Consider the following 288,358-nt stretch of genomic DNA (forward strand, 5'->3'; position numbering starts at 1 on the left):
AATTGAAAAAACAACCCAAATTGTACGTGGTGCTCTAGGTGTGACAGTGAAAACCAATATAGCGACGCAGGTGACAATGTGAAACAGCGTGAGTGGCGCAAAGTGACTGGTGAGTAAATATACAGTGTATTCATTGATATACGGCGGTTCAAGACAGATTAGAAGTTCATTTTAAAAGTATTCAATATGTTCAACCGCTTCGTATTTCGCCCAATTTTTACGCTGGAAGGTCGACCGCGTTTCAATCCAGGTTGCTACAGGATCTTCATCAGGACTGGGTCGTGGGCAGTGCTGCAAGGCATTGGTTGGTTAAGGGGAGGTAGCGTTTACCTTGGGGCCGATAGTTGGTAATCAATCGCCGGAGGTCCACAACTGCCAATTTGTGTAGTGAACTTCTGGTTATGTAGTTGGGCAGCAGTTAATTCCGAGGTATACTTAGACTTCTGGGCCTGCAGTACAACGAATAGTCACGGGGAGGAAGAGGGCGGGTGTGGGGGGGAAAACAGGGGAGGATAAAAGAAAGGGGGGGGAAAGAGTCAATGGTGGCCGTGTGTCGCTCAGTAGTGGGTTAAGGATGTCGCAAAATAAGGTGATCTTACCCGGGTTGTTACTGGAGGTCGGCAATATCGGCCCCCTGTAACAAAATCGGCCACAACTGAAATGGAACTGGAAATAATATCTGTGACCTAATACTGGTACTTTGTGAATTTCGCCGAAAAGAAATGAAAAATTAACGTATGAAACTGTTTTAATGTAAAGTGCTTTTATACCTATTATGTTAAGTTTGCACTATATAAAACTATAAAAATAAATGCATAGTAAATAAATAAACAAATATAACACAGTGATAGGGTTGATGGTGATAAGGACTAATATCAAAAGAGAGGTAATCCTATTGATTTGCAAATGACTGATGATGAGAAAATCAAGAAATGTCTCTCAACTCCCTACAATAAGGACCGCTGAACACAAGTGGCAATGTGTGGTAGCAAGAAGTCTGTAGTAAAGTACAGGAAGGTACAAAGCATTATGACATTAGTGCAATGAAGCTTTTTGTTATTGGTCTGGGTGAAACTGGTCTCTGAAATACGACCACTAATTCTAATTTGTGAGTTCACTTGGTAAAAGGCAGATTTATTGCCCAAAACAAAAAGCACATATGCTCAAGCTGCTGGGCTGCACTCCCCCTCACCCCAGGGGAGGCCCTCTGAGCAGTTTGCCAGGGCCGGTTTCTGTACCCACTTTTTCCACTGAACATCTCCCAGAAGTTTGGAAAAAAGCGATTGTGCTCCCCATAAAGAAAAAACCCAACATTACCCAAGATATACTGGAAAATTTAAGACCTATCTTTCTGCTCCCCTATCTAGCAAAAGGTGCGTAGAAAGTGGCAAATGGTCAACTAATGACACATTTAGAAAAAAACAATTCCCTGCACCCCTCGCAATCTGGCTTCCGGGCGGGCTTCTCCACGGAGACAGCTCTCCTGAGAGCGACTGAGTTTCTTAGACGGGGGGCGGATGCCGGCAACACCATGGCCTTGGTGATGCTTGACCTCAGTGCGGCATTTGACACTGTAGCCCATTCCATCTTACTACAGTGTCTAGTCAAAGCGGGTGTCATCAGCTCCGCACTGGGGTGGCTGAAATCCTTCCTCACAGGTAGAAGCTTTATGGTGCAATGAGGCTCTTGTAGATCAGCAGAGATGGCCTTGGAACAGGGGGTTCCCCAGGGCTCGGCCCTGAGTCCAACTCTTTTCAATCTTTATATGACCCCCTTGGCCGAAGTGGTGCGGGCGTACGGAGTAGAGTTGGTATCCTACGCTGACGACACCCAACTGCTGATCTCGCTGTCTCAAGCACCAGCAATGGCATCATCTAATTTTAAGGCTTGCATGCAAGCACTAGCTGAATGGATGGACGCTCATTGCCTAAAACTAAACGGATCTAAAACAGAGGTAATGGTGGTGGGAGGTAACAACTTGAGTTGGTCTCCAGATTGGTGGCCGACGTGTCTGGGTCCCACACCTGTTCCCGGTAAAGAAGCCAAAAACCTGGGTATATGGATGGACCACACTCTATCCTACGAAGGCCACATTCATCGCCTCGTAGGAAAATGTTTTGGAGTCCTGAAAACTTTAAATCGCACCCTGGATTTACTCCTGTTGGAGGCCAGACGCACTATGAACCAGGCGCTGGTGACCTCCCGTATGCACTACGGGAATGTTTTGTTCCTGGGTGCTACAGAACACAGTTTAAAGCGCCTATAGGTTCTCCAAAATACAGCAGCTCGTCTTGTATTACGACTCCCCAGAAGAGCAGCATCTAAACCAGCATTAGCGGCTCTACACTGGCTATCGATCAAGAAGAGAGTGATGTTCAAAGCTCTCTTAATGTGCCACAGGATACTCCAACGGAAAGCCCCTCCCTATTTGCTTGATCTAGTACTTAGGTATGAGCCAACCAGAGCCCTCCGATCAGAGGGGATGGGTTTGTTGACGATTCCTCGTGTAAAAAGTGCAAAACTAGGTGGTCGCTCCTTTAGATATGTAGTAGAAAAAAACTGGAATGCTCTCCCCACTTCCCTAAGGCTGGAAGAATCTGAAACAAAATTTAGAACAATGCTAAAAACGCACTTATATAAACTATAAGCAGTGGGATAGGTGGCGGGTGTTTAGGAGGTCTGTATGTCTCTGATAACTTGCTTTCTTCAGCGCGGGGACACGCCGGGATGGCATCACCAGGCGCTTTATAAACTACCTTATTATTATTATTATTATTATTATTATTATTATCATTACCCAGTCAGGCCCTCGTAGTCACCAACTCCGATCTCACTCACTTGATGTGCTTAAGGCAGAGGGCGGCGCATTGTCATTCCAAAGGGGGTAATCAGCCTCAATCAGAATGACAATGGGCCGCCCTCGGTCTGTGGGAGCTCAGGGAGGGGCTGCTGCAGCCTCTGGAGTTCACAGAGAAGTGCAAGCAACCCCTGGAATCTGAATGAAAAAAGTTATCATTTTTTTAGTAGGACTATTCTTGCCGTCCCGGGATGCTTTTTATGAAAGTAAGAAGTAGGAGAATTTTTTATAAGTAGGGGCACACCGTGCCCTTCCGTTCCCGCCCACTTCTACCACTGGTTGAATGGCAGGCATACCTCACTGTCTGTGTCTCTCTCAGACTCAGGCCCATCAACAGAGCAAAGGCTGGATGGTCGGCCACTGCTGCTGCGACCACACACACTGTGCACCCAGGCAGGCATCACTCCAAACACAAGTGAACGAACTACGGCTGAGTTGTTGTTTACTAATTCCACTAGTAGTCATTCATTAACACGTTAACTGCTTCGAACGTTCCGCACCAGTTCGGAACGTTCGAAGAAATGGGTGGGGCTGCGATGGCCAACGGTCGTTCGCAGCACCAGGCAGGTAGTGCTCGCCGACAGGAGCACAGAACGTATTAAAGGTGCACAAGCTAACAAATTAACAGGTGGAGCCAAGCAAGGGTTGGCTCTCACACTGAGCCTGTGCACGAGCCGAGCCGTGAAAATATTTAGCATATAAACCATGCAACAAATAATGGGTTAGAATATGATATGGTGTCTTCAAAATCCAAATAAGTGTATTTCTGTAACACGTAGAAGAGTTTCAGCTTCATATGTCAGATCGTATCTTTGCATTGAGAATTAATTATTAAAAAGTTAGAGTTTTAAACATGAACTGCCCTCGAGGTGATGTTAATGGCATTAGTAGACTAAGTTTAGTCCGTTGTCTCTTTCAGTTACTCTCAGCCCTGCAGACACGTGATTTTCCTTTTCCGGTCGTCGAGGGCAGAGACAGCACCAGCAGTGAATGTGGACAATTCCGGCCTCTTCCTCGGCTCCAGCAGCTGTCGGGGTGGAAGGATCCTCGGTCTGTGCGGCGACCTTCACCCTCTGACCCCGGACGTCACCCCCGGCCTCGGATTGTCATCTTCACCGTCCTAGGCCGAGGGGAGAGGGCTCTGAGCAGGTGTCTGCGCAGGTAGAGTCTACAGACCCCCCCCCCCCCCGCTTCAGAAGGACATTTAAAATATGCCTGAGCCGTCCTGGTGTTCCAACCCCTAGGATAGGATTTTCTACCTGAGTGTTTGTATGTATGTAGCGCCTGACAGCAGTGATGAGGCGCTAAGTGCAGATATTGTTTCCTATGCTATGGTAACCCGGGCGGCGAAGTCTGAGACTCCCTTCTTCGGTACATTGTTTATTGACACACTCTGACACATGTGGCATACAGACCCCTGGCCCCCACTCACTCCTGTGCCCCTTGACTCTGGATCCAGGGGGCGCATTACACTCTTGTAGGGCAGCTAAGGTCATCCGCGGTGCTGAATTTGTGCCGGTGGGCACCACTGCCACTTATGCGTTGGGACCGGAACTCTTTCCACACAAGCAGAAATCCCGATCATAATTGTGCTCATTTTATATATTGTATTTTTTAGAATGTTTTTTTCTAAAGCCCCAGGACCCATATCGTGTGTGTTGTGTCATTTTGTGACCTCAGCGTCATTATGACGAGTCATTCCCTCCTCCTTTGCCTGTGAGCGCCCTGTTTAGACCTGGTCTCTGCAAGTGCAGCACCGCCCTCCTGAGAAGCATGACTGCAAGCAGTCATCTGGAAGCATTGACCGTTAAAACAACCACATCATTCTGCTGTTCATTTCTACACGTGCAATGCACTGGTGACTTATTGCACTGCTTTGTCACTTCATTCATCACTCCTCGGGTCCTGCTCCCGCCACCCCTACTTCACTGTCTTCAGTTCACAATCATTTCAATCCCAAGTGTGCAGTCCATCCGGGAGGATGCTGGCCCCATGCAAGAGGGAGGGGTCAGGAGGTCATTGGTGTCAGTGGGCATCATTTCCATACATCAGATGGAATCAGGTACACATACTGCCCCCTCCCCCGCACTGGTCAGCAGCTGACCCCTGATGCTCTGCAGCCCTTCGATAAAAGGAGGCAGTGTGCAGGGATTGAAGGACACTGTTCCAGCATCAGCTTTTTAATGAGCTGCCTTAAATTATATTTCATGACCTTAAAGCTACCCTTTTAAGCGGTAGGTTGCCATTGACAGGGGCTGTCTCTATTTACTATCAGGAAAATGTGTTTGTTGTGCTTGATGTTATTAAAATGGAAAAAGTTGAAAGAGCGGTGCTTGCTGGCTTTGAGAAAGGAAAGAGGGCTGTGAATGAATTTAGTTCTCTGTTCCTATTAGTTTTGTTTTGCTCAATATCTATTCCACCCAAATGCTTAGATTTAGGAAGAATAAAGGCCCACACCTTTTAATTGCTGCATAGCCCCAGGTATCGCACATCTTCAAGCGTTAGTAGTTAAACTGTGGTTATTGAAGGTGGATGCAAAGACGTCTTTTCCAAATAAAACCCTGCACCACCTTGCATTGCCAAGAGATTGGTCAACATTCTGTGGTCTTGAAGTGTTATACAGGCATATTTTTGTTTTATTTCGGACCATTCTGTTTTATATTGAAAGAGCAAACTAACGAACCAATGGGGGGCAAGATGGCGACCGCTTAGGAGGCCGACAGCGGTACTAGCTGGCTGTGGTTGGGTGTTGGTTTAATATGAGACCTATCTAAAGGTGAAACAACCACTCAACTCGGGTCTTTTTCTCTGGATCCCCTCCCCCCGCTCCTGATGCGAAATTCCCACAAAGAAATCTGGAGAACTTACCCGGAGCTGAACTTCAAATAATCAGAAGGTTTGTCGAGGATTACTTGGTGTGACTGCTACGGTGGATTTTCGTAGGCGCTCTCATGGGCATCCGCAGAAATGTTTCCAGGGGGGGGCAACATTTTAACTTCATCACCATCCTCCGACATGATTGAGCACAAGTATTAAATACTTTTAAAAAAATCTAATAAGACAAAGAGCTTAAATAAACAAAGAAATCCAAAGGGGGAAGAGAAAAATCTTGTGAGGCGCCACATCAGACAACCTGGCAAGTAATAATACAGAGGGAAAAACTAAAAATGACCGGAAATAAACAAAAACATTCTAAATCAGGTTGATGCGGTTCTAGAGCATGGGTACTCACAAACTTTCTCTCAGGGGCCAAATTTACAGTGTGGTTTGTGGCCGAGGGCCACACTGGTGGGGGCGGGGTCAGTGAGGGAGGGGTGTGGGGCTAGAGCAACAAAAAAACTATGACAATGAGGTTGAACACAGGTCCCTGCAGTGGACGCCTTCGTCCGCTGAGCCACCAGACCCTAGAGAATGGGGGAGTCAGGTCCTGGGACGTATGGCTGGCTGGACCATAGGTTAAAGTTAGAAAAAACGAAATGCCAGCTACACAATTATTCTGAGTCCTCTATTTTTGAGGAAAAAAACCAAGTGAAACTTCTTGATTAATCCGGGTATATTACTATAACCCTTTTATTTTTTGATGTTCTCAATTTTTTACTGTTTTATGTATGAAAAAGACACCTTTTCGTGTTTTTTGTGGTTCATACTTACTGACAGTTATTTACAACACACAACTACTTACTGACAATTATTTACAGCACACAACATACAAATAACAAATAGTATATACAAAATTACTTGCTTTGATATATACACAATTAAACATTCATTTTTTCGCAAAGACAAGAGTCACGATATGGACTCAAAGTTTAGAATAGACAATTAATTGCAGTCATAAATTCCTCTGCATTTTCCAATGTCGCTCTGAGCTCTTCTGCCCAACAGCAGAATGAGTCAGATAAACTAATAATGCTGAGCAAAAAACATTTAAGGACAGAATTACACAGGCACTTTTTACTAAAACATTTGAGAGGTGGGACTATTCCCTGGGGGCTACAGGTGAAAAATGTCCCTGTAATCTTCACTGAGGACACTGAATACAGGAAAGGATGCATCAACACGAAATGCATTAGGGACCTGATGGTCCACACCATAGACACTGCACAGAGACTCAGCATAAAGAAATAGAAACACTAACCCAGGCCATTAAAGATAGTCCCACAATATCTGATGCCAAAGCGCTACTAGAAGAAATAGAAAAGGAGATTTTGGCATTTAAAGACAATACACTCAATAACAAAATTGCACAGTACGAGAGAGACTCAAAGGCGTTCACGCTTGAAAAGGCATATCCGTTTTTGAAAGACGAGTACTACACTCAGGCAGAATCATGGGGGGCACTACGCAACTACCAGGGCAGATCCCGTTACAGATTTAAAACTTTTTCCGAAACCTCGTCATCCTCTGATTCATCGGGCTCTGACACACGTGGGAACCAAAACAAAAAACAGGTGGCTTTTTTAGAGAAGGGTCAGCAAGGAAAGACCAGGTTAAAGGTACCATGGGAAATGCGGACCAGGATAAATTTTTACAAATCATGAAGGCACCATCAGCAATAGTTAATTTATCCCCCAAAATACTAACAAAAGATGAAGAATCTGTATTAAATCTAGGATTAAAATTTGTTCCCCGCCAGCAAACAGACTTCACCCAAATGAAGCTTGAAACTATAGAATTTTGTCGTAAAATTGGACTCAGGGCTTTTTTTGCTAACCAGCCACCTATGATGGAAAAAGAAACAACTGGGTTACGCAATAAATCGACTTTTATACCTACTCAAAAAAATCCTAAATAGGTTTATGCCTTCGAACAAATCATGCTATCCTCAATAGATAAATTAGAAAAAACTAAAAAGTATTTTCAACAAAATATAAGCAAGGGACAAAGAAGTGCATTACAGAACTTGAGGAATGATCAATCAATAGTTGTCAAGCAGGCCGACAAAGGCGGAGCGGTAGTCCTTTGGCCAAGAGAACAATATCTTGCTGAAGCAAATGCACAGGTGAACAACAAAGTTTTGTACAGAATCCTGCAGGAAGATCCTGTGAAAAGTATTCAGGGATTGATAGCTGACACGGTGAAAACAGGATTAGAGGAAGGTTATGTGGGTGTGAGAGAAGGTGAATTCCTAATTAAAAAATACCCCAGGACCCCCATCCTGTACTTCCTCCCTAAGATCCACAAAAATTAGAACGAGCCGCCAGGACGACCCATTGTCTCTGGGTGCGATTCCTGTCTTGAACCACTTGCGAAATATGTGGATTTCTTTTTGAAGCCTTTCGTAATTTTTGTAAAATCATACCTCAGAGACACAATGGACTTCCTAGTAGAAGGGACTGAATTTGATCCAGCGTCACAATTACTTGTGACGATGGATGTCATGTCCCTTTATACCCAGATCCCCCAAGGAGAGGCATTGGAAATAATTGAGCTTTATTTAGAAGCTTGCGATAGACCACATCGGGTTCCCACCAGTTTTATTCTTAAACTGGCAGAAATAGCACTGCTGAAAAATTATTTCTGGTTTAATGAGCAATTCTTTATGCAGACCAAAGGGACTGCTATGGGATGCCCATATGCTCCTGAGATGGCTATATTGTACATGGCTGAATATGAGAAAAAATTAATTGAAAATAATAACCCGTACTGTAGTCATATTAAGCAGTGGTTACGGTATATCGACGACGTGTGGCTCCTGTGGCAGGGGAGCCACATGGAGCTGATTGAGTTCCACGGATGGCTTAATTCCAAACATCCTGACATCAAATTCTCAATGGAGCAGAGTAACACTAGAATGACGTTCCTGGATGTAGAAATTTCATGTGTAGATGGAAGGCTAGTTTCTTCTCTACACAGGAAGCAGACTGATAAAAATACAATGTTGCACCACCAAAGTGATCACCCCAGAAATCTGAAGGCCAATTTACCTTATGGCCAACTGCTCCGCATCAGGAGAAATTGTACGGAGCTGTCTGAATATGAAAGACATGCTGATACATTCTGTCACGAATTAGAAAACAGGATATCCTAAAAAATTGTTGAAAAACTCATTTAAGCGGGCACGCTGTACACCACGCGAATGCTTACTACAGACTAAACCGAAGGTAGAACTGGACCGTTTGGTCTGTGTTACTACATTTGGGCCTGACACTAATAAACTGAGACAGACAGTGCTAAAAAATTGGCACTTACTTGAAAATTTGGATTGTTCTTTCCCTCGTCCGCTTTTTGCGTACCGGAAAAACAAAAGTATTGGACAACAAATTGTGCGGGCTGACATCGCATTACTAAAACCCAAGAGTGACCTATTGTCGCAATGGGGACTAAAACCTATTGAGGGACACCATAAGTGTGGTTCCTGCGCGGCTTGTGGGACTACTGTAGAAGGGAAGGAATTTCAACATGGGAACACAAAGTGGAAACATTTGAGTTTTTCAAACTGTAAGACACGCAATGTAGTGTACGTAGTCATTTGCCCATGTGCAAAAATGTACATAGGCAAGACAACACAGCAAGTAAATATGCGCATAACGCAACATAAATCAAGACTGAAGAACAAGGTGCTAACCGCCCCTATGGTGGAACACTTTATTGAAAACAAACACACTGAGAATGACCTTAAATGGTCGATCCTGTATGTGTTGCAACAGTCTAGACCTATGGACCCTGATAAAATTCTGCTGCAAAAGGAGGCGTACTTGATACTTAAATTCAACAGTGCATTAACTGGCCTCAATTTATTAACTGAAATATCCAGACTGTAAATGCAGAAAAACCACACCCACGAGAATGCTTTCAATAAATACTTTGAAAACCAGATAGCATCTATGCGCACATTGAAAATAACGCTGACACAATGCCAATAGGTTGTTTAACTCGAACGGAATTCACCTTCTGTGCACATTCTACAAAACATACCCCACTACAAGATGGCCGCCGCGAAAGTTGCCCAAACCAAAATCTTAAAACCACGTTTCAATATGGCGGCTGCACCCAGAGACTGAGAGCCAGACGCCGGGTTGCAGCGCGATCAAGTAAGTCCAAAGATCACATAGTTTAATGCTGCCCCCGTGAGAACTGTAGTGAGGAGTCAAGTCAAATTATACTAAAACTTTTCTAGGGAAACGACTGTGACTGATGAGGACTTCACAAGCCGAGCCCGCAATGTATAATAGCGCTTGACGCTACGGAAACAGAATGCAAAACAGCCGAAGCAAGAACTGATTTCAAGCAGGTGTGCCCTATAGAGCAGCGGGCGCCTCTTTATTTCAACTGTCCGCATAAAATGGTCTAAAACGAATGTTTTATTAATTTCAGGCTGTAATCAATTCACTAGATCTGAAAATAAAAATAAAATTGACGAAACCGAAGGATCACAGACTCGATCCCCCAAGGTATGTCAATTATGTATGTGCCCCATACTTGTCCGACAGTCAAAACAAACAAGGTCATAATATCCGTATTTATTCATAGATACAGAAAAGAAAGGAATCCAGTCAGGAACAACATTCTACCTGCGGACCGGCGATTGCTGGTAAACAGGTAATATGAGTGGCATTGATATAGTTTAGTTGGAAGCTAAACATCCACAAGTAAAGCATCTAAAGTAAGTTTTGCTTTATACACTTTCAGATATACCCAATAAAGACAGAGCCCTGATGAGAATCCGTTGAGTGGACATACCGGATTCGAAACGCATTGGCGTTAAAGAGACTAGACATTAGTTTGCTAATAGGCTAAAAGGAATTAATTTGGAGTCTATTAGTTTTTTTTTTTTTTGCATGGTTTATTACATCAAGTTGGAATTTATTAATTTATGACTGCAATTAATTGTCTATTCTAAACTTTGAGTCCATATCGTGACTCTTTTCTTTGCGAAAAAATGAATGTTTAATTGTGTATATATCAAAGCAAGTAATTTTGTATATACTATTTGTTATTTGTATGTTGTGTGCTGTAAATAATTGTCAGTAAGTAGTTGTGTGTTGTAAATAACTGTCAGTGAGTATGAACCACAAAAAACACGAAAAGGTGTCTTTTTCATACATAAAACAGTAAAAAATTGAGAACATCAAAAAATAAAAGGGTTATAGTAATATACCCGGATTAATCAAGAAGTTTCACTTGGTTTTTTTCCTCAAAAATAGAGGACTCAGAATAATTGTGTAGCTGGCATTTCGTTTTTTCTAACTTGAGCCACCAGACCCGGCATACACACAGCTTTCTTTCTCTCTCTCTCTCTCTCTCTCTCTCTCTCTCTCTCTGTCTGTCTCTCTGTCTCCCTCCCTCTCTCTCTGTCTCCTTCCCTCTCTCTCTGTCTCCCTCCCTCTCTCTCTGTCTCCCTCCCTCTCTCTATCTCTCTCTCTCCCTCCCTCTCCCTCTCTCTGTCTCCCTCTGTCTCACTCACTCTGTCTATCTCTCTCTCCCTCTCTCTCCCTCTGTCTCTCTCCCTCTCCCTCTCTCTCCATCCCTCTCTCTCCATCCCTCCTCTGTCTCCCTCCCTCTCTCTCCCTCTCCCTCCCTCTCTCTCCCTCCGTCTCTCTCCCTCCCTCCCTCTCCCTCCCTCTCTCTCCCTCTGTCTCTCTCCCTCTGTCTCCCTCCCTCTCTCTCCCTCCCTCTCTCTCCATCCCTCTCTCTCCATCCCTCTCTCTGTCTCCCTCACTCTCTCTCCCTCTCTCCGTCTCTCTCCCTCCCTCCCTACCTCTTTCTCCCTCCCTGCCTCTCTATCCCACCCTCTCTACCCCTCCCTTTCCATCCCTCTCTTTCTCTCCCTCCCTCTCTCTCCCTCCTTCTGTCTGTCTGTCGCCCTCCCTCTGTCTCCCTCCCTCTGTCTGTCTGTCGACCTCCCTCTGTCTGTCTGTCGACCTCCCTCTGTCTGTCTGTCGCCCTCCCTCTGTCTGTCGCCCTCCCTCTGTCTGTCGCCCTCCTGTCTGTCGACCTCCCTCTGTCTGTCTGTCCCCCTCCCTCTGTCTGTCGCCCTCCCTCTGTCTGTCGCCCTCCCTCTGTCTGTCGCCCTCCCTCTGTCTGTCTCCCTTCCTCTGTCTCCCTCCCTCTGTCTCCCTCCCTCTGTCTCCCTCCCTCTCTCTGTCTCACAGCCTCACTCCCTTTGTCTCACTCCCTTTGTCTCCCGCCCTCTGTCTGTCACCCTCTGTCTGTCTGTCACGGTCTGTCGCCCTCTGTCTGTCTGTCGCCCTCTGTCTGTCTCCCTCCCTCTGTCTCTCTGTCTCCCTCCCTCTGTCTCCCTCCCTCTGTCTGTCGCCCTCTGTCTGTCGCCCTTTGTCTGTCGCCCTCTGTCTCCCTTCCTCTGTCTGTCGCCCTCTGTCACCCTCTGTGTCCCTCCCTCTGCCTCCCTCCCCCTGCCTCCCTATATCTCCCTCCCTCTGTCTCCCTCCCTCTGTCTCCCTCCCTCTCTGTATCCCTCCCTCTCTGTCTCCCTCCCTTGTGTGTCCCTCCCTCCCTCCCTTGTGTGTCCTTCCCTCCCTGTCACCCTCTCTCTGTCTCCCTCTCTCTGTCTCCCTCCCTTTGTCTGTCTCCCTCTCTCTGTCTCTCTCCCGGTCTGTCTCCCTCCCTCTATCGCTCCCCTCCCTCTGTCTGTTGCCCTCTGTCTCTCTCCCTCTGTCCCCCGCTATATCTGTCTCCCTCTCTCTCTGTCTCCCTCTGTCTGTCTCTGTCTCCCTCCGTCTCCCTCCCTCAGTCTCCGTCCCGCAGTCTCCCTCCCTAAGTCTCCGTCCCTAAGTCTCCGTCCCTCAGTCTCCGTCCCTCAGTCTCCGTCCCTCAGTCTCCCTCCCTCAGTCTCCCTCCCTCTGTCTCCCTCTGTCTCCCTCTCTCTCTGTCTCCCTCTCTCTCGGTCTCCCTTTCTCTCGGTCTCTCTTCCTCTGTCTGTCTCTGTCTGTCTCCGACCCTGTATCTCCCTCTATCTGTCTCCCTGTCTGTCTGTCTCCTTCCCTATGTCGCCACCTTCCCTCTGTTGCCCCCTACCCTCTGTCGCCCTCTGTCTCCCTGCCTCATTGTGCTTATCTATAATAATGTCCCCCCCTCGCCTCTTTCACTATCTTCTCTCGTCAATCATTTCTCCCTTTCCTCTCCCCCTCTGCCTATACTCCCCACTCCGTTTCTTATTTTTCCTTTTGGATTTGTCTCTCTCTTTTATCTCTCCTCTGCTCTTACGTCTCCCTTAGCCTCAACATGGAGGGTTAGTTACATTTTTCCACTACAACATTGTCAAAATCGAATTTTCATTTTTTTCCATTTTTAGTCATATTGTTCTTTAAATGTAGTTATTTCAGTCCTTAGTGATTTTTCGGAGTATTTCCACTCTTAGCTGTATACAGCACTCTCCCCATTGCACAAATTCATGAGAATGAAACTTAAAATTTCAATCCGGTCACTTCACAGTTCACAGTTTTTAAACTTCACTGTCACTTCACAGTTTTTAAACTATGAATGTTGGCACTAACCCCGCTCCCCAAACGACGCCCCCACCCACACCCCTTAGCTTTTTATCTGATCGTTGTGGCCTGCTGTGAGGGACTAAAGCTCGCGGCCCCTGCTAATTGTGCTGCTTGAAAGCATCAGCAGCTCCCCAAGAACTCAACGTTATCTCCGGAGGCCTGGGATGGGGGAGATGCTCCATGCTGTGTCTCCTCTGCCGGCCCATTGTCATTCTGCCCATGACAATGGAACGGCTGCCTCTGTGACCTGCTGGGACCCACACTCGGGCTGTACTGTAGCAGCCTTTCAGGTGTCGCCCCAGCAGGAAAGTCGGCCCAGGTATGGGGGCCCATCATCTAGAACCGGGCCTGGATCCAGGGGGGGGCAAGCGCCCCCTCTTGCCCCCCCCTGCGGACGCCCACGCTCTGGTGATGGCTCCGAAGGTGGCGATAAATCCTGCAGTAACGAAGGCGGCAGCAGCGGCGGCCGTTCGTAAGGCTCGAGGCGAGACCATGTTGGATCCCGGTGCACCGAAGGGCTCTCCTGGCTGCCCGCAACCGATCCTCTCACCTGACCCACTGGTACCCAGGAGAGGAAGTGGCGGGTTAACCGCCAAGAATCGCCCGGCTGGTCCCTCAGGAGCGGAGCTTCTTATGCGGACAAAGGAACTGCTTGCCGTGACAGAGCCCAGAGCAGCAGTCACAAACGCTGAGTGCAGCACCGGGAAAGGCAGGGATCAGAGCCGCAACAAGGAGGTGAGTCCTGCAGTCACCAGCAAAGAGTTCCAGAGTGCCCTGGACGGAGGGAGCGCAGAGGGCATTAACCTGACTGGTGCGCTGATACATGATAGCGCGTTAGAACCCCTCCCACGCCGATCGGATGGTGCGGGTGAGAAAGGAGCAAAGGGGAATGAAACTGACTGTGTGTGTTCGCAAAGTAAAACTAAGGATACTGGGTATCCGATAACCAATCACTATGCGAGGGAACACCCAGACGACTCCTCTTTTTGGTTCCATGCTATTGACCATGTCCCAGTGCCACTAAGAGGTGACAAAAGGGAATTACTGTTACGGCAGAGAGAGTCAAGATGGATATGCAATTTGAGGGCAATCAGCTGGGAACACAACACGGACGGGGAAATTCATTACTTTCTCTGAATATAAATCAGGATGATAGTAACATATTGTGTATGCTGGGCTCAGCATCACTAATCAAATGTTTATGAGGACCATCAGATGTGAGTGGAATTGTTTGTGTGCCTTTGACCAATATTTATGTACTCACATGTGCAGTGTTATCTTTCTGTTTTATAATTGGTCTCCCTGTCCACCCCCATGTCCTCTTTTTCTCTTCTCGCTCTCTTTCTTCTTTTTTCTAGCTAACATACTTTCAACTTTTCTGTTCCCTTTTAATGAGTATTATACATTTCACAGCTTCCCCAACATTAGGCCCCTTTAAGGAGGACGGCGTTGGCAGCTCACCTCTTGTGTTTGGGGTTGTTCGGCATGTTATTATCATATGACTCCTACGGCCTGCATAGGTTTGAGATGTACATTTTTTTAGTATTTTCCATATTCTTTGAGGAGATGTAGTTATGACAATAACTTGGATCAGTAGATGATCCTTATACACGTGCGCAACATTACATCATGGTACAATTTTTCTAGGTACAGCTCACCGTAACAGAATTTGGGATGCATATGTATAAAGGGGCCATGCCCCTCTTTTAAAGCCATGCCCCTGTGTTAATAGACAGAGAAATGCACTTTTAATTTGATAGCGCATGTCTACGCTTTTCTAGGAATGAGTTTGTATTTCTGCTGCCCCCACTCCGATATGATCTCGTTATTCTTATTTTGTTTTTTTACTTCTTTCATTATATTTCTGACTAGCAGCCCGTCCCGACGTTGTCCGGGTATGAATTGCTGCCGGCCAGTAGTATATTGTTTTGTAGGATTTCGTTTTGATAGCATTTCTTATCTGTGACAGGCCTGTGAAACGCTCCGATTCACAGTGCACTGCTGATGCACTTAAGAGTGGTGTTCAGTAGTGTGTGAACTCGAGTTTGCCTACTTTATTTTTCCTTGCAATATTATATAGCGCGAACTCGACAACATGGCATGAGCACAATTTATATTACAGAAGAACACATTCATTTGTGGTAGGCACGGGGAGACAAAGCGATTTGCCTGGAATCACAGGATCTTGAGCTGATGCCGAGATTTGAACGTAGCTCCCCAGCTCTAAAGTTCGCAATTCTAGAACTTGTGGCGGGAGGTGTGTCTAAAAGTGTATGTCGTGCTGGCCATCAATGAGAGAGACCTGTGCATTTTTCAAATCGGTTGTGAAAAAATATGAGTATGTTGCTGGAGATGTGGGCCGCCGTGCCGCCAATGTACTTACCGGGCGGGGGGGCGGGGTTCGGGGGGTAAACACCCATTAATTCGCAACTTTCTTTCCGCATACCTTCACTCCGCATACTTTCATTACGAAAGTACCATGACTCCGCAATTGCATTAGAACACACATTTTATATGCTTTTACCACGCATAGTTGTAAATGCATGAATGGTAAAAGCATGTTTTTTTTAATGTTTGCATAAGGTAAGTATGGGTATAGGGGTATATGTTTTGGGGTACTGAGGTATATGTTTTGGGGTGTTTGGGTATTTTAAGGGTTCAGATATAGTTTTGGGTTATGGGGTACAGGGGTAGTTTTAGGGTTTAGGGATAGGTATTGGTTTTGGGGTACTGGGGTATTTTTAGGGTTCAGGGCTAGGTTTGGGTTTCGGGGAACAGGGGTATTTTAGGGTTCAGGGGTAGGTTTGGGTTTTGGGGTACAGGGTTATTTTTATGGTTCAGGGCTAGGTTTGGGGTACTGGGGTATTTTTAGGGTTCAGGGGTAGGTTTGGGTTTTGGGGTACAGGGGTATTTTAAGGATTCAGGGCTAGGTTTGAGTTTTGAGGTACATGGGTATTTTAGGGTTCAGGGATAGGTTTGGGTTTTGGGGTACAGGGGTATTTTTAGAGTTCAGGGCTAGGTTTGGGTTTTGGGGTACAGGGATATTTTTAGGGTTCAGGGGTAGGTTTGGGTTTTGAGGTACATGGGTATTTATAGGGTTTAGGGGTAGGTTTGGGTTTTGGGGTAAAGGGTATATTTATAGGGTTAAGATGGGTTAGTGTTTAAGGGTGTTGGGGTATTTTAAGGAGTAAGGGCGGGTTATGATTATGGGGTGCAGGGGTATTTAAAGGGAGCAGGGTGGACACCCGGAGCTGGAATGTACAGAACCTGGGAAGAAAAAACAATGAAATATTGGGCACAACGCTCGCTTTTTTTCTGTAATCCCGCCCCCCGCACACGCCCACGCCCCCAGCAGACGCCCACAGCACACGATATGAGACATGGCATGAAGGGCGGAACGTACCACACGCCCCCAGCATTTGTCACGCCCCAGTACAACGGAGGCACGCCCACAAGGCACTACTTTACACAGTTCTTTTACCTTTTAAATGTATATGGTGGGCGTCTGCATAGCCTATGTCCTTCTGCTGCAACTGCCCTTTCCAACGCTGTATTGGGTGTTGTGATTGGGGCTGTGGTTCCTGAGATTACCCGCCTCAAAGGTTTGGGCTCTCTCTTTATTATATTAGTATGGATTATTATTTTATCTATTAGTATTATTTTTTCTTTATCACACATCTGTGGTTTTCCTTCATAATTTGTAAGCATTTTTTCCTTTGTAATTTAAGTCTTGAATATTGTTTATGGTGGTGATAGACGCGCATAATATACCAATATATCGCCGCGGTTGGATATGGTCAATCCGGTTACTATCTTGATTGCACACGTGATAGAGGCTGCGCATGACGGGATGACGCCAGCTAATAGAGCCACGAAACGGATATGACGGGTGTTTCGAGCTCGCGCTTACTGTGGCGATTTGATCGACATCATGGTAACCAAGAGACCTTCCCCCGTGGAGATGTTGATGCGCACACGGAATTATGGGGGGTTGGCATAGGGCGTTACACAGATTTTTGTGTTTATTTTTATTTTTAGTGTCCACATTACGTATGACAACCGAGGGTAACTCTTATAATTGCTATCTGCTTCCCCCCGTTTCCTCTCTAGGAAGGACGCATGTAGACGGGTGGGTCATTTTGTCCGTCTGTACGGGGGGTTATATATTCCCCATTGCGCTTTGAGGTAAGCGGATGGACATTGTCCATGTCATTGATGGATCTCTCCTTTTTTGAACTCCCTTGCGTTTTCTTTATGCTAGGTCTCTGTTTCTGTATTTATCTCATAGGACGAACGGCCGTTACTTTGGTTTTCCTCATTTCTATTTCTGACAGTGGGTTATATATGCCATTTTAACAAAAAGGTAAGCGTATATGTTGTGTGCTAACAGTGCTGGATATTTTATACACTGGGCTCTATTATGGTGACTGCTTAATGGTCCCGTCTTTGTGTGTCTTTTATTTATTAGGACTACGGGCCCACTCAAATTTAGTATTGGGATTACCTGAGGTTTAACTTGAATCATACTGCTGTCCCAAGTGTATTCTTGAATATAGAGGTAGGCTATGATGGTAGCATTCGACATAGGCTAGCTTCACCTATAATCATATTAACAGGTTTACTCCAGTGCTATGCTGATTTGCTCCTCCTTTCATTTTAACATCTTTGCTTAGGTACGTGTGCCAAGACTATGGGCCATTAGGACCTCCTCTGATTCTGGAGGAGTAAGGTTGCCAGTCTTTTCCTTATAAAGACTGCACAAGAGGTGAGGGTCGTAATGCGGTTGGTTTCAAAGGGGTTTCTTGTCTATGGTACTCTTGGGGTTAGGGTGAACTGCATTAAATAGACGGTTCGCTTTGCGAGTTATGATTTTGACTTCCGTGTTCTGTGTTATGGTTATGAGAATCTCCCATATACTAGGCAGGTACATGGGTTGAATCCCTGATGTGTTGTATCTTTACCTCCCTGACCATGATATCTCAATTCAGGTACGCGAGCAAGGACTATGGCCAATAGAACGTGATCTGAACTTTGAGAACCATTCTCTCGTCTCTTTTCAGTAAAAGGACACTTTTGAGGTGAGACATACCTTCAAGAAAACCCGTTAAGTTCCAGGGGGCCGGTTTTATATTCCCTCCTGGGACTTAGTGTAAAGTATTATTTAGCAAGTCCCTACTTTGCAAGTAATATCTTACACCTGCATCATCCTCTGGATGTGATATTGTTACTTTGCAACGTATATTTGGAAACACATGTTATCATTGGAAGTTTGACATCTCTTTACTAATTGGATATGTGATATTGTTGGTTGGTTTAGAACGAGAACTGTAACGCTTGGATTACCCTACATTTGACCCTTGTTTTGAAACAACAAAAGATTACAGAGGTGAGATCAATGGTTGTTTTGGGCCTCTTGTTGGTCTGCAGACGTAGGGCCGCCCTCTATCTCTCTCTCTATATATATATATATATAGATATATCCCATGTCTTCCAACAGTGGCTACTATCCAGATCCTATAAAGTTTAAAACTCTCCCTTCATTGTTTTTTTTTGCGAGATGCACTGGGCACTACAAATTATACGTAGAAGTCTTGTAGCTCTATCTTTTTTGAATGGTACTATCAGGTCACAGTTTGCTAAGTTTCTCTTTCCTTTCCTCGCAATCTCTTTTCCCCCCCACCATGCTCAATTTGTTGTTTTATTTATTATTTTTTACTTTTTATTTCCGTGGCTGTGGTAAATACTTTATGTGCTGTATACATATGCCTAAAGTTTAGTGTTGTTTATGTATATGTGCTTTATATGTTCCCTTTTATGTGTCATCCAATTGGGTATTTAAGAAATCATTCCATGTCATTGCTCAGTCCTATCAGACCTATTTAGGTTTTATATATACTTATATGTATAAATGTTGTAATATCTGTTCTGTGGAGTAGGACTGGGTCCCCTATATTTAGTGCGCATCCCATTCCCTGTATTTGTACTTTTAACCAGCCTGAAGTTTTGTTGTGTCTTGTTTTACAATGTTGTTTTATAATGTATTATATAGTATGTATTATATATTTGTATATTTAGTGTGTCTCTTGTATTTGTACTCTTTTCAGCCCTGACAAAGTTCCAATGGAACGAAACGCGTTGGCTGAGGCTTTTTAAAGATTGAAAAAGAATAAAGGACTTAATTTTGGCAAAACAGGAAGCTCTCTGAATTTTGTTACTTGGTGCACCGTCCTTGTCTTCAAAAAGTTTGGTATCTGTTTTTACAGTGAAGCATACATGTGGTGAGCTCCGTACGCGTTGTGCACAAACCACATACTTATAAATTGACTTTGAAACTGAGGTGCCTAACCATGGTCAGCCACACTGCTTGTCTTTAACAACTTTTGCCTTGGGTGTCAGTGTTGGATGAGTACAAACTGAGTGAGTGAAGTATAGTTTGTGAGGCAATTGTTTTGTTGTTTTACCTGAACACAGAGTCTGCTCAAACGACCAGAGCAAGTGTGCAGCTTTATCTGTGCACCAGTGTAGGGGAAAAGTGAGAAAAAAGATGCGCCCCTCCCTGCAAGTGGATACCTACCAGTTTTGGCTTGGTCTCTGTTGGTTATGGGCATAGGAAGTGCCCACACACGAGTAATACCGCTTCTGGGGCGGGTACAATCTTTCATTATCTATAGCATGGGTGCTCATAACATTTTTGGGAGGAGACCAAAATAATTGCGGCAGTGGCAGATTCTGCATAAGGGTGTTGGGACTCCACCCTTCTGATTTTGAGTTCGGGATTTTATTTTTCAGAATGTTGGTCTCACAATAGAAACTTTTGTGGCAGATTTCTCCCTACCCCAGGTAATCCTTCTTATTGGAGTCAGGGGTTTCATGTTTTGTTTGCTTACTCCCTGCATTTCACCTTGGTTATTTATGTCCCGCCATTTTGAAATTCACCCGCTACCATTGATCTGCAGTGTGATTCAGGGCTACAGTGACATGTGGGAGTAAAGTCACCTTTTCTGTACTGCCTTTTCTCGGGTCTGTCACCTGTATATTTAGGAGGTCACATGCTTTTCTGCTTCTCTGCACAGAAACAGCAAATAATATGCATGGCCCTTAGATCTGACCATTTTGCTTTTCACTACAACCAAGATGATAGGCTTGCCTAGTTTGCTCATACTTAATAGTTTAAATAAAATGCTAGGTGCAACCAAAAAGTAAGAAGCAATGACAACTGGAGACAGCAGAGGGCAAACAAAAACAGCAGGAGGTGGCCGTCCAAGCAACAATGGGCAGGCAACGACAACAACAAGGCAATGATAACGGGAGGGATCAGGAATTTCAAAAAGTATCTGAATCCCAGCCTGAGCAGTGGAAGGACACCTATAAAGTAATTAATCAGTTCTTTGTCCATGCTCCTTCGAAGGGACAAACACATGAGAAAGAAAGTGAAACTGACAGGCGCTGACCAATGTGATCCAAGGACAGAAATAAACAAAAGAGCTCACAAGGGATATCTAAGGCGAAACCAAAAAATGACATAGGGGAGCGGCATAAGACGTGATGGAGATGGGTTCCAATATTTGGATAGATTGCCTAATCGTTGGCTCAGATATGAATTAATAAAAGTAAGAATTGGTATTAATCCATGGTCCATAAATGAGAGTATAAAAATGCTTTTTTTAAAGGATTTTCTGTTTTTATAACGATTAATTAAATTATTAATGATATTAGAGTTGTATAAAAATTGTTTTGTGTTGTTTAAAGACCAATAGTCTAAATAAACATTATCTTGACTAAATGTAGGCCCCCAAACACACATTTATCAAGAAAGTTCAACACTATTACTTGCCTCCAGTCCAAAGCCTAGAGTGCTCTTGTCTTAACAGCCCCAGGGGTCTGAGATAGACGCAGAAACAGATAGACTGAGCCAGATTGAAAGACAGACAGGCCCACACACACACACACACACACACACACACAGAAGCACAGACACTCGTAAACACATTCACTCACAGACAATGCATGAAACAGGGTTTTTCGTCAAAAAGAGGGTGTGGAATGTGGGTTGTCACCCGAGAAGGAATCCAGGTGCTTGTACATCTGTGTAGGTTTGTGTCCCCAAAGTTCTTCTTATACAAAGAGCCGTGTTATCAGGTCAAAAAGGGAGGAGAAGGCTCTGATGTCTCGAGGGAGGTTGTTCCATGTCTTGGGAGCGACCTCCAGTTTTGCTTTGGTGAATGCGGAGAAGTGTGAGAGTGAGGCAGAATCTAGGTGTCTGGGTGGTTGATGAAAGTATTTAGTGTTCTGGTATTCCGGTCCGATGTTGTGTAGGGCTTTGTGTGCATGAAAAGTCTAAATTGACTGCGCTTGGGAATGGGGAGCCAGTGAAGCTTCCTAAGGTTAGGTGTGGTGTGATGTGGGTGCGGCATGGGAGGTCAAATATGAGTCTTGCAGTTGTATTTTGGAGGGTCTGGAGTCTTTGTAGCAGTTGTTGGGAGATTCTGGTGTAGAGTGTCGCAGTAGTCCAGCCTACGCATTGCTTGCGTGACGATCCATCTGGGGCCGTATTATGCATTGTGATTGTTTGCGCCTGGCGCACCTTTTAAAAGCTGCGTTAGACACAAACACTCACATTACGCCCTATTATGTTGTATGCGCTGCCCTGGGGGCAGCTTCGACGTTGTGCTGCCCTGGGGGCAGCGCATTCATGTGCAAACACGGAGCAGCTGCAGCGGGTTTTCACAGTGCAGGCTGCACCCGCTTGCACTTTTACACAGGAATAGAGATCCCCTTGTAAGTGGGTGCAGTCAGTGATGGCATCCGCCTGCAGGGGGATGTATGGAGGGTCCTTGGGACCCCCTTTACCCATTGCAGAGGGCTGCTGTCAGGAGGCGCACTGACAGTGCACCACCTTGTAAATGGCGCACTCTCAGTGCACCTCTTGTGGGCTCCTTTTACTCTGCGCCCGCTTTGATAATACGGCGCAGTCGCAGAGTCAAAGGAATTCCCTCATTTGCATAGTGCAAGCTCCTATGCAAATCAGGAAACACCCGCTGAATGTAGCGCTGGCGCTTTAAGTGCGCCAGCGCTATCTGTATTATAGAAGGGGACACACACGCATCTGCACCCCCTTCTATAATACAAAAATGCCCGGGGTGCGCAAAGCGGGCGCAAATGCCCGTTGTGCACCCGGGGCACTTATTGTAATACTGCCCCATGTGTGCTGAGGCATCCATTTGAAGATTTTTTCACAACATGAGTAGGAAGTGGAAGCATTAGGTGCGCACTGCAATAACTTGAGCCGCCATGCTGAGTTTGTTATCTAGGGTGACCCTTGATTACTTGCGTGGCCTGTGGGTGCGGGGTTTGGTCCTATCTTTGATGGCCACCAGATAGAGTCCATTGGGGAGGTCTTGATGTCAAAGACCAGTACTTCTGTCTCGTCAGAGTTGAGCTGCAGGCAGTTGGTTCGCATCCAGTCTGCTTTCATGGTCATGCAGTTTGTGAAGTTAGTTCTGCCTGTGGTCAGGGAGAAGATGAGTTGTGTGTGATTGGAGTCGGAAATGACGATGATGATATTGGTGAGTAGTGTCATGTACATGTTGAAAAGGGTGGAGCTGAGGAACTCTGCATATTCATTTCTCGGGCTCTGTTTTGTTTGTTTTAATACAGTAACTCAGGTCAATTACAAGGCTTTCTGAGTAATTAAATGGTTAATTGTTCTCCATTTATCATACAGGCTCAAATTCTTTAAAAAGTCTGTAACGATCTCATAGGATTCGTTCTTCTACTTTCCTTAGGATTTGGCCCTGCAGACTCCTTCGCTCCAGAGAGCGGCTGGAGTTCCATCTCCAATGTCCTCAGATTAAAGGTAAAGGTAAGTGTCATTTTAACACAGGTCAAATAAAAAAAAACGCAATTATTGGAGAGCTGATGGATCTATTGCTGTTCTTCCCAATTATATATTTTCCAGCCTGTTCTGCTTTCTATGGTCTGCTTGAATTTCTTTCTGTTTGTTTCTCCTGTTTTATCCATTCTTCTGCTATGTTGCTTAGCCCTTGACACCTTCTTATCCATCACAAGGATAAGGCACTTAGTTTGGCCATCAAGACTTCCCTGGTGTGCAGGCTTCCATCTCCGTCATTTGTCTATATTTCGAGGTCTACCTCTTTACTTTGTGGTGCTTCTCCTTCTAACAGAGCTCCTCCGTTTCGATTCCTTCTGGCTGACATATGTGCTGGAGCTCCTCATCGTGTTCCCTGTGCAGCAGGGTATCCTCCTCCGTGAATCGGCTCCTCGTTGGTAGTCCTCCGCTTCCCAGGTCTGGGGGTCAAAGATTACCAGCATAAGAGAACCTTTTATAGTCCCTTGTTGGGTTTTCCTCTCCATGGCATTCCTCTGTATTGTTTTTTCTGTCTTCTTATTTTTTCTTCTTTACCTGTTTGTCAGTCTTTATGCTAGTTCTACGTTTTCCTCTCTTCTTCCTATGCAAGTCTTCGTCTACTTTCAGCATTGTTGAGACTCCTCCTCCTCCTAAGGTAAGTACTCCCATCCATCTTATTTTTTAGTAATGTCCAAAACTGCTAAATCATACATTGGTCTGTTAGCTCTTTGTAACCAAAAATACAACACTATAGTTCACTCTTAAGCGTAGTAGCAAGACATAATTAAAACCACATGTTGAAAAACTCGCACATGTTCAACCCGCAAGCTGGAGGCTGGTTTTGGGTTTGTTTTACTCTTGACACGCAAAAAACATGAAACCAATATATAGACATTTTCATTAATACTGAGATTAATTACTGCATATTTCAGACTCTGACCACACTACAAACGGTTTACATTGCCTAGACACATATATACTTTTCTTTCTGCAAATCTAGGCCAAGAGCTAATTGCCAACAAATGACTCCCCACAGCTCATAAGCCCTCTGGGGGATACAAAAGCTATTTATTTTCTAAATTGCCATACTTTCCTCTTTAAGATCCCCATACTCAAAAAATATGACGCTCTGCTTCACTAACCAAGAATCAACAGGAGAGGAAGGGCTAGAGTAGACACTCCTATACCCCAATTGAATTTTTATAAACAACTAAGGAGTGACTAAGTGTGAAAAAGAATTAACAAAAAAAACACCTTAAATGAGTGGTTATTGCTAAAGTCCCATTAACCCAAACAAGTGAAACCCAAAAAGGATTTTTTGGGAGTGGCGACAACTGGGGACACAATAAGCCCAGTGAAGCCGATCAGGGAAAGAGGGGAATTCTTTCCTTGTAAAGAAGGACCCTCACTCACCACTAGTTGGTGACATGCTTCATCATCGGGTCCCCGCTGGGGTGGCCGAATGCCCCCCCAGCGTGCTACGACGCCTGAGTTACAGCGAAGCGGGTTGGTGTTGAGTGCAACAGTGCTCAAACAACAAAGGTGTATTGATATGTGAGTGCTGGTTAAAAAATACAAAGTTGGTACCCCAAAAATATTTAATTAGGGTCAACCCGTACTAAATAAAAAACAGTGTGTGGACCAACTAGGTTCTATGTTAGGAAACCTGTGTCCTTTAATAGAGATAAACAGTCAACATGTTTCTGCTGTTATTAAATGCTATTACACTCAGCATTCGTTAGGACCAAGAAATAGATAAAAAGGCAGGCCTCTGGTGGTGTACGCGCTCTAAGGCGCACCCTCCCGTGGGACACTAAATGTGAAAAATTAGATCAACTCACGGTTACTGCCCGTGATCACTCTCAGAATTTCAACGGAGCAGAGAAAACCTGTAAAAAAATGGGAAAAAGGGACAAGACACAATGACATATAGTGACAAACAAACACATATTGTTGCTGCAAAAACATATTTTGTCTTTATCAGTAGATATGTGATATTGGTCTACTGTCCAGACTCCAAAAGACGCCATCTGAGGCGACTTAGGTCTTTTAATTAAGTTGGAAACCAAATCTCTGCTTATAGAGCTGATCCCTTCACATTCTGGTCCCAAAAATACTCTTTTTGGAAGTAACATTTTTAATTGTTGACCATGCTAATCACAGTATGTGACTGTATTTATAAAAGACGAAATTATCGAGTGAGTAGCAGTTGTTATTAGGTATAGTGAATAATGGTGCATACCTATAGTCGTACAAACATTGATAGCGCCTTAGTTTAAACTGCAATCATCAGTAAGTAGTAATCGCAAGTAAATGAGTAAAACTCACATTCGAAAAGGGAAGGAATTTCTCCTTTGGATCTGACGATGCGGGAACACCTTCACGCGGTGTCAGATCTGGTCGGAAGGAAAATAAATTGATGTTTAAGCTCTCACCTTTTCAATTATCTCGGCTAGTTCCCGTGAATGTCGGCGCAACCAGCACGGCTCTGCTTCACTATCCACGCTGTGAGCAAGGCATAATGAAACCCAAAAATCGTATTGAACCCACACTTAAATCAACAAGAGGCCTAATGTTAAAAGCCTACCCTGAGGTGCACCTATACATCTTTTATATGCGACAGTCATTTCATGCCACCAGTTCTGGTCTCCTAAACAACACGTACACTCCATCAGCCAGGCCACAGAATGTTTGGTGCTGGACATTGCTTTTTTTGCTTGAAATATTACTAGCCAGTACCAACCACTCTTATTTTGTTAATCTGAGTTGACACTTGGGGTGTAGCAGTCTTCACTGTTCACTTGGTCATAGTGTCTACAGCAGATGTGCCAATAATAGAACATTTAGTAATCTGGTCTTTGTAGAGGAAACATTCCAGTTAAAATGTAGTCATACTTTTATTGCACAGTCACTCAATACCTCCCTCCTGTGGTTGATCTGTATGAAATACTATGTAGATTAGAAAGTTTATAGTTTCCGGCAAACATACGCTAAACCAAAGTTCCAGTAGTATGTTACTAGACTTTTGTATTGAGAAGTGACCATGGCACATGTCTGAGTATATAAGAACATAGGTTCTGGTAGGGAGAAAAGCATACATTTCATATCATCACTTTTGTCAATATCACTAGAGGAAGTGTATCTCTCTCTAAGTTTCTTTACATATACAAATTGTTAAATACACACACTGTCATGTTGCTTCGGTGTATTCAGTACAGTTATATCAAATAAATGACACAAGCCACACATGGGCCTCGTGTTATGTTTCTTTGGTGTATTCAATACAACCAGATCAACATTTCGTTCGTTAAATAGAAAAGGATGCTTCTAATATAACGTGAATAAAACGTGCTCGTGCAATGCAGTTGGTGTAATCAAGATTTTCAATGAGTATCAGTAAAACCAGAATGAATTCTCAAAGTTGCTGTAACAGAGTAGACTTGAAGATATGCCTGGGCACAGGTTATAAGCCAATATCGATACACCTTTGTATGCTCTACTCGATCCACGAAAATGGGGTTTCTTGCTGGATACTTATCCAATGAGAGTCCTCAATATTTTCCGTTGCTACATGTATCGTGTTGCTGTTGTGAGAGCGTTTTAATCAAAGGAAATCACGCCTACTTTAGAGGTGCTGCAGTTAACATGACTAGGCCGCAGCCAGCATGCATTGACAGCCATTCTTGTTTGCAGAAGAAATATGTACATATATTATATTGAGCGATCGTTTCCACACGCATGCGTCTTTGTGTGGTTTTCCATTTTAGAAAATCATTGAATTTGACACCTCAACTGTGGTGTCTTTCTTAATACAAAATGTAACATTTATGTTCTCTCAAAGAAGCTTTGTTTAGGATGTTCCTTTCTTTTGTAACTTTCGAAGGGTACCCGCCGATGTTCTGTATATGTTATTCGTTAGCTGAACAAGCTATGGTATTTTTGAATTACCTAAAATGTGAACAAAAGCAAAGTGTAGGATGGAATGCTTGAATTACTCTCAGACGCTGGCAGTCTCCCAGACCCCATCCTAATCCATTGTTTTTGTCTCACCATGCCACCCAAGTTTGGAACCAGCCATGTGCAGATCAGTCTTGACCCTGCTCCAGTAGAAACAGTCCAGCCCGAACTGCCAGGCCAGGTCCCCTTTGAATTGGAACACAAGCAGCCCATTACCAGATATGGAGAAGGGGAACACGCTTCCTCTGCAACAGACTGAATACTCGCAGCAATAAAGACCAAAATAATCTCAAATTTGACCGATTTCCTAAGGGGGAGGGGGCGGGATTGAAATCTGTGGATTTCTTGAAAACCCGGCTCTTCTTCATAGAGCTCGGAATCTTTCCTCCTGCTGTTTTGTAGAAAAAGTGAAGAGGGCGAGCATTAGTAAGCCTCCTCCAGCAGCCCCTCTGAGACCTGTGATAGTATGATTCCCCAACTATCGGGACCGAGAGCGTATTCTTTGTAAGACTTTAGCAAAAGCGGAGACACTATTTATGGTATTCCCAGATTATACCACCATTGGTCAGAAACAAAAACCTACACCCACATAAAGCAAACCCTGAGGCCCTTGGGACTAAAATATATGCTTCTATGGCCGTCAATGTGATATTCCAGGTCAAAATGTCTTTAAAACACCACTAGATGCCTTGACATGGCGTGAGGAAAGACCATGGCTGCAGAATGACACTGCTTGTAATAGAGAGCAATTCTCCTCTGATACCCAGACTATGCGGGCCAAAGAGCGTCAAACTTGCCCAGATAGTGGACTACCCTGGCGACAAACAGCATGATCGGCCCCACCGCACTCTATAGCCCAAGACCTACCTATAACAGATTTGGATGTCCATGAACACACCAGGACAAGAGCCAAGAACAGGCGTAGCAAAAAATAGATTGATGAACTGATGATGTCCTCGTCACCCTAGCGGATCCGGCGGGGGCCCTGGGAGCTTTGGTGACAGAACTGGACTCCTTGGCGAAGGCTTCCGGGTTCAAGGTTAACATCACCAAATCTACCGCCCTCAACCTCTCACTATCACTGCATGTGCAGGCATGCCTCCAATGTCAACATTCCATGCAATTGTCCAGAGTCACGGTCCCATACCTGGGAATCCAGTTAGCACCCACTTTGCAAACCACAGCATCAGTTAACTACACCAAATTACACACTCAGATTCGCTCTGATCTGCAGCGGGGGAAGCACTACCCCATCTCCTGCCTAGGGAGGATAGTGGCCATTAAGTTGACAGTCTTACCTAAAATCCTATATATCTTCCAGACACTTCCCCTATGGCCTCCCACGGGTTGGCTGAATCGGGAGCAGTCGGAGCTCTCCCTCTTCATTTGGCAAGTCCGTAAGCCACGAATGAAGAAGCTCATCCGCTTCCTCCCGCCCAACGAAGGTGGACTTGGGATACCCGGCATCACACTCTATTATAAAGCCACGCAGATGCGACATCTAGTTGAATGGAACCTCACTGAATTTAAGAAGCATTGGCTTTTTCAGGACCGAGTACGGGCGGGCACATCTATAAGGAAGATTCTCTTCCTTCAGAAGCCGCATAGACCCCTCAATCTCTGTGCCTCCCACATCACACGTACCATTTTAACAACATGGGACCAGACTAATAAGAAACACAAGCTGACTACATTCCCCTCTCCGCTCACGCCACATTTTAAAAACCCGGACTTTAGCCCTGGGATAGTCGAGACTTCTTTCACACACTGCGAGCCACAGAATGCCGAGTGCTGGGACACTCATTTGATATAGAGGGGGCGATCCCTTTCCCCAGCGTAGATCTGACTACGGACTACAGGAGTCTGAAAGGCTGCATTAGTTGCAACTCTCACACTGGGCACTACACCCAGACATCAGGCCGCAGGCACTGGGACACCTTACTCCTTACGAACAATGGCTCATCACAAGGACATCGGATAAAAAACAGATCTCTGACTTATACAGGATGCTACTCACTCGATACACGCACGTCTACAATGCAAGTTTTGGAGAGAGATCTTAGACGCGAGCTCAGCAGCAAAGAATGGGAGGGAGGGCGCAGCACTGGGCAAGCAACATGGGCCTCACAGAAACGCTAACCAAATTAGCCACCTACTGGTATTCACCCCAGAACGTATGCAGCAAGCTGATGCCACGCAAAGCGCGGCCTACTGGAGGGGGGTATGGGAGGACTGGGACGTTGGTTCACCTCCAGTGGGAATGTGAGCATTTACGACAGTATTGGTCTCAGATCCTAGACGAAATCGACAAACACTTAGGCACGGAACTCCCCAGATTCCCTGCATATGTCCTTTTGGAGTCCCAAGCCACATAACATTCCCCCTCAGCTCTAGAAAGGGGCGCCAGATAGCATTAGAGCAGAGTTCTTCAATCTGGGGGGCGCGTCCCCCTGGAGGGGCGCAACACCCTCTCAGGGTTGCGCGCACTCCACCCTACACTCTTACCTTTGTTTTCCACTGTCCCTCTGGAGCAGCAGCCAATAAGCCCGGGGGTTCGGCTGTAACAGAGGGCTGGAGGGGGGAGGGAGGGGAAATCGGTGGGGCATGATGTGCCCATGCTTTTGTATATTTTGAAGAGCTAATCGTCCCAAGATGGTGTTAATTCCTAGAGCTGAAATGCTTCAGCTGCAGTAGAATTCAAAGAATCTCCTCTGTTATAAAACCGAAAGCAAGGAACATTTCAGCTCTAGGAATTAACTCTGTCCAGGGATGGTTAGCTCTTAGCACTTCCCAGAGCGGAGTGAATGTTTTCTTAAAATTACACAGACATCTCCTGTGGTATCAATGCCCCCGTTTATAGCCTCATTCCAGGACTGTAATAACTTCAGAATCTGCAGAAAGCAGTGTTTGTGCCTAATTTAGAATTATGAATTCTGCACTAAGAGAGCTTGGACTTTAGATTTTGAGGTGCACTGTTGGTGAGTGGTACTGAGGGAATTCACGGAGAAGGAGGAAATGGGGGAGTGTACCAGATTCCAGAAATTTGTCAGGTGGTGGGGGGGCGACACCTAGAGCAATTCAGCTGGGGGGCTTGACCTACAAAAGTTTGAAGACCTCTGCATTAGAGCTGCTCTGGAAGACTCCTCGGATACCCTCACACACGGGATGGCTTCAGCGCTTGTGGCATATACTAGGGATGGCGAAGATCTCACTCACGCTGGCAGGGAAGGACTCGGCATTTGGAGAGCCCTGGCAACTGTTTTTAGCTAACTTAGTCCAAGAATTTCAGGAACGTATGTGCCCCATGTACCTCCGCCTTCTATGCCTGACCTCCCCTGACGCTAACGCACAGCGGAAGGCGCCACAACAATGAACACTTTGCACCCAAACATGATTTCCAACAAGCAGTGGACAAAGGAAGGCAGGGGTGGGACGTCGGGAGGGAGGGGGGCATTGTTATCCTTATTGTTATTTTTTAGTGGTTTCTATATCTTCAGTTAGTGACCCTGCTAAAGCTCTCCCCTGGGTTCTGCGTAACCCATGCATTCCATCTCTTCACTTGTCACATTGATGCCCTGGCTGTTGATTCAATAAAAAGATTTAAACCATAAATATGATTGAGGTGGTACTCATTACATTCAGGTGTAAGATAAAGTCTCCAAAGATGCCACTGTGATCCACAATTTGAATTAATAACTCATCCTTTATTGACAAATACATTTCCAGAGCTGAAGTTAAACGTTTGTAGGATTCTAAAATACTTACTATAGTTAGAATTATAAAGCTCGTGTTAGGTTTTTCTTTTTTTCTACTTCTAAAACGGCTCCAGCTTTATTAAATAATGTCCTCCAAAGAGGAACTGGTTCTGGATTTCAGTTTGACCCCTTACCTGCAGCTGTTGATGCAGCAGCTAAGGGTCCTCTGTAAAAACGATAACATCAGAACTGGCTCAAACCCTACAAAGATAAAGCTCCTGGAGCTCTTGGCAGAGTATGAGAAATATCATCCAGAGGATGATACTGATCTCCTGTTGGTCCGAATGGAGACGATGGAAGTGAGGATTCCTTAGAGCCTCCTCCCCTAGAAAGAGAAGACTCCCCAGAGGAGGATCTTGTTCTCGAGACATTAGCCAAGAGGGCAGCTTTAGAGCCAAAGTCCTAGCTACAGAGAAAAAAGAAGTGAGTTGGGCTTCTGACCCATCTCTGGTGGCATCAACATTATAAATAGGGAGAAAGAAGAAGCTTTTGACCCTAAAATCCCCAAAGGGATTGTACCCAAATATACAGAAGGTGATGACATCACAAAATGGTTCTCAGCTTTCGAGAGAGCTTGTAGGAAGAGGAATGTTAGCCAGAAGTACTGGGGCTCTCTCCTTTGGGAGCTGTTCTTTGATAAGTGCAAGGTTAGACTCCGGACACTGACAAAGGCAGAGGCCTAGTCCTATAACCACATGAAGGGTACCCTGCTGGTTGAGGGCTTTGGACTCACCACTGAAGAGTATAGGATTAAGTTTTGTGGAACTCACAAAACCTCGAGTCAGTCTTGGTTGATTCTGCTTACTTTTCAGTAAAGACACTAGTTGTTTGGTTGATAGGAAGCCATGCACAAGACTATGATGGGCTGCATAATTTGATTATGAAGAACAACTGTTGATTAACCGTTTCTGAAAAAATGCATCAATACTTGGTGGACCTAGGTCCTACTTCTACTCAAGTGTTGGGGAAGAAGGCAGACTACTGGATCAAGACTATGGTGGCCAAAACTACCAGTGGTGGGAGTGACCAAAGGAAAGGGCTTACTAAGCTACCCCAAGGAAAAGAGGGTGAACATCCCAAGGCTAAAAGTAAAGAGTCTTCTAAAGGCGGGTGGGTCCCAAAACTCTTCACAACCAAAAACTGGGTACCAAGGTAATCATTGGGATCCCAAAAAGTTGTGGTATCACAAATGTAAACAGACTGGACACCGAACTGGAAATTCTGCCTATCTCAAAAAGGGCACCCCCTACTGCCCCTCTTGCTGGCACTGGTTTGGCAAATCTCCATGTGGGGAACTTAGTGTGCCCTGAGAAAATCAGAGTGCACACAGAAGCTTCACTAGTCTGTAAGGGTGCGGCGGATCTTGCAGCCATGGCTGTTTGGCCCACTAACATGGAAAAATACAAACGGCAACTCTTAATTAATGGGATCAGAGTAGAAGCCCTGAGAGATGCAGGTGTCAACATGATGACTGAAGAAATGGTATCTCCAGGACAGTATCTGACTAGACAGACCTATCAAGTCACCAATTACTAAGGTTCATTCCATGCCTATGGTGTACTTAGAATGGGGAGTGTTTACTGTCCTGAAACATGTAGTGGTCTCTTCTGCAGTCCCGGTTGAATGTCTGCTAGGAAATTATATGGAGACTTCAGCTTTGGCTGAGGTCGAGCTTCGGTCCCATGCAGCCATGCTGGAAATTTCGGAATGGATGTGAGTAAAAACCCGAGCATAGTGCAAGGCCCAGGGGGAACAAGAGGTGTTGGAGCCTGAAAAGAAGGATCATCTCTGCAAGAGAAAAGGTAAGAAATCTGGGAAACCAACTTCTGATCAGCCACAAGCTCAGGTCCCCTCTTCCCGGTTAAAAGACCTGTCAGCCCCAGGGGGACCTGAGCCCCAGGAACTTGGGCCTTACACTGCCAAGCTCCTTGGCCAAAGAGGACTCTCGAGAGAAGAGCTGTGCCAAGGGCAGAGAACCTGTTCTAGTCTTGAAAGCCTGAGACAGCAGGCTACTGCGCAGGAACCCCACAGGATCTATTTGGAGGAATGGTTCCTGTACACTTTCTTACTCGTGGGCATTATCGAGGTGCAATGAAGTAGATTAGGCATTCTATAGAGAGAATAATGCAATTGGGATGTGAAATGAATCGAAATAATGTAATTTATCTGAAATGTGAAATGAGAATAGGCATATGTATATTCTTGCACTGCGCTTTCGGTTATGGCAGATGTGGGCACCTTGCCATTCTAAGCATGCTTGTATCTCACTTTAAGCACTGCTCACTTTAAAAAATTGTGGATTTCTCTGTGGCACACTGGAATGCACCCTGGGCACTTTGCATACATAAAGAGTGCAAGTGGGAAGTGAAATGGATTGATATTTCTGTTTGGAATGTACTTGGATATTTTTTGCACTGCATGTTAGTTTATGGCATAGTATATCTTCAGTTATGCTTCCTGCAGCACTGCATTTTAGGTTGAAATGCCTTCATATGTTGAAGCCCAGGACTTAGATGAGGGTATATAAAGATCTCTTGAGAATTGTCTCATTTGATGCCAATGGGTTGAATAATAAGCATATGGCACGGGCAATTGAAGATTGGATGAAAGGACAGTCCCCAGATGTAGTGCTTATTCAAGAGAGACACTTTTGCGATAAAAGGGAGTCAAAGTACAATATGTTGAAGCAGTGGGCAGGGCATCAGTGTATCGCCAGGTGTATTAGCCGGGTCCAGTGGCTTAGTAGACTAATGCATCCACTGTGGGGGCTGTTTGACCTCCTGCTCACCGGTTCAAATCCTGGTGTGTCCACTCAGCTTTTCATCATTCTGACGTCGATAAAATGAATACCATTGAGTTGGGTAACAATAAACCTCTGTTAATCAGCGCCAAGATACACTTGGTTGATCGTGCACATTACAAATATTTATGTTCTGTTATCTCGAGCGCAAGTGCTGCCCATAGGGGGGTTGCAATTTGTATAAATAGATATTTCCCGTTCTATGTTAGCTTCTCCCCAACAAATAAAGATGGGGGGTGTGCTCTGGTAAGCAGATTACTTACTAATGTTAGCGTAACAATAGCCACAGTCTACGCTCTGATCTTAGACGATCCAGCCCCCTGGTAGAGCACTGTCAGATATTGTTGACCATCCAGGGAAATTGATTAGAGTGGGATTTTAATAATTTTCTTATGAGTTTGGAGCTAGACACTACATCTCATACTCCAAAGCAGAATAAGCCGCGAATGTCCAGAGTCACTATATTAGGAATCTGAAGTTGTTGGATCTATGGCAACAAAGGTACCCGGATAAGTATGAATTCTTTTATATTTCAAAAAGGCATAAATCTTCAGAAAAGCTAGACTATTCTCTTTCATCACACAAGTGGGCTCTAATTTGCTATACCGATGTTGTAAATTCTTTTTCAGATCACCCTTTGATAGATACTTTTCACTCTTTTTCTAGAACTGTTCGCTATAGCTGTTCGGACCGATTCGAGTATATAGCTGCCAATAAGTGGGATGACTAACATCAGGCTATACGGCAACGATTGAGCTCTAATTTTTAACCCGGATTTAGAGAATCAAAAGCGGGCTTTTTCAATTTTCCAAGACTATCAAGCACTTGCTGAATATAAGATTAACATGCTGAAAACAGAGATTTTATTATGTAACTGTGCACTTGACACTTAACTTAAAGAATTCCAATCTCTTGTTAATTCCAGGCTTAAGTGTTATTTAGGAATATATGTTACGGAGAACATAAAGGATCTATATGCACTGAATTACTCCCTTCCGGCTAGTCAAATGAAGGTCCTATTCACAAGATTGGCCAACCTACCCTTATCGACAATAGGCTGTGTTGCTTTAATTCGGATGTCGGTTTTACCCGTGTGCAATTTCCTATTTGCTGTAATACCCTGCACTCTTCAGATGAAGTTTTTTAAGAAAATTGAGGTAATGTTCTCTGCCTACATATGGCCAATAAAAATCCCAGATTGACCCCTGGGGAGAACCCGTTCTGGCTGTTTGTCAGCAGCAAGGCGCTCAGGGAGAAGCCTATCTGTTCATGCCCAGTGACTTTCCTCCTTGCTTGTGGATTTCTGGCCGATCATTGGTGTTACTTGTTTTTCCTGGAAGATCTCTTACTCTCATTTGCTTTTCCCCCACTTGACTAAGTTTCAAAATTTGTAGGATCAGAGAAAGAAAGGGAGGATTCCTTTCTGTGGAGTGGGCTGGAGAAACAAAGATAGGACTTTCCTGTGCTACTCATGGTGCAGCCATCTTGGAATAGCCTGGCTGCAACAAGATACTATGTTCTCCAATTGTCAGGATTAAAGAAAGAAGGTAGGACTTCCACTCTGCTCTACCTGGGGAGCGGCCATCTTTAAAGTCTTTAAAGTTTCTGCAACAACAAGTAACTATGCTAAGCTTTACCTAGGAGCCCTGTAATTAACAAGACACAGATGTTCTTCTGTTCAACGAATAATTTATCCTTTAGCTTCACCCTGTCTCATTTGGATCATTAAATGTAATATTACAAACTTAAAATTTGGTTGTCTGCACATCTGTTTTGTTGAACTCAAACATATAGGGCTCCCCCACCTCTGTTGTTCCTCGCTTTCCTCATCATGGCTCTACCTGCTATGAGCGCGTCGGACCATTTGACCTTGGTAGACCTAAATGCGTTTAAGATGATCTATTCCCCCAACCTCTCGAAGCTATGTCCTTTAAACACAATTTACTCAAACATTGCCCTGAAACACTTATCTCTGATATCTATTACTGCTCGTCAAAGGGTTTAGTGGTTACAGACCTTAAGTTCTACACATCCAGAAGAGCCCAGTGGAGAAGAGCCCTAACTGCCACGCTTCATTCCAAACCCTTGGGCAAAACCCAGCACGTCTTCCGAATAGTCGTATTACCCTCTCCAGTACTCCATGCTGATCTGACCATTCCTCTCTATAATAATGGCAACGTCCTTTATTCAAGCCTCCGACCTAAATCTTAATCGCTTTGACATTATCTTTATGAAGATTAAAATCTCACTTATAAACTCGATATCTAATTTACATCCTATGTGTTTGCCCTCTACTGCGCAAGCCCTTGTTCACTCCCGACCTGCTTCCTCCCTGCCACCCCCCTTTCATTCTCTATGGCCCGGTCTGATTCTTTCCCAGACATGATGGATGAGGGTAATACTTTCAAACCCCACCCTGTCAGCCTGGATTATCAAATTCAAAGCACCTGTAACAACAACCTTAGTGCTCCCACTACTCTGCAACCAATCCCCCCCACAAATGACATACCCTGATGCGCTTGACGAATATATTACTCACACACCCTACCCTGATTATGCTTCTCTAAGCATCCGTAACACCAATCTTAGTGCTTCGCCTACTCTATACTCAATGTCTTACCCCCTTACATCTCAGACCAACCCTCACCTTCCTATCTCCTCTCATATTTCTTCCCCCTTCTCTCAGGTGACATTTTCCTTTACCAGTCACTTATACGTCTCCAGGAGGCTCCCCTAGAGGTTAATATGACGGAACTCTTTCGGACTACAGTATCCCCCTGCAATCTGTGTGATGAGTGTTTATCTTACAACTCCACTCTACCTAAGGGACTCCATAATTGGTATTGCTCCAGGCCAGTCACTGACTATGTTAGTCTCCCTTTCTTTGAGGAGAAAATGGCTGACCTCAAGCACTATCTCCTTACTGTCAGAAATAACCTGCAGACCCTCCTACACTTCTCCTTGAAGATTGAGAATTTTTGCAAACTCTATCCCTCCTGCGGGTTTGATCGACCTACTCTTCAAACCAATGTTAAACAGTCAGGGAGGATAGGTCCTCTCTCACTATCCCACTGTTGGACTTGGCACCTTTTATCCAGAATTTTTTCGCTTTTTACCCCCCTTTATTTGTGGGATGTCCCCCCCCATGGTAAAGGAAATGTATAGGCCATGTGTGGTATGAGATGCCCAGTTTACTAAGAAAATGTAATGCAATGGTGTGTGCACTTATTAACCCCCCATTATACAAATGTACCCTGGTACCCTGCTGCATTTAAAATAGATGCCATGGCTATGTGTTGTGCAACCTGACTGCAGTGGGTTAGCGGTCTAGATGTCTGGTACCCAGCCCTCCTAGCCTTTGGAGGAAAAGCCTGGCACCCAGGGTTCTCTACTCCTTCCCCAGAGCCAGTTTGAGCCAGTTCCCTAGAGAATTCCAGAAGCTTCTGGCACTGTCTGGGAGGTGGGGTATAAATAAGGGGGTTGTGACTCCATGTGCACGGGTCGTGAATGATAAAACCAGGACAAGCCTACAGAACGATTGTGTTCTTTGGCGTCCTCTACACCGGACACCAGTACGAGTACATAAATGACATAAACTCGCGAATGTTCTCCCGCATTTGAGGGGACACTCTCCACATATTTTACAGGAGTGGTATGGATTAATTGGACCTACCTCCCTATTGGGGTAATTTTTCTCCGAAATACGGGGGAACCCTGAGTGATACCGAATGCGACGGTCCTGAAGAAGACCGGAGTGACCTTTCAGGCGCATCAAGAGCGGTCGAAACATGTTGACTCTGGCAGTGGTAGGAGGGAAGCCTTGAGGTTCCTAATTATCTCCAGTAGGCGCTTTCCCATCCTTTGTTCACTTACTTTTAATCCTGGTAGAGGTGCCAAGAAAAGTTTAATAAATGTTGTATTCTGGTTGACACCTTTAATCAGTTTTAAATCACTCCTCATACTGCACATTTTTGTCGCACTTTTCGGTTGAAAACACTTGGTGCTTGCACGATTTCACCATACTGATGTGTTAAGTGTTGTGTTTGTTCAGTCTGTTTTGACTACATGTTGTGTTAAGAGAAATGTATTATTTTATCTTATGCTCCGCCCTGTGTGGGGTACACCAGGGCGTATTGTAAGCAGGCCCAATGATGAAGCATGTCACATACCTTGGTATGTGAGTGAGGGCAGTTTTCTCAAATAGAGTGATTTGCCCTATTGGGGCTTTCTCTATTTTGTTGTATTAGTATATATTGTTTTGTTACTTACTCTACCCACCCCTCTTGTGTGTACAATTAAAGGTCTCCAGGGGTTCGGGGTGGCAGAGTCTAAACTTATTTGACCCTCGCCCCTCCTTTGTGATTGAACTCCATGTGCAGAGTCAGAGCAGGGACGTGATTAGGAGGGGACCTGCTGTCAGGGTAAACCGCCACTTAGGCCTGTGTGCTAGACCCTGCACCCATCTAACACCCCTCCGCTGTCCCCAGGGCTAGTGGAAGCCCCACTGCAGGAGTCCAGGCTGTGGTACAGGAGGAGGGCCATGCTACAGTGGAGGATGGTGCAAGCCTCTTGCCCTGTCTTGATGAGTCCCCACTAACCGCTAACCTGTTCCAGTAGTGCCTGCTGCTCTGCCACCCGGCCCCTGACGAAGGAGTGCCAGTCTGGGTCCCTGAGGCTGCTGGGGCCTGGCGCAACGCGAGCGCTACACCTGGAAGTGCCTTAAGAGGAGAGCGCTGTATTGGGACTGGACCCCCCAGGAGGTTAGGAGCGTTACCCTGGGGCCCCTGATTCTTGCTGTTGGGACTGTCTAACCTCTAAGCGCTGCACAGCTGGAAGAGGCTGCTTCTGTGCCCCACCAAGTGCTATGGGCCCAAGCGCTGTGCCCCTTTGAAGCGCTATATATCGGACTCACCGCCGCAGCCCGGGTCATCTCTGTGTGCCCCATTGCAGTCCTGTTGTCTAGCGATGTGATGCCTGGAAGCGCTGTGGTGCCCAGGAGAACTTTATTGGGGAGCACTGTGTTGCTAAGGGACTGGCTGTGTACCCTCTGCGCTGTCTTGCATAAGCTGCCCAGAGCTGCTGCTGTAGTAGTCTGCCTCGTGTCCCCAGAGCGCCGTGACCAAGACTGCCTTGCTGCCCTTCGAAGCGCTGTTGCCCCCTTCTCAGTGCTGTGCCTGAAATGCGCTGTGCATCGGACTCACCGCCGCAGCCCAGGTATTCTCTGTGTTGCCCCCGAAGCGCTGGGTTTACGAAGCGCTGTCTGCCATCGTCACCGCCGCCCTCTCGGGCTCATCTGCACTGCTGAGGGACCCCCCTACATGTGGCGGCTCGCCACGCGCTGGTAGCGCTAGAGTCCTGGCTCGTGTCTCCCCCGGTACTGCCTGGACCCCCAAGGCGCTATTTGTGCACTTCACCGCCGCGGCCCTGCGCTTGATCAGGAGAGGGTGTCCGCTGCAGCCTGAGACTCCACTGTGGCCCCCGGACCCAGGAGAGGGCCACCGCGGCATCGGAGAGGCCTGCACTGGGCCTCGGAAGCCGAACCCGACCTCTCCCACGTGATGGGGGCGCCGGCGCCTCATAGGCCGCGCCCCCCTTCGTTGCCGCGCTACCATTGTCGGTTGGCGCCACGCCTCCAGAGGCTGCGCTGGGAATGGCCCGAGCGCCGCACCCCCCAGGAGCCGCGCCCTGATTGGCTCCCGGCCCGTAAGGAGTCCTGGAAGGCCGGAGCCACGCTGAAGCTGCGGGGAGGCCCCGGGAAGAGCGCCAGAGCCATGTGAGCCTCTCCTGACCGGCCCACTCGTCCACAAGACCGGAATTTTAGGGGAAACCCCCCCCCCCCCGAGGGTGGGTGTGAGAAGTTGGCCTGATATGCAGTGCTCACTATTCTAGTGATCACTATGTATCAGTCCAAACAACCCTTATTGATGATTGGTTGTAAGTCAACCTGATATACCAGCTATCCTAGTAGCATGGACAAGAGCAGTCTTTAGGCTAAACTCTAGAGGGCGTGTTAAGCCAGCTGTTATACCATCACATATACCCCTTGAACACCAAGTGAAAGGACACCACACAAGTTGTTATGAAAATAAAAGGATATTTATTTAGAACACAACAGCACTGGACTCTTTATGAGGACAGGGCGCTAAGCACAATACAAAGCTCTTAAAGAAATTCTGAAAGTCGCACAATTTACACAAATGGCCGAGGGGCACGGAAAACCATATACTACAAAAGTGGAATGCAAAATACTAGCAGGTAAGTAACTAGTCTCAAAGGCTTTAGGATCGCTAGGACTACACTACTGAACCTTCAGATTATGAGCAGGAGGCCTAGGAAGATCGGGTGCAGAGTGTGCACTCTCACGCGGGATGCGGGACAAAGTCTATGGATGCTAGATTTCGTAAAGTTAGTGTTATCGGACGAATCCGACTAGGTAGAGCTGAAACGAAAAAGGATCTGGACACTTAGATAGTTAAGCTATGCTGGAGCACCGAAATGCTCAGGTTACCTAGCCCAGGGGCTGTGGCTGCATAGGGCTGAAAAGACGTCGGGAATCCTCGTTGCAGTCTATGGAGCCTGAAAGAAGAAGTTGCTGGTAGGCGACCAGTGATGAAGGTCGATGTGATCCAAGCCTGGATCGATGATGGAGGATACCTGTAAGCAGAGGGGACCAAGTTCTGAATCACTAGCCAGTGATTAGATGGGCACCAGGATGGCACCGGACGAAGTCACCTTGACCAGGTGAGTGGGCGACGCTGGGCTCTGCAGTCTCTCGGACCAGGAGGCGTTGTTGGCGACCAGGATGGAGGTGCGAGCTGTCCCACGAAGGTATCCGCTGTCGACGTCGCTGGACCCAGGATTGGGGCAACAACTCTTGGCAAATGCAAGCCCACTCGGTGGACTCAAAATGGCGTCTGGAGTGGACCAGGAGGGTCCGGGGTGCTCCTCTGTTGGAGGGGAGCAAGGGACAGTCTGGAGCAACCAGACCAGCGATAAAGATGTCGTCGTTCGTCGTCAAGAGGGCTACAAGCCAGAAGGCAAGTGGCCGGACAACGCAGTGAGCAGCAAAGAGCAGAAGGGCCCCACGCAGATCTCGTGGATGCTGGGGGGCTGGACTTCGGTGCTGGAGCTGCTCAGGGTCAGGGCTTCTCAAACCCCAAAGCACTCACTCGAGGATCCCTCGGCGTCGTGCTGGATAAGCTTAGTGCAGTTCTGAAGATGGCCGGTCCCTCGAGGTCTCGTCACACCCACGAATCTCAGCTGAGCTGACGATGTAGGTAGAGGTCAGAGGTGCCAGGGAAGCCGGGTCTCGTCGTGCTGGTCAGTCTGGTTCCGGAGGAAGGACGTGCAGCAAACCGCAGGTTACTTAGTTGGTGCCCGCTGATGCAGGGTGACTACTCCTTAGTCACAAGGGAGAAATCTTGAGAAGAAGTCTTGAGTTCCTTTCGTAGAAAGTAGTTTCAGGATTCGAAGATGATCTAATTTGGAAGGGTCCCCGCTCCCACCTTTATACTAAAGAAAGGGGCTGGTCCATTTTAGGGTTAGATATAGGTATACTATATCTACAGCAAGGGGTGTTTACACCACCTTGCCCCAGCTGCCGTGCAGCCAGTTGTGTCAGATTTAGATGGCCAGCCAGGGGTGGCATAATACATGCTGCAGCCCCTGGTAGGCCCTGGGTACACCTATGCCCTGAGTTACAGGGTCTGATAAGGGGGCCCAGTACCAATTGGTAAATGCACCTAAGGTACATGGAATCCATTTTACAGAGAGAGCAGTAGGCCTGGGGCCCTGAATAGCAGGGTCCCAGGTCAACTAAGTCGAAAAACCAGCAAAACACCAGGCAAAAAGTTGGGGGCAACCATAGTCAGGTATCCACCCTCCTACAGTGGGCTGTAACAACGAGGGAGAGCGGGGCAGCCGAGAAGCCCCTCTCCCTGACAGGAAACTGCACCTGGGCCCTGTTGGCCCTGCTTAACCCCGTGTGGGCCCCAGGTGAGAGGGGAAGGCCCACAAGTCCCCCAAAACTGGGCATTAGCCCCACTTGGTGACTGTGGTTATAAACAGGTTAACCCCTGGATAGGGGACTGTTCTTCGAAGACTGCTCGAAGACTGCCTTTAAGCAGGAAGCTAAGTTGCTGTTAATAACGTGCCATGCACAAAGGGGCTCTGGTGCATAATGACCCGTGAAATGTTGTTTTATTGATCCTGCTGAGGTCCATGATTATAAGAAATGTTATAGTCACTGAGCCTACTGCCTTCACACTGAGGGGTATGCCCACAGGTTTGTGTCTGGTGCTAATGCTTTATGCCCCCATGTAAAATGTGGTCAGGCTAATGTAGGTATTATGCATAATATTAACCCCTCGCTAGGGGAGAGTTCTTGATACCCGGCCCTGCAGCCGGGCGCAGTGTTCCTATTTTGGAGGGGCCCTATAAGTAGGAGTTCATGTGTTTCATGGTCCTGATCCTAGTAGCTGTAAAGAATTTGTCTGAGACAAGTATTGTTGTCTAGGCCCCAAACTTAGGCTTTCTGAGAGACTGTGAAGAAACTCTCCCTCCACTGCAAGCCTCAATCAGTTAAGGAGGATGAGAAGCGCATACTGCAAACACATTCGTAGTGCGAAATCAGATCACTTCAGGGTCCTGCTGGACAGCGCTAAATGCAGACCCAAGAAACTGTTTGTGACCTCCTACCCCAGTGAGGAGGATTTCTCAGCTTAGTTCTCGGAGAAGGCAAGGAAAATTAAACTTGAACTGCAATATGTTGCACCTAACCAGCGGTCCTCGAGTTCCCCTGCGTTGGCTGTGCCTAAGGCAGAGATTGCTTTTTCACATCCTAAAGTTGGCTATCCTAAAAACAATGCGTCTTGGAATTCTTTCCGTCTCCCGAATGACGCAGAGCTGGCTAGCTCCCTGGCTTCTCTAAAACCCTCTAACCACTTCAACAATCCTCTTCCTGCTAAGCTTCTCAAAAAACTCAATTCAGCCATTCTTCCACTCTGGTCCAGGATCATTCCAGAATCTCCTGTACAGGGGAGGAATCCTGACTCGACTCCTCCCAATTAGGCTTCAGTAAGAACTACGGCACCGAAACCACTCTCCTCGCGGCAACGGATGACATCAGCTCCCTACTCGACAGAGGAGAGACGGTAGCCCTCATCCTCCTGGACATCTCCGCAGCCTTCAACACTGTCTCCCAACGCACCCTAGCCCGCAGACTCCGTGAAGCAGGTATCCATAACAAGGCCCTCAACTGGATCGTCTCTTTTCTATACCAGCAGGACCCAACGAGTCAGACTCCATCCTTTTCACTCAGAACATACTCCAACCACCTGCGGAGTCCCACAAGGAACCCCCATCAGCCCGATCCTGTTCACCATCTGCATGGCCGCACTCTCATCAATCGTCAAAACACACAGACTTAATATCACATCATACGCAGACAACACCCAAATCATCCTTTCCCTCTCCAACCAACCCAACATTGCCAAACGCAACTTTCAAGTCGGGACGGCAGCCGTTGCCAGATGGATGATGAACAGCTGCCTACAACTCAACGTGGACAATCCAGAAGTGTTCATCATGGGTCCACGCCCTGATGCCGGGAACAACACCTGGTGGCCCCCATCCTCTGGGGCCCCCTCCCTCAGACCACGCACACAATCTCTGGATCATCCTAGACTCCAAACTCAAAATGGACTGCCAGGTCAACACCATCACCTCCTCCTGCTACAACACCCTCCGCCTACTACGAAAGACCTTCAACTGGATCCCCCACAAATACAGGAAAACAGTCACGCATGCCCTCAGCAGCAGACTGGACTATGGCAATGCACTCTACGCCGGGATCAACCTCACCCTCAAACTCCAGAACATTCAGAACGCGGCCACCAGACTAATCTTCAACCTACTGTGCCACTGCCACATCAGCCAACACCTAAGGACCCTACACTGGCTCCACGTAGAGAAGAGAATCGCCTTCAAGCTTCTCACCCACGCACACAAGGCCCTCCACAACCTAAACCACCGCCTCAAGTTCCACGCCTCCAATGTGTAGGAAGGTGGAATCCGACAGCATGGTTACTACCACTTTTTGCCAGGGTCCCAGCCTATCTGCTTCCTCTCTAAATTGATTGCATGTACATTAGGTACACTCCAAATTGGTTACTGGGTTATTCTTGTGAGTCCCTAGTATATGGTACCTTAGGTACCAAGGGCATAGGTACCCCAGAGGCCTACCAGGGGCTGAAGTATGTATTATGCCACCCCTGGGAAGCCTTCCAAAATGGCACCACAGGTCTGCACTTGCAGCCTGGATAAGGTGGTGTAAGCACCCCTTACTTAGATATAGTATACCTATATCTACCTTTTATAACAGACACATATCAACCTAAAAGTCACTCCTATGGCAGGCCTTGACAATCCTGAAGGCAGAGTGCTTGGTTTTGTGTGAGAGGGTGCCCAAGCAGGAGCTGAGCCCCTCTACAGCTTTCGGAATCCCTTCCTTATAGCTGTTCTGTGATACAGGCATACCATATTCTCTTAAGTGCATTATAATCCTCGCGGTTAATGCTAACTTTGGAATGGCTGCATCAAAACATGTTGTGTTTGGTGTCAAACACTTTGGAATACTAACCAACCCCCCCCCCCGCCCCCCCCCCCCCCCCACCAGTCCTAGCGGCAGGGGTAGCATTCCACCCTTCTAGAGGGAGAAGACATGTACACACTGGTCTAACTGGTAGAAGTTTAAAAGAGCCCCAGCATCACAAAATGGATGCTGCTGCCACACACACGAGTCTGACCTCCTGCTGCTGGACGAAACTCCGGCAGGGGAGGCCTGGACAATAGGTTTCCTGTCCAGGGAGGTGTAACCACCTCCCCAGACAGGCTTTAGTGTACTGGGGCACGGTGGGTACATTCAGAGAATGCTTTTCAGACACTGCCTGGGGCACACAGGGTGTCCCTGTGCATCCCCCAGTTCAAACCTGTTGCTGGGGCACTCAGCCCCAGCTTTGGCGCGAAACTGTACAAAGGGGAAGGGGTGTAACCACCCTCTCCCCAGGTCCTCCCATAGGTGGGACCCTAGAGTTAGTCCAACCCCTAAACTTGGTATAAGTATAGGAACCCAGTCACTAGGACTTTAGATTACCCTGGACGAAACTCTGAAACATAAATCTTGGACCTTCGACATTCCATTTCGACTGGAAGATGGAATAAATCTCCCTTGGGGCCAAGGAGTGACCCCTGTTCAAACAGGCACCAAAGAAGCATCTTGCCGGTCTGCATTTTCGAGGCTCCCGCCGGATCCCGAAGAATCTGCGACACAGGACATGGACTTCCAGACATTTCTGAGGCCGACACGAGATCCCAGCTAAGCTGAGACCCGCAGCCGTCACGTGACGTGGGACCAGAACTCCTGGACATCAAGAATATTTGCAGGAAAAGTGAGTGTCTACTCCAAGGAAGATCTCAGGAATTTTTCAGAATTAATATTCGTTCCCAGGAGTTGTAGTACAAAGGACTGAGCTGTTTTTCGTTGCAGGAAGGTAACTTTATTGTTTTGCATAGAACATGAACAGCCAACACGTGTTTCGCCCCCTCATGGCGATTTGCGCCGGGGCTTTCTCAAGGCTGTAGAGAAAGACGGAATGTTTTAATAAAGTGTACGCAATGGTAACAGTTGACCCCAAGAGGAACAGAGAAACACCAAGGTGCAAGGGTGGTTGTGAGGGTTTATAGTGTCATGGCATCAGAGCCATATCTGCTTTTTCAGGTTGTGGTGAAACTTGAAGTGGATATAGTTTTTGTGATTGAAATTGTGCTGGGATAGCGCAGGCTTAAGAGTGCAAAGTAGAAAACGGAAAGTGAGACAGGTGTGATATATTAAAGACAACAAAATATCTGAGAGAGTAGTTTCTCAGTGTTCGAATTTCTACAGGCAACCCTATAGGTATACCAAGGTAGCTAAATGAAGAGAGAAAGAAAAGAGCAGAAGGGCAGACAGAAAAGTCACAATGTAAAAAAACAATGGATAATAAATATACCTAGTTTTGCTTTTTCTGACGTCGAATATTTAATTATCCAAATAATATCAGTGTCCAGAAATTCAAAGATACAATTTTTCAGGAACAAGGTTCTACTGTCAAATCAAAGCACAATTATTACATTTTTAGTAACCAATAACCAGGTCTCGTGCTTTCACATGTCATTTCAGATAGACGCTTTTAGCAAATGAGAATTACAGACAGTGCGTTAAATGTTGATGACATCTATCTGTGATAGCCAAGGTCAGAATGGTTCACATTGGTTCACAGATTCTATATTGTAACATAACGTTTTTTTAAAATTACATTTTATAGACATTGCTATTTTAATCATTGCATCAAATCTTTTCTAAACCTGCATAAATAGCACCTCTACTCATGACAGTCAAACCTGGTTAGTGTACCTACATATCATAGGTTACCAAGGTGAAGAGCATATAGGAAGGAGTCGCTCAAGCTGTGTTAAGGAAATGGCCATTAACATAATAAATAGTCAAAAGCAGTGTAGCCTTAGTTTCTATGGTCAGGGGCACTAGATTAAAATATGTAAGGTTGTGCACATTCGTTACATTTGACGGAACTCTGATTCCTATTTTAATTGTTTAGCAGTTTGGGTATTATTTCGTGAATTATGCGGAAATTATGCCATGTGTCTTAACTTATTGTCAGAACAGTGTTAAAAATGCCCCATAAATTCAGCTAAACCATATTCCAAGACCCACATTGTTTTAAAAAATCAAGCGCTTTTGCACAGGTAGATGTAGTTGGTAATGAGAGGAGCCGGTAATCCTTGGACCTTTGTTACTTCATCCACATCAAGAATATTTGCACCTGCACCTACTTCCTGAGCTTTCCTGAACTTGTGCATTGGGCCCTGAGCACCCTTTGCACCGAAGATTGTGGGCCTACATTCAACGAGTGTTCCGTGGGACCGCTTTTAGCATCCCTGCTCGAGGCACCTTCGCAATCCCTGGTCCGTTGACTGGTGGGTCCCCACAAAGGTAAATCCTTTGTTTCTTGGGCTTTCCTGGTTGCTCCAGACGTGCCCTGACTCCCCTTTAAAGGGTGATTCCCTCAGACCTTGCTGGTCTGCACCGAGGCCAATCTTTACATTTTGCGTGGGTTGCTGTTGCCACGGCTTGTTGGGTCCAATCCGGATACCGACACCGCAGCACTCGACATCCGACGTGGGACAGCTCAAATCCAGCTCCTGGTTGTTGTTGACCAGGTCCTCGTGGCTGAAGAGTCAAGCTTCACCTACATCACCTGAAATCACCCGACGTCGGCTGGCATCTTCTTGTCGCCTTCCTGGTCACTGGCTAGTGACCTAGACTCTGTCCCCTCTGCTTTCAGGTTCTTCAGATCTTCGATCCACCCTTTAAAACCATCCGGACAGTTTTCATCTGGTCGCCTGCAGCACTTCTTTGCAGCTCTCCATAGGAAACAACGACGAACCCTGACACGAAAAGACACCTATGCACCCGGCTTCCCTGGGTGAGGTAACACGAGTACTTTGGTGCTCACGTGGGTGTTGACTCTTGAAGTGTCCAGTACTGAAGGGGTTTGTTCCTTGTCCACTCCGTAGTGTCCTTAATCTTTAAAAATCTAACCGCAATTTCCTCCATAGAAGTCAATGGTGATTTGCGGCTGTGTTTAGACACTCTCCCCCGTGGGTCCCCTGCGTCCCTACCTTGGGTGGTTCCTGGTTGCCCCAGCGGTTCTATAGGCTCTCGGCCTTGTCTCTATGACTGTAGTGGTACTTATACCACTTTCTTAGTATATGATTTGTGAAGCCCCTATGGTAAAACGTACACTGTGCGCTAAATTAAGTTCCTGTATTGTACTTTTGCCTCTAGCTTCATAAAGAGACAAGAGGGGTGCTTTTAGAATAAATACATATATTTTATATATATACCTGGTGTGGTTCTCCTTTCATTTGGTCATTCATGAGATTATAGACTGGTAAAACAAACTGCTTTGCATTCCTTCAAGACTTTGCCTCATGGCTGCTGTCCCCAGCTACCACTAGGATAGCTTTCTATAAAGGTTGTCTAAATCTACCATCTATAAGGGTCGTTTGGACTGGTGCACGGTGCCCACTAGAATATTGCACAGCATATGCCAGGCCAACTTCTCACACAACGTTCTCTCCGCTCGGCCCAGCTTGCCCATGCGACGGTACCTCGGACCAAGAAGACCAGAGCGGGAGGACGCTCCTGCCTCCTCGCGGCCAAAGCATGGAACTCCCTTCCTCACCACCTCCGACAGACCACATCTCTCCCTAAGTTCCCAAAAGACCTCAAGATCTGGCTCTTCAATGGGACTCAGTGACCACCCTCTGAACGCCCCCCCCTGCGCCTTGAGACCCATTCCGGGTGAGAAGTCTGTGCTCTACAAGCCCATGATTGATTGATTGAAGCCCATAATTGATTGATTAACTGCCTCAAGATGGGGCAAGTCTCTCCCATCCCGAAGGAGCCTAATACTGACTTAACTGATCCCACTAAATTGCGTCTGATCTCTAGCATCATGACTTTAGTGAAATTACTCAAGAAATGCGTGTACACACAGCTCTGCAACCACATCGAGAAATATTAGCTCCTTGACCTTTACCAGTCTGGTTTCAGAGCAGGGCACAGTACTGAAACAGCACTAACCCACACCGTTGATGACGCCTTGAGATCCCTTGATCAAAATGTCCCTTGTCTTCTGATCCTTCTTGAGTTGTCCTCCGCTTTTGACACTATTAAACATGAAAACTTGATTGCCATTCTTCCACATAGTATGGGGTTATCGGGCCCTGTCTTAAATTGGTTTGCTTCTTTCTCGCACAACCGTACTCAGAGAATCAAAGTCAACCAATCACTTGCTGCAGGAAAATGGGGCCGAAGTTGAAAAACTGGCTAGAAGACTTAACATATTGCCGTGATACACTGACAACGTATGAGGAGGAATTGCCGGCCGAATCACGTCCTAAAGACTACTGGATGTATTTGAGGGATTATCTGCAGGCGCAATCACTTGCCCGAGACGAATAATACAAATAGGATGGATTGACATATAGATGCTTCAGGGGTGCAATGTTTGCCATCCTTAGAATGAGGAGGGAGAATGCTGTGACACAGTGATTAAAGTTGCAATAGTTCTTACTTTTCTTTGTTTTTAAGGTTTCAGGAAAATATAAAATATAAAATGTAAGAGTATGGATATGCAATAATGAATGTGATGCACTGCACTATCATGCAAATGCTGTTTGTCGAAACGCCGCCGGTCCTATGGATGTCGGCTGATGGGCTGTGTACACCTAACATCATCATGCACTTACTGTAAACGAATGTAGCCGGCCTGTTATGGTTGTAGGCGTGAATTTGTGACTCCGCCTGTGAAATATGCAATAAACGTCTTCCACCAAAAAACAAAACAAAAAAAAACCGATTCCATTGGCTGATAATACAGTTTCCACTCTGGTCCTACAGCTATGGAGCATCCCCATTGGCCCATGTAACACATATCAACTTCCTCCCTGTTCCAGGCAAGTAAAAACGTTTCCATTGGCTGATAATGCAGTTTCCTTTTCCTGTTTTAGTAAAAACGATTCCATTGGCTGACACTGCAGTTTCCACTCTGGTCCTACAGCTATGGAGTATCCTCATTGGCCCATGTAACACTTATTAACTTCCTCCCTGTTCCAGTCAAGTTAAAACGATTCTTTTGGCTGATAATACAGTTTCCACTCTGGTCCTACAGCTATGGAGCATCCCCATTGGCCCATGTAACATAAATTAACTTCCTCCCCGATCCAGTCGGTACCTCCCCCTCGGCTCAGGATCAGTCCAGGGGCACCGACGGACATTTGAGGAAGCAACGCCAGCCAAGCTCATGCAGCTCTCTAAAGCGAAGCAGTTTCCTACTTCATACTTAGGCGAGCGCTCATTTACACAGCAAAGCATTTCTCTATTTTCATTCTTAGGAGAGCGCTCTGGATATCAGCATATAGGCTGTTGGATTACAATTACAAAGTGGAGTTTGATGAGCTCCTTATGTATTATTGTTACTAAAAGAACTAGGTTCGCTATCAGCCAGCCTTGAAGAGCTTTTTTCACTGCTCTTACAATGATATATTGTTAGAATCAGAGATTTGTTACTAACTGTGTCTCACTCTCACGGCAGCCCTTGCAGTTGCTGTCTGTCATGTACTCAGAAACAATGCCTAGGTTTTTAACACTTTGTGCCAGTGAATCATTAGTATGGATATGATCTAACCAGACACCCACTATTCTATTTCACGAATTAGAGCGGGGCCTCCAACCCTGAATAGTGGCCAGGAAGAGGTGAAGCTTTCTCCCAAGCATTTTTGGGTGAGTAAAAATAAATAAAAAAACATATCTCTATCGTTTTGGAGAATGGCCTATTGGCATAAAGAAACATATGGCACAAAAATAATAGAAATGTGTGTCTGTGTTCTACCTATTTGTTGTCCCTTGTTTTGTATCTTCCTTTTTAGGAAAGAATCCTAAATACCTTATGAAACAGACATCCCCCGTCTGGAAACTCCAATGTACGGTAGGATGTTTTGTATCATTAATTTGTGTTAATTTTTGCTTTTCTCACTAAGCTTAGGTCAAGCTTAATTGCAGTAGTGTTCAAGAGGTCCTGACGAAAGCCGGGTACACTTTCCTACAATGGCTGAAACATGTTGACCAAATACCATCCTTAATAGACAGTTATTGTGTCAAACTGTCTCACACTCATTTTAATCTTGACACCATGATTTTCCCTAATAAAGTTTTTCTTAAATCATGGTAGCCAATTTTACTTCTCACTTTTTGATTCTTTTTGCACACTTTTCTCAAACTGCAATTTTACATCCCACACCATTCCAAACTGATTTGACTTTTGGTACGATCCATCACTGGTGGTTCCTTGGGTTTGGAGAAGCACATAATTCCAACAGGTGTGTGGCTCCTTAACCGGACCATCTTTGGTTCTATCCCAGATGATGAAGCTCTGCCATATGGTGGGCTGATGGGATTCATTTAGTTTTTGTTGTACACACTTTACAGGTAGACACAGAGTCCGTCACATTTTTCTTTGCCCCCATTAGTTGTACAGACCATTGACAGTCCTTTTGTATTGTTATTCCGTTTAGGGATACTCTGAATCCAGACTCATCACGAGCTCCAGAAAACATGATAATATTACTCCAGACTTAATTCAGCTTAACCGGCTATCCATTGAAGCAAGGTTTCGCTTCAAGATTGCTTGCCTGGCGCACAAAGCTATTCATTACAACACCCCTGTTCACATGGCAAAAAAACTTGAGCTTTCGGGATCGAGTCGGAACTTAAGAAGCACTAATACTTTACTTATGAAACCACCCAAATTCAATGAGAAAATAACTTACAACCGTGGCTTCTCTGGTCTTGCTCCAAGAATTCGGAATGCTCTTCCTCCAGAGATCAGATCCAAACCATTGACTACTTCTTTCAAAAAACATGTTAAGTGGCTAATACTGAATGGCCATCTACAGCAATAGCCCTGATGCCATCTTTACTCCACGTCCATCGCTTGTTTGATAATCTTTTTAACGGTCGGTCTAAATTTGTTATGTTTCTCTTCACAGGTCCTTTTATTAGGTCTCGCCTACGCAGCGCACGTGCGCTGCGTAGGAAAGAGACCGTAAGCCATCGGCACAGCTTTGGAGGCAAAAACGTGCACGCGTTGCATTGCTTCCAATGGTAACGCATGCACGTCTGGCGATTCCCTTGCAGGAGCGAGCAGCGCCATATGGTGGCGTCATATGGTCGCAATTATCACGCCTTGCTGCTCTCTCCTGCAAGGAAATCGCGCAGGCTCCCTCTCCCTGCGTTTTAATGCTGTGGTTTCTTTACCCAATCTGCCGTTGACATTCCAGTTTTGTGAACTGCTGAGGTGTTTCACTGGAGGTGGCGGAATTAGCTCGTAAAATAATTCCATGTGGATGAAAGACAACGAGGTGAAGCTCGGCCTACCAATGCTAACCAAAAAATGCAGCTAAACAGAGGTCTTTTGTGATCAATGCCATAAGTGTGCTGTCTTTCTTTGCAATGAACACATATGTACAGTGTTCACAGAAAACTGAAATGAACAAGAGCTCTTTTGATGTGTCCCCATTGGCTCTGGGATTCTGCCTGCCATCTGTCAGTACAGTGCTACCTTTGGCGGCTTTTACTGCAAGAAAATAAATGGGCGCCGGTGACTAACACAATAAAAAATACCTTTACCACAGAGTAAAACTGCAATTTTTATCTTGTCAGTTACAATAGCCAGAGGCAGGCAAAGCATACCGCAAGAGAGCTGAAGAATATACCCTCAGAGTCACATCTACAAACTGCGGGCAATTTCCATTCTACACCCTTAAATTAACCATCTTACACCTTTATAGAAACAGTCAATAGGGTGTCTCACCTCTCACGAGATTTACAGCTTCCGCAACAAGTGAATTGCTCTGGTTCTTAACTGCTGTGTTTATTTTCCACTTCTACTCAGAAGCGCACATAAATACGAATAGATGGCTCAAAACAAACTCAACCTATTTGTGAGGGAGATGGAAATCAAATTAAAAAAGCACGTGCCTTTGATGTACTGCAGTTTGAAACAGGAAAGACAGGCCTCGTGTTTTAGAATATGGTTAACAAGATCGAGTATCATGAGCTTTTCTTGTAATTTGTTTTTGCTGCCCTCCATCTAGGTGCAACACTTTTCTGTGGCTTTTATGCTTTTATGCTTTGTTGAGCACGTGTTGGAAGGTTTGTGTGAGCCCTTTGCTTTGACACATGACAAAAATCGACACTGAAAGCAACCAACATTCATCTTTTAGAATGACACAGTACCCAGAATTACCTTATGTTAAGAGGTAGGATTACAATGCCAGCAAGTTACCTCAGGGTGCTGAGTCCCTGCTGCAGTGATTTAGGTTTATCATGTAGGTTAAAGATTAAAACCCTATGGGCGTCGGGGTGAATCGGACTTTCAGTCCTCAAATCCATGTTAAAGGAGGAACTTTCAGCACGGTTAAAATGGCAGGGTTGTTTGGTTATTTAAATCCAGGCCGCATACACTTAAATGTGAACTTCAGGTCATGATCCTTGGCTAATAATCACACCGATTACTGACAGCACTATAAATAACAATACCAACACTATAGCATGTGTGACGTTTGTATCAGTATATGACAACAATACCAGTTAACAATGCATCTTGAGAAAATTAACTATGTTTTATCAGCTGTCAAATTGGTCGTTTTCTAAGGACTTTAACTCTTGTGTTCGAGTGCACTCCCCATTGGTTTTTCAGGAATAAAAACGTGCACACATTTTTCCTTCGCATCACAGCGTCTTCATTTTGCAGATGGTACATCTGGTCAGCTAAACAGCAGGTAAGTATGACCCGGAGAGTCCGATGAGAAGCAGCATAGCTGCACTGTCATTCACTGATATTTGTAAGAGGCACAGAAGGATGTATTGTTATTTCCTTAATTATCTAATATTCTCCGACAGGACAGTGAATTACCCAACTACACGTTCGATTCCCTTATGATGTCTTAAGTGCCACAAAAAGTGCTTCAGGCCAGTCCTCTTTGGGCCAATCTCAGCAAGCATTGGCATAGCCAATAGGTCTCACTTTTGGGACCTTATAAGTATTTAGTTATGCAGCACAATGTCCTTGGTGCAACAACAACTGTTGCATAGCTAAACACTTATAAGGTCCCAAAGGCGAGACCTATTGGCTATGCCAATGCTGGTTATGCATTGCCTGCTGTAACTCTTCTGATACTACTTGTGTTCAATTTTGTACGGCACCCCGTTTTAAAACACTTGCCATGTACCCTCCTTTGTACAGCGCTCTGATACCCTTTTTTGCGTAATGTTCACGCTTTATAAAACTTTTCAAATAAAATAAAAATAATAAAGGGACATTGTATAGGCCAGTTAAAGAAGGTGACCTCGCCCATCCAGATTTAAAAGAATAGTACTTAGCGAGTTTTGCACGTTGCTGTTATAGATACTTTAAGTCTACTGGATTAATTTGGACAGAACAACTGTTAAAGCATTATGGTATGGTATATCATTGGAGTTACCCTCTTGGTGGATATACATTTCAGGTGTATTCTTTTATTAGATCAAGTTTCTAAGTTTAGACTCCTGGAAACATTGGACTGAAGTTGAACCTATTATTAGGCACCCTTAAATAATGATGCAATGACCCTTTATTCGGCTAAGGCATTTTTTGCAAAAACTGGAGCCTAGAAAAATGTTGACAAGTTTGGATGTGATTAAAGATCTAACCAGGACCAGAACACTCAGATCTATTAGCTGCTGGATCACTATCTTGAGACAAAAACAGGGTAATGAGGTATTCTTGAATGCTCGCGGTCAGAGGCAGTCCTAGGACGGCCTACAGATGTCGGGAGAAACCTGGAATAATATCAGTCAGTCAGTCAAGTTAACTTTATTCGATTCAATTAAAATCATAATATTAATATTAATGGAATAATATCAATTTGTTCAATTTTTTCTTCAATGAAGGGGACGAATTTCCGTTGAATGCAATTCTATACAAAATAGTTGCTCTTTAGAACTCCAGTTTTTTTGCACAAAATTAACCCCCAGATAGCAGAATGTTTTATGCACCCAATAGCGGGGGAATTGGGAGGGGGCACTGCGCACATGTTATCTGGGGCTGCCCAAAAATAAATCCGTTTTGGGTTGAGATTCAGGAGTATTACCACGATACATTAGAGACTGAACATCCAATGTATGCCCAGACATCGGTTATGGGGTATTCCCCCCGATGTCAAAATAGAACCGCTGCAGAAGAAACGAATATATCTAATTGCCTTAATAGCAAGGTGAATTATTCTTCAATATTGGTGGTTGGAAGTGAATCCTACTTTACAACAATGGCGGTCGAAAATGTTAAAAATGAAGGGTCAGGCGTGGCTAAGACCTTGATGGAGTAGGATGTGTGCGGCGTGAGCTCCGTCCTCCAGTGGCCGGCCGTTGGCTTTTCAGAGTTTTCAGGTGCCTGAGGAGTGCAATCGGTACCCCCCCCCCACCCCACACAGTCTCTCCAACCCCCTGTGCATCCCCACTGTCTCATTTGGGGCTCTGCTGCATAGATTGTCCTGAAAAGGAGCGGAGGGCCTAACGGGACGCTCCCCCCCCCCCACCATCTTGTCTCCGGGCATGGTGGAGGCCTTACATACAGAGAAGTCCCGGGCCTTGCGGCGGGGTCTGCTTCCGGGGTGTGGGGAGTTCGTAGGTGTAGGAACTGGGGTCTCCAATCCCACAGGGGGTAGCTTGGGGTGAGCAGGCAGGCACCCGAAAGCTTAGGTGTAAAGTGACCATACAGCACACACATCCACTGAGCCAGTAAGCGCACACAATGACTGACACCACAACAGGTAGGTTGTTTAAAACCAATAAGCTTTTATCTAGGATCAAAATCACGGCTGGCAAATCATTTAGGGCAATTTCAATAATCAAGGTATCAATATCTCATTAAAGCATTTCATCAGGGGAGCAAAGGGAGCAGTTCAATAATCTGTGTAGCATGTCTCAATAACCATTTCATTAAAGGAATAAACGTTTCATTACTCAACAATAAACTGTTCATTAGGCAGAAGTACAACTCTCTGGAAATCAGACAACATCTCATTAGGCAAGTAATAACCATCTCATTAGGTAAGAGTAAAACATCTCATCAGGCAAGTATAGACATTTCATTTAGCAATAATGAACAATTCATCAGGCAAGAAGAACCATTTCATCAATCAGGGCCCAGCAGTAGTCGGTAATCAACTATTCCCCAGCTATGGGGTTAACTCTACTAGCCCCGGTTACTGGGGCCTACCTACAGTTCTGCCCAGTTCGGGTCCTTGTATTGGGCTAATTGGGGCCAACGGAGCCCAGTCACAAGTTTTCCAGAGGGGAGGGGCGGTTTCGGAGCCTCCTTCTCGCTCCCGGGAGGCCCCGCGTCTACTTGGGTTCTCCGCCCTCCCCCCAGGGTTTTACCTGCAGTCTTCGGCTCCTCGGTTAGCCCTTGCGGCGTTGTCCGGGGAGGGGGGCTCTCACTCCTTTCTGAGCCCTCTGGTGTGTCCCGCGCTGCAGTGGGACTGGTCCTGGGCCTCTTGATGGTTCCTCAGGCCCCGGGACCAGTCAGGACGCGGCGCGGTGGGGTGAGGCTGCTTCGGCCAGTCATGGGCCGGTATGGTTGGGTGTCGGGCCCCCGAGCCAATCCACGGTTCGCTTTCCTGGGAGCTTGACAGCGCAGCCCAGTCGGTGCGCGGCGGGGGCGGAGTTCGGGACTCGCCCCCATCACGTGATGAGGGATCCTGGCGTCGGGGCCTAGGGCGGCCTTGCGCGGATTCCGGCGGCCCTCTTCCGGTACCGGGGGCTGCCGCAACGGTGTACCCAGCGGGGTAGCCTCCTCCACGTGAGTGGCGGGCCGCAGCGGTGAATTCGCCAAAGAGCGCGGCACGGCCACAGCAGCGCTGGGAGGCGGCTGCGATTTGGGGGCAGCCATAGTTTCTCGGGGACCAGTTCCAATACCGCCCACCCGTTTGCTAGGGTGGCGGCGTTGTTCTCAGCCGGTAGCGATTGCGGGCACAGCGCTAGGATGGCCAACAGCCCTTCAATCAGCCCGGCGAGCTGGGAAAGGCACCAGGGAAGTCTCTAGGACCCCAACGCTCCGGGGGGATACAGCAAGGGAGCGCTTGGAAATTAGAGCGCCTCAAGGCAAAGCAGTTCGGCGTTCTAGCGCTAAAAAAGGGAGCGCTTGGCAGTTCAGTCAGTTTAGAAGGGGGGATGAGGCAGGACAGCACAGGGGACTAGGTTTAGGCAAGGGGCGCAGGGATTACACAGCGCCAGTACCTGGTTGATCCCCAGTGGTCCTGGTTAGCGCAGATAAGTACTCTTCCCAGAGCTAGATAGTTCCTGCGCCCTTGGTAGATAGGTTCTTGTCATGTCGCAGATCTCCTCCAAATGATCCGGGGTGGTGGTGGTGATAATGATGATGATGCCGATGCCGCCTCACCCCCTAAGTTTGACAGAGCACACCTGGTTGCACCTCCGCGCAGGAAGACCAACCTGGTCCCTGACATCCTGACCCGGGTGCACTCTTCACGGAAAAGAAGGTGATCCTTCGAGCGTCTCGGACCAATGACGACCTGACATATGAGGGCCATCCAAATCTTTCAAGATCTCTCCCCAATCACTTTGCGACGCCGCAGGGACTTCAAGCAAGTCACTGACAAACTCAAAGAATTGAACATCAAGTACCAGTGGCGCCATCCTTTTGCCCTGATCTTCCAGTGGGAGGGCAAGCGCAGATGATTGAGATGACTCATGAAGGCTTCTCAGTTGCTTCATCTCTCTCCTGTCCCTCGGCCTTCCACTCCTAGTTCTGCGGGCACTGAATCCAGGACCCCCCTATACCCAGAATGGTCGAGGGTCGCTCCCCCTAGCACCAGAGCCTCTAAAGCCAGCGAGAAGTCACACCGAGCTAAACAGGACATCATCACACATCTAAAATCCTTAGAGGCCTCGCAGTCTTCAGAAGGACGGGGCTCCCTGTCGGGGGCCCCCACCCCCTCTGTCTCCGGAAACATGGTGGTGGCCCCATGACATGGTTTAGCCCTTTCGTGGCTGGAGGGGGGCCACTCTTCATCCTGGTGTCATAGCCACGTGCCTTCTCCAGGTGAGTCCAAACATGCAGAAATTGCCCTGGGGCCCTCTGGTATCTTTCTTTGGCTGCGTTAGATGGACATGGGCCCACAATAGGTCCAGTGGCTTTGGACTTACTCCTTGGGGGACCCCGTACTTCCCCGAAAATAATGTGGGGTGTCGTCCACTGGGGGACGGGCAGTGCCGCTATCCTATACTTGCGGGCACACCCTGCCATTCCCTTAGTCCCTAAGGGGAGTGACTTCCTCAGAGCCGCCCTTGTTTGCACCCTTGGGCCGCTCCTGGACTGTAATGGTGTACTTTGGCCTTTTGACTGCTCGGCTTGTTACTTTTTCCTCTATCCCTTTCTCTCTCATTTCCTTTTCTTTTCTCTGTTCTCTTGGGGGATAGCACAGACACATCATGATATCCTATAACTTTGGCGCAGAAGCTTCTGGGCATGGGAGGAGGGTCACTCTACTACCCATTCCAGCGAATCCTGTCTACCTCCCCATCCTCATCTACACCCGACATCAGCCCCACTTAGGCCGGGATCCACGGGAGAGGGGTATGGTGGCTTGCACAATTGCCCGTGCTCTATTCTGTCTGTAGTCGATAATGAGACAACTTAAATGTATATCCCTCAATGTAAAAGGCCTCAACGCCCCAATAAGAGAAGGCAGTTGTGGCGCCAACTCTTTATTCATGACCCAGACGTCATTTTCCTCCAGGAAACCCATCTCTTACGTATGGACATGCAGCGCATGTCCCACCCTAGGTTTCCCAAGCAGGTCTGGGCGTCAGCGCAGACTAAAACAGTAGGGGTGGCTGTTCCTTTTAAGGCGGAAAGCCCTGTACATGTTTCTCAGGTGCTGCACGGCAAGGAGTTGCATTATTTAAAACTTACACTACTCATTCATGGTAACGCACACACGATGATCAATGTTTATGCATGTAATCATGCACAAGACACACATCTCCGGACCTTGTATAAGGACTTGCTGTCTCGGGTGTCTGACCCCATCCTCCTTGGGGGTGACATTAACCTAGTGTGGGACCTCAACTTGGATCGCACCACCTCTTTTCTCCAGGGAACTGGAGCAATGTCTGCGGCACTCAGGCAGGACTTTAAAGCCTTGGGCCTCATCGACGTGTGGCGATACAAAAAACGTGGGACTAAGGATTACACCTTTTACTCCCATGTTCACCACTCTTACTCTCAAATTGACTACTTCTTTCTGTCCCAGTCTCTCATTCGCTCCTTAGAATCAGCAGCGATCTCGGATATATCGATTTCGGACCATGCCTACCTGGTGGTTACCTTGACAGGTATGGCCAGGCACCCCTGCTCTGCTCCTCTGTGGCGACTTCTCCCACGCGCCTTACAGGACCAGGTCGATGTGGCCTAAATACGCCAGGCGATACAGGCTTATTTTGTAAATAATGACCTCCCAGACATTAAATGGCATGTCTTATGGGATGCATCCAAGGCCACTATGCGAGGCGTCATTATCTCCATCACCCGCACACGTTAATCCCGCCTGGTTGCAACCAATCTAGCTTGCGACATCAAACTGCTGGAAAAACAGGGACATTGTGTGCCCTCCAGACAGACCCAGAAGCAGCTGGCCTCTCTTCCGGGCCAATTTAAGGCCCTAAGGGTCAACAAAGCAGAGCACTCCTTCCTAGCTCTGAAGCAGACATTCTATGGCAGGGGCAACAAGGTGGGCTCCCTGTTGGCGCGCCATCTTCGCCTACAGGTGTCCCATAACCACATCAGCCAAGCAGCAAGTGTTTAGCTCGTTCTTCTCTGTGCTCTATGAACATGGTGACACCTGTGGGGATAAGATCGACCCCCTTCCTGACCTCCTGTCCTTGGACCCCACTAGATCCTTTTTTATAAACCACAATTGGAAGAACCCATCACTGCTGCAGATCCTCAAAAAGCATTGAAACGTTTTCCTATTGGCAAGGCTCCAGGCCCTGATGGCCTTACATTACCATTCTATCGTCTTTTTCTCCTAGAACTACAGGCACCGTTGCTGCGGCTCTTTAATTCCTTCGCAAATACAATGAATGTCACACCGACCATGTCCTGAGCTGAAATAGCGCTTATCCCCAAGCCGGGGAAAGACCCAACATCGTGTGCTTTCTAACGCCCCATTTCTTCGCTAAATGTTGACGTTAAATTATATACCAAAATACTAGCCCAACGCCTAGCTCCCGATCTACCGGGTCTGATTGAGCCTGACCAGGTGGGCTTCATACACGAACGACAAGGGGCTGACAATCTCCGGCGAGTAGCCCACTTTTGTGGAGAAGGTCCAACGCTGTAATATCCCGGCTCTCCTCATCTCCCTCCATGCCGAGAAGGCATTAGACCAGGTTAACTGGTCCTTTCTCAGGGCGGTGCTGCAGAAGATAGGCCTGGTCCCAGTAATGATTGCCCGTATTATGGCCCCCTATGCTGCATTTTAGCCATAATCCTATTTCATAGTATCATACATCAAGTCTGTCATTAGTGCTGGGAAAGAGCCCTACTTATAAATCTAATGTGATAATACTCAATTTACTCACATCCAGTCTACAGAAAATGATGCATTTCTTTGTTGGTATCATGTCCATATTCCACACTTTTAAGTCTAGTTCTCCATTTCGCCTCAGCTTTCCTCAACATTACTTCTCTGTCTCTGCCTCTCATTATCTATAACTTTTTCTAATGCATAAAATCAAACTTTGAAATCCCCAGGATGATTTGGATTGTAATGTAATGCGACTGGGTAGCCCATATTTTTACTCCTGATGGCTCTCACATGTTCTTGGATGCGCAACTTGGGAAGACGTGCTACTGCACACCTAATCATTCTACAAGTGCATCCAAGAACACATACTGTGTGTGTTTTATTACAATTTCTGAAACTGTTGGTCATATATATCTTCTTATTGTTATAGCAAAAAATCTGTGTCTTGTTCCTTCCAAACTGACACACATTATATTTGCCACAGGTATAGAAACCCTTTGTTATAGCTGAAATCCAACTCTCATTTTTTTTAAGTATGGTATTACTACTTTTTATATAACTCTGGCGTAGTTAATTCTTAATGGTCATCCCCTTGCAGTATATAACCTGTTTTCTGGATTAAACAACTCCCTCCTATAGCTCCATGCCCTGAAGGATATGCCAGTGTTGCCCCAAATTCAGTATTAGGGAAGCTCCTGGCACCAGGGAATGAGAACCTGCCATCCTGGAAGAAGACCGACGTGAAGGGTCACAAGAAGCAAGAACGGAAGATCTAGCAACTGACTTCGCACCAACCCTGCCAGCCCATCTGCTGACTTCGACAACTGTGCCAAGACGGCTTGTCCTGCAACTGCTGTGTCTCCAAAGCCTGGGAGAACCGCCAGTACCAAGAACCAAGAACTCCAGTGGCTGCATCCCTGCACCTTGCACTACCAAGAAAGACCTGTGAGGTGCCAAGACCGTGAAAACCCGACTCCTGAAAGCACCACTGTACCCCAGCCATCTAGCCCGAGCTGAAGTGCGCCAATGGTGCCAACTTGGTTCCCGACCCTCCAGACTGGAAGCCCCATTGGGTTTCTCCTCTGTTGACTTCTTAACACTACCTTCAGCCTCTGTTTGCAGGCCCTCCTCTACCTCAACTGCTACTGGTGACAAAACCCAACTCCTAAGGACACCTCTGCACACGTCAACATGGAGAAGAGGACCACAAGTGTACCCATGTCCCTGAGCATTGTGAGGCCTGAGCCCCTTGTTTGTTCAGGCAGACTGGCCAAATTTTCAGCCTCTTCATGCAGACCGATCCCCATAGACTAACATTGGGTACCCAACACTGTATGCACCGTTCGCCCTAGTGCCGCTGGAGGTGCCCTGCTGGTACTACCTTTGGCATTGCCCTATACTCAACTTAAGTCCAGTAGATTGGTCTTGTAAGTCACTGTACTCTAGCTGTATGCTGTATTTGGTTTTTCTCCCATAGGATAACATTACAACCTCTGAAAAATGCACAGTGTTGACTTATAAAACGTAAAACTTTATGTCTTGCAAAACCTACCTACCTGATCAAATTGATTCTGATGCCTAAATATATATAAAGATAAGTATTGTTTTTATAAATTGGTGAGGATCTCCTTATTGAGTCCTGTGCATGATTTATTGACTGTGTATGTATTTTGCATGTCTTAACTCTGATCAGCGTATGCCTGCTCACTCACACTACCATTAGAAGAGCTTCTTAGAATTGCTAGAGCAAGCCCCTGTCCACAAGTAAGGGAATACCTGGACTCTTTGCACAGTATACCTTTTTTTTGTTATACCATATGAAGAGCTAGTTTCCTACATTGGTGATGCAGCGTTTGGATACAAGACTTGCCATCTGTTGTACCACGTGCTTAATAAATGATTCAACTAAGGAATCAAACATTGTCATTAGTTTAAAAGCATTTTTTCTGGTTTTGGTGTTTTTTTATGTGTTTAAAACCTAGCTGTTAGGGCTTTCTGTTGAGTCCCACAGTGAAACTGTTTAGAATCTAAAAAGTATAATACTAGCTAGGCCCAAAAGTCTATTTTAGAATTGTTGTTGTTTCCTAACCAGGTTCCAGCCATAATTACAATTTCTTCTACAGAATATCTGGTTTAGGAGATCAACCTGACCCCATACCTGCAGCTTTCGATGCAGCAGATAAGGATCTTCGATGCAGCAGGTAAGGATCCTCTCTAAAACATATAAAATAAAAACTTGCTCAACCACTAATCAGGCAAAGCTCCAGGAGCTCTTGGCAGGGTATGAGAAAAACCATCCAGGGGATGACTGATCTCCCTGAGGGTCAGAATGGAGACAGTAGAAACGAGGAGAGCTTAGAGCCTCTTCCCCTTGAAAGAGAGGACCTCCCAGAGGAGGAACTCATCCTAGAGAGACTCGCCAGGAGGGCAGCTCTAGAACGCAAAATCCTAGCTATGCACAAAGAAAGAGCTGAAATGGGCCTAGGACCCACCTCTGGTGGCAGCAAAATCATAAATAGGGAGAAAGAATAAGCTTTTGACCCTAAGATCCCCAAAGGTATTGTCCCCAAATATGTAGAGGGCGATGATATCACCAAATGGTTTAAAGCCTTTGAGAGGCCTGTAAAATGAGCCAACACAGCCAAAGGTATCGATGCTCTCTTCTCTGTTCTCAGGAATATGAGGGATAGGTTCCTGACACTGAATGAGGCAGATGATGAGTCATTTGACCTCAGGAAGGATACCTTGATTGAGGGCTTTGGACTCACCACTAAGGAATACAGGATCAGGTTCAGGGAGACTTGAAAAACCAAGAGTCAGACCTCATTAGATTTTGCAGATTTCTCAATTAACACACTAGGTGGTTGGTTGAAAGGTAATCAGGTGCAAGATTATGATGGGTTTTATAATCTTAGCATCTGCTGAGTAACTGTGTTCCTGAAACATTACATCAATATCTGGTACACCTAGGTCCACTTTCTACTCAATAGTTGGGGAAGAAGGCGGACCTCTTGGTCAAGACAAGGGTAACCAAGACAACTCATAATGGGGGACAAAAAGAATGGAGTTAATTACCCCCCCTAGCGAAATATGATGACCAGTCTAAAGATAAAAACAAAGAGTCTTCTCAAGGCCCCCAGAAACCTGTTCAGGAGGGTGGGCCCGAGTCATTATACAATCTAAGGGTGGGTTTCCAGGGCAAGAACTTGGATCCTAAAAAAGCTTGGAGCTTTAATTGGCAGGTCAAAGGGCACCGGACTGGAGACCCTAGCACTCTCAACATAAAGAATCCCACTAGTGCACCTGCAACACCGGCAGTGGGAAGTCTCCAGATGGTATCCCAGGTGAGCTCTGACCATGTCCGAGAGCTCACTGAAGCAACTTAAGTCTCTGGGGGGGTGAGAGGTGGATTGCCCTTGTTGTCTGGTTCATTAACATGGAAAAATACAGACAACAGCCTCATATAAATGGGATCAGAGTTGAAGCACTGAGGGATGCAGGTGCAAGTGTCACTATTAAGGCTGAAAAACTGATATCCCGGAATAGTATCTGGCTGGTGAGGCATCCATGGTCATCAGTGCAGACAACCAAACTAAGGTCCATCCCATGGCCATGGTATTCTAAGAATGGGGAGGGTTTACTGACCAAAAGAAGGTGGCGGTGGTATCCTCTGCAATTCCTGTAGCCTGCCTGCTAGGAAATTATCGGGGATATATGTATCAAGCCCTTTTCCCGTTCGCAAACGGGACGATTCTCATTTCAGGGGTGCATCAGGGTGCACCCTTGAAATTGCATTTGCAATTTGCGAGTACCTAATGGCCTCTAGGCCCATAGGAATGAATGGGAAGCCATTCCTTAATTGCGAGTACCAAGGAATCGCAAAATATTTGCGAATTTTTTATTAAATCTTGTTTTGCAATTCTCAAATAGCGGTTCTCAAAAAAACCCCATTTAAGAATCGCAAATACAGTATTTGATTCATATGCCCCCATAGTTCCCATGGGCTGAGGTTGAAAGAAAGACCCATGCAGCTATGCTGGGTATAACCGAATTAGTGTGTGTCAAAACCAGAGCACAATGCAAAGCCTGGGGCGAAAAAGAGAAGTTGGAGCTTGGAGTAATGGCCCAACCCTCAAAGAGAAAATGCAAGAAGTCTGGGAACCCAGCTTCACAAGAGAAACAAGATCAGGTCCACTCTACTCAGGGAGAAGATCTGTCAGCCTCAGAGGGGACTGAGCCCCAGGAACTTGGGCCGTACACATCAGAGCTCCTAGGCCCAGGGAGGCCCTCTAGGCAAGATCTGTACAATAATTTACAGACGGAAGTGGTGGTCTTAATGGTAGCACATCACTCTTTGAATGCATTAAGAATTGAAATACAGTATTGGTGCCCCTCAAGGTTAAGAACATACACAGGCAAGATCTGTGCCAGGTTCAGAGGACCTGTCCCACTCTTGAAATCCGGAGATGGCAAGCTTCTGATCAAGAAGGGGAGATGTCAGTCGCTACTACAGAACCTATTGGGAGGGTTGGACTAATTTGCACTGAGGCCATAGACACCATTCCTGGTGCCACTAGGATAGTGGTAGTGCTTCACATGTATAGAGAGTTCTCACTCACTTTGGCTCATGACATCCCCCTAGTTGGGCATCTTGACCAGGCCAAAACTTGGAGTAGGAACTCCTGTGCCACCTGCCAAGCCAGTGGCAAAGCAGATGGCCGCCCAAAGGCCCCCTTAATTCTATTTCCAGAGGTTGAGGTTCCCTTTGAAGGGTTGGGGTTGACATTGTTGCCCCCCCCCCCCAGACTCTCCAATAGCATTGGTGAACAGCTTTATACTGGTGGTAGTGGATCATGCCACCAGGCACCCTGAAGTTATACCCCTAAGGACTGTCACTGCTCCAACAGTTGCCTGAGCCCTCATTAGTATTTTTACAAGAGTGGGTTTTCCCAAGAACTATTGACTTTGTGTATAGTTTGCAGATGTCTAACACTCCTCTCTGATAAGCCTAGGGGTGCTCAATCACACTACCCCCTAGAAGAGCACCTTGGGATTGCTAGAGCAAGCCCCTGTCCACTCATATGGAAATACCTGGGCTCTTTGCACGGTATACCTCTTTTTGGTATACCACATATATAACTAGCTTCCTACATCCCACAACTGGCCAAAAGAGTCAGGTGAACAAGTTGCTAAAGAGCAATAGACCGCTGTGATCTTATGACCTCAATTCCTTCATTAAAACTTTGGCCTCCCTCATGCAAAGTCCGGAAGAGCACAAAGGAGCTAACCAAGTCTAAGGAATTGACAACAGTGGAGTTTATAATCACTATTGAGCTCTGTAGATTATTTCAATGTAGCTCGACATGACCTCCCCCACTTTGGGATCGCATGCTACCACTGGAATCCCTGTATCCCCAGACATCTGTCCCAGCCAAACCCCCTGACTACAGGGGTGAGTCCTTGTTATACGACGCATCCAGAGACCTAATAGCTTCATTCCAAACCCGAAACGTCACTCATGGCCAGAGGGAGAGAAGAAGGGGTCTCTTCCCCCATAAAGTAGGTGGAATACCTTGGCCTCCCCATTGGCCATTTGTCAGGGGCAAAGGCTGGGTCGCCCCAGCTATCAAACCACCATCCATTTTTTATAATTAAATGGGATGCTCGAAGATATGAATCCACTACAGCCGCTATGTGTCCCTCGAACATGGATTTGAAGCACTTTGACAGAGCAATTCTGGGGATGGGTGGTACTTCCCTGGAAAACCTTGCAAGACGGCATCCGTTCGAGTGAAAGGGTAGCAGGGAATAATATATGGAATAATTCTGTAGATGGTATAATTAGCCAGGCTAGATTACTGCCTTAAAGATTGAGGAGCACCCCAAGAAGGACTGAGGGAGGCGATCCAGCTACGGTTGAATGTTTCTGTCCCAGGCCCTCTGAACATCCTCTGTAATGTATACCCAGAGGTATTTAAATTCATCAAGACCTGAAAGTCCCCTGCCCTTTCAAACAGTGAAAGGGTGGTACAGCATGAGATACACAGAGGATCTATCTTTGTTGATGATGACGATGAGATTTTCCCAAAGATCTGGAGGACCTGGGGTCCTGACTGCGAAGGCTCATCAAGGAATGTCCGGATATCATCAGCATATAATGCATGTCTGTCTGACACCCCTGGGGCCCATTCGGGGCACCTAACCAGTGTCAACACTCCGCTATTTGGTCATTCACCTTGATATCAATGTTCTTTTTTACTACCCAATTAGTCACATGGAGCCGGCAGCCAACCGGCGCAGTACGCACTCCCGACTATCCATTCATCCATAGTGGGGCGATCTGCCCTTCAGCTGGTTTGAGTTATGCAAACTCTGCTCAAGGCATTTTGGTGGTATTTACTTTCTAAAGCAAATCAGAATTTTCATAGAAAATTGGTCAATATGATGAAAAATAGCGCTACTTTGCTTCACAGGGTCGTTCCATGGGTGGTAAATTGGTGTTTTCAAACAACCACCCATGGAGTTTGACACAAAATCTACTCTATTAGCAGTTTTAGAGAAATATTTACACCAAAACATTATTCTTCCTTGAGGCAGGCTTAACAGAAGAGAATAATTTTAATTCCTGTCAGTATAAATCCTATGCTTGTTACAATGCACACACCCTTGCACCATGGTGCACAGGTGTGTGTGTGTTGGCAAATGGCAGCCTGAAGTGCATCAACGCTGGGTGAGAGGAAAAACAGTGCCATATCTTGGTGGAGTTTTTCGCAATCCCCTTGATGCAACACCGTGCTGGAACATTGATTGCTACCTTGCGTCAAAAGTTAGCAAAATTCTTCCTTAGTTTTTAGTTTTCAGACACTACCAGATTTATTCTTCAATCCAATTGCAAAGGCATACTTTGACAGAACATTTATCAGGTAATATAAACGTTACTCCATCATTATCCACTGCATGTTCATGCACATCAATAAGGTCTGCTTGCCATTTAGGGTTCGATGTATAATTTGGCCGACAAGTTTTTACTCCCTCAGGGAAATGGAGTCCCGGCCAGCCACATTTAGAAATGGCTGCCAAGCTGGTGGTCATTTTTTAGGCATTGGCAACAACCGCAGCCACTGCGGTTTCTATCAATGTTTTTTCTTTTTTTACACACAGTTCCATCAGCTTCGTTGAGCCACCTGTTAAACATATGTTTTTTTTATTTTTAAAAAGAAAATCCCCCACCGGGACTTTAACAGTTTTCATTACCCCTGACCTCCAGACATTTCCTGGCGGTGATGGGCCTTTAGAACTGACCTACATGTCCACCCATCTGATTTAGGTGGGTGGACGTAGAGGTCAGCCTCTGATGGCCCACTGTGGTTGCATCAATGGTCTGCCTGTATTTAAATCGAGCGGGCGGGCCATTATCGGTTTGTCTTAATTTAATTATTTTCCTTATAGTGACAACAAGATACTGAGATAGGTTATGTAAAATTGAAACCATATATTATTAATTAAAAATAAATTTGTATATTTTAAACTTTGTGATGTATTGGAACATACAATGCTAAACTAATGAATACATATACGTATGTATGGCACTGAAATACAAAATAATCCATCTATCTTGATCCTCTCAAAAACTTGTGGCACAGAAGCGCAATGCTGGTTTTCTCTGCTGTTATTAGAATTATTCTTTTTACCTTCTTCCCACCCTCCTCAAGAAAGCTTGACAGAGCAAATTCCAGAACATATTCATTAGCTGAAAAACTGTTTCATATTCAGTTATTCTCTGTCTTGTCTGCAAAATGCACTATATACAGTTGTTGATGCAGTCTTCCAGGTTATCCTTAGGGCTCAAGATTATTTTGTTCTATTAACGCTGTAAAAGCCTGACAGTTGGGGGGCGTGGCCGGGAGTGTCAAGATGGCGATCTCACTATAAGAGTGCTCCTGACCCCTTCCTCATCTGCTCCCGCATCCAACGTCATTGACAGTCTCATCTGGCCCTAAATTGATGCAGGCACCTAATTAATGTTAAGACTCCCAGCAGAAATCGTGAAATCGAATCCAGGGTGGCCGCAGAGGGAGAGCTGCGTCTGCATCCCCGATTGCCCCCACGCAAGATGGCAGTGCCTGCCGGGCCGTACCCCAACCTGGGGCCCGATTCCAGTTGATGGGCAGCCTTACCTGGCAGATTGACCTCTGCCGGGCCCGCAGTGGTGTTGAGGCCTCGATCACCTCCGATCTTGGAGACAGGCCTGATTCTGTGAGGCTGTTCCTGGCGGGAGCGAGGGTTGGAACACCGGCCATTGTATCAAGCGGCAGGGCCCGGCATGCAAGCTCCGATCCAGCTGAGGTGGGTCATCTCCGGCGGCAGCGAGCTGGTGCGTGATTCTGTGCTCTGCCCTGCCTGAGAAACTCTGGGCCTGGGGCGGGCCCCTATCCTCTGCCGTACTTGCTCTTGAGGCGTGCAGGCTGTGCCATACGGGAGTATGGGCCGCAATACTGGCTGCTGTATCGAGCGGTAGGCCCCAAGTGGGAGCCCCTCTGCTGCGTCCCCCGAGGCAATCAGGACCGCCGGAGAGGGTGTGGGGGCCAGAGTGACGGCGAGCTTCATTGGCGGTGCTGGATCGGGCACTGTCTCGGAAGGAGGAGCCCCGCACCCATCCTGGTGCTGATACGCTGGGGTTGGTCACTGTCCTGCCAACATCCCTGCACACAGCGTCCTGAAGATCACCAGTTGGGGGTTCGGCTGTCGTGGTCAGACGGCACCCCGCCTACCAAGAGACCAGCACGGGAGGCAGTGGGGAGGGTGGACTGCTCTGCACTGGGAGGAGGCCCACGCCCACCAGTATCCTCCGAGCCTCATCACGTTGACAAGCTCCCTGGCCCACCAACACCCACACCTGAAGTGCAGGGGGATCACCAAGCAGGAGTTTGACTGTCGTGATCGGACAGCAGGTGGCGCCGTATTGCCCAACCCCCTGCATCACTCCTGTTGCCCACGAGGGGCCTCTGCCCCAACGAGGAATCTTCCAACTGCCTTGGGCAGTGGAGGGTCATCTGTGGTGGTTCGGCCGTGAGATTGCGCGGCGGGCTCCCTCACCCTGTTGCACTTCCAGGGTCCTGGTCCGTGCCGCAGAGCAGTCATTTGGGGTGAGACGCCGCTCACCACCACCCACAGTTGGACTGACATCCCGGCCGGGCGGGTTCCTGTCACCAGTACCCTCAGGCGAGAAGCCCAGCGGTGGGACCTCCTCCCAGCACTGCTTAGCACCTGCGGCATCAAGTGACCTTGGCTCACGGCTCGCACTAGCCGCTAACCCTCCCTGCCCCTGCTGAACTGAACCAGGGCTTCACCACGGGCAGCATCCTTTTCTGACTCCTGTGGCACCCCACCGGCGAGGGCCCTGCTTTCCCGTACTTGCTGGGACCTGCCGCTCGTGGCGGCAACGTCACACCACAGCTGACCCGTGCCCTGCCTGATAAGACCTGTGCCGCACCTCGAAATCCCCGCATTCGAGGTCACCCACATCATCGGCGGACATGGGGAGAGACCAAAGGCCTAATCTCCATCAACGCCGACCAAAATGAACCTGTGCCCAACTAACGATCACTGGTCTGTGATCGGAACTATAGAGAAATCCGCCACGCCAGTCACTGACCTCAGCCCGATACTCCAGGCGATCAGTGCCTGGCAGGCCTCAGTTGAGGGCAAGATTGTCAAGGTCCAGGTGGACGTGACCCTCCTTCGACATGACCTCCGTAACGCGACGACCCGCATCACAAACAACTCATTTGCGCATTTGCACGGTCAAGGACAAAGTCACCCAGTTGAAAGAACAAGTGGCTTGCCTGCAGACACACGCAAAAGACCTGCGCAGGCGAGCAGAAGATGGCGAAAACAGGTCGCGGCACAACAACCTCCGCCTGGTGGGGTTCCCGGAGGGCACAGAGAATGAATGAATGAATGAATATACATTTTGTAAAGAGCAAACTTAGCCCGGGGGCATCAAGGCGCTGCGGAACTAGATCAAAGTCAGAGATGTCCATAGTTTTCAGGGCTTAGAGGTTAGGACAGGTGAAGAGCCAAGTACTCAAGGCCTTATGAAATGAGAAGTGAGTTTCCAACGAGTAAGTTGGGGAAGGAAGGGAGTGCCACAAATTAGCTCCGATAAGCGAAAAGGACCCCCAAACCTGGCTTTCCTAACCCTAGGCACTGTTACCCGGTTCTTGCTTGCAGATCTCAAATCCTCGCTGGGGAGGTACCTTTGGAACATTTTATTGATGCCTTCTGACCCCATATTGTGGACGGCTTTGTGAACCAGGCATAGAGCTTTGAACACAATTCTCCTCCCCAACAGGAGCCAGTGCAGGCTTCTGATGGTGGCTGAAACTGAGTGGAATTTGGGGAGGCCCATCACCAGCCTAGCAGCAGCATTCTGCACCAGCTTAAGTCGGTGTAGGAGCCCCTTGTTTATCCCTGCAGTAGTCTAATCTAGACACCACAAATGCGACCACAGAGCAGGGGCAAATGGGGGACTGTATTGAACGATGGATCAGATCCTGGATGCCCAAAGTCTCCCTGTCCGCCTGGTTCGCCGTAGAGCGTACCCACTGCTCATTAGCTCCCAGGCCTCCACCTGGCGCACCACACAGACCTGTCATTGCTAGATCCCATACTGATCTTCCCGGATTACATGCAGGAGGTACAATCCCAGTGGTGCTCCTTCACCGAAGTGAAGCAAAAACTGCGGGTTCTGAATCTCCAATAAAGACTTTTCTTCCTGGCTCGTCTCAGTGTGATGTTTCAGAACAAAACTCACTTCTTCGATTCCCCTGAGATGGCCTGGACTTGGCTGACTGAGGAGCGGCCCCTCAAGTTGCTCAATTCAGATCCCAGTCCAGAGGCCCAAGGAGGCAATACCCACAAGGAAACATCCAACCCACACGGAAGGCGCACACAGTCTCGCAGGAGGCACGAGCTCGCGGACCAGGTATGGCTCACCCAACGAATCCGAGCCACGCACTAAAGATCGGCCTTGTCCACCTCTCGTTACCCATGCCGGTCCAGCACCACGAGCCATATCGATCTGCGTAACACTTCACCAGAAAGCCTCCGCATTGCTTCTGCAGACTCCGAACTCTCCTGCAGCCCGGTCCTCCTGAAGTGACAGATCGGATCAGCGCCGCGTCTTTAACTGTCCATCTTCAACAGCCTCACGGATAGGTTTCACTTATGACCATCTGATCACCACTGAGACTATGTATCCTTATTTGAGAGGTCCTCCATGCAACCCAACCCGAACGTTTTAGTTTGGTTACTAACTTCGCCTGTTCAGGACAACAGATGCTTCTATTTCTGAAGTGTAGGGTGGGAAGGGTGGAAGGAGGGGGGGTTGGGACCGTTATCCCGATGTTTTTGTTTTCATTGCACTAGCATTCGTCTCCAGTAGCAAGGCGAGTGCTCACATGACCAGCACTATAGGGATGTACCCACTACATCATGCAGGTGCCACGATTCTCCCCCACCGACACCCACACTGGGTGTCTTATCCTACACACACACCCCCCATGTCTGATAACCGCACCGGAAAGGGCATCGCTCCATATAATGTCCTGAAATATTAATGGCCTGTTAGACAGGGTCAAGTACACAGCAGTCCTGCCAAATGCACAACGTCACACTATAGCCATATTGCTGCTCCAAGAAACCCACCTGGTAGGCAATAACTGCCCCTTACTGGCGAGATACGACTATGGCGGAGTCTGGCACTCCGGTTTTAATCGGGGATCGAGATGGGTGGCTGTCCTGGTGCGCCACGCCCTCCCATTCGTTTTGCGAAAGGTTACTTATGACCCTCAGGGTTGCTTTGTTGCCTTGGAAGGGAACATAGGAGACCGGACCCTGAGCCTGTTATCCATATACTCTCCACCTTCCCTGATGACCCCCACACTTAGGTGAGTTGCTAAAGTGGTTGCTGCCCTACCCCCGTGGATGACCATCATCGGGGGAGATTTCAATACAGTTATGAACCCCGACCTTGACACTGTCAGGGCCCCCTCAGCCTCTAGGATCACCCATTCTAATCTCTTATGGAATTGGGCCACCGCCCTGGGGCTAGGGGATGCTTGGAGACTTTGGCACTCGACGGCCTGACATTATACCCACACATTGGCATCCCATCACACACATGCATGACTTGACTACGTGTTGATCCCCAAGTCCCAGCCTCCCTCAAAGCAATGCTCCGACTATCGCCCCATCTCTCTCATCAATTTGGAGCTCAAAGTATTTGCCTCCATCTTAGCCAACCGCTTGCGACCGTACCTGGCCAAACTGGTCCACCCTGACCGGTGCAGTTTGATGCCCTCTCGGGGCACCAGAAACTGCCTTAGACGTCTCCACCTTGTTCTAGCCAACCACCAACAACTGACCCCATACTTGTCCCTTCTTCTCGTGGATTCCGAGAAAGCATTTGATTCAGTGGACTGGCAGTACCTGGAAGCGGTGTTGACGGAAATGGGGTATGGAGCCTCCTTCTGTAAACTGGTCAAGACGCTATATTGTAAGCCGCGGGCCTGAGTACTGGTTAATGGAGCCCTGTCGCAGCCCCTTCCCATCAGGAGGGGCACGAGGCAGGGATGCCCCCTCTCTCCCTCCTCTGCCGCTGAATCCTATGGGCAGAATAGCTTTATTTAAAATGATGATTCTGCCCAGGTTCCTCTACATGCTTCAAAATACGCCCCTTACATTCACGTGGTCGCTGGAAATTAACAGCTTGGCCCCGGTTGGCCCTCGCCCAGTGCCTGATTCCGCCCTTCAATGGCAACCTTGGGATGACAAATCTATACCTTTCCTATTTAGCTACTCGGCTCCTTACATTGCACGACTGTTTCAATGGTCAGATCCAGCATATCGACTAGAACTGCACACCCTAGGCTTGCATAACATCCAGGGAATGCTGTACGGGAACATCATTCCCAGAACCCTAACCGAGGTCACATGTGGGGTGCTTTTACCCTGGCGGGCTTCCCTACTCTGGTCGGACAAACTGACTCAATATATCCCACTTTGGCGGGGCACTTGGCTCCGGGAGGTCGCCAGTCTATCTGGCTTTAGAGCATGGGACCTCATTGGGATTTCACAATTGGGGGACGTCTGGGGTGGGGACCAGCGACGCACCTTTCAGGACTTGCAAAACCGGTACTCCCTCCACAATTTCCAGTTTTATCGCTATCTGCAGCTGCACCATGCCCTGCCTCTCATATCCTGGAGGGCACCTCCTTACCCAAATACAGCGGCCCAAAGCCCATATCATGACTGGCAACCTGGGGAAGGGGGGATCTCCCGTATCTATCGCTCCCTTACAAACAACACCCCCAACACGCTACCCTGGCTCAGGGATAGGTGGGAAGGATAGCTTGGCTCCTTGGAGGATGTCGATTGGAGGGATGCGCTAATGACCTCCAAACAATGGCAGCCTCCCAAGGCTCTGCTTAGTCCAAGTATACTACCTCATCTCTCTGCCTACCTCACACCGCTGCGCCTCCACCGCGCGAGGCTCCGACCCGGTGCATCCTGTCCCAGCTGCAACCACTCACAAGCTGAATTTTTCCACATGGTATGGTTTTACTCGATAGTCACGCGCTACTGCGAATCAGTGATAGGGGAGCTTACCGATGTCCAGGGCTGGGAAGTTCCTCTCAATCCAATGAACGTGTTCCTGGGAATCACCGAGGGGATGGATGGCTCCAAAGCTGACAAACTCTTTCTAAATTCGGACATAATGGTGGCCAAGAGGGACATTGCGTCAAACTGGCTGAACTCGACTGCTCCCACCATGACACGTTGGCGCAGAGGGGTGGATTGGTGCGCTGCGCAAGAACGGCCCCTGTACGAGTGCAGAGGCTCCCCGAAGTTTAGCAAAATGTGGGGCAAACGGGTTCGGGTGATAGCAGATTGACACTGTCATTGAACAACCGAGGGCTGATGCTGGGTGTTGCTCTGCCTTTCCCTTGCATATCAAGGTCATGTACGATGCTGTAATAACACCATATTTCTGCTTTGCACTGATATCTGTACAAGCTGCTGGTCTACTGTTTTCTGTTGTTGGTCTCTCATAAAATCAATAAAATTGGTTATCAAAAGAAAAAAAAACTGGCAGTTTCTGTTGTAACTATTTTTAATCAATCTCCTCAACTATTTCACAACGCGTGCTATAGTACAGAGAGGTCAGCTGAAATACTGGCTTTGGTTCTGGCACATTTGATCTGATCAGAAAGTAACATTTTTCTTCGAGGCATTTACTGTTAAGCTGCACACCGGTTTCCACCATGTGCTGAAATATTTTTTTGGTGAAATGCAAAAAAAAGTACATAAATAATAACATCCACAAATGTCTTCATGTTTTCATTTACTCATTTCTAAAATACCAGAGACCCCATTTTTAGACCTTTATAAAGATAATTGATCTTCAGTAATACTTCCTATTCATATTATGTTTCAAGACACCATTTTACGATTGCATCTGTTTACGTACCGTTGCAGTTTTTATGAGATATGGACTGTTTTTCTGTCTTGAGTAAGAGGCATGAAATACTGGACTAAAGGTGTAGAACTTCCGTATTCCTGTGAGTGGCTTCATCCCCCCCATGCTCTTTGCTGCTAAAACAAACATCAACCTGCCTTATAACTACCCTCCTCATTACCATTGATTTAAATGCCCCTGAATGTACACTGGATAAGTTTGAAATATACTTATTTTTTGCATTCCAGGGTCACATGCTCCTTTACTATCCAGTGATTCTATATATTATGTACAGATTCTTCGCTTGAATCAAGTTTCATACTATTACTAAAGCCCTGCATCTTACTCTTCCTGTTCGATGCATTCATAGTCATTGTTCCACCTGCTTCTCTCATGGCCGCCTGTAGCATCAGCAGACTTTTGTCTCTATTTTCGGAGCACTGCAAGGAGACTCCATATCTGCGTCTGTCTCTGGTGTGTCATTGTGCTGCGGCTCTGACTGCTCTACACAGTGTAGGTGCTTTATTGAGCATGCCTATAATGCTGGCATTATAGCCTTCACAGTTGGCTCCTGGTTTTCCTTTATAGTGTCTAGTTGTGTGCCTACTTTTGTGGCTTCCTTCATCATTATGGCCATAGACTCTCCTAGAGGTCTGTTGTTTGTGCTATTACAAACCATTTTCAAAGAGGTCTAAAGTGTTAACTTTCTTATTTATAAAGTTAAAATTTCTTACCCTGGTCTGAGGCCTTCATACTTGTATCCATGGTGACCATATGTGTCATGCAGAGATTTGTGCATAACTTGTTGTTCACAGGGTACAATAGAAGGCATGGAAAAGGGGATTAATGCACCTAGGATAGTGTGGTCAGTGTTTATCTTTTACCTGACTCTGTCGGAAACGGTCGCTCCCTTCTGCCCTGCTCTCTCCTGACCACGCTGGCTGGGTATCGTTAGCGCTGCTCTGCTGAGCCTGCATTGATTAAATACTATTTTACAGCGCCTGTGCTTGATCGAATTTGCGCTTTGTTTGTCTGCTTGTGTCTGGGAATACCATTGCTTCTGCGCCCCGCTACCCACCACAGAATTAATTAAATAACTCTATCTCCCCAACCCGGTCTGCTATTCCCTTTGAGCCGCCATTATTTGTGTTGTTGTTGTTGTGGCCAGAGCCCGCCCCCTACACCACGCACCCGCCTCCCAGATGCTCCTCCCTCCCACTTAGAGGCAAGGCTTCTCCCTGTACTTCGAGACGCTGTGACTGTCCTGACTCTGTCGGAAACGGTCGCTCCCTTCTGCCCTGCTCTCTCCTGACCACGCTGGCTGGGTATCGTTAGCGCTGCGCTGCTGAGCCTGCATTGATTGACTCACTATTTTACAGCGCCTGTGCTTGATAGAATTTGCGCTTTGTTTGTCTGCTTGTGTCTGGGAATACCATTGCTTCTGCGCCCCGCTACCCACCACAGAATTAATTAAATAACTCTATCTCCCCAACCCAGTCTGCTATTCCCTTTGAGCCGCCATTATTTGTGTTGTTGTTGTGGCCGGACCCCGCCCCCTACACCACGCACCCGCCTCCCAGCTGCTCCTCCCTCGCCCCTCCCCCTCCACTATCCATTTATGTCAGATGCTAATGCGTGCAGCGTCCACACGCAGCGGTCGCGCCCCAGTTGCGCCGAAGGTGCGCCAAAGGTAAGCCCGTCTACGCCCGTCCGCGCCTGGACCGCGCCCAGCACCAGACCCCCTGGCCCCCGTCCCACCCACCCCACCCGCATTACATACGACGCCTCCACCCTCTTAGCCCTAAACCCCGGCCGACTCCCCAACTGCGCTCAAGCCGCACCTGGACACACCCATGGACCCTTCACATGCAACTCCTGCAAGTATGACGGCACCAAGACCAACTCCTCATCCACCAACCCTAAACAGAGATCTGACACCAACCACCTTAATTGCATCCTGCTCAACACCCGCTCGGTCCACAGACACGCCATCGACCTTTGGAATCTACTAGACACCATCTCCCCAGACGTCGCCTTCCTAACAGAAACATGGATGAACGCCTCCTCAGCCCCAGACATCACCATCGCCATCCCGGAAGGCTACAAGATCATCCGAAAAGACCGCACCCACCAAACAGGAGGATGCATCGCTATCGTCCATAAGAATTCCATCCGCATCTCAACCAGCTCTGACGTCAACCTCGCTACCGCCGAACACCTTCACTTCCAGATCCACACCGACCCCAAGACCACACTCAGAGGCACCCTCCTTTACAGGCCACCAGGACCCCGTGCACAATTCAGTGAAGACATCACTGACTTTATCACCCCACACTCCCTCCCCTCCCCTCAATTTTCACCTGGAAAAGAGCAACAACAGCAACACCACCACCCTTCTGGACAATCTCGCCAACCTCGGACTCAAACAACTCGTCAATACCCCCACTCACTACGCAGGTCACACACTCGACCCTATCTTCACCTCCAGCAAACATATCTCCTTCAGTCACACCACGGCTCTCCATTGGACGGACCACAGCTGCGTTCACTTTATCTACAAAAAAAACACAACCCACAACCATCCTCAACCTACTCTACGAAGAAACTGGAACAAAATCACCATTGACCAGATCTCCTCATCGCTTCTTCAAAACCCCCCTGCCCACTCTTCGAACCCCAACCAAGCAGCCATTAACCTCACTCAATGGCTAACCAACAGCGCCGACAACCTAGCACCTTTGAAAAAACGTCAAATCAAACTGGGCAGCAAAAACGCCCCCTGGTTCAACGATGATCTTAAGAAATCCAGGAAACTCTGTCGCTCCCTTGAGAAGGCCTGGAAAAAAGACCCAAACACCAGCACCAGGGACGCCTTCAAAAACGCCACCCGCATTTACCACCAACTGATCCGGACTGCCAAGAAAGCCGCATTCAAAGACCGACTAGACAACAACGCCCACAACAGCAAAGAATTATTCAACATCGTTAAAGAATTTACCAACCCCACTGCCAACTCCAACGACATCACTCCCTCTCAAACCCTTTGCGACTCCCTAGCTTCGTTCTTCCACGACAAAATCGCAGACATTCACAACAGCTTCGACAACCAACCCGGAGTCCAACCCACCCAACCTTCTGACGTACCTTCACCCCCCTTGAACATCCTTAACGACTGGAACCCAATCTCCACTGAGGACACCATCCGCCTGATGAACTCCATCCACTCAGGATCCCCCACAGACCCATGCCCTCACCACATCTTCAACAAAGCAGATTCCATCATAGCACCACACCTCCGAGACGTCATCAACTGCTCCCTCAACTCCGCCACCTTCCCGGAAAGCTGGAAACACGCCGAAATCACCGCCCTTCTGAAAAAACCCACAGCTGACCCCACCGAACTCAAAAACTACCGCCCAATCTCGCTCCTTCCATTCCCGGCCAAAGTCATCGAGAAAGCTGTCAACAACCAGCTCGCCGCCTTCCTCGAAACCAACAAATCCCTCGACTCCTCACAGTCCGGCTTCCGAGCCAAACACAGCACCGAGACCGCCCTCATCGCAGCAACAGACGACATTCGAACTCTACTGGACAATGGAGACACAGTCGCCCTCATCCTCCTCGACCTCTCCGCAGCCTTCGACACAGTCATAGCACCCTGTTACAGCGCCTCAGAAACATCGGAATCCAAGGAAAAGCACTGGAATGGATCACCTCGTTCCTTGCCGGAAGAACTCAGAGAGTCCGCCTCCCACCATTCAAGTCAGAGGCCACTGAAGTCATTTGCGGCGTACCACAAGGATCTTCACTCAGCCCCACCCTCTTCAACGTATACATGAGCCCCCTCGCGGCCATCGCACGCCAACACAACCTCAACATCATCTCCTACGCTGATGACACCCAACTGATCCTCTCACTCACCAAAGACCCTAACACCGCCAAAACCAACCTACATGAAGGAATGAAAGAAGTTGCCGAGTGGATGAAACACAGCCGGCTGAAACTGAATTCAGACAAAACAGAAGTCCTTATCTTAGGTACCTCACCCTCCGCCTGGGACGACTCTTGGTGGCCAGAGGCCCTTGGAAAAACACCTACCCCGACGGACCACGCCCGGAACCTGGGCGTCATCCTGGACTCCTCACTCTCGATGACCAGACAAGTCAACGCCGTTTCTTCATCTTGCTTCAACATTCTTCGCATGCTCAAAAAAACATTTCGCTGGATCCCCACCGAAACAAGAAAAACGGTCACCCACGCACTGGTTACAAGCCGCCTGGACTACGGCAACACCCTATACGCCGGTACCACCGCAAAACTTCAGAAAAAACTCCAACGCATCCAGAACGCATCAGCCAGACTCATACTAGACATCCCGCGTAAAGACCACATTTCTGATCACCTGAAAAACCTCCACTGGCTCCCCATCAATAAGAGGATAACATTCCGCCAACTAACCCACGCACACAAAGCACTTTACGAACTTGGACCCGAATGCCTCAACACACGACTTTCCTTCTACACCCCCTCCCGCCAGCTACGCTCTTCCAACCAAGCCCTTGCCGCTATACCTCGCATCAGCAAAACCACCATGGGAGGAAGATCCTTCTCCTACCTGGCGGCTAAAACCTGGAACTCACTTCCCATTCACCTTCGCCTCACTCAGAACCACCTAGCATTCAGAAAGCAATTTAAAACCTGGATATTCGACAAGTAACTCCCCACCCTTCTTCAAGCGCCTTGAGACCCACTGGGTATGTAGCGCGCTATATAAATTATTTGACTTGACTTGACAAATTGTAATTAACGTGAAATAGCTCCTCCCCATAGTCTAGTCGCAAAATGAGCTTCAAGTCATTCAATGTGAAATGTTTTTTGCTAAAGGACACGACTGATAATGCAGCAGTCAGCTAATTCTAGAACGAAGAATACTCATGCAGTTAATCCCCTCTTAAAGACTGTGCCAAGGACACTGCAAGACATTCATGAATCGGGGCTGTAGCTACTAATTCTCTGCTTGTGAATTGATTTGATAAAACACACAACCTGTATTTGCACACCTGCTGTAAAGGTATGAGCGCAACAAATATACATGCAAGGGCTAAATCATTATACTTGGACCTGGCCCTTTTGCAGGGTTATCCCCAAACTTTTTGCCTTTGTCGTCCTATTTTTTTCCCGCCTGTTTTTAGTGGCTTTAGGACTCTGGACACTTTACCACTGCTAAGTGCTAAAGTGCATATGCTCTCTGTATAAAATGTATTGCTGATTGGTTTACCCATGGTTGGCCTATTTGAGTTACTAGTAAGTCCCTAGAAAAGTGCACTAGGTGTGTCCAAGGCCCATAATTCAAATTCTACTAGAAGGCCTGCAGCACTTCTTGTGCCAACCACACAAGTAGCCCTGAAAAACATGTCTCTGGCCTTCCACTGCAGTGTGTGTGAGTATAGTGTTAAACTGCCATGTTGTTGAAATCTTCCCTTTTACTTCATGTAAGGCCCCCCTAAGGTAGGCCCAAGATTTGCCCCATGTGCTGGGTGCAGTGTATGTAAAACTTGGGACATGTACTGGTGTGTTTTACATGCCCCAATAGTAAAATTCTGCTTAATGTATTTTTCAGTATTGCAAGGACTGTCTCTCCCATAGGTTACCATTGGAGCTGCCTTGTAACCTCTTAGAAGTGTCACTTCTAATTGGGAAGAGATAGAGACTTGGAGTTTGGAGTCCTTGAACTCACAATTTAAAAATACGTCTTATAGTGAAGTTGGTTTTTAAATTGTGTGTTTGAAAATGCCACTTTTAGAAACCAGTCCCAGGATGCTTGTTTCCGGTCCAGGGAAGACATGGCTTGGCAGTTCGAGCTGGACTGCTCCCATGAGCACAGGGTCAGACTGATTTGCATATGGCCATGTCTTGAACTGGGGTGGTGGAGTGAGCAAAAGAATGGTGATGTATTAAACCCAGATTAGTTGACTGCAGGTGAGTGTTTGATTTGCTCAAACGCTCCGTCCATCATCCCCTTTGGTATCGCTTTGTTCGCCCAAAGTTGGCAGTGAATGCCCAGACGTGGGTCCCTTGCTCACTCTACCAGTGGATTCAAGTTAGCCTGGCTGATGAAGATTATGAATCCGAAACCGGTCAGAGGATGCTTGTTTCTGGTCCAGGGAAGACATGGCTTGGCAGTTTAGGCTGGACTGTTCCCATGAGGCACAGGGTCAGACTGATTTGCATATGGCCATGTCTGAACTGGGGTGGTGGAGTGAGCTAAAGAAAGGTGATGGATTAAACCCAGATCAGTTGACTGGGGGAGAGTGTTTGATTTGCTCACATGTTCCGTCCATCATACCCTTTGGTATCGCTTTGTTCGCCCTAAGTTGGCAGGGTCAGACTGATTTGCATATGGCAGTGTCTGAACTGGGGTGGTGGAGTGAGCTAAAGAATGGTGATGGGGCAGCGTTCTCCCAAGCCAATTTCAATCTGGCACTTACCGAGAAGGGTCATCCTGGGGGAGATGGGGTAGATGAAATTAATTCCAATCTTGACCAACGCATTATGGAAGCATTGAATCTGGTGGCACCATTGAGTATGGCGAAAATGGGGGGCCGAGTGCGAAGATCGGCACCTTGGTATAACGATGATTTGCGAACGGCCAAAGCAGCATTTAAACGTGCCGAAAGGCAATGGAGGATTGCCTATTCCACTCAGGCCAAAACAGATTACATAGACTGCAGGCGCATCTACCACACCTTGATTAGGAAGGCCAAATCATTGTACTATTGCAATAAGATAGAGGAAGCAGAGCAATCCACCAAGGAGCTTTTCTCTATTTATAAGTCTATTGCGATAGGGAAACCCGCCGTGGTGCCTAAGAAACTCTGCACCACGGAGGGCTGTAACCGAATTGCTGAGTTCTTTGCAACCAAGGTTACCAACATCTATAACTCCTTCCCCCAGAGGACAGATAGCGGCTCTGCTCACCCGGAATCCACTAGAATGAAAGGGGAACAACGCTTAACCACTTTTGTTACTCCCCCCACAACGGAGCTCCTCCATATTTGTGGATCAATAAAATCCGGTTCCCCTAGAGATCCGACCACTCCTAGTCGGCTAAAGGGCAGCTTGCCAGTACTTGAGCCCTATGTGCGTCACCTACTGGACACCTCCTTTGAGTCTCAGGTGGTCCCGAATGCCTGGAAGCAGGCAGTGGTACTTCCTCTGCAGAAGAAGGCCAACGTCAGTTTTGAAAAACTGGACAACCTCCGTCCCATTTCTCTCCTGCCCTACATGGCAAAGGTGGCGGAAAAAATAGCCAATGTACAGCTTATGCAGTTCGTGGAGACGGCTTCGCTACTCCACGACTCGCAATTTGGCTTCCGCCCCCGTCACTCGACGGAGTCTGCTCTTCTCGTGGCGGTGGAAGCACTAAGACAGGGCGTGGACGAGGGCCAAACTATGGCACTGATCCTTCTTGACTTAAGTGCAGCATTTGACACTGTAGCACACTCCATCTTGCTACAGTGTCTGAATGGAGGAGGGGTGACAGGAGCTGCGCTTGGTTGGATCAAGTCCTTCCTGTCTGATAGGTGCTTTCAAGTCAGATTGGGTGAATGCTACTCAAGGGAGATGGAGTTGGGCCAGGGCGTACCTCAGGGTTCGTCCCTGAGCCCAACCCTATTTAATATCTACGTCTCCCCCCTGGCGGCCATCGTGGAAGGATATGGTCTTCGTTTGGTGTCCTACGCCGATGACACGCAGTTGGTCATCTCCCTATCGCGCACACCCGGCCTTGCAGCGGACATCTTCAGGAATTGCATGCAAGATCTCGCTGCCTGGATGTCCGCAAACTGTTTAAAATTGAACGGCAGCAAGACCGAGGTGCTCGTGGTGGGGAGTGGGCCGTCTGCGTGGTCGTCGGCGTGGTGGCCACCCTGTCTGGGTGAAGTTCCTGTTCCCTGCCGTGAGGCCAGGAACCTTGGCGTGTGGCTGGACAAAGACCTTGCCTTCGGCCCACAGGTCGGTCGGGTGGCGGGGGTATGCTTCAGTGTCCTGAGAGCCCTTAGGAAAGTGTTAGATCTGCTTCCGATTTCCGCTCGAAAGACGCTGGTGCACGCCCTGGTTACCTCCCGACTTGATTATGGGAACCTGCTTTATCTGGGGGCCACAGGCAGGGTCATGGGCCGCCTGCAGGTTCTTCAAAATGCGGCAGCACGGCTGGTACTCAGGCTCCCTAGGAGGTCTTCCGCCAAACCAGCTTTGCGGGCCCTCCATTGGCTTCCCATCGAGAGGAGAGTGGAGTTCAAGGCCCTTGCCACATGTCACCGCATCTTGAGCGGCAAAGCACCTCTCCCGCTCCAGAGCCCAGTATCCCGCTATGAGCCCACACGCAGTCTACGGTCTTCCCAGACTGGGCTGTTAAAAGTCCCTAGAGTATCTAAAGTCCGTATGGGAGGCAGATCTTTTAGATACCTTGCCCCCAAGCGCTGGAATGATCTCCCGTTGGAACTGCGACTTAAACCCTCCGAAGTCCTGTTCAGAAAAAAACTTAAAACTTATCTTTTCAGCAGATAGCCTTTTGTGGGAGGTGGGGGGACAGCCATTTCAGTTATCACAGCGCGGGGACACGCCAGTGGCGTAACCAGGCGCTTAATAAATGTCCAAATAAATAAAAATTAAACCCAGATCAGTTGACTGAGGTTGAGTGTTTGATTTGCTCAAACGCTCCGTCCATCATTCCCTTTGGTATCACTTTTAGAAAGTGGGCATTTTCCTGCTTTACCATTCTGTGCCTCTGCCTGCCTGTGGAATCCGCGTCTGAGGGAGGGTGACAGTTGGGCTGCTTGTGCATTCACTTTAGACAGTCACACAAAGGAGCTGAGGTGTGCCCTGCATATCCTGATGACCCTTCTCTGTGCTGATGAGTCTTACTGAGCTAGAGTGGTGGGAGGAGTGGTCACTGACACCTGAATAGGGCTGTGCATGTCCTCACACTGAGCTGTCTCCTACCCCTGTAGTGTGTCTGGAGCCAGGTCAGGGAAAGGCAGGATCATGTGCAATACGAAGACTTTTCTTTAAAGTTTGCCTACTTCAAAGGCAGACACTGGTAGAAGTACTGGAGCTTTGACACTATAACTTCAGAACACTTTTATGCTAAGTAGAGATTTTGCCAAGAAGAGCTGGATGCTGTAGAAGGGTAACTTCCACTCTTCTTGTTGCTTTGTTGTGCGGACCTACTGCTTGCTGCTTCTGTCTTGGGCAGGGAAAGGACTAGAGTTTTGCTTTCTGAATCCTGCTTGCCAAGGTTCTCCAAGGGCTTGTGTCAGCTTGTATCCTGTTAAGAAGTCTCCGGGCCATTAAAGACTTCATCTGCAACCCCTGAACTCCTCTTCTGGTAGTTCTAACCTGCCAAATGGTGCCAATTACATTTCCTGGCCCTTAGAGGTGGTTTTGCTGCAAAGGGTTGAAGACAATCCAAGCATCAACCTTCGGCGGTTGTTTTTCCTACCACTGCATGCTATTCTATTCCTGAAGTCTTATATAGCGCATGGCTATGCGAAGGCCTCCCAGCGCTGCCATAAACACTGAAGGGAGTGAGATAAAACTGTTGCAGAAGATCAACTGCTCCATTGAAACCCCTACGACTGGAAACACGCCAAGATCAACCCCCTGCTGAAGAAACCATCTGCCAACCCGACATACCTCAAGAACTTCAGACCCATCTCCCTCCTCCCCTTCCCAGCCAAGGTCATCGAGAAGGCCATCAACGTCCAGCTATCCAAGTTCATCGAAGATGCCCAAGTTCTGGACACCTCCCAATCCAGCTTCTGAAGCAACCACAGCACAAAGACCGTACTCCTCGCTGCCACCAACGACATCTGCTTCCCTCTCATACAGGGTGAAACTACCGCCCTCATGCAACTGGACCTCTTGACTGCCTTCGACACAGTCTCCCATCGCACCCTAATCACGAGGCTCCTCAACGCCTGCATCCATGAAAAGGCACTGGACAGGATCTACTCCTTCCTGACCGGCCGAACACAGCTAGTCAGATTACCCCCGTTCCTCTCAGAACCTACAGAGATCAGCTGCAGAGTTCCCCAGGGCTCCTCCGTGAGCCCCACCCTCTTCAACATCTACATGGCTCCCCTCGCAGCAATCATCAAAAGCCACAGACTTAACATTGTCTCCTACGCCAAGGACACCCATCTGATCATCTCCCTCACCAAAGAATCCACAGGTGCCAAAATCAACTTTCACAACGGAATGAAGGCAGTTGCTACCTGGATGCAAGACCGCTGCCTCAAACTCAACTCAGACAAGACCAAAGTACTCATCCTGGGATCCATCCCCTCAGCCTGGGATGACTCCTGGTGGCCCGCCGCACATAGAATCCTCTCCCACCCCTACGGACCACGCACGAAACCTTGGCATCATACTGGGCTCCTAGCTCTCAATGAACAGCCAAATCAACGTAGTATCTTTGTTCTGTTTCCACACGCTTAGCCAGCTTTGAAAGACCTTTAGATGGCTCTCCACAGGTCAAAGGCATGCATACAGTAAGCGGCTGGTTGAGTATGAAGTGCTTGTAATTGGCCACATGTTTAAGTTTCCTTATCTGATGGGGTAAGGGTAGCATTCCTGGTCCCGGAAGGGCACAGCCTGGCTTGCCTTAGGCATGTTTTTGCTGCACCTGTGGCTCTTCCATGCCACGTCCCTTATTTAAGGCTTGCCGGGCAAACAGCTACAGTGCACAAAAGCGTCCGCTATAATGGCGCAATGCCGAGGGAGAAAATCCTCACTTCCCTTGGCCCCATCCTCTGACATCTCCCAGTAATTCCCTGCAGCAAAATTCAAGCAGCCAAAATTTTAAAAAGAGGTTCGACAATATCATTCACAGCTCCCCTCCCGCTGTATCCCCCACAGCAGATTTCAAAATAAGCAGGTATTTTTTTTAATTATGTCCCTTCCAGATGCCCGCCCGCCCGCCGGTAATATTTAGAAATTCACCCAATTTATCCCAAGGCTGGAGAAGTGCCCATAAATATTGAAGATCTCATGCTTCATGTGCTATTCGTGGTTGGCTTTGAGGGCTGTCCGTCAGGGCCATCGGAGGGCGGGCTTTGAACCAGCCCTCTTCGGTGACTAGGCTTCATGTGCTATTTGTGGTTGGCTTTGAGGGCTGTCCGTCAGGGCCATGAGAGGGTGGGCTTTGAACCAGCCCTCTTCGGCCACTAGGCTTCATGTGCTATTCGTGGTTGGCTTTGAGGGCTGTCCATCAGGGCCATGGGAGGACAGGCTTTGAACCAGCCCTCTTCGGCCACTAGGATTCATGTGCTATTCGTGGTTGGCTTTGAGGGCTGTCCATCAGGGCCATGGGAGGACGGGCTTTGAACCAGCCGTCTTCGGCTTTGTTGTCTTTAGCTATCAATCGCCAAAAACCGGCGTGATATTTAGTTTTAGCTGCAATAATAAGCTCCAGATTTGGGCGTCAACTTGAATCAATGCCACCAGTGCCTCTATCGCTGGGACAAATAGCATTGGTGAGAGAGGCAGCCTTGCCTCATGCCCCTCTCTCATGGAGAGTTCCTGAGAGAGGACACCATTGACTTTGAGCTGCTCCCTAGGGTAAGTATAGAGCGGCGGTACTCATAGTACGGCCCACGGGCCAATTGCGGACCGCCAGACCTTCCCTTGCGGCCCCCATTGAAAACAGCAGCAGTCAGGGACTCAGCGACATTAGTGCTGTTGTAATTCCTCGGGCCGCATTTGCCGAGAAGAGGTCAAAGGGGCATGCGCAGACTAGTAGTGTCTCGCATGCTCACCTGCGGCCCCCGCCCTCATCTGCCACTGGAGGTCATAGGATTGGGTCATGGCAGGTGAGGATTCCAGAAGAAGGCACGCAAGTTGCTGCCTTTCTTTATATGCCCTTTTTTATTGCGAGTGGTTTTGCATATTAAGTGAATGCAACAGTAGATGGCGCTTTTGTGACCAATTATGAGTTAATCATCAGCTTAAATTTACTTTTTATTCGAGTTTGTTCTCCCAGAGTTAACAGGCAGGGCTTTTAGTGGGCCAAGTGCTTCAAAGCAGGTGCTGAGACGGGTAGCTTTGGGGGCTCCATTTTTGCCTTCAGGGTGGCAAATAAATATATATATTAACTCGGTAGCAGCACTACTGCTCAGAAAGCCTTTGTCAGTTCAAATCGACAAGTTTTCTTTCATTTTTTCAGTCTCATCATTTCAGACCTGAAGCATTTGCAATACTATATACAACAAAGCCATTGTTTTTTCTTATTGAGCTTACGCAACTAAAAACCTCTTGGGTCTCCATTTTTGCCCTTAAATAAATCTCAACTCAACAGCAGCTCAAAGCCTTTAATGTAATTCCAAATAGGCTCGTTTAAGTTCCTTCACAGTTTCATCATTTCAGAACAGAAGCATTTTCAATGTTAAATGTTGTTGCTTATTTTTCTTATGCAACTAACTATCGGGGTCTCCATTTTCGCCATTTTCAATGTTATATATTATATACAACAAAGCCATAGTTGTTGCTTATTTATCTTATGCAACTAACTATCTGGGTCTCCATTTTCGCCTTCCGGGTGAACAAAAAAAATCTTATCTCAGTAGCAGCTTCATTGCTCAAAGATTTTGATGTAATTTCAAATAGACTGGTTTTACTTCTTTCACAGTCTCATCTTTTCAGAACTGACGCATTTTCAATATTATAATTTATATACAAAAAAGCCATAGTTGTTGCTTATTTATCTCATGCAACTAAAAACTATTGGCAAAGCCAATAGTCCTGGCTTGTTGCAGGTATTATGTTACTGGTTGTATCTCATATATCTGAATCCAATGACAAACAGCAACATACCAGTATGATGGCACACTATGATAAACAAAGATTTGTGTTTACATGTTTTTAAGCCTGTCCTTCTCCTCCCACATCCAGCTGGTCGTAGCAGAGTGTCTAAGCAAATTGAGGAATTTGCATAAATTCCTGCTGCTTCTACCGGAAGACTGACGAAAAATGGTAATCCATGCGACTGTTACTTCAAGGCTGGATTATGCTAACGGCCTCTATTTGGGCCTACCTAAATATTTTATTCAACGCTTGCAGACCGTGCAAAATGCGACTGCGAGGCTGATAAAACATATCCCTTTTAAACAGCATGTCTCTCCGCATTTGCGTGATCTGCACTGGCTCCCGGTGGCAAGCAGAATCAAATTTAAGGCTCTAACCCTGGCTTTTAGAGCTCTCCGCGGGACCTGCCCCAACTATCTTAAAGCGAGACTCCCTAGGTATGTATAGGCGAGACTTTTGCGCTCTAACTCCCGCTTTCAGTTACACGCCCCGCGAGTTAGAAAGGCGCTTCTCGGAGGCAGGACTTTTTCGACCAGCACAGTGAAGTTGTGGAATGCCCTGCCGCCGGCTATTCAGTCAGCAGCATCAGAAGTTGGGTTTAGGAAGCTATTAAAAACTTGGCTCTTTACTCAAAAGCTCTGAGCCACTGTTTCTATTTACTGTTCCACTGAGCTGCTCATATAGCGCCGGGACACCTCCGACTGAGGTAACTGTTCGCGCTCTAGAAAACTCTGTATTATTATTATTATTATTTAAGCTAACCCCTAATTTTAGCGGTCATGGCTCTTTGAGAGAACCCCCAGGTTTTTCATCCCACTAAAAGCCCTGTAACCCGGCAATCCATGTCAGCTCTGTGTATATATCACCGTAGTTCGATCTAAAAATCAATTTTTAGGTTCTGTTGCATGTCTGTTAATAGTAGAGAAATACTGCTATTTAAAGAGAGAGAGAGAGAGAGAGAGAGAGAGAGAGAGAGAGTGACTATGAGAGAGACTGACTATGAGAGAGACTGACTGACAGAGAGAGTCTGACTGAGAGGGAGAGACTGACTGAGAGGGAGAGACTGACTGAGAAGGAGAGACTGACTGAGAGAGAGACTGGCAGAGAGAGAGATTGACAGAGAGAGAGAGACTGACTGACTGACAGAGAGAGAGAAACTGACTGACAGAGAGACTGACTGACAGAGAGAGAGACTGACAGAGAGAGAGAGACTGACAGAGAGAGAGAGAGACTGACAGAGAGAGAGAGAGAGACTGACAGAGAGAGAGACTGACTGAGAGAGAGACTGACTGAGAGAGAGACTGACTGAGAGAGAGACTGACTGACTGAGAGAGAGACTGACAGAAAGAGAGAGACTGACAGAAAGAGAGAGACTGACAGGGAGAGAGATTGACAGGGAGAGAGATTGACAGGGAGAGAGATTGACAGAGAGAGAGACTGACGGAGAGAGAGAGAGACTGACAGAAAGAGAGAGACTGACAGAGAGAGAGACTAACTGACAGAGAGAGAGAGAGACTGACAGAGAGAGAGAGAGAGAGAGAGAGAGAGAGAGAGACACTGACTGAGAGAGAGAGACTGATGGAATTGGGGTCAAAGTTTGCATGAAGCTATGCAATGCATCTTTAGATTGCTATTGTCTGCTAATAAGAATATATTGTCAAAATGTGCTCTTTGTAGTTACATCTGCTTTTGAAAATAGCATTTTACTCTAGCTCTGCCCCCCATTGACTCTGACCCCGCACCTACTGGTGCGGCCCTCGGCCATAAGCCATACTGTAATTTTGGCCCCTGACAGAAAGTTTGTGAGTAACCATGGTATAGAGCAAGGGTACTCACAAACTTTCTCTTGGGGGCCAAATTTACAGTGTGGTTTGTGGCCAATGGCCACACCGGTGGGGGCAGGGTCAGGGGGGAGGGGGCGGGGCTAGAGCAAAAAAAATCTGGGACCATGAGTTTGAACACAGGCCCCTGCAGCGGACGCATTCGTCCACTGAGCCACCAGACCAGGCATACACACATCTCTCTCTCTTTTTCTCTCTCTCTCTCTCTCCCTCTCTCTCTCTCTCTCTTTCTCTCTCTCTCTCTCTCTCTCTCTCTCCTCTTCCTCTGTCTCCCGCCCTCTGTCTCCTTCCCTCTCTGTCTCCCTCTTTCTCTCTGTCGCCCTCCCTCTCCCTCTCTCTCCCTTCCACCCTTTCTGTCTTCCTTTCTGTCTCCCGTCTGTCTGTCTGTCTCCCGTCTGTCTGTCTCCTGTCTGTCTGTCTGTCTCCTGTCTGTCTGTCTGTCTGCCGTCTGCCGTCTGTCTGTCTCCTGTCTGTCTCCCTCCTGTCTGTCTGTCTTGTCTCCTGTCTGTCTCCCTTCTGTCTGTCTCCTGTCTGTCTCCCTCCTGTCTGTCTCCTGTCTGTCTGTCTCTCTCCTGTCTATCTGTCTCCCGTCTGTCTGTCTGTCTCCCGTCTGTCTGTCTGTCTGTCTCCTGTCTGTCTGTCTGTCACCCGTCTGTCTGTCTCCCATCTGTCTGTCTCCTGTCTGTCTGTCTCCTGTCTGTCCCCTTCCTGTCTGTCTCCTGTGTTTCTCCCTCCTGTCTGTCTCCTGTCCGTCTGTCTGTTTGTTTGTCTCCTGTCAGTCTGTCTCCCTCCTGTCTGTCTCCTGTCTGTCTGTCTGAATCTCTGTCTGTCTCCCTCCTGTCTGTCTCCCTCCTGTCTGTCTGTCTCCCTCCTGTCTGTCTCTGTCTCCCTCCTGTCTGTCTCCCTCCTCTCAGTCTCCCTCCCATCTGTCTGTCTCCCGCCTGTCTCCTGTTTGTCTGTCTGCCTCCTGTCTGTTTGTCTCCTGTCTGTCTGTCGTCTGTCTGTCTCCCTCCTGTCTGTCAGTCTCCCTCCTGTCTGTCTCCCTCCCACTCTCCCTCCCTCTGTCTGTCTCCCTCCCACTCTCCCTCTGTCTCCCTTTCCGTCTCCCTCTCCCGTCTGTCTGTTTCCCTCTGTCTCCCTCTCTCTCCCTCTGTCTACCTCCTTCTTTCTCCCTCTGAATCCCTCTGTCTACCTCTCTCTCCCTCTGTCTACCTCCTTCTCCCTCCCTCTGAATCCTTCCCTCCATCTCCCTCTCCGTCTCTCTCTCCCTCCCTCTCTCCCTCTGCCTGTCTGTCTGTCTCTCTGACTTTCTCTCAGTCTGTCTCTGTCTCTATCTGTATGTCCCTGTCTCTGCCTCTATCTGTCTCTGTCTGTCGCTGTCTCTATCTCTGTCTGTCTCTGTCTCTATCCCTGTCGCTCTCTCTATCTCTGTCGCTGTCTCTATCTCTATCGCTGTCTCTGTCGCTGTCTCTGTCTGTCTGTCAATGCCTCTGGATGTCCTTGCCTCTGTCTGTCCCTGCCTCTGTCTGTCCCTGCCGCTGTTGGACCCTGCCTGTCTCTTCCTCTGCCTGTCTCTGCCTGTCTCTGCCTCTGCCTCTATCTGTCTCTGCCTCTCTATCTGTCTCTGCCTCTCTATCTGTCTCTGCCTCTCTCTATCTGTCTCTGCCTCTCTCTATTTGTCTCTGCCTCTCTCTCACTTCCTCTTTCTGTCTCTTCCTCTCTCTGTCTCTTCCTCTCTCTGTCTCTTCCATCTGTCTGTCTCTTCCATCTGTCTCTGTCTGTGTCTGTCTCTGTCTGTCTCTGTGTCTCTATCTGCCTCTGACCCTATCTGTCACCTCTATCTGATTCGTGTGTCTCTGTCCAAACAGGAAGCTTCCCAAAACGCCCTCTTAAAAGTCAGCTGGGAAAGCTCTTACACCTGACTTTTAAAGGGCCTTTTGGGAAGCTTTCTGAAGGTGCCCTGACGTCGCAGAGACCAGCAGTAAACACAGAAGATGACTGCATGAGCATACGTAGTGAATACCTAATTAATAGGTATTCACTACTTATGCTCCTGCAGTCTTCTTCTGTGTTTACTGCCGGCAGTGGAAACGGCAAGGCAAGGTCTGCGGACCGCTAGTGAAGGCGTTGCAGGCCGTACTATAAGTACCAGTGGTATAGAGCAACCTGACCCATTTAAAGAAGCTGGAAACAAACCCCATCTTGCTCATATTGCCGACTAAGAAGGGCCATTTCACTGAATCAAACCCTTATTGGTGTACAGTGAGGCTACTGCCAACAGAGCCCTAATTCCTTCTGCTGTGGCAATGTTCAATGTGATCGATCTATGTGGCATAAACTCATCCTGGTCTGGGTGTTTCAAATCCAAGATTACTCCTCTCAATCGGTTTGCCAGTAATTTGTTGTCCGAATTAAGCAGAGATATCAGCCTGTAGGAGTCCCGCCAGTCTGCAGGCTTCCAAACCTTAGGTATAAGGACAATGGTTGCTGTGCACATATGGTCAAGGAGTGCCCCTCTCTGTTGATACAGGAGATGTTAATTACATAATTTTCAGAGCAGCTTGTCCGATTAAATGAGCCTCATCTTGCTTTGTGTACAGTGATTACCAAGCTACCTGAAATGACCTATTACACAGCATTTATATTATGTGTTAGTATGTTTTGTGCAAACAAGAATAATACCACTTTCTATGACAAAATATTTGAGTTGATCATTGTTGCAAAGCATTTCATTTGTGCTAGTTTTATTAAAACAAAGTAGAAATCTACTTATGCTTTTTTTTGCTCAAACATATAGTTAATTTAGGAAGTAGATTTGAAAAGTGAAATTCTTTATAGGCCATGTAGATTTCACTAACATGTTGCACTTTGGGTGAGGTTTTTGTGTAAACACTCCAGCAGTTTGATGTAGTGTCAATCAATCAATCAATCAAGGCATTTATATAGCGCGCTACTCACCCAGAGGGTCTCAAGGCGCTTGGGGGGGGGGGGGTCTGCTACTGCTCGAACACCCAGGTCTTGAGCTGCTTCCTGAAGGAGAGGTGGTCCTGGGTGAGGCGAAGGTGGGTGGGGAGGGAGTTCCATGTCTTGGCGGCCAGGTAGGAGAAGGACCTTCCTCCTGTGGTGGCTCTTCGGATGCGGGGGACGGCGGCGAGGGCGTGGCTGGTCAATCGAAGCTGGCGGGTCGGGGTGTAGAAGTTGAGTCGGTTGTTGAGGTATCCTGGGCCTTGGTTGTGCAGGGCTTTGTGTGCGTGGGTGAGGAGTCGGAACGTGATTCTCTTGTTGATCGGGAGCCAGTGCAGGTCTCTCAGGTGTTCGGAGATGTGGCTGTGTCGGGGGATGTCCAGGATGAGTCTTGCTGAGGCGTTCTGGATCCGCTGAAGTCTCTTCTGGAGTTTGGCAGTGGTTCCGGCATAGAGGGAGTTGCCGTAGTCCAGACGACTGGTGACGAGGGCCTGGGTGACCGTCTTCCTAGTCTCGGTGGGGATCCACCGGTAGATCTTTCGTAGCATGCGCAGGGTGTTGAAGCATGACGAGGAGACGGCGTTGACTTGTCTGGTCATGGAGAGGGAGGAGTCCAGGATGAAGCCCACGTTTCGTGCGTGGTCCGTTGGTTTAGGTGCGTTGCCCAGGGCAGGGGGCCACCAGGAGTCGTCCCAGGCGGAGGGCGAAGATCCCAGGATAAGGACTTCCGTCTTGTTTGAGTTCAGTTTCAGGCGGCTGTTCATCGTCCATTCGGCCATGTCTTTCATCCCTTCGTGGAGGTTGGCTCTGGCGGTGTCGGGGTCGTTGGTGAGGGAGAGGATCAGCTGGGTGTCGTCGGCGTAAGAAATGATGTTGAGGTTGTGCTGGCGTGCGATGGCCGCCAGGGGGCTCATGTAGATATTGAAGAGGGTGGGGCTGAGCGATGAACCCTGGGGGACTCCGCAGATGACTTTGGTGGCCTCTGAATTGAACGGGGGGAGGCGGACTATCTGTGTCCTTCCTGCGAGGAAGGAGGTGATCCATTCTAGTGCCTTCTCTTGGATTCCGACATTGCTGAGGCGCTGTGCTAGGGTGCGGTGGCAGACAGTGTTGAATGCTGCGGAGAGGTCCAGGAGGATGAGGGCCGCTGTTTCCCCGTTGTCGAGCAGGGCTCGGATGTCGTCAGTGGCGGCAATGAGGGCGGTCTCGGTGCTGTGGTTGGCCCGGAAGCCAGACTGCGAGGGGTCGAGGGATCCATTCGTCTCGAGGAAGGCGGCCAGCTGCTTGTTGACGGTCTTCTCGATGACTTTGGCTGGAAACGGGAGAAGCGAGATGGGGCGGTAGTTTTTGAGTTCGGTGGGGTCTGCTGATGGTTTCTTCAGTAGAGCGCTGAGTTCGGCCTGCTTCCAGCTCTCCGGGAAGGTTGAGGTGGCGAAGGAGGTGTTGATGATGTCCCTTAGGTGGGGTGCGATGATGGAGTCGGCCTTGTTGAAGACGTGGTGAGGGCAGGGGTCGGTTGGAGATCCGAAGTGGATGGAGTTCATTGTGCGTAGTGTTTCTTCGGTGTTGATCGGGGTCCAGGCGCGGAGGGTGGTGGTGGGGGGAGCAGGTGCGGTCGTGAGGAGCGTTGACTGTGTGCTGAAGCTGTTGTGTATATCTACGATCTTGTTGTGGAAGTAGGAGGCGAGGGAGTTGCAGAGGTCTTGCGATGGGGTGATGTTGTTTCCGGCGCTGGGGTTTGGCGAGCTCTCTAACGATTTTGAAGAGTTCTTTGCTGTTGTGTGAGTTGTTGTCTAGTCGTTCCTTAAATGCGGTTTTCTTGGTGGTGTGGATCAGTTGGTGGTGTTTTCGGGTGGCGAGCTTGAGGGTGGTCATGTTGTCTGGTGTTTGGTCTCTGCACCAGGCTTTCTCGAGGGCTCAGCAGTTCTTCGTGGAGCTCTTGAGTTCGTCGGTGAACCATGGTGCTTTCTTACTGCCGGGTCTGCTGGGCGGGGTCCTCAGTGGGGCGAGGTCTTCTGCGCAGTTGCTGATCCACCTCGTGAGGTTGTTGGCGGCCTGGCTGGGGTTCGCTGAGCTGGCAGGGGGGTACTGGCTCAGGCATGCGACAAGCTGGTCGGCTGTGATCTTGTTCCAGCTTCTGCGTGCAACCTGTTGCTGGTGGTGGTGGATCGTGTTCTTTTTGAAGCTGAAGTGGACGCAGCTGTGGTCCGTCCAGTGGAGTCCGGTGGCGTGGCTGAAGGCGATGTCCTTGCTGGAGGAGAAGACGGGGTCGAGCGTGTGTCCGGCATAGTGGGTGGGGGTGGTCACCAGCTGCTTGAGACCGAGGTTGGCGAGGTTGTCCAGTAAGGTGGTGGTGTTGTGGTCGTTGTTGTTCTCCAGGTGGAAGTTGAGGTCCCCGAGGAGGATGTAGTCAACGGAGGGAAGGGCGTGCGGGCTGATGAAGTCGGCGATGTCTTCGCTGAATTGTGTACGTGGTCCCGGGGGTCTGTAGATGAGGGTGCCTCCGAGGGTGGTCTTGGGGTCGGTGTGGATCTGGAAGTGCAGGTGTTCGGCGGCTCTGAAGGTGTCGTCAATGATGGTCGTGACACGGATGGTGTTCCTGTGGATGATGGCGATGCCTCCTCCGGTCTGATTGACGCAGTCCCTCCGGGTGATCTTGTATCCGTCCGGGATGGCGATGGCGATGTCGGGTGCTGAGGAGGCGTTCATCCATGTTTCCGTGAGGAAGGCGATGTCTGGTGATGTTGTGTCGAGCAGGTTCCAGAGTTCCACTGGAACTTGTGGATGGAGCGGGTGTTGAGGAGGATGCACTTGAGGTGGTTGCTGCTGGTTTTCGGGTTGGCGGGTGCGAGTGCCACGCAGGGCCGGATGCAGGAGTACTTGCAGGAGTGGCAGCTGAAGGGTCCGTGTGTGCGTCTCGGGGTGGCTCGGTAGCATCCAGGGATCCGGCCGGTGTTGAGTGCGTTGAGGGTGGCGGCGTTGTAGGTCTGTCGGGGCGTCTTGCATCGGCGGGGGCCAGGGGTCCTGGCGCTGGGCGCGGTCCAGGCGCGGACAGGCGCAGACGGGCTTATCTTGGCGCGCCTTCGGCGCACAATCGGCGCACCCGCTGCGCGTCAATGCTGCGCGTGGGAGTGTGAACAACAACTGAAATTGCATGTGCTGCCAATCCTTTCACTTACTTATTCTAGATAGAACACCTGACCGTTGAACAAATGTTCCTGAGACCAAAAGTGTCTGTTTGACTTTTATTTATTTTGAAGAAGGGGGGATTATTTTTTATTAAAGTATCCGCAGATTATTTAAATTTTTTAGGCAAAGTTTTTGACCTTATGTACAACAAACAACTCTTATTTATATAAACACAACAATACTTTTTCAATATAAATCTTTTTCAAAACTTTATCGACAACATATACTACAATAACACTCAGTCATACTCCTCACAAACCGCACTATTTACATATCAACAGACAGTACACAAAAAAGAACATATAAGTTATATCTACAATGTAATCGCTTGATTTACAATGAAGCCTTAGAACTTAATCTTATATTTACAAAGCTGTACAAAAGTGAGTATTATCCAATTCTTGGTTTTTTAAGGCTTGAAAAGTCTACGCGTTTCGAACTCATATGAGTGAATAAGTTCTCATCAGGACCAAGGTCTGTGAAAAGAAGGGGGAAACTTATTGGTAATCTGTTGGAGATATGCAACAACACCTACTGCCCCTATTGCTAGCGTGGGAGTGGGCATCATAAGAGAGGAGCCGGGAGGGCGGGTCAGCTGGGGGCGTGTCCGGCGGGAGTCAGCGGCGGGAAAAGTGGCGGCCCAGCGGCGGCTGGGGCGTCCAAGGAAGGCAGCGAGGCAAGCGGCAAAATCGAGGCGGGGGTCGGCAGGAGCAGCAGAGAGTGGGGGCGACCTCACCTGAAGGTAGGCGCAGTGGTCAATCCCTACACCTCGAGCGTGGTCCCCTTAAGAGAGGAGCCGGGAGGGCGGGTCAGCTGGGGGGCGTGTCCGGCGGGAGTCAGCGGCGGGAAAAGTGGCGGCCCAGCGGCTGCTGGGGCGTCCAAGGAAGGCAGCGAGGCAAGCGGCAAAATCGAGGCGGGGGTCGGCAGGAGCAGCGGAGAGTGGGGGTGACCTCGCCTGAAGGTAGGCGCAGTGGTCACTCCCTACACCTCGAGCGTGGTCCCCTTAAGAGAGGAGCCGGGAGGGCAGGTCAGCTGGGGAGCGTGTCTGGCAGGAGTCAGCGGCGGGAAAAGTGGCGGCCCAGCGGCGGCTGTGGCATCCAAGGAAGGCAGTGAGGCAAGCGGCAAAATCGAGGCGGGGGTCGGCAGGAGCAGCGGAGAGTGGGGGCGACCTCGCCTGAAGGTAGGCGCAGTGGTCACTCCCTACACCTCGAGCGTGGTCCCCTTAAGAGAGGAGCCGGGAGGGTGGGTCAGCTGGGGGGGCGTGTCCGGCGGGAGTCAGCGGCGGGAAAAGTGTCGGCCCAGCGGCGGCTGGGGCGTCCAAGGAAGGCAGCGAGGCAAGCGGCAAAATCGAGGCAGGGGTCGGCAGGAGCAGCGGAGATTGGGGGCGACCTCGTCTGAAGGTAGGCGCAGTGGTCACTCCCTACACCTCGAGCGTGGTCCCCTTAAGAGAGGAGCCGGGAGGGCGGGTCAGCTGGGGGGCGTGTCCGGCGGGAGTCAGTGGCGGGAAAAGTGGCAGCCCAGCGGCGGCTGGGGCGTCCAAAGAAGGCAGCGAGGCAAGCGGCAAAATCGAGGCGGGGGTCGGCAGGAGCAGCGGATAGTGGGGGCGACCTCGCCTGAAGGTAGGCGCAGTGTTTGGACACATCTTGATAATGACTGCCGTATGACCAGGATCAGGGAATTCTGGGCATATCATAACAAATGCTAGCAGATGATGGGTATAATAAGTTTGTTAAAGTGTCTGTATTGTGTGACATAAAACAATTAAAATGTCTTTTAATGCAGAGTATAATGAATGCGCCGTTGCATTGTTTCCCTGTTGAGCAATCTTGCATTCTAACCTTAAAACATCGTCTGCCACTCAATACTCATTACAATTCTGCCATTTTTGCTTTTCCTTTTTATGTTTCTGGGTCAAGGTTGTTGTGACCCTAAAGCACTGTCTCTTACCATCTGAGCTGTTGCAATTTATCACACACATTTTTTTTTTTAATTGTTATATATAGTGCAAACTAGACCCGACACATCGGGTATCAGAGCGCTTTACATGAGCACCATTTTCGTTACAGATGGACGTATTCATTTCTTTGTTAGGCACGGTAAGATTAAGTGATCTTCCCAGAAACGCAGGATGTTGAGCGTCGGTTCCGACACTCGAACCCGGTTCCCCAGCTTCGAGGTCCACCGCTCTAGCCGTAAGGCTACACCCTCTTCACACGTCTTGGAGGCATGCATCTTGAACTTCACATGAGGCCATACATTATAGGATATGTATTGTTTGTGATTGGAGTTGGTTGTGTCTGTGCTGCTGGGTCTGCAGTAAGCATGAGCGAATTTTGCGAATTCGCGATCCGCAAAATTCGCGAATTTGTGCGAATTTGCGGATTTTTGTTTTTTTGCATGTTCGCGGGGTTTTTTGCGTGTTCGCGGGGTTTTTTGCGTGTTCGCGGGGCTTTTTGCGTCTTCGCGAGCCGCTTGCATAGCGAAGTTACCCATGCAGTCGTTTATGGGAGAGGGAGAGATAGATAGATAGATAGATAGATAGATAGATAGATAGATAGATAGAAAGAGAGAGAAAGAGAGGGAAAGAGAGGGAAAGAGAGGGAAAGAGAGAGGGAGAGAGAGAACGAGAGAAAGAAAGAGAGTCTGGATCTCTGAAGGGCGGATTCCTGAGTTGCCCCTACAGAACATACTATACAAACACAACAATGGTCCCAAGCAAGGAGACAGAGGATAGTTGAAAATAAATATAGACCCAGTCAGTTCTATATTGGTGAAGACATGCCCAGCCGGACAGAGGTCTTCAAAGTTTATACTTAATTAGGAGTTTATAGCAAAACGTAATACCTTCAACAATTCACGTGTGTGGGGCACAAGCCTGTACCCAACCACAACAATACATAGACACAGACAACACATGAAAGGGCTTGCAAGGCAGGAGCAGCAGTTTCTGTAGAATTCCAATCATACAGAAAGATTTTTGTAGGTACCATTACATAGCATTGCATAGAGATTCATTACACAAGTATATTGTATTAAAGGTCGACGGCGTTTCGGACCCCCTACTAAATCATGGGGTCCATCATCAGGACAAAACAATAATTGCCTTTGAATATAAGCCTCTTTTGCCTATTGAAGGAAGGAAGAAGGGGGGAACAGAAGTACATTTTAGTTTAACCAAATACATATTATTATCCAAACAATTGGTGACAATTGTGTAGTGATTATACTAATAACCGTGATATACGGGGTGGTCTATTCATCAACGTCGGCATATAAATTGTGGTGAAGGTTCACAAAAACCTAAACTAAAGTGTTCACATGCGTGCGACCGAGTGACAAGAAACACAATTTTCTAGTGATACTTGGTAGCAGGCATACAACTATAATGTCCGATTTGTGAAGTGAGTTGGTGAATTATTTATATTGGACAGCAATGAGCAATTGTATCAGTGCCAAACATAACCAGCGCAGTGAAAGTGGTAAATTACAGAGAAAACTTTTATTCAAGAAAATTGCGTGGGCTCACCACAAGGCGTATTGGTGAGAAGCTCACAAGGGAGCTTGAAGTAAATTCGGGCCAGCCAAGGTTTGGGATGATTATGCCAGGGACTTTGGTAACTAGATAAAGGGAAATTATACAGTAAAAAATCTAGCAAGGTTAAGTCTGGGTTGAGAAGGACAATTCGCTACTGTGCTAAGGAGGACAGTTCGCTGCTGTGACCGGGGGCCCAATTAATTCCCGGGGTTGGTCACGTCATGTTGCTTAGGGCAGAGCTCAGGGGGGAAAACCATATAATGGGCTCGCTTACCGAGAAAGAGTTAGATTTCCTTATGGTCTCGGGCCCAGGGGCGGGGCATAAGAAGTGCCTTAATTCCGCTTGGTACCTATATTAATCAAGGTACAAGTTTAGTAACCAGATTGGGCTTTGCCAATGGGAAGTTTAGCCTGAAATCAGGACAGAACATACAGCTTTTTATTTTTAGCAAAATGCATATGAAAATTGTGCTGTAAAGGTCTCTTTTAGTTTAACCCCTCCTGACAACTCAAAATGGGTGTATTTGCCATCCTCTCCCTTCTTCCTGTTTTTTATATCTGTAAGTGCTTCCTGAATTCCTTGGACAGGTGCCTCGTTGCCTACTTGTAACTATTCTCTGACCCTGCTTCAAGGGTCAGAGCAGGGTCAGAGAATAGTTGCAAGTAGGCAACGAGGCGCCAGGAAGCAATTAGCAGCAGGTGTCCAAGTTGAACTTAATTTGTTTGTAACCCTTTTGTAAAAGGTTACAAAGAAATTAGGTTCAACTTTTTCACCTGCTGCTGTAACCCTTGCTTTGCTGAAAATTCGTCCCCGCTGATTCGCGGATTTTACCGCGATTTCGCGAGATTCGCGGATCGGGAATTCGCGGAAAAGCAGCAAATTCGCCCGCGAAACGGATTTTACGCCCACCCTTAGTCTGCAGGTTGCCATTCCACTGTAGTATGCTGCCCTTTGGTCTTGTATGGTGCTCAGTGTCTGTGGTGTCATTGTTAGTTGTTTCGTAGATTCATACCTTCTCTCACTATCTGCTGCTGTTTTTGTGAGTAGTTGTAGGCTGGGCTGAGAGAAGTCTGTAGTTAGCAATACATTTTCTAGTTGATAGTTTTAGTTGCACTGAATGCACCAGTTAGAAGGTGGTTGGTTCTCTTAAAGTACTAGATATTTCTGTAAGTATTTTGAGTATTGTTTGATGATTCGGAGCTCCCGTTTTCTGGTGCATTGAGAGATTTTTGTTTGTATTGTGTTTTAATAATCTTTAAATACAAGCATCAAATATAGTATCAAGTGGGTGATCTACCAAACCAACAAGTCGTCAATTGCAGCCTAATGCATACTTACAAAGTGTAATAGTTTTAAATCAGTTACACTAATTGTTTAAAAGGGTACTCTAAAGAAAGACTGTCAGGTGTAAAACTAGGCTGTGTTGTGTTTCAGGAAGGCAACATTTCTTAGACATACATCACCTAAGACAGTATTTTGTATCATCTCCCCAGGTGCTCATTAAGTTTAGGGTCATTTTCTGTGTGCTGCATGTAAATTTGTTCAGCAACACTCCAGTGATCAGCAGCTTTAAGCCACTTGCTGAGCCTGATCAGTCTAACCAGTGCATGGCTATTCTTCTCCTACTTGATAGCAGGGTAAAAACTGAAATTGTTGTCTCTTTAAACACCTTTCAATGAGTTTACTGTTATCTCACAGTAGAGTGCTAGCACTGAGCTGGACTTCAATATGTGGATAGAAATCTGCTCTGCGATTTCCATACCTGGTACAAACCTATCTCACGTAGCTACTTGGGAAACGAGTATACTCTGTGTAATTTTAAATCTGGCACTTCCAGAATTTGTTTTAACTTGTGCATAAGTCTTTTTCAAGTCAGCTTCAGTTAGTCTTGCACATCTTACTTGGAAATGATTAGCAGATTTTGTTGCTTCCTGATTGATCTGTGCATCATATGTATAGCATCGAAATCTAATGGTACCCCATATGGTTGACAGCAGTTTGTTTGAGCTTGTGGACAATGTTAAAAGAACTTAATTACTTATGGTACAGTTGCAAACACTAAGAACTGTCCTCCCTCTAAACTGTTTGTGTTGAAACTAATAAACCCGCCATTATTGAACACATGACCAATCTCTACGCATGCAGCAGGAAGCAGTAATACACTGAAATGTGGCAGCCCCTCTAATCGCGCTTTGAGATCATATAGACATTGTTTGGCCGCTCTTTTTGTCAGTGAACGTACAGACATCATACACTTTGACATGCCACCATATTCTTATTTTCCCTCTAGGATAAGTTTTTTGTCCTGAAAATGATTCTGTTGTGTATTTATTTTCATTGTAACATTATTATTTCCTAAGCTACGAACATGATAAAGTGAAATGTATTAATTAATTGTCTTGCTGTGACATAGGACTTAAGCCACAACTCACTGACCAAGGGCGAGGTCAACACCATTATGTGGTGTTGCATATGTTACTATTCAAATGAATGTGGACTCTGGTACGTATATTTAAAAAAAAAATGTTTTTTAGAGCGCAAACTAGACTCGAAGATATCAGGTATCCGAGGAATTTACATGAGCACCAGTTTCGTTACAGATGGACATATTCATTTTTGTTAGGCAAGGGGAGATTAAGTGATTTGCCCAGAATCGCAGGAGATTGAGTGTTGAGGTTGAGTGTTGTTGCCGAGATTCAAAAATGGTTCCCCAGCTTCGAGGTTGGCCTCTCTAGCAGTAAGCCTACATCCTCTCCCCAAATTGGGCTGTTCTTATTTTCATGCAGCATGATCAATGAATGCCGATTTCCATAAAAATGATTATTGTGGATAGTGGCACAGTGAGCTAAAAAGATGTACTGCATTGCACCCTAGAGTAATTACAGGTGGCTAAAATGTATTCAAGTGTTAAATTTTTTTAAAACATTTCTTCAGACACTTTGCTGCTTATAGTTTACGACATTACAGGTATTTTTGTATCCACAGAGAGGAGATTCCTGTACTTATAATAAGATGAAGAGTATTGAAGAAAACATGACAATACTGGAAAGCTGTCTGATACTCGAGAAGAACTAGAAATGATGCCAAACAGTAATTCAAAATAGAACAACTCAGTAGGAGACAGAGAATCTCTTACATGAACAGACGTATGCTGCAGGAACATCAAGTTCAATCCGGCGGCTTCAAGAGGCTGAGGGCATCTATGCTGCTGGTCACAAAACATCCAAATAAAGTAAAATCACCAAAATTACACTGCCAGAACACATCCAAAATATAGACATGCTAGATACCACCCTTTATCTTAGATAATGATCAGATAGTTATAAAAAGCGCCCCCCTCTCTATTATGACAATATCAATACTATGGTGTTAGTCCGTTATAAACGCTGTTTTGGCTGGACCTTACAATCCTTAGAAAGAGGTATACAAGACATAGGTATACAAAACATGAATCGTGAAGCAGACATCTGAAAGTTAAAAGAAAGAAGTGTTTGGCTACTTGCAATGCAGAACATTATTCTAGAGCATAACGACTTGGTATTGAGTTTTGTTCTTTGTGTGTATTTCCTAAATATTGTCCAAGAAACAGACTATTTAGATAAGCTGTGAGGTTTATTCTTTGCACACATTCTAGAAAGTTCTTAAGGGAGGTTGAAAACACAGCTCCTGATAGAAATATCATACATATGTTAACAGTCTAGCAAGAACATATCTACTGCAAAAACCTAGTGAATATTAAAATATAGTTAGTGATTCACGAACCACAATGATCAGTCAGCAAACACATTTACATGATTTATGCCAAAATATAACTAACACTTAGACTCTAAACCCCAAAGAAAAAACCATACACACAACGTAAGACAAACTTTGGCTTCTCCTCATTACTGAAGTAGCATCCCCAACCATGCACAGGGGAAAACGCATGAGGATATATTGAATGCGGCAATAGGGTTCCGCAGCCATCAAAACCAAGAGTTCATTAACAAACAAAAACAAAAGAAATAACATAAAGGTTCTGTGTGTGTGAGAAGAGTTTTAATAACGTCTAATCACTACACTGCCACCACTAACAGCCAAACAGAAAGCTTATTTAGGTGTAATGAATGTGAAATGGCTTTTATTGAGTCATCGGCTCTGTGGGGCAAATATCAAACACATACAGTAGAACACACAGACACAGGCAGTGAAAATGGAAAGAGCTTTACTCTCTCAGCAAACCTAGAGAACCATCAACAAATGCACACAGAAAAACCTTACACCTGTGGTGAATGTGGAAAGAGCTTTACTTTCTCAGGAAAACTAAAGATCCATCAGCAATCACACACTGGGGGAAAAGTATATCCTTTCAGGGAATGTAGCAAAGACTTTACTGATTTATTAAAGCTAAATGTCCATCAGGGAAAGCAAATAGGGGTAAAACCATACACATGCAGTGAATGTGAACAGAGCTTTACTAAAGCATTGGATCTAACCTTTCATCTGCGACAGCATACAGGAGAAAAGCCATACACATGCCAAGAATGTGGAAAGAGTTTTAGTACATCTGCAAATTTAAAGAGCCACCACCTAATACATATAGGAGAAAAACCTTATACTTACAGCGAGCGTGGAAAGAGCTTTACTCATTTATCAACTGCAAAGAGTCACCAGCGTATGCATACAGGGGAAACACCTTACACTTGTAGTGAATGTGGAAAGAGCTTTAGGGAAGCTAAGCAACTAAAGAGACACCATCTGACACACACAGAGGAAAAACCATACATGTGCGGTGAATGTGGAAAGAGCTTTAGTAGATCTGCGACTCTAAATAGACACCAAATGACACACACGGGGGGAAACCTATACACATGTGGGGAATGTGGAAAGACCTTTAGTAATTCTACATATCTAAAGAGACACCATCTGACACACACAGGGGAAAAGACACACACAGGGGAAAAGCCATACACATGCCAAGAGTGTGGAAAGAGCTTTAGAAGATCCTCCCATCTAAAGAGCCACCACCTAACACATACAGGAGAAAAACCATGCACCTGCAGCGAATGTGGAAAAAGCTTTGCTTTATTATCAAATTTAAAGAAACACCAGCGTATGCACACAGGGGAAAAACCTTACACTTGCAGCGAATGTGGAAAGAGCTTTTCTCGTTTATCAACTGTAAAGGAACACCAGCGTATGCATACAGGGGAAACACCTTACACTTGTAGTGAATGTGGAAAGAGCTTTAGGGAAGCTACACAACTAAAGAGACACCATCTGACACACACAGGGGAAAAACAATACACGTGCAGTGAATGTGGAAAGAGCTTTATTCACGCATCAGCACTAACCATGCATCTGCGCAGGCATACAGGCGAAAAGCCATACACATGCAGTGAATGTGGAAAGCGCTTTAGTAGCTCTGCGATTCTAAAGAGACACCATCTGACACACACGGGGGAAAAACCATACACGTGCAGTGAATGTGGAAAGAGCTTTATTCGCGCATCAGCACTAACCATCCACGTGCGCACGCATACAGGAGAAAAACCATACACGTGCAGTGAATGTGGAAAGATCTTTATTCGCGCATCATCACTAACCATGCATCTGCGCAGGCATACAGGAGAAAAACCATACACATGCTGTGAATGTGGAAAGCGCTTTAGTAGATCTGCGATTCTAAAGAGACACCATCTGACACACACGGGGGAAAAACCATACACGTGCAGTCAATGTGGAAAGAGCTTTATTCGCGCATCAGCACTAACCATCCATCTGCGCAGGCATACAGGAGAAAAACCATACACGTGCAGTGAATGTGGAAAGAGCTTTGGTACATTTACGTATCTAAAGAGCCACCATCTGACACACACGGGGAAAAAACCATACACATGCACTGAATGTGGAAATAGCTTTATTCAAGCATCACACCTAGCAATCCATCTGAAACGGCATACAGGAGAAAAAGGATACACATGCAGTGAATGTGGAAAGGGTTTTGTTTGTGCATCAGCACTAACCATCCATCTGCGCAGACATACAGGAGAAAAACCTTACACATGCAGTGAATGTGGAAAGGGCTTTATTCTCGCATCAGCACTAACCATCCATCTGCGCAGGCATACAGGAGAAAAACCATACACATGTAGTGAATGTGGAAAGAGCTTTTATGAAGCACCAGCCCTAACCATCCATCTGCGACGGCATACAGGAGAAAAACCATATACTTGCAGTGAATGTGGAAAGAACTTTATTCGCGCATCAGCACTAACCATCCATCTGCGCAGGCATACAGGAGAAAAACCATACACATGCAGTGAATGTGGAAAGAGCTTTAGTAGCTCTACACTTTTAAAGAGCCACCAGCGAACACACACAGGGTTAAAAACCATACAGATGCAGTGAATGTGGAATGAGCTTTGCTCATTTATTAACTTTAAAGATCCACCAGCACATGCATACAGGAAAAACCATACACATGGATGAATGTGCAAATTTCTTCACTTAAGCATCAATGCTAAGCATCCATCTGCAAATGCATGTAGCAAAAAAAACATACGATTGCAGTGAATGTGGAAAAAGCTTTAGTAAATCCACGCATCCAAAGAGCCACCATCTAACACACAGGGGGGAAACTTTAATCAAATCATCAGGTCTAACCATCCTTCTGCAATGGCATTCAGAAGAAAAAACATGCAAATGCAATGAATGTTGAAAGACGTTTGGTAAATCCATTCATAAAGGGTCAGCAGCTAACACACAATTGAGAAATACACATGCAGTGTATGTGGAAAGAGATTTGCTCAAGAATCAGTCCTAACTATCCATCTGTGAAGGCATAAAGAAGACAAATCATACAAATGCAGTGAAGGTGGAATGGGCTTTGTACCTAAAATACCCTAAAATGCCACCAGCAATCACACATAGGAGAAACAACATAAAATAGCTAGGCTGTTTCAGTTGTTCATAAACCGTAAGACACCTCCTGCAGATTTAAATAAGTGAATAGCTTTCATGATTTATTATGCATAGTGGTTAATTAGTGAACACAGAAAAAGGAAGTAACCTCTGGAGGGACGTGAAAAGGGCTTCCATGCATTTTTGCAACCAGGTGTGTTTGGGTAAATATACAAACAGGAAAACTCATTCATAAGCATCAAATACGATGTGGATTTTTTTCCCCCAGAGTTTTATATAGCGTGAACTTGACCTGAAGTTTTTTAGAGCGCTTTACATGAGCACCAGTTGAGTTACATGAGGACACATTCATTTTTGTTAGGCACAAGGGGATTAACCCCTTCGCCGGTGGGCTAATTCCCCAGCACAGCACAGCACAGCGCCACGTGCTGCCAAGAGGTTAAGTGATTTGCCCAGAATCACAGGATGTTGAGCGTTGTTGCCGAGACTCAAACCCGGTTCCCCAGATTTGAGTCGACTGCCCTAGCCGTTAGGCCACATCCTCTCCCCAAAGAGGGAGGCTATTGTGAAATTATAAGTCGTTTCAGCAACACATCCAAGAAAATAATTTTACAGTAAACATGGGAGGGCTTCTTTCACCTTTCAGCATGCAGAGTTACAAGGTTTATGAAGAAACCATGTCTAGACATTGTGAATGTCAGGTAATATTCAATTATTGTGCTTTCTAGCGTTGGAAAAACACAATATGTTGAAACTACCCTACCACTGTGGAAGTTGATTGTGCATGCTGTAAGAAGAGATGGTTCTTTAATCTGATTACTCGGTATGTTGGGAACCTTAAATTTTGTTGACCATGGAGCACATTTTTCTATTCCATTCATGTAAAAGGGGATGGTGGAGGCCTTAATGAATTATGTAAACATTAAGGTCCAGGTATATTTCAATGTACATTTTCATCATGGGGTACTGATGATGTTATAAACAACAACGGCAAAGGCTATGTGGTTTGTATCTATGAGCAGATCTCTTAGATTGGAATGTAGGGTCATGTCATAAATGTTATTCAGTTTGTATTTTTTATATTATATATTTTATAATTATCTTACATGATTATTTTATGGCAGTTGGGTTGAATAATTTTATTGTTTTTCAAATGCGATAGTTTATTAAAGTGAAGTCTGTATAAAGGTGAATTTTTATCATTGGAATATTGAATCAACAAAACGCAACAGTAAAGTGCTGCAGACTGGTTTGAGGCTATTCACTTGCTGATGAAACCCATGTTTCATAGAGACCCATGAAATGCCTCCAGAACCCCATTCATATTACTGGATTAACCACTATGTGATTTTCCTCAATTAAAGTATGATCTTTGTCATTGCTCAGAAAAAGTATATTTGTAGGTATTTTTTTCTTTTTTTTATAGTCATTATGATGTGTAGAGTGGTCAGATGACACCATTTTACAGAAACCTTTCAAGTCTTTAATTTTCTTTTAACAGTCATGATAATGAGGTCTGTAAGTTTCTATTGAAAAAGAACCATGATTTCAATACCTGCAATGTACTAATGTATATTCAATGAAATCCTGTCACGCAGAATCCACATGACATTGGTTCATCTGGCCGTCCTTATGGTGTCCTACTATTTATATTTAATAGAAGAAAAATAATTCAGAATGCATATTTTAATCTTTTTTAAAATGTTTGATTTTATTTACTGTTGGTAATCTTGTCGTATCTATAAATAACAATCCAGTTTCAAGTATGTTTCTCTACTTTGTGTACAGATTACACTTTAGCATAGATATTGTCATTCTGCTTTGTTGGGAATATTGCTTAAAGGATTACATGTTAATAAATGTCTCCCTTATTGAACAGCAATTTTTATTTACATGGCACTCTGTCTATAGTGCACACTTGGGTACAGGAATGGTCTCCGGGACATACATGCATTTCTTCTATTTATGATAAATATCAGGAGAAGCAGTGTGTGCAACCCAGGTTTAAAAGATTAGACTGTAGCATACCCACGTGGAATGGGGGAAGTAAATGAAGCTTATTTTTAGAAAAGTAGAACATACTACGGAAATGTGTTGATAAATTATACAACTTCCTAAGCATTCTCCTTTGTTTGGAAAACGCTAAGCTAAACATAAAGCATACGTCATTCGCACCATGAACTTCCATGCTAACTTGATACAGTTTGTTCTCAGTTGACATTGATTTGTATGCCCTAAATGATGGTCCAGTATGGAGATCTTGCTAACTGTCTGCCACAATGGAGAGCTTTACTCTTTCTGGAAGGTGGCTCTGTGGAAGGCCCAAAATAATGTACAAATACTTTAGTTTTGTTTCATTGAATTTGTTTGACTATAAAGAGGGTTATATGGCTAATATTTCATGGTGAAGAGGCTTTTTATTTACTGAATTATGGCTTTTGACTAATGCTAAACGTTAAATAGTCCTAGTCTTGTAATGAATAAAACAGAATGTATGTTGATGCACAGACTGTAACTTGTGTATGTTGGAAGGGGGTGTGAAGTTCGAGTTGGGAAATCTTTAGTTAGCCATTGATTAGCAAAGTTCATAAGCAGCAATTTACACTCAGCAGCTTTGCATTGTATGATTTGTCATGCTGTATTCTTGTGGATTAGTTATTGGCAAAACTATTTAGCCATAACCAAAGCACAATGGGTTGCAGTGGGGGTTGCAGGGAGCTGCTGCCCCCTCTGCAATAAGCTTCTAAGGCCAGAGTCTTAAATCCACCTCGATCCTACAGCTGATACGCTGAAAACTGCCAAACAATGGCACAACTAAATAGCGTGAGGCCAGGGAGGGTACTTGGCGTGACCGTGGAGCTGAGCAGAATATGTGATGCTTGTAGCCAGTCCTGCTGCGGTCGCTCATTCCACCTGTGAGGTCTAAAGGTGTGAAGAGGACCTTTCACTAACTCCATTTGGCAGCAATACACCTCCATGTGGGTTTCAGCAGAGGAGGGGGCATTATCGAGTGGCCCGGCAGAAGAGAACTGCGGTGGTGACAGCCTAATTGGCACTGTAAGAGCTCATGGATGGACTTCACCGGCCTCCTGGGCAGTGGCACGGCCCACCACCATCATCTGGCCTACATTGATGGGCCCAGTTGATGATGAGAAGAAAAGTGCACAACAACACAGCTATAAAAAGACAACGAGGGAGGACTATGCTATCACTCAAGCCTACTAAGTAAGGTGTGGCGTAACAATTCCAGCATGCTCACTGAGAGCCCCAATTCATGCTGCATATCACAAAACCAGATTCTGAACTCATCAGATTGCATCAGTCCTCCCCCTGCACGTGCTAATGAGTATATTTACCTGCTTTACCTGACCGCGTAATAGCGCATTGTTAGTCCTGTGTCCACGGCGCAGGGGCTCGAATAGAAAGACCAGCTGTGGGCTGCAGGGATTATATCGGGCCTAGGCGAAAGCCAAATCGAACTGTGAACTTGATGTTGCCACACTCTTGTGTGTTGGGTTTAGCGCCAATATCAACTAGAAGACTCAAAGCCTGGTTATGGGAGGGTTTGTGAAATTTAACAGTGGAAATATACATGTTATTTACCACACTATGTAACGATACAGCCTGGTACCTTGCAATAGGAAAAATAGTGCATTGCGTACCGCTACAATCATGTACTGCGCAATGAAGGAATAAGGCAATGCGTCCCACCCCAATCACGTACTTTGCAATGAAGAAAGAATTGCAATGCGCACCGCTTCAATAATGTACATTGCAAGTGAGGAATAATGCAAAGCTACAATCATGTACTTTGCAATGAAGGAATAATGCAATGCGGGCTGCTACAATCCTGTACTTGGCAATGGAGATATAATGAAATGCGTAGCGCAACAATCGTGTACTTTGTTATGCAGAAATAATGTCAGGCGTCATCAGACTGTCTGGGAGTTTGTTAGCAGCAATAGTGGCAGTGTGTATTACGGCAATCAGCCTCTTTGATAACAGTCCCCCCCCCCCCCACATGTATCAACAATGACAGAAAGTACGGCTTCTCGATCCGGGCCCCAGTACTGCCACTCCTTCGGTCAGTAAGGGCCCAATCTGAGCCGATGCAAAGGCTCACGTAGTGATCCACGTTACTTGGGGGCGCGACCCCTCTCCTCTCCGTCAGCGTACTGGCCCTTCCATGCAGAACTTTCTCAATGGGCCTCAGCGGCTCTGCCTGGCAGCTCAGCTCCTCCGGGGCTGCCGGTCCGGGCCACAACTGTTGGGAAGGACTCAACGCCACAGGGTACACGTACCCCATGCCTCTGAGATTACGTTACTCCAGATGCACGTTCACCACAGCACCCTTTGGGTCTACTCTGGCACGAAGCCACACACACAACGCTGATGGGACTTCACGTCAACAGGCACTCCTTCCTGCGGTCTCAGTTGGCACCAAGACATGCACACCGCGCTGCAGAGACTCTCTTTCTTCCTGTGAACACGATGATCAGCCGTTCACCTCCACAGTCCCAGGATGCACCAAAGAATGCACACTGCTTCACTGAGATTTACTCCATCTCTGGAGCCCCGATATCCAGGTGCTCTTCTCCAATGCCTTCGGCTGCACCCCGACACGCTCAGTGTCTGAGCCTCTGGTGCACTCGATGACAAGGCGCTCTTCACCATTGCCTCTCGTGCACCCCGACAAACACCCTGCGCGTCTGAGACACTCTCCACTTCCGATGCACACGCTGACCAGGCAATCTTCACCAGCGCCTGCAGTGTACCGCTGCACACACCCTCCGAGTCCGAGTCTCACTTCACCTCCGATGCACACACCGACCAGGCGCTCTTCACAAACGCGTCCTGTGCACCACGACACGCACCCAGCGCATCCGAGACTTGATTCACCTCCGATGCACACATGACCAATCGCTCTTCACCAACACCTCCTGTGCACCACGACATGCATCCAGCACATCCAAGTCTCACTCCTCTACCGTGTTTCCAAGATCACATGGCAACCCTTCCGAGGGTCTCAAGCTGCCACAACACGCGCCCACCGCGTCGCTTAAAACTTCTCCGGAAACTTTTATGTTTCTGTGTTTCCAAACAGGGAGCCAGCTCACCCTGGGGTAACAAGACACAGCACAAAGCACAGTCTTCTTCAAGCAAGGGAACCCAGCGGACACAGCACAGCCCCAACTGCCTCTTGCTTGGTTAAAACAGCAAACTGCAGATCAGCCCCAGATCACGAAGCAAGGGTTGGTCCTTCCCAGCAGTCTCTTCAGTTGTTCCTTCCTTAGCAGAGGTTCCTCTTGACCGCGAAATTGGTCTAAGCCTTTTCAGTCTTAATCCATTTCTATTCCAACGTTCAGGGGCCTCAGCTCTCATAGTTATTCTCCTAAATGTCTTTGAAGTTCAATGTGCTCAGGGGTCCCTAACCCCTGCCTAATCAGTTTTGGGTATCTCCCACCCAGTGTCACCTTTCTCCCTTTGATACTGTAGGTCTGGATCCTTAAACACTCAGCAGGAGAGGGGTCAATTGTTTCATAGCAGCAACCCAGGCCTCTTCACCTCCCGGGGCTTCTCCAGCACCTACTCTCCAGATACTGGTCTGCCTGATGCCATCTCTACCATGCCCTAGGTCAAGACCTCCCCAGCTCCTCTCACCTCTCAGATCCAGACAGTCAATCCACATATTCAGCAGAGACACACAGAAATGCTTAAAGCACAAAACTCAGCCACTTTATAAAAGAGTGGTTTCTGAACACACAGTGACAAAACCACTTTCATAAAAAGATGTTATGACACTGTGAGTTCATACATACTAAACTTCACCTCTCCATTTTAAACCTATGGGAAGCTAGGCTACCAAACACAATACCCAGCCTCCCCCAATTCTGTCCTATGGGCTGGATGGGCTTTCACCAGTGAAAACGAAATGGGGTGCTTTTCACTGTCAGGACACAGCACACACCTCTGTATATGTCCTGCCTTTTACTTACACTGCACCCTGCCCAGGGGGTGCCTGAGACCTACCAGTGGGGTGCCCACTGAGTAGGCAAAAGTGAAAGTAAGGCCTGACAAGTGGTTGCACTTGTCAGGACAACATGCTAATTAAGCAAACTGCGCGCAGGCCTGAGTTCCCTTCTCCGTGCACCTTTGCATTACTAGCCCTGGCACACACAGTGCACATCACTAGGAACGTTACTAGTAAGGCAAACAGACCAATAATGGCCAACCAATTACCATTACGCTTTACACAGGGAACACTTGTACTTTGACACTGATCAGCAGTGGCAAAGTACCCAAAGCATCTAAATTTGCAACTCTATGTCAGGAAAACGGTCTAGCGGGAAAGCAAAAGGTTTGGGAACTTTACCCAAAAAGGCCAAGTCCTACAGTTGTTTGCTTTCCACCTAGATAGACTACTGGTCTGTAGAAAAGGGCATAGGCTGCAGTAACAGGAGCCCCCTGAAGGCCTACCCACCTTTTAGCTCTTTCATATGGGTTTCTTGGGTAGTTGATATAGTTCACCGACCAAGGGGAGGTGGTGTGGGTGGGTGGAGGGTTGCTTTGGGCATTTTAAAGTTGTATTCACTAAACTGAACATGCCATAGCAGATTGCAAAGTATGCACACGATCTATGTGAGATGACAACACTCTTACATGGTATCCATACCCACCCGCCAATGATAGTGCAGTGTATACAACAGTCCCTTACAACCTGTGTAAAGCTCCGCTCATGAAATGTAAAGGTGCTTATCTGATAGAGACTTCTAGCTGCAGAGCCCTTACCTTAGAAAAGTCCCTAGGCGTCAGACTGAACCCGGAACCTTTTAAAGCAATAACTCTGAACATCGGTAGGAGGTGTTGATTTACTCCGCATCGGCTGGACTGTGTAGTGCCTGTATAGGTGCCACCCTAGCACTATGGTCTCCATTCTTTTCTTTCTGTGCCAGTTAGCTCAGATCCGGAGTGAGTAATGACAGTCCACTTTTAGAACACTTTTTGGAGCATTATTTTGACACATTTTTGTTTTGTGTCTTTATCTCCCATTGTGAGTATGGATGCCCCACAAAAAACTGCTGTTTAAGCCCTGTGGTCTGTCTGTGACCCCCCCACCCCACCCTCTCAACTGGTTTACCTTTGGTGCTTTGATCGGACCACGACTAGTGAGGACTGCCACCCATGAACCCTAAGGTGCTGAGGGTGTGTTCCTGGAAGCTTAAAACTCCCGGACCATTGACACAAGTCCCCACCACGACGTTCCCAATCACAAGGAAGGTGCCAGGACCGTTTACAGAGCCAGCCATTCCAGGCACTCATTATTGCTCTCAAAGTCGTCAGGGTAGTCCTACAAGAAGTCCAAAAAGTCAAAGAGCTGGAATTGCCCTTTGACTTCACCGAGCTGGTACAAATCTTCAGACAAGGTGCGGGAAAGATATCACTCTAGACCAGACTCCTACACAGAGCCTGCATCAGGGTCCTGTCCACATCTCCCTGAGTTTCCTGGGGTCGGAGCGCCTCCTCCAAGCTACAAGATTTTTATGAGGCCATGCACCTTTTTTGAGGGAAGAACACCCCTCTGGAGCAGTTTTAGGCCCCTAGATCTGGAACGACTCCTATCATTAGACCACGACTTTGGATGTAGACTCCGGCACCGGCCAGAGCATAACCTTCTGAGTCTGAACCAGGCCCTGCATTGTTTGACAGGCATGGGAAGGAGTATTATTAGGGAGGATCTGAGGATCCTTATGGTTACACCAACCCCCTTGATGAGGCTAGAGATAACTGGTATGAGGAACTGGCGGATGCCAGTGGTCTGGACCCCCCTGCAGAAACAGACCTAGTCTCTCCTCCTAGTGTGGGTATGGAGAAAGAGGCTTCCTTTGCAATTGTGGTTAGAAGGGTGGCTGAGATCTTAGATCTGTGCTGCCCTCTGATGGAGGTGCTTTAACTGGGAATCACCCCTCAGACCCTCTCCTCCCTTTTAAAAAAACCTTCACCAATGTCTTGCTCAGAGCCTGGGCCAAGCCTTGCCAAGGGGTGTCTATGCATAGGATAGTTGCCAGTCAATGCCCACTCCTGGGGACCCAGTTTTCCCCACACACCACCCCACCTCGGAGGGTTGGGTTGTCCAGTCCGCCACAGCCAAGGTGTACTCTGGCCCGTTCCCTACCACACCTCCAGATAGGGAATCCTAGAGGCTGGGCACCTTTGGCAAGGGGATGTTCTCTTCCGCCTGCCCTACACGGTGGTTGGTGAACACTGCATGCCTTTTGGGCTGTTACACCCACATGGTTTGAGATTCGATTGCACATGTGTTCCCCATGGTCTGGGACAAGACCCAAGCCTCACAGACTATTGCAATGCCAGAAACTCAGCAAAGTTCAACACATCGCTTTGGACTGGATTCAACTGACTCGCTAGGCATAGTGATTGTTTCATCAGTGGGAATCAGATGCCACTACTGGCTGAGGTCGACTGGCTTTTTGGGGGATGTTCAGGTATCTGTTATAGACATGCTCTTTGATGGTATCTGACTCTTCGACGACAAAGGAAAATTCAGCACTGCAGCACTTTAAGAAAGCCGGGCCAGGGGAGGAGCTTCGCCGGCGATCAAGATGGCCGCGTGAGCCCGGAGCTCCGAAGACCTCCCGATCCTCCGCAATAATCCTGATGCCTATCCTGTCCCACAATTGTGGGAATTGGTTGCTGAGTGTGTCCTGATGCGGCGCCCGCTTTCGGAGTGAAAATCGGACATTCCTGGACCCCGTTAGCTCGACGGACCTCGGTGGCTCCGCCCGTGACACTGGTCTATTGCTGTGGTGCGCAGCGGTGCTCCCATGTGGGCGCTCCTTTGTCTACGCCTGGACCCTGCGGTGTGTGACTCCGATATCTGACCTCCCTGAGACTCGGTTGGTGTATCGGACCCTGGCAACATCATTGAATGTGTGGCGCACCTCCCGCTGGACTTCTTGGTCCCTGTTGATCATCTTGTGGGACGCGCCAATATGGCGGGCAGGGGGGACCTGGACAAAGGCAAGTCCCAACGGGTCAACAGAAAACCGTCCCAGTCCCAATCTACCATCCCAGAGCGCTTCTCCCAGTCGAAAGGCTCGCCGGTTCTGGCAGGCCGTGCTAAAGACCCGACTAGGGATCGATCGCCGGAGGACTCTGAGATAACGCTTCGGGACGTTATGGGTGCAATCACGGGAGTGCAATCAGAAATGCATACTCTCCGAGAGGAACTGTCCAGTAAGGTCGACTCCCTGAAGATTGAGTTGAACCTCATCAGAACTGACCTCGGAAAAACCAACGACCGGGTCAAATCGCTGGACCTTAAGACGACTAGCCTGACCACTGATGTGTCGGATATACAGACGGAGGTGCGTGACTTGAAACTGGCGAACGGTATGCTGGCGCGCCGGCTGGACGATTTCGAAGGCCGTGCGCGACGCCAGAATGTCCGCATTACTGGGGTCCCGGAGAAGGCCGAGGAGGACTCGGTGGAACTTTTCGTGGAGGATCTGGTGCTTAAGAACTTGATGCCCGGAGGCTTAAGTAAGTTCTTCTCGGTGGAGCGGGCCCACAGGATACCGGGGGGACCGCCGAAGTCGGGCGCCTTCCCTCGCCCTATTATCGCACGGCTCTTTAACTTTAGGGACAGAGACGCTATCCTGCAGGCATCGAGGACCGCGGGCCCTCTGCGTTTCCAAAACTCCGAAGTTAACTTCTTTCCGGACTTCACCCAGGCCGTGCAGAAAAAACGTCAGAGTTTTACTGGGGTGAAACGGCGACTGAGGGAAATGGGCCTGCGGTACTCCATGCTCTACCCAGCTAAGCTTCGGATTGAGCGTGACCACCGGACCTTGTTTTTTGACTTTCCGGATGAGGTGGGACACTGGCTGGACACCCTTCCCCAGGAGCGACAAGAACCGGCTGACCAGACGGAGGAGGCTACCGGAGGCGCGGAAGCACGGGAGTGATGGTTTTCAGTTTGACTTTCCGCTAGCTGGGTGACCGTATGGGACCTCAACTTCAGACATTGCTGCTATTGGTTTTGACTCTTTTTGTCATTAATATGGGGGATGACGGGGGGCGATAGGATGTCTCCTTTCTCCTCTGTAGACTTCTTGTAGATTAGTTAAGGGGCGACAGGCACACTGCTAGTTGGGGTGGATTATAGTCTAATGCAGGGGTGCAGGGTGGGGGGTAGTTGGGGTGTGATTTTTCAACTTTCTTTTCTGTCTTCTTCTTTGTTCTGGCTGAGGGTTCCTTGGACTGTTATGTTGTTGTGGTGGGCGCCATTGCGGGGGGTGGGGAGGGGGTGGAGCTTCCTTGACGATGGGGGGTAAATCTTTAAACTTGTTGAGCTGGAATGTCAACGGGTTAGGGGACCGCATTAAGAGGGGTGTTGTTTTGCAGATGCTTAAACGTTATTCGCCTGATGTCATTTTCTTACAGGAGACCCATCTAGTGGGACACACTTGTAAAGCACTGAGCAGACGTGGATTTAAAATGGTGGCACACTCGGGGTTCTCTTCGGGATCACGAGGGGTGGGCATCATGGTGCGCATGTCCCTCCCGTTGGAGGTGGAGTCAGTGACTGCGGATGAGAGAGGCAGATATGTGGCTGTGGTGGGCAAATGGGAGGGCCGTACTCTGGTTTTGGTTTCAGTTTACATTCCCCCGGGGTTACAGGAAACTACTTTTAGGGACCTGGCTGCCGCCATTTTGGGTCTCCCCGAGGGCCTGTTGTTGGTGGGTGGGGACTTCAACTCTGTCGTGTCCGGAACCCTGGACCGCTTCCCATCCAGAGACCTGCGTCCTTCCCAGTCCTGGTTGCCTGACTTTTTGGGTTCGATGGGGATGGTTGATTGCTGGCGGTTGATGCACCCCTCCCAGCGACAGTACACGTTTCTCTCCGGCGCACATGGTAGCCTATCCAGGATAGACTACATTCTCATCCCGGCTGCCCAGGCGCAGTCCGTATCCACGGCGCGTCTCCTGGCTAGGGGTATCTCGGACCATTCCCCAGTTTGGGTTTCCTTTGATTTTCAAATCCCCGCGTCATCGCGAGTGGCTCCCATTAACCCGTGGTACTTCCGTGACCCGAAGTCCAGGTCGCTACTGACCAAAGCAATGGATCGGTACTTTGCCGAAAACACTGGCTCAGTTGCCTCAGCCGTCTCCCTCTGGGAGGCTTTCAAGACCGTGCTGCGCGGCGAGGCCTTCTCCTTGATTGCGGAGGCCCGCCGCCGGCGGGATGAGGATGTTGTTCGGCTGGAATCCGACCTTGCTGAGCTAAACTCCCAATTGGAGCTAGACCCATCTCCCGAACTGCTTCACACGCTCTCCCTTAAACAGTCCGAGCTCCGCGCATCTGCCACGGATGCGGCGAAAGCCCTGAGTAGGGAGCAACAAGGTAGGATATACGACGCGGGGGACAAGGCTGGTAAGCTCTTGGCGTGGCTAGATAGAAGGGAACTTGCGTCTCGAGTGGTCCCGGAGTTGGTGGGGGCGGAAGGCGTCACCTTGACGGACCCGGCGGCGATAGTTGGGTCCTTCGCGGACTATTTCGAGGAGGTCTACGCCTCTGCGGACCCTCTTCCGGAGTCTGCGTCGGCCTCCTTTTTGGATGATATAGAGCTTCCCTGTCTCTCGGACCTTGAGCGAGACGACATGGATCGGACGCTGACGGCGGACGAGGTGTCCTTGGCTATCAAATCCTTGCGTTCTGGCAAAGCGCCGGGGCCTAACGGCATCCCGGTTGAGCTTTACAAACTCAGGGCTGACTCGCTTGCCGGGCCCTTGTTGAACATGTTCCTTGAGGCCCGTGCCGTGGGAGAACTCCCCCCAGACCAGCGGTTGGCTACCATCGTAGTGATACACAAGGAGGGGAAACAGCGCGATCTTTGCCGGTCTTACCGACCCATCTCCCTTTTGAACGCTGAGCCTAAGATCCTGGCTAAGACACTGGCTAACCGGCTAGTGGGCGTGATCTCGGACCTGGTCCACCCGGACCAGTCCGGCTTCATACCGCACCGGAACACAGCGCTCAACCTGAGACGACTTCACGCGGTAATGGCACGTGTGCACCTGATTCGTGAACCTGCTGTCCTCGCCTCTCTCGACGCCACTATGGCATTCGACTCGTTGGAGTGGAATTACCTGTGGGCTGTACTGGCCAAGTTGGGGTTTGGACCCGCATTCATTGGCTGGGTCCGACTACTGTACTCTGCACCACTGGCCAACGTGGCGGTTAATGGTCGGCTGTCGGCCTCTTTCGCGCTACGCAGAGGCACTAGACAGGGTTGTCCGCTTTCCCCGCTTTTATTCGCTCTGGCACTTGAGCCATTGGCGGCGTGGATCAGAACGCACCCCGATATCTCTGGCATATCGTGGTCCCCGGGGTTTGAGGACCGGGTGTCGCTCTATGCTGACGACATCCTTTTGTACCTCACTTCTCCCTATCACTCACTCATAGTGGCTTTCGATCTCTTGAGGACCTTTGGGGCCCACTCGGGCCTGGTGATCAACTGGGCTAAGTCCTCGCTGTATGTGCTGTCCGGAGATACGCCGCGTCTCCCCCGGGGATGCTCAATCCAGGTGGCCCAACAGGGCTTCCGGTACTTAGGCATCTACGTGTCGCGGGACTCCCGAGCCCGTTATTCACACAACCTCCTTCCACCGTTGGAGCGGCTGCGCCGGGACGTCGAGGGCTGGCGGAAGTTGCCGATCTCCCTTATGGGCAGAGCCGCCCTTTTTAAGATGATGGCGTTACCTCGCTTCCTGTATGCCCTGCAGAACACCCAGGACCCTGTGACAGCTAAGTACTTTGCGCAAATCGAATCCCTCCAACGAGCGTTGCTGTGGGACGGCAGGCCGCGGATTTCGCTGGCCAAGCTGACTATACCGAGTTATGATGGGGGTATTGCGTTACCCGACGTGCGGCGATATTACTGGGCGTCCCAACTTGCGGCAATCAATCACGGTCTCTACGGCCCGGCGGTTAACCCAGGCTATGCTATGGATCGATGGCTCGTGGGGGACGGGAATTACTACAGAGCGTTATACTCTAGGTCTCTGGATCGGAAGTTTACGGGTCCCACTAAGACTATGGTTCACATCTGGCGTGCAGTTACTAAAACTTTGGGCTGGCACAATAGGGTTACCTTGGCCACCCCGCTGTTTGACTCGGACGTATTGGGGAAGTTGTGGCACACGAAGGGCTTCGACAGGTGGGACACCATCGGGATATCCAAGGTTGGGGACATGGTGGCCAGGGGTAGGGTCAAGTCTTTCGATGTGTTGCAATCAGAGTACCAACTGGCGGCAACAGAATATTTCCGACACGCTCAGCTTAGCCATGCTCTTTCCCCTTATGTATCGGGGGCGGAAGCGATCCCCGAATCATCTCCCCTGGAGGATCGGGTGTTGGACGGCCATATGCCGGACAGCGCTATCTCCCTAACCTACAAAAAACTTATTAATGTGCGAGTTGACTTGCTGGTGCGATTGAGAGAGCTTTGGGTGCATGATGGAATTGAGGTGGATGATGAGGATTGGCAATCGGCGATTTCCTCTCCCAGAGTAGTGGCAATTTCGGCGCGTCTCCGCCTGGTGCAGCTGAAGATACTGCATAGGGTGTATGTCACCGGCCCCAGACTAATACACATGGGGCTGTCAACGGATGGCATGTGCCGAAGGGGATGTGGAATGCTTGGGACCTTCCTACATATCATATGGGAATGCCCTTGTGTGACCCGATATTGGGCGCGTGTACATGCCGTGATGGAAGAAGTAACTGGCGTGACCCTGCCGGCTGAGGCCCGGAGATGTCTCCTTAACATCTGGGGCCCGTCTGATTATAGTGTTGCGCAGACTCGATGGGTCACCCTGGGTTACATGGTAGCCAAAAGGGATATCGCCCAGAGATGGGGTGCGCCAGCTCCCCCCTCGCTCAGCCTCTGGGAATCAAATATGGACTGGTGCATGCTGCGTGAGAAGACGGTGTATGTGGCCAGGGGTAAGCCTAGAATGTGGATGTCTGTGTGGGGTGCCTGGAACTCCTATAGGGGCGACATCTGCGACCCCCCCGTGGAACTCGATTCCGAGACCCTGCCTTCCCCGTAGTACCCCCTACCCGGGACTCCACTTTGTCTCCTGCGGTGCTACCCCCCACGTAATTCACAGTTGTCATTCTTCTTGTGCACAACCTTGGGTGTCGAGCCTCCGACCCCCTCCCGCTACAAAAGCCCGCTATATCTGTACTGTCCTCAGCCTCCTTCTCTTTCCTTTCCGCTGTTTATCTTGCTTCCTGCACGCCTTTTTCTTTTGGCCCTTTCTGGGCCTTTCTACCTCATGGTTTATTTATTTTTGAGTTCTCTCTTATTTAAAAATTAAACCTGATTGCTTCTGATTATTGTGTTGTGCACGACCTTTCCTGTTGACTTCATGCTGCCTGGCCTCCGGGATGTATGGCTGAATAGCGGTGTACTTTTTCTGCAAATAAAGGTTTTCCAAAAAAAAAAAAAAAAAAAAAAAGAAAGCCGGGCCACTGCCAGGTCCATGGGCCTCTCCATGCCCGCGCCAATCCCATTCTCTGCCTTTCGCCACTTTTGTGGCTATGGTAGGGGCTACCAGCTACGTCATGCCCACCTAGCTACCAAGGCCAAGAGGCTCCTCCATTCTTATGTGGCCTCCTTGGAAACAGCGCCAAGGGTCAACCCAGTCCACCACCAACCGCCTGAAGCAGCTGCAGCCTCCAAACCACTTAAGTTTGCCATCGTACCATTATGGGCACACAGTTGGTGGGAGGATCCAACCTCACCTGCTTGATTGCCAGTCTATAACATCGGACAAGAGGGTACTTCAGATTATTCAGTGGGGTTACTCAATTGCCTTTTAACAAAACCAGCCAACCGACTGACAGAGGACCATATCTACCTGCTCCATCAAGAAGGTCATGCTCTTTTGGTCAAAAGAGCCCTCATGAGGGTGCCGGCATCAGAAGTACATCATTGTTTCTATTCCCACTACTTTCAGGTGCCCAAGAAGAATGAAAGCCTACACCCTATTTTGGAGTTGTGCCCTCTCAGTTTCTTCCTGAAAAAGTAGAAATTCAGAATGCACACATTAGGTCCGCCTTAGACCCCAGAGACTAGGTGGTAGTTCAGGTCTTGCAGGCCACCTACTTCCACATTCCCGTCCTGCCTGCTCAGTCACTATCTGCTGTTTACGGTGGGCCACGAGCATTATCATTTCTCTGTGCTCCATTTTGGCCTTGTGAGCGCTCCTCTGGTTCTCACCAAGGTGATGTTGGGACTTCAAAACGCATGGGTGAGTCAAGGGTTCCAGTCTTTCCCTATTTCAATGACTTGCGATTGAAGGTGGGCTCACCACAGGCAGTTGCCTCCAACCTCCAGACTACGGCAAACCTGCATTTGCAGGGGTTCACTCTATATGTGCCGATGTTGCACCAGACTCTCAGATGACCCTTTTAATCGGAGTTATTCTGAATACAATGCAGTGTTCGGCCTGGTTAGAAATCGAAGTTTCAGGTTGGCATATACACCCTCCAAGCAGGAGCCAGAATCCTAGTCTGGGTAAGTCAGATACTCAGCAAAAATGAATCTGTGCTCACACTCTATTAACTTGGCACAGAGCAGGCAGGCTTAACTTGAGAGGCAATGTGTAAAGTTTTTATGCAGTTTAGGAAAATAGACAATATTTCTCTGAGTAAAATAAGCTCAAAACAACAAAAATCCAATAAGTAGAACTTTAGATATGAATTTTTAAAGATCAAACTGCAATATATTGCTTAAAAGCATAAAGTGCCAACTGGGGACACAGTGTTGGGACAGGCCCTACCTCTTTCTGGTGCAGCATATCAGCTCCTCCCCCTGCCTCAGGATGACCCATCAACCTGTAGATGGCTACACAGTCACACCTACTCTTCCTTTGTGTGCGGCTGTCTAGAGGGAATGCAGGAAGCCAGCAGTCTCCCACACCAGTGTATTCCAGATACAGGCAGAAGGCACCAAATAGTTTACGTAAGAAAAGGCTAATTTGCTGAAAGTGGCATTTTCAGAACTGTAATACAAAAATAAACTTCACCATACGTTGTGTTTTTTTAAAATTGTGAGCCCAGAGACCCCAAATTTGTTTTTCCTTCCTTGATCCACTTGTAAACTTCTCAAATGTTATAAGGTAGTCCCAATGTTATCCTATGGGAGAGATAGGCCTTGCAGTACTGAAAAATGAATTTAGGAGTATTTCACTACCAGCACATGTCACACTCCGAAGTACATGTCCGTCTATTTAAATACAGAGGGGCCGATTCACAGAACTAACTTAAGACAAAATCCTAAACTTACTTCTTTTGGTATTCACAGAAGGCATTTAGTAGTAGTAAAGTTAGGATTTTGTCTTAGGTTTGACTTAGGCAGACTTAAGACAAAATCCCAACTTAAGTCTGTCTTAAGTCTGTCTTAATTTTGTCTTAAGTCAAACTTAAGACAAAATCCTAACTTTACTACTACTAAATGCCTTCTGTGAATACCAAAAGTAGTAAGTTAGGATTTTGTCTTAAGTTTGACTTAAGACAGTCTTAAGACAGACTTAAGACAAACTTAACTTAAGGCTTGTTCATCAACAACACCATGTGGTATTGCAACACGCGGGCTGGGGCTGCAGATACTTTGTCAAGAGGCCCGGCAACTCTGGACATGCCTGGAATGCTAGGGCACTGACATGGCACATATTCCCATATGTCCCTATTCTGAATGCCAATAAGTAAGGGCCGGGAGATGGTGGCAGACATCCCCCTCCTCTCTTGCAATATTCACAGAATTAACAATCTGCATAAGGATAAACAGGCCATCTTGTACTAGTCCGACATGGAGCTAAAATAGCCTTCCTTCTGGAAACTCTATGCTCCTAAAACTGATTTTTTTCATGACATCATGCACACATCGGTCGGGCGGAGGCGTATCTGATTGTAAGTGTTGAGACTCCAACCTGGTTCAGAATCTCTCAGTAGACTCCACCAATACACAACCGAGTGGTACCCCACGCCTGGGGGATCCTTTGTCATGTTGTAGACACCTATGCTCTCAGTGAGATATAGCGCTCACATCACCCATCCTCATTGGACTATACCTTCTATTCCGCTCCCCAAGTTGTGTGGACATGGCTTGACTATAGGCTCCTATCTGCTAATGCCTCGCTCTGGAGCGTAGATGTGAGACATTTGCTGCATACTCTGACCATTATCTGGTCCTTCTCGGACTGCACGTCCCCTATGGCGGAGATTCCCCTGCGAGGCCCTACATCAGTGGTTTCCAAGCTTTTTTGACCAGTGGCTCCCTTGACCTAATTGGCAGTTGGCCGTGGCTCCCCACAATTTTTTTACCCGTGCACCGGGGTGCCGCGGCGCACCCTTTGGGAACCATTGGTCTACATGAAGAATCAAGCCTAGACGTGATGAAGGATTCAGAGAGTAGCCATCACTGTCATAAAACTTTATTTGCAATCACAAAGATCTTATAAAGTACATCTCAATGCATACAACACCATCATAGAGTAGTATTAAGCACTCCCACTAAAAGTAACCAGGCTAGAGAAAGGCTCAAGGAGCTCTGTGGCGTTACAAGAAGTTTACGGGTGGTGGGCTCTGATCATGGGTATCCGCAGAAATGTTTTCGGGAGGCAAATTTTTAACTTTATCACCATCCCCCTTGCACCCTTTCCCCTTTGTCTTACACCCATATCCCCCTCCAACGTGCACCCTTCTCCCCCTTCCCCTTGTACCCTACTTCACCTCAGCCTTGCACCCTACTCTCCTCTGCCTTGCACCCTACTCTCCTCTGCCTTGCACCCTTCTATCCTCTGCCTTGCACCCTTCTCCCCTCTGCCTTGCACCCTTCTACCCTATGCCTTGCACCCTTCTCCCCTCTGCCTTGCACCATTCTCCCCTCTGCCTGCACTATTCTCCCCACTGCCTTGTATCCTTCTCCTCTCTGCCTTGCATCCATCTTTTGTCTGCCTTGCACCCTTCTCCTCTCTGGCTTGCACCCTTCTCCCCTCTGCCTTGCACCCTTCTCACCTCTGCCTTGCACCCTTCTCCTCTCTGCCTTGGACCCTTCTCCTCTCTGCCTTGCACCCTTCTCCCCTCTGCCTAGCACCCTTCTCCCCTCTGCCTTGCACCCTTCTCCCCTCTGCCTTGCACCCTTCTCCCCTCTGCCTTGCACCATTCTCCCCTCTGCCTTGCACCATTCTCCCCTCTGCCTGCACCAATCTCCCCAATGCCTTGTACCCTTCTCCCCTCTGCCTTGCACCATTCTCCCCTCTGCCTTGCACCATTCTCCCCTCTGCCTACACCATTCTCCGCACTGCCTTGCACCCTTCTCCCATCTGCCGTGCACCCTTCTCCCCCTGCCTTGCACCATTCTCCCCACTGCCTTGCACCCTTCTCCTCTCTGCCTTGCACCCTTCTCTACCTTGCTCCCTTCTCCCCTGTCTTGCACCCTTCTCCCCCTCCCTGCTGCACCCTTCTCCCCTCTGCCATGCACCTTTCTCCCCTCCTCCTTGCACCCTTCTCTACCTTGCACCCTTCTCCTCTCTGCCTTGCACCCTTCTCCCCTCTGCCTTGCACTCTCCTCCCCTCTACCTTGCACCCTTCTCCTCTCTGCCTTGCGCCCTTCTCCTCTCTGCCTTGCACCCTTCTCCCCTCTACCTTGCACCCTTCTTCCCTCTGCCTTACACCCTTCTCCCTTCTGCCTTGCACCCTTCTCCCCTCTGCCTTGCACCCTTCTGCCCTCTACCTTGCACCCTTCTCCTCTCTGCCTTGCACACTTCTCTACCTTGCACCCTTCCCCCTGTCTTGCACCCTTCTCCCCCTTCTGTTGCACTCTTCTCCCCTCCTCCTTGCACCCTTCTCTACCTTGCACCCTTCTCCTCTCTGCCTTGCACCCTTCTCCCATCTGCCTTGCACCCTTCTCCTCTCTGCCTTGCACCCTTCTCCTCTCTGCCTTGCACCCTTCTCCTCTCTGGCTTGCACCCTTCTCCCCTCTGCCTTGCATTCTCCCCTCTGCCTTGCACCCTTCTCCCCTCTGCCTTGCACCCTTCTCCCCTCACACTCTCCAACATGCAGCAGTCATGAGTGACGACCCCTCAACCAGGAACCTGACCCGCACCCACCCACCCAACGCTCTCCACCGGATCCCTGACCCTGCACCCACCCTACTCTCTCCACCAGGCTCCTAACCCTGCAACCCCCGCCTAACGCTCTCCACCAGGACCCTGACCCTGCACCCACCCACCCACCGCTCCCCACCAGGCCTCTCACCCTGCACCCATCCACCCAACGCTCTCCACCAGGCCCCTGACCCTGCACCCACCCACCCAATGCTCTCCACAAGGACCTGACCCTGCACCCACCCACCCAACGCTCTCCACGAGGCCCCTGACCATGCACCCACCCAACGCTCTCCACCAGGCCCCTCACCCTGCACCCACCCACCCAATGCTCTCCACCAGGACCTGACCCTGCACCCACCCACCCAGTTCTCTCCACCAGGCCCCTGACCATGCACCCACCCAACGCTCTCCAACAGGCCCCTCACCCTGCACCCGCCCACCCAACGCTCTCCACCAGGATCCTGACCCTGCACCCACCCACCCAATGGAGGTTAAAGACAGCCATTTTATGCGTATCTGTACTCCCAGAGTGTAGGAGAGTAGGGTCTGCAATCCTATGATCACCCAGATTTTTTGCTTTTGTTTCACTGGTTTACGACTTTCTCTGGCTGTGGGCCTGCCAATCAGACCCACAGCCTGGCTGTTCTCTTTCTAAATTACGACATGTACCCTAGGTGCATTTACCAATTGGTACTGGGCCACCCTATCAGACCCTGTAACTCAGGGCATGGGTGTACCCAGGGATGCCAGGGGCTGCAGCAGGTATTATGCCACCCCTGGCTGGCCTCTTAAATTTGACACAACTGGCTGCATGACAGCTGGGGCAAAGTCGTGTAATCACCCTTTGCTGTAGGTGTAGTATACCTATACCTAACCCTAAAATGGACACACAGATTCCTATCAGTCACTCCTATGGCAGGCCTTGACAATCCTGAAGGCAGAGTGCTTGGAATCGTGTGAGATGGTGCTCTGGCATGAGCTGAGCCTGTCTGCAGCTTGCGGAACCAAGTCCAAATAGCTGTTCCATGATATCGCATACCATATACTCTTAAGTGCATTATAATCCTCGCGGTTAAATGCTAACTTTGGTATTGCTTTATCAAAACATGTCGAGTAAGGTGTCATACGAATTGGAATACTAACCCCTCGCCAATTCTGGCGACGGGGTTAGCATTCCACCCTTCTAGAGGGACACGACATGTATGTAACTGTGAACCCCGGTTAAAGTTAACTGAAGCCTCAGCTCCACAAAATGGATGCTGCCACCACAGACACGAGTCTGACCCCCTGCAGCTGGGAGTCCTTCCAGCGAGGGGAGCCTGGACAAAGGGTTTCCTGTCAGGGGCGGTGCTAGCACCGTCCCAGACATGGTTTTGTGTATCCTGGGTAGGCAGGGCTTTTCAGGAAGGTGACTGCTGAGTGGCACCCCGGTGCTCACTACGCATAGGCCGGTCTGAACCAGTTCCAGGGGCACACCAGCCCCTGGCCTGGGGAAGTCCGGCATGGCTGAGGGGTGTAACCACCCCCCACCTAGTCCCACCCATAGGCAGGACCTAGTCACCGGGTCAGCCCCCTTTTTTAGTATAAAGATGGGAGCGGGCCCCCTGTTCAAATTAGATCATCTTTGGAATCAAGACACGACTTTCTTCGAAAGGACTTCAAGATTTCTTCCTCAAGATTCTCCCTTGTGGCTAAGGAGTAGTCACCCTGCATCCGCAGGCACCATCCTAAAGAACACTGCGGTCTGCTGCAAGTCCTTCATCACGAATCCGACGACCCAGCTCGATGAGACCCGGCTTCCCTGGCACCTCTGACCTCTACTCACCTCTACAGCCAAGCTGAGAACCGTGAGTGCGACGAGACCTCGAGGGACCGACGATCGCCAAGACTGCACGACATCTTTACTGCAAGCCCACCGTGTCCTCCACTGGTGAGTGCTTTGGGGTCCGAGAAGCCCCAACCCTGCGCAGCTCCAGCACCTAAGATCAGCCTCCCTGCATCTCCACGATCGGCGTGGGGCCCTTCTGCTGTTGCTGTGCACCGCGTTGTTTGGCTACTAGCCGGCTGGCTTGTGGCCTTCTGAACGACGCCCGACGACATCACTGCTGCTGGTCTGGTTGCTCCAGACTGGCCCTTGCTTCCTTCTTGAAGAGAGGCACCCCGGACCCTCCTGGTCCACTCCAGACGCCATTTTAGGTCCACCGCGTGGGCTTGAATTTGCCAAGGCTTTGTTGCCCAATCCTGGGTCCAGCGACGCCGACAGCTTCTATCTTCGTGGGACAGCTCGATCCTCCTTCCTGGTCGCCGACAACGCCTCCTGGTCCGTGAGATCTCCGAGCCCAGCGTCACCCACACGCCTTGTCGAGGTGGCTACCATCCGGTGCCCTCCTGGTGCCCACTGACTACTGGCTAGTAGTCTCGAACTTGGTCCCCTCTGCTTTCAGGTGTCATCTTCCATCGATCCAGGCTTGGATCCACCGAACTTTCTTCACTGGTCGCCTGCCAGCAACTTCTTTCTTCCAGGCTCCTGGTCCGTCAACGAGGATTCCCGACGTCTTTTGAGTCCTATGCAGCTGCAGCCCCTGGGCTAGGTAACTTCGGCATTTCGGTGCCCCAGCATAGCCTCACTATCAAAGGGTCAGAATCTACTTTCGTTTTCTCCCTACCAGGTCGGGTTCGCCCGAGAACACTAACTTTGCAAATTCTAGCTACCATAGACTTTGTCCCGCATCTCGCGTGAGAGTGCACACACTGCACCCGAGTCCCCTGGGTCTCCTAGAAGTAATCTAACGATTCTATAGTCAAGTCCTAGCGATTCCAAAGCCTATTAGTACTGTACTTACCTGCTAGTAATTTCGCATTCCACTTTTCTAGTATATGGTTTTCCGTGCCCCTCGGGCATTTGTATATACTGTGCTAACTTAAGTATTTTTGTAAGAGTTTTGGTTTGTGCTTAGTACCCTGTCCTCATAAAGAGTACAGGGCTGTTGTGATCTTTAATAAATAACTGTTTATTTTCATAACACTTGTGTGGTGTCCTTTCACTTGGTATTCAAGGGGTATATGTGTGGTAAACAGCTGGCTTAACACGCCCTCTCGAGTCTTTAGCCTTAGACTGCTCGTATCCATGCTACTAGGATAGCTGGTCTATAAGGTTGACTTACAACCAATCATCAATAAGGGTTGCTGGACTGATACATAGTGTTCACTAGAATAGTGAGCACTGCATATCAGGCCACCTTCTCACATTGGTGAGCAGCGGTTGGGATTTGAGCTTGCTGTTGTTTTACCACACGTATCCTAAGAATATCTTGTTGAAAGATCACATAAGTACTGTTAGTACATATAACTAAGCTTAGAATACTCTGAGTTTTACTGAACCAGCTGTTGCAGCTCCTCAAGGCTTAGCACACCTTGGCTGCAACTCTTAGCAAGGGATCAGTAGGCAAACACATAGTGTAGGTAGGTGCATCACTTACACCACACTAGAAACAGTATGTCAGACAAAGGAGGAAACTCTGAGTCTCCCCTTGTGTCAGCTGACCCTCCACAGGTCATCCCTTCAAGATATACTGTGCTGAGCTTCAAGGAGTTAAGACAGGTGTGTCACTCCAGGAAGATCAAGCAGGGGTCTAACCCCACAACTTCCTTTCTGATTGGTCTCTTGGAGACTTATGATGCCAGAAAAGCTGAGACCCTTCTTAGCTCTTCTTATCCAGAAGGAGGTATGCCTCCCCTTGAGGGAACCAGAGGTGACCCTGACCTCATCCACCTCTCAACTGAGAATGAAGATGTAGAGGATGATGAGGATGAGGATCCCTCTGGGGATGAGGCAGATAAGGGACAGGTAGAAGTCATTAGACTAAGCAGGTCCAACTTAAGCAAACATGACAGTGGTACTGGGGGACCCCTGGGGCCAATATCAGGTCAGCTTAACATTGGGAATGGACGAGCCAGATCTCTGTCAAGAGGCTCTGGCAGATCCCTTCAAACCAATGGCTCTCACAACTCTTCTCAAAGAGGGATGACATCCCCTCAGAGGAGAGTGTATGAAGCTAAAGAAAGGGCAGCCAATCTGAGGATTGAAAGGGAAGAACTTGCCCTGGCCAAAGAGAGGCTTGCCTTTGCTAGAGAGCAACAGTTAAGTGGGGTAGTCCCCACTGGTGGCATCATTGTACCTAGCAATAGGGAAAGGAGTTTTGACACAAAACACCTGGGTAAGATAGTGCCCCCCTTTAAACAAGGGGATGACATCCACAAATGGATTACTGCTTTGGAGAGGGCCTGCACTGTGCAAGGTGTTCCCCCAAGTCAGTGGGCAGCTATCTTGTGGCTCTCCTTTGAAGGAAAAGGTAGAGACAAGCTCCTCACTACAAGAGTGGAGGATGCTAATGATTACCAAGTCTTGAAAAATGCACTGGTTGAAGGGTTTGGCCTAACCACTGAGCAGTACAGGGTGCTGTTCAGGGATACCCAGAAAACTCAGTCTCAAGATTGGTCTGACTTTGTAGATTGTGCCACTAAGGCTTTTGAGGGCTGGTTGCTGGGCAGTAAGGTTACTGATTATAAAGGATTGTACAATTTGATGATGAGAGAACAAATTTTAAACAATTGTCAGAACCAGTTGTTGCATCAGCATCTTGTTGACTCAGATCTGACCTCTCCCCAAGAATTGGGAAAGAAGGCAGACAGATGGGTTAGAACAAGAGTTAAACAGAACCAGGGCCAGAATCAAGGTGGTCAGAAGAAAGCAGACCAGAAGGGTAAAGATTCTAAGGGGGAACAAAATGACCAGAAGTCTTCGACAGGTCCCCAACAACCCAAAGAGGGTGGGGGTCAGGCTCCCCAAAAGAAGAAAGAAGGCCAATCTAAAAGGTGGTGCCAATACTGTAAAAGTAAAACTCACTGGTTTAGTGAGTGCACCAAGAAAGGAGGAGGGCAGACTCCTGCCACTGCAGCCCCTAAGGCACCTGTGCCCCCTAGTACAGCCAGCAGTGGTAGTGCACCTCCCAAGGGTTTAGTAGGGTTAACCCTGGGTTCTGAGGGGTGTGACAACTTAGTTGGTACACTCACTCAGGCTGTCCTTGTCAGTACAGGGGATATGGATATGTCCCCTGACATAAGTCCCAATAGTTTGGGCAAATACAGACAGACACCTTTCATAAATGGAAAAATGGCTCAGGCCTATAGGGACACTTGTGCCAGTGTCACCATGGTGACACCTAACTTTGTGGACCCTGGACAGATCATGCCAGGTACAGAATTCCTGGTGACCAATGCAAGCAATGTCACTACCAATCACAGTATGGCAATTGTAGCTTTCTCCTGGGGAGGGGTAACTGGCCAAAAGAAGGTTGTAGTTAGTTCAGACCTCCCAGTGGATTGTCTGTTGGGCAATGATTTGGAGTCATCACAATGGTCAGAAGTGGAGCAGAGGACTCACATGGAAATGTTAGGCTTGCCAGCACATGTGTTTGCTGTGACCAGGTCACAGGTCAGGAAATGCCCCACTGAACAGGTGCTGGATCCTGGAACAATGGACCAGACACCTTCCAAGAAAAAGAGCAGCAGGGTTAAGGCTGTGCCTTCCCCCTTGCCCCAGGTTGAGGATCAAGTCTCAGAGGAGGCTGACCTACAGGAATTGAGGGAAACTGAGCCCAGAGAGTTTGAACTTGATCAAGTTGAATTCTTGGGTTCAGGGGGACCCTCAAGGGAAGACCTGGGGAAGGACCAGTTAAGCTGCCCTTCTCTTGAACCCCTCAGACAGCAGGCTGCTGCTGAGGCTGCTGGGAACGCCACAGGTACCCACAAGGTATACTGGGAAGATGGACTCCTGTACACTGAGTCAAGAGACCCCAAGCCTGGCATGACCAGGAGGCTGGTTGTACCCTTGTCTCAGAGAGGTTTCCTACTTACCTTGGCCCATGAGATTCCCTTAGCAGGTCACTTAGGCCAGACAAAGACTTGGGACAGGCTTGTCTCACACTTTCACTGGCCTCACATGAATGAGGATACCAAGGAGTTTTGTCGCTCCTGTGTCACTTGCCAAGCCAGTGGTAAGTCAGGTGGCACAACAAAGGCCCCCCTTATACCAATGCCTGTGGTGGGGGTGCCCTTTGAAAGAGTGGGGATTGACATTGTTGGTCCAATGGAACCCCAGACAGCATCAGGGCACAAGCTTATACTGGTGGTAGTGGATCATGCCACCAGGTATCCTGAAGCTATTCCACTTAGGACCACCACAGCCCCTGTGGTGGCAAGGGCCCTAGTTGGAGTGTTCTCCAGAGTGGGCTTCCCTAAGGAGGTTGTCTCTGACAGAGGTGCAAACTTCATGTCAAGCTACTTAACTGCTATGTGGAAGGAATGTGGTGTCAATTACAAATTCACTACACCCTATCATCCACAATGCAATGGGCTTGTTGAAAGGTTCAACAGGACCCTAAAAGGGATGATTCATGGACTACCTGAAAAGCTCAGGCGTAGATGGGATGTCCTGATTCCCTGCCTTCTGTTTGCTTACAGAGAGGTCCCACAAAAGGGGGTTGGCTACAGCCCTTTTGAACTTTTGTATGGGCATCCTGTGAGAGGCCCCCTGTGTTTGGTGAAGGAAGGATGGGAGAGACCTCTCAAAAAGCCTGCAACCAGCATAGTGGACTATGTACTTGGTCTCCGCTCCAGGATGGCTGAGTATATGGAGAAGGCATCAGAAAACCTTAAGGCCAGTCAAGAACTTCAAAAAGCTTGGCATGACCAAAAGGCTGTCCTGACTGTTTATCAGCCTGGACAGAAGGTGTGGGTGTTGGAGCCAGTGGCCCCAGCAGCACTCAAAGACAAATGGTCTGGGCCCCTCACAATTCTTGAGCAAAAGGGAGAGGTCACCTACCTGGTGGACCTTGGAACTCCCAGGAGCCCCCACCGGGTGCTCCATGTCAACAGGCTCAAAGCATATGTCGACAGGAAGGACATGAGTTTGCTCATGGCCATAGATGAGGGACAGGAGGAAGAGAGTGACCCTCTCCCAGACCTGCTCACTCAGAATCCTGATGATGGGTCAGTAGATGGTGTTGTCTTTTGTGGCAGCCTCTCTGAGCATCAACAGAAAGACTGTAAACAGGTTCTTCAGTCTTTCAGACATATGTTTTCTCTGACACCCAGTCAGACCAATTGGTGTACCCATGAGGTTGACACTGGTGACAGTCTGCCAGTTAAGAGTAAAATCTACAGGCAGCCTGATCATGTTAGAGACTGCATAAAAACTGAAGTGCAGAAAATGTTGGAGTTGGGAGTCATTGAACCCTCAGATAGCCCTTGGGCTAGTCCAGTAGTTCTAGTGCCAAAGCCTCACACCCAGGGTGGTAAGAGAGAGATGAGGTTTTGCGTAGACTACAGGGGTCTCAATGCAGTCACTAAGACTGATGCCCACCCAATACCAAGGGCAGATGAGCTGATAGATAGATTGGCTTCTGCCAACTACTTAAGCACATTTGACTTAACAGCTGGGTATTGGCAAATCAGGTTAGCTGAGGATGCCAAGCCCAAGACAGCATTTTCAACCCCTGGTGGGCATTATCAATTTGTGGTAATGCCCTTTGGTCTGAAAAATGCACCTGCCACCTTCCAAAGGTTGGTGAATCAAGTCCTTACTGGGCTGGATGACTTCTGTGCAGCATATCTAGATGATATTGCTGTCTTTAGCTCCACCTGGGAGGATCACCTGGTCCACCTGAGGAAAGTGTTAGAGGCTCTGCAAGCAGCAGGCCTCACTATCAAGGCCACCAAGTGCCAGATAGGGCAGACACAGGTTGTATACCTGGGCCACCTTGTAGGTGGAGGCCAGGTTCAGCCACTGGAGAGCAAGATACAGTCAATCAGGGACTGGGCTCCTCCAACCACCCAGACTCAGGTTCGAGCTTTCTTGGGCCTGACTGGTTACTATAGGAAGTTTGTCAGGAACTATGGTTCAATTGTGACACCATTAAATGAACTGACAAGTAAGAAAATGCCAAAAAAGGTTCAGTGGACAGCAGGCTGTCAAAAAGCATTCGATGACCTAAAGCAGGCCATGTGCACAGCACCTATCCTTAAGAGTCCAGACTACTCCAAACCATTCATTGTCCAAACAGATGCTTCTGAGTTGGGTGTGGGAGCTGTTCTTTCTCAACTGAATTTTGATGGTCAAGATCAGCCCATTGCTTTTATAAGCAGAAGGCTGACCCCCAGAGAGAAGAATTGGTCAGCTATTGAGAGGGAGGCCTTTGCTGTGGTTTGGGCCCTGAAGAAGCTGAGGCCATACTTGTTTGGCACTCACTTCAAGATTCAGACCGACCATAAGCCCCTCTTGTGGCTAAATCAGATGAAGGGTGAAAACCCCAAACTGCTTAGGTGGTCCATTTCCCTACAGGGGATGGACTTTACAGTGGAACATAGACCTGGTACTGATCATGGCAATGCCGATGGGCTCTCCAGATATTTCCACTTAGAACAAGAAGACTCACCTGGTCAAGGTTAGCTTATTGTCCCAAAGTTTTGGGGGGGGTCATGTAGGAGAGTAGGGTCTGCAATCCTATGATCACCCAGATTTTTTGCTTTTGTTTCACTGGTTTACGACTTTCTCTGGCTGTGGGCCTGCCAATCAGACCCACAGCCTGGCTGTTCTCTTTCTAAATTACGACATGTACCCTAGGTGCATTTACCAATTGGTACTGGGCCACCCTATCAGACCCTGTAACTCAGGGCATGGGTGTACCCAGGGATGCCAGGGGCTGCAGCAGGTATTATGCCACCCCTGGCTGGCCTCTTAAATTTGACACAACTGGCTGCATGACAGCTGGGGCAAAGTCGTGTAATCACCCTTTGCTGTAGGTGTAGTATACCTATACCTAACCCTAAAATGGACACACAGATTCCTATCAGTCACTCCTATGGCAGGCCTTGACAATCCTGAAGGCAGAGTGCTTGGAATCGTGTGAGATGGTGCTCTGGCATGAGCTGAGCCTGTCTGCAGCTTGCGGAACCAAGTCCAAATAGCTGTTCCATGATATCGCATACCATATACTCTTAAGTGCATTATAATCCTCGCGGTTAAATGCTAACTTTGGTATTGCTTTATCAAAACATGTCGAGTAAGGTGTCATACGAATTGGAATACTAACCCCTCGCCAATTCTGGCGACGGGGTTAGCATTCCACCCTTCTAGAGGGACACGACATGTATGTAACTGTGAACCCCGGTTAAAGTTAACTGAAGCCTCAGCTCCACAAAATGGATGCTGCCACCACAGACACGAGTCTGACCCCCTGCAGCTGGGAGTCCTTCCAGCGAGGGGAGCCTGGACAAAGGGTTTCCTGTCAGGGGCGGTGCTAGCACCGTCCCAGACATGGTTTTGTGTATCCTGGGTAGGCAGGGCTTTTCAGGAAGGTGACTGCTGAGTGGCACCCCGGTGCTCACTACGCATAGGCCGGTCTGAACCAGTTCCAGGGGCACACCAGCCCCTGGCCTGGGGAAGTCCGGCATGGCTGAGGGGTGTAACCACCCCCCACCTAGTCCCACCCATAGGCAGGACCTAGTCACCGGGTCAGCCCCCTTTTTTAGTATAAAGATGGGAGCGGGCCCCCTGTTCAAATTAGATCATCTTTGGAATCAAGACACGACTTTCTTCGAAAGGACTTCAAGATTTCTTCCTCAAGATTCTCCCTTGTGGCTAAGGAGTAGTCACCCTGCATCCGCAGGCACCATCCTAAAGAACACTGCGGTCTGCTGCAAGTCCTTCATCACGAATCCGACGACCCAGCTCGACGAGACCCGGCTTCCCTGGCACCTCTGACCTCTACTCACCTCTACAGCCAAGCTGAGAACCGTGAGTGCGACGAGACCTCGAGGGACCGACGATCGCCAAGACTGCACGACATCTTTACTGCAAGCCCACCGTGTCCTCCACTGGTGAGTGCTTTGGGGTCCGAGAAGCCCCAACCCTGCGCAGCTCCAGCACCCAAGATCAGCCTCCCTGCATCTCCACGATCGGCGTGGGGCCCTTCTGCTGTTGCTGTGCACCGCGTTGTTTGGCTACTAGCCGGCTGGCTTGTGGCCTTCTGAACGACGCCCGACGACATCACTGCTGCTGGTCTGGTTGCTCCAGACTGGCCCTTGCTTCCTTCTTGAAGAGAGGCACCCCGGACCCTCCTGGTCCACTCCAGACGCCATTTTAGGTCCACCGCGTGGGCTTGAATTTGCCAAGGCTTTGTTGCCCAATCCTGGGTCCAGCGACGCCGACAGCTTCTATCTTCGTGGGACGGCTCGATCCTCCTTCCTGGTCGCCGACAACGCCTCCTGGTCCGTGAGATCTCCGAGCCCAGCGTCACCCACACGCCTTGTCGAGGTGGCTACCATCCGGTGCCCCCCTGGTGCCCACTGACTACTGGCTAGTAGTCTCGAACTTGGTCCCCTCTGCTTTCAGGTGTCATCTTCCATCGATCCAGGCTTGGATCCACCGAACTTTCTTCACTGGTCGCCTGCCAGCAACTTCTTTCTTCCAGGCTCCTGGTCCGTCAACGAGGATTCCCGACGTCTTTTGAGTCCTATGCAGCTGCAGCCCCTGGGCTAGGTAACTTCGGCATTTCGGTGCCCCAGCATAGCCTCACTATCCAAGGGTCAGAATCTACTTTTGTTTTCTCCCTACCAGGTCGGGTTCGCCCGAGAACACTAACTTTGCAAATTCTAGCTACCATAGACTTTGTCCCGCATCTCGCGTGAGAGTGCACACACTGCACCCGAGTCCCCTGGGTCTCCTAGAAGTAATCTAACGATTCTATAGTCAAGTCCTAGCGATTCCAAAGCCTATTAGTACTGTACTTACCTGCTAGTAATTTCGCATTCCACTTTTCTAGTATATGGTTTTCCGTGCCCCTCGGGCATTTGTATATACTGTGCTAACTTAAGTATTTTTGTAAGAGTTTTGGTTTGTGCTTAGTACCCTGTCCTCATAAAGAGTACAGGGCTGTTGTGATCTTTAATAAATAACTGTTTATTTTCATAACACTTGTGTGGTGTCCTTTCACTTGGTATTCAAGGGGTATATGTGTGGTAAACAGCTGGCTTAACACGCCCTCTCGAGTCTTTAGCCTTAGACTGCTCGTATCCATGCTACTAGGATAGCTGGTCTATAAGGTTGACTTACAACCAATCATCAATAAGGGTTGCTGGACTGATACATAGTGTTCACTAGAATAGTGAGCACTGCATATCAGGCCACCTTCTCACACAGAGAGAACACTGGGATACCGCTACAGGTTTATTAAGCAGCCCACAAACACCCTCTCTCTCTCCCAATCATTAAATTAGTCCACCATTTAAAAAATCCAAAATATATGTCATCAATAATGTGATTTTTCTGCCTGATAATGGACTTGGTACAACGTTGCACATGAATTTGAAAAAGCCGTCATAATAGGAACGTTCGTGAATGTCATTTGACAGTTGAAAAGTTTTACCCTTTTTCTGTGTTTTGGTCGGCTGGATTTTTTATTTTTTTTTTTGCTGCAGATTTACATAGTGCAAACTCGACCCGAAGAGCACCAGTCACGTTACACAAGGATACATTAATTTATTCTGTTTTGGTAGGTGCTGGGAGATTAAGTGATTTGCCCAGAATGACACAGGATTCTGAGCTGACGTCGAGGGTCGAACCCGTTTCCCCATCTCCAAAATTGGCAGCTTGCAGTTTCACTGCATTTTGAGGATAATTATATATTTTTGTCAGACCCACATCCTGCGCAGCGGCGCGGCGCCCCTGGCTTCTCTTCACGGCGCACCAGGGTGCCGCCGCGCACACTTTGGGAACCACGGCCCTGCATGATCAAGTTTATTGCACTGAGCTACAAGAAGTCATTGTTGAATACTTTGCTTTAAATACGGGCATGGTGTCTACTCAGGCCCCTCTCTGGGAGGCTTTTAAGGGTAACATCCGTGGTATCTGCATATCTAAGCGTGCGGGTATTCTCCAAGATATACACCCGGATCTAATCTGAGCTTCGAGACATTGACCGAGCCGACTCCCGACTGGGCTGCCACCCTCAGTTACATAGACACTCGGTCCTAATGACCAAATATTGTGATCTGGCAGACTGAGAGATAGCATGAATACTCTGTTCTAATCATCTGAGTGGGTATGTCCCTGAACTCCATACCACCACTGCGACTAGCTTTTTTAACAATGAGGACATATTGACTGAATTCAGGCACTATTATGAGCCCTTGTATACATCCCGCTCTTTGGACATGGAGTCTGATCGCAGCCTATCTTGCTGAAGTTGCAATGGTGTGGGTGACTGATGGCCAGCACTTCTTTCTACCTGAACCCATAACATGTGAGGAAATTATACAGCCAATAGATGCCTTGGAGAGTTCTAAAGCCCCAGGCCTTGATGGCCTTACTGGAGCATATTTGAAACCTTGCAAACATCAAATAGCCTCACATATCTTTGCTATGTACATGGAGTCCCTGGACACAGGCACTGTGAGCACCCACACTGAATGAGGCGGTGTTCACGTTTCTCCTGAAACCTGGCAGGAATCCCCAATAATGCTCCACCTACTTGGTCGAAAGGGACGGGTTTTAGTATTCAGGAAGAATGGCGCACAAGCAGTATTAACGTAATGTGTGTATTGCGTGGCTAGAATGAAATGGTGCAGCAGGAAGGGGACACCCTCAACAACCCCTTAATCTGTATAGAAAACTACACAATTTGTAATTAATATGGAACCTGCGCACACATATATAGTCATTAATCCAATGATCACAATTTCTAAGAAGCAATTAATACAATCCAGGCGGTGGAATCTTTGTTCTTAATCTTGTCTGTTTTTAATCAAGTGGATAGTATAATTGTACAGGCAGCCAGCCGACACGTGTTTTGTTGTGGAAAACTGTGTTCAACAACTCTTCAGGGCTGGGAAATACAAAAGGTAATCTCAGAAAGGATATAAAAACTCAATGTCCACAATCATTAAAACAACTTCTTATTAGTGTTACAAAAGGAGAGGGTGTATTAGTCCCCCAAATTAACATGTCACCATTGAGTGGTGGTGAGGAAACAAGAGAAAAACATAATAACCCACACGCGTGGAGACTAAGAAGCCCACAATTTCAATGACTAAAAAAAGAAAGAAAGAACGCCTAGTACATTAAAAGTTAAAGTAATCTTTAAACACATATTGCCAATAATCAAAAATACACAATTGCTACTTAGACATCATAGGAGAAAAATAGAAGTGCAAAACACCTAAGAGTGGTGTACACCCAACAACCAAAGGAAGTTCACAGTCCAGTATTGTTTAAAACGATACCTCTATGGCTGGATCAAAAAACTTTGTTGGGCTATTGGAATAGAGAAAGAAAGAAAAGAAACAACGGAGAGAGAAAAAAGAAGAGAAAGGAAGTAGTATTAAGGTCACTCTACTTCTATAGAATTAGCCGCAATTCCTAAACCTTAATATTGCATTCATAGAACTACGCTTACCCTTCTTCCGGTGCTAATTCCAACCCGGCAGGTTAATCAAAAGGATTCTTAATTTTGAAAATGTTGAAGGTGAGTATACCAGCTAAATTGCGCAGAAAACCACAAGAGAAAAAGAGCACCCACAATTGTGTATCAATGTCATAGTCAATGCCAGAACCCACAATACTTCAAATTTCATTATATCCAAACATTTGTCCAAGTTGATTCAGTAATTCTATGTCAGGACCGGAGGCTCGGATTATGCTTTTCTCTCTTCACTTTAATTTCATTAACAAACACAGCAGCCAGAAAAGCAATAACAGCTACTTTTTTTCCTCACAAAAGCCAAGAAAAAACGCACAAACACAAAACTTTCAACAACGGAGTCCATGAACCACAAGTCCCATCAGCCTCTGCCATCTCGCAGCGTAGTCCTTTCACATTGTCCATGGCCTTCCAGTGGAAAGGTCCTCCATCTTATGCAGCCCTCCTCTTTCTTCGCTGCTGCAGCTGGAGAAAAGTGCTATATTTTTCTTCCCTTATCTATGTCTGTGTTCCTTACAGTTTTGGTCCGGTTATTGTGGGATGTAGGTTCTTGCTGTGCAGGCAGGTTTTTCTCCTACAGATTCCCCGTTTTGTTGCCGCGGGAGCAGTTCGAGCTCCTTTCGCGGCTGGCCCGTTTTGCGGAGGCGCTGTCTGCCCGCCAGGGGGCGACCGCACGTCTCGTTGCTCCCAGCGCGGATCTCCGTTCTGAGGAGACCGCGCTGAGGGAGCTAGACGCGTCGAAGCCTGTCCCCCTGCCACCACACCTTGAACGCCCCCCCGGGGGTCTGTATTGAGCACCGAGAGTGCTGTGACGCCCGCTGGGCAGTAAAATGTAGTCGTACACTGAGCACCTACGGTCGGTTGTTTCCTTGCCACACACATTTAAAGCGCGCTGGGTGGTGGCTGGCCCGGTCTATTAGGAGGGCCGGCGCGCTTTGGGGAGATTGTGTACACCCCCACTGCGGCCTGCCCAAGCTTGAAGTTTGCAACCTCTGGTCTGCCCCAAATTCTCAGGCGCTTGTAGCCTGTACTCCACTCACCAGGGTGTTGTTGGTATAGGTGTTTGGGGACATATACTGTCAGCAGGTAGGGTCCTGGGCAGGATGGAGCAGGATAGTTACTATGAAGAGGAGGAGTCCACGCAGTATTTGCCTCTTGATGATGATTTCTTTGAGGCAGTGGATAGCTCCATATACAAGTGTGTTACTGAGGTGGTTGCCCCTATGGAAGAGCGACTTTTGAACCGCATTGTTGCGGAGTGCTCCAAATTAGTTCAGGGTTCCCCGGGGGCCCCCCCTGCCCCGATACCAGCTCCAGCAGGGGGTCCCCCTCCCCCTAAGAAGGTTTGTGCAGAAGGGGCTGCGGATGGGGCTCACGAAGTGGACTCGGACGCCTTTGAACACCTGAAGAGCGCTTTTTTGACTAAGACCGTCCCACCCATGTCGCCCCGCCCTCAGCAACCCGACCCAGCTCTATCCACGGCGCCTCCGTCCCCGTCACATGACGGGGGTTCGCAGACAGACACCGATGAGGAGGGGTCTTCTCGTTCTTGGCGTCCGACCGGTTCTTCGTCCGCATTGCCTCAGGATGAGTCAGGCATGCTGGACCCGGATAAAATTATACATCCGCGCTCCGCTGCCTGGGCACCCGGAGACAAGGTGGCCAAGTTCTTGGCAGGGCGCCTCAAGAAAACCCTGGAGAAGGAGGCGCGGGGGTGTCTCCGGGCGGAATGTCTGCGTCCAACGCTCGAGGGTAAAGTAGCCCTAACACCAGAGTTGGACTCTAAGATGGCCACTTTTTTGGCTAAGTATGTCAAGGATCCATGGAAGGGGATAGATAGGTCCCGGGGCTCATGCCAGGACAAACTCCTCGACGCCATTGGTCCCATGATGAAAATCCTGGACATGGCGGAGGAGGCTAAGGTCACTGGTACAGTCATTTCCCTGGAGGTCTTGTCCAATTGGGCGCTGAGGGCTATAATTCTCTTGGGGAATGCCAGCTGCATTCTCTCTACGGAGCGCAGGCGGTCCTTACTGATAAAGTTGGATCCAAAGCTTGGCGATTTGGCCTCTTCGGAGGCGGACGCCGTGGCCCAAAGAGGCCTATTTGGGGAGCCTTTTGTGAAGGAACTCGGCAAATTTGTTGCCACCTTTACGTCATTAGACAAAGCCCAATCGAGCATTAAAAAAGCGTTCCAGACACGTTTCTCCCAAGGGGGCGGTTGCGGTAGGGGCCGCGCGACCGGCTATGGTGGCCAGCAATCTGGTGGCAGAGGAAAAGGCTCCGGACGGGGACAGTACAATTCCTCAGCAAACTTCACTAACTTTTACCCGACCCGAGGACAGCGTTTCCGTGGCCGAGGTGGCTACAAGAATGGTGCCGGAGGTGGCCGCTCTGACGGTAAGTGTCAGGCATGCCGAGCAGGTTCACATTGGGGGTCGTTTGGTGTCTTTTCTGCCTGCATGGCAGCAGCTGACATCAGACGCATGGGTCTTGCAGACAGTCAAGGGGTTCCACATAGAATTTTATGACCAACCCATTCAGGGGGCGGATCCAAGACAAATTTCCTTTTCTGTTGTCGATGCCCAGTTGATCGACGAAGAGGTAGCCAATCTCCTGGAGAAGGGAGCCATTTGTCGATCCACTCGGCATCCAAACGGTTTCCTCAGCAACATCTTCTTGGTGGAGAAGACAGACGGCGGTCGTCGCCCGGTAATAAATCTGAAGGAATTCAAAGGTTGGCTGGTATACCGCCACTTCAAAATGGAGGGGATTCATCTTCTTCGGGATGTCCTCCTGGCGCGCAATTGGATGGTCAGATTGGACCTCAAGGACGCGCATCTGATGGTTTCAATACACCTCCCCCCCCCCATCGTCTCTTCCTCCAGTTTCTCTGGCGGGGTCAGATTTACGAATTCGTGGCTCTTCCTTTCGGTCTGTCTTCAGCGCCTTGGTGTTTCACGAAGGTGCTTCACCCAGTAGTGGAGACTTTGAGGGGACAGGGAATAAGAATGATTGTGTACTTGGACGATATCCTTCTTATGGCCCAGTGTCCCCAGGTCCTCACGGACCAGTTACAGCGCACGGTGTCCCTATTGGAGAGTCTGGGATTTGTCATCAACGGGCAAAAATCGGTCCTTTGCCCCACTCAGAGCTTGGTTTTTCTGGGGTTCGTCGTGGTTTCGGTCCAAGCTTCTCTGAGCCTTCCACCACGGAAAGTGGCAAAGATTTGGCATGTCCTGCGTCAAACGCTTTCCAGGCCACAGACTTCTCTGCGTCAGCTGGACCAGGTGGTGGGCCTCCTGTCGTCGTCCATTCAGGCGATTTTTCCCGGGCTCTTGCATTACCGGGCCTTGCAGCGCCTCAAAGCGCACCATCTCCAGAAGGGTCTGTCCTACGACCAGTCGGTCCCCATATCGGTGGAGGCGAAAGACGAGATGCCATGGTGGTTGACACATATGGAGGCCTGGAAAGGGCGTGCGATTTTCAATTCCGTCCCGGACTTTGTCATAGAGTCAGACGCCAGCAGGTCCGGGTGGGGTGCACGTTGTGGAGAGTTCTCCACAGGCGGCGTTTGGTCATTGGAGGAGCAAAGACTACACATCAACTGTTTAGAGCTTCTGGCGGGCTCCTTCGCATGCGCTGCTGGACGGAGCAGCGGGCGAATGCGTGCGTCCTGTTGAAAATAGACAATGTTTCGGCAGTCTGCTATGTCAATCGTCTAGGGGTCCTCGTTCTCGTGCCTTAACGGACCTAGCGAAAGAGTTCTAGGAGTACTGCTTGGCGCACCAGATCTCAGTGACTGCAGAGTACCTGCCGGGGCAGGCCAACCAAGTGGCTGATTGGCACTCACGACACCTGCGGGATTCCAGCCTGTTGAAGCTGGATGCTCATGTTTTCCGGTGGTTGAACAACCTCTGGGGTCCGTTTTCGGTGGACCTCTTTGCGTCACGCTTCGATCACCAGCTCCTGTGTTTTTTCAGCTGGAGGCCGGATCCCTTGGCGGAAGCCACGGATGCCTTCCTGCAGGATTGGAGCCAGGAGACGGGGTATGCCTTTCCCCCGTTCTCGATGGTGGTGAGGATGGCGGCTCGGATCCGGCTTCTGGGATCAGAGGTGGTGGCGGTGACACCGTTTTGAAAGTCTCAGTTCTTCTGGAACTTTCCTGGGATTTACCGATCCTACTCCCCCCGTTTCCTCATCTTCTTCTGAACCGGGACGGGGAGCAACACCCACTCATCCTTCGGGGGTCTCTCTACCTCATGGCATGTAGAATTTCCGGAGATGCTGGACACTCCCGGGGCTTTTGGGACCAGCTCAGGACCTGTTATCAAAGGCCTGGGCAGACGGCACATCAAAGCGATACCGCTCCGCGTGGACCAAGTGGCTGCGTTGGTGTCTTCGAAGGGACTTCAATCCCGTGGTCGCCGGAGTGGTTCCTGTGCTAAATTTCCTAGCTGAATTGGCCAAGGATGGGCTGGCTTACCGTTCCATCAATGCGATTCGGTCGGCGATCTCGGCAGGACACGGTCCGGTGGAGGCTGCCCCGATTGGGGTACACCCGCTAGTCTACCTTCTCCTTCGGGGGATTCGACTTTCGTGCCTCCAGAGCCGCGATAGTCCGTCCTTTGGGATGCCATTTGGTGCTAAATCTTTTCTTATCTTGGCAAATTAACAGGTATCTAGCTCTGAAAGAAATTTCCGCTAAGCTGGCCATGCTGTCGTGTTTAGTCTCATGTCGTAGAGTATCAGATGTACGCGACTTGGATATTACGGCGAGGGTTTTTTACCCTGATGGGGTTACGTTCACACTTGGTCATCGAACCAAGTCAGCATCAAGGACGATCTCGTACCCAGCGTTCTCCGATGTGCCCAAATTGTGTGTGGTGAATTGTTTGAAGTCATACGGGGATATGACGATTGAATTACGTCCTCCGGGCGAAAGGCAACTTCTGATTGCATTACAGAAACCGCACAAAGCAGTTTCGTCCCCCACAATTGCCAGATGGGTGAGATGGATCATGCAGGAGGTGGGTATTAATACCAAGCAGTTTGGGGCACATTCGGCTAGGGGCGCAATGGCATCTAAGGCGTTCTCTCTGGGTGCCCGTCTGGAGGACCTTTTGCGCGCGGCGAATTGGTCCTCGGATTCCACCTTCAAACGGTTTTATTTCAAACCAGTGGTGGATGTGGCACAGTTGGTGGTAAGTAAGCTTTGAACAAGCAGAATCCGAGCCTCCGGTCCTGACATAGAATCGAAATTTGCCTAGCGGTGTTAACAGTAATTTTCAATTTTATTAAGGACTCGGAGGCAAGGATTATCCCTCCCACGGCACCGTTGGTGCGAACCCACCCAAATGGACGCAAGTAAACTAGTTTTGACTCTTTGACTACGGCAATAGCCTTTATGTAGGGATCCCAGCGTATGAGCTCCGCCGCCTCCAACTCATTCACAATCAGGCGGCACGCCTCATCTATAGACTCCCCAAGTACCATTGCGTAACCCCCCTTCTTAAATCCCTCCACTGGCTTCCCATATCCCAGCGTTCCCTCTTCAAGCTGGGCTGCCTTACTTTCATGGCCATTGCAGGCACTGCCCCAGAGTTTGTCAATTCCAAAATCCGGGCCTATCTTCCCAACAGGAGCCTCCGCTCCTCAACCCAAGCTCTCTTGGAGGTTCCTCGCTTTAAGAGGAAAAAACACGGTGGCCTGCGCTTCTCCATCCTTGCCCCCAGCTTCTGGAACGCCCTCCCTTTCGCCATCCGGTCCCTGCCAAGCTACATGGATTTCCGTAAAGCCCTTAAAACTCACCTCTTTTCCTTAGCTTTTCATTTGCAATAACTGTTCGTATCTCTTTCTCAATTTTTCACCCTCCTTTCCTCTCTAGGTCTAGTCATAGCGCCATGAAACCGCTTGGTGTTAGTGCTCTCAATAAATGCTTTTAACTTCAACTTCAACTTTATGATTCTGGCATGGTTCAATTTTGACAATATGCTGTGGTGGCCGTCTGTTTGCGGACAGATTAACTCCTCGACGTTCCTTTTTTTGCAGGCAATGAGGGCGCTAAACAAGATCAGTAAGATTCAAAGCGTGCCTTACGCGAAGAAAGAGGAGGGCTGCATAAGATGGAGGACCTTTGTGGTATCTCCGTCTTTGCCTCCCCGGCTGCTCCGCGTGTGATGGTGCTGCTCGCGGTGACATCCCTTAGAATGTCACCGCGACCAGCGTTCCAAGGCGAGCGCCGGGGACTCTGAGGGAGACAGCGTTACCGAGAGGCTGTGGCTGAGGTCGCAGGTGTTATGCATGAGCTGAATAAACACTTCTGCTCTCATATGTGACGGCTCCGTCTGTTTATTGAAGCCGTCACCACACTGGCGATGAGGGTGACCTCCTGCGGCCTCAACAAGCTGGTGTAAAACAGCTGACTCGAGTCTGCAGCCGGCTGTCTGGAAGAGCATCGTGTTGCTGTGGAAACCCTGGCAGCAGCGCAGAGGAGAGAGGCGGTAGGAACGAAGCCCAGCGGAGTATTTGAAGGAGCGACCACGGGTCAGCTTTTAACGTCGTCCCTCTGAAGTAAGGTAACGAGTGTGTGCCATCCCTGCGCGCATAAAAGGACCTTCCTGACTGCTCCGTGTAGCGTGAAATCAAAGCGGCAGACTGAAGAGCGTGTACATTTCACTTGAAAGCCGAGCCTCATTATTATATGAATTAAGCGCCGCATGGTAGCGAAGGAAGGCGGAAGCAAAGCGCGTGACTCACTCAACCACCTCAGGAAATGTGTGAAAGTTAGCAGAGTAGCAGGCATTTCACCTGGAGAGGGCATGCTCAGCGCAAAGCAACGCGCGAAGGGAAATGGCGCATAGTTAGCTGCCGAGTTGGATGGTCATTCATCAGCAAGCTTTGAGGCTCCAGAGACGTTTACTGGCAAGAGACCCGTGTGCCCCACCTCTCCGTCAGGGAAGTCTCTTCTGCAGCGGAAGCCCACGCAGCAGGCGAGCGTACGTTTGGCAGCTCCTGATCACCTCTGACTGAGTGTGAGAACCAGCACGGCAGGCGAGGCGAATTTTCACCACACGTTATTGTTGCAATACATGTGACTGGACTGAGACTTCATAAGGCTTCATCAAGAACTGTTTGGTGGTTTCAGCGCTAGGCAGTGGGTGTGAATGAAGGAGTTTTTGCCACCTCTTTTAGAACTGTGCTGGCAGTAGGAGAAATCTTCGCGTTCTCACACCCTGAACTGGTGGTTACTCTTGTTACCTCTGCCTACAGTTGGTCTCAGCTCCTTGGTGCAAGGGCCGTGCTAGAGAATTTAAACAATTGTGCCATTATATTGCTGTCTGTATAAGTTATCAGTACACTTTAAAGTCCTTTTCACCTATTCACGTGGATGTAGACTCAAGAATACTGCTGTAACTTGTTTATTAACCAATTGTAAGTTCAGTATCCTCGATCCTGAGGGATACTTTGCCTTAGCAAGTCAGTGGCCTTTAGTAGTATCCCTTGACTTACCTCTTTAGCACAGGCTCCTTGTGGTCACCCGTCTCTCCGATAGCCTTACTAGAGGGTTGGCGCAGGCTTCCAGGTTCTAAGCTCACTCTTAGACCGTTGTGGTTTTAACATGCAAAGTGTAACCCCTCCACCCTTCTTCCTAACCAACCCAGGTGACCCCACCATCCTATGGAAAAAATGGAAAAAAGTCTTTTTAAATTATGCTACTGTGTGTGGGCCTAACCTGGGGCTTGAAAGAAAAGTTGCACTGCTGGCCTATTACTTGGGCGCAGAAGGAGAGGAAGTTCTAGACCATCTCCCGGATTTAGGGGCACAGGAGGCAAGAGGGCTGAATGAGTTTGAAATTAGTCTAAAGAAGTTAGATTTGCACTACCTACCCAAGACTAGCACAATTATGGAGAGGTACCATTTTGGTAAGAGGGCACAAAAGGATGGGGAATCTATAGAAGATTTTGTGTCTGAGTTGAGGAAGTTAGCTGCAACGTGCAAGTTTGGGGGAGCGAGCGAGGAGAGAATTAGGGACCAGTTCGTGTTGACCTGCAGGATGGAGCGAGTGCGTGAAGAGCTTTGGCTTAAAGATGACCCGCCATTGAGAGAAGTTCTCATCATAGCCAAGCAGGTAGAGCACATGTTACAGTGTGTCAAGGAGATTAAGCAGGATGCAGGGGAGAAGAAGAACGATGACAAGGCCAATGTCAGTGAGGTGATGACCGAGAGTGAGACTGTCTCTGTAGTGAAGGGTCAGAAGGCAGTGAGCAAGGAGCAGAAGGAAAGCAGACCGGGAGGGTCATACAAAGGTACCTGCTACAGGTGTGGGAAACAAGGGCACCTAGCCAACGACAAGGAGTGTCCCGCCCTCAGGTTCACATGTAACAAGTGTGGCAAGAAGGGCCACTTCAAGCAATTTTGCAAGAGTGGGCAGGGGGCCAGTAGACAGAGTAGAGACAGAACGAATGTGGTGAGCGACAAATTTGTTGTGCAAGTTCAAGGTTGAAGGCGCCAAGTCCAAGAAACCTTTTGTGTAAGGAAGTTACAGCACAGGTTGAAGAGGAACAAGTTGATAGTCCTAAAGACACCATAAAAGTTGGGAATGTTGACCTAGATGCATTGTTTGACTCTTGTTCTCGAATAACTATCATTAATGCCAAGGAGTTCTCACGTGTGTCCAAAGGCAAGATAATCTTGAGGAGGTTAGACCTTAGACCTGGAGGGTATGCGGGGCGCCCCATCTCCATGAAAGGGTACTTCCTGAGTAAAATTGAGTACAGAAACAGGTCTACTGTCTCCAAAGTATATGTATCCACTGTGGGGGACAACATTTTGGGCTGGCGTGCTCAAAAGGGGTTAGGAGTGTACCTCAATCCCAACAGCAATCCCCAGATTTTGATACAAGAGATACAGGAAGGTGAAGCTGACATCACAAGAGAATTTGAGGAGGTGTTTAGGGAAGGGCTTGGATGTTTGAAGAACTACTGCCACAAAATCAAATTGAAGAAGGATGCCAAGCCCGTTGTGGCAAAAGTCAGAAGACTTCCCATAGCCATTCAGGAGGAGGTCAGAACTGAACTGGAGAAACTGTGCGAGGCTGGAGTCATCGAACCTGTGGAGGCGACCGAACGGTTGGCGCCCATCGTGGCAGCGAAGAAAAAGGACGGGTCAGTCCGGCTCTGGATTGATTTGAGGGCACTTAACAAAGAGGTCGTCGTTGACCGATACCCCTTGCCGAACATCACCCAAATGATGAGCATGCTAGAGGGTGCCAAGGTGTTTTCCACCCTCGATCTCACCTCGGCCTATTTCCAGATAAAACTTCACGAGGAGTCTCAAGAGCTCACCGCTTTTGTGACACCCATGGGTGCTTACAAGTTCAAAAGGATGCCTTTCGGCCTAGTCTCGGCGGCAGCCGTCTTCCAAAGAATCATGGGCAACATCCTGAAAGGCATCCCTGGCGTCATGTGTTACCAGGATGACGTGCTGGTGTTTGCAAAGAACCAAGTTGAGCATGATCAGAGACTGAGATGTGTACTGAGGAGGTTTTTGTCCCAGGGTCTTACCGTGAAGAAGAACAAATGTGTCTTTAGCTGTGCCGAGTTGGATTTCCTGGGTCACAAGATTACAGCAGAAGGCATACGTCCCAAGGTCGAGCTCCAGGACACCATTGTGAACCTGCCACCCCCCAAGAACAAAGACGAGATCAAATCTTTCATGCGGATGCTGGAGTTTTATGGAAAGTTCATCAGAAACTTGGCAGGCAGGACTTATGCCATCAGGCTGTTGCTGAAGAAAGAAAGCGAATTCAGATGGAGCCAAGAATGCCAGAGCGAGTTTGAGGATGTAAGGAGAGCTCTTGCGGAAGCCCCTAGTTTGAGGTCTTACATGCCCGGCCGGGCAACGATCCTCACCACTGATGCTAGTGCAAAGGGGTTGGGAGCGGTCCTTACCCAGAATGGTGTGGAAGGAGAAGAAACCGTGGCCTTTGCCTCAAGGTCACTCCAAAAATCTGAGAACAACTACTAAGTCATTGAAAAGGAGGCATTGGCGGTGTCCTGGGCAGTAGGCAAATTCAGAGACTTCCTGTGGGGTACGCAGTTCACCCTCCGAACCAACCACAAACCGCTGGTAGAAGTGTTCAGCAAGAAGGGTTTGGATGCCATTTCCAGTAGGATAAGGCATTGGGTGGTCAGTCTCCAGGAGTACACATTCAATGTCGAGTATGTCCCAGGAACACAGAACCTTGCAGCTGACTGCCTGTCCAGGCTTGTCAGCGATGTAGAAGCAAGTGAAATGCGAGACAGAACAGATGAAGATGAAGAAGGATTCATGGGTGAGAATGTCTGCACCATCCAGAAGGCGTTGGGTGAGGAAACGTGGAGAAAGGCACAAGAAGAGGACAAGACCATGGAAGAAGTTTGCAGAAGAGTGAGAGATGGATGGAAGCACGGGGACAAACGTGATGAAGACCTGCGGCCTTTCCAGGCTGTTAAGGACGAGTTAACCATTGTTGACGGATGCCTGTTCAGGGGAACAAGACCAAGCAAAGGCTCAGGGAAAGCTACTGGTGGCCGAACATGGACCTGGTCACCGAAAGGAGAATCAGAGAGTGCATCCCGTGCTGTAACAGTGACAAGGTCTTGAAGCAACAGTCACCACCCATGGTATGTAGGCCGCCCCCGTCAGGACCTTGGGACGAGCTGGCTTTGGACATAGTGGGCCCTATGACTGGGGAGCTGCGAATGCCTTACATTCTAGTGCTCGTAGATCTGTATTCTCGGTGGCCAGAGATAAAACTCGTCAGTGAAGTCACGACCAAAACTGTCATCGGATTCTTGCAGGAGGTATTCATCCGAGAGGGGCTCCCACGCAACATCCTCACCGACAACGGAGTGCAACTATGCTCAAAAGAGATGGAAGACTTCCTGGAAGAAAGAGGCATCAGGCACAAGCGATGCGCGTTATACCACCCAGAAACCAATGGCATGGTCGAACGCTTTAACAAAACCATCAAGGAGAGCATCCAGCTGGCCAAAGCAAGTGGTATAAGCTGGAAAGAAGAGTTGTGGAGGCGTCTGGAAGCATACAGGTTCACGCCGCATCAGACGACAGGCGTCACCCCGTTCGAATTGCTCCGCGCAAGGACACCCAACACTAAGCTTGCCCCGGGGTGGATGGAATGGCATAAGGGGTGGTCGGACCGAACCAAAGAAAAGGAAAGCCTGAAGAAACATGAACAAGCCATGAAGGCGAGGAAGGAAGGTTACGACCAACGCAAGGCCACACGGGAGGTTGAGTTCAAAGTAGGTGACAATATCAAGATCAAAGCTCCCACAGGGAAGGCAAGCTGGTCAGAGTACAGCAGTCCCACGAAAATCACTAAGTTCTTCAAGAATGCAGTCAAAACCCAAGAAGGGAAAATATGGAACCTAGGGAGAGTTGTAAAGTACCACCCTCCTGTAGAGGTCCCAGAAGGTGCAAGGGGGGAGGAGAGTGGTCCTAGGAAGGTTAGCGGTTTCACTGTCAGGAGACCGTCAGGTGTTTCTCATCCAGGCCACAGGCCCGACAGGAGAGTGACCAGACCTCCCAGGCGTTTTGATCAATATGTGATGATGTAACTGTTGCCATTCTACCTAATGTTTAGGTCTTACCTTCTTCTGGTTCCTGCACATTGTTTATCTAATGTTTTCTATTTCCGCAGGGAAGGGGGATGTGTGGTATCTCCCTCTTTGCCTCCCCGGCTGCTCCGCGTGGGATGGTGCTGCTCGCGGTGACATCACTTAGAATGTCACCGCGACGAGCGTTCCAAGGCGAGCGCCGGGTACTCTGAGGGAGACAGCGTTACCGAGAGGCTGTGGCTGAGGTCGCAGGTGTTATGCATGAGCTGAATAAACACTTCTGCTCTCATATGTGACGGCTCCGTCTGTTTATTGAAGCCGTCACCACAACCTTTTCACTGGAAGGCCATGGACAATGTGAAAGGACTACGCTGCGAGATGGAAGAGGCTGATGGGTTCATGGACTCCGTTGTTGAAAGCTTTGTGTTTATGGCGTTTTTTTCTTTGCTTTTGTGAGGAAAAAAGTCGCTGTTATTGCTTTTCTGGCTGCTGTGTTTGTTAATGAAATTAAAGCGAAGAGAGAAAAGCATAATCCTTGCCTCCGAGTCCTTAATAGAATTGAAACTTACCGTTACACTGCTAGGCAAATTTCGATTCTAGTATAATGCCGAAAATCAGTCAGCAAGAATTAAGAGAGCCTATTCATATACTAGTAATCACAACTGATAGAGAAAATAAAATTAAAAAATAGGAGGCGGAGTTACCCAAATCTGACACAAAAATAATAACCGATTGCACCTTTATTGTAATCCATGACGTGTCTTAGTAAAACAAAGTCCTACTGAATATAATATTACTTATGCTAGTTTCCACCCATTAGTTGACATGGGGCTGTTGTAGAAAGAGTATAATCTCATAAATCGCCAGCCCTAAGTTAATAAATCACTCTTACCTATATGTTGGCAGTTATATTATGAACGCCGAGTGATTCCAAAATCGCGTAGGGTAAATTGTAGGTTCGATGAATTTAACCTAAATGATAACATAAACAAAGTGGTATAACCACTAGCTCCTACTTACTGGAAAAAATAAAAACTTGCCCAAACTGATACATAATAAATCGAAAAAAGTCAAATCAAAATCACTCACGTGAAATTACGAAATCAATATGGCAGTAAAACAACCGGCAGAGTTCCGGTGTGGCACGGGTGCATGCCCTCCTAAAGGATTCGCCTAAGGGGAGACCAGATCAGAAATCTGTTGTATACCGGTTTCCAACTTCCAAGTATCGCCTGTTTACAAAGTCAAACCCATAAAAAACCCTGTTCAAGCGGCTACGGCAAATTAATCGTATCTCTTCCAGATGAGCGGCTTTCCCCTCAGCGTCTCTTTCACAGTCTCGTGTGCGATAAAACCAAAAACTGAAGTAGTTAAATAGTCGGGTTCTAGTGGAAACACTAGAGCGTATGAGTCAACTAAATAATCTGCAGTTAACTGAAGCCGTACCAGGACCAACAGTATGGTCCATGTAGCACCTAGTCGGCCTTAATATGTCAAAAACGGTGCCGACTAATGTATATTACTCATTAGTAGAATTTAGTGTATCCGATCCGTTTATCCAAAATGGAATGCTACGCTCTCTAAAATACTACATACCCAAAAACGACTAATAACAATCTATCGTATTGTTCCTATTCATAGTAAGAACATTAATTATAACCTCCCACAGTCGATTATGATTCAAGGGGTTTCAAACCAGTTCTCCTTAGCTAAAATCTAAACTTTAGCCGAAAAAGGTAAAAAGAGGGTGGTTATGGTCCCAATCAATTAAGAATTAAAACGTCCAGGGTAAAAGTCCGAAAGAGAGAAAGGACAGATAAGAGAGAATACAATTATTCAATAGTATTAATGTAAAGAGAATACCATTATTGCCTAGTATTAATGTAAACATTTAACTATCCAATAGTAATAAGGTCTGGATATTACCGATCTTCTGTTCACAACAATAATTGGGTGTATACCTAAGGGGAGTTTACAACAGTTACTCCCATTATCAATTGTAAAAACACTATGAAAGTAAAAAGTATCTATAATGACCGGAGTTTACAACAGTTACTTCGGTCATAAATAACAGTGTGTTCTGTTAGTACTTCCACGCAGTAAATGAAATGGTCGGATCATTAACTAAACAGAAAGGTTATTCCCCCCAGAAAATATTGCATCTCGGAATCGCAATTTAACCCCCGTTCAACCGTATGTAATCTCATGATCCAACTAGCTTCCCTTCTCCTGAGGTGAAGTTCTCTATTCCCACCCCGGAGACTGAGAGGAATGTGTTCAATTCCAAAAAAGCTGAATTCTTTAAGTGGGCCTTGAGCTGTACAGGATGTAGCATGTATTGCTACTGGGTATCTTGCATCCTGCTGCACAAGTGCCCCGACATGTTCCCCAGTTCTCTCTTTCAGGGTCCTGATTGTACTCCCTACATATTGTTTGCCGCATTTGCACTCTATTATGTAGATTGCAAACCTGGTCAAACAATTAATGTTGGTTTTAATGTCATAGATTTCGTTGTCACATCCTGTGAACTTCTTGGTTCTATGTTTGGCCCATCTGCACATTCCACAGAAACCACATTTATAAAAAACAGTATTGGATGTAGTTAGCCAGTTGTAGGTCCTTATCACCCTTGGTACAGTAGGGATAAGTCTATTACGGAGCGTACGGCCCCTCCTAAAAGTGATTTGTGGCTGTTTTGTAATGTGACTTACTAAGGTATTAGTCGCCAATAGGATGTTCCAATGTTTCTTGATGCTTCTACGTAAGATGTGACTTAGTCCATTAAAATCAGTTATCATACATGTGGTTTGGTTCAAAGTTTCTTTTGTTGGCTTAGGTTTAAGAGTATCCACCCTTTTGACCTTCCTTATCCTGTTTTCAGCTTTGTTCAGGTATGTAGTTGGATAACCCCTGTGTAGGAATCTACATTTCATGTCACGAACACACCTTTCGAATTCCGTATCCTCGCTGCAATTACGTCTTGCCCTCATGTACTCACCATAAGGTATGGAACTAATCTGATGTGTTGGATGTGATGATTCCGCATGTAAAATGGAATTACAAGCAGTGTCCTTGCGAAACAAGCGGCTTTTAAGTTTGTCCCCTTCTGTGAATATTTCGATGTCAAGGAAATTGATATGCGTATGGCTATATTCCATGGTGAACTTCATGCCAAAATTGTTTGTGTTTAAATATTCATAGAACAGTACCAATTCCGGCTGAATGCCCACCCATAGTAATAGGAAATCATCTATGTACCTACCCCAAAAGATAATTTTGTCAATCCATTCATTTCCGCTGTTGCCCCAAATCCAATCCTTTTCTAGGCCACCCATAAAAAGGCAAGCAAAAGAGGGGGAACATTTCGACCCCATTGCGACCCCCCTAATTTGCTTGTACCATTTTTCATCAAAAAGAAAGCAATTGTTGTGCAGAATAATACACATCATCATGATTAGCATTTCATTATGTAGCCATTCTGAAGCTGGCCTGCCACCGAGCATACGTGCTAATGTGTGTACTCCCAGATCTGGTTCAATGTTAGTATAAAGAGAGACAACATCAAGCGTTACCAGTAACAAGCCTGGTTGCCACTCTAAATCTGCCAGGATACTCGATATATGTTTAGAATCCTGTATGTAACTGGGTAAGTTTTTGACTAGGGGACCTAAAAACAGGTCAACATACTTAGACAGTCTTTCTGTGGGACCCCCTATTCCTGAGACAATGGGCCTCCCAGGTGGAAAGGCTCCCTGTTTATGCACTTTAGGTAAGGTGTACAGGTAGCGGTAAGTGGGTCTAAAAATCTTGAGATAGGCTAGTTCATCATCATCCAAAAGGCCCTTGGAATGCCATTAACTAGATGTTTGTTGATCAGTATAGTAAGAGGACCCATAGGGTTGTATGGAACATGTTCATAACAGGTGGAATCGTGTAGTTGTGACAAAACTTCATTGTTGTAATCCGATCTGTTCATCACAACCACATTACCTCCTTTGTCTGCTGCTCTTATCAGAATACTACTGTCATTGCTCAGTTCTTGTAAAGCATGTCGTTCACCACTATTAAGATTATCTTTGTGGAATATATGTCTTCTCTTAGAGGATTGGTTGAAATCCCAAACGTCGAGATCATGTAGAACCCTCTTGTAAAAGGTGTCAATTGAATTTCCACCCGGGAGAGTGGGTGTCCATTTGGATTTGTTTTTGAGCCCACTAGAAATGGAAAAATCCATGTCAATTTCAAGGTCTTCTAGGAGACGGGTAATCGTATGCGGGGAGTCCTCTAATTCCATAATCGATAGTATTAAGTTAGTGTCTTGTATGTCCTGAATACTAGTAACACCAGACACATCACTCAGAATTGCATTTGGGACTTTTTTTATTTAATGCAGGGTTACAAGTGAAAAAAGCCTTTAATTTAAGACCCTAATAAATTTAAATAGGTCCACCTTTAGTCTGCATAAGTCCCCCGGGTCTCTAGGGTTAAAGCTTAAACCCTTGCTCAGTAAAGAGATCATATTGGTATTAAGTACTTTGGAGGAGAGGTTAATGATTTGTAGGGAATCTTCAGTTCTAACTATTTGGTCCTGACCTGTCCTGATCTGAGTTTCCTCTTGTACACTTCTTTGTCCCCTTTGTCCGCCCCTTTGGCCTCTACGGGTTTTGCCTCTACCCCGGTTCGTGTACCCAGGTTCCTGTTCCCCTTGCGGACAGTGCGAACCTCTCTCAAAAAAAACTGATACCGATGTGTCATTCCCACTTTCACCTGAGGTTTCGGCGTTAGTAGGAATGGAACTGGAGGAAATATAGATGGTATCAGCCCCCCTTGTCGGGTCACTAGTAGTGCTTTTGGGAATCAGAGAATCATATTTGCAGGCATAAGTAAAGATTCTCACGGTCTTATAATCGATTTCGTCCCATTTCAATTGCCTAGATTTTCTGTCCTTGATATCCCTCTGATGTACTGTTAGGATATCTTTCAGGATAGCATAATTCTTCTCTGTTGCTTCTTTGAGGTTAAGATCACTGATCTCTTTTCCAGAATATTAATCTCAGTTTGAAGTTTGCTCACCTTTCTCTCTGAGCTTTCAATAAGAATCATCATCAGAGTTTCAGGGTTAACATTAAGTGATTCTTCCCACTTATTGAGAAGGTCTGTATCTAATTCATCATATGTAGGTAGGATCTGGGCACGCAACCCCCTCTGTATTCTTTTTAATCTAAGGTATTGTTTGGGGGTTGCCCTGTCCCAACATCTTGCATTCTCTGTTTTTTTTTAGGCGTTCTAGTTTCACAAATTTATCTCGGAGGCCCTCATTGCGTGTGGTGTTCGTACTGGTAGATGCATTATTATTTGTTAATCCAATTACCACATTTCCAAACAGTTCCTCGCCTCTTTATCCCTGTCCATTTGAACAGGATATCTAGAAACAATCAGTTTTGATCAAGTAATTACGTAGAGGCTGCCCTTCCTGGGACAAGTAATAGGTCGAAAGGGACGGGTTTTAGTATTCAGGAAGAATGGCGCACAAGCAGTATTAACGTAATGTGTGTATTGCGTGGCTAGAACGAAATGGTGCAGCAGGAAGGGGACACCCTCAACAACCCCTTAATCTGTATAGAAAACTACACAATTTGTAATTAATATGGAACCTGCGCAGACATATATAGTCATTAATCCAATGATCACAATTTCTAAGAAGCAATTAATACAATCCAGGCAATGGAATCTTTGTTCTTAATCTTGTCTGTTATTAATCAAGGGGATAGTATAATTGTACAGACAGCCAGCCGACACGTGTTTCGTTGTGGAAAACTGTGTTAAACAACTCTTCAGGACTAGGAAATACAAAAGGTAATCTCAGAAAGGACATAAAAACTCAATGTCCACAATCATTAAAACAACTTCTTATTAGTGTTACAAAAGGAGAGGGTGGATTAGTCCCCCAAATTAACATGTCACCATTGAGTGGTGGTGAGGAAACAAGAGAAAACATAATAACCCACACGCGTGGAGACCAAGAAGCCCACAATTTCAATGACGAAAAAAAGAAAGAAAGAACGCCTAGTACATTAAAAGTTAAAGTAATCTTTAAACACATATTGCCAATAATCAAAAATACACAATTGCTACCTAGTCATCATAGGAGAAAAATAATAGTGCGAAACACCTAAGAGTGGTGTACACCCAACAACCAAAGGAAATTCACAGTCAAGTATTGTTCAAAACGATACCTCTATGGCTGGATCAAAAAACTTTGTTGGGCTATTGGAATTTCCCATTTTCCCCCCTCAAACTAGCCAACAAAATTTTTGCCAAAGTCATTGCCATGAGAATGTCATTCCTGATGTAGAAGATTAACCCTCCTGCCTAGGCTGGCTTTGTCCCCCATTGCCCCAACCCCCTCAATTTGAGGACTATATCCGCTGTATTGAACAGGCTCTCCCCAACTATTCCTGCGGCGGTGGCCATGTTAGATGCTGACAGAGCGTTTGCTCATTGGCGGGGCCTTTACTGAGAGCCAGGTTGCCACAGGTAGGACTCCCCCGCCGGTTCATTTCCCTAGTTATGCTCCTCTATTCTAACCCAGTGGCATGCCTTAGTGTAAGTGGTTCCCTCGCTGACACCTTCTCTATCACTAGCTGGACCAGGCAGGATTGCCTCCTCTCCCATTCATCATTGCACAGGACCCATTAGTTCTGCACCTCCAGGAACGGCACATGCACAGTGGCCTTCAACTCAAACATGGCCCCCTTTAACTTTCACTGTATGCAGATGAGTTACTGCTGTTTGTCCGTTGTCCATCTGATAACCTCCTCCCTCTAAGGTGTGAAATCTTACGTTTGGGACCTTTTTTCGGCCTCCACATTAACTGGACTAAACCTGAGCTCTCCCCATTAACCAAGAGTACCCACGTTATGGCTGTTGATTTCCCTTTAACTTGGATCACAGACTCCACCAAATACTTAGGCATACGCCTACACAGAGACAAGGACCAAATTCTCAGGCTCAATTATGGATCTGCCATTGACAATCTCTGGACACAAGTGGAACGTTTGATCAAACTCCCACTGTCCAAAGCGGGGCAAGTGGCGATAACTAAAATGGCGGTCCTCCCCCGCTTCTTGTATCTCTTTCTTCAAATCTTAATACTGCTTGCATAACCTTTCTTCAACACACCTCAGTCTCTTACTGAGACTAATATGGTCCGGCAAGAGCCCCGTATTGGGTGAGATACCTTAACATCCCTTAAGAACGCAGTGGCTTTGGAGACACAGACTTTCACCTTTATTATCTGAGAGCACAATGCCAATATCCAGATCACTGGTACTACCCAGATGTCTGTATCCCTTATCTCAAACCCGAGAGAGAGCAGCTTGGTGATCTATCACCCTCGTTTGTCCTACTGAAGGGCCTCCCTGTGGATCCTTTAGATGTCCAGACTTCGTCTACCACTTGCTGGGCGTGGCGTAAGCTCTGCTGTGTCTTTGGAGAGGGAAGCCTTTAGTCTTCTGCTTTACCTTAGGCTGATAATCCATGGATCCCCTCACGCTTAAGCACACCTTACAACACCATGATCTGCACTCCACAGGAGATCTATTCCTGTAAGGCCATGTCCTTGTGCCTGCTGACAACGCCCGCTCTGAGAGTGCCTCCTAAATGAACCACGTTGTACTGCAACAGCTCCTTAGCACCCTGTTCGCATGCATTCCCACGCAATCCCCTCGATCTAGAAGACTTTTCCCCTACTAACACTCATCACATGCGACACTAATGGAGATCAACTCCTCTCGAGGCAGTATCTCACCTACCTGGCCTTGAAACTTGATTCCACCAGGCAGGTAGGGGGGCCTGGAGTACTGACTTGGGTTATCTACCTTTTGACAATATTTGGTCTTAGTGTTGCTTCCAGGCAAAACTCATCTCTGTCAACCATAAACATAAGATTCTACACTTTAAGTTCCTACATCGGTCATACGTCACCCCCACAGATATTGCATGGTTTGTTCTCACATGCTCGACTCGGTGTCCCAAATGCCACGCCCCAGACGCCAACTCTGCATGTTTAATCTGGTTGTGCCCCCACATAGGCTGATACTGGACCACTATCGCCCTCATCTCTACTATGATGGAAGCCACGGTCGCGCGTGACCCCTTGATAGCAGTGCTATGTCACACACATGAAATCCCCAAATCCACTTGCAGATTTACTTCTGTGTCACTACTACTTGCTAAACGGGAGCTTGCTTTACATTGGGGCAGCGGACGTACACACGCAGACTCTGCGTGGCTCAAAAGCCATAATGTGGCAAAATTAGTAATGACTATGCACAGCTGTAGCCCCTTCCTTATAGGCCTAAGGATGCCCTGCAGCCTTTGAGAGCTGGGCAGCTGGTATCCTTTGGCATCCTTTGAAAGTGGTGGAGCCCACCACTTCACAAAAAAACAAAATAAACCCCCTTCCTCCAAAAGCTCAAATACCTTTGCCCTCCAAAACCCCCAAATAACCCCCGCCCCAAAGTTAAAAAAAACACTAGAATAACATTTTCAATACATAAAATAAATCGTACTTGCCCGCGGAGGCACACCCTCCTCGGTGTTCCACTTCTGAATCTGCAATTAAGTTCCTCTAAACAATCCAGACAACTATTCAAATGAGATAGTGCTGGCTTCGCACACTAATGACCAGAGTGAAGAGTTAGTATGCCCCAAATCGCAAGAAGAAATAATCACCACAATCTGTAGCAGGGCGAGCGGTAAAGCCTCTGGCAGCGATGGTTTGCAGGTCTGCTTTTACAAAGAGTTAGCAACACTTATATCTCATCATCTTACTAAAGTTTACCTAGAAGCATTTGAAAGAGGTGATCTTCCTAATAAACACCAACAATAAAATCCTGGCAAAATTATTTCCGGCCCCTTGCTTCCACTCATGCCCTATACTGTGCTGCTGGAACAGTCTGGTTCTGTACTGGAGTTTTCCCGACACTTTTAAAATGTGTTCAGTGCCGTGAGATGGTGTCAAAGCATTTGACTCTCTAGAATGGCCATACTTATATCAAACCCAGCCCACCTGGCATGAGTTGACCATCACCTGGGTTGGAGTACTACAGCGGTTCCCAGGGGTTCCGCAGTTCTTAAGCGCCTACCCGAGCCTTCTCTCATAATTGAAGCCATTGGGATCGGCTGCTGGATAAAGAGACGCCCATGCACCCTCACAGCGCACAAGAGCTGTGAATGACAGAGCTAGGGGGGCGGGACTAAAATAAAATCAGGCCAATCCCCATTCAGGATAAGATGCGAGCTGAAGGTTGAGCAGCCTTTCTTTTTTTTTGTTGAAATCTTTTTATTAACATTTATTTCATTGTTTCATACAACATACACAAGTCAAGTCAAGTCAAAGATCTTTATTCGCAATAAAACATCCATAAAAGTGTATAACAAATACAATGGCAAAAAAATACAGGAATAAACAACCAAAATTTAGTCTATCTAACTCTACAACAATGCAGGTACATAAAGAGGAAAATATATGTGATTTAAAAATTTAGCTCATTTAAAAATAGCGACAACTATAAAATATGGGACAAAGACAAAGGTAAAATCAGGCCAGATATATGTGCAAATTACAGATGTGCAAATTGGTAAGCGATACAAAGTGCAAAGTGCAATGTGCAAATTTTTTCAGTCAATGTGCAAAGTAGCTCGCGAGCGAACTGCAGCTTTAAGGAAACAACTCATTCTAAATATTATTTCATCTGATCCTAACATTAAAAAATTCCTCAACGCTATCTTAAAATCCAACAGGTCATTTTTCCGACAGTATGGCATTAAATAATGGACAGTAAACAATTTATAAAAATCACAAAAGAACATAAAGTGCATGAGACTTTGTTTCTTGATCGGGCTACACGGACAGCTTAAGGTTTCCAAATGTTTATTATAACCCAAAGGGAAATTTAGCAGATTTACGATGCTCCCGTCCCGAAAACGGAACAGTAAACTCCTGTTCCATCTACCAAGATTTAAACTTAGGTATTTCTGGGGCAGGCAGGGTAACTAGCAGGGGGCTCCAAATGGCCCATATACTTTGCGACTGTACACTTAGGGAAATTGTTCCTTTCCCGCTCTTCTCTATAAAAGTTATACAGAGCCCTTTGAATCAGAATCTTATGTGAGCGGTCTATGAGATTGGGAGATGTAAACAGGTGTCCTTGCCCTACACTTATTAGACATTCATTTACGGCTTTCAACCATGGTATGCAATGTACCCTGTCACATTTTAAACAATCTGAAATTATGTCACGTGTCAATGTGGCTGCAGGGTTCTGCCATATCTTTAACCAGAAAAGGGCCGGCCTTGATCTGACAAAGTCCTCTATATAAGGGATATTTAATTCAATGTGGCATATATAGTTTGAGGCACAGATGACTCCACCCAGCACCTTCCGACAGAATCTGTTTTCTTCTGTCTGAATATGGAGACAATTTGTATGTCCCCATACCTCTACGCCGTAGGTACCTGTTGGAATACATTGGGTTTGATAGATCTTTAATAAGGGCGTGATCACATCAGCATAATTAGGTTGGCGCAGAGAAATTATTGAGTTGATCGCTTTACCCAATTTATTCCTCGCATAGGAGACATGTGGTTGCCAAGAACCAGTGTTAGAGAACAACAGCCCCAAGTATGGAAAAGTGCAGGTGCTTTTTAAAACATTTTCCCCTGACATAATCTCAATAATTTTATATTTTTTTGGACCACAGGTCATAATAAGTGATTTTTTAAAATTTGTGGTTAAACCTAAATCAAACATAAAACTAACAAAACCTGAAATTAAGATACGCAGTGCTTTTGGGGTGCGGCCCATTAGGACCGCATCGTCTGCGTAAAGAAGGGTAGGTATGGGAGTGCCATTTACATACGGTACATCTTTTGTTAGGGTACTCAGGGAACTGCTCAGCTCATTAATGTATAGAATAAAAAGCAGAGGGGCCAGAACACAACCCTGTCTGACCCCCCTGCCGATTAAAATATCACTGGAAAATACGCACACGGGCTCTTAGGTCGCTATGAAGGTAAGATAAAAAGTAAACTAAATAATCATCTAAACCATAATTAAGTAGGACGGACCATAAACGGGAGCGATTTACAAAATCAAAGGCAGAACTCAAATCCATGAAACCAAAATATAAGGGAGATTTTTTAGCGATGGTATATTTAGCCGTTATTAAATTCAGGTTCAGACATTGTTCTACTGTGCCCACATTACTACGAAAACCTAGCTGGCTCTGGTGTAGAATGGTACTTTCCTCCGCCCAGGTTCCAATTCTTTTAAAAATTACCCTACCTAAAACTTTCAGAGTGTTATCAATTAATGATATTGGGCGGTAGCACCCAGGATCTAGCCTGTCGCCTATTTTAAAAATGGGTACAATAGTACAAGCGCTTAGAGACCCCTGGGTTATATAGCGCTATATAAATCGAAATAAATAAATAAATAAATAAATACTGCTGAACCATGTTTCAGGGATAGATTCATATGTTAGATTGTTAAAAACATTGCACAGCAACGGGGCCCAAAAGTCAATTTCACATTTTAGTTGGTCAATAGAAAGTCCGTCAGGGCCAGGGGCTTTATTACCGGCACTTTCTGCGATGGCATCCTCTACCTCAAGCAATGTAATATTCAGAGGTGTTGGAGGGGGAAGGGTTTCTGCTGGGTTGCCAGATACAGCATAGATCTTCGAGAAGTGGTCAACCCACACAGGCCCTGTGATGTTACAATTGATTGGTGTTATGTGTGAACCAAGGGATCTTAGGTTCTTAACCTCCCTCAAAAACCCTGGGGTGTCCTTTAGGGCAGCCATACGGACAAGGGTTTCCAGTGATCTTTAACCAATTCATTGGATCTGGTTCGTAAGGTTAGTTTGTACCTTGCTCTCAAGAACCTTACGCGGGAAATATCCCGTGGTTTGGCCATGAGAGCAGCCCTTAAGTCCCGGTTTGCTTTTTGGCAGGAGGCATCAAACCATCCTGGGGCTTCCTCAGTTTTCCTAGATACTGGTTTAGAGATCTCGCTTTTTATTGCAGAGCAGAGTTCACAGAATGATTTAATCATATTGCCCCCGCAGCTGTCAATAGCAAGACAGTCCGAGATCAATACAGGATGTTTCTTAATCACACTGGCCAATACACCCTTGTTGTCTACCCCCCTCCAGACAACCCTTAATCTATCCGTCAAGGCTTCCAGGTTTGTTGCCCCGATTACACTATGTGATATTTTTCCCCCTAATGATTTCAGGTAAATCACAATTGGGTAGTGATCACTGTATACGTTACACACTACCTCTGCCTTTAATAAAACATCAGCAAGGGAGGGAGAGACAAATATATAGTCGATCGTTGTTGCGCTCCCATGACCGATGTAAGTGGGGACCGGGGCAGTGCTTGTACCAGTACCGGCAAACTCCATAGTGTTTACGAGTTCTCTGGTTGCAAGGAGATCAGATAGTTCTACACCTCTCTTACAAGGGGGATTTCTTAAATGAATGTGTGCATTGAAATCCCCTCCTATACAAATACCATCGAACTTCCCATATTTCCGTCCCTCCACTATTTCATCAATAAAATTAAACAAGCTTAAAAAATTACAATTAGGGTCGGATATAAAATCATTGTTGTAGAAATTAATTAGACATAGTTTTACCCTTCTTGTGTATATCAGTACCATAAAACTTGGGTCATTAATTTGTAATGCTTCTCTTTTTACCTCTGCGGTTATCTTTACCCAGATTGATAGTCCCCCACTAGGGCGGCCTAAAGGAGGGGCCGGTACAATCCTATTGTGACAACTATACCCTTCAAGTAGCAAATGGGTTGTACACCAAGTTTCTTGAAACATTAGGACATCATAGCGGTTTACCCAATCTTTCCAGGCTTTAATTTCCATTGTTGCCTTCAGCCCAGCAATGTTCCAGCTTATAATAGACAAGTCCTCGTCGAGCAATGGACGAACATCCTAGACAGACACCTGGGCAATGGCTGTTGGGTTGGCTAATGGATCACAATGTATTGGGTGACAGGGAAGGGTCGGATGGTGTCAAAAACTCCTCAGATTCTACTTTCTGCAAAAGTTCAGCATCGGACACCGCTGCAGCTGAATCTTCCTGGATGGCTGGCAGTCAGTCCAAGGTGCCCCAGTCAGAAAGTGCCGAGAATCTATTTTGTAACGGAAACAAGGGGGGTATTGCAACATCCTATGTGGGGGTCTGTAAAAGTAACTCAGAGGTAGGGGGGTCACCACAGTAGCTGGGCCGTGCTGCATATAATTCTTGTTTAATAAGAATTTTGCTGTGCCCGGGTTCCTGAAGTTGATTGTAATACAGTCTCCGTTGATGTTTTTGAACAGAGGTCCAACCCAGGTCACCCGGCGTGTAGAAAGAATTTCGTTTGATATATCATAGCCGACCCCCTTATGTTTAGTTAACCAGTCAATGCATTTGCTATGTAGCTGGACCCAGGATTCTCCTTGACCCTCCCTAAGCGGTGGTATGCCAGCCAGAACCAAAACATAGGGGCAAGCCTCAGGAGGGAGATGTAAAGCAGGACCTTGATGTTTTATCGGCCTGTTGTCCTCTGGTTGTCCCCTGTGCTGGCCATGGTTGGGGGATACCTTCTGCTTGGCTGTGCCTCTGGGAGGATTACTCTTCTGGGTATTATTGATGGAATTTGTGGTGCTAGGTAGACCGAAGGGTGGCAAAGGGATGGATGGCGGAGTTGAAGCAGAATGGTTTTGCCTTATATTTACTTCCACCGGCGGTAAAGTAGGTATAGAGGGGGTACTAGTGTTGGGTGCCCCTTTAGCCCCTTTAGCTATAGCTGGATTACAGTTTATGGTGGGACCTCCACTAGATAGGGCGCTAGTGATAGTCTCTAAGTCTTTTAACAGGCATTCGCCTCTAATTTGGTCTAAGCAGACCATACCTTTCCTCTTAGCTTCATCGTTTTTCACGAGGGTTTCCAGTCTATCAAGTCTCTTAAAAATAATATTAAATTGTTTGATCATTTGACCTTCCAATTGCTTAAAAATTGTATCGGCAATGGTCTCTATAAGGTTTCCCTTAGGTTTAGATTGGAGGGTGCTTTCATTAGGGAAGTCAGTCTGTGTACAGATGGAATTTATATCCTCATTTGGTATAGCAATACCACAATGTTCCCCTGAGTCAGAACATACTGTTTGGACCCCTATTTGTTGTTTCTTCCCCCTGGTCCACATACTCTGTGGAGTTGGCTGGTCGTTACTCCTTAGGGGCTGCTTCCTCTTGTTTATTGTTGTCTTTGCTGGACCCCTTTTACGTTTTGCTCCGGTGGTCTCGGTGTTCATAGTTGTGGGGGGTGGCGCGCGTTGCGACGCGGGATCAAGATGAATATCAGTAGCTATATCAGGGGTGTTTCCCTCTTGTGGTGGTTCAGATAAGCAGACCGCAGGGATAGGTTTCCCCACAATAACTTCTGGGAGTAGAGGCATGGTGTGTTTGGGACTGACTATAATAGTAGGTTGGCTGATGTTGAAGGAGCCCAATGACAACCTCCTCTCTGTCTCTGCAATCTCGTTAAAGGCATTATCCAGTAGACTCTCAAAGGAGAGTTGGGAAGATGCAGGATCTGCGGTGGCCTGTGCATGTGTGCTGGTAGAAGTAATAATAGTATTACGTTTCCCCATGTTTGGAACAACAGGCTCACCTTTGGATGGAAGTTAGATGAGTGGCCTGCCCGACCACTGTTGACCTCTGAGGGCCTCAGAGGGCCCGCCCTTTGCCCGGGCTTAGCCCGGCGCCCGCCCGCGCGCATCCCGCGACGCGGGAAGTGATGCCCCTTTTTGAGCGCCTCCTGGCGCGCTCAGCCTCGACGCGACTTCCGGTCTTGCCGCGGAGGCTTCTGGGAGCTGTAGTCTCTGACTCCCCCACTCAGCGGCAGCACAGGTGGACAGAGGCTGCGGCGGGGGGAGGAGACCAGCGATGGTGAGGCAGCGTTCTGGGCAGGCAGGCAGCAACACCGGCAAAGGAGACCGGCGGTGGCGAGGCAACGCCCCATGCAGCAGCAGCGACAATCTGGTGAGGGACTCCGTGTGGCCGTTAGAACACCCGCTCCCCAGCAAGTGATGCCCCTTTTTGAGCGCCTCCTGGCGCGCTCAGCCTCGACGCGACTTCCGGTCTTGCCGCGTAGGCTTCTGGGAGCTGTAGTCTCTGACTCCCCCACTCAGCGGCAGCACAGGTGGACAGAGGCTGCGGCGGGGGGAGGAGACCAGCGATGGTGAGGCAGCGTTCTGGGCAGGCAGGCAGCAACACCGGCAAAGGAGACCGGCGGTGGCGAGGCAACGCCCCAGGCAGCAGCAGCGGCAATCTGGTGAGAGACTCCATGTGGCCGTTAGAACACCCGCTCCCCAGCAAGTGATGCCCCTTTTTGAGCGCCTCCTGGCGCGCTCAGCCTCGACGCGACTTCCGGTCTTGCCGCGGAGGCTTTTGGGAGCTGTAGTCTCTGTCTCCCCCACTCAGCGGCAGCACAGGTGGACAGAGGCTGCGGCGGGGGGAGGAGACCAGCGATGGTGAGGCAGCGTTCTGGGCAGGCAGGCAGCAACACCGGCAAAGGAGACCGGCGGTGGCGAGGCAACGCCCCAGGCAGCAGCAGCGGCAATCTGGTGAGGGACTCCGTGTGGCCGTTAGAACACCATACAACATACACAGTGCATCAGCGCCCTGTGGGGCAACAACAAGGTAAACAGTTTAGCATACAAAACATCTTAATAATCGAAAAGCTGTCAGATGAGTTATTGGTAGTTGTTCCTGGAGGATTGTCCTTGCAATGACTGCAGCATTATCGTGTCAGGCATTGCCATGTACCACCTCGTAGCCCTCTTAGCTGTGGTGCAACATTTAGACAACCTGTGGGCATAGGGTACAACAAAATGAGGGCAAGGGAACCAACGGAGGGATGCGATAGTTGCCTGAAACCCCTTCCATATGTGCTATAAAAAAAGAGGGGGGAGAACGGCCATGCTAGAGCCGACCGACAGAAACTCTATGAAGTGAAATCACGTTAGTATGTGAGGCCAGATCTGTGTGCGTGTACTACCAATTGCTAAGCGCTGGGCTCCTCATCTTGCTCCCTGCCTTGGGGCCCCTCCTTCATGACATTATCCATGCCCTGCAAACTCAACACCATAGCATCCCAGTGGTGTGCCAACAGGACCTTACGGATCCCAAGCAAGTCCTCCCGACGTAATGCAACCCCCTCCGCCCTGGCCCAATTAAGTAAGTAGCGTCGCCAGGCTATGGCGTGAGGAGCTGTTGGGGACTTCCACTTTTTGGTGATTAGGCGTTTAGCCACTAGAAACCCCAGATCAAGGAACCGGGTGGCTGCTTTGTGCTTCTTACTCCTACTAAACAAATGCAGTATCTGTGCCTCCCAGAGAAGGGAGATGGCTCGGGAGGTGCAGGTAGCTACTGTAGATGTCACATTGGCCAGTATTCACGCAAGCCAGGGCAACCTCACAACATATGTAGTATGTCTGCGTTCGCTAAGCGCCACCTATGGCAAGCCACATCTGATCTGGCAACATACTTATTGATTTAGGCTGGGGCAAGGTATGCCCCGTGCAATATAAAACAAATTGGATTATTTTAAAGCGCTGATTGCGTGGAATCCGTGTCAGTCCTCCCCGAACAGCCAACCATTCCCTGTCTGGAGTTTCTTTCCGCAGAGCCTCCTCCCAATGTTGCTTCAGGGGGGGGTCAAATCAATTTCTGTGTGGTGGCGGAGTGAGGACGGGAACCAACGAGTCAAGTGCCCCAAATTTCCCATCACATGTAGGTACTGTATCATATGGTGCATGAGCGACACTACCCCACTTAGAAGCCAGCGAGGCTATAATCGCCCGATATAATATGAACTGCCCCGGGTACATGTTCTCCTCCGACATGAGTTCCTGGAATGGAATGAGGGAGCCATCCCGGTTAAGGTATCCCAGTTCCTGAATACCTTCTGTGTCCCAGTTACGCAATTCAGTTACTGTGGTGTATATGTCACCTTGTGCTGTACCCAATAATGGGATGGTGGGGGAATATGGTATTAGATCCCTGGTGAGGAAGAGGCCCCTACGGAAACACTTGAAAGCTATACTGGGTAGAAGCGCATCTATGGGCCTAGACTTTGTGCATGGGTAAAAGATTTGTAATAATGTTTGGTACAGGATTGGAGGTTGCAGTGAGGGAGGCTGTGTCTGCCAGATACCGAGATGATAGCCATCTGGCAGTTCACTGGAGCTGAGAGGCCAAGTAATAGTGTTCAAAGTTGGGCACCGCTACCCCACCCTGGTCTGTGGATAAATAAAGTTTCCCCATAGATACTCTGTGCCTGGATGTTCCCCATATAAAGTCCCTTATTATCTCTTCCCATTTGTGAAAAAAGAACAGGGAAATGATAATAGGTAGGATAGTGAAATAGTAGAAGAGACGAAAGAGAGCTACCATTTGTACGAAGCCTGAGATTGCTAGTGGGAGGTTCATTTGTGATTGGATAGCTGTAGTATCTCTGACTATGTTCCTGTCAAACAGATCCTTCCTAGTATGGTATATATACACACCTAGGTATCTAAAGGGGTCAGCGCACCATGTCATATGCATGCCTCCCATGGATTACCCCGGGTCAGGGGTCGTCTTCAGAAACAGAGAAAGAATAAATTGCGCTGCATTAACCCGCAGGCCAGAAACCTTGGCAAAGTGTGATAAGGTCTGATCCACAGAGGGTGGGATGTCTGGAGGTCTCATACGTACATCAGTAATTCATCTGCATTTAGCGAAATAACATGCAACCCGTCCCCCAGTGTAACTCCCATGTCCATGTGCGCGCGGATGTGCGCCACTATGGCTGCACCGCCAGTGCGAAAAGGAGGGGGGACAGCGAGGATCCCTGTCTAAGTCTGCACCTTACCTGGATAGGATCTGATAAGTAGGGGCCCGTCCGCACCCCGACGGATGGACGCCCATACAGCAGCTGAACCATACTGCGGAAATAAGGCTCTATACCGTACCGGGCTAGGGAGGCGAAAAGGAAATTCCAGTCAAGCAAATCAAATGCCTTCTCAAGATCTAACACCAGGCAACCCAATCGAGGCCATTTGAGGGGGTCGTACTCGGCTACCCGAAAGTACCAGCGAATGTTTAGAGCAGTGTTTTGTTGAGGGACTAACCTGTTGTGATCAGGGTGGACCAAGGCAAACAAGGAGCACCAGGTGATTAGCTAAAACTTTGGCCAAACTTTTATAGTTGACGTTTAGTATCGCGGTCTAAGTGATCCGGGGGAGGTTAGATCTTTACCCGGCTTCAAAAGGGAACCACGTTAGCCACGCATATCAAGGGTGGTAAAGCCTGGTGGTTAATTGCTGAGGCGTACAAGAAGTGCAGACGAGGCACCAGAGTCTCTGCATATGTTTTAAAAAATTGAGTGGGAAGCCCGTCGGGTCCCGGCGTCTTTTCAGATGCCAGGGACTGCAGTGCTTCCGAAATTTCGTCTACTGGTCAAGTGTCGGTGTGGGCAGTTCCACAGTGGAGAGGGATGATTCAATGTGAGGTCTATTCCCAGTCAGCTGAGCCGAATATGACCCAGTGTAGTGCGCTGTCATTGCTGCATGAATGTCTCTCTGTGTACAGCTCCTACGGCCCAGTTCGTCCACTAGGAGCTGTATGGAGTCTGATTAGGTAAGCCAGCAGCTTTCCAGCCCTTATCCACTGTAGCGTGAGACCGATCCGAATGCGCCATGAAATTGTGACATCGTAGTTTTTCTAATAGCGCTTCCCGCTCAGCATGGGCGTCACCGTCATCAAGTTGCTTTTGCCTATCAGGCTGGCTTGGCACGATGTACGCTCCAGAAGCTTTGGGAGCCCCTTCGGTCAGGCCCAGGGCAGGGCATCTTGGCGGCCATTGGAACGAAGACGGCCCATGACTATCTGCTGAGCGCTTGGCATATGGGGTGGAACGTGAGTGACTTCCAGCCGTGGACTATGCAGCGTCTCCACTGCTCTCCCAACTTCAGGGTAGTGCATCACCACAGAGGCTAGCCAGATGAGGAAAGAGAGGTGACTGTTCAGGAAGCACACTTGAGCAGGGTCCATCCCTTTCAATTTCGAACACTGCCGCAGTCCCATTAGACCCGTACAGGAAGGATCGTGCGAGGAGGTACTAGGCCCGATCGGCCCCCGGAACCACCATCTCAGCTAGTCGCCCCCGCTGCAGGCAAGGAACCCTGTGTGGTCATACAAGGCCGAGGGCAGCATATACCCGAACTGGCCTCTGCACTGTTCCCCTCACTGCGTCGCCCAGGCTTTTGCTCACTGCCGTGCCCTTTAACACCAGGAGGGGACTAGGCCTGACCAGCCCCCGGACCCACCTGCCTCAGCTCGTCGCCCCCGCTGCAGGCAAGGATCCCCATGTTGCCACACAAAACCAGGGTCAGCATAGGCCCAAACTGGCCTCCGCATTGTTCCCTCACTTCCCCGCCCAGTGCTCGCCCACCTCCGTGCTCTTTTACACCAGGGAGGGGGGGGGGGTTTTGACCGGTTGTCCACCCGGACCCCCCTCTCCCCTCCCCACCTCAGCAGCGCTGCCGCAGGCTCACCTGTATTGTCTCTGCCTTCAAGGGTGGGAGCTTTACAAGATGGCGGCCCCCGATTCAGGAGGGATTCTCCTGTCGACACAGGTGCGGTCAAGGCCTCTTCAGATGGCAGTCAGAAGTCCTAAGGGGTTTCACCTGGCACCCGACCCAGTTGCTTTTCATGTGTTTTCAGCACAGCTGCCCCAAAACTCTGCGGCAGCAGGGGAGGAAGGTGAAGCACCCCTCTGGACCAGCATGGGGTCCCTCGCTACTGAAGTGGGCCAAATGTGACTGAGGACTCCTCCGGGCTGATTCGGGCGCAGCAGCCTTGTCACTGGGCCCAGCTGCACCCCGCCGCACCAAGTCACGTTGCAGGAGAGGGAAGGGGAGAGGCCCAGCTCCAACTCCACTCACCAAGCCAGGCGCATTCCCAAGTGAGGCACCAGGGCATCTCCGATCCCCTCCGCCGGCACCGCGGGGCACCCAATCAGCTCCAGCTCACCTCAATTGCCACCGGGTGCTCAGGCGGCCCCCAGCTGGGTGACACAGACTGTCCGACAGGCGCCCCGAGCAGGGATTCACAGGATCCGCCGAGCGACATCCCGACCGACAGCCTCAAGGGATCTCACTCCACCCCACGGCTCTATAGGCGAACGGAGTTCCTCGCATCAGTCCTGCGAGGGCCACGGATGGTTCCGTCTATACTGCCACACCCGTCTCTCTCCTGCGGGCACGGCGACCAAAACAGCTGCGCCGCTGCAGCTGGGCCATCACGTCTCCACCGGTGTCACACCCACCTTTGTCCGCCCAGGGGGCTTCCCCGCTCAGCCCTTCGTGCCCACCTTGCATACCCCAGGCCGCCAGTCAGGGCTCCGTCCCACAGCGTCTCCAGCAGGGAGAGACCCCTCACTCGGATCAGCGTGGGGTCCCCCACACACTCAGGGGCAACATTGTAAGTTTCCAGTTGCTCTACCTTCGGATTTCCAGGATAAACGGGGGATAAGGAGCCGAGTGTTTTCAGAACACGCCCGCCATTTTAGGTGCTTGGCCATGCCCTGAGCAGCCATATTTTATTATATGGCTCTGGGTTACACTCACACAGCAGTGCTGGTGTACCCTTGTGTGTGTGTGTTTCGGTCCAGAGCATTTTGATGCCCCTGTTCCCGCTGCACTACTGGCCATGCGTCGCCAGCAAGCAGCAGCGCTGTGCCTCTTGTTGTTTGAGGGTGAACAGTGTTCGGGCATCTTAAGGCCTGGGCCAGCAGAAGGCACTTCTCCAGCTGGAGGCTCTCGACAGAGATACATGAGTGTTGTCATATTTGTTATTTCATTTGTGCAGCAGTGTTAAAAGCACTTGAAAGTTTCTTGTCTGTCCAGCGGATTTCAGGCAACAATAAAAGTGTAAAAGTGTCAAGATAACTCTGGTCAATGTTCCTGCTGGAGAGAGATGGGAGTTTTGTCTAGTGGCAGTTTTGACTCATCTAAGGTAGCACGAATGGTTAATATACCTGTTGCAAGGAACGTGTACCATGCTATCAAAGAACAGTATTTTTTGTGAAAAACTCGCACTGCCTTCATCTTCAACTCCAGACCTCTTCATTGTGGTATAACGGACCATGATTGAGAGCCTTGGGGTTGCAATCAAGGTAATTTCTGGAGTGACTGAAAGTGGGTTGATAATATCTGCAGCCGCCAGTGCATATTATGTGTGGGAGATCCCTGTGAGTTACAAATGATAATGTTTCCTCGTGATTGCTGAGCAGCAGATAAAGCATGCTTTGGGACAAACAAGGCTCAGACTATTTAAACATTTCTGAGGGGTTTTCGACTTCTAAGATCCCGGTCCGTCGCGGCAAGTGCCGATTGAACGGAGGGTGCCCAGGGGGACAGAGCAGTTTTCTCACTTCCGGGCTGGTGATTTCCGGCGCTCCGCGCTCTAGTCGACCGCCGCCCACTACTTATTTAACTCAATGCCAGACCGGACGCGCGTCTGCGCCCGTACGCACCTGGACAGGGCCCAGGGCCACAACCCCTGCTCAAAACGAAACAGGCCCGGTGAGGATCAGCTATTCCAGTCATGCACTACTTTGACTTAGATCTAACCCTTGCTGTCCCACAATTGAGATGCACATGGAAACCAAACAATGTCCAGCCTGCCACCGTGCTTTCATTTTCTCACCTATCGAAGGTTGGAGTACACCCACGACACATCCCAATAAGCCAGAGATAAATACAAACACTACCAAGGCTGGACTAATCAACGCCAGGTCCTTGGTCAAGCACAACATTCAAATGGCGGAACTAATAGAAACTCAAAATTTCGACCTCATATTCATTACAGAAACTTGGGCAGATGAGGCCTCGGATACAGACTTAGCTGCAGCTGTACCAGAGGGGTTTTCTATACGCAGGGCGGACAGAAAAGAGAAACGGGGGGTGGCTTGGCCATCATATTTAGAAACAAACTTAGGGTTAAGAGCTCAGATAAGGCCATCAACCTGGACTGTGAGACTCTAGCCTTTCAGATCAAGGTTACAAGCAACTACACTTTTAATGGCCTCTTAATATACAGACCACCCAGGGCCAAAACACCCCTCATCCATCTACTTAGCCCATTTTTAGAATCCAGTGTGAAAGGCTCCGACCTTACCATCTTGGCCGATTTCAACTTACGTTTAGAAAAACGCTCGGAACAGCGGTAGCAACACTTAAGGATGCACTGGCCAATGCTACGCGCGGAGATACCCCTTCGGGGCTGATTCAGGCGCGATACAAATACATAAATAAATAAATAAATCTAGCCATGGAACAGATGGTCAAGCAGGACACTCACAGAGCAGGCCGCACGCTCGATGGGTTCTTTACTTCCTGTAGGGGCATAAAAATAGTGGAAACCATACAAGTCCCGTGGTCAGACCACAAGGTGATTATTTTCTCCATGGAGGTGAAAGAAGCAGTAACCAGGCCCACCCCACAACCTAAGACCGTCACATATCGGGGCTGGTCAAGGGCCAATACCCCGATATTATTAGAACAACTTCAGTCATTTACCCCTGAACTGACCCCAGACAGCAACATTGCCACTGATCAAATTATGCACTGGATAAACTCAGAAGTCAGAGTTGCAGTCCCACAAAGAAAAGTCATTTTTAAGAGGAAAACCCCATCTCAACCTTGGTTCTCCGAAGCCCTTAGGACGCACAAACAAAACTGCAGGAAAGCTGAGAAAAGATGGAGGATCAACTACGACCTAGGGCCAAGGGAAGACTATAAGGCCTCCTTGGCCGCGTACAAAAAACTGATCGTAGCAGAAAAAAGTAGTTAGAATACGCGTAAAATTAACAAGGCAAAAAACTCTAGCAAGGAACTCTTTGCCACAGTAAAAAAACCTCACAAAAATAGACAGCAATAATTCGGTAGCTATGAGCTCCGATTTTTGCAATACGTGGGGCGAATTTTTTGTCAATAAAGTATCCTCAGTATATGACTCTTTCAAAAGGACTGACAAAGTCATTCCCGCACAGCTAAACCCTGAACCTAAGAATGAACCTCTTCTGAAGAAACCCGGGGCTGACCCCGCCGTCCCGGCGAACTACCGCCCCATCTCCCTTTTGCCCTTCTTTTGCCCATCTTTTCTAAAATCCTGGAAGCCCACGTCACCGCCTGTCTCTCACAGTTTATTGAGAGCTCCAACTTTCTCGAGGCTAACCAGGCTGGCTTCAGACCCGCCCACTCTACGGAGACAGTGATCTTGGCCGTGCTGGACGCCCTGAGAGACGGCGTTGACAAGGGTACCCCCCCAGGCCTTGGTATTATTAGACCTGTCAGCCGCTTTCGACACGGTGGATCATAACATCCTTCTCCACCGTGTCGAGCAGGCTGGCATCCAAGGCCTGGCGCTGGCTTGGGTCAAATCCTTCCTGACCGGGAGGTCTCAGACCCTTAGCCTGGGCACTTTCAGGGCTCCTAGGGAGCACTCGCCCTGCGGGGTCCCCCAGGGCTCCTCTTTATTCCCTCTTCTCTTTAATCTCTATCTTCGACCCCTTCTTTTTTCTCTGAGGCAGTGGGACGTCACCGTTTTCAACTATGCGGACGACCTGCAACTCATCTTTTCTCTCAACTCCCCTTCCGCTATTCCCAACTTCCAGGCAGTTATGTCCCACATTCTCCAGTGGATGGGCCAAAACCAGCTAAAATTGAACCCCGGTAAGACGGAGCTCCTCCTTCCCGGTAGGAGTGCCACCTTCTGGGGGCCACACTTCTGGCCGGCGGAACTTGGCACCTCTCCCATCCCCGTGGCCTCGGTGAAGAGTCTGGGGGTCACTATTGACTCCGGTCTATCCCTTGGGCCTCAGGTGGGGACGGTGGTCTCCTCCTGCATGCACCAGCTGCGCAGGATCAGGAAAGGGGCTTACCTCCTTACACCTGATGCCCTCCTGCAAGTCATCATGGCCCTCGTCCTCTCCCGCTTAGATTTTTCGAACGCGATTTATCACGGTCTGCCTAAAACATCTTTGGCCAGACTGCAAGCTGTTCAAAATCAAGCGGCGAGACTGGCCCTTGGGATCTCGAAGTGGCAATCCGCCAGGCCTCTCCTTTCCAAACTGCACTGGCTCCCTGTCACTTCAAGGGCGGCCTTTAAGATCGGCTGCCTCACTTTCAAGTCGCTAGCTGGGCCTTGTCCCGCCTTCCTGAAATCTCTCATCAGGCCCTACTGCCCATCCCGGAACCTGAGATCCTCCCATCTTCACTTCTTGACCATTCCCTGTTTCAAACTTTGCAGATCTGGAGGCCGAAGACTTGCATACTTGGCCCCCAAACTTTGGAACTCTTTTCCTCTTTCTCTCAAAACCTCCAATTCTCTGATTCTTTTTCGTAAATCTTTAAAAACCTGGCTGTTCCCCCAATCTAGTTAAGTCCTCCTGTCCCCTCTGCATCCAACCAGCGCCAGGAAACCCATGGTGTCAGTGCGCTCTATAAGCACCCCTTACAATACAATACAATACAATGAACCCCCCTCTGATACCGCAGGGTCCATGGTTTCAATTCCTGCAACCCTCAGAGGAACAGATTCTGCAGGTTGTTAAGACCACCAGATCAGGCTGTCTGTTGGACCCTTGCCCACCTAAGGTGATGCATCTTTTTCCCGAACTACTAAGTAAACAACTGGAAAAGCTGTTCATACAAATACTAAAGTCTGGCATCTTTCCGGATGCATAGAAAACCACCTCAGTAATGCCACTTTAAAAAAAATCGAACTTAGACCCCGAAGAACCTGGCAACTACAGACCTATTGCAAGGATACCCTTTGCTGCAAAAGTATTGGAGAAACTGAGAAAAACAGCAGCAAAGGTGCACCACAAAACATAAAACAGTAAGTGTACACGACGTTTTAAGCAAAAATAAGGAGATATTCCTCTGTGATGTTGGAGTTCTTCTTTGAATCTTTATTGTCACAAGGTAATAAAACACATACAGCCGACGCGTTTCGTCCCACACTGGGACTTCTTCAGGGCTGTCGGTAAAAAAACATATATACATATAATCTTTCTTTATGTACAAAATTCGACTTACAATTAAAAACCATTAACAGTAACGAAACTTATTAAAAACATTGCTTCCCTGGGCATGAAGCGTATACATGCATTGGAGTTTTTGGGGTGATAGCCCATCATCTATCTTTTGCAAGGAAATGTAGGATGGCCTATGTACAAATATATCAAAATGTATAAGGTTACAGTACAAATATACAAAGTTGAGAATTATATATACATCTTACGAATTTTTAAGAAAAGGAAAGCGGAAGTGTATACATGGCATAAGGCCCATGTATCCGACCATAACACTAAGTGAAAGGTGAATTTGGTAGAAGGGAGCTAGTATGAATTTAATATGAATTTTAACGTCTGAACGGGCAGCCCATTTTGAGGTAGATGTGAGACCATGAAGGCAGATGGTGTTGTGGATAAAACTAGCACGAAAAAATAACGTCTTAGATAATAAGGTATCAACTGAGGCGTATAAACCTGATTCTGCCTGATAAGTCATTCCAATAATCCAATGCCTGTTACCTTTTTTGTCAGTTGGACGTCGCATATGGGGAAGAACATGTGAGGAAGCACGGTCCAGGGGTCACCTTCCCGGCTAAAGTAATCCTGTTCTATAGACGTTCTCTCAAAGGCTGAATTTACCAAATGAATTTGTAACTGGGATATATAAAAAAAGAAGAGAAGAGGGAAATCTGTTCAACAATGCCTTATTATTTTTATTGTGTTTAAATTTAACAACAGGTTAATAAGGTATAATAACCTTAATAACATATGCCCGGTGGAGAAAGCTAGACTCCCTATCACCAGTCCAGTTCAATATGAGAGATAACTACTTACTATAAGTTTGTTAGCAGTTAGCATAGGAAGGAGTGTCATTCGAGTTCTTGGGTGGTATGGAGTTTCATGTCACCTTAGTCCCAATAATTGTTCAGTCTCAACTTTGTATATTTGTACTGTAACCTTATACATTTTGATATATTTGTATATAGGCCATCCTACATTTCCTTGCAAAAGATAGATGATGGGCTATCACCCCAAAAACTCCAATGCATGTATACGCTTCATGCCCAGGGAAGCAATGTTTTTAATAAGTTTCGTTACTGTTAATGGTTTTTAATTGTAAGTCGAATTTTGTACATAAAGATTGATTATATGTATATATGTTTTTTTACCGACAGCCCTGAAGAAGTCCCAGTGTGGGACGAAACGCGTCGGCTGTATGTGTTTTATTACCTTGTGACAATAAAGATTCAAAGAAGAACTCCAACATCACAGAGGAATATCTCCTTATTTTTGCTTAAAACGTCGTGTACACTTACTGTTTTATGTTTTGTGGTGCACCTTTGCTGCTGTTTTTCTGAATTAGAATTCCCTAGGTAATAGGCACGGTGATGATGGGTGCCATACAGAGTGCACACAACCCCCTTGTTTAAATTTAAGGGTTAAGATACCTCACGGGGGAAAGGTAGTCAGGTGCTTACTTCAGAAAGGGTCCATCATTTGTTCAGTTTTTCCCTGTAACTCACCCTCTTTAGCACTGACACACCCCGTACTCAGATTGTAATTCTATATCGTTTTCATCAGTGAGACTCTCTTAAAAAGATTGTCTCAAACATGACTAGCTTCAAAGATAGACGCCAGGAGCTTGCTCAGGATTTATTCACACCTGGGGCTAAAGCAACAGGCACTCCAATCCCCAAGGAAGATGGCCTAAAAGCAAAGTTCAAAAAACTGGAAAAATTAAAAATGAATGAGATGTCCCGATGGTGGGATGGCACCACATTGGGTAAATATTTAGAGAACGAAAAAATTCCTCGTGGGTTGAGAATACTTATTTTCCCCACGTTTGAAGACCTAGACACTGACCAACTAGAGGATTGGGAAAACAACTTACGGAACGCATCATTTACAATGATGCGTATCCTGATTAAGAATGCTGAAAAAAAGGGAGCAAAGGCCCAGCAAGAGATAGAAGAACTTGAAAAGGAGATAGCGCAATCCGAACTTAAGGATGTGATAAAGAAGAACTACGCTATACTAGATGGGGTGCTAGAAAAACACCAGATCTACCTCAGAGATAAAAAACTGAGGAAAATCAAAAGGGACGACAAAGATTATAATGATGGGAGGGTTTATACCTTTTCCAAAAAATATGATAAGGTGAAAGTCCCAGGGGAAGGTAAAAGGCAGAGATCTGAGACCCCCGAATTAAGTTCAGCGAGTAGCATCACATCACTCTCGTCTGCGGCAAGCTCAGCCTCCACGACTGAACCAATAAGTTCCAACATGACCGACATAAGGCCCAATAATTTTTTATTGGAGATGGAGAGGTGGAGGTTAGGGGCACGACCGGTTCACAAAGAACCTCAAAGACAAGACGGGGAGGGAGGAACTGGCAGAAACGCAAACAGAAACTCAAAAAAACCAAATCCAGAATCAGTGGAGAGAGTAACGAGGTCCAAAAAGAAGGGGAATCAGCCACAATAGCTAGCTCTGAGAGTGACAAGACAGTGAAGTCTATTGTGGTTAACCTATCAGAAAGAGCTCTAGATCAGGAGGAAAATTCTGTACTTAACAAGGGTTTAGGCTTTTGCCCCAACCAAATGGGTGGAGATGTCAACTTATTTGTTGATTTGATGAAATTTGTTCGACTGGTGAAACTCAAAGATCATTTTGCACGTAACCCCACGAATCATGTTAATCAGAATAATGTTAACACTGTTATTGGCTATACTGTTAATGAAATAAACACTTTACAAGCAATGATCTCCGTTGAACTTGACACATCTGTTGACATTGAAAGTGTAAGGAATGAATTGAATGTCGTTGAGAATGTACAGATCGAAAGTGGTTTGAAATCTAGATCTAAATTCACCCCCACGGGCACCCATCCAAACATTGATATCTTCAGAGAAAAAGTCAGCCTCTCTTTCCACCAAATGCTTGAAAGTTCTAAGCGTGTTCCCCCGCCTAAATACAATCTCACCCGGTCAGAATCGGAAGCTCTGAAAAGACTCCAGTCAGATGAAAAAATTGTCATCCGAGAGGCAGATAAAGGGGGGAATGTAGTTATCATGAATAAGGTTGATTACATGAATGAAATTTCCCGCCAGCTCTCTGATTCCACTTGTTACACCAGACTTGGCCACAACCCCATTGAAACTCTCACATCCCATATAAACATGAAACTTACAGAATGGCGTGAAATAGGCTTATTAAGCGCCGAGGAGTGCCAATATCTAACAGTAACAACCCCCTCCTACCCCTGCATATACATACTCCCCAAGATTCATAAGGGAGGCCCCTTTCCACCTGGCCGCCCCATTATTTCAGGAGTCAACTCACCTACGGAAAGGCTTTCTGAGTATGTAGACACCTTCATCCAGCCCATGGTGCAGAACCTCCCTGCCTACCTAAGAGATACTAAGGATATACTGGGCAAATTGGAGGGCTTCTCTTGGACAGATACCTTACACCTGGTCACCCTTGATGTAGTACGGCTTTACACCTGTATTAAAAAAGAATTTGGATTAAGGGCCTTGGAAACATTTCTAGATAAACGCACAGCAGACCACTTGTCACACAATGGTGTCCTCCTTGAGATGACAGAAATTATACTGTCTAAAAACTATTTCCTACATGATTCTATGTGGTATCATCAAATACAGGGGACTGCCATGGGCTCCAAATTTGCTCCCGCTTACGCCGGCCTTTTTATGGGCTGGTTCGAGCGGGAGCATGCATGGGGTCGCCACGCGGCCGCTTGGATGAATAACATCATTTTCTGGGGTAGGTACATCGATGATGTGATCATGATCTGGGATGGACCTACCCCGGACCTTTTGGATTACTTTGGCTACGTTAATGACAATCCGTTTAATGTTCGCTTCACTATGACACACAACCAAGAAGCAATTGACTTTCTGGATGTTAATCTTTTTGTAGAAAACAACAAAATTCAGAGTTGTACCCATCGCAAGGCGACAGCCTGCAATAGCATCCTACATTATGAGAGCGCCCATCCCCGACATGTCATCGAGAATATTCCATATGGGGAAATGATCCGGATGCGCCGGAATTGCAGCACGGATGACTCTTTTCAACACAATATACAGGAAACGGAAAAACGTTTCCTTGAAAGGGGCTACCCTAGAAAGACCCTTGAGAAAGCCAAGAAAAAGGTCCAAAAAGTGTCTAGAACTAGCACCTTGAGCCCCAAAAGTAGGCCCTCAAACAGTAGCAGACCCCTATCATTTACTACACAGTACTCCGATCAAAGCGGCAATATCTTTAACATCATAAGAAAGCATTGGCATCTGATTGCGGATATACCGAGCCTCCAAGATTCGGTTACCAGGACACCTAAAATATGCTACAGGAGAGGAAGAAATCTCCGGAATATTCTCTGCCCTAGCTATGTGGAGTCTAAAAAGCGGACCAATTGGCTAACCACTCCCACTAAAGGCTTCTTCACATGCAGCGACTGCAACATGTGCGCACTGGGCAAAAATAGAACCAAAGAATTCCGTTATAATACCAACAAAACCTACACAATAGATCACTTGATCAACTGCAACACAAAATACGTTGTGTACATTTTAGGTTGCGATTGCAATAAGATCTATGTTGGTAGCACCAAGAGAGCTTTAAAAACTCGTATCCAGGAACATGTCCGTGCAAGACGGAATGGAGATATGAGACACCCCTTGACCTTCCACATGCAGGAACACCATAAAGATACAGACAACCTATGGTTCTTGGGCATTGATCACCAACCGGCACACCCAAGGGGAGGCAATAGGGAATTAGCGTTAAGGCAACGGGAGGCAGGCTGGATATGTAGACTACGCTGTATAGAACTCGGCCATAACACCGAAGATGAGTTACATTATTTCCTGGAGTAACCCGCTGGAATTGTTCACTCCAAGCCTTATGCTGCTCTGGCTCTACCACACAGACCACCCCAGATTAGAAACATGCTTAAGATTAGAATCATGTCGAGCATGACCCATCTTCATGCTTTTTTGACATCAAAGCAGTGGTTTGCATATGCTGAAACTGAGATTTTGTATCTATTTCTGTCCTTTTTTGAATTATATGTGTAATTATCTGTGTAAATTACTAAAAACACTGTATTTCTTCTGGAGCATTTAAACGTATGTTGCAGCTGCCCATGAGGTATTGAATATCATGGCATCCCTTTGACCTCCTTTCTTGCCCCACCCTACACTAAAATGAAACTTAGTAATACACGTCCTCACACCTATTTGTCGGCTAAATGGTGGCTTGTTTGTATTTAAAATAAATATCTGTATAGATTTCTGTCCCTTGAATACAATGGTGTGACTATGATAAAACTGCACCCTTAGTACGCACCCTTATACGCAGGTCACTGATGCGCACGAGGAATTAAACACCACGGTTCCGTTTGACCAAACCCTTTCCACCCGTGCTCTGATACATTACTCCCCTGATAGACAATATATGTCCCTATTTTGAACAGCTCAGTGGTGTACAATCTAACCTTACATCCACTTCCTTCTCCCTTTCCGATACATAAAGATGGCCGCCGCCTTTACAATACGTCCTTCATATATTGGACCACATGCTTTGTGGTACATCATACAAGAGCTTTACAACACGCTCCGTAGAGAATATTGACAGCCTGTGGGGTTTCTCTTCTGGCTTAAACCGCCGGACACTTTGAAAACCAAAACGTCACTCTTTTTCGACAATTCCGCGGTTTATTTTTTACAGTCCTGTCGATTTTAATGAATACCGTTTTAAGGCATATATTAATTTTGGCTCATCAGATTACCTAGTATGACACAGGGGACATGGTGTGTGGCATACATCTGCCCCAAAATCGGGCTTTTTGGCTTGAAACTAACAATGAATAACGCACTCACCTTGGACATTCTAAGATGGCTGCCTCAACTTTGCCTAGACAGACCACGACCTGTAAAATACAAGCCCCGTCTCCACAATTGCCGATATCCTTAGTTCATTAAAAAGCGGGTTTCTGACCCGTCTTTGTACCACACGAGGGACCGGACTTCACGCATGATGGATATTACTGTTTATCCTAGATACCGTTCGACCTTCGTTTTTACGTACTAATGTGGCCACTAAGCTTAGGAAGACTTTAACGCTTAAATTAATTATAGTAGACGATATGGAGGACGCGACTATAGGAACAGTTTAGGCAGCAGGCTTGGAGGAGTTAAGAGACTAATGCGACCTTTGGACTTTCCAAGATGGCCGCCTGCTTCACACAATTTTGGCATTGCGGTTTACCCCTTCCTTAGGCACAGCGCTGTGTTGTTCCGGCGGGAATTTTGACAGGTGTAGACCCTTAATCAATTTACTCTAGGTATAAAATGAGCAGCCAGGGCTCCCTACACTTGAACACGACGTCGCTACGGGTGTGTCAACAGGTCGAGGGCTGTGGATGGGTGCCGGCCGCTTTATCAAGAACGGTGAGTACGTTTGCCTGCCAGTAATCAGTGGACCTTTGTCTAGTATGCCAGAATCGTTATTGGACCACAGATTAAGGTCAGGGGTAGGACATAGTTTGCACTAGGTGAATGGCTGTATCTTTTAGCCATTGACAGTTACTAGCTAGAATACTACTTCTTTCAAGATACTTTGAACTAGCAATAACGTACTATAGTTTTTAGGGTTTTATCTGGGGCTTCTATAACTTGGACTCCAAACCCGGGGCAATATAATCTGGGACCATGCTCTTACTTTTCATCAAAAACCCATACAGAACTCTGTTCTCTCATACTCTTGGAGATTGACTCTCCTGCTAAATAGAATTCCATTCATCTTTGTTTACAGGCCTACTGGGATACAGTGCCCACTCCCTCTTCCTTAGGACCAACAGGACCTCCAGTCCTACACCATTTCCCTTGTTGATTCAGGTAACTACTATGGGAAAGTTACTTATTCCTTCTCATGTGATGCTTGACCATTGGCTTTATAATGTCTGTTTACAGTAATGTTATCAGCCCAGGTTTTGAGCGGGTTGTTCGTGCTTTTATATTCTCTTAGCATACGGACTGAACAATTATTGGGACTAAGGTGACATGAAACTCCATACCACCCAAGAACTCGAATGACACTCCTTCCTATGCTAACTGCTAACAAACTTATAGTAAGTAGTTATCTCTCATATTGAACTGGACTGGTGATAGGGAGTCTAGCTTTCTCCACCGGGCATATGTTATTAAGGTTATTATACCTTATTAACCTGTTGTTAAATTTAAACACAATAAAAATAATAAGGCATTGTTGAACAGATTTCCCTCTTCTCTTCTTTTTTTATATATCCCAGTTACAAATTCATTTGGTAAATTCAGCCTTTGAGAGAACGTCTATAGAACAGGATTACTTTAGCCGGGAAGGTGACCCCTGGACCGTGCTTCCTCACATGTTCTTCCCCATATGCGACGTCCAACTGACAAAAAAGGTAACAGGCATTGGATTATTGGAATGACTTATCAGGCAGAATCAGGTTTATACGCCTCAGTTGATACCTTATTATCTAAGACGTTATTTTTTCGTGCTAGTTTTATCCACAACACCATCTGCCTTCATGGTCTCACATCTACCTCAAAATGGGCTGCCCGTTCAGACGTTAAAATTCATATTAAATTCATACTAGCTCCCTTCTACCAAATTCACCTTTCACTTAGTGTTATGGTCGGATACATGGGCCTTATGCCATGTATACACTTCCGCTTTCCTTTTCTTAAAAATTCGTAAGATGTATATATAATTCTCAACTTTGTATATTTGTACTGTAACCTTATACATTTTGATATATTTGTACATAGGCCATCCTACATTTCCTTGCAAAAGATAGATGATGGGCTATCACCCCAAAAACTCCAATGCATGTATACGCTTCATGCCCAGGGAAGCAATGTTTTTAATAAGTTTCGTTACTGTTAATGGTTTTTAATTGTAAGTCGAATTTTGTACATAAAGATTGATTATATGTATATATGTTTTTTTACCGACAGCCCTGAAGAAGTCCCAGTGTGGGACGAAACGCGTCGGCTGTATGTGTTTTATTACCTTGTGACAATAAAGATTCAAAGAAGAACTCCAACATCACAGAGGAATATCTCCTTATTTTTGCTTAAAACGTTGTGTACACTTACTGTTTTATGTTTTGTGGTGCACCTTTGCTGCTGTTTTTCTGAATTAGAATTCCCTAGGGAATAGGCACGGTGATGATGGGTGCCATACAGAGTGCACACAACCCCCTTGTTTAAATTTAAGGGTTAAGATACCTCACGGGGGAAAGGTAGTCAGGTGCTTACTTCAGAAAGGGTCCATCATTTGTTCAGTTTTTCCCAGTATTGGAGAAACTATTGAACAAGCAGCTAGCCCAATTCCTCTCAGAAGGAAAGGCATTAGACCACTCACAGTTTGGTTTCCGAGAGGGACATGGAACAGAAATTGCATAGCTTATGGCAGTGGAGGAACTCAGGAGTGTTCTTGACGCCGGGGGAAAGGCCGCCTTGGTTCTTTTGGACCTTTCGGCGGCCTTCGATACGGTCAACCATGAGACACTCCTGACCCGTCTGGCGGAAGTCAGAGTTCATAGCTCAGCATGTACGCTACTGGTATCCTATCTGTGCAACAGGACGTTTACAGTGGAGCTGGGAGAGACAAGATCGAAATCTTTTAGCTCACCGTGTGGTGTGCCCCAGGGGTCCTCTTTAGGCCCTACCCTTTTCAACCTATATGTAGCGCCTTTAGCGGCAATCATAAGGAAAAGTGGTTTCATTCCAGTTTCCTATGCTGACGACACCCAAATAGTGGTGTCTATTGCCGATGATGCTAAAGAGACGGCTGATAAATTCAGGTTCTGTATGACACAAGTCAAGCATTGGATGCAGAGCACTTGCTTAAAATTGAATGGTGATAAAAGTGAAGTAATGTTGCTAGGGTCAGATTCAAACATTTGGTCGCCGGAGTGGTGGCCAGACAGTCTGGGCAACTGCCCATCCCCAATAAACAAGGTAAAAGACCTGGGTATGACTCTGGACAACAAACTTTCTTTTGACGCTCAGTCTAGCAAACTGGCATCAGCAGTCTGGTACATATTGAAAATGATAAGGAAGCTCTTGCCTTATATCCTGTTTGACGCCCGGAAAACAGTGGTAACAGCTCTGGCCTTGTCAAGGCTAGATTATGGGAACGCCTTGTATGCCGGAGCCCAGGCCCAAATTCTAGCAAAACTTCAATGCTTGCAAAATGCAGCAGCAAGGCTGGTGCTGGACGTCCCTAAGCATGAGTCAATCGCCCATAGACTAAAGTCCCTCCAGCTGGCTTCCGATCACCAAAAGAGTGAAGTTCAAATCGGTCTGCCTGGCCTATAAGGCGCTTCACGGATCTGGCTCTCAATTTTTGAGAACCCATCTTTTTTATTAGTTGTATAACGGAAATCTCGGCAATTCTTGAACAGGAGAAACCAGATATTGCCTGTATCGACCACTTTGACAGAATTAATTATAATATCTGAAAAAGTTCACTAAAGAGGAGGGACACGTAAATAGACAAAATAGGGGTTGGTTTGACCATGCATGTTCAAATGCCCGGAGAGATCTTAAAAAAGCTTAATCTGCCAAACCACGAGATAAGTGTTTAGTGACCCAACTAAGGCAGGACTTTAAATTTGTCCTCAAACGGCGAAAGTCTGAGTTGCAGCAGGTAGCTTGGGACAACCTAAGCCAAGCAGCAGAACAAAGGAACTGCAACTTATTTTGGTCCACTGTAAACAGCCCCTTCCTCAAAGATGAGGAGGCCCCAGTGCTAACATCTAATGTGAGCATAGACTCATGGATCCAACATTTCTCGATCATATTTGATTCTGGCAATAGTAACGCCATTGTAGGAAAAAGATGGCCCATAGTTGCTCTAGATATAACAGTAGAGGAAGTTATGGTTAGTATAAGAACTAGTAAGGGAGGTAAGGCCCAAGGACCCGATGGGGTTCCTATAGATGTCTATAGGACCGCCCCGGAGATTTGGGGCCCCCTATTAGCTAAAATTTTTAATGCAGCAGTATGCTCCAAAATACCATCTACTTGGGCAGAATCCATTATAATCCCTATATACAAGAAAGGAGACCGTGACAAAGCAAAAAATTACCGACCAATATCCCTACTGGATTCTTCAGTAAAAATTATGAGCCGTGTTCTTTTAGCCAGATTAGAGGAATGGGCAGAGTCGAGTGAGATTTTAACTAATAGTCAGTTTGGGTTTAGAAAGGGGCGTGGAACTATAGAGCAGTGCTTAAATCTACAGCTTCTGGTTGGGAAGTATACCCAGGCAAAAAAAGGGTCCCTGTATTTATGCTTCGCCGACTTAAGCAGTGCCTTTGATATGGTTGACCACGCCCTACTCTGGGCTAAACTGCTTGATATGGGAGCTCCAGACAGCATAGTGTATTTTCTAGCTCGCCTGTATGAAAAACTTAGTTCCAGTGTACGATATGGGCCAAATGGGGAATGCACTAATAAGTTTAGGATAGGGAGAGGAATCAGGCAGGGGTGTGTTTTAGCACCCCTACTGTTCACCCTCTTCATTAATGAGGTGGATGCTGTCTTACAAACAGTATCGGCCGACGCCCCAAGAGTCAAAGGTCTTGACATCCCTGTGTTGCTCTATGCGGACGACGCAGTGTTGTTGTCTAGGACCCCCCTGGGCCTTCAACGGTTGATGGACAGGTTTGTCCTGTTCATCAAAGACAGGAAACTTGTGATCAATAGGTCTAAGACCTATGTGATGGAATGTTCAGGACGAGCCACGACTAAAACGAAAGTTAACTCCCGTTATTTTATAGAAGGAGAACAGGTCTTAAAAGTAGACAATTTTTGCTATCTGGGGATCAATTTCTCAAAAAATGGTAGCTGGGACATTGAACACAGAGCGGTTAAAACCAAGATGATCAGAAGTGCCAATGGGGTTTTCGTTTTCGCAAAGAAATTGGGAAATAGACGTATAGCAGATATGCTAAAAATATATCAATCGAAATGCCTATCTGCGGCCCTTTACGGGGCAGGAGTCTGGGGTGTGACACATGCTGGGAGCCTTCAGATAGAGGAGAACAACTTCTTGAAAAGGCTCCTTTGTCTACCCAAATCTACATCTAATACCCTGGTCCACAAGGAAACGGGGATACACTTCTTGAACGATTTAATCATGCTAAGACCCTTATTGTTGTGGCGATCTGTTTGGTTAAATGAAGGCACCTCATTAAATAGAGCTATCATTGAGGATTGCCTCACCTTGGACCAGCACTTAAGGATCCCCTGGCTTAAATATAATATCGAAAATTTTCAAAATGTTTTTGGATATAATGTGATCATTGATCGGTGTTGTGTATCTGATAACTCCAAATCAAATATGAAAATCATGTTTTTGAATTACTGTAAAGAGAGGCGTGCCCTAGAAGATTTAAAACTCTCTTCTTGTAAATTGTACAATGGCCTGAATGAGTATAGTGGACTTCACCCTTATCTGACTCAGGTGTCTAGAGTCTCACATCAGTTTGTTCTCACTAGATTAAGGATGGGAACAGCTCATCATCTGGTCGCGTGCCCTGATGCAAAAACACGCCCGGTGGGACCATGTCCATGTGATTGTAAGACCGAACAGAGTACTACGCACTTTCTTTTTTCTTGTCCCTTGTACAGTGAATTACGGAAAATTTATTTAAAACCTATTTTGAAAAGATTTGGAGTAAGAACAATCACTGAATCCATGAAATTGCTTTTTAATATGCACCATCCAGACATTTGCTTTTTTACAGCTACTTTCCTACTCAAGGCTATTGGTGCTAGGAAAAGTATGTATTTTTAAGTTTGGTTTTAACTATTTATTCCATCTCACATTGGATTATTATTGTAATATGTGTATTCTTTTCATGTTTTGTATCTTTTAATAATGAAATGTTTGTTATGTAACTGTTGTGCTTTTATGGACATGTTTTATGCTCCGAATAAAGCTCTATGAAATGAAATGAAAAAATGAGAACCCATCTCAAATTGTACGAGCCTCCCAGGACTCTAAGATCGAGTCAAGCCAAACTGCTTCAGGTGCCCAAACACAGATTGGCCAGATGGGGAGGAAGAAGCTTCATATTGCAAACAGCCAAGGCCTGGATCCTTCTCCCAATTTCCATCAAAAACAGTCCATCTCTGCTCTCCTTCAGGAAGGAAGTGAAAACATGGCTGTTTACGGCCAGTTAGATCCAGTCCGGTTGGATCCCGAGTCTCCTGAATCTTCCCATTGCCAAGACGCCCAAGTGCATTTGCGCGCTCTATAAAATTATAAATCAAATCAGTCGTATTCAGCTTTATCTGTGACTAGCATTCATTTATAGTGCTTCATGGCCTTTTTAAGCTCCAATTTGGTGGAAGGGGAATGGAACAAACGCCAGACTCTTTCCAATATCTTACAGCCGCACTTGACCTCTTTTAATAAGGAAATATACAAAGGGTCCGAAGGCCTGACACTATTTGTACGAGCCTTTTTTAAAGGCGACACTACAACTTAGCCTATATCAACAGAGTGACCAAAACTGTTATAATCCTCAGCAGTAAAATCCAATATAGGAGTCTGTCTCAATTGGACCAAAAATCAGATTCAGCATTTGGCCTTTTTCATGCATATACCTCAGAACAGGTACAGAGCTCCAAGGAAGCCATCCCAGTAATACATTTAGAATCCAGTTGACTTCACATTGATTCTGCCCATATAGTAAGAGTCCCTAGAGCTATGAAGTTGGTATGGGATAGTGACACAGGAAGGAGAAGATCAAAGAAGGAATCTAAAAAGGTCCCTAGCTGAGTGGGTGGATGATAACATTATTTCATATGAACTGTGAGAAAAGGAGCCTTCTCTTTGAGGCTTAGGGACAGATGTACAAAGATATTTTCAAATGTAAACCCTGCAGTTCATAAAATCATGGTATTTGTCACTGCAGTGCGGGTTCCGAGAGGGGGTGCAACTGATCTGTACAGGGTAAACTTTCCCTTGTAAACCACTTTCTCTAAACGGGGGGATAAGGAGATGAGGCAATGGACAAAGGGACCACTGGTTGCTCTGGCCTGAGATTTATTATACAGGAAACCCTTTAAAAACAAACCTGGTTTATTCATTGAAAACAGGCTGCTGTAAAAAAAAAAAGAAATGGAACCACATGGTCGCCTCCTCTTTTTACATTGCCATATCTGTGTTTATAGCCAATCACAGGAGGTCACAGTTCGGAACCTGCCTAAATGATATACATTAGACAGGTCACTCTGCGAATAGAGATATTGCGACCAATTACTACAAAGGACGCATGCACAGAGATGATGCACAAATTGAAATCACTATTTGCAACTGGTCGATTTGTAAATCAGGACCGTAATCTAAAAACTTTCAAGTGTTTTAAGCAAAAACTAAAACAAATACCCACGGTTATGCCTCAGTGAGCTAGCAGCATTCACTTACTATTCTTCATTTGTTTTAATTTCTCGACTCAAATATACATTTTCACAAAAGGAGGCAAATTTATCAGAATAATTTCTTAAAAACCAATGAACAGTACATCCTACTGCAATCACAATCAGTCCTCACGGTGGTGAATTAAAGACATTTACACGCATACTTTATTCATTACAACATTTTGGATATTCAAAATATTTACAATAATCAATCCATGTATATTCTTAATCCACAGTGAGAATGTTGATCTGCATTTGTGTGACAGAGCAGTGGTTCAATTTATATTGGGCATGATGCTTGTACGCATTGGTTGCTCATAGAGGGATTTCTCTAATGTTCAATGAACACAGACGAAGCGCACAGCGTGTCCGGTGTGTCTAAGGGAAGTCTCTAAGCAGGTTTAGTTGACTTTGAGGTACAGTAGTTTAGATGCTTCTTTTGTTGCTTCTTTTCTTCTTGTAGTAGGGGGCGGGAGAACAATGACTCTGATTTTGTGAAGTGTCATCAATACGTTTCGGCAAGAAAGGATATGCTATCTTCTTCATGACAATAAAGAGGAGAAAAAGCCAATCGAGAAAACAATCACTTGAATAAAAACAACAAAAAGCAAAGCTCTTGAATACTCACAGGAGACCCCCATGTCTGATACTGTGGCGCTACTACATTAATCAGACTGCCCATTTATACTTGGAGCTGTAAGGCAGTAGTGAGGATCTGATAGAGCTCAGAACCCAGAGCGTCCGCCTCCCCCCCTTCCGCTCCGAAGACATCATCTGCGGCATACCCCAGGGCTCATCCCTCAGCCCGGCGCTGTTCAATGTCTACATGGTCCCTCAGCCCGGCGCTGTTCAATGTCTACATGGCCCCCCTCGCTCACGTCACCCACCAACACAATCTCAACATCATCTCCTACGCCGACGACACCCAGCTGATCCTCTCCCTCACCAAGGACCCGCACACTGCCAAAACCAACCTCCACGAGGGAATGAAGGCCATCGCCGAATGGATGAGGAACGGCCGACTGAAGCTGAACTCGGACAAGACGGAGGTCCTCATCCCCGGAACCACCCCCTCCGACTGGGACGACTCCTGGTGGCCGACCACACTGGGGACAGAACCAACACCCACCGACCACACGCGCAACCTGGAATTAATGTATGTAATGCGTATTTATTGAGCGCAACTGTCACCCAAAAGGGTATCCTGGCGCTGTGACCAAAACATTACCGACAGATGTTACGCACTACACTACTCTTGGGAAGAGATAGCTTTTTAAACCGGTCTTTTTAAGCGGTCTTGTGGCTGAGTACAAGGAGAAGAGATCTTGTAACATCACTGGCCCCAGCCCATGTAAGGCCCTGAAAACAAGGCAAGAGGCCTTGAAATGAATCCGTTGCTGAACAGGCAGCCAATGAAGGTCCGAAAGCGCCAAAGACGATGACGCTGAGCGTGGACGAGAGAGGGCCAGCTTGGCAACCATGTTCTGAATCCTCTGCAGCTTAAAAAGCAAGATGTTAGGGGCTCCTAGAAGCAGTGCGTTGCAGTAGTCTAACCTACTAAGGATGGTACTACGCACCACTTCTGTCCTGGCCGCAGTTGGAAGTAACGGAAGAATCTTCCGTAAAGTGCGGAGCAGGAGCATACAGGTCGCCGTGGTTTTATTAACAAAAGCGTCAAGCTGCAGGCTAGGCCCGAACATGACGCCAAGATTATGAGCCGAGTCCGCAGCAGTCACTGTGCCCAAGATTGAAGAAGGCCAGAACCCATCAGGTAGAGAGCGAGGCAAACGGTCCAGGGAGCAGTGGAACACCTCGGTCTTCGTTCCATTGAATTGGAGTGAGTTGTGGCGTAACCAATCTGCCGTTGCAGTCATGCAGCGGTGAAAGGTTTCCCTCGAAACCGCATCACCTCCTTCAAATGAAAAAATAAGTTGAGTGTCATCGGCATAGTTAATAACAGATATGCCGAATGACCTAATCAAACTTATTAGTGGACGAAGATATAGATTGAAAAGGATCGGGCTAATTGACGATCCCTGAGGCACGCCCTGCTTTACATTCTTCACTGCTGACCGAAAAGGTGGAAGTGCCACAGCCTGCTGCCTGTTGCAAAGATAGGAAGTCAACCAGTCCAAGGCCAGACCAGTCACCCCGGCCTTCCGAAGCCTGCCCAGTAACACTGCGTGGTCAACCGTGTCGAACGCGGCCGACATGTCGAGCAGCACCAAAAATGCCGCTCTGCCCATGTCAACAGGCGAGCGCAGGTCATCCAACACGGCCACCAGGTCAGACTCCGTACTGTGGGCCGGCCTAAAGCCAAACTGGGCCACATCCAGGCAGGCATTGGTTTGCAGAAAGTTAGACAGGACCCTTGAAACCAATTTCTCCAAGATTTTTATAGAAAATGGCAAAAGCGAAATTGGCCTATAATTGGCCGGATTCGGAGGGTCCAAGGTGGCTTTTTTTAGCAGGGGTGAAACCACTGCCAGCTTCCAACTATCTGGAACCGTAGCTGTGGCAAGTGACTGACAGCAGATGGAGTGGAGCGGTGGAAAGAGCTCAGCCTGAAACACCTTCAAAAACCTGTGGGGCATAGGATCAAGTGGGGAGCCAGAAGAGACAACATTTGCCACCCAACAGAAATCCTCCAAGGAAGGAATAGGAAAACAGTTCAACAAGGGCTGTTCTGACTCTGCCCCAGAAACTTCTGGGGTCGTTGTGCTGGCCAATTCTGCAGAGGAAGGCACCAGCGGTGTAGTCTGACCAGAGTCCGAAAGGGTAAGTAGAATGTTCCTAATTTTTTCCTCAAAGGCGGCGGCCAAGGAGTCACATAACTCCTGAGACGCCGGAATAGCTGACACAGCGCAAGAAGGATTGGATAGGTTGTTGACAAGTTTGAACAATGCCTGGGACTTGTTTGTGGCCTTAGCCACGGTATCCTCCAGGAACTTTGCTTTGGCCACCCGTATCTGCGATTTATATTCTTGAAGGGCTTCCCTTGTAAACCAGTTTATCAGATTCCAGATAGTGTCTTCTCCAAGCACGCTCCGCCCGTTTACAGCAGAGTTTCTGCTTAAGGAGCTCACCAGAAAACCAAGGAGAGGCTCTCATAGGCTTGTCGTTTGCCTTACGCAAAGGGACCAACTTATCTAAATATCCAGGATATGCTGGCATAGGACGGAGTAGCTCTCCTCCACGCTCTCCCCCAAAGAGAAAATCCCAGTCAGTAGCGCGGGCAAACTCGTGCCCTGTAGGAGACGCGACCATTGCCTGCTGAACTTATACCTACCAGGGCCGCTAATGTTCAGCGAGCCTGCTGGCATAAGAATGGTGAAAAGGACCAATGCATGGTCTGTCCAGCACTGGACTGCAACCTCCTGGACTGAAACCGCAGAGCTTTCCGCAAAGACCAAGTCCAGTGTGTGGCCCTTTGCATGAGTAGAGGAAGGCACAAGTTGGTCAAGATGTAAATTGCTACAAGCTTGGCAAAGCTCTCTATAAGCAAAGTCTAGAGGGCCATTGGGCCACAGATTAAAATCACCCAGGATTAGAAATCTAGCATGCGAATTGGATAGATCGTAAACCAAATCAATCAGCTGCTGGAGAGACGAAGCTGTCATAGACGGTGGTCTATAGCATAGGAGACAAGCCAATAGTACACCACCCTGGCTCGTTAAAGAGAAGCCCATGAGCTCAAACCCCAAGACCTCTCTAACAACGAGCTGTGATAGGGCGAGTGAGTCTCTGAAAATAAAGCCCACTCCACCACCTCTCCCTGTGACTCGCGGGATATGCTTAATCGTGTACCTCGGGGGACAAGCCCAACCGAGCTCCACTGTCCGCCCTGGTCCAAGTCTCGGTCATAAATAGGACATCCAGCCTTGATGATTCGACTAAAAGGGCGATCTCTGCATGGTGTTTGCAGAGTGAGCGGACATTAAGCAACCCACATAAAAGAGTCCCCTGAGAAGGAGTGGTGGTGGTTAGCCGCCTACCCGTGCCAGAATGGGGATCCAACAGACATAGCTCTTCATCTTCGACTCCTCCCTCTCCATGTGGAAGCAGGTCAAAACCGTCTCCTCCTCCTGCTTCAACACCCTCCGCATGCTCCGCAGGATCTACAAGTGGATCCCCACAGAAACAAGAAGAACAGTGACCCAGGCCTTCGTCAGCAGCAGGTTAGACTACGGCAACGCACTCTACGCAGGTATCCCGGCCAAACATCTGCGACGACTTCAATGCATTTAAAACGCCTCCGCCCGACTGATCCTCAACGTCCGTCGCGTCAGCCATATCACCCCCCACCTGAGAGACCTACACTGGCTCCCCGTCGACAAGAGGATCACCTTCAAGCACCTCACCAACGCCCACGAAGCACTCCACAACACCGGACCAGCATACCTCAAAGGCCAACTCAGCTTCTACATCCCCACCCAACAGCTCCGCTCCGCCAGCTTTGCACTCGCCGCTGTCCCCCGCATCCAACAAACGACCTCCGGCGGCAGATCCTTCTACTTCCTCACCGCCAAGACCTGGAACACCCTCCCTACCCACCTACGGCAGACCCAGGACCTGCTCACCTTCAGAATTAACCTCAAGACCTGGCTCTTCGATCAGTAGCAGCACCCCCTCCCCACAGCGCCTTGAGACCCTCACGGGTAAGTAGCGCGCTTTATAAGTGTAATGATTGATTGATTGATTGATTGATGGTTTTTTTATTAACAAATTAATCAATATAATCATCAGGAGATAGTTACATCGCATCACAGTATATCCCATTACAATGACATGGACACAGATATTTTTGCATTAGCAACACGGTCTCTGCCTACACTGTGTCTCTCCCACCCTGATATAGGCCTCTGTAGGTCTGCCAGGCACTCCATATCTTTTCCAGACCCCCCCTGCTTTCATATATTGTCTGTTCTGCCTGTCTACACTATTCTAGGTCCGTTTTTCATTCTTTCATTGTTGGCAGGTCTACCGCTCTACATTTCCTCACTATGTTCCGCTAAGCTACCCCTAATGCTAGTGTCACCCATCGTCTCGTGTCTCTAGGCCAGTCTTCCTCTCCGGCTACCATAAGTAGCACCCATTTTGTCGATAAGTGTACCTCCATTACTTTAACCGCTGTTATGACCTCCCTTACTTTCTTCCAGAATACTTACCATTTGGGCAGTCCCAGATGAGGTGGGGGAAGGTACCCTCCATTTCACACCCCCTCTGACATTTTGCATCTCTTCATATGGTATAGCGCTGTTCTGGGGTAGGACACTTGGTGCAGGACTGTATTAACCTAAATCTCTCCCTAATCGCCACCTCCCTGGGGCCTTGTAACGCTTCTGTTCACTCTTCGTCTTGAAACTGACCAATGCCCCCTTCCCAGGCCGCCCTCAGCGAAGTCAGCGTCTCAGGAGCATTATTCGTTTTTTTTATACATCAGGGAGATGGCCTTTTCAGGCAGTGGCTCGTCAGTATTCTATCTTCTAAGGGCGCAGTCTCTGCCAGCGCTCCCCCTTCTTTGATGTGAGGGGCACATATAGTAAGTCCTAACTGAAGGTATCTTAACCACTCCCTTTTATTCATTCCATACTCTGTCTCCAAGGTAGCGAATGTGATATATGCTGTGCCCCTCTATAGATCCCCAAGCGTTACGATGCCCAGAAGCTCCCATTTTGCAAAGGTCTTCGATTTGTTCACCGATTTCAACCCAGCACCCACCCAGAGAGGGGTCCTCCCAGTCAGCTTATTCTCCCACCCTAGAAATTTCGTTGCTGCCGGCCAGACTAACACAACTATCCGCATGTGGGACAGTGTATTGCTCGCCCAATGTGTAGCGTAGAGCAATGACATGAGACCTCCCTTACCCACAGCAACTCTGTCCACTCTATAGGCCAGTTCAGATCGTTCTACAAACATCCATCCGCTTTTTCCTCACTAGTTGGGCTGCCCAGTAGTAGCTACGGACATCCGGTATTACCAGTCCCATATCATAATCTCCTCTTTGAAGTTTACGAAGCGCTATGCGGGGTGCCCTCCCACCCCACAACGTATGCAATTCAGCTTCCACTCTTTGGAAGTACAGCTGGGGCACCTCGTAAGGTGTATTCTGTAGTGTGTATAACAGCCGAGGGAGAGTCATCATTTTAAACAACGCTGCACGCCCCATCAGAGGGAGGGGCAGGGTCAGCCAATGTTTAACATCCACTTTTAATCTACATAATTTTGTGCTGAGATTACGGTGTTAAAATTCCTGCCTGCTTCTTGTTACATATATTTCTAGATACTTGAACGCTTCCGTCTCTATCGGAACTATAGAGCTGAATGTTAGCTCTGGGGCGCCCCCTGCCAGGGGAAGAGCAATGATTTATGCCAGTTAATTTGGTATCCTGAGTATTCCCCCTTATATTCTAAAGATCTGTAGTATCCTGCCAAGCAACTGGTGGGAACTCTGTTTTAATGACACCACTGGCAGCGATAGAGGATCGATCTAGTGCTGATTCTGATGTCTGATACCAAACTGGCTTTGGTCCAACCCCACGCTACAAAATTAATAAATTGTAACATGTCCTAAATCTGCACCAAGGCCTCTCCCATGCCGGACGCACCAACAGAGGCTTCATTGTCTCATCAGCTCTAACTCTGAACATGATGGTGGAGGGGAAGGGGATAGCGATCTCCCCCCATAGGAGAAGGAACATTTTTACATGGACTTACAAGAGGCAAGTGGGCTTGATACCCGATACAGGGTCAGATTCACCAGTTGGGTCACTAACGGGGGAGAGTGCACCAGTTGCATTAGTGGCACAGTGCGTAGCTGAGGTCACAGACTTGCAGTTGCCTTTGGTTACAACCAAGACTAATGTCCCCACAGCCGTTTCACAGCTTGGACCTGCCCCCTTATGAGCCCTTGCTTCCCTTTAATGAAGCCCTCACTGATACCTTGATGGGCACTCGGTCAAGCCCAGCAGTAACCAGGCAGGTGTCAGAGGCCCCAGTGATCCTGAATACCTGACTAAACACCTTATCAACAAGCATTTACAATGCAATGGTTTTGCCTTTGTTAAAGTTAGAGCTATTGGCATTGCTCTTGACATTATTATTATTTTTTTTTAACATAAATTGCATTGTCATTTACAATAGCAAATTCAACCACTCATCTAACCCATCTGAACACCCAGCCACTGATCCACCCGCTCATCTATCTACGCATGCACTTGCCAATCTCTTCATTCACCCACCCAGCTGCCCACTTGTCCATTCCGGTACCCACTCATCTATCAAAGCAGGCGCCCGCCGACCTCATCAAACATCCGCTCCCTCGTCCCTCCCTCCAGCTGCCCACCTACTCATCCATTCACTCATCCTTCCACCTATTCATCCATCCGCTCACACATCCATCCGGCCACTCATCAATCTGCTCATCCTTCCACCCGCTCATCCATCCTCTCACTCATCCATCTGCTCATCCTTCCACCCACCCATCCACACGCTCATCCTTCCACCTACTCATCCTTCCACTCATCCTTCCACCTACTCATCCATCCATCCACCCACTCATTCATCCGCTCATCCTTCCACCTACTCATCCATCCGCTCACTCATCCATCCGCCCACACATCCATCCGCCCACTTATCCATCCGCCCACTCATCCATCTGCCCACTCATCCATCCGCCCACTCATCCATCCGCTCATCCTTCCACCTACTCATCCATCCGCTCATCCTTCCACCACCTCATCCATCCACCCACTCATCCATCCGCTCATCCTTCCACCTACTCATCCATCCACTCATCCTTCCACCTACTCATCCATCCGCTCACACATCCATCCGCCCACTCATCAATCTGCTCATCCTTCCACCCGCTCATCCATCCTCTCACTCATCCATCCGCTCATCCTTCCACCCACGCATCCATCCGCTCATCCTTCCACCTACTCATCCATCCGCTCATCCTTCCACCTACTCATCTATCCACCCACTCATCCTTCCACCTACTCATCCATCCACCTACTCATCCTTCCACCCACTCATCCTTCCACCCACTCATCCATCCGTTCATCCTTCCACCTACTCATCCTTCCACCCACTCATCCTTCCACCCACTCATCCATCCGTTCATCCTTCCACCCACTTATTCATCCGCTCATCCTCCCACCCACTTATTCATCCGCTCATCCTCCCACCCACTCACCCATCCGCTCATTCTTCCCGCCACTCATCTATCAAAGCATGCGCCGTTCATCCATCCATTCATCAGCTCACGTGTCCATCCCTCCATCCTTCCGCTGCCTGCCTGTGGGAAGAGTCCAAGCCCGTGCGCATGTCCCCCTCCCCGTTCCTCTTGCACAGCCCCCCTCTGTTTTCGCTCTTCACGCGGTGGGCGGCTCCAGGCCCTCGCACTAATTTGCTGTTTGGGCTGAGAGCGCCGGGAGTAATGAGGGGGCGTGAGAGGCACTTTCATTACTGCGGCGCTTCCACGCGGGTGCAGCGGGGAGCGGTGCCTCGTGGCTGCATGTCTTGAGAGATCTCAGCGGTGCAGATGGGGCTGGACTGGCCCCAGGGCCGGCAGCACCCCCTGGGCAGGTGCGAAGGAGCGTGGGATCTCACCGGGGCCGGATTACACACAGGAACAAGGCACCCAGGCTATATCCGTCCACGCGCTGCCCCCGGGGGATGTCTTGTGCGATACAGCAGTGTCCCGTGGGCACGCCCCCCCCCCACACACTGTTTGTAATATGGCCCCTGGTGTTCGCACCCACTTCCTGCTATTCCTGGAAAGCAGTGGCGCAGAAGGGTTTCAGGTAGATCCGTCTACCTACTGACAGCTGCCACGTGACCTCATGTCATGTGCGTGACACCTTCAGCCAGTCCCGATTTTCACCCAACAGCGCTTTCTTTGCATTCTTGGGCATCTAGGCACAGTCCTGAAACTCCCAGCCTCAGAATGGAAAGTGTTGGGCAGGACATTCAGAACTGAACTGCAAGGAGAGACGAGACGGATCATGAAACCCACCTCAGACATGGAACAAGGCAAGCAATGGCTTCCCGGCCCTACTCACTTTTAAAAGAAGCCCAAAACAAACATTCATTCTACCAAAACAAGCCCAACAAGCATTACAATGCCGGAGACCCGGGGGGAGGAGGGAACGGGCACACAGTGGGAGGGGGGGTGTGGGAACGGGAACACATAGACAGCGGGAGGGGGGGCGGTAGGGCACACGGACAGTGGGGGGGGTGGCGGCGGAAGACAGCAAGCACTCACAAAAATAAGAAAAACATACCGGGCAAAGGCTTCAGTTCCGAGGGAGGGGTGGGGAATTCAGCGAGAGCGGGCGGGAAAGGCGAGCACGCCCACAGTGGAGACGTCTTCATGACGTCGCCAAAAGCCAAAAATTCTCGGGAACGCCCCCGAATCTGGTCCGAGATTGACGGACAGAGCCTTCTCCCAATGGCTAGCCTCCATTTATGGAGCTAGCCAATGTGAGAGTGGGGACGGTCCAGTCCCCACACACAGACATCATTACGTTTTTCCTAGCGCATGCGTACTTCGTACGCATTGGCTAGGCAAAACCTAAAAAGGAGCCTGATGGTACAAGGTTCTAAGAGCAAGGTGAGCCCCAACTCACGCACTACAATTCCCCTGCATCGGGCGCCCAGAAGAGTTGAGGCATTTCAAAAATAAATGTTCTCCTTGGCTAGTTTGCCATTGAAATCAGTCAATGTGTTCGGTTTGGTGGGTCGCAACATACATGCCCTCTGGGACATGGCAGGGAGATCTTTCTGGCAGTTTCTGAAGGCCTTTGCAGCTCCCAGGCTTAAACAATTCATGATGGTCAGGATGCAGCCACGTATGTGATTCAAGGTTTGTTACTCACCGCCATCCGTGGATGCATTGCAAAGGATTTTCTGAAGATAAACAAGTCTCTTTCATCAATATCCCTATTGGTGAAAAAGCTGCTTCTGCCCTGGACCTTTTAACCCCTTTCCTGTGGGGCATATTCCCCCGCTGTGCTAGGTGGAGGGGGGACGCGCACAGCGCCCCCCATGCTCATGACGAGGTCAGCTCGTCATGAGGCACAGTGCTCGTGTGCTCATGACGAGCTGAGCTCTTCATGGCCACACCCGTTTGTGTGGAAAGCTCGCACAGCAGGGAAATTAGCCCAGCATGCGAGCGTTCCAACGATCATGACGGGCTCAGCTCGTCATGAGCACACGAGAACCGTGGCTCATGACGAGCTGACATCGTCATGAGCATGCAAGGTGTTAAAGACAGTGGAACCACTGCAAACTTCCTTGAGCTGTTGGCCCCAGCTAAACAGGCTCCACATCAGTTCAGACAATTCAGAGGCTACTCCGGGGGGACGAGAGTGGGGTATAGCATATTGTGAGAAACCTGTCCTGTTTGTAGGTGTCTCCCTACTTTTTGCCTCCCACTTGGATTACTAGATGCTGATTTTAGACTCTGACTGTGCACTGAAGCCTGTTATCCAGGCACCAGTGCCAGTGCTCTCCCTAAAACATGATGCAGCAAGCTGGTACTCCCAACTTGCATGCACTTTAAATCCCCCATAAGCCCTCGTAAACTAGTAGCAAGGGTACACAGGGCTCGAAGCACTGGTTGTGCCACCCTGAGTGACTCAAGTAAACAGATAACAGCAGGCCCGCCACAGCAGACTGCAGGAGCAGCGCAAAATGCTGACTCGACTTTGCACTCACCATGTGTGGTAAAGTCAATCCACAATTATTTTTTTTATAATTCTTTTTATTGAAAAGAAGGCAAGACAATCAAATCAAAAGCAGTATTGGCACATAATGGCAATGTGATAGTGGTACAGGGGTTAAAAATGGAAAAGAAGCAAGGAAACAACAGTCTAAAATTCACAGTCAGAGAGTATTAAGATCTCGTATTAACATTTCGTCCCTCGCCCGCGGGGGCTCACATTTACCTCCCCTGAAGGTATTGCAATTGTCCCAAATCTGAGTCCACTTAGCGGGGCACACACTTGCTTCATATATGGTTCTTTCTGTGACCCTACACCACTCCATATCTGTACTCCAATCCCCTATGGTTGGCGGAGTCTAGGCCCTCCACAGTCTCGCAATATTGTGCTTTGACACCATCCATTCCAGGGTGACCCATAGTCGCTCTTTGGAGTTGAGGTCAGTTGGGCCCCAAGCATTTAGGATAAAAAGCTTCAAATTACAATCAATCTTCTGCCCTGACACCTCTTCAATGAGTCCCACCACTGCCGCCCAGTACCTTTGAATTGTGGCGCATTCCCAAAGTTTATGAACAAAGGAACCTTCCTGCCCACGCCGTCTGGAGCACCCTCCGTCCCTACTGTACCCCATCCGCATCAATAGTGGACCTGACAAGTAGGACCTATGAAGGATCTTAAGTTGAATCAAGCGAAGCCTTGAGGAAATGGTAACCTCTCGAGGAGAGGCCACTGCCGCCAACCATTCCTCATCACCCATGCCTGCTACATCGTGATCCCATTTCTCCAGTAGGTAAACGAGGGGCGCGGGCACATTATTAATGAGTTTCTTATAGATCAGTGATATGGCCTTCTCAGGCAGGTCACCATCCAGCACCCTATCGTCAAGAGGAGAGGACTCTGGGCGACTCTCCCCTGGGAAGCACGGAGAGTAAGGCATGTCTAATCTGTAGGTAGCAAAAATATTCAGAATCGACCAACTCATATTCCTGCTGCTGCTGAGTAAAAGGAATAATGTCACCGGACTTCCACATGTCTCCCACTCTTGATATATCAATGAGGTCCCAGCGATCAAAACCCTTCAAGAGGATCAACCGTCCCAATTGCTCGCTGTGCCTCAGCGGTGTGACCAGTGTGATCCTGCCCTCCCATCCCAGACTCCTAGTGGCAGCTTTCCACACTTGTACCGCATGGCCAGTGGGCCCGGACAAGGTGGCTTCAGCGATCGGACATACAATGCCCCCTTAAAGCTCCCTCCCGGAAGAACCCACCTGTCAATCTGGAAGGTGGGATCGCCCGGCGCTCGGTACGTGCACTGGTTTATTGCAGCGAGATGGGATGCCTAATAGTACCTCTTAATATCGGACAGAGCGATACCCCCCTCGTACCACCCCAGCTCAAGCTTATGTTTGGTATCCGAGGGGGCTTACCTTCCCAGAAAAGGTCCCGTAAAAGACTGTCTATTTCTGTAAAGTACACAGAATTGACATAATGGGGAGTGTTCTGCAAGACGTAAAGGAACCGAGGAAGGGACATCATCTTAACAAGCATTGGCATAGCCAATAGGTCTCGCCTTTGGGTCCTTAAAAGTGTTTAGCCACACAACAGTTTATGTTGTTGCACCAAGGATACTGTGCTGCATAACTAAATGCTTAGAAGGTTCCAAAAGCGAGACCTATTGTCTATGCCAATGCTTGTTTAAGGCCCCCTGTTAAACATCCAAACTTCATAAGTGCACAGGTTGCCCTATGGAGGCAAGAATAGTTCATTGTATGCTGCCTTTCCTGTTGCATTCTGGTACTTGTAGTCAGCTACATTGCACAAAATATGTCGAATACTCTCCAGAATTCAGTGAAAGGATCCTTAAATATCATGGAGGCTGGTGTGTGCACCGAGGGGCTCCTGGTATAATGGGGAATATAACAAATACAAGCACCAGAACAGAAATAAAAAACGGGAGCTACTATCACTTATAGCACAGCCTAGATTTTAATCCGACTCTGCAAATGTGTGTCACCTGGACAGTGGTTCGAGAGGCCCCTCACCTGTCGGCTCAGTGACTCCCCTGACTGTGGTGTCTGTCTCCACCCTCAGTGACTCCCCTGACTGTGGTGTCTGTTTCCACCCTCTCAGTGACTCCCCTGACTGTGGTGTCTGTCTCCACCCTCAGTGACTTCCCTGACTGTGGTGTCTGTCTCCACCCTGTGCTCAGTGACTCCCCTGACTGTGGTGTCTGTCTCCACCCTCAGTGACTTCCCTGACTGTGGTGTCTGTCTCAACACTGCGCTCAGTGACTCCCCTGACTGTGGTGTCTGTCTCCATCCCTGTGCTCAGAGACTCACCTGACTTTGGTGTCTGTCTCATCCCTGTGCTCAGTGACTCTCCTGACTGTGGTGTCTGTCTCTACCCTGTGCTCTGTGACTCACCTGACTGTGGTGTCTGTCTCCACCCTGTGCTCAGTGACTCACCTGACTGTGGTGTCTGTCTCCACCCTGTGCTCAGTGACTCACCTGACTGTGGTGTCTGTCTCATCCCTGTGCTCAGTGACTCTCCTGACTGTGGTGTCTGTCTCTACCCTGTGCTCTGTGACTCACCTGACTGTGGTGTCTGTCTCCACCCTGTGCTCAGTGACTCACCTGACTGTGGTGTCTGTCTCCACCCTGTGCTCAGTGACTCACCTGACTTTGGTGTCTGTCTCATCCCTGTGCTCAGTGACTCTCCTGACTGTGGTGTCTGTCTCCACCCTGTGCTCGGTGACTCCCCTGACTGTGGTGTCTGTCTCCACCCTGTGCTCAGTGACTCCCCTGACTGTGGTGTCTGTCTCCATCCTGTGCTCAGTGACTCACCTGACTGTGGTGTCTGTCTCCATCCTGTGCTCAGTGACTCCCCTGACTGTGGTGTCAGTCTCCACCCTGTGCTCAGTGACTACCATGACTGTGGTGTCTGTCTCATCCCTGTCCTCTGTGACTCCCCTGACTGTGGTGTCTGTCTCATCCCTGTGCTCAGTGACTCACCTGACTTTGGTGTCTGTCTCATCCCTGTGCTCAGTGACTCTCCTGACTGTGGTGTCTGTCTCCACCCTGTGCTCGGTGACTCCCCTGACTGTGGTGTCTGTCTCCACCCTGTGCTCAGTGACTCCCCTGACTGTGGTGTCTGTCTCCATCCCTGTGCTCAGTGACTCACCTGACTGTCGTGTCTGTCTCCACCCTGTGCTCAGAGACTACCATGACTGTGGTGTCTGTCTCATCCCTGTGCGCACAGAGAGCGCTGCCATCAGAGACACATTCCTGCATAACGAGGGCACATGAAGGGCAGTCGCGTGACCCCGCCCCGAACACACAGGGGAACTGGTTCAGCAGGTATGGGGTCACGTGACACTCTCCCACCAATCCCAGCGCGGGAGCTTTAAAGAGCCTGTCGAGCAGGTGAGTGGATCTCAGTCCATGGCCAGCTGATGGTGGAGGAGGAGAGAGGTGTGTGGGGGCGCTTTGGGTGCGCATTGAGCTGTGATGGGTCAGGTGTGCACTTGCCCCTGGCTGAGGGGCCGCTTATACGTGTGGGCCTTTGATTAACTGTTTAATTAATCGATTTTGGTTTCTGTGGGTCATTAAAACATTCCTTGTGGGGGGTTCTCAAACTACTTACTATTCCATGCGGGGGGGGGGGGGCGGCATCTCGCGCTGGGCCCCCAATGCCCACGTTTTGGGGACCCCGCCCAATTTTGTATTTGAGCAAACTCGGGCGATGCAGCACTTGCCCTCTCCGCCCCGCCCCCCCCCCCCCCCCCACTCCCTCCGGGCCCCCCAGTCCGCCCTCGGGGCCCCCCGAGAAGCTGTTACTGTGAAGACTGGGCGCGGTATCTGTAAAATCTGTTTGTAGCAGAGAATAGAGTCCGATTAAAACACACACCCGGTACCCCGTAGCGCGCAGAGAGTGAAGGTTGTTCCAAGCGCTAGAGGCCTTGTTCTGTGGTCAAGGCGCTAGAGGCCCTGTTGTGTGTTCGAGGCGCTAGGGGCCTTGTTCTGTGTTCAAGGCGCTAGAGGCCTTGTTCTGTGTTAAAGGCGCTAGAGGCCTTGTTCTGTGAGGCGCATGTTAAAGGCGCTAGAGGCCTTGTTCTGTGTTCAAGGCGCTAGAGGCCATGTTCTATGTGAAAGACGGGCTGTGACGTGGCTGTGCTCCTCGTTTTGAAGTCATTGCTGGAGCCTCGCGCTGGGCTTTGCTGCTTGGGTTTTTGGGCTGTTTTGCGGGTTGTGCTCATTTCCATGCGTTGGGCGTCTCTAGCTCCGGGTGAGAGCGTCCGGTGTGTCCTTCAGGGCGCTACAAACCAGAGAAACGGCTGCATTGCTTTCTTTTTCCGTTTTCTAACCGCGCCTCTCGGGCTGGCCGTGGCTTGTGGTATTTTTTCACGCCTAGGGTGACCAACTGGCATAGGTGCAAATTCAGGACAGTGATTGTAAAAATGCAGGACAGAAATTTGCGACAAAAGGTTCGATTTCAGACACATCAGAGGAAGTCGTACAATAGTGTATAAGTAAGTAAATAGACAACCAACATAAGTGCAAGTCAAAATACGTTTATTTTAAGTTGAGACAATCGTGCAACTCACCGTTTTAGTATGTGCACACGTTTGAGCAACTGTGCAGGTCTTTTTGTGGTATTTCATATGATATTTTGTTTACAGTTTGGGGTTCCTTTGAAGTGTTGTCCCACCTGCACTGCAGGGGATGCTGAGGCCTTCAGCCTTCATTAATCCCCCTCACCAAAGACCTCCCTCTGCACAGATTCCCTCACTATCAACCTCCCATGGTGCCCCTCATCGCTTTATAGACCCTCGCTCATGTGTGTGGCATTTATTTTATAGCGCTGCTCATCCCAATGTAGGGTCTTGAGCGCTTTGGCTCACACACTTGTTCAGAGACAATGACTCATATGAGTATGTAAATCAATATATAGGTAATGTTACTTAAGACAAGGAGGGCTACAAGGTGTAGGAGTCACAAGGCATCCATACTGGTAGCTACTATATGCAGAGCGACAGGAACTATGCAGCAGGGAGGGCCAAATTATGCTGCAGGGTTGACTGAATTATATGGCAAAAAAGGGAAATTATGAAGCATAATGCTGCACAATTTCTCATAGAATTACCATATTATTTTCTCATTTTTGCACATTTTATCACTTTCTGCTCATAGGTTGCACCTCATTAGTACCCGTATAAGACCCAAATATAGAAATATGCAAAGGAAGGTGACCAGTCAACCTTTATAAAGGGCCTTTGCAGCACATCACTGCCTTTTTAGTTATTTTTTAACCATTTGAGGTAGCAATTGTTTTTAAATTAGAATCTTCAGCTATATTCAGCTAATGATGGATTATGTGGCACGTGCAACACATCCATAATCATGCGGAAACTGTTGAAGCCGCATAATTGCATAATTCCAGTGACCCTGAAATACCAACTGAGGATATAACGCATAACATAGTGGTGGGGGTTGTCTTTACAATTATAATACAAATAAATACTTTTCTCTGCATGTTACACTTGGTGCTTCACAAGAGGCGCATTATGCCTCTATGCTTCTTTATGATGAGTCAAAACCGGGATTAGTGAAACCTCAGATCTCTCCAAGAGATACATTAATCACCAGAGTTCAATAGATATTTTTGTTATGGCCCGAAAATTGCAGTAGCGCAAAGCACTCCAAAGTTGTTGCCTTTCATACCGTTGGAAATTTCAAAATGTAGCTTAGTCCTCCAGCACGGCTCCTCCACAAAAGCAGCATGCTGTGCCCTAGGCCTATGCAGAGGACGGCACGCCACACGCTGTAACTACATAAGGGCCCATTGCAAGGGAGGAGCCAGAAAAATAAAAAAAACCCGCTCTATATGGCACTAAATAAAGGAGCAAAGTGAGATATCCCGGTCTCTCCTTTTGAAATCTGTGAACATTTTTCCCCTGATAAAAGTTTGCAAAAATAATGCAAAATTATGCTTTTTACAGCAGGAAAGAAACTTGGTCAAAAACTGCATTTACCTATATTGAAGTTTGTCTTTTATTCTTTCCGTCTTTTCATTTTCTTTCTTTCCTTATGTCCTTCTTTCTATCCACATTTGTTCTCTACTTTCTTCTTTACATCCTCCATGTATTTTCTTTCTGTCTGTGCACCCTTTCATTTCGTCTCTGTCTCTCTCTATTCTTTCAATTTATATTTCATTTTCTTTTCATATTTCAATATTCCACATTAACATTAATTTGTGTTCCATTTTTTCCATTTGATCATCCTCTTGTCCTTCCTTCCATTGTTAAATCAAAATTTTTCTCTTTATTTCCAGCTTTCTTTCATTATTTGCATTCTATTCTTCCTTCGCTTTCTCCCTCTAGTTGCCTTGTGCTATTTTTAGGTCCCGCCTAGCAGCACGCATGCACTGCATCCGCCTAGCAGCGCATATGCGCTGCTTAGGCAAAAAGACCTTTAGCTGTTGATTCCCCTTTTTAGGCAAAAACGTGCACGCGTTCCATTGCCTTCAATGGCAACGCGGGCACATGTGGCGATTCCCTTGCGGGAGCGAGAAACATCGCCATATGGTAGCAATTATCGCGCCTTGCTGCTCGCTCTCGGAAGGGAATCGCGCAGGCCCTCTCCTCTCTCCCCCCTCCCCCTGCTGCCGCGGGAGGCGTGCATGCTTGTATTTTGATGCCTAGGGCTTTTTTTCTCACCCTGAAGAGTGCTCCTGAAAAGGTTTAATGAATTCCTGATTACGTCTGTGTGAAGGCAGTGCTGCATGCTTAACTATGCAAAGAGCATACTTGTGCAGGTGAAAATGCTTCGAAATGAGCATAATTACGCTTATGCTGGTGTCTGGCTCTGCTTGATTTGGTCAGGTGTCTGAATGAGTTTGTGCCGCATTTTGTTTTGTCCACATAGAGAATGAAAGCATGCTTGTCGAGGGAGTTGTGACCAGACACGACCCCTTAAATATGCATGCTGGCTAACTAACAGAGACGTGTGAAAGCTCCAGTTCGCTCTCTTCCCCCTCCCCCCGCTCATGTCTGCTTCGCTGCCAAGCCCACCATGGTGCTCAGTGGCACAGCGCTGGGCATCCACTTTTTGCGTGGGCAGCCCTGGCACCCAAACGCTGCTGCACCGGCATGAGAGCATCTAGGGGGTAGAGCCCGAGCGGCTGCTGCGGCACACCCGTCTCTGTGACAGCTCCGTCTGCAGCTGCTTCTCACATACTCCTTAGCGCCCCATCCCCAGCGGCCATGACGGACAGCGGTCTAGTTAACATGCCAGACATGCGTGGATCCGAGCTCCCTCTTCATGACAGAGGTAAATAGTCCCGGCTCCCAGCACTGCACGCCAGCAGGGGGCGGCTTTCAATGGTGTAGTAGGTGCAGTGGCACTGGGTCACAGAGACTGAAGGGGCCCTCTGCCCCAACTGCTCTACTCTGCTGCCCAACGAACAGTCAGGGAGTCGTCGTTGCTTCCAATTTGGGCAATTTAACTCTTGCCGCTGCATTATGCTTCGGCTCGCCCGAGGATGGCATGTGCAAGCAGGCGAGTCGAGGTGCCACACCACTATGGACATACAGCACCGACTTGGTCCAATTGATTTTATAACCAGCAATGCTGCTGAACGCCCTGAAGATGTTCAGAACCCTGTGGAGGGACGTTGTTGGTGATGCAAGATTGATTAAAATGTCATCCGCATATAACAATATGTGGTCCTCCCAACCAGAGGTCCATCTGAGCCCCCTGACAGTAGGGTCTCTTCGAACCCACATTGCCAGAGGCTCAAGAGTGAGGGCAAAAAGCAGCGGGGACAAGGGGCAACCCTGCCTGGTGCCCCCTCCGAGTACAAAAGTGGAGGAATTTCTGTTGTTCACCACTATTTGGGCTAGTGGCTGCTGATACAGGAGACAAAGCCATTGGATGTATTCCAGACCCAGGCCTAATTTTTGGAGTACTGCAAACAGATAGGGCCACTCAATGGTGTCAAACGCTGCAGCTGCGTCGTAGCAAACCACTTCTGCATCCTCGCAAATGGTGGAGGTTCGGCTCAAAACACCATGGAGTCTGCGCAGGTTGAGGGAGGTTTTCCTAGTGGGCATGAATCCCAATTTGTCTGGATGGACCAAATGGGCAATAAAACTCAGCAGGCGAGAACCTTCGCCAGGATCTTAGCCCGCCATTGAGTAGGGATATTGCCCTATAGGAGGAGCATTTATTACGTGGCTTGCCCTCCTTGTGAACGACTACAACAGTCATTTGCCTCTGGTCAACCAGCAGTATTCCCGCCTCACTGCTCTTGAGAAACATTCTAGTAAGATATGGAGCGAGCTTACCCACAGTAAGTTTTAACAACTCAATAGGCAAACTGTTAGGACCTGAGGCATTCCCTCCTCGTAAGTCATGTATAGCTTTTCCCACCTTCGCCTCCGTAAGGCCAAGATTCAAATCGAGGCGCTCCTCCTCCGTAAGCAGCGGTAGCGAGATGTTGTGCAGGAAGTAGGATGCCTCCTCCTCCTTGTGCAAGGATTGAGATGTATAGAGGGTCTGGTAGTGCTGGCCAAAGGCTTCTGCTATATCCCGAGGGGCAGTGAGGCGGAGGCCACTATCCGCTTCTATTTCAACCACTACCCGGTGGGCCTGTTCCCTACGGTCCAACCAGGCCAGTAATTTAACAGCCTTGTCTCCTACATCATAAATCCTGCTGAGTGTCGCTCTCCGGTGTGCCCAGGCAGCCTCAGTAACTAAAGCCGTATATGCCTTGGTTTTAATTTGCAATTGGTGCCGTAACTCCTCCGAGTCCTGCCCACTAAGTGCCCCCTCCAACGTAAGAATATCACCCTCCAAGCGGGTCATATCCGCACTTCTTGCCTTCCACAGTTCCGCAATTTGAGACAGAGCCACACCCTGAATAACTGTCTTGTAAGCCTCCCACAATGTCGCTGATGAATCACCTGACCCCTCAATCTCCCGAAAATAAAGAACAGAGTCCCCAAGGATCTTATCACTAACCTGAGGAATCTTAAGGTACCAGGGGTTAATTGGTGCCCTGTGGCCAATAGTTGGTTCCCCCACCAAGTCGACACAAAATTGGATAGTGGTTTGAAATGTCACTAGCCAAGTGTTGGATTTCCTTGACACTGTCGATTTTGGTGGGGTAAGTAGTTTAAGTAAAACTATAGCTAAGTCAGTCAGACATTTGACAGCAAACACATAAAAAGTTCTAGGTAGAAAAGTTAATTATTTAAATAGTTGTAACCCACATATATATAAGACTTGTCACACATAAGTGATAGAAAAAGATTTTTTCATTTTATTTATTAATAGTTTTTTATAATTATAAGAATGTGATAGATCATAGCTCTGTGTATTGACTTCTATTTATGTATAAATATACAAATTGGATCTCAATAATTGATATTTGTTATAAACATTCATGTATATATCTCAAGCATATTAAAAACCTATGGCGGTCATCTGAATTGCCGCTCCGTGGCGTCAACTGAGAGAACCCCGTCCTAGATGTTGTGCTCTGGATATTGCTTTTCCATTCTGTAGGAGTTACTTTTCAGTTTTTGTAGAGCCCATTGACTATCACCTAATTCAGCATATGTAATCTGTTAATTATTTACCGTGCTAAACAATCACATCATTGTCTCTTTTGTTCTGTTTACAAAACCCAATAAACTCTTTGAAGTAAAAAAATGAAGAACAATGATTTTCTTGAGAATTGAAATGTTTCAATTCTGAAATCCTTAGACTGTGAAATTAACGATTCTAGGCTTGTGAAATGAGTAATTGTATTTGAAGTGTCACAATCATATCAGTTTTTCTCTCCCCACCATTTTCTTCTACAGTTTCCACTGTACGGATTGCAAGCAGCCTGAGTTCTGGTCTGGCCACAGTCCGGTGTCACAAAAGTGCTCCATCGTAAGGCCATCTCTTCCTGGCTGTTCGCCGGTGGTGGCTTTGTTGCGTTGAATGGTAGGCAGGCATACTTCACTCTGTGTCTCTCAGACTCAGGCCCATCGACATTGCAAAGGCTGGATGGTCGGGCACTGCTGTTGTGACCACACACACTGTAAACCCGGGCTGGCATCACTCCAAACACAAGTGAACGAACTACGGCTGAAATGTCGTTGACTAATTTCACTAGTAGTCATTCATTAAAGGTGCGCAAGCTAACAAATCAACAGGTCGAGCCAAGCAAGGGTTGGCTCTGACTCTGTGAGCCTGTGCACAAGCCTTGAAAATATTTAGCATGTAAACTGATAGAACACGCGGGATCACTAGCTCAATTTTAACATACTCACCTGGGCCCATAACACATTCACACATTTGAACTAGTGATCCTGCTTAACTAATTTCTTTTCTTCTCCTATCAGTAAATTGAGGTCCTTTCAGGACCTATACCTGTAAACCATGACTTACCAATCCTTCTCACCATGGCTATATGACCTGCAGAGCAAAAGGAGTTAGAATAAAACAGGTATTTACTTAAACATTTATCCTATCCTAAAATAACCACAGCCTCGGGGCCGGGGGGGGGGGGGTGTCAAAGTTTTATCTAGGCAAGGTTTAAGTGAGTCTTTGACCAAATTACAGAAATCATGAATTTCATGAGCAAGAATATGATCATTAAAAGGTAAAGTTGGCAAGAAATCACAGTAACCCCTTTAGACATTGGTACCTGGGAAGGGTGAGAAAGGGAAATAGCACAAAGACATCCCACACGGATTATATTTACCTAGTATGATGCGATGACCAGTCCTGGTCACGGACTGGGGCAAATATCAGGACCAGGCACCCGACAAATCAGGCGCCCACGGGGCAAGACGGGTGCAGTTCAGGACAGGTGACCTCCACTAAAGTGCAACGCCAGCGTCACACCCCTCTCTCTCTGGATAAGTCAATTTAGTACCACGATTGGGTAATCGATAACCTCGCATTTTCTGCCAGAGTGCTCCGCCAGCACCTCTGTTCTCGATCTCCTATAGCAGTCGTTGGGTCAGTGACAGGTCTGTTATTCGGACAAGTCGGACAAATTCTCTATCTAAACCTACCTTAGATATACAATTTTTAGGGAAATGTACCACCCCTAAATGTTGCAAATCTATGTGATCCCCTTTAGTGATTGATTGGAAAGATGAGGAGAGGTCATCACACCATACTAAGATGAGGTCATTTCAATTCGATTCATATTGATTGAATCCCCACCCACAATATTATTTTCCCATGATTTTATTCCGCCCAACAATATTGTCCTACGAAATAAATACATTGTATTTGTGTGAGTCTTCTTGCTTCCTTTCTAGAGGTCAGCAGGGCCGGATCCCAGGCTCATCGTGGGTAAGAAGAGTATTGGCTGTAGTTCAATGCCAATGCTTCAGCACTTTCGGAGACCTAATGAACTTGACAAAGATGGGGACACTCGGGATAGTCGGGCCCAAATACGAGCTAGCAGCAAAGTCAAAGAAAGACACGTTAGAATACAAAAATAAATGATTACACTGTATACCCCCTATCTCTACTCTAAACCCATTACTTTATTTTAACTTGTGCATTATTGATTAGGCAGAACGAACAAGTTTTAGTACAAGCAGCAGCATAGCGTTAGCATGTGAAATTTAAAGCGGCCATTTTGGCACTAGTGCGCAGAAGCAACGAATTCCCACCAAGCACAGAAGTACGTCATGCCATGTAGATGTGAACGACGCATGCGCAGAAGGTTTCCCACGTTGCGACTGCCATTTTAATGCAATTGAGTTACTGTTAGTAAAAGAACATATGCAAACTTCCCCTAGTTACTAGAAATGTCGTGTTTGTGCAAATATTAGTAAACAAATCAAGTTGGTTAATATATTACAGGTTATTTAGAGAAGGCTGAGTACAAGAAAGGTTCGATATATGTGAAACCTTGCTCAATCAATCCCCTCTTTGATGATATTTTATATCATCACAAATTAAGGAACCATTTGCCAACTTCCACATTCTCCCAATTCAATCTCTCCAATTACTTGAGGAGTTTTCTTTTCACCATTTATCTGGTAAACTTTCACCTTTTTATATATATCCCCCTTCCATTTGAATTTAATCAGATTTGCGTTTCTTCCTTTTCTCATTCACAGTATATCTTTTTCTATTTCTGCAGCATTTGCACCAAACCATTATCACCAGAATGACTAGCGCTATTCCCATTATTGGCATCAGTAGTTTACCTACAATACTTCTACCTACATTAGAAATCCAGTTACCAATAGAGGAGAGACCATCATTAAGTCTCTTCAATGCACTATCAACTTCCAGTGGTTTCAGTTCATCTTCCAAATGAGTAATGTTCCTTACATACCTTCCAATTTCAACATTTTTATCAGGTATGTAAGTGCAACAATGTTGGGCTTTCAACATTCTACAGACTACGCCCTCTTTTGCCAATAATATGTCAAGAGCAAGTCGATTTTGTAAAACCATCGATCTGATCACAACCAATTCGGTATTGATCAATAGAAATCCTCCAGCAGTGCCTGTCGATAAGCGATCCACCACTGTAGATAATTTGCAGATTCTTTGAGTATTCAAAACTACTCCCACTGAAGGTATCAATGCACTAAATATATCACCTAAAATTACTGCAAAACAAGCTCTTTTATATCGTGTTAGTTCATTTTCGTGTTCATTGCTTCCAGTGATTCTTTTTAGATGGTATACCTTTGGGAATACTGTTCCGAAATAGCAACTCCCATGCCAATGATCAGGCAGCTTAAAGTAAGCTTTGTCCCCACAAATATAACAGAATCCAGGAAATACTGGATCAGTTCCCCCTTTTAGCCCACAACCCCCAATTACGAGGAAATTGAGTTCACATTCACTGGAACCGATGAATACATTGTTATACTCCGTTTTCTTTCTACGGAGACAGACTTTCCCTTTCTTTTCAAAATCCAGTGACATAGCAGCATGAGTCTTGCCAGTTACCATAAATTCCTCCTTTTTAGCCCATTTAGGTATCTGGTGTTTCGGTTCAGTGGCTTTTTTAATGGAAATCCTGTCTCCTTTTCTCTACTAAATTCAGGAATACTTTCTCTTCTTCGTGTAATCTACAGGTTAAGTTGTCTTTGTGCTTCAGCTATATCTATTGATTTCATTGTTAGGAAAAATTCACCCATGAATTGTGAGTCTTTACTACTAAGGACAGGATTAATCTTTCTACGGATAGGGATTTCAGAGAAAATGACATCTATATTAGAATAATAATATTGTAACCTTCCAGTTCTATAAAACAGACTAGTTAATATGCTACAGGAAATACCATAGGTCAGGGGTAAATGGTGGCAACACCTTCAGCTACAGAAGCTGGTCGTTTCATACAAACATAACAATCACTAATCGGCATGGTCTCCACATAGTACACTAATAGATTTACGAAAACATTCATATCTGTTTTATTTCTATTGCTAAAGTGATGTAAATCTAACTTCTCTGGTGCCTCTAAGTCTACTCTATCTTGTTTGTAACTCGCTATCTTTCAGTGTATACTAGTGTCATTTTGCTTAACAGCCACTATGTACGGTATTGCTATTGTCAGTCCTAGCCATACTATAAGTACTATAAACACACTACATTTGCATAGTCTACAGCATGTCTTTATACAACTTCTTTTTTGTTTTCCAGCAACTCTTTTATCAGCCATTTTGTCTAAGGAGGCTTAACCCCTCTTTGAGAATTTTACACAAAATACACTTGTGAATTTATCTCAAGTTGGCTTCACTTCAATATATTGATCAGTAATCAATTCCTTGTTACTTTCATCACTGATTTTCAGATTCTCAAAATCTTCAAGGATGATATATGTCCATTCAGGGCCTTTGAATATGTTATTCAGTCTTTTCAGGCAGGGACTAATACTCCTCTGATTACTGGTTGATGGTTCAGTTTGACTTGTCACTTCATCCACCTGTTCAGGTTCCTCATTAATTGTGACTAGGCAATATTCCAGTCTCTTAACACCACCAGGCCATTGATCGCCCTTTCTGAGTCTTTTAGTTGGCACTGTGCTTTCTGATTCTTCAAATGTTCTCTTGTTTTCTTTAAGTTGTGGCACAACTTGATTTTCGTCAACTTCAGGTATACTCTCTAACTGAGTTGGTCCAGGGCTTATTATTAGTCAATAATAAGTCCTGGACCAAGTCAGCTTGAAGATTCTGCCTGGATGGGTTCTTCTAGACTAATCTGACCTGATTCAGGATATGACTTTGTTGGGCCTGGAGTTTTTTCTTCGTCCTGAACCTGTTTTGCTAAACCTGTCTGGTCCTGCACAGGTCTTGCTGAATCTTGATTGTCTTCTGCCTGTGCGCTTTGACAAGTGCCTATCTGTCCCTCCTCAGACAAAGGTGTTCTTGTGGGGGTTTCGTTGGTCTGAGTGTATTGCTCTTTCCTTATCTGGTCCTCCTCCCGATTACCATTGGCTTTGTTTTCTGTTATCTGAGTACGTTCTTCTATGCCTATCTCATCCTCCCTATCAGTCTGACTATCTAGATATGTTTTGCTTCTTATTCTTATTCTTATTTCAGGTATGTTGACTACTGGAATCAATTAATCCTTACTGGTGCTTGGTTGTTCATCGTCAACTACTTCAGGATCAACTTCTTGAGACCCTTCAGCTGCACAACCTTCAGCCTCCGATTCGGGCACCCTTTTGGTGTGGCTGGCGTGGATCCATTTGCACTTTACAGCTGTGGTGGTAACCAGTATCACTTGATGTGGCTTTCCCCACCTTGGTGCTAGGCAAGATTCCTGCATGTGATCTTTTATCACTACCCAATCTCCAGGGTTCAAATCATGTGCTGGAGTTGAATGTCTGGCTTCAGCGTCTTCCCCAAACTGGTGAGAGAGAGAATGCACTAGGTCTGCTAATTCTTTGCTGTACTCCAACACTAAATCATCAGATATAGTTAACAGCTGATGTCCTGGTACACATGCTTGCCTTATTGCCCTTCCCATGAGTATCTCATGAAGACTCAAGCCTGTCTTCTTGTCAGGAATGCTTCTGAGTCCCATCAGGACAAGAGGTAAAGCATCAGGTCAATCTAATTGGGTAGAGTCGCACATCTTTCCCAATCTTGCTTTTATTGTGCCATTTAATTGTTCTACCACTCCAGGATACTCTGGGCGGTGTGCACAGTGCAGTTTTTGTTCAATTTTGAATGCTTCACAGATAACTTTAATTATTTCACTCTTAAAATGTTTCCTTAGTCTAACTCAGTCGACCGAATCGTGGGATGAGTTCTCTTAAAAGCAGTTTGGCTACAGTTAAGCTATCGTTTCTACGGGTGGGAAATGCTTCTACCTATTTTAAAAATAGGCAGACCATGACCAAAACATAATTTAGTCCTCGACAAGGAGGTAACTGAATTAAATCATATTGTAACCCACTGAAAGGGCCTTCTGCTTTCCCAATCTTTCCCGGGCAAACCACAGTTCTCTTCCCAAGGTTAAGTCGCTGACAGGTTAAACATCTCTGACAAAGACTCTCTGCTACATTCCTGAACTTCGCATTAAACCAGTCCTGTCTGAATAACCTGTCCATAGCATCTCTCCCTATGTGTGTATCCCATGGTACATTGTAGCCATCGGTGCAAGGATACAGTCAGGTAGTACTGGACTCCCATCTAGGTAGATTATCACTCCGTATTTAGGTCTCACTTGACACCCTATTTTCTGCCATTTTTCCTTTTCTTTCTGTTCTGCCTTATTTTGTAAGTCTTTCACTTCTTTCCAAGTATTCACACCACACAACAACATAAGTTGGCAGTTGTATCCACATGATTCTATTTTCTTGTTTATTGCCATTTTACCATGTTGGGCCATTTGGTCAGCATAATTATTTCCTGCTGCCACTCTGTCTTTTCCCGATTGGTGAGCAGCACATTTGACCATGGCCAATTCTTTTGGCAATTGAATTACTTCAAGTAATTATTTTACATATTGTCCATTTTTTTATTGGGGTTCCCGAAGAAGTCAAGAACTCCCTGTGCATCCAGAGCTGGCCAAAGTCATGCACAACCCCATTACCATACTGACTATCCGTGTAAATAGTTATTCTCCAATTTTTCCCAATTTTGCAAACTTTAGTTAAAGCAATCAATTCGGCTACTTGTGCAGACTCCTGGTAAATAGGATGCTTCGACTATATTTGCCAATGTGCACACAGCATAAGCAGCACTTAGTCCTCAATCCTCATGGCGCATACATGAGCCATCGACAAAGAATTCATGTTCAGGATGTTTTAAAGGTACTTCCTGTATGTCCTCTCTAAGTTTAGTACTAAATTCAGTCAAGTCGATACAATCATGTTCGACTTCTTCTCTCACTTCTGCAGAATGGGAATCGGGCAATAAGTTTGCTGGATTTAGAACAATGCACCTCACACTTGTCACGTTTTCTGAACCCACAATAATTCTTTCGTATTTAGTCATCCGACTAGGTGTTAAATGCTGAGTATGTGTTCTGGTTAACAGAATCATGACTGAATGTGGAACATACACAGTTACAGGGTGTCCCATAATAACTAATTCACTCTGCTCAAGACTCGTACATGTTGCAGCTACCGCTTTTAAACAACCTGGCAATGCTGCTGCTACTGTGTCCAATGTGGCAGAAAAATATGCCACTGGTCGTCGCATTAATCCATGGGTTTGGGTTAAGACTGAGAGAGCACAATTGTCTCTTGTGTCACAAAACAGTGCAAACTCGTTTGAGTAATCAGGCATCCAGAGGGCTCGAGCTTCACACAGACTGTTATGTAATTTTAGAAAAGCAGTCATGCTTTCATCATCCCATTCGACTGGGTCCCTTGCTCTTTTCTTGGTCATTTGAATCAATGGTTTGGCTAGTACTGCAAATCCCACAATCCCGCAGTAACCTACAACTCAGAGAAACATCCTGATTTCTTTCTGGGTTTGGGGTAGCTTCATGTTTTAAATTATCCTGATTGTTTCAGATGTCACTCGCCTGACCCATCTTTCTATCTGGTGTCCCAGATACTTAACGGAGGTGGTACAGTACTGCAATTTTTCTGGGGACACTTTATGTTCTCCTTTTGCCAAGTGGTTCAATAATGTAATGGTATCGATCATGCAATAATTTCGGGTTCTCGATGCCACCAATAGGTCATTGATATACGGCACCAGGACTGATTATCCAGGCAGCACCAAGGATTCAAGGCATTTTTTCAAAATCTGATTAAAAATGGATGGACTTTCTGTATAACCCTGAGGAACACGATTCCAAACGTAAACATGCACGTCAAATTTGAACGAAAATAAAAATTTGCTGTCAGGGTGCAGTGGGATGGAAAAGATAGCATGGCATACATCAATTACAGTAAACCATCCTGCTCCCCGTGATATTTGATACTGGATTACTGCTGGATTCAGTACAATTGGGCAACATGGGATGACAATTTTATTTATTGTTCAGCGGTCTTGGACCACCCTCTACTTTCTGTTTGGTTTTTTAATGCAAATTATAGGTGAATTACAAGGACTGCTCATTATTTCTTCTAAAATGCCTTGTTCGACCAAACGCTTTATTTCTTGTGCCACTCCTGCCTTTATTTCGGGACTCATCATGTACTGTCTAATGTTTGGGTAAACTGCACCTTCTTTCACTGCCACTTTAATGGGGTCTACATCTGCCATCAGGCCTACTTCTTTTCCTGTAAAATCGCACACATCAGTGACAAAGGGTTTTAATTCTCCTGGTAAATCTTCTAGACACATCTCTTTAACTTCTGGTTCTTGTTGTGCTAACATCATTTTGTACACCATCTTTATCTGTGGTTTGTATTTCCACACCACTGGGTGTGCAAAAGATTGTGCAGTTCATTTTGCACAGTAAATCTCTCCTTAACAAATTTACCGGACTAGAGTCACACACCACAAACTTGTGCATTTCTCTAAAGTTGCCAATGCAAACTTCCATAGGTTCCGTAACAGGGTTCCTAATTTGTTTATTAGAAACGCCCACTACTTGGATCGCTTCTCCCGAGAGGGGTAGGTTTAGGATGTCTGCTGTTCTCACAGTAGAACGGGTAGCACCAGTGTCCAACAAAAAGGTAACATCATTTCCTTCTACCTTTCCCTGATAAAAGGACCTGATTGATCTACCTGCAAGGATGCGCCAAGTACGCAATCCTCTCCCCCTCTCCGCCCCCCCTCTGGCCCCGTCAGTACTCATTGTCATAAAAAAAATGTGTCCTGCAAAAGAAACTGTGGTGTTACCATATTGTTCTTATCGCTTCCCTCCCGAAATCCTGTGTCCACTCTGTATTTTGGTTGACTCACAAAATCTGGCATGGGGGCTTATTTATTTATTTATTTTCCCATATTTGTAGAGTGCACAGCTACTCAGAAGAGTGTCCCGGCCCTAGCGGAAGCAGAGCGATAGTAGGAAGCGCGCGCATACAAGCAGAGCAGAAGATTACTGCTGAAACAGCCATGTCTTCAGTAGTCTCCTGAAGTACAAAATGTCGGACGCTTGCCTAATTGCAATAGGGAGTTCATTCCAAAGGTGTGCTACCTGGGCTTGAAAGGAGCGTCCTCCAGTGCGGGAGCGATCAAATTTGGGCACACTCATCAGATGTTGGTGAGATGATCTTAGTGCTCTACCAGGAGTATAGTAGCTCCCTCTTCCCCTGATGTAGGTTGCCCCAGTACCATCTAAGGCTTTAAAGGCAAGTGTCAGGGCTTTGAACTGAATTCTGTGGCGGATAGGGAGCCAATGTAAGTTCTTGAGATGGGGAGAGATGGAGGCTCGAGGACCCAACATAAGTATGGCTCTGGCGGCTGCATTCTGCACAACCTGGAGTTTACTAAGGAGACATCCACCGAGACCCAAGTAAAGGACATTAGCGTAGTCCAGCCTGGAGGTGATGAGGGCCTGGACCACAGTCCTTCTATGGGAGAGAGACAGAAGGGGTAAAACATTTTGAAGCATTTTCAGAGTTCCATAGCTAGTGCCGACCACTGATTTGACTTGGGTCTTCATATTCAGTGAGTTGTCCAGTTTTACCCCTAGGTTTTTGGCTACTTCCACAGCGGTCTGTGGGGGGGACATATCCGGCGGCCACCATTGTCTCCAGACTTCCTGATCCAAAGCTCCAAAGAGGATCACTTCTGATTTAGCGGAGTTGCACTGGAGCTGGTTTTGACTAAATCAGGAGAAGACATGTTTCAGACAATTCTTGATTTTGTCACCATCCAGAACCTCTCCCTTTTTACAGGAGAACAGCAGCTGTGTGTCATCAGCATAGGATATAATCATGGCTCTGGCCTCTTCAGCCAACAGGGCGAGGGGGGCCATGTACAGATTAAACAATAGTGGACTCAGAATCGAGCCCTGAGGAACACCCACCTTTGAAGGAGGCATGAGGGAGGCGAAAGGTGGATTCCAAACTTCCTGTCTACGGTCTTCTAAAAATGAGGAGAACCACTTCAACACTGTGCCCCCTAACCCACAATCTCAGTCTTTGTAGGAGTCTGTCATGGGGCACGGTGTCGAAAGCGGCAGATAGATCCAATAGTATTAAGGCCGCTCTCCCGCCTGAGTCAAGAGTCACTTTGATAGATTCCGATTTTTCAAGGAGGGCTGATTCTGTGCTAAAATTAGCGCGTAATCCTGATTGACTCGGATGGAGACAGTTGTTCAGCTCCATGAATTCTGTAGTGACAGAGTTCACGTATTTTTCAATAACCTTAGCTATGGAAGGCAGGAGCGAAATAGGTCTATAGTTTGACACTATTAGAGGGTCTGCTGTAGGCTTCTTTAACAGCGGCAGAGTTTTGGCTTGTTTCCAAATATCAGGGAGCTGGCCGCTGCTCAGAGATAAATTCAGCCCAGTATTAGCCTCGGCATTAATAACCTCGGCCACTGCTGCCAATCTTTTGGCGGGGCAGGGATCAGACGGAGAGCCAGATTTTAGGTTCTTCATAATCGTAAGAGATTGTGCTAAAGTAATCGGGGGAAATTGGAGAAGAGTGGCATTATTTGGCAGATTGGCATGTGCAGGTTCCATGTTGACCAATGCGCTGGAGGAAAAGTCGAGGCTTGAGGTAACTGATTCTCTATTACCTGTTGCCGCTGTCTCATTACACCTCATTCTGCGTCTGTGGATTTAAATTTTGATTTATTATTCTGTATTAATTTACACTCGTTTCTCCAATGCCCTATCTTTCCGCACCCATGACAAGGAAACTTTTTCTTTGCCTCTTCTCTACTCATTTTCCCACTAGGGCTTCCTCCACTTCCATCCCCTTGGCCTTCCCATTTCTTCTGATTGCTTGCTTGCTGACTTAACTGAAGTTCCTGTTGCTCTGCCATTTACACTTGAGCCCACATTACCTTTTCCTCTAATTTCTTCAGTTTATTATCAATTTCATCCTCACAGTATTTTGTATACTTGAGAATCTTGTCGACAGGCTTTGCCTGCCAACACAATTCATGCTCTTTATTTGTTTGGGATATTTCAAGTTTTAGTCTCGACACAAAACAATAAATAAAATGTGTCATGTCCTTATTATCAATGTTTTCTAGCCCACTGTACTGTTTAAATACCTGCAAGAGAAGTTCATAATATGCATGTACAGATTCATCTTTATTTTGGGTGGTTCTGTCGATTTTAGTCCAATCTGTCTCTTTTGGAGGAATCTTTCCTATTAGGTAAGTTATCACCTCATTGTGTTTCTTCATCACCTCACCTGAAGGGGCTCCTGTCTTTGGGTCTCTAGGGTATTCATCACTAGGCCAATCTATGGCTATTTTGCACTCGGACCAGAAATCAGCTGGAACAACAATGCCAAATAATCCATTTAAATCTTTCAACAATACTTTTGATACTTTCACAAACCTTTCGGCTTGCCGATACCATTCAACAGGTTTTTCTCTAAGCTTTGGAAAATCATTAGTGAATGATAAAATATCCTGTTGGGACCATGGGACATGTACATTACCACCTCCTGGCACTTCCCTCAACGGACACAACCTTTCGACTTTTTCTGCTTCTTTTAGTAAATACTCAGACGTAGTTTTATTTGCCTGTGCCTCTTCTTTTTTCTTTATCCATCTAGCTTTCCCATTGTCTAGATCACCCCATTTTTGCAACCATGACAACTCTTTAATCTGTAATTTACGTCCTGACATTCATATTTTCTAAATCTTTGTCAGAAAATTCAGCTCTATATAGTCTCTGTAACACTTTTGATTTTCCAATGTCAATTCCCATTTCATTAGCCAAATGCATTAATTTTTCATGATATATTTTTGTATTTCGAGTAATACTTCTGCATATAAACAACAATTCATCTTCATTGAATGTATTCAATCTGTCCAAACCTACATTTCCTGTAACTATTTCTTCTAATTCAACCCTTAATTTGAATATGTCCAATACTTTTGGCTGTGATTTTGGCTTTTCTATGTCTCGTGTCCATCTGTCTATCTCCTCCGGACTTACTACTGTTGCATTTCTCGTTCCCGAGGATGTCACAATTTGACCCTGGGGAGTAATTTATCTGATCGAGTCATTCACTGGCTCGCATACAGGTAAATCCAACAGGGAAATGACTGATTCACACTCGCTTGCTTGATCATCAATTATTAAGGTTTCTTTTCTAGGCTGCACTATGGGTGTAGTCAGAACTGAAGTTTTATGACTAGCTTGCTTATCTCCATATAAGGGACCTACCGGACCTATAGTCACTGGCATTGTCAGAGCTTCAGGACTTGTATTTAATTGAGAGATTTTCTAAATTAATTCACTACACTGTTTGTTTAAAGCTTCTCTCTCCCTCTTGTAGTACCTTTTCTAGTGAAGTTTCATGTACAATTTGCGAAACTGAAGGTGGTTGCAAAAAGGAAGCCCTAGAAGTAATCTTATGAGCTTCTTTTTTTTTTTTCTCATTTATGCGATCTTTGTTGTTTTAGCAACAGGATCACCTCACAATAGACGCCCTCAGAGATAGGTGAGAACCATGCCTTAATCCAACAATTTCCATGAGTTAGCGTAACTCTGCTCCACCCCAAATAAAACTCATGCAGATTGTAATCGCGTTGGTTAAATCATTAGACATCCCTCCCTACCCTACTGCCTATATTTATCCCAAAGATCTCAGTGCTTCGTGCGCTTACTTTCCCCTCTAGCTCTGTCCATATTTCTAAATTTTTCTACTGATCGAACCCAGTTGTCTATCCTAGGGGCAGAGGGAAGAATCCAGTTTATACAGATCTTGCATCTAGCAAGCAGTATTAAGTTAAATAAGAGTTATTTCAGATTTTTTGTTTTGTTAAGATTATGCTTAGTTCTTCAATATCCACAATGCCAAAGATAATAGTAAAAGTGCTTACCTTGATAGTCATCTCCAAGCTTTAATCAATGATCTTGCCAATTTCATACCAAAATGTATCAAGGAGGTGACATGAGTAAAACATATGGATATCGTTTGCTTCCCTTTCACCACATTTAGGGCATTTTTCGTCCTCTGATTGTTCATTTTCGACAACTTTTCGGGGGTCCAGTAAGATCTGTGCAAAGTTAACAAATGATTTTTCCTAAGAGGTGTAGAAATTATAATGTGCCATAATTAAGTGCAGGATACTTGCCAAAGTTGTTGCAAGTCTTGAGCCGGAAAAGTCTTCTTCCAAATACGATCTGGAATATCATAGTCGGACTCCATCTTCTCCACCAAGTTCTAGTACCTCTTTGCGACTTCCTTCCGTGCAGAGTCTTTCTGAAATTCACCTTCTAGGTTCCCAATATATTGTGGCCATAACATTTGATAGCTGGTAAAATTTGAACCTTACTATTTCATTCTCAGTTCTTTCCAGTATTTCAACCCATGATTTTAAGTTACCATTGTCCAAAAGATCTCCCCATTTGACGCGACCAGCCCTTTTCAGCGGAAGTGCTAATGAGTCTTTCAGACATTCAGGGGTTCCTAGATAATTCCATATCGGTGCTTGAGGACTATAATACGGGAACTTCCATACTTTCCTTATCTCTGACCACAATTTAAATGCTGATCCTGGCACCTTTAACCTGATTTTTTTGAAGCACTTTTGGTGGCCAAACTTATAAAGGCAATGATCCTGATTAGTTACTGCTTTCTAATATGCGGAATAAGACTCCTAAGATTGAAAAAGATGCCTTACATTCTTAAAGTGAAAAGCCTTTTAATACTTTGTAAGATCCGGACTTGCTATCCCTCCTCGAAGTTTCTTCTGGCTTAGTTTCTTCCAAGCTATCCTAGCACTTTTGGACGGCCAAATAAAGGTATTAATTTCACTCTGTATTTTTTTTATGCAGTGTGAGCTAAACTCCAGAGGTATTGTGTTAAAAACAAAAGTAAACTTTGGTAGGATAGCCATTTTTATCACATTGGCTCTCCCCATAAAAGTGAGGGATAAACAGTTCCATGACTTTAATACTTTCCTCATCACTTAGATTTTTAGTTCCAAATTTACCTGGACGATTTCCTCAATGTTCTTTGAGACTTGGATCCCAAGATATCTATTTTTAATATTGGGTTCAATTTGCATACCCTCTGTTTTTTTGGTAATTGTATTTGATACCCAGAGATTTCCCAAAATTCTGTTAGTAAGCTGACTATATTGTTAAAAGACTCCTCTAAATTGCTAGAATAAATCATCAAGTCGTCAGCATATAATGCCACTTTTAAGTTCCAGCTATTGAAGCTAAATGGGATGATTTCTCTGGTAGTTATGTTATGTTAACAGAAGCTTGTAGAGCGCACGGTCACCAGAGGTTTCATGGCGCTGATGCTGAATGATTGTGTGGCGTACAGGTAGTTAGTATGCTTGTTTAAACAGCCAGGTTTTCAGGGCTTTTCTGAACCACAGCAGATTGTTGCAGCTCCTAATTGACAATGGGAGTGAGTTCCAGACTTTAGGCGCTAGGTAGGAGAACCTGCTACCTCCCTGCATCTTAAGTTTGATGGCTGGGGTGGACACTAGGTGTAGGTGGGAGGAGCGAAGGTTGCGATTGGGAACATGCTTTATGATCATGTCATTAATGAACTTAGGGCTTTTGCAGTGCAGCGCCTTGAAAGCAAGGCAGCTAGCTTTGAAAGCGGCCCGTTGCTCCATCGGCAACCAGTGGAGTTTTTGCAGACAGGGCCGGGCTGATTGCCATCTCGGTTGTTTATAGATAAGCCTTGCCGCTTGGTTCTGTACTATTTGGAGCCGTTTAAGCAGATCTAGTGGCAGGCCTATATAAAGAGCATTTGAGAAGTCAAGGCGGGACAGGACCAGTGCTAATTACGCCTGCACGAGGGCTGCGTGGGTCAGTAGGTGAGAAATGTTTCTGATTTTCCTCAATTGGAAGAGACTAGTGGATACCACTGAGCCCACTTGGCCTCTGAGAGAGGGGTCGGCGTTTATAGTGACCCCTGACTCTTCACAGAGGGCGAAGGGATGGGAGAAGGTCCAAAGTCCATAGGCCAGAAATGTGGGCCCCAGCTGATGTCACTTTTCCCTGGCAGTACCAATTCAGTCTTGCCAGGGTTAAGTTTTAGATCGTTGAGGTTCATCCAGTGTTGGATAAAGAGCATCGTGGTTTTGAATTCCGTGGCTGAGTCAGGGGAATCCAAGTTAAAAATCAGCTGAAGATCGTCGGCATAGTTGAAGACAGTGACTTTTCTGTCCTTTAGTGAGTGGAGCAGAGCCCTAAGGTACAGGTTAAACAGCAGAGAGGATAGGGAAGAACCCTGTGGGACCCCACACGATATGGGTACTTTGGGGGCCGTAAATGCGCCAAGGCGTACTGCTTAGGTTCTACCTGTAAGGAAGGACTTAACCCAGTTATAAGCAGGGCCTTGGATACCCGCCTGTTGGACACGGTTCATTAAGATGTTATGATCAACCGTGTCGAACGCCGCCGACAGGTCCAGGAGGACCAGCGCCTGGGAGGCCCCCTTCTCCGCAGTGGCTCTCGGTGTATCCAGAACCGCAAGGATAACTGATTCTGTTGAATGTGGGGGTCGGAAACCAGCTTGGTTAGGCTCCAGGTAGTTGGATTGTTCTATGAAATTAGAAAGGCAGCTGGTCACATGAGTCTCCGTGATTTTAGCTAGGTAGGGTAAAAGGGACATGGCGCAGTAGTTGGCGTGACTTGAGGGATCGGCCCCAGGTTTTTTTAACAATGGGATAACCGTGGCATTTTTAAAGGTGGAGGGTACCTCCCCTGTACTAAGGGACTCATTCAGAAAAGGGAGAATAGTATGAGGTAGTGCAGAGAAGACCTCTCTTAGGACTGGGGGAGGGCAATGATCGCTGGGGGAGCCAGATTTGACACGGGTCAGGAGATGTGGTAGCGTGTCGGGACAAATGCCTGACAAGTGACTCAGCCGAGAGGGATTTATGAATATGTCGTCCAGTGAATACCTGTTGGCCATGGGTGGGATACTCGCCTTTATATTAGCAATTTTATCTAGAAAAAAGTTGTTCAGGGAGTCGCACAGTTCTTGCGTTGGAGCTAGGGTGGGCAAGATTCTCTCATCGCAGCTCAGGTCATTCACAATGCGAAAGATCTCCTTTGATTTTGATCGGCGTTCAAAATTTTTGCAGAGAAGAAGGCGGCTTTAGCTGTTACGGTCGACTTTTTATAATCGTTACGTGCTAGCAGGTATTGCTGCCTGTCTGCATTTAGGTAGTGGCGCCTCCATTTCCTCTCAACTTGACAGAGCATGAGTTTTTGGTTCTTTAGATCGCTGGTGAACCACTTATGGGCATCAGAATGTCTGGCCCGAGAGAATTTAGTGAGAGGGGCGTGTATGTCACTGGCCGACAACAACCAGTCTGCAATGACCAGTTCCATAGAGTTGACATCGGGGTTAAGAATAGGAGCAGTGCAGGCTAGAGTGTTAATAAAGTTGTTTTAATCAATGGTTCGCCACTTTCTGGTCAAGCCACCAGGCACTATAGGGGGTTTGATCCTGCCGATTAAGGTGACCGTAAAATCAATCAGATGATGATCTGACCATATACAGGGGGAGATAGAAGTTACAGATAAGGTAAGATTGTGGGTCCAGATTTGATCCAGCGCATGTCCTTTTAGTATGGGTAGCAGAACATATGTGCTGGAGCAGATTTAGGTTGGAAAGCAGATCAGAAAGTTCCATGGCCTGTGGTCCTCCAAGGGTGTCATTGAGCCAGTAGTTGAAATCGCCTATGAGCAGGACCCTTGCGTGGTTCATGGCCAGGTTGGTAATTTGTTCGCTTAAAACGAGTGGAAAAGAGGGCATATGTTGGGGCGGGCGGTATAGGAGCACCAACGCAAGAGATCCAGTGTTAGTATCTAGAGTAATGACCAAATTCTCGAGTTGTGGTAGTTCGAGGGAGGTCATTGTGTCAAATTTGTAATTTTTATGTATAATGGCCGCAACACCCCCGCCCTTCTTACCTGCGGGCCAGTTGGCCGCTACAATGCAATAGTCTGAGGGGATGGCCGCCAAAATATCCAGTGAGGAGTCCTCAGTAAGCCAAGTTTCGGTGATCAGAAGAGCGTCTGGTTTTTCCAATGCTAACAGCCAGAAGATTTTACCAAAGAACGGGTATTCAAATAGAAAACCCGAAGGGTAGTCTCATTACTTAAGGCGGGAAGGGGGGAGGGAACTGGAAGGGGCGCCTGTTCTGACAGAATGCCATTCGTACGTATGCGATCGTATGTGGACAGGTCCAGATAGGATGGCTGTGATGTGAGCGCTCGGAGTGCTAATCACATTGGCCAGGGGCTCTATATATAGATTAAAAAGGTGAAGGGAGAGTGGATACCCCTGTCTGGTACCTCTTTTGATTTGAAAACTATTTGATGTACTTCCATTAATAAGTATTTTCCCCATAAGAGCAGAATAGATATTTTCAATTACCCTGGAGAAATTCTGACCTAAATTATTATTTAAAATAACTTTCTGTAAGTATGACCATTTGACACGGTCAAAAGCTTTGGCCGCGTCAAAAGTGAATATCTCAAGGGGAACCTTCTCATGAGCTGCAACATAAGTGGCTCCGATCAGTTGATGGGTGAGATTGTACAACTGTCTGCCTGTAATGGCCTTCTGGTCCTCATGTATAAGCTTACCAGAAAGGGAGGCAAGTCTTTTTGCTAAAACCTGGGAAAATATCTTGTAATCTGTGTTTAGAAGCAAGATTGACCTGTATGATTCACAATGAGAGGGGTCTTTGCCCGGTTTTAAAATCAAGCTAATCGTTGCTTCATTCCACGATTTAGGAATAGAACGGCCCTCAAGAAAGATGGTATTAAAAAGATTAGTTAGTATAGGGGCTAAGTAATCTTTCAAAGCTAAGTAGAGCTCATTAGGTATAGAATCAGGCCCGCTGCCTTACTTCTCTTCAGGTTGTTCATTGCCTCCATTACCTCCTTTATGCTGATAGCTGAATTTAATATTTCACAGGAGTCTACATCTAACTTCAGAAGTTGTGATTTGTTTAAATATGAATCCACCACTGTAGGTGAAGAGGATAGATCTTCCTCGTACAATGACTGGAAAAAAATTACGAAAGCTTCTTCAATACCTTCTCTGTCTACTACTATCTGTCCCCTGTTGCCCTTATGCATACCTGTTATTCTATTTCTATTAGAATCGGTTTTAAGTTTCCAAGCTCAAAGTTTACCACTATTCTCACCAAATTCATAGTTTGATAGAGGACTTGCTTGCCATCTCTTCCTTAACTTTTCCTCCAGATCTAGAGCCAACTCCTGTTTCTTTTTCAGAATATCATCTTTCAAGGTATTTTGATCTTTTTCCAAGGCTGTAACATCAAGCTTCGCTTGTTTCTCTAAGTCAGCCTCTAATTGTGATACTTTAAGCCTTTTTAATTTGTTTATTCCTATCGCTATACCCATTAGTGTTCCTCTAAGAACAGCTTTATAAGCATTCCAGACTACCATCTTGGGGGTCTTGCCCTCACCATTTTCTTTAAAGTAATTTTCTATCTTATGTTATTAATAACTTGCTGGTCCAATAGGAGTGTTCGGTCTAAAGTCCACCTTTTGGCTAGCTGCACTAACTGCCGCCCTATATTTAGTTGAACCATTGAGTGATCGAAGAGATGTGCAGGCTGATGATAAACTCCCCTAACTTTGTTACTTAAAAGATTATCAACCAAAAAGAAATCTATTCTTGATGCGTGGCCATATTTATGATTCCTATGAGTAAATTTGTTGATTTGGTCCCCTTTCCTTTTCCAATATCAACTAAGCCCAAGTCATCTATAAACCTATTCAGACATTCTCGCATTCAAGGGAGGTTTAAAACTCTGCCTGGAGGGTGTCTGTCTCTCTTGGGGTCTAACAAAATGTTATAATCTCCTCCTAGTATGATTGTTGTGGACAGTAGTAGCAATTGCGCATACAGGGATTGAAGAGGAGCGGGGTCATCTGTGTTGGGGCCGTAATATCCCACCACAGACAGTACCTTGTCTCCGACTTTTATATTTGCTATAGCCCATCTTCCCCTTAAATCTACAATTTGTCCTACTAACGTAAGATAGGGTGATTCTTTTGATTATAACAGAGACCCCCTTAATGTTACAAGTTTGATTTGTACAGTCTCCCCAATCTATTTCTCGTGTTTTATAGCTTCAAGCCACTCCTCTCTTGTAATATAATGATGTCACTATTCAGCAACTTGAGGTACTCAAAACATTTTTGTCGCCTGCCCCTCGTTCTTAGCCCATCCACATTCCATGATGCTATTTTTAAATCACCCATTAAATTCAGCATCTTTTCTCCTGCTTTTTACTACAGTCCTGTTTGCTATACAATTTACATATCGGACAAATATATTTTTTATTTTTTTCCCCAATGCTCCCCACCCAAGAAATCTACAATGTGCACTACAAAACAAAAAAAACAAGCTTGTGCTGACCCCCACCCTGGAGGACCCTTCCCAAAGCTGTTTGAGCAATCCTAATTGCACAATTTGAGAGCCGCAATCGTAAGGGAATTAATTAACGCAGATAGGCTCATAGTGATACTTTTCCCTATTTCTTTTCATACGATCAAAAATAGTTCTACTTCTTTCGGGTCGCTAATATTATGGGTTTTGTTACACCACATTATACTTAAGAGAGCTGGAAACTTAATTTGAACGGTCGCTCCTTTGGCCCTGAAATCTTGCATGAATTTTCCTAAAGCCCATTGCCAGGCAGCCGTTGCTTTAGATTTATCCGAGCAGATTTTGTAATTGTATCCATCTTTTTTGAGAGTACCAGAGTTCAGAGCTTTATTCAAAATACATTCTTTTATTGAATAAGATTTGAAGTTGACTAAGATTCTACGAGGATTATTTCTGTCTCTATTGAGCCTGAAAGGGTCTCTTTGAACCCTTTGTATGTCTTTGTCCAAATCTTTTTCGTCCATGTCAACGACAAAGCCTTTCAGAAGATTTACTACAAAAGACATTATCTTCTGACCTTCTGTAGTGTAGTTCCTATATTCCCAATAGGCTCTGCGCATTGGAATAATATATCCTATAGATGTGACGTAGGACTTATGTCGACTAGGTCTCAATCGAAATATATTAAACTTAATTGAGAGTGCCAACTAGCTCAGAGGTCACTAGAAACTTTCTCGAGTTCACAAGAAGGGATTTAGTTTCTGACAACCACATAAACATGACAACTTTGTTTCCCCAAAATAAAACTGATCTTCAGAGTCGTGGAAACAATAGATAGATATTTCACTCAGTCAATCGTGCATGCTTAGTTTCACCAAAGGTGCAGAGAAATAGATAGACAGGCGTTTTCAATAACAGGATTTATTGAACAGTCTTCTTTTTCAAGCATAAGAAATTAACTGCTATAATCGTAAAACTGGTTGCAAAATGTTATGTTATGTATAAAAACGTATAAAGCGCACTTTCACCATGCGGTTTCTTGGCGCTGGTAAGCCGGTTTGAGAAACAAAAAGTGAAGAGGGCCAAAAGGAAAGGCTAATCATGGGCTTTGCGAAACAAAAGGGTTTTCAAAGAAGATCTAAACTGAGTATAGGAAGATGTGAGCCTGAACTCAGGTGGAAGTGTATTCCAAAATGAAGGTTCAAGGAAAGAAAATCGTAGCCCCCCTTGTTTCTTGCGTTTGAAGGAAGGGATAGTGAGACGGGCCAGGCGGGAAGACCTGAGGTTGCGGGAGGGGACAAAGCTGCACAAGAGAGAAAAAATAAAAGCAGGGCTGAGGCCGGCCAGCGCCTTGAAGACGATGCAGCCCAGTTTGAAATAACAGCGCTCGGCCACCGGAAGCCAATGTAAGGATTTTAGCAAGGGACTGACGTGCTGATGTCTGGGCTGGTGAAAGATCAGTCGGGCCGCCTGGTTCTGGACCCTCTGGAGCTGGTTCAGTTGGTAGGCCGGGATCCCGAAATATAGGGAGTTTGCGTAGTCGACTCTGGACATGACCAGGGCCAGGAAGGCCAGGGTAAGTGCCTCAGTTGTGAGAAAGCGGGCAATCTTCCGAATAGTTCGAAGATGGAAAAAACTGGAAGACACCACAGAATTAATCTGCGCCTTCATTGACAGGTCTTTAGAAATAATCACTTCGGGGCTTTTGGCAGAGTCGACAGGGCAAGGGGGACTGCCGAGGTCAGAGGGCCAGAAATTGGAATTCCAAGGTTTGGAGGCCCCCCCGATAAGAACCAGCTCGGTCTTATCGGGGTTCAGCTTCAGTTGGTTTGCTCCCATCCAAACGCTGATGTGGCACAGAGTCGACTGAAAATTATCAACTGATTGGTCCGAGTGGTCGATGTTAAAAATGAGCTGGATGTCATCTGCATAATTAAAAGCAGTGACATGGCTTCCTCGCAGGGACCAAATCAGAGGGGTAAGGTGAAGGTTAAAGAGGAGGGGGGAGAGGGAATAGCCCTGAGGGACGCCACATGATAACCCAACCTGGCCGCGGTAAATTGAGAGAGGTGGACGGCCTGGTGACGATTGCTCAAAAATGAGCGGACCCAGTTGAGGGCTGTCCCCTGGATACCGGCCTCCCCGACACGGCCGACCAAAATATCATGGTCGACCGTGTCAAAGGCTGCCGATAAATCCAGGAGCACCAGAGCCTGACTGATGTTGAAGTCCGCTCCTCTCCGGAGCTCCTCCATCACCGAGAGAATGACGACTCGGTGGAATGGGCGGGTCTAAAACCGGCCTGTTGGGGGTCGAGGTACTGCGAGTGCTTGATGAAAGGGCTCAAGACAGAGGTGACGTGAGCCTCTAGGACCTTGCTCAGGTAGGGGAGTAAGGAGATAGGGCAGAAGTTACTCATTAGCGAGGGATCAGCGTTAGTCTTTTTAAGGATGGGGACTACTTCGGCGTTTTTTAAAGGAATTAGGGACCAGGCCTTCTCTGAGAGAGTTATTGAGAAGGGTCAAAATATAATGCATACAGTAGAAAGGGTAGAATGAAATAATACTGTAAGAGCATTGTATGGTTCCTAAACCATAGATAAATACATACATAAATACCAGAGGCGAAAAAGTACTCAACTGGTGCTTTTAAAATACGCCTACCCGGATGTACCTAACCTAAGCTTAGTACGAGGGAAGAAGTAAGTGAGGTGTAGCATAAATGTAGTATTCTTTGCCAAGAATCTATCCAAGATTTCTCTTAAGGTCTAATCAGCTCTGTACCTTGATTTGGAATGAAGAAGGTCAGGCTCAGGACTCGATTTCCCAACAACCTGCAAGGGTAGCTTGGAAACACTGGAGCTGGATTTCTCTACAGAAGAAAAGACAACGTCTCTCTCAGTGCGTCTGCTGGAGGGTCGGCTTCCTTCGGCACTTGCAGTAGCAGGGCGCATCAGGCAAGTAGATAGTCGAACTGCTCCAAACCACCGTATGTTTGCTATGGCAAGTGTGGGCATATTTATACCTTCAAGGTGCCGAGATTGACGTAAAGGTGGACATAATTACGTCATCAAAGAATCTCAGTTCTTTGAAAACTCCATGAGTTCTTGGACAAGTCAGTATTCGAGCAAGGGGAAGTCCCTAGCTGCTGGAGCCGAGTTTTCCAAGAAATCGTTGTAGATTTTTGGAACTAGTGGATGTAGCCCTACCGTATTTCGACTGAATGAGCTATGTCTAAATATTTTTTTTTATAAACAAAATTTTTATTGGCAGTCATATCCAAGAGGAACATCATTCAACATATTGCTTCAATATGTCAACTCCAGATTGTATCACAGCAATGGTACTCATGCCTTTTATGGAATAAACCCCCCTGCCCCCTCCCTCCTTCGGTCCCCCCCACCCCTGTCAGTGCGCCTGCAACCAATTTAGATAAATACAGTATCAGTAGGTACCCTCCATCCATTAGTGACTGTCGTCATGCCAGTTAGCGTTAGGGGGACAGCTTTCCCAATGCCCACTCCATTCGTGTGCCATCATTGTGCCTGCTTTGAGAACCGTCCACCCACCCGATTGCCAAGACTATGCCAGAGCCTCCTCCTCTTCCTCCCTTGAACTAACCTCTGGTCGCTGAAGCGCTGTCACCAGTGCCTCCCATGCTCTGGCTACATCTAAGGCTTTGTCATTATCTAAGCGCCTGGCCTGTTGCAGTCGGAGTGTGCCCTCAGCCCCTGCCCAGCCCAGTAGAGTGGTTCTCCATCGCAAATAACTAGGGCCCTGGCTCGTATTTCCAGTGCATGGTGAGTTCCCTCTTAGCCAAAATCAAGCCCAGGTCATAGAACCTGCTAGTGACCTTCGTTCGGGGGGTGTGAGGGAACCAAAGCAACAAGCAGGCGCCCATGTCCACCTCTATCTGCCGGTCCGTGACAGCATTCAGACAAGCCACCACCGCATTCCAGTAACCAGTCAGTCCCGTGCAAGACCAAAACATATGAGCGAAATCAGCCCCATCCGACCTACATCTCGGACTGTAGCAGGGATTACGTTCTCCTACAGAACTGTGCATAGAGATTTGGAACCTCAGTGAATTAGAATGGCCCAAAACTCACCTCAGTACCCAAAATCCCCTTACCGAGCTAGCTACAGTGTCTCATTGGTCATAACAAAGTCCCAATGCTTAGACAAACCAGAACATGAACTTAGGTTACCTCAGGTATCGTGGAACACATGAACACTCTTTCACTTTATAATCATTTCAAACCAGAACTTGGAGTAAAGAGGACACGTGCATATTTGAAATATTTATTTACTAATGCAGAGTTCTCAAACGCAGTATATTATATAATACAAGCAAACATATTATAAGAATCAAAGTTATCAGCATAGTTACTAGTCCATAGAAAGCGAACGGTGACAGCATACTAAAATGCTGAAATGAATAGGAATTAACAACACCTAATTCTCACCCTCCCTATTTAGCATAGTATATTATATCTATGAAGGTCTCTTTTGGGTTTTAGCAGGGCGGGCCCATACCTCAAAATCTCAGTGGCAGAGGATCACATCATCTTCTACCAGCTCTCTGCATGCGAAGCAACATCAAGTGTATGTATATGTTTTCAGCAAAGCAATATAAAACCTGCTTCGAGCCAGATTTTGGCAGCAGCATGTGTGTTATGTCTAAGACGGTGCGAACATCAGATCTCACAACAACACTGCGTCGATTTATCCTTGTAGCCTTCAGCACTCACTGTGCAGACAGTGTACCGAACAAAACTGATATCAGAGTAATAACATATTATTCTCAAGTAAATCACAACGCTCTTCTAGGTTGAAAGCTAAAATTACAATTATGTGTCTTGTGAAAACATGAAGCAAAAGGAAAAATGGTGTTTAAACATTTAATAAGCTCATGCTAATTTAACACAGTATATAGAAAAGAAGTAGCTATATGACACCCCCCAATGATCCGAGCACGGTCAAAACTCAAGGTAAGGTAAGACCAGAACAGAGGCATAACATGAAAGCAGAGTTCAATAATAATGAGCTAAGCTAAATATCAAAAGCATATACGATGGCCAACAGTGGCCAAATGAAATGGTCCAAACTTTTCAATGCAAGGCCCCTTTAGTTCAAGTCAATAGGCCTGGGGCGTATAAAAAGAATTGTTTTTAAGAAAAAGGCACTATCCAAAAATGCAAACAGGTACGTGCCATAACAATAAAAGTCTCCATGGCATCTTAGGACATGACTGAATATGCAAAATATGCAGCGACAGCCTCCAACATGAAATCACTGTAATCATCCGAAAACAGTTCAGCCATCCAATCAAGTAGTGGGAAAGAACACACGTGCTCCTCCAGCATTGGATCCTCTAGCATCATCAGAGGACAACTTGGTGGGTTCTCAAGAAAGCTCTGTGCCAAGAATGAATGCCTCACTCATCAAGCCCTCGCTCAGCAAGGCCCGGCATTCATCTCCTGCCGCCTTGATCGATACATTCCATCTCGAGCCCTTCGTTCTTCGAGCTCCAACTTGTTATCGACATGTCCGTTTAAACGGAAAAGATTGGGTGGACTGAGATTTTCTTCCCAAGCTCCCCTTTTTGGAACTCTTTGCCCCCAGACCTCCGTCTCATCCCCTCTTATCGCAATTTTAGAAAGGCTCTGAAAACTTGGTTATTTTCTCAAGCCTTCGTTTAGCTGTTTCTTTCTTTTGCTCAAGTTATCAACTAGCAGTTTCTCCTCTGCTATCAAAGCGTCAAGAAGCCGTTGGTGTACGTGCGCTTAATAAATTTCTTTTTTCATTTCATTTCATGCGCCGCTGCGAGTATGTCCCAATGACCCATTAGTCCATGCATCGCTGCCAAGGCCATAATCCCTTCGCCAGAACAAACCAACTCGTGAGCAACAACGGGGCTCATCAGATGATCAAAATCGACGTCAGGAGATACCGTCAAGCAGAGACACAAATCAAGGGCCCAGTCGAAATCTCAGCTCAGGCAATGAAACACAGGCTGGACACATGTGAAATAGGAAAATCGAAACGATAATCCAAATGCCGTGCTTAAAGTCGCACTACATAAAGCAAAATGGTGCCTGGGACACTATTAACAGAATCTATGGTAAATGGTGAGATAGTTCAATTATCTACCCCTACGACAAATAAATTGTCTGGAAACACTATTTTTGAATTAGTATAAATAAAATTTCTCATCTCCACAGAGAGCACACAATACTTGTTTTCTTATTGATTTTTCATTTTAATTGAAAAGGAATTAGAATTAAATTGGGGCTTGTATGATTTGTAGGCCCACTTCAAACAAACGAACACACACGTATATATATTTACACATTAATTTTTACATAAACATATGTAAAACACATATATATATGCACACATAAATCAGAAGGATGTATTTAAACTACTGTAGCCCAATTTTTCTTTCAACAAAGGATGCTCGCTATATGAACAGACTCCACATTCCTCTCAAAGTAAGCTCCACCAGACCTAACACAAGAAGTATAAATAGTCCATATCTCTTTAGGCTATCTTCAATGCTTTTTACTCCTTGTGAATAATATTTTCCATAAATTCAAATAATTTGGCTGGGATCTTCTTCAAACAAAATGTTGACGCGTTTCAGCCATCGTAATTCTGGCCTCATCAGGACTAGGGCTAGTAAATACTTCGGTCTAAAGGATCAAGAAAATATATGTATGACTATACATCCAATCTAAAATAAATCAATATGTTCAAACAGTCAGAGGTCTACATACAAAATTTACATATATACAATTATACAAATCTATATATACAATTATACAAATCCAGTTATATATTAACTAGATGTGGTCAGACTGCCAAAAAACACCCTGTGTGTCTTTATAAAACATAGGTGCACTATTAGATACTTCCTTATAAACCATTCTAACTATATGTATAAATAAGTCAGGAAACAACACCCTGTGTCGTGTAAGTCAAGAATAAAGAATAGCCACCAAGAAAACAATCTTTATATATCTATGAATAAACTAGTGCCAAAGAACCATGTGACCAAAGTCAAACAATACCTTCAGAGATAAATATATCCTATCTTAACATATCTTCTTTAAACAATCCAGTCTGGACAACACTGAATTCAATCGATTCAGATACTGAAAAGAAACAAGGGACACTCGTCAAACCATGGAGTATGTCTCTTAATCCACTCGTGGTGGTTAGAGCACGGAGATACACCTTCGGGTGTGATGCCGGCGCGTAATAAGCCTATAAATAAATAAATAAATAGACCGAAGTATTTACTAGCCCTAGTCCTGATGAGGCCAGAATTATGATGGCTGAAACGCGTCGACATTTTGTTTGAAGAAGATCCCAGCCAAATTATTTGAATTTATGGAAAATATTATTCACAAGGGGTAAAAAGCATTGAAGATAGCCTAAAGAGATATGGACTATTTATACTTCTTGTGTTAGGTCTGGTGGAGCTTACTTTGAGAGGAATGTGGAGTCTGTACATATAGCGAGCATCCTTTGTTGAAAGAAAAATTGGGCTACAGTAGTTTAAATACATCCTTCTGATTTATGTGTGCATATATATATGTGTTTTATATATGTTTATGTAAAAATTAATGTGTAAATATATATACAATTGTGTTTGTTTGTTTGAAGTGGGCCTACAAATCATACAAGCCCCAATTCAATTCTAATTCCTTTTCAATTAAAATGAAAAATCAATAAGAAAACAAATATTGTGTGCTCTCTCTGTGGAGATGGAAAATTTTATTTATACTAATACAAAAATAGTGTTTCCAGACAATTTATTTGTCGTAGGGGTAGATAATTGAACTATCTCACCATTTACCATAGATTCTGTTAATAGTGTCCCAGGCACCATTTTGCTTTATGTAGTACTTTATTTACCCAGATGCCTGTGGCTTACCGGGTTCACCCTGCATTTGAAAGCGTGCTTAAAGTCGCAAGCGGTAGGGTGCCATAGTAATCAAGCATCCAGTTGCGAAACAGTGGCAGGAGGGGCTCTGCGGCTTCTAACGCAGGACGGGCATCCATGTTTAATAAAGCAAAATATCACTAAAACGCCCGCAGCTAATGCTAGCAAAACAGGGAAGCCACCAAACAGACTTGAAAATATACTATGAAAGAAGGCAGGGATGACTCCAAATATTTTCTCGAATGAAGTCACGAGACCACTGCTAACTAATTTAAAAAAGTGAGCAAGGCTGGAAGTGGAGGAGGCATTAAAGATTTGATGAACCAACTCGCTGAAATGTAACGGCAAATCAGTATTTAAAAGCGCCTGCACCTCTGTGCGTGTGTTAGCTATGTGAAGGACGAATGCTTCTCGGGCCGAACTCAGGGCCACCTCTTTTCGAGACAAAAGGGCTCTTATTCTACTCATACCATTGAACTCGGCTTTCAAGGTTGGGATGCGTGGCCAGATGGAAACATCTGAATTCCCATGCGTAGGGGGATACAGAACGTTTTTGCAACAGACTACACGCTCTGATACAGTTACCACATAACCGATACCTTTAATTAAACCACAACACTCTTCCTTATTCAACAGTAAATAACTACCATTCGCCAGTAATATGAATGTGGGAATGATTGCTGGAACTGGAGTCCCTTTCAAAACACAGGCTAGATTAGGCCGTTCCTGATTACAAGAACCATGTAACTGGATGTGTCTGCATATCAATGAGTGGTCAGGGGACTCCGTGCATTCTTCCCCATTAAGATTCACTTCTTTCTCGTCTTTCAGGCACCTATATGTGAATGAAAGAGACCAAGCCTCATGATGAAATGCGCTACCTAATGGTTTATATCGCCCTATCGCAATATATTGCATACAATTAGTAAATTTGTACAATGCAAATGGTAATGTAATTAAACCGTGGATAAGCCACGTTGCAGCCGTGGCCTCAGCTACAGAGAACGGTAAAGATTCCAACCTCTCAATATGTAACATCGAAAATGATGCGTCACGCATTGAAAGCATGCGCTGTTTGTCAGTCAAATTAAACGGGGCAAAGAGGGAGGAAACGTTCATGTAATTCCAGGGCACTCGACCAGACTTAAATGTCTGCAGGGTCCATGCAAATTGCATAACAGAATGCAATTGATTTTGATCATGGTACAACACAGACACCTCATCATTTACAATGTGACTTTAATTTTCAGCTAGAAGTCACCAACAACCACGATACCACTCAGCTAATCACAGACCTATCAGCTGCTGGCCTGTTACAACTGATAAACTCTCCTACGCACCAGGCAGGCCACACATTAGACGGTATATTTACCAATAGTCCCCTTGTAACTGTCACCCAAACTATCCCCCTCATTTGGACAGACCATGCAGCAATTTGTTTTACGGTTGAAACAAACCAAACCAAACCTACTTCCACTGCCCCTAATCAATCTTCCTATAGAGACTGGAAAAACTTCGACACAGCTCAGTTAGCAGAGAGGATGCAGGAGAATCATATTCCTGGTGAGCAGGACCCCATTATAGCGTCCTTCAATTATTTGACGAATCTAGATACGACCTGTAAAATACTTGCTCCGATAAAATCCTCCCATCGAAACAGGAAAATACCTTCAGCCCCATGGTTCACTGAAGCCCTCCGGACGCAGAAACAATACTGCAGGAATCTTGAAATGCAGTGGCGTCGCAACTACAACTCCGCAGACAAATCGACCTACAAAAATGCTCTCTCCATCTATAAAAGACTAATAGTTGCTGAAAAAAGTCTCTACTATACTTCCCAAATCGATCAGGCGAAAAATTCAGCTGGAGAACTATTTCGGGTGGTTACCACTTTGTCTAACCCCCCTGCCCCGCGCCTAGAAGGTTCCCAGTCTTTAACAGATGCTCTGGCCAGCTTCTTTGAGGAAAAAGTCAGTTCCATTTTCCTTACCTTCTCTCATTCCTCCCCATCACCTTCGCCTATGGCACTCGCCATGAATACTTCGCCCATTCTATCAGTTTTCGACACCATTGACCAGAAGCATATTCAACGCCTAATAATCAGCACTAAATCCGGATCCCCCCTAGACCCATGTCCCCCTGCTATCCTGAACCTCATTCCAGAAGCTATTTCCCCCGCGTTGACTACCATCTGCAATGCCATGTTTTCAACAGGAATATATCCCTCAGTTTGGAAGGAGGCTATCATCAAGCCACTTCTAAAAAAGCCAACCCTGGACCCTCTGCTCCCCTCCAGTTACAGACCCATCGCATGTCTCCCCTTCCCAGCCAAGCTCTTCGAAAAAACCATGAACATTCAACTTTCGAAATTCATCAATGACAACAACCTACTTGATGACACTCAGTTTGGCTTCAGACAGGGACACGGGACGGAGACAGCACTGCTAAAGGCCGCTGACGAAATTCGAACGACAATGGACATGGGAGGAGCGGCAGTCCTAATACTCCTAGATCTTTCTGCGGCTTTCGACACAGTCGATCATGTCACTCTGATCGACCATGTTTCAGCTCTAGGAATTAGAGGCAAAGCTAAAGACCTGATTGCCTCTTTCCTAGCCAATCGCCCCCAGACTGTCAAGATGGGTAATTTCACCTCCCAGACCTTCTCCCTCCCATGCGGCGTTCCACAGGGCTCCTCGCTAAGTCCAACGCTTTTTAATATCTATGTATCGGACTTAGCGAGGGTGATAAAATCTTATGGAATTGCCCTGACAACTTACGCCGACGATACCCAATTAGTATTATCAGTGCACAACAACGGAGCATCTATCGCCGCCAACTTTCAAGAGGGAATGAAGGCGATAAGCTCCTGGATGTCATCAAACTGCCTCAAACTTAACTCCGACAAAACGGAGGTGATGACATTCGGGAGCTTGCACCCAGCATGGTCCCCTCAATGGTGGCCACCTCAGATGGGGTCCCCCCCCCCAACCGGTGGTCAAGGTCCAAAACCTCTGAGTCATTTTTGACAATAAACTTACTTTCATACACCACGCCAATGCTGTTGTATCATCTGCCTTCTACACTCTAAAAAAAAAAAAAAAAAAATACTTCCTTACCTACCACAGTCCGCGGGTAAAACACTCATCAGCACCTTAGTGTTCTCGAGAACCGACTATTGTAACTCTCTTCTCCTGAATGCCCAAGAAAAGGTTCTCAACAAGCTCCAGACAGTACAAAACGCGGCGGCCAGAACCCTACTATCCATTCCTAAGTTCACTTCAACCTCAGCTCATATCAAGGAACTACATTGGCTTCCGGTTAGGAGCCGAATCAAATTTAAGGCTCTGTGCATAGCCTATAAAACTCTGAATAATGCAGGACCACAGTTTCTAAAAAGAGCTCTCCGCCCACTGGAACAACGCAGGACCCTTCGATCTTCCTCTGCCTACCTGCTGAACGTCCCTAGGACAAGAAAGGCCAGCTGGGGAGACAGATGTTTCACAACCGCCACGGCCAAACTGTGGAACACCCTACCACTTCATATCAAAACTGCCCCCACGCTCCTCAAATTCAGAAAGAGCCTTACAACATGGCTGTTCTCATCGTCCTAACTCCCCCGTCACACCATCAGTGAGCTCTGTAAACACTAGCGCCGAGACACCCGTATGGGTATTTGCGCGCTTTAAAAATTGCAAAAATAATAAAATAAATGTCAACCACAGAAGAAACAATATTATTCAACGTTTAGATGCACGAAGAAAGCATGTTAATACTGTTATCGACGACTGCAAGTACCTTTTCCAAATTAGCTTGATCAATAGCCCTCAGGCGCTTAGCAGCCTCAATTTGTGAAAAATTCCAGATTTCATTGTAAACTGCATAAATCCATCGTTTAGATCTACCACTAGCCGGGCCCTTTATGAAATAATTTAAATCCACATTATCAGATAACTGGGATAGATGTAGTTTAACTGCAGCTAATGTGGAATGTTGTAGCCAATTCTGACATAATTTGCCCACTGAGTATGTGGTGACTGTATGATCAGTATCAAAACGGGGATCAGGCCTGATTAATGTAAAACCCTCAGTTAAACCCAGAAAGCGACGCTGACAAGAATCAGAGCTTCTGTGCCACATCAGCCAACCCTTCGGATCCAAACTGGATATATTAAAGGATGAATTATGCAACAATATTTGCAATTCATGAATGGAAAACTTTGTGAAATTATTCCAACCGGAATATTCTTCCAAATCAGGAATAGTAGGGGTATTTAATTTTTTTGAAGTAGCCAATCCAAAGCATGTTGTCTGGGAAATAGTAGAATTTAAAAACAACATATGATTTGGGATGAGACATGCACGGTGCAAAGCCTCAGTGCCTTGAACCTGTCAACTTTTAGAACCCCAAACCGATTTAAGGTCAATGGTTTCCTTCCATAGCTCGTAGCCCTCAACAGCTAATTTGTTTAGAAAGGACTTCGAATACAACAATTTAGTATCGGTAAGTCCAACCTTGGACATGGACTTCTGTGTCATCTTAAAATAAAAGGACTCAGGACTTGATTGATTAAAGTCGGTAAAATAAGTGTACTTTTTCAAAAATGTACTGGAGCTGCCTTGTAATGGTGCCGGGCAATGTTCCCACTGTGTGTAATTTAAAGTACCCCTTCTGGAACTCGTTTTATACAGAAAATCGTTACCAAAATGTTGAAAGCAAAATAAATCACCATAATTAGCAATTTCTAAATATAAATCTTCAGCATCAAAGGCAGCATAATATTTCAAATCAGAGAATAATGATTCTACGGCCTGAACATCCCAATCATCAGAACGTATGTTTTGTTTCACCACATCCCCCATGTTCACTCTGAGGACATTAGGGACATTAACCACTTCAGTAGGGCCATGGATTTGAAATTCAACAGCATCCCACACAATCTCATCAAGAACAGGCCAATCAGTGATGTTACCAAAATTCAAGTCTCTTTTCAGTCTGTGTGCTGAATGCGATGAGGAAAAGGGGGCCAAAGTTCCATTAAGATGTCGAATGTAAGTTCTCTCCTCAACATAGTGTCAATCGATGATACGGAAAAAATAAAACACAAAACCAATTGACATAAAAAGGTAAACTGAAAAAAGTACCAGCCAAATATATGTACAAGGGGGAATCAAAAAATGTTTTTTAAATAAAGTGGCATAAATTGCAAAACGTGAGGGCTTTTTCGAATGTTCTGAAACAGTGTCAAATGAAAATCTGGATTCTGTGACCAAACGTGTCTGCAAATCAGGCATCGATAAGTCAGCGGGATATGTGTAAGTCAATTCATCAATGTTATTAACGGGAAAAGTATTTAATAATGGACTGGAAACAACAGGCATCTCGAGTGCCACTTCTGGCTCAGCATTAGAAGTAGTGGCCAAAACAGAATGTCTCACAAACGAAGGACAGGAGACTGCTGGTGTCATACTATGAAGAATCGGCCACCCTGTGTATCTTGACATTGTCAATTGAGATAAACCTGTTTTCCTTACGACCTGGAAGCGGTGGTAAAATGACTGTTCTTGTGCCCTTCACTCCAAGAACGGGAACCGGTGCACGATGGGAAGGACCAAATTCTTTCTTGTTATCGATCTTCTCTCGAACCAGTTCTCCAACTTGGGGTAGCCAGCCAACTACCGGGATCTGCAACGCGTCATCCGATGTGGAGGGCAAATGTTCCTTTGCAAGACCATCTCTGGTCTTTTGTAGATCCTGTAAAACATTGCAATGTTCATCTACGTCAAAGGCCGTGGCTTGAGCCACGTAGTCTAGATCGTCGAGGTCAGGGACATACATCTTGATTCCAAAGAGCATTTCGTATGGGGTCCACCCACCCAGAGACCTTCTAGGGAGATTATTAAGAGCACGCTGCACGCCATTGAGATGGGCCAACCAGTTTCTGCCAGTGCCTATAACTCGTGCTGTCAAAGATTGCTTTAAGTCACGGTTCATTCGTTCCACTACACTATTACCCTCAGGTCTGTACGGAGACGAAAACTTGACTTGGACCCCCAACGAAATCATAGCATCCTTATACGCCTTAGAGGCGAAAGCCGGACCCTGATCCGAATGGAAGGTACCAAAGGCAAAAATCCCTACAAAGACATGCAAATCTCTTATGACAGTCCGTGAATCAGCGCTGCGATGGGGCCAGACCCACACAAAGCGTGTGCATGAATCAACTGCTACTAAGATGTACTTATGCGCAGTATCAGAAGAAAAAGGACCGCAGTGATCGAAATAAACACAACCCAGTGGTTTATTAGATATGTACAACTGTGTCTGAGGCGGACGCGCAGCAGTCGAAGGCTTGATTTGCTGGCAAACGTCACATTGAAGGACATAATCACGCGTCTGTTTGTACAGTCCCCGCCACCAGAACCTTTGTTGTAGCTGAGTTACAGTGGCCGAGACACCCGCAGACGCCACACCTTCATGCGCTGCTGTAATCAACGTAGCCCAGCGATCCGAGTTGGGAATCAAACGTTCACCAACATCAGGAATTTTCACAAAAGGAACCTTATCGGGACTTAAGTGGTATGTGTACTTCGAAGGGAACCCCGCAGGATATTCACCTCCCTTCTCAGTGGTAGCTATAGCCACCAAGATGTCATCATCTATTTTACTTCTGGACTGTGTAACCGCTGCAACTAAGTACTTTGATACTGCTGACTTCGCCGCCTCATCAGCAAGCGAGTTACCGACAGCGTGAACCCCAACACGCTGATGGCCAAGAGTATGAATTACAAACACAAGTGGCAACTTTTCCTTAAGTTCAGCCACTCGGACCCAGATCATTTTATGTTTTATTGTGGTACCCTTGGAATCACGAATGTCATTCTGAATCCAAAAGAACAAGTTCTCATTGTAAGACTGGACACAGTAGTAAGAATCACTTACGATAAGGGTTGTCACACTAGGATCTGCGTACTCCAACGCAAGCATCAGAGCACGAAGCTCTGCTAATTGTGCAGTGCAGTCCCCTAGTGTCTGCGTGTGCACGACACTGGACTTGAACTCATCGTTCACCATGGCACCGACCACAATGGCGCACGCGGAAACGTAGGCAGGTTTAGAGCCATGCGCAACCTGTGCCGAACCATCAGTGTAAATGATGCAATGGAAATCCTCCAATGGCCGCATCGCTAAAGGAGCCGGATGAACAAATTCATACTGTAAGTACTCCTGCAACCGTAGCGTGGCGTCAAAAATAAACGTGACATCCTGGGATTTCAAGGATGCAGCCCATTGTATCCACCGAGGGTGCAAAGCTTTAGAATTTGGTACACTGGCTTTCGCAACTGCCTCCAAGGCAGGACACGGGGTAACAACTAACATGCGCTTTCCCTGTGACAGGGCACCTTCCTTGAGAATTGCCATCTGCACAGCCATCAGAACCTTCTCCACAGTGGAAAATCGCATCTCAGCCGAAGTGTACAAGTGTGACTTGTAAGCAATAGTTACTGTATCTCCTTCATTAAAAGTCAGGTACGTAAAACCTACCGTCCTAGGGATAATTCTTATCACCAGGTTGGTCTGGTTATCACGAGTCAGTAAGAATTTAGAAGCGAGCAGATCAGCCTGCAAAGACTGCAGAATAGCCGAATGCTCAGGCAGCCAGCATGATTTGGAAAAAGATGGTTGTATCAAAGCATACAAAGGCTTGATACGCTGGGCATATTCCGGAATGTAGCGCCGAGACGCCAAAGGGCATTTGTTTGCGCTCTATAAATGTTGTTATTAATAAATAAATAAATAAATGTTCTCCCGAAATTCAAGAAGCCCAGTAAAGATTGTAGATTTTTCAGTGTTGTCGGAGCGCGCAGTTGTGCACATTTCTCCAGGAAGTGAGGAGCCAATCTTTTTCCCTCATTGTTCAGCTCGTATCCCAGAAACAACACTGTGTACTCTGCAATGTGCGATTTTGCAAAGTTGAATTTGTAACCCAAATTTGCAAAGGTACAAATGATTCCGTTGACTCGACACAGATGCTCCCAAAGTTCGTCGTCTGGGAGATATGTCATCCACATACGAACAAGCATCCGGGTCGATCCTCTCCCAAAGAGAGACAATGCGGGCGGATAAAACCCCAGGACTATTTTATAGCCCATAGGCAAACGTCGAAACTGTTCAGGGACACCGCCGCATGTGAAGGAGGTCCATAGGGAACTTAGACCATCCAATCTATGGGCATAAAAACCATTGGAAATGTCAAGAGTGGTCTTAAACCGCTTACGCACAAGACTATTCATTAGAGCAGAGCTGTGAGTATTCTGTACTGCACAGTTACAGCAATGCGAGTTTAAATGCCGGTAATCCAATACCAAATGATACGAACCGTCTGGCTTGTTTACAGTAAAAAGAGGGTTATTCATCGGTGACACACAAGTTTCAATTACACCTTGATATTCCAATTGTTCAAGGATAGCTGCGACTGAAGTTTTGGCTGCACGTCGAATGGGATATTGAGGTTGAGGCTGCGGCTGAGACCGTAAAGGAATCTCGTGGCTCGGGGACAATTTATCCCAACCACACTGATTTCGGTACACAGCCGGCGCAAGAGCCAGAGCCCATTCTTCTGCAAAATGCAGCGCATCCACTTTCGAGACTGTGTTCGCGAAACTGGGGAGGATTACCTCCTCCCCTCGCGGAGCTGCAAGCACAAAAGGTGGGGGCCAGTCAGCCTCCGAAAGCAAAATGTCATACGTAGACGAAAGATTTTCCCAAAATACCCCTTTTATGGTTCTCTGTATGTCACCTTCTATTAACAGGACAATTTCAAAAAGTCTATCAGGGAGAGCAACTCTGGTATCAGCTGTTTCTATCACAACATAAGTATCAGTCGCTGTCACCTTCAGTAGTGGACGCAGGACCTCTCTCACTATGGTAATCTCCGCCGCGCTGTCCAGCAAGGTCAGAGCCCACGTCAGATTCCAAAGCCGCGTTCTCACTATCTGTGGCATATCGATGCGCTGTTAAAGCCGCGACTTTCTTTTTGGCAAACTGTTGTCTCTTGGGCGTCGAGACTTCCTGCTTTACAGCACCGTTTGTCGGGCGGGGCTGGTCACGTCCTTGCTGACCGCCACGGCTGCCCCCTCCACCACCGGTAGTGGAAGGAACGAGGAGAGCGTTGATCAGAAGCCTGAAATATATCAGGAGATTTAATCATCGCGCAAATCATAAACACGTTCTGACTGTGCAGGCTGCGGAGACGCAGGACGAGAAACCTGTGTTTGTTGTTGTTGCTGTTGCTTTCCCTGTTTCAGTTTTTTAGGCCAATTTTGTTTCTTTGACTTGGGCTGAACGTCCGTATCCGAAGTTTGTCCCTGGGGTTGCTTTTTCTCTTTATCAGAAAAAGGCTTAAGACCCTTACTATTGCGACCCACGGTCTTATAAGCCGCTACAATAATTCTCGCTAACTGTCGGGGTTTCTCGGCATCGGGAAGCGCCGCCAAAGCGTTAGCAACTAAAAGTTCACTGCATCCCCCTTGACATTAGCAAGGATGAGATCGCAAACTACATCAAAGGTGCCACACAGGCGCATACCCAACTCAACCGCAGACTCCGGTCCGTGCTCATCTTGAACATGTTTAAGGACTGTAGACAGCACTGACATAGACGGGGTGCCATAGCACCTTGCATAGACCGCTGCAAAAGTCTTACCCCAGGTCTCACAGTCAATGAGCTCAGGGGCCAAATCTTTCGGTAAACTAAGCGTGAGAATCCGGTGTTTCTCACCAGGAGTCGTATTAGGAAATACAACTTCCAGCTGGTCAAATTTCTCTGCAAGCCAGAAAGGAAAATCATCCTGATTATGGGGCTTCTTGCCCAGTACGGCATTGACCATGACGGGACTGAGTTTCAAACCACCCTGTCCGGCCGTAAGCGCCGCACCCCCCGGGGCTCCACCCAGAGGATTACGGCCCATGTAATGCACTAAGGCTCTAATCACGGCAATTGCGACTACATGTAGTCGTCGAAGTTCAGCCGCGTTACAATTGCTGTGTAGAGGATGAGGAGTAAATCCAGCCAAAACAGGCCAACTAGCGCCTGGAATGGATAAAGGACCTAACCTTGGAGCTGTCAAAGAATGGGGTAGGGCGCCACCAAACCAAACTTGATTCTGCCAAACATCAATAGGAACTTCCTGTGCCTGTACGGAGTATACTCATTAGGTACAGCCGTGGGAGTGTACGCGTGGAACACATCAGAATTCGCGTCCATCTCCGGAAACGTCACCCACGAATAAAAGAGTTCGTAAGGGTAAGCTGCATCCGCACTCACCGCCATTATCACAGGCAAGCCTTCCAAAGGAACATTGTAAGCCCGCAAATGATCACGCACCGCTGCGGAATGTCCACGGCTTGGGCCTTGACAGCACAGGAACATTAAAAAACAAAGGTTACTTTGTAGCACAACTGGGTAGTAATTCAAGGAAACCGTTTTAGAAAGATTCAAGCTTGAAAAGACCTATTTCAAAAATAGGTAGGTTTATTCCGACACCACCGTTTTCCAGGAACGGCACGAAAGGGGTTAAGGAGTGAATGATATACTACTCAAGTGTCAAGAAATAAGACAACCAACGGTTGGGCGCCATGTAGCAGGGATTCCGTTCTCCTACAGAACTGTGCATAGAGATTTGGAACCTCAGTGATTTAGGGTGGCCCAAAACTCACCTCAGTACCCAAAATCCCCTTACCGAGCTAGCTACAGTGTCTCATTGGTCATAACAAAGTCCCAATACTCAGACAAACCAAAACATGAACTTAGGTTACCTCAGGTATCGTGGAACACATGAACACTCTTTCGCTTTATAATCATTTCAAACCAGAACTTGGAGTAAAGAGGACACGTGCATATTTGAAATATTTATTTACTAATGCAGAGTTCTCAAACGCAGTATATTATATAATACAAGCAAACATATTATAGGAATCAAAGTTATCAGCATAGTTACTAGTCCATAGAAAGCGAATGGTGACAGCATACTAAAATGCTGAAATGAATAGGAATTAACAACACCTAATTCTCACCCTCCCTATTTAGCATAGTATTGTATATCTATGAAGGTCTCATTTGGGTTTTAGCAGGGCGGGCCCATACCTCAAAATCTCAGTGGCAGAGGATCACATCATCTTCTACCAGCTCTCTGCATGCGAAGCAACATCAAGTGTATGTATATGTTTTCAGCAAAGCAATATAAAACCTGCTTCGAGACAGATTTTGGCAGCAGCATGTGTGTTATGTCTAAGACGGTGCGAACATCAGATCTCACAACAACACTGCGTCGATTTATCCTTGTAGCCTTCAGCACTCACTGTGCAGACAGTGTACCGAACAAAACTGATATCAGAGTAATAACATATTATTCTCAAGTAAATCACAACGCTCTTCTAGGTTGAAAGCTAAAATAACAATTATGTGTCGTGTGCAAACATGAAGCAAAAGGAAAAATGGCGTTTAAACATTTAATAAGCTCATGCTAACTTAACACAGTATATAGAAAGGAAGTAGCTATATGACAGGACAGAGTGATGTGGTGCCACCAAAGTATTGTGAAATCTTAACAGGTGTCAAATATGCTTGATGAAGCGTGAAAAACTGGACTAATTGGAACCTGGCGTTCCGCGTACCCCTCCAGGCGCGCCGAACCAATTGAGGCCATGTCGTCTCTGGAATGGGTCGTCCAATATCCAATTCCCATTTAACTCGCAGCCCTTCCAGGGGCAACATGGCTCCCGTCGAGAGCCTCCGGTAAAGGCAAGTAACAGCCTTGAAGGTACCAGCCACCATAACCACATATTGGCAACCCAGGGAATTCGGCGGCTCGGTGAACCCTTCACCCCAGTGCTTCTGAATACTGGCCACTAGGGCGGCATGCAGCAAGTAATCCCCCCTCGGGAGGCCATAGGTGTCCTGCAACTCCTGGAAAGTCAGCAGTGCCCCATCGCCATAGAGGTCCCCAATCATATGCAGCCCCAGATCCTCCCAGGTTGCCATCGCCGACCAATCACCACCATGCGGAAGGGCTGTACACATCCCCAAAGGAATCTCTGGGGCGTACGGGTGGACAGTACCTGAGCGTCTGTGACTTCGAAGCCAGCAAAGACGGAGAGTGCGCCCCTCAAGAGTGAGTTGAGTTAAATCAATCTTCTGGCCCAATATTATGAAAAAGATGACGTGTCTAGGAAACAGTCTGCCCTGCGGCCCCTCCGGCCCACGAAACTCTCGTGCCACTGCTTGAGTAAGCCATTGTAGCTACGCCGCCAGGTAGTACCATTCGAAATTCAGGACCGCCAACCACCCGTCAGCCCTAGGGCGCATCAAAGTGGTCAGAGCGACACGATGCCTGCCCGATCCCCAAATGAACCCCGTGGTTAGGGATCGGAGTTTGCGAAAGATCGACACCGGTATCCACACTGGTAGGGTGCGGAACAAGTACAATAAACAAGGAAGTGCAACCATTTTCAGCAATGCCACCCGTCCCACTGCTGACAGAGGCAGGGCATGCCAGAATCCCATGGAAGTTGCATCGCGAGGATCTTACTCAGGATTTTATAGTCAGTCGCGAGCATGGATAGCGGGCGATAGGCCGAGCGAGAGCTGGCGTCCCACCCTTGCTTCAGTAGGGGTCTTATGATTGCCTTCCGAGCGGTCGCGGGTAGAACCCCGGTATCCCAGGCCTCCCTAAAAACAGCATGCAACCGCGGGGTCAATACATCCACATAGACCGCGTAAAACTCAATCGGCAGGCCATCCATGCCAGGGGTCTTGCGGCGAGCCATGAGCCATGTGTTTAATGGCCGTGCGTATCTCCCTCCAGAGATCTCCCCACCTAATCGGTCCACGTGGTCCGGATCGAGACGCGGCAGCTGTGCCGCTAGTAGGAAGTCATCAAGTTCTTCAGGCGCACTTAGCATCGTGCTCCTGTATAGGCGCTGATAATACTCGAAGAACTGGGTGTTGATCTCCGTCTGGGTATAGACCAAATGCCCCTCCGCCGTGGATAAGGTCAAGATCGGGGTGCCACGAGCCGCGGGATTGGCCAGCCAAGCCAATAGGGAGCCCACCTTGTCGCGCTCGGCGTGTGCCCGAAACAGAAATTCCTTATGGTCGAAGCAGCGGAGCCTTTCCATCTGTGTCGCGACCTCCTCACGAGCAGCCGAAACGGCCCCGTGAGCCTCGGAATCCCCATGACTAGCCCGTTCGCCGAGCGCAACCGATCCTCGCTCTATGCGAGATCCAGTAGGAGGGTCTTGCGTGCCCCCACCGTGGCAGAGATTCAAACCCCTCTAATCACCGCATTAAAGGCGTCCCACTCAAGGGCCCTACTCGATGCTGTGCCCTCATTCGCAGTAAAATAGCCCTCCACGCTGTCTTGTACCAAGGCCTTAAAGGGCGAGTCCTCCAGCGCCAGTGGGTTCAACCGCCACGTGGGAATAGCCTGGCGTTGCCGGGTCCACCGCACCACCACCAAGCAAGGATTATGGTCAGAGATCGTTCTTGCCAAATACTCGCTGTGGCGGACCAAACTCTGAACATCTGGTGAGCATAGAATGCCTTCAAACCGCACATGCAGATCATGTGGGGGGGAATAAAAGGAATAGTCCCTCTCGGTAGGGTGTTGCGTTCGCCATGCATCAACCAGTCCCCACATACATTGCCAATCCCGTCTCCCCTTCGCTATCCTATGAACTGCGGACTGCGCTAGTGGTGGGTGCGATCTGTCCAACTCCACATCTATCACTGAGTTAAAATCCCCTCCAAGTAAGACCGTGCCCGCTAAAACTGTCGCCAGCTTCCCCGACAGTCGAGCAAAGAAGGCAGATTGCTCTACATTCGGGGCGTAAACACTACAAAAGCGTCAAATCCCTCCCATCAAGCCGGCCCTGTACAGCCACAAACCTCCCATCAGGATCCACCAATGTCACCAAGGGCTGATACGGAACCCCTACTCTCACCCAGATTAAAACTCCCCGTGCGAAGGCCGAGTAGGTAGTGTAAAACAGCTGGCCCCGCCACCTGTGCTGCAAGTCTCGCCCCTCTGATTGGTCAATATGTGTTTCTTGCATGAAAGCCTCTTGGATCCCTCTGTGAACAAGATAGGCATGCACTTTGTGTCGTTTCAGCATGGAATTCAGTCCCCGTACATTCCAAGTTACACATTTTAGTTCAGGTAGGGTCCCCATGCAGAGTTACACATACTGTTTGAGTCATTGGTAAAACCCCTGGCGCACTGACAGTCCCCCGGAGCCCCGATCCCAAAACAGCCCAACAATCCCTCTTCCCACCCACCCCCAGAACAGGCACTGAACTGTAGGAACCCATCCAAATTCAAACTCCCAAATGAAGAAAGTCTCTGGTAACTACCAGAGTCTCACAACAAGCGTGAGATCGGGGGGGTGGGGGAGGAGGTCAGCACCGCAACAACGTGGACAGCGAGTCTCATTTGAGTTGGTAACCCGACCTGCCACATAACTTCCCTGACGTCCCACACCCCCAGGCAGCCAACGTTAAGACCTACTAAGCATAGTTACCATCGGCCCATCAAATCTCGGTCACTACGGAGTGAACTTTCCTCCCCCCTGCCACACACCATGAATCATACAGGTTTTACTCTACCACAGTGAGAAAGGTACAAGGATCACTCATCAAGAAGGCCATCCGCAGTCCCTGGTGTGACATGAGGCAGAGCCGGTTCACCACCTCTCGAACCCTCAGATGTCACATCTTCTGACCCCCTATGAGAGCCCGAGTCCGCCGCTGGCATTGACTCCACTGCCCTGGAAATAGTAGAGACCGCTCTGAGGGCCTCCTTGCGTTCCAATTCAGTCTGCGATACGGAGGGCACGCTACTAGCCGCCGGTCGTCTCCTGTTCCTCCTGTTCCGTCTAGGTTTCGGTGCAATGTCCTGCTTCTCCCCGGTCCTCGGATGAGCGTCTGTCCCGGCCTTATAGGACTCCAACCAGTCCAACACATCCTCAGGGGTACTGTAAAAGGAGGAGTTGCCCTCCATCATGATCCGTAGTCGGGCTGGAAACAAAAGGGAGTAACGGATACCTTCATCCCGGAGAGCTTTTTTGACTGCTAGGAACGAGGAGCGCTGTTGTTGAACCTCGAAGAAATAGTCGGGGTAGATGGAAACTCGGGCATTGTCCACCTGGTAAGGTCCCATCGTCCGCGCTCTCTGTAAGACAATGTCCCTGTCCGCGCAACAACCGGCCGAGGGGGCCGACCAGCTGCAGGGGGGCGGGCCGGGGGGCGGTGAGCTCGCTCCAGCGTGTAAAATTGCGTCAGCCCTTCAGGAACAACCACCTCTCGTAGCCAGGTCTCAAGGTAGCTCACCATGTCAGACCCTTCAACTTTTTCAGGCAGGCCCATCACACGTATGTTATTACGCCGGTTGCGTCCCTCCGCATCCTCCGCCCTCTTTTCCAGCACCTGTGCCCTCCTTTGCAAATCTCCCAGGGTGGCCTCCGTCGCTTTGTGGGCAGGTTCCAGCACATCCAACCGAACCTCAGTCTGCTTGACCCGGTCTACCAACTTTCCGTGGTCTGCCCGTAGTAATCCCAAACTCGTGGATACCTGAATGATGTCGAGATGTAGGGCTTCCCTTGTGTCGGTTATGGCTTTCAGTATCTGATCCAGCTGGCGCTGCTGGAGGCCTGCTGTAGAGTCACTGGCTAAATCAAGTTCCCGGGCGCCCGGGACTTCCTCTGCGGGGTCAGGGGGTGGTTTCTGGCACGGCTTTCTCATGGTGGCGGCCGTCTCCCAGCGCACAGTCTCTGAACCTGTGAGGGGTCCCCCGATGTAGGCCCACTAGTAGTACTCCCTGAAGTCGGCAGCTCGCAGTCTCCACTGCACAAACTATGGTCCTACTCCCAGGGCCGGGTCTCCTGCCAAAAGTTCAGCGACCCTGCAGAACACCAAGGCCTCCACATCAGGGTCCATCCAACCTCGCAGTGTTCCCCAGGGCAGATGCCACAATAAAGGTCCAACTCCGAGCCGCCCCTAGGTGCAGAACCAAAGGCAAGCCAGGCGTGGCGGCGGGTGTGCCAGGGCCATCCAAGCTGTAATGTCGCTGCACCAACGCAAGGAGGGGCCGCAATCCCCTCTCCTGTCAGTGAAGATCATCCACACATTCCCATGTAGAGTCCCAGCAGTCGGACACCAGTGGCCCTTCAGTCAGCGAACCCCAGGAGGCGTTCCCCCGTCGATATGTCCCTCGGGGCGAGGAGGGGTGTCTCATCAGCAGGCACGGGTCCGCGGCCGTCAGGCCCAAAGGGGGTCACTTGCTATCCAATAAAACCACAGGAGGTGCCATCGGGGTAATGGCGTAAGCCGTACGCCCCATCCAAAGAGGGCCAAAATCTAAGGGCACCGCGGATCCCGCCACCTCCGCGCCTCCTCAACGGGTCACCTTCATAGCCAGGCACCGTCGGGCTTCCGGGTGCGCCAAATTCCTCCTCGCCTCAGGCTCCGACCTCCCAAGCGCTCCACCGGGGCTCCGACTCCCGTTGCCAGGGGCAGCCGACCGGCCCTCAAGCCGTATCCAACACCCGCCCACGCAAGGCCGGGGATGAACGCGGCCCTGCAGGCCGCAGCAAGCGATCAGCGCCATCACAAGAAGCCCTCAGGTCGTCCACGACACCGCTATCTCTAAGACCTCCACACCGCCCAGGTCCTGTCGACACCCTGGGCCACCCCTCGGCATTTGCGCTAGTGGAGGGCCAGCCCGAGTCCTCCGTCAGCCAGGCCAGGGGCTACGCCTAGCACTCCGGCCTTTGGGCCTGAGAGGCGCCACTTAGTTGCACACTCTGGGACGGGCCTCCGACACAGCAGATCACCTTCACCTCCCTAAGGGTCGCGGGCTCCAAGGTCTCCAGTCCGCCAGGGCCCCTGCGATCACCGGGAGTCAGCAAGCCTGACAGTGAGCTCCTCCGCCGGGTCCCACTGCTAGGGGAAGAAGCGGCACCTCCTCCACTCGCCACGTCCCCCGCAGGGCACCACAGAGGCTTCCGATGCAATTCCGGTCCTCCTACCACCAAGTTCCGCCTCCCAGGAGGGACTCCCGAGTCCCGACTCCCGCCGCAAGAGGAGACCGGCAGGCCCCCACCTCAAAACGGCCAGTCAGCAACTCGAGGCCGGGGATGAGGTCGGTCACACAGGCAGCAGGAAAATGGCCGGCGCTGGCCCAGGGAGCCCTCCGACGGTCCGCAGACCCGCCACCGCAGAGCTGGTTTCGCTGCTCTGGGCCGATCTACAATGCCCACGCCGGGGTTGGTGAACATTCCCGACCCACCAAGGACATCAGGGCAAGGTCAATCAGGATAAAAGGGGAAGGTGGGCACGGAGCTTCGTGCTCACGCGTCCATTCCCGTTGGTGGCCAAGCCACGCCCCGAGCTATGTCTAAATATGATTATGATTCTTATGCCTATATAAGGATATGGTGACTTATACCTATATAAGGGCATGAATCTGGAAAATTACAATAGGGTCCTAAAATGTTATACAACACCCACTCCACGATATCATGTTCAACTAAGTTCAAGCATTAAAACATAGAATCTAGAGCATGTGTTTACAATCCCACCAAAATATACATACAAATGCTTTTGGAAAAGGTTGTACACATAGAATGAGCATTTGTACAGGACGCATTTAAAAGCAATGATTTCATTGTAAGCATATGATATGATATTATTAATGCTAACCAAATGTTTCACGAAAATTACATTTTATGAAATGGCTCTTAGTTACAGAAGAAAATGTCGAGACCATCCCATAGCAGAATATACAAACTATTTTGGTTTTGGTATGCGTATCAGGTCAATATTGTTCCTAGGAAGTATTCAAAGACTTCTTGTTCTCTAAGAATAGTTCTACTTTAAGCAGATTGTTCTGTGCCAAAGTTCATTGTGTTTTTGGAAAAAAGTCAAATCAAATCGTAGAAAAATACAGTTCCAAAGTTAGAAGCTTTGTTAGAAAAAAGTGAAGGTCGAACTTCAGAGTGCGAAAGAACACCGTGTGCCTACTTCAAGAGTTATTCTCGGTGTCAAGAGAAATCATTAAGTCGTCAAGGCTGGCAAAGAAATCGTCTACCACAGTAGATGAAAGTTGAACCACTTCATTAAGAAGGTCAATTGTACACAGATGTGAAACATCACCGTCAGCCGCATTAGCAATGTTCGCAGCAGATGGTACCTGTGAGCCTGTTGGTCCGCGTATCTCACCTCCAGTTGGAATTACCGGTGAGATCTCAATGAATGCCGTCATCAGGATTGGTAGCCGTTGGGGAAAAAACAATACATGAGCCGTTACCGGACCCAGTATGTGAATGTGAATGTGTTTCGATTTATATAGCGCACTTTAACCCAGGGGCCTCAAGGCGCTTGCTTAGGGAACCGGTCCTGGTATTCCCCTGTGAGATACCCCGGCCGGGTATCCACAAGTTGAAAGCCAGGCATCCCGCCGCGAGGGGCCGTAGTGGAGATTAAGCAAGCTATTGCCCAGAGTCACAGAGTGTGACCCCGTGAGTCGAGTAGGCACCAGAGCGAGAATTGTCGACTCCGTGGAATTTTTGAGCCCGAGACCCGCCGAGGCGGGGAATCGAACCCTGGTCCACGGCCCAGTAAAGCATCAACATCCTTTGGCATTGCTAATGGGAGTGTTAGACAGATATCTAACACGCATGCCTCTCCACAAAGCAGGCATTGTAGAACAGGTAAGATGCAATCTTGCCAAATTGGTCTGAATGACAGGAACCATGTGGTATTCACATCTCTCAAACGAGCCAAGCCAAGGATCTGTGTTATTCTTTCATGATACTGCATGGCCAGGAGAGCATTCTCCATGGTAATTTGGGTATCTCTGGTGGCCGGATTTGCCATAACAGAGCAGGAGGAATAAAAACAGGATCCCTGCTACGAGTCCCAAGATGAGAGGTAGTCCCCCGAACACAAAGTCCACAAAGTTAGGAAAAATGCCCAGGACTGCTTCAAAGGGTGCTAACAGTCCCAAAATAATTGTCTTAAATACATGCACAATACCGCTGGTATCAGACATGTTTAAGATACGACCTAACATTTCTACGAAATGTATTGGGCAGTTTATTGATAATAATGCATGTATCTCTGCAGAGGACCTGGCAACTTGCAGATCATACGTCTCTCTGGACGAGGTCAGTGGCACAGTTTTTTGTAAAAGAATGGCTTTCATTCTGCTTAAAGTATTAATTTGTATAGAAGAGATGTTCAGTGAAAGCCATAGTGGTGACTCCCCGTCTGTCTTAGTTTTTGGAAACAATACTTGCATACAACAAGTGACCATGGCTGACACACTAACCAGATAGGCTGTGCCTGGCATCATTCCACAATAACTGTGGTCATTCATCATTATGTAGCTTCCATTGGAAAGCTGCCTAAAAATTGGATCTATCACTGCTGCCGGGGAACCCTGCAGGTGGCATAAGTTGGTCGAAGAACCCTCACAGGCTCCATGTAAATTAATGCCTTGACACAGAAGTGTACCGCTTAATGTGGTTTTACAGTTTCTTCCACTAAGAAATACCTCCTTTTCCCCACTCCAACATTTGTGTGTGTATGGTAAATCCCAGGTCGACTTTATGTATTCCTTACCCAACCTTTCATACAGGCCTGCTGGTATGTGTTTTAAGCAATATTGAAACTGGAAAATTGTCACTGGTATCGTGATGGTGCCATGTATTATCCATTCAACTGATGGTTTCTCAGAAACGGTCAATGGTAATCTCTCCAGTTTTTCTATGCTCAGCAACGTATTGTCTGCTCCCCTCTGTGCCAAAGAGATTTGTTTATCTGTAAGATTAAATACAGAAAACAATGACGTAGTGTTGATTAGACGCCAAGGCACATAGCCAAAACGAAGGTTTTGTAACGTCCAGCCTAGCAGCATTATAGAACGTAATTGAGACAGGCCATGTTGTAACATTAGCAAGTCCTGTTCCATTATGTCAATGGCAGAGGATACGATGCTGTCCAAGGAATAAATTCTGGACGACAAAGTTGTTAACCCATTGTCAACCACAGAGAGTGCTTTCTCTAAATTAATACTATCAATTTCTCGTATTCGTTCAGCTGTTTCCATTTGGGTGACTTTCCATGCTTCATAGTAAGCAGCGTAAATACCGGCATATATGAAACGTTTATGACGTGGTTTGCGAGGCCCAAGTAAGAATTATCGCAAATCAACGCCATCTTTAAGTAAAGTTAAGTGTTGTTTTATATCTGGTTGTGTGGATTTTTGTAGCCACTCTAGGCACAGTTTTCCTACACTGTAAGTTGTTATTATCCCTGGATGTTGGATATATCTTGGATATGGCCGAGTTACTGTAAACCCTTGTGTCTTGTTCAGGAATCTATCTTGACAGTTATTTGTGTCTGTTGGCCAGATTAACCATTTTTTCCAATCAGGATTAGTTCTGTTTAGTAGTAAAATATAATTTACGCCTACCTCCTCATCTGAAGGTAAATTACTATCCGGTGTGGGCTTAGGTATGGACGGTTTGTTTAAATCTTTTATCTGAGCCAGGCCAAGACAAGATGTCTGTTGAACAGTTTCGTTTAAGAACATTATTTGTTCTGGGATGATGCAGGCTCTGAACAATGCTTCTAAACCTTGTACCTGCCAGTCTTTTGTGCCCCAAACAGTTTTTGTCTCAATGTTGTCTTTCCAAAAATCTAAGCCTAATGTGGACAATTGAGCATAAAAGGCCGCAGAATAAATTTGTTTAGTATTTGTCAACATACTTTTCATGCCTGTCTTAACATTTTTAAAGTAAAAGCTTTCTGGGTTTGTGACATTAAAACCTGTAAAGTATGGACATTTTCTATAGAATGTTTTAGAACTACCTTTTGGAGGTGTTGGACAATGTTCCCATTGATTATAGGAATAAACATTTCTAGGGTTTGCAGATTTATGCAAATAATGATGACCAAAATGATTAAAACAATACATTTCTTCATAATTTGATGAACCTTCTAAGTATTCATGTTTTGCAAATTTTGCTGACATGTCTAAGTCTGCCATCATGTTATTAACAGTTTAAAGTCCCAATCATCAGAAAATGTACTCAGTGAAACAAAATCACTCAAGGAAACCTAAAATTGGTGTAGAATCTTCAGCAGCTCGATAGGGCCATAAATGTCATAATCAGTTCTATCCCATGCTATTCCACCAGGTAGAGGAACAGCTGTGATGTTCACCGATGATCGGTATCGTTGTTCACGATGAGATGATTTTTGTGGTTACAGAAGCAAGTTGATGTTCTTACTTGCTGTGTCCATTTTAATGTTTTCCATCTATCAGCTTTCCCAAACTTAAAACAAGAATGAGCCATAGTAGGAGATAAAATACACCTAACCCAATCCAAAATTCAACCCATGGTGAAACCAGATATGTATTTTCAAGCTGTTGAAAAAGTTCTGTTACTTGTTCCTTGAAAGTTTTGTTTGTTGGTGCTGTTTCAGGTTCACTGGGATCCTCAGAAAGGGTATCGAAGTTGATGAAATAGCCAGAGGCAGTTCTGTCAATAGTTGGTATTGCATCCGGATTATTTGAAATCGCTGGAGCTGCTTGTTCCCTTGACATGTTAGCATAGTCAGATGCTACCTCATTGTAGACGGGAGTTTCTTGATGAACTGTTATTTGAGTTTCAAGAGTCACAAGTTCCATGGCTTTGTTGCATAGTCCTTCTTTTTTTACTGCAGATTCTTCAAAGGTGATGAGTCTTTCAGTTTGAACCTCTTGGATAGTAGCAAGATTTGGTCGTCTGCTACATCTTGGGAGTCCACTGGGCCTACTGCTTATTATCGGCCACATGATGTGGTTTTACCAGGTCAATTGACACAGACCGTTTCTCCTTTCTTCCAGCAAGGGGCGGCAGTAACACTGTTCTTGATCCGTAGACTGGTAGTACAGGTACTGGTTTTCTGTAAGAAGGCCCAAATTCCTTCTTATTCGCTATTTTCTCTCTGACCAGATCCCCAATCTTTGGAATGCAGACAGGTCTTGCTGGGAAAGGTGATTTTTCTTCAGTGGTCGTTGGCTTTTGGATGGTGTTGCTTAGACTTATTCTTGTTTCATTTAAGTCCTGTAAAACAGCCAAACAATCTTTGATATCAAAGGATTTTTGTTCTACCACTGAAGTATGACGATCGAGGTCTTCAACCATCAATCTAGTACCAAAAAGGATTTCATATGGAGTGATTCCACCCAGAGAATTTCTTGGCAGGTTATTAAGACTATGTTGGACACTTATTAGATGTTTGACCCACCAGTCACCCGAACCTAATACCCTGGCTGTTATAGATAGCTTTATGTCACGGTATTTTCTCTCCACAACCGAATTTCCCTCAGGATGGAATGGACTTGAAAAACCGCAATGCAACGCCCAAACTGGCCATGGCCTCCTTGTACGCCCGAGAGCTAAAAGCAGGACTCTGGTCAGAATGTAGCGTTCCAATTGCGTATGTGCCGATAAAGACTCGCAAATCTTTTATAACAGTTCGGCCGTTAGCCGAGCGCTGAGGCCACATGAGGCGACCATGATGTGTTTATAGTTACCATCCCTTTCTAGGGGACCACAGTGGTCCAGATAAACACATGCTAATGGTTTATCTGAAATTAACAGGGGCGTCTGAAGGACGTTTCACTGTTGATACTTTCATAATCTGGCAGGTTTCCTATTCCAAAACATAGTTTCTGGTTTGTTTCCTCATGTGTGGCCACCAGTATCTTTGTTTTAATAATGATACTGTAGCGGAAACACCTGCATGTGCAGAGGCAAGCCCTTCATGTGCTGCTAAAATTAGTCGTAATCGTTGTTCCATGTTTGGGATTACTCTATCCCCCACTCCAGGGATTCGAGCAAACAGAACATTTTTCGCATCAGTATATATGAGTACTTGAGTGGAAAGCCTTTAGGTAATGTTTTACCACTATCTTTTATTGAAGCAGTGACAGCTTGCATTATTTCGCTGTCTATTTTCATTTTTGAACGAGTGATTGCAGCTACGGAAGCCGTTTGCACAGCTGCCTTCGCGGCTTCATCAGCCAATTAATTCCCTTCAACGTGAACGCCATCACGCTGATGACTCAGTGTATGGATCACATGAATCTTTTGTAGTTCTTTCTGTAAAATAACTACTTGTTCCCAAAGCAACTTATGCTTGATTGTGCCACCTTTTGCGTCTTTAAATCCATTTTGAACCCAGTTCTGCAGATATTCATTGTAAGACTGGACGCTGTAATACGAATCGCACACTATGAGTGTGGGAAATTCGCGATCGGTATTTTCCAGCGCCTTCTTGAAAGCCTGTAATTCAGCTCGCTGAGCTGTACAGGCCCCTAGGGACTGCATTTTTGTTTCCATAGGACTGAATTTACCATCGCGCTAGCGACCTTTAACAATCGCGCACACAGCACTATAAGCTTGTTTACCCCCAATTGCGGGCTTTGCTGATCCATCTGTATATATTATACATCCGTAATGTTCTAGAGGCAGAATTTCAGTGGGCAGAGGACATTCTTGTTTGTATTGGAGAAATTCTTGTGTCTTCAAGTAAGGGTCAAAAACGTATTCAACGTCTGTTGCAGCAAGTGAATTAACCCATTGTATCCATCTCGGAATTAGAGCTTTTGCATTTGGAATGCTTGCTTTTGTCACTGCCTCTAAGGCAGGTACAGGAGTAACGACCTTTATGCTTTTACCCTGCCCTAGGGCTCTCTTTTGCTACCACAGTCTGAACCGCTGTCAGAATTTTTTCTGTTGAAGTGAATTTCATTTCAGCTTGTTTGTACAAGTGTGATTTGTAAGCTATTCGTACCTTTTCACCTTCATTAAATGTTAGGTATGTGAATCCGCATCTCCCTGGGATAATTCAGATTACAAGGTTGCGTTCATTTACGCGTGTCTGTAAATGTGTTGTTGCCAACATGTCTGTTTGTACTGAACGCAACATTTCTGTGTGTTTTTGAGTCCAATTAGTAGGTTTGAAATCAGTTTTGATTAGTTCGTAGAGAGGTTTAACCCTTTCTGCGTATTTTAGAATGTAGGTTCTTCCGAAATTCAGGAATCCTAGAACTGACTAAGTTTTTCCGCGTTTTTGGAGGTTGGAGCAGCGCATATTTTTCTAAAAAGTTTGCTGCCAGGATTTTGCCTTCACTTGAAAGTTCATATCCCAAGAATAGGAGGTTGAGGTGGGCAATTCTTGATTTTTTTAAAGTTGAATTCATACCCTTCAGAGGCGAATCCAAGTATTATGGTGTTCACCCTGGTCAAGTGCCTCTTCAAATCATCATCTGTAAGATGGATGTCATCGACATAAGATAATGCCTCATCATCATTATACGTTTGTAGTAACTCTGTTATTCTGGCTGAAAATAACCCTGGGCTGTTCTTGAACCCCTGGGGGAGACGACAAAAGTGTTGTTGTGTCCCCATTATTGAGAAAGCGGTCAGGTACCTGCATTCAGGTGCTATGTTTTGACAGAAGAAACCGTTTGAAATATCTAATGTTGTTTTATATTTTTTGCGCACAATGTTATTCATCAGTGCCGCACTGTGTGCATTTTGTACTGCAAATGTTTTACAACAGGAATTTAAATGTCTGTAGTCCAAAACTAGACTATATGTATTGTCTGGTTTGTAGACAGGAAACAAAGGATTGTTCATGGAAGAGGTGCATGTTTCAATCACCCCTTGGTATTCAAGTTGATCAAAGATCTCCCTGACCTGTTTCTTTGATTCTTGATTAACTGGATACTGCTTCTGAGCAGTTGGTTGATTTTTTTAACTGGATCTTGTGGTGAGGAGAATCCTCATCCCATCACACATGATTTTTATATAATGCTGGAACCTGGGCCATATCCCATTTTCTGGCATAGGTGTATTTTTTATGAATAGGAATGTGCTTTGAGAAGGTTGGCATAATGATCCCTTCGCCATGTGGGCACTCCCTGACAAATTCAGGTGGCCAGCCTTTTTCAGCCAGAAGGATGTCATAACCCTTAGATAGTTTTTCCCAAAAGAGTGCTTTTATTTTCCTAGTTATGTCCCCCTCTATTCGGAGTGTGACTTCATATAACGTATGTGGTACACTAACCCTGGTATCTGCAGTTTCAACTTGAATGCATTTATTCAGATCCACTGTCTCCAGATGATCCTTCAGGATCCTGCGAGCTATGGTGACCTCTGCTGCATTGTCCAGCATTGTCTGGGCCCACTCCCCGTTCTTGAGTTGTGTCCTCAGATCCTCGGCATGTCTGATTTTAAGACTTGCTACTTTTGGGTGAACTGGGTTTTCTTATTTTTTGGAACGTGTTGATCGTCTTTGGACTTCACGCGTTCTTCCTTGTGTCCTGATCATCCTCTTCTTTCGGATTTCTGCAAGGAAGTCTGAAGGGTACGAGAGGAACGTGTATCAGTATCTTGATATCTATCAGGTTTTCTCAAATTATCCCTGTTTCTGAGGTTATATCTCTTTTAAGAGGGCTCCTTTTGAGGAGACCTACCTCTAGATTGAGAACACTTCTCTTTAGGAAGTGTTTGTCTAGTATTTTCCGACTTCTTTTTAGGAGTGGTGAGAATGTTTTTAATAAACTTTTTCAGGATTTTCCGTTCGGGTCTTACTGGTTACCTCCCAAACTATCTCTTCCTAGTTCTTCATAGGATTTTTCTATTATTCTGGCAAGTTCATGTGGTTGCTCTGTTACATCAAGTTCTTTTAGTTTTTGGCGGATTGCCAAGGATGCTGCTTCACCTTTAATATTGGCTAATAATATAGCTGAGACCTGTCTGAAATCTTTCAGCAATTTCATACCCAGATTTAAAGCAGGCCCTGCCCCGTATTCATTTTGAATTTGCTTCAGGACATCTGGTATTACCGCCATGGACGGAACACCTTGTGTTTTTGTGTAGATTGCAGCAAAGACTGTACCCCAAGTGTCACAGACTTCCAGGTGTGGTGCAATCTCCATTGGTAAACAGATTGTAAGAATCCTGTGTTTTTCATGAGGTGTACTATCAGGAAATACAGCCTTGATTTGAGTAATTTTTTGAGCTAACCAGATTGGAATTTGTTCCCTTTTTGTGGGTAATTTACCGATGACTGATTGTATAGTCTGTGGTGTAATTTTGTTTGTGTTCCCCTGATGAGGGGTGTGCTGTGGAATCCTTATAGCAGGTAGGACTGTTGGAGTCCGCATGACATATTGTACCAATTGTCTATGGATTTTAATTAATTGTTTTAGCTGAGCTAACAGTTCTACTTCTTTCATTCTTTCAATGTCAGGATGTGGTGTATAGCTGGCTAGTACCGGCCATGTCGCTCCTGGTCTACCTAGTGGACCGAACCTGGTAATGTGATTTTGATGTTGTAGGGCGCCTTTAAACCAGAGCTGATGCTCTTGGTAAGTTAGTGGAATTTCAATGTCCTCGAAAGGAGCGTATTCTGCTGGAGGCTCCTCTATCTTATAGAAGTGGAACACATGTGTGGTTGGATTTGCTTGTGGAAAGATAATCCATGAATAGAATACCTCTTTCTGAGGATATTCATGTGCCTCTGTTACAAAAACTACCCTACCACCTCTTGCTGATAGGCCATTTTCTATAAGCTTTATAGCTATGGTTTTCCTTACGTTTTCCGGGATGATTACAGCATCCGGGTCATTTTGTTGGAAACCTGTAACGTCTAAACCCGGTTGGGTTGCAGTTCTTGCAGCTCCACTCCCCCCGGGATTATCCTCGTCGGTATCCAACATTTTGTTCAAAGTCTTGCAGAGCAAGTTTCAAGGAAATTAAAGATAAGGTGCACAATATTTTTGGAACACAGTATCCTTCAACCTTGAATAAAACCAAAAAACTAATAAATAGGATTTTTCGTCTTACTCCGTTTTTGCGGATATTTTCCTTTCACCCACTCCAGACGTCTATTGGAGTATCTTCCGGGATAAAGGGGTCTCTGTGAAAAGCACGACTGAGTTACTCTAGTATCTAGCATTAAATTAGTGCCTTACCAAACATTGGGCGCCATGTAGTGTAGTTCCTATATTCCCAATAGGCTCTGCGCATTGGAATAATATATCCTATAGATGTGACGTAGGACTTATGTCGACTAGGTCTCTATCGAAATATATTAGACTGAATTGTGAGTGCCAGCTAGCTCAGAGGTCATTAGAAACGTTCTCGAGTTCACAAGAATGGATTTCGTTTCTGACAACCGCATAAACATGACAATTTTGTTTTCCCAAGATAAAACTGATCTTCAGAGTCGTGGAAACAATAGATAGATATTTCACTCAGCCAATCGTGCATGCTTCGTTTCACCAGAGGTGCAGAGAAATAGATAGACGGGCGTTGTCAATAAAAGGATTTATTGAACAGTCTTCTTTCTCAAGCATAAGAAATGAACTGCTACAATCATAAAACTGGTTGCAAAATATAATGCATACAGTAGAAAGAGTAGAATAAAATAATACTGTAAGAGCATTGTATGGTTCCTAAACCATAGATAAATACATACATACATAAATAACAGAGGCTAAAAAGTACTCAACTGGTGCTTCTAAAATATGCCTACCCCGATGTACCTAACCAAAGCTTAGTACGAGGGAAGAAGTAAGTGAGGTGTAGCATAAATGTAGTATTCTTTGCCAAGAGTCTGTCCAAGATTTCTCGTACGGTCTAATCAGCTCCGTACCTTGATTTGGAATGAAGAGGTCAACCTCAGGACTCGATTACCCAACAACCCGCAAGGGTAGCTTGGAAACACTGGAGCTGGATTTCTCGGCAGGGCATCTGCTGGAGGGTCGGCTTCCTTCGGCACTTGCAGCAGCAGGGCGTGTTGGGCAAGTAGATAGTCAAACTGCTCCAAACCACCGTGTGTTTGCTATGGCAAGTGTGGGCATATTTACACCTTCAAGGTGCCGAGATTGACGTAAAGGTGGACATAACAACGTCATCAAAGAGTCTCAGTTCTTTGAAAACTCCATGAGTTCTTAGACAAGTCAGTATTCGAGCAAGGGGAAGTCCCTAGCTGCTGGAGCTGAGTTTTCCAAGAAATCGTTGTAGATTTTCGGAACTAGCTTTTACTAACTTTCCCTGTCCTACCTCTGACAATTTAGAGGATTACATTGCTCTCTTTCATAATTGGCTCACAGATTGTCTGGAGAGCCTGGTTCCGGTCAAGAAACAAAATTCTGCCGATAAGAGGACATCTGCCCCATGGTTTACTCCTCAATTAAAAAAAGCAGGACAAGATCTTAAAGCTGAAAGAGCATGGAGGCGATCTTATGATCATTCTGAGAGGCTGAATTTTAAGGCGCTGACTCGAGCCTACCATAAATCAATTTGGGCAGGTAAAAAATCTTATTTGGAATTCAGAATAAATGAGGCGGAGCATTCTTGCAAGGAAATTTTCAGGGTGGTAAAAGATTTTACCTCTCCATCTGCTTATACCCCGATCCATGCTCATTCAGAAGCCTGGCTAAAGGAATTGGCTGTCTATTTTGTACAGAAAATTACCACTATTCAAGAATCTCTCCCGTCTACTTTTCAGCAGCATACTGTGAGTCTGGGGTGTCCCTTGCCAGACCATGGTCCTTTCTTGTGTGACTTTCCCCCATTAGATTATGAGAGTTCTCATGATATCCTGGCAAATCTTAAATCCGGATCTCCACAGGATCCTTGCCCTGCCAAGTGTTTAGCAAATATGGCACCTGTTCTAAATGACCTGGTTAATCCCATCTTGAATCTGTTGCTCTCATCCGGGGTAGTTCCTAAGGCTTGGAAGAGCGCCATGATCCTGCCACTCCTTAAAAAACCAGCACTCGACCCTTCAGTCCATGCCAATTACAGACCCATTTCCCTACTCCCTGCTCTGGCGAAAGTGACTGAGAGGTTTGTTCACAGATCTATTTCTAATTTCATCGAGGAAAATGGTCTGTTGCATAGTACTCAATCCGGTTTCCGTGCGAATTTCAGCACGGAGACTGCGCTCCTTGAAGTCACAGACGCCATCAGGGAGGAGTTGGATGTTGGAAGAAAAGTTGTATTGGTTATGCTTGACCTGTCGGCGGCTTTCGACACCGTTCCCCACGCACTTCTCCTTTCTAGACTCTGGGACTTTGGTCTGCGGGGAACGGTGTGGAGTTGGCTTAAATCCTTCTTAGCCGACCACCGACAGACAATCTGGGCGCCTCCCTACTCCGCTGAGATGTCACCGCTAGAAGTGGGGGTTCCCCAAGGTTCCATCTTGAGCCCCCTCCTTTTTAACATCTTTATGGCTCCTCTGGCGGTGATGGCGGAGTCTTTCGGCGCCCGGATTGTCACCTATGCTGACGACACCCAGCTCCTCTTTGTAAGCAACAGGGATGGTCTGTTTGATGATGCCAAGCTTAGGGGTTGTTTGAGCGCGGTTTTTGAGTGGTTTGGACGTCATGGATTGAAGTGCAACTCCGACAAGTCGGAGTTGCTCTTCTTTGGTTGCACTTCTGAGCCTGATTGGAAACCCTGGTGGCCGCAGGATATGTTCCCTCCCGCTAGTTCATCCTTGAAGGCCAAAAATTTGGGAGTTATTATCGACAGTGATTTATCTTTCGGACCGCATATTTCCTCTCTTACTGGGAAATGTTTCGGCATCCTTCGGATGCTTCGTAAATTTCTCCCCTTAGTGTCCATCCAGCACAGGAAAATCATCGTCCAGGCATTGGTCGGCTCTAGGCTGGATTACGCAAATGTTTTATTTCTGGGACTTCCCAAATATCTGGTTAGGCGTCTACAAATCGCCCAGAATTCTGCGGCCCGAGCCATCTTTGGTCTTCCAAGAAGAGACAGAGCCACTGATCTTCTTTCAACCCTACACTGGCTACCTATTGCCAAAAGGATTCTTTTTAAAACTTTGACCACGACTTTTAAGGCCCTACATGGAATAGGCCCTAAATATATTTCCAAACGATTGTCCTGGTATCATCCCTCCAGATCTCTTAGATCTTCGTCCCTATCGAAAATGAATGTTCCCATTATCAAGCGCGCTAGAGCAGGAGGACGGTCCTTTCGCTACTTAGCTCCTCATGCTTGGAATGACCTCCCAATTTCTTTAAGACAGGCTTCTAGCCTTCTGTCCTTCCGAAAGGCCCTTAAAACATGGCTTTTCCCTTAAATTGGTGTTGTTTTCCTGTATCTGCGTGTCCTTTCAGTGTTATGTTCTCCCTTCTTCGGTGGGTTCCTTCGATAAAGCGCCGGGATACTCCGTGGAGTGGCCTTGCGCTATAGAAGTATAATAATAACATAACATAATAACAACATAACTAGTGGAAGTAGCCCTGCCGTATTTGGACTGTATGGGCTATGTCTAAATATGGTTATGATTCTTATGCCTATATAATTGATGTAAATCGGGGTTCCCAAGGCCTACACGCTCCGGAGATAACCCACTTATACTCAAGAACTGTTGGCACGGAAACTGTAAAAGGCAAAGAACAAGTTTATTAAGACCCCATGGGGTGGTGGTACACTCAAACAGCACCCTTCGGTAATGCAAGAGGTATCACACCGAACACCGGTGTGACCCCGTTTATATACAATTTTGGGGCAATAAAAGATAGGCGGCACAAGTTAAGACACATTTAAGGACATATATGGTCATGTTTTGGAATACTGCCAGCTCATTGGAGGGGGCACAACTCCGCTGGTCAGTTTGGTGCACATTCCTGAAGGCTTACGGGTCAGTGGGAACTGCGCATGTGCGGCTTGACCAATACTAAAAATAGCCTGTTGCTGGGCAGGTTGGGGTGGTCAGTGGAACGGACAACGGACTAAAGGGCACGCCGGCCACGAGGCCGCTCATGGTCTAAGATGGCCGCCGCAACATTCAAAAATGGCGTTTTCGTATATAGCCAAGTTAAGGAGGACAACGTGTAGGTTCAGCTAATCGCTAATGCGGCCGGGCCAATTACGACAGACGACCCTTTTAGCGTTTAGCTGAATCTACCTCATAATGAACATAATCAGGATGTTCGTCCTCGATGTCTATTAACATTATTTGTGTTACCTCTTTGTGAAGCATCATTTTGTCATGGGCAAGAGCTCGTCTTGATGGTATGCAAGCTGATAAACACATTGAGCATAAAGCTGGGCCACATTGAATACATAGGCATATGAAAAACATGGCTCCCACAAGTATACATAGAATCGTCAACAGTTTCCAGCCCCATGTTGCAAGCATGGACCAGAACCATCCCGAAAGTGTCCAAGTTCCATTGTCCGGGTGTATCTCAGCTGCAATCTTATGAAGCTTGGAGATGGCATCATACACAGATGGAGAATTGTCCGGAATATACACGCAACAGCTGCTTCCGATAATTCTACATGCCCCCCCACGATCAGCTAAAACAACATCCAATACCATCCTATTTTGGAGTGTGACAATCCTGGAAATCTGTAGTTCCTCGGTAATATTCCCCAGGGCAATAGCAGTGTCATTCGCAACAGCCTCGACAACACGCGTCAGTCGTCTGATTTTCCGGCTGTTCAGTGCAGCCCCCACAAAGGAGAATAGTCCCAGATTAAAGTCCACATACTGTTGCAATGCAGTGTCTGTTTGGTCAATGTCTTCCAGAACAACAGTTCGTTTGACCCTATTCAAGACGAAGTCATGGTACAAGGTATAATCATTGTGATACATTGGAGGGGCAATGAATACAGGAGGTAACACAAACGATACATAGCACGTGCCCAACCACCCTAATGGAAGCTGATGGTAGCCCTTCGTTCCACAGATAAAATATGTATTTCGTGATGCAACAAATGAAATGCCATTCGGGCTATCAAACGTGAGAGTAGTATTACATTCGCTTTTCCCCACTGCAATCGAGCCCTTATTCCTGATACATAAATCGGCTTTTGTAGCAATGACATTTATAACATGGGCACTAGATACATTAATGTTCCGCTGATTGCTGTATACACGTGGGGCAGACACATTATCAGGCCTATACTCTTCCCATTCAAAACGAGTACCCTCAGCCCGGGGAAACCCATCCTTGTCATGGGAACATACTTTATTCAAGCGGAAAAGCACCCCCCCTTTTGTTGGCCATCTCAAAGTAAAGAGGAGGGTGTACCATGCGTTGCATGACCCATTATGCGAAAACGGGAGTGGAATAAGTGGGGTGCCCCCTCTCTTCTGGTGCCCTGGCAACATCCCACACACCCAGCAATTTGAGGTATTGGTCATGTTATGTGTGTGGTGAAGAATCTGAATGAAGCTGTTATTTAAATACGTTTGGCGGTGGCGCTCTTCATGAAAAGGCAATGTAAAATGAAAATGTTCAGAAGGAGCCGGGGTAGTCGGCAGCAAATGTTCACGTACAGGGACCACAAGTTCGACTACCCAGGCTATAACAGCTATCACCACAATAGTCAGAACAAAAAGAAAGGCACCCAATATTTTCTTATCACGAGATGCTGTTGATGCCATAGTTCAAGAATATTCGTGCAAAGTCTCAAATAGCACAAATCGTGCACAAAGTCTCAGATACACGTACGTGTATACCTAAAAAAAAGAAAAATACGGTGCTGAACTCCGAGGTAGCCATTGTTTTCTTCTCCGGGCCAAGACGGGTGTCGCTACTCTGGCAGAACTGATCCCCCCCCCCTTGGAATTCCCGGTTTCCGTTTCACAAACCTGGAGCGGTAACCAACCAGTCATAAAAGGCAAAAAAAAAATCTTCTTATCGTGGACGCAAGTTGTAGCGCTCTCGTCCGGCAGCAGCTTGGTCCGGGAAGGCTCCCTCAACTTCGGTCGACGTCACAGCTGGGCTCTTTTCTTTCTCCAAGATCTCCTTGTAATCAGTCAGTACAGCAGGAGTCACCAGATCCGGAGAGACACGGCGACAATGTGTCGAATGCACCCACCGCTTCCTGTTAGTCACTCGTACTGCGGTGCGGGTCGCAAGAAGGACCTGCTCGGGGCCCTTCCACCTGGGCTCCAGACTGCTTGCTCTCTCAAACGAGCAAACCATCACGTGGTCACCAGGGCGGAGATCATGGCCCTCTCCAGTAGAGTTGTCAGGGAGCACTTCTCGAACCTGTTGATGAATAGAGAGCAAATCATTTGTTAATCGTGCCAAATAATCATTCATCATAACACAAGGCACATCATGTATTAATCGCGGCTTGGGCACCCCCCAGATATTCATCGGGCGGCCAAACACCACCTCATAAGGCGTAAGGCCAGTTCGTGAGTGGGGTACTGATCTAAGAGAGAGCAGTGCTAGCGGCAAAGCGTCTGGCCACTTCAACGATGTAGACGCCACAATTTTGGCCAGCTTAAGCTTCAACGTAGCATTGTACCGCTCGACCAAACCTGCTGACTGAGGGTGGAATACAGCGTGGAACTTCTGCTGAATCCCTAACCCCTTCAGTACATATTCCACGATCTTTCCAACAAAATGGGGCCCATTGTCGCTCCACAAAAATTTACAAACTCCAAAGCGAGGAAAGAATTCCTTAAGCAACACCTTAGCTGTTGTCAAAGCCGTGTTGTCTTTCGTGGGGTAAGCCTCAACCCATTTGCTAAAAGCACATACCACCACTAGGACGTACTTCAGGTTATTGCAACGCTCGAGTTGGATGTAATCCATTTGAAGCACCTCAAATGGTGCAGAAGGTGGAACGAACCCTCCTTTCGGAGTATGGGTCCCCTTTCCGGGATTGTGTTGCAAACATACCAGGCAGGTCTGCACTACTCTCTTTGCAGTATTAGCAATCTCGGGATGTTCCCAAACTCGTGTTAAAAGCCGAGTGATTGCAAGAGCTCCGACATGAGCCAGTCCATGCGTCATCTGGACCATCGCCTGTAAATAAGCCGCAGGCAATTTCCACTTCTCCATGTCTTTGCTTCTCCAACAACCCTCGTCATCTAGTACCCCATCTGCTGCCCAAGCCGCGCGTTCAGATTCAGTGGCTGAATTTTGAATATCCCGTATTTCTGCTCTAGCATCACTCCATCGCTCAGCCTGTGATTGTACCACGTACATGGGGGAGCTAGTTCGGGACATGGCCGTCTGTCTTGCTATACTGTCTGCAAAGGCATTTCCTTGGCCCACTTTGTCCGTGATCTTTTTATGGGCACTACACTTCACTATCGCTACTTTCTTAGGGCCAAGCAACGCGTTTAGGAGATCACGCACTAGCTCTCCGTGCATAATGTGCTCTCCGTGCGATGTCAGAAACCCACGTTCCCTCCAAAGTAGCCCGAAGTCATGGGCCACTCCAAAGGCATACCGGCTGTCCGTGTATATGTTCACACATAATCCGGCACTCAATTCGCAGGCTCTTGTTAAGGCTATCAGCTCTGCTGCCTGAGCCGACTTTTGTGGTATCCTGGCTGTTTCTACCACTGTCTTAAGCGTCGTGATCGCATATGCTGCGGAAGTCGTACCATCTGGCAGCCTTAAACACGATCCATCAACCCACAGTTCCCCATCCACTTCTGGAAGTGGCACATCCTGTAAGTCGACACGACCCTTTGTCTGTTCCTCGGTCAGGAAAACACAGTCGTGATGTTTTTCCTCCTGACCCTCCTCGGCCGGATAGGGCAATAAAGTGGCAGGGTTCAAAGTAGCGCATCTTTTCAATGTAATATGTGGCGCCAAGAGTGTCAGCTCGTATCCTGTTAGCCGTGCACTCGTAAGGTATTGGGTCTTTGTTTGGTTTAACAGGGCATCTACTGCGTGGGGAACTAACACCAACAATTTGTGTGATAACACTATTCCCTCACTCTGTCATATGGCCACCGCTGTTGCTGCTACCGCTCGAAAACACCCAGGCAACCCTCGTGCTACAGGATCCAGAATGGCAGAGAAGTATGCACATGGTCTCTGCTTATCCCCGTGTAATTGCACTAACACTGACAACGCGCACCCATCATTCTCATGCACGTACAATGTGAAAAGTTTCGTGTAGTCTGGCGTACCTAACACGGGTGCGGAACAAAGGGCCTGCCTCAACTGCTCAAAAGCTTTCTGACATTCCTCTGTCCACTCAAGGGGCATCGGTGTAGCTTTGGACAGTAATGCTAGCAAAGGTTTTATGATATGTGAAAAACCCATGATCCATTGCCTACAAAAAGACGTCAACCCTATAAAGGCACGTACATCTCTCTGCGTGCAGGGGACTGGTGTATCTAAAATCGCTTGAATTCGATCAGATGTTAATGCACGCCCCTCCTTAGACAACAGATGACCGAGGTAGGTCACCTGAGGTCTACAGTATTGAAGCTTTTTCTTGGAAACCTTGTGATTGTTTTGTGCCAAAAAGGAAAGCAACGCAAGTGTGCTCTGTTCACATTGTGCATAGGAGTCAGCGGCAAGCAGAAGGTCATCCACGTATTGGATGAGCACGACGCCAGACTGCAATTTAAAAGAATCTAACTGCCTTTTCAAAGCCTGGCTGTAGATGCTAGGGCTTTCAGTATAACCTTGGGGAACACGACAAAATCTATACGATTTATTATCGAGTGTAAAGCCGAACAGGTATCTGCTATCAGGATGAACAGGAATGGAAAAGAACGCATTCTTTAAATCAATAACGCTAAAGGTGGTGGCTGTCGGTGGAACCAAGGTAAGCAAGGTCGTAATATCAGACACCACCGGGTATTGGGGAATGACAATTTTGTTAATCTCTCGCAAATCAATAATAAATCGATAGATTTTACCGTCAGTATCTCTCTTAAGAATCGGAAGGATAGGACTGTTACAAACATTATAAGGGACCTCCTCCACAACCCCTGCAGAAATCAAATCCTGAACAATATGTGTCAATGCAATTTCACCTTCTCTCGAAATCTTATACTGTGGCACTCGTGGCAGAGGGGCCCCCTCCTTAACAGTAATGTGTATTGGTGGAATACGCATCTCTCCCACATCCGTATCTGAGGTCGCCCACAACGTATGCGGTAGAGAGGCCAAAGCTGGAATGTCTAAAATAGCATGTCATTCAGGATAACCCGCACTCCCTCTGGAGCGCAACGTATTGTCGCTCGAAAATATTTAAGCAAATCAATGCCCAGGATATTGTCTGGGGTATGGGGTGATAACAAAAATTGGCCAAAACTGAAATATTTATCAATGCATAGTGCAAGGGGCTTGGACAATGGGCTGGGGGAGGGTGTGCCATCAAACCCTACACACGTAATCATTTCGCCAGACAGGGGAGCCCTCGGAACCAAGTTTTTCGACAAAGCGCTATGAGTAGCTCCTGTGTCGACTAGAAATTGATCAGTAGAACCCAGAATGCCCGCTGTTACATATGGACCTTGCTGATCTACCGGCACTTCAACTGATTCCTTACCCCATCCTACGCAATCCTATGCATGCACATAATCCTGGTGTTCCACATTCTCTCCCTCAGAAATTTGATATTGATTCCGTCTATCAAACGTATTTCATTCGTCCTGGCCACGGCCCCTCTCCTCAATCTGCCTACGATCACCTCCACCACCTCTCGCTCCAGTATAACCTCCTCTTGACCTTCCACTTCCTCGACCACGCTGACTACGCTGTTCGCGAAGTACCGGACAATCTTCAGCCCAATGCCCAAACTCCTTACAATACGCACACTGATCCTCCGCTATGTCCGTACGACCATACGATGCGTTTCCTCCACCTCGTCTACCTCTATCATTCCCTCTACCCTGTGTTCCCCGAACCTGCGCCAACATCACCTTCGTTTTCAATTCCTTCGCCTTTTTCTCTATATTTTCTTTAGCCTCCACTTCCTGCCGCTCATAATATTGAGCCATAGTTAACAAGGACGCAGGGGTCGCCGTGGCCCAGGAACTTTCACTCGACTTCAATCGCTTTGCAATCTCTGGTAGGAGATTAGCCACATACTTATCTACAAACAAATGCCGACCCGTATCGTCAGTTAAAGATTGACCACTGTAATCATGAAACGCCTCCTCGAAGCGTGTAAAGAAATCTGAAACCGTTTCATCGGGTTTCTGCTTGCACGACGTTAACATGGTCCAATCAATCTTTTTGGAGGGAACAAGCGTTTTTAATTTATTCAAGATAGCTGCCGGAAGGTCTAGAATTAGCTGACAAGGCTTACATGCTGGTTCTCTATCCAGATCTGCAGCATTTATTTCTTTCCATGTCCCCCCCAATATCGTTTCATCATTATTTTTACGAATTTGCCTCCACATATCAGGTGGTAAAATTAGCCCAAAAAACAAATCTATATCCACGAGAGTCATCACACAAGACGATATAGCCCCCTCCACCCCCTCATAAAATGCCGCCGGATTCTTCCGAAGATCAGGTAAAGAATTTTTCAATGCCATGACATCTGCTCTATTCCATGGCGTGTAGACCCAATTATACACAAAATACCCTTTCGCATCCTTCGACAATTTATCATCATCAGTACCTTCCCCTTTTGGTGGAACATACAAAGGCGCGGCTTCACGCATAGGCATAACATGCAACGCAGGACTCTTATCTGAACCACGGAGAGAACACTCTTTAGCCCGCCCGTTATTCTCCAATTCAGACTCCTTTTGCCTCCGTTTCCGTTCCTCCCGCAATTGGGTTGTCTCATCCCGCAGCTTGATCAATTGCTTGAACAGGTCGTCAACATCTGAAAGATCAAAATCACCTTTAGCCAAATTCTCACGATACACTGACAACACTTTAGGCTCTAACGTATCAGAAAGTTCACGATATGCGTTTACAACTTCATCCGCCAGACTGGACAGAAAATACATTAATTCAAGATCCGACCACCCTTTCTTTTCTGTTAACAACTGCTCCTGAGTAACACAATGCTTATTCACTTTACGAGCCCAACTGCGTAAATGAGCGGACCTTTCCGCAGTAAACCTGAGAGCCGAAACCCCCTTCTGACCCAACTGATCCTGTCCATCATCCTCTGAATCCGCAGCCGGAGCCGTCGGCGAAACGTACGGAGGCGGTGACCGATCTAACAAAGAAAAATCATCAATTTCATTATTAAGGACAGGATAAAGTGGTCGGCGAATAGGAAATTGACCAGTCATTTGCAATTTACGTTCCCGTTCCTCCCTTTCTTTCTTCTCCTGAGCCTCCTTTTCCTCAAGCTGTAAAGCCTTATCCCGAGCAGCCTTGCGCTGCTCTTTGTCCGCCAAGGCAACCTCACGCTTCATTCGTTCACGCGCCGCTTTCTCCCACATTCGCACGCAATCAAACATATTTTGTCTAGACCTACGTTGAAACAGACATTGCTCTACAAATTGTATTTTACTTAAATCAAACTACCCGTGTAGAGGCCATTGCAATTCAGGATCGGCCTTGGTATACTTATGCCATAATTTACTGTACATAATAGGGGGAAGGCCAAGTTTGATATACATTTCCCTATTTGGTGTTCCCTCTGGGGGAGCCGGCTGTGCTTCTGCTAACCTAATTGAGGTACCTTCTCCAAGACAACACATTCCTCGGAGTGTGCTAAAAACAGGCATGTTCGAAAAGTATCACGAAAGCGTGACACCGGACAAAATGGCACTTACAGTTCTTCACACAATTGTGCCGCTCAAGGGAAAAAAACAAAGTTAGAGAAACATCTCTACATGCCTGCCTATGTGAAGTGCACTACACATGTAAGTTCAAAGACCACAAATTCACAATGTTAGCTAACTCGAATCAAAGACGTAGATCATAGGACTTCGGCAAGCGTCCGAGGACTACCTTACCGATCACAAATCACAGAATTTCAGTAAGCGTCCGAAGACTACCTTACCGAACACAAATCATAGGACCTCAGTAAGCGTCCGAAGACTACCTTACCGATCACAAATCTTACCCAAATTCCCAAATGTCCAGATTCCAACTGCCAAGGTCTTGTAAGCCGAATCAGCCAAACGGCACTTTCTCAGCGATGCAGACACTTCGAAAACTCAGTCGGAGACCGGCGCCACCTGGAAGGTCAGATCGGAAGGAAAGGAAAAAACACCGTGGCAGCCAAGACTCGGGTCACTCGTGGCAGCGCGCGCCCATGGCGGGTTTCCAAGCCTTCGTCACGACCTCTCCTTCGGGCATCCGAGTCGCCGATGAGTCCCTTCGTGGTCGCCAATTGATGTAAATCGGGGTTCCCAAGGCCTACACGCTCCGGAGATAACCCACTTATACTCAAGAACTGTTGGCACGGAAACTGTAAAAGGCAAAGAACAAGTTTATTAAGACCCCATGGGGTGGTGGTACACTCAAACAGCACCCTTCGGTAATGCAAGAGGTATCACACCGAACACCGGTGTGACCCCGTTTATATACAATTTTGGGGCAATAAAAGATAGGCGGCACAAGTTAAGACACATTTAAGGACATATATGGTCATGTTTTGGAATACTGCCAGCTCATTGGAGGGGGCACAACTCCGCTGGTCAGTTTGGTGCACATTCCTGAAGGCTTACGGGTCAGTGGGAACTGCGCATGTGCGGCTTGACCAATACTAAAAATAGCCTGTTGCTGGGCAGGTTGGGGTGGTCAGTGGAACGGACAACGGACTAAAGGGCACGCCGGCCACGAGGCCGCTCATGGTCTAAGATGGCCGCCGCAACATTCAAAAATGGCGTTTTCGTATATAGCCAAGTTAAGGAGGACAACGTGTAGGTTCAGCTAATCGCTAATGCGGCCGGGCCAATTACGACATAAGGATATGGAGATTTATACCTATATAAGGGCATGAATCAGGAAAATTACAATAGGTCCTAAAATGTTATAAAACACTTCAGGAATATTTAATAACCGTAAGTTATCTCTCCTGGAGTTATTTTCTAAGATCTCAATTTTGTCCCTAAGTTCTCTCTCCGATGGTGATACCTTGTCTATATCGCTCTGGCAGAGCCTAACTTCCTCCCTGATTTGTTCTAGGGCAGTTTCAACCACCACTACTCTGTCTACAAGTGCATTAACCTTAGTTTCTAATGCCTCGCAGGTTGCCTGTATTTTTTTTCCAGATTTTTCTCCGATTTTGCAAATCCAATTTTCATCTCTTTTTTGAGTGAGGCCACCAATTCACTAATGTCGTCCTTCATGGGAGTATCCTTATTTTGATCCATACCGTGCTCTCTGGTGGACTTACTATGTTGTGGGTGACCCTAAGATTGTGGGGATTCTTCTGTTGTATCACCTACTATAATCTCTTCCTCCTCTCCGGAGTCTTTTGACATAAGAATAAGATATTTATTTGGTGACTCCATTGTCTTCAGAGATGGTGAAGACATCCCTTGGAGCAAACCGGCTCCCCCAACTGGCTTCTCTTGGGTTTTAAAAAAAGAGCGTAGCGAGGGGGTGACTTTTACATTTGAGCCCTTCTTCAGCTGATCTTTTTTTGCTGTTTTTGCGGCTTTAGTAGAGACAACAGCTGCAATAGCTCCTTTGGTTTTCTGCACCCTCTGTTTTCTGCTACTGCATCTAGCTATACCGTTAGCGTGTGGTGTATCAAGTTCCTCTTCTTGCTCCTGTAATTCACCAGCTTTACCTAGCTGGACAGTAACTTGATCCAACTTCTGAAAGACCTTTTTAGGGGCACTTGGTTTTACCACATTATAGCATGTTGTAGGCAGGCTAAGAAAACCAATTTGGTAGTCTGGTGAGTTTTGGTAAGTATTGTTCAGCCTGTTTTCCAATGACCGCCCACGTGGTGAGAGAGACCTTAAAACCCCATACAAACACCCGAATAGTTAAGAAAGTTTGAGGGGGCCCCCTAAAGCATTTTCTAAATGTAGCCCCACGTAAATGTTTACAGGTGCAGGCGGCCTCTGCCCAAATAACTCCTGAATTAGCCCTTACTTGATCGGTGCCGTCCCCCCGGCTGAGCAGGTGCCTTTGAGCGCAGCCTGCTTTGGGCTGATTCACTCGATCCTGTTCACGATCCAGCTTCCACGTAGAGCTGCCTTCTTTCTCTAGTTTAGAGAAATAGGATAACATTTTGTGTCCATTTGGGTTCGACTAATAAAGTTTTATTTTTTTCAATTTTGGAACTTTTAACTTAGATCGAATTACACTTTATTGTTGTTTTTTTTGTTGAGTTTTTGAATATTAGCATGATTAGCAGTTTAGTGCTGTTATTTATCCAAAATCCAATAGATTGTCGGGCTCTAATATAATTTGGACCACTCTAAGATGGCCACTGCATTATAATGCGGTATGACGTCATCGTGCATCCGGCGTCTTTGCTTTTTTGAATCGCTGGCTGCTACGCGCCGCACTCGGTCTTTTGAGTCGGGCGTTTACGGACCAAGCGCTGCTGGTTCCCGAAATAGGTAAGTGTTGCAGTCTTGGGGCGGGGGTCCCCGCATGATTTATTATGTGTAGTTTAGGGCAATGCTGGTCTAGCCATGCGCTAGGAGTTTTATAGATTGTATATTTATTGCAAGATTTCATGTCTCATTGCAGGCGAATACACGTTTTTGATTGCAAGAAATACTGGAGTAGTTTTCGATTCCCTGACACTTTGTGGTGTTATAATGGAGGTCATGGGCTTCAGTTACTCAGTCCAAACTCAGAGCTAATGATATCCTTTCTGATTCATTATACTTGTAGGTGGTGAGATGTCTAATTGATTTACAAGACATGCGAGTACTGTCTCTGACTCGCATGTTATGTTGTGTCATTTTAGGGTGATTTTAGCGTCCGACTTAGAATACTGACATATGGACTTTTGTGTATGTTTATTAGACTCATTGGATAAACACTAATTAGAGGATTAGTCTCCTTGTGACTTCCTTCGGAAGTATTCTAAGAAGTGAGTGGGTTTTCTTCTTTTTAGTTTAGTGTTGGTTATTTTTGTTTAATTGTCACATAGACTTTGCACATATGTGTTTGTGGAGGCATGTTTTTAGATATGTGGTGTTTGGGTTGCCACGAAGGGTGTGTATCACCATTGTTGTTTTCTTTATGTGTTGAGCAGACGGTACCTCTTATATATATATATATATATATATATAAACAGGGATGACAAGTATATATTTTTCATTGTATTAGATGTAGATGTGCAACTTTTCCATCCTGAAGATGGTCCCAAGGATCTTTTAGACCAACGGTGGACCGAAACGTCGACGCCTAAAATCATTTTGCTTATATGTTGCTTATATGTTGCTTATACAGATTGTTGTGTTTCATTTCCACTAATATGGTGTTTGGATTGCCCATAGTTTAAGCAAAAGGTGTTCTGTATACTACTGTCAATCAATTCAAGAACCTCAGTAGTATGTCCGTTGCCAGGAATTAAGTGAAACTAAAAATTTGAGTTGAATAAAATATACCTTTTTGATATACTCTGGTATATATGCATATATTTCCCTGTATAACTGGATTAATGATCATGAATGTGGCATTATTATAAATTGTAAATGATTTGAAATGTTTCCTCTAGGGACAATGAGATTATGTGATTGATTAATTTTGTGACCCTGGGCACAATAATGATCCAGCAACTTTGGGCGGTTTAATCGTTTACCTTAAGTTCAAATTAAAATATCAGCGTGTGCAACTTACATTAATCTTGGTGTTGCGCGTGGCTCCTGTCAGAACTTGGGTGACGTTGGCGGGGGGGGGGGGGGGGGGGGGGGGTTTAGAGTTCAAAAGTTTATCTATGCAAGGTTTAAGTGAGTCTTTGACCAAATTACAGAAATCATGAATTTCATGAGCAAGAATATGATTATTAAAAGGTAAAGTTTGCAAAAAATCACAGTAACACCTTTAGACATTAGTACCTGGGAAAGGTGAGAAAGGGAAATAGCACAAAGACATCCCACACGGATGATATTTACCTAGAATGATGTGATGACCAATCCTGGTCACAGGCTTGGGCAAATATCAGGACCAGGCACCCGACAAATCAGGCGCCCACGGTGCAAGATAGGTGCAGTTCAGGACAGGTGACCGCCACTAAAGTGCAACGCCAGCGTCACACCCCCTCTCTCTCTCTGGATAAGTCAATTTAGTACCCCGATTGGGTAATCGATAACCTCAAATTTTCTGACACAGTGCTACGCCCAGCCAGACAGCGAGTTTAATATGCAAATAAGAACAAAGATTGCTTTGATACTCGAAGGAGGAACAAATATAACGGGACACAGTCCTGCACCCGATCTGTGAACCAAAAGAACAAAAAGGACATTCAACAAAAAAACAAACTGAAAATAACAGGCAAAATTTGTAGCTTTGGGAGCTTGTGCTAGTAATACAGTGAATCAAGCTACCCAATTATAGTGACCATATTAAACATACATAATAACAATAAGTGGCACTATTTAACTTGTCGACGGCGTTTCGATCCCAAACTCATTAGATAATAGGGATTATCATCAGTACTAATCAATTGAATTGCCTGGTTTTTACCACACTGCCTCTAATCAAGGGTATGAGGGGTTCCAGGGCGGTGTTGGTTTGACCACGTTGACCTGTACTGGGTCTGTATGTACAGGGAATCCAAGCTGGGAGTGATTATGAGAACAGGGATTCAGATTAGAAGATTTATTCCGCCCAACAATATTGTCATACGAATTATATACATTGTATTTGTTTGAGTCTTCTTGCTTCCTTTCTAGAGGTCAGTAGAGCAGGATCCCGGCACATCGTGGGTAAGAAGAGTCTTGGCTGTAGTTCAGTGCCAATGCTTCAGCACTTTCGGAGATGTAATGCGCTTGCGCAGGGCTGACAAAGATGGGGACACTCAGGATATTCAGGCCCAAATAAGAGCTAGCAGCAAAGTCAAAGAGACACATTAGAATACAAAAATACATGATTACACTGTATACCCCCTATCTCTACTCTAACCCCATTACTTTATTTTAACTTGTGCATTATTGATTAGGCAGAACAAACAAGTTTTAGTACAAGCAGCAGCATAGCGTTAGCATGTGAAATTTAAAGCGGTCATTTTGTCACTAGTGCGCAAGAGCAACGAATTACCACCAAGCATAGAAGCACGTCATGCCACGTAGATGTGACAGGCGCATGCGCAAAAGGTTTCCCGCGTTGCTGCGGCCATTTTGATGAGTTACTGTTAGTAAAAGCACATATGCAAGCTTCCCCTAAATACTAGAAATGTTGTGTTTGTGCAAATATTAGTAAACAAAACATGTTGGTTAATATATTACAGGTTATTTAGTGAGGGCTGAGTACAAGCAAGCAATTTTCGCTATATATGAAACCTTGCTCCATCAAAACCATGCCTCAAATAACGTGTTAGAATATGATATGTGTTGTAATGAGCTTTGGTCTCATGTCTGGATTATGGAGCACTGTACTTAATGCGTTGCATGTTCCACTTGTGAGTCCAAAGTTCCAGAACAGGCAGGTGATTTACAGCTGGCCAGGGATGAGCTGTTTTGACCTCCGCAGGTTGTACTTTGGAAATAAAGTCTACTTACCCCACTGCATCTGTGTAATGCTTCTGCAGCGTCTAAGAATGTGGTATCTTCAAAATCCAAATAAGTGTATTTCTTTAACACGTAGAAGAGTTTCAACTTCATATGTTAGATCATATCCTTGCATTCAGAAGTATGTATTAAAAAGTAAGAGTTTTAAACGGGAACTGAGAAACCATTTCTGCGCTCACGCTGATGTTAATGGCATTAGTGGACTAAGTTTAGTCTATTTTCTCTTTTAGTTACACTCAGCCCTTTGGCCTGTGATTTTCCCTTCCGGGTCAGCGAGAGCAGAGACAGCACCAGCAGTGAATACAGTAACTTCCGGCCTCTTCTTCGGCTCACGCAGCTGTAAGGGTGGAAGGATCCTCTGTCTGTGCGGTGACCTTCACCCTCTGACCTCGCACATCGCCCCCGGCCTCGGATTGTCATCTTAACCGTCCAAGGCTGAAGAGGAGAGGGCTCTGAGCAGGTGTCTTCGCAGGTAGGAGTCTTCCTGTCCACCCTCCGCTCCCTGCTTCTTGACAACCTCAACTCCCCACTTCAAGCCATGGCCCCTCCCCCGCCTGAAGCCCCTTCACCCCTCATCTCCCACCTCTCCCCTCCCACCTCTCCTGTGCGGCCTCTCCCCCTCCCACCTCTCCTGTGCGGCCTCTCCCCTCCCACCTCTCCTGTGCGGCCTCTCCCCTCCCACCTCTCCTGTGCGGCCTCTCCCCTCTTCTCCTGTGCGGCCTCTCCCCTTCCCACCTCTCCCGTGCAGCCTCGACCCTTCCCACCTCTCCCGTGCAGCCTCGACCCTTCCCATCTCAGTTGGTTCGCATACAGCCTGCTATCATGGTCATGCAATTTGAGAAGTTAGTCCTGGCAGTGGTTGTTTCATCCGTCAGGGAAAAGATGAGTTGTGTGTGATCGCTGTTGGAAAAGACAGTGATGATGTTGGTGAGTAGTGTCTTGTACATGTTGAAAAGGGTGAGGCTGAGGGACTCTGCATATTAATTTCTCGGTCTCTGTTTTGTTTGTTTTAATACAGTAACCCAGGTCAATTACAAGGCTTTCTGAGTAACTGTTTTATTGTTCTTCATTCATCATACAGGCTCAAATTCTTTAAAAAGTCAGTAAAGATCTAATAGGATTCTTTCTTCTACTCTCCCTAGGATTTGGCTCTGCAGCCTCCTTAGCTCCAGAGAGCGGCTGAGGCGCCACCTCCAATGTCCTCAGATTAAAGGTAAAGGTAAGTGTCATTTTAACACAGGTCAAATAAATAAAAATCTCGATAATTGGAGAGCCAATGGATCTATTGCTGTTCTTCCCAACTATATCTTTTCCAGCCTGTTCTGCTTTCTATGGTCTGCCTGAATTTCTTCTATGTTTCTTAGCCCTTCACACCTTCTTACCCTTCACAAGAATAAGGCACTTAGTTTGGCCATCAACACTTGCTTCTAGAAGAAAAGAAACCCAGGAGATTTTAGGGTCATATGCACGATTGTCATGGTTTTTACCCCGGTTGTCCTCGTTGGACTCCGCACCAGCCTCTATGCCTGTAATCTTACCTACCAGTTCCTTCCTAGAACTACCTCTGTCACGCACCTGGTTCTCATCAGAACCATGATGGGGCCACAGTGTTTCCAGGTGGCGTGCAGGCTCCCATCTCAGTCATTTACCTGTATTTCGAGGTCTGCCTCTTTGCTTCGTGGTCCTTCTCCCTCTAACAGAGCTCCACAGTTTTGATTCCTCCTGGCTGACATATGTGATGGAGCTCTTCATCGTGTTCCCTGTGCAGCAGGTTATCCTCCCCCGTGAGTCGACTCCTCGTTGGTGCTCCTCCCTCTAACAGAGCTCCTCAGTTTCGATTCCGCCTGGCTGACATATGCTGGAGCTCCTCTGTGTTCCCTCTGCAGCCGGGTATCCTCCCCCGTGAGTCGACTCCTCGTTGGTGCTCCTCCCTCTAACCGAGCTCCTCAGTTTCGATTCCTCCTCGCTGACATATGTGCTGGAGCTCCTCTGTGTTCCCTGTGCAGCAGGGTATCCTCCCCCGTGAGTCGACTCCTCGTTGGTGCTCCTCCCTCTAACAGAGCTCCTCAGTTTCGATTCCGCCTGGCTGACATATGTGCTGGAGCTCCTCTGTGTTCCCTGTGCAGCAGGGTATCCTTCTCCGTGAGTCGACTCCTCGTTGGTGCTCCTCCCTCTAACAGAGCTCCTCAGTTTCGATTCCTCCTGGCTGACATATGTGCTGGAGCTCTTCATCGTGTTCCCTGTGCAGCAGGGTATCCTCCTCCGTTAGTCGACTACTCGTTGGTGGTCCTCCACCTCCCAGGTCTGGGGGTCAAAGATTGCCAGCATGAGAGAACCTTACAGTCCTTTGTTGGTTTTCCCTCACCATGTCATTCCTCTGTATTGTTTTTTGTGTCTTCTAATTTTTCCTTCATTCCCTGTTTTGTCAGTATTTATGCTAGTTCTACGTTTCCCTCTCTTCTTCCTATGCAAGTCTTTGTCTACTTTCATCATTGTTTGTTTTTTTTAAAAAAATTGTTTTTATTGTTGCATTCAGAAGTATATGCATAGAGACCTTTATCAGCCAGCACGGCATCAACATTCCGCCACTGTCAGCCCTTTGCGCAACTTTTTCGTTTCTACAACTCTTAGTTTGCAGTTTATTATCCATAACATTAACAAAAAACAGATAAATCAAAAAGCAGCATACACCCTTCTACCCCCCTCCCACAACAAAGCACAGACAGCATCCCAATCCAGCTTGAGATTTATGTTCCCCCCCTACTAGCGAGAGATTAGTCGGTGCGCACACATACCGGACTGCGTCCTCTGTTAGGCCCACTGTGCTCTAGATCACCCCACCCCCATGCTCACCCCCCTTACTGCCCGCCCTCCAATCCATGGTATTGCCTCCATTTTGCCCATACTCTCTGAAACTTTTTGGGGCAGCCTCTGGCTTTATAAGTCACTTTTTCTACCACCATATATAAGTCCAAGCCCCTTCTCCACTCCTCTATATTAGGGATTTCCGTTGCCCCCCAGTACTTTGCAATGTCCCTTTTTGCCACCACCAATGCGAGTACCAGAAAGATGAGCAGGGGGCGTGGCAGGTCCACCTCGTTATTCATACCCAATAGTGCCAATTTAGGGTCTTGTGACAAAGTCACTCCTAGGACCTCCCCTAGCTCCGTGAATATGTGTGACCAATATATCTGTATCGTGTCGCATGCCCATATCGTGTGGTAAAAGTCCCCTTGGTGGTGACGGCATCTAAGGCAGGTCGGGTCCTCTATTCTCCCCATTTTAAGGAGTCGTACCCTGTCGAAATAGGTTCTGTGAAGCACATTCAGCTGGATGAGGCGTAGTCTCGATTTGATCGCCACCTCCAGTGGATGCATGAGGACGATCTCCCAGTCCAGATCTTCCATTTCACCCACATCCGCCTCCCATACGCCCCTCAGCCCTGCCAAGTCGCCTAGCATATTATTTGTCAAAGTTTTGTATGTGAGGGATACCGCCTGGCTCGTAATCTGTTCCTGAAGCAGCCTACCCTCCAATGGTGCATATTCCGGTATCTCCGTGAGCGTAATGTTTTGGGCCCTCCATGCATGTCTCAACTGTGTGTATTTGAAGAATTGTGTGTTGTGCAACCCAAATTCGTTCCTCAGCACCTGAAAGGACTTTAGCTCCCCCTTTGCAATCACATCCCCTATTTGGAGATACCTATATCATCCCACCTCCGGAAGCCGCTCAGCTTACTGAGTTCTCTGAACCATTGACAGTGCCACAGCGGCGTCTGTCGGGTAGGTTTCCTTTCCCACCCCGTTCGCCTTGTAGCCTTGGACCAGGCATTCAGAGTGATCACCGTAGCTGGTAGAAGTGGTGCCCGCACCGCCCCCCTGTAGAGATAGTACAATGTGTTTTTGTGGACATTTTGAACCTTTCCAACGCATAGGTCGGGTGGTCCGCTGGTGCGTGCAGCCAATCATTTATTGGTGTCAGGTGTTCCGCCCAATAGTAGGCCTCTAGGTTGGGGAGTGAGATCCCTCCACTATATTGATGGCGCTGTAGCATCGACAGGGCCACTCGTGGCTGTTTCCCCAGCCACAGAAAGGCACGAAGGTCTGCGTGAATTTTGGGTATTGTCTTGGCCGGGAGTGGGTAATACTCGTTTTGGAGCGCATATAGAAACTTAGGGAGTACAATCATTTTGTACATTGCCGCTCGGCCTAATAGTGTGAGCGGCAGCTGCCGCCACCTGGTCATATCCGCCACTGCGTTCTCCATAATCCGTTCTATGTTTTTACTGCAGGAAAGTTTCCCATCCAGGGTAATGTAGGTACCCAGGTACTGGAATGCCTCCGGGGTATGGACTAGTTGCTCCGGTAGGTTCCCCCCTCGATCCAGTCCCTGTGGATCATATAGAACCGATTTGTGCCAATTTATGGTATGACCCGCCCTCGCACCATAACCATCCAACTCCCTGAACAGCTCCGGAACTGTAGTTTCAGGTTTAGTGATAAACAGTAACACGTCATCCGCGTATAATGATATTTTTTCTTGTGCTGACGCCGAGATTTCCTGGGAGAAGCCACATATCTCTGGGTTTTGTCTAATCTTTGCTGCCAGAATTTCGATGGTGAGTGTGAATAGAAGGGGAGACAGAGGGCAGCCCTGGTGTGTACCCCTTCCGATCTGGAAATCGCGGGACAACCTCCCATTCACCCGTACCCGCGCTCTCGGTGCCGTGTACAAGAGCTGAACCCACTTCTGGAACTTTGGGCTGAGGCCAAAGCTCTGCAACGCCGCTGTCAGAAACGGCCAGTGCACGGCGTCGAACGCCTTCTCAGCGTCGAGGGAAAGGAACCAATGGGGCTCACTCCTCCCTTTGACTTCTTGCAACCAATTGTGTGCGCGGCGGAGGTTCAACTTGGTCGCCGTATCTGGTAGGAACCCCGACTCATCCATGTGTAGGAGGTCTGGTATAACCGACCGCAAGCGCTTGGCTAGGATGGTCGCCAAGATCTTCACCTCCATGTTGAGGAGGGAGATGGGGCGGTACGAGGCACACTCATCCCTCAGCTTACCCTGCGTGTGGATCGGGACGATTGTGGCCAGGGCGAGGTCTGGCGGCAAGCTCCCCACCTGATATGCCTCCGAGAAGAGGTTTTTAAGGTGCTGTGTCACTAGATCAGTCACCCGCCTGAAAAATTCCGCCGGAAAACCATTCGGCCCGGGCGTTTTCCCCAGTTTCAGTGTGGCAATGGCGTCAGATATGTCCTTCATTGTCACCTCTGCCTCCAGAGCTGCACATGCTTCGGAAGATAGTGCGGGCACCTCCGTGCATCCTATGTATTGCTGTGCATCCTCAATAGAACCCAGATCTCTAGCCTCATAGAAGTGTTCATAGTGTGACGCAAACACGTCTGCTATTGCCTCATCTGTGTGTACCCGTCTGCCCTCTGCCGATTTGATCTGGTCCACCCACCTTGCTGCCCGTTCCTTTCTGCTGAGCCAAGCCAGGAGTTTGCCGGACTTGTCCCCCACATCATATAGACGGTGGAGGGTTGCCAAGGACTGGGTCCGCGCCTCGTTGGAGACCAACTCCCTGTAGCTTCTTTGGGTATCTAATAGTTGTCGGAGAGTCCCTGCCTCCTTCCGTGTTTGATATTCCGCCTCCAAGGTCAAGATTGTCTTTTCCAGGCCCGCCACTTCGGCCTGTTGCGCCCGCCATACCTCCCCCAGCCTACTATGTATTCTATCCCGTAGGACCGGCTTCATTGCCTCCCAGAAGGTGACTCCTGAGTCGACCGTTCCTTCGTTCTCCGCCACGTATACCCTAATGTCAGCTCTAATGCCACGTATTATCTCCAGTGTTTGAAGGTCCCATGCCACTAAGCGCCATTCAGCCCCCCCTCCCCTGTACCATCTGAACATATAGGGGAGAGTGGGCCGAGATACACGAAGGAATGAAAGAAGTCGCCGAATGGATGAAACAAAGCCGTCTGAAACTGAACTCAGACAAAACAGAAGTCCTCATCTTAGGTAAATCCCCCTCTGCATGGGACGACTCCTGGTGGCCGGAAGCCCTCGGAAATGCACCCATCCCGACAAACCACGCACGGAACCTTGGCGTCATCCTGGATTCTTCACTCTCAATGAACAGACAAGTCAGCGCCGTATCCTCTTCCTGCTTTAACATCCTTCGCATGCTCAGAAAAACATTTCGCTGGATCCCCACCGAAACAAGAAAAACAGTCACCCACGCTCTAGTCACGAGCCGACTGGACTACGGAAACACCCTCTACGCAGGCACCACCGCTAAAATCCAGAAGAAACTACAACGAATCCAAAACGCCTCAGCCAGAATCATATTAGACATCCCACGCAACGAACACATCTCTGGTCACCTTAAAGACCTCCACTGGCTACCCGTCAATAAGAGGATTACTTTCCGACTGCTTACCCACGCACACAAATCACTCTACGACATCGGACCAGATTGCCTCAACTCTCGACTGTCCTTCTACACCCCCTCCCGCCAACTTCGCTCTTCCAGCCAAGCCTTCGCCACTGTACCTCGCATCAACAAGACCACCATGGGAGGCAGATCCTTCTCATACCTAGCTGCCAAAACATGGAACTCACTCCCCGCTTACCTTCGCCTCACCCAGAATCACCTAACGTTCAGAAAGCAGCTTAAAACGTGGATATTTGACAAGTAATCCTCCTCCCCCTCCTTAGCGCCTTGAAACCCTCTGGGTATGTAGTGCGCTATATAAATTGTTTGACTTGACTTGACTTGACTAAGTCCTATGTCAGTCATCTGCTGCGCCAAAGCCGATCGTGCGCCTACTCTACGCGCCGTCCCTGTGCGGTCCTGTGCTTCACACATAATGTCATTAAAGTCGCCACCCACTATTTGCATGGTATCCGGTGTATCTAGGAGAATGGATGTGATTGCTTTGAGTGTGCGCGCCTGGAGTTTCGGTGGCGCATAGACCGACATTATAGTGTACCTGCGTCTTTTCCATGTCCCTTGCACTCCCACATATGTCCCCTGGGGATCCAGCCATGTGCGTGTGATGCTGAACGGTGCAGTTTTTTTAATTAGGATCGCCACCCCTCTGGAGTCCGACGTGTACCCTGCATGTTCCAGTACCTCATGGCGGCCTCTCGCTATGAACGCACATTTTTTTGCCTCTAAGATGTGTCTCCTGCAGCAGGATGATATCCGGTGCTACTCTCTTGAGGTAAGCATTCACCAGACCCCTTTTGATCTTTGACCCTAGGCCATTCACATTCCATGTTAAGATGGTGACTCCCTTGTCACCCTGTTGTGGGGCGGCTAATGTACTTGCCATTGTGTAAAGTGGTCCTCTTTCATGGTGTGTCCCAGT

General features: G+C 47.0%; 1 protein-coding gene across 1 annotated transcript; it reads left to right on the plus strand.

Moving 5' to 3' along the window:
- The first annotated feature begins 3,834 nt into the window (after window positions 1-3,834).
- Window positions 3,835-108,281, plus strand: LOC147700350 (uncharacterized). The gene is made up of 6 exons (XM_086935712.1): window positions 3,835-4,018; window positions 23,094-23,170; window positions 50,030-50,093; window positions 50,240-50,298; window positions 62,086-62,163; window positions 101,863-108,281. The coding sequence occupies exon 6, from the start codon at window positions 102,991-102,993 to the stop codon at window positions 105,265-105,267; it is 2,277 nt and encodes a 758-aa protein (XP_086791838.1). The 5' UTR covers window positions 3,835-4,018; window positions 23,094-23,170; window positions 50,030-50,093; window positions 50,240-50,298; window positions 62,086-62,163; window positions 101,863-102,990; the 3' UTR covers window positions 105,268-108,281.
- The last annotated feature ends 180,077 nt before the right edge of the window (window positions 108,282-288,358 follow it).

This window comes from Lissotriton vulgaris, chromosome 8 (assembly GCF_964263255.1).
Source record: "Lissotriton vulgaris chromosome 8, aLisVul1.2, whole genome shotgun sequence".
NCBI lineage: Eukaryota > Metazoa > Chordata > Amphibia > Caudata > Salamandridae > Lissotriton > Lissotriton vulgaris.

What these genes read in the sequence shown, in the direction of transcription:
- LOC147700350 (XM_086935712.1), top strand. Translation starts at nt 102,991, where the DNA reads ATGGCTTTTATTGAGTCATCGGCTCTGTGGGGCAAATATCAAACACAT.